The sequence below is a fragment of the Apodemus sylvaticus genome, chromosome 1 (genome assembly GCF_947179515.1).
Source record: "Apodemus sylvaticus chromosome 1, mApoSyl1.1, whole genome shotgun sequence".
NCBI lineage: Eukaryota > Metazoa > Chordata > Mammalia > Rodentia > Muridae > Apodemus > Apodemus sylvaticus.
Genome location: NC_067472.1, coordinates 37,088,546 through 37,344,243, shown reverse-complemented (window position 1 = coordinate 37,344,243; position 255,698 = coordinate 37,088,546). Strand labels below are relative to the sequence as shown.

General features: G+C 44.1%; 1 protein-coding gene and 1 non-coding gene across 4 annotated transcripts; one reads left to right on the top strand and one right to left on the bottom strand.

The window, feature by feature from the left end:
- Positions 1–36,004: 36,004 nt before the first annotated feature.
- On the top strand, positions 36,005–232,824 carry Dock8 (dedicator of cytokinesis 8). Of its 3 annotated transcripts, none has more exons than XM_052187973.1 (48): positions 36,005–36,155; positions 84,287–84,389; positions 93,677–93,852; positions 98,108–98,179; positions 110,113–110,236; positions 111,799–112,014; positions 118,482–118,567; positions 123,473–123,539; positions 125,293–125,442; positions 130,286–130,366; positions 131,390–131,549; positions 133,249–133,385; positions 135,503–135,596; positions 136,756–136,918; positions 153,455–153,572; positions 155,124–155,194; positions 156,234–156,372; positions 156,973–157,074; positions 159,451–159,546; positions 159,855–160,089; positions 162,236–162,400; positions 163,335–163,507; positions 170,041–170,136; positions 172,625–172,720; positions 179,933–180,082; positions 181,784–181,897; positions 186,722–186,877; positions 188,665–188,804; positions 190,857–191,026; positions 193,551–193,690; positions 195,652–195,834; positions 196,156–196,285; positions 196,948–197,035; positions 200,175–200,271; positions 202,360–202,494; positions 203,312–203,464; positions 205,032–205,190; positions 206,529–206,629; positions 207,713–207,905; positions 212,304–212,447; positions 213,648–213,779; positions 214,233–214,367; positions 215,580–215,669; positions 219,428–219,664; positions 223,130–223,273; positions 224,848–224,954; positions 231,038–231,208; positions 231,588–232,824. In XM_052187973.1, the coding sequence occupies exons 1-48, from the start codon at positions 36,103–36,105 to the stop codon at positions 231,646–231,648; spliced, it is 6,303 nt and encodes a 2,100-aa protein (XP_052043933.1). In that variant the 5' UTR covers positions 36,005–36,102; the 3' UTR covers positions 231,649–232,824. The 3 variants fall into 3 exon arrangements, with proteins under 3 accessions (XP_052043933.1, XP_052043942.1, XP_052043952.1); XM_052187982.1 differs by lacking the exons at positions 36,005–36,155; positions 84,287–84,389 and adding exons at positions 85,310–85,464; positions 89,010–89,111; XM_052187992.1 differs by lacking the exons at positions 36,005–36,155; positions 84,287–84,389 and adding an exon at positions 85,310–85,464.
- Positions 198,652–198,787, bottom strand: LOC127676523 (small nucleolar RNA SNORA24). Its single transcript, XR_007975996.1, has one exon. It is a non-coding gene; the product is annotated as a small nucleolar RNA SNORA24 (small nucleolar RNA).
- Positions 232,825–255,698: the final 22,874 nt, after the last annotated feature.

Genomic DNA, 255,698 nt, shown 5'->3' with positions numbered 1-255,698 from the left:
ACCTCGATGTGATTATCAGTTGCATTTCTTTGGATGTGAACAAGACTGAGCGAGCATCTGTTCATGTGTTTTGACCATATTGAATTTCAGGCCTTTAAGAGGGGCTAGCAAGCATTGCTGTGTGGGCATCGGATCCCATTCCAGATGTCTGTGAGTGACCATGTGGTTGCTGGGAATTGAACTCAGGAGCTCTAGAAGAGCAGTCAGTGCTCTTAAATGCTGAGCTATCTCACCAGCTCCTCAAAATGAGGTTCTAATAAGTTATATACATTGGGTGTTCTATGTACTTTAAACACCCACCAACTGATAGACAAACAAAATGTGATATTTCCAGACTGGAGAAATTAACTGGTCAGAAAGAGGTACAAAGTACTGGTGACCTGCTACCAAGTAAGCATATCTCAAAGACATGCTAAGAATTAAATCCATTCATAAGGAGTATGCAAGTCCATTAATACAGTATGCCCATGACAGGCAAATCTAGACATACAGAAAACAGATTAGTGACTCCTAAGGACTAGGGGTCTAATAGTCCCTGTTAGTGGGCATCATGTGTTTTTATGGTAATAAAAATGTTCTAAACGTGATTCTCATTATGGTAGAAGAACTCTGAATCCACAGGAAAACACTGAATTGTGCACACTAGATTAGTCAATTTTATCTTACATTGAGTTTTATCTCTTATTTACTCTTTTAGGAAAAGTCAATCGTACTCAGATGTTATGCCAGTATTTTGTTTTGTTTTGTTTTCCACAGAGAATGAATAATTTTAGCAGTTTAAGGTTCTAACCTTGGGGCTGGAGAGATGGCTCAGTGGTTAAGAGCACCGACTGTTCTTCCCAAGGTCCTGAGTTCAAATCCCAGCAACCACATGGTGGCTCATAACCATTGGTAATGAGATCTGATGCCTTCTTCTGGGGTGTCTGAAGACAGCTACAGTGTACTTACATATAACAAATAAGTAAATAGACAAATAAGTAAATAACTCTTTAAAGTTCTAACCTCAGGTGCAAACATAAGGCTTATAACTTGGTAAAATTGTTCCATTAGTCTTTTTGCATATCTCTTTCCAATAAAATAAATATCCATTGAATAAATGGAGTTGTCATTTTCTTTTCTCACTTTAGTAAATGAGCAGAATTTCAGAAGAGAAATTTTTTTCTTCTTTCTCTTTCTTTTTGTTTTTTGCTTTATTTATTTATTTATTTATTTTTAAATGTGTTCACTTCACATCACTGTTCCTCCTCACGGTGCCCTCCTCCCACAGTCCTTCCTCCATCCCCCCCTTCTCCTTTGAGAGAGTGAAGACCCCCCCCTGGGTATCCCCCTACCCTGGCACATTAAGTCTCTGCAGGATTTAGGTGCTTCAACTCTTGCTGAGGCCAGACAAGGCAGCCCAGCTAGTAGAACATATCCCAGAGACAAGTAACAGCTTTTGGGATAGCCCCTGCTCCATTTTTCAGGACCCACATGAAGACCGAGCTACACAAGGAAAAACCAGGCTAGGTCCACCCTGCATATACTCTTGGGTTGGTGGTTCAGTCTCTGAGAGCCCCAAGAGTCCAGGTTAATTGACTGTGTTGGTCTTCCTATGGAGTTCCTATCCCCTTCAGGATTGCGATCCTTACCCCTATTCTTCCATAAGAGGCCCCAAGCTTCATCCATTGTTTGGCTGTGAGTCTCTGCATCTGCATGAGTTAGCTGCTGGGTGGAGCCTCTCAGAGGACAGCCATGCTAGGCTCCTGTCTGCAAGCACAGCAGAATATCTCATCAACAGTGGTAGGGATTGGGGCTTGCCAATGGGATGGGTCTCTAGTTGAACCAGTCATTAGCTGGCCCTTCTCTCAGTCTCTGCTCCATCCCCTACCCCTGCATTTCTTGTAGGCAGAATAAATTTTGGGTGGAAAATTTTGTGGGTGGGATGGTGTCCTTATGACACCATCGGGGCTCCTGCCTGGCTATAGGACGTGACCTCTTCAGGTTTCACATCCCCACTGTGGTCTCAGCTAAGGCCACCCCCATAGATTTTTGGGAGTCTCCCTTATCCCAGGTCTCTGGAATGTCCTTGAGATGCCCTCCACACCCACACCCACACAAGCTGCAGATTTCCATTCATTCTCATGGCCATCTGGCCTTTTCCTCTGTCTCTCCCCACAGCAGATCCTGAAAACTCTTCCGTTCCCCTCCCCCATGCTCTCTCCCATCCAGTTCCCGCCATCTATCTGCCTTCTACGACTATTTTATTCCCCCTTCTAAGTGATATTCAAGCATTCTCGCTTGGGCTTTTCTTCTTGTTCAGCTTCTCTGAGTCTGTGAAGTATAGCATGGATATGCTGTACTTTATGGCTAATACCCACTATATCCACCTGTAAGTAAGTGCATACCATGCTTGTGCTTTTAGGTCTGGGTTACCTCACTCAGGGTGATATTCTCAAGTTCAATCCATTTGCCTACAAAATTCATGATGTCTTTGTTTGTAATAGTGGAAAAGTATTTCATTGTGTAGTATACCAAATTGTCTTTATCCATTCTTCAGTTGAGGAATGTCTCAGTTGTTTCCAGTGTCTGGCTATTATGAATAAAACTGAAGAGCAAGATTTTAATCTATTTAATATTTAGAGCCTCAGTTCTCCTGAGGTAACTAGATTTTACTCTTTTTTCTAGATTTTATTCTAGCATAACAGAAGATTTGCCATTCTTCTAAGTGATCCTTATTGATTAATTGGAAATGTCTTTTAAAGTAAGTAAAAACAATTCCTGCATATAATATTGTAGCATGTATCACACATACTTATTCATTTATCTTAAAATTACCTCCACAGTTAGCTTTGTTATTTTATTTGATGTCAATGAATTTATGGTAAAACAATATTAACAGCAATAATTATGATGTATGGAGTCCTTAATATTTAATGAATATCCCACTAAGCATATTATATATACTTAACTCTAAGATAAATAATCCTTGTATGCCACCTCATAGACAGGAAACTAAATATAAATAGGAAACCAAAGGACATTGAGTACCATGCCCAAGGTCATAAACAGCGAGTAACAACTCTGTGGCTCATTCCAGATCTGCCTGGCCAGAAATGCATGTTCTTCCAAACCAGGGATCTGAAAGGGATTTAAAAACAAAGCACAAACCAGATAATAAATTCTTTAGGCTTTATGGGCCCAAAAATCAAACATGGGGAGAATTTGGTTAATAAAGGAGAATACAGATTTCTACCATATTTAAAATTCAGATTTCAGTTTATTAAAAACTGTGAAAACCATTAACAACGTGCAGTCCATTCAAAAACAAAAGAGGCAGCAGGCTATGGTTTAATCGCTCCTGATGTAATATTTTCTTACACTGCAGCAAATATAGCTTAGCAAAAAGAACTCCTTACTATCTTAAGTTTGGGTTCTAAATCACTCAGCATCCCAGCCGCCAGCTCTTGCTCTGCAGGTCCAAGTGCGCCACAATTACTGTAAGCCTGGCAACCGTCAGAGGAGGGGCCAAAGCTCAGAAATTATCCCTGCCCTGCTGGAGAAAAACCTGAGTCAGTATGTGATCTTTGCACCACAGGACCCTTGCTAGTGAAGAGCAAGACAGGTAAGTTTCCAGGGAATCTAGAGTCTTGCAGCTCAGCTTTGTGAAGGTCACCCCCCTTTATCAGAACCCTTGGGCATATTTCCCTGTCACTTCCCATTGTTCCATTTTTTTTTTCCTTGAAGGGTTATATCCGTCGCCATGAGAAAAGGTAAGTGCTCTGACCATATCTGAGTCTGAGGGAAAAGAGTGCCAACTTGCCTTCCTTTTTTTCTCTCACTTTTTTTTTTCAACTTCCTGCATAGGCTCACTCATGGCCAGCAATAGCTCCTGGCTTAGAGAAAAGGAAACTGAGAGTTTCACAATTAGTCCACTTCTCCTTTAGCAAATAAAACAAAATATTTTTTTTATAAATATTTAGTGTTTAGTGTTTACCAGCTTGCTTGCACATGAACATGTTGGGAACATATCAGGAAGGCCTCAGAGTACTGGCACCTATTCTTGTGACTGCTTTGGTTAAAGCTGACTATTGGAAGTCAGTGCTTGATTATCTTGTGTTAAAATACACAGTCAGTCTAAAGAAATATATCTCTTTACTAGAATATTGAAAGTGGCTGGCAGATGAACTACATACATGTCCATGTTTTAGGAGGTATGTCTTTCATTTCAAAGGCTGTTGGCAAAACTTTTAAACTTTGTTATCTTGTGGTGATTGAATAATGTTATTATTAATAAGGCTTAGTTTACATGCCAGTCACTTATAAAGCCAGCTTCCTACAAATTCAAAGGCAAAAGCAAACACTAATTAAAGCCTGCAGGCAGACTAGACAGAGAGCTGCACTATTGTCTATAAAATATAATATTAAGCAAGAATCTGTCTTGAGCAAGACAAAGAAAATGTGAAGTAATCTATGTTGTAATTGCTTAGGGAGATAGTTTAAGCAATAGCTACTTATCAATAGAAATTTGAAACTAGCATTTGTGGCTTTATGTTTTACTGTCTAACATTTATAGTTTTAAGGAAGTATACTCCAAACACACAGGAATAGTTTCTTAAATGTAAATATAAGGTCACTATTTCTTAATGTAAATAAAAACACAGAAATGAGTGAGAGCTCTCTGCCTCTCTTCCTCGGGCTCCTCTCTCCACTTCCCTTAAGGAGTGCTCAATTCACTTAGCAGAGGCTGTGCTACCTGAATTGGAGTCTGGTGTCTTCTGATTCCTTTGACTCTTTTTGAGTAAGTTCCTCGCTGTCTTAATTCCTCCATAATGTTATAACTGAACACAGGACTGGGGACCTTGCAAGTGAGAGAAAATAGTCAAGGCATGCGCAGGTTTGTTGTCTGATGAAGGTGTGGCTTCTGTGTCCTCCAGAGAAGACGCCTACTGTGTCCTCAGCTGGCAAAGGATCAGAAGCCACCTTACACTTTTTTTATGAGACCATTAATCTAATTCATGAGGACAAACCTTGTTACTTACCCCTAAAGGCCTCACCTCTTAATACTATCTCGTTGATGATTAAACTTTAACTGTATAAATTTAGGGGACATATTCAGAACACAGCAGCCACCAAAATTTTACTGGAAGAGAAAGATGAATGAAATTTTCCTGAGATTAATTTACTTCCTTTTATGAATTTAACATTTCCTTCCTGCCCATGAGTCTCAGTGTGGACTGCTCTAAATTCATAGCACCATAGCTTTTTCAAGTCCCTCTCTCCACCTCTTTACATCTTCTTTCTTTAAGGAAATTTCTTCAAAGTAGCAACTTTCAGCATACTTATTCTCCTACACAGTAACTGTAGTGTTTCAGTGGTACAAAGAATATCTAAACTAATTGGAGAGTCCCTGAGTTAAGGACTCTATTATTCCTCCTCCCCTTCTTTTGAGAATTTCATTTACACTATAAATAGGTCTAAGACATCTCTGGTCATAAGGGTTTTTTTTGTTTGTTTGTTTGTTTTGTTTTGTTTTGTTTTGCTTTGCTTTGTTTTGTTTTTCGAGACAGGGTTTCTCTGTGTAGTCCTGGCTATCCTGGAACACACTCTGTAGACCAGGCTGGCCTCGAACTAAGAAATCCACCTGCCTCTGCCTTCCAAGTGCTGGGATTACAGGTGTGCGCCAACTGTAAACTGAGTTTACAGTTCTGTCTTAGTTTGCCATCTATTGCTGTGATGAATACCATGACCAAAAGCAACTTGGTGATGAAAGTATTTATTTTATATCTTATACTCTTTTGTGAAGGGAAGTCAGAGTAAGGACTTAAGGCAAGAATGTGGGGCAGGGCCTCAAACAGACCTTGGAGGAATGCTGATTACTGTATTACTCTTCTGGCTGCCTCAACTTGCTTTTTTATAACACCTAGGACCATCTGCTCAGGTGTAGCACCAGCCATAGTAGGCTGAGCCCTCCCACATCATTTAAGAAAATGCCTCACAAACTGGGCGGCAGAGGCAGATGGATTTCTGAGTTCGAGGCCAGCCTGGTCTACAGAGTGAGTTCCAGGATAGCCAGGGCTATACATAGAAACCCTGTCTCAAAAAAAAAAAAAATGCCTCACAGACTTGCCTAGAGACCAATCTGCTAGAGGCATTTTCTCAATTGAAGTTCCTTCTTTGCGCATGACCTTGGACAAAGACCTAACCAGCAGATTCACTCCTACCAAGCTAGCTGTAAATCCAATCCGACAGCTGTTGCTTATCCCTAAGATAAAAGTGCCACTGTTGCATTACACCAATTATTGTTATGATTCCTGGGCTTTACAGCTGGGAAGGTCCATTGGTAATGTCTATTTTGGCAGCTTGTACAGCAACTTCTGATGCTGTGAAAGCTAGCCTTCATGGAAGACGCTTCCAGGTCAGCTTGGTTCCTCCAAGTCCTGTCTGAAGCGAGTGGTATCTTCAGCAATAGAGTCTTACCTTCAAATTCTTCCAGGTAAGCAAAGAAAACGGCAATTAGCCTATTTTGTTTGGTAGTGCTTTGGTTCCCCTTGACCAAAAATATAAAGAGATATAGATGTTTCTTGGCTGGCATTTGGGTTTTTGGTAGTCTATGACTCTTTTGGGGAGCATTATCATCCCATGTGGAATAATCCCATATAAATGAGATAAGTAAACATCTATCTATCTATCTATCTATGTGTGTGTGTGTATGTATGTATGTATGTGTGTGTATATAATACACATATTATGTGTATTTTTTTAAGTGAGCTCACAAAATAACTTGTTTCCCCATGGCTTTTTAAAACACCCCCAGTGCCATTTATCTCCTCTCTCTTTCTCTCCCTTCACATACCCCCTCAGCAGTTAAACTTGGTCTGTTTTCCTCTTCTCTCCCTTCTTAGCACCCATGTCCTATTAACCCCTCCTCTAGAGATCCCCTTGCCCCACAGCCTCCCACAGTCCCAGTTTACTTTCCTGGATTCTGTAGTTACTCCAGGTGATATACTCTGAAGATCTACAAAGAAGAGAAACCATGAAAGCACTCTACCCAACTATAGAGACACTTGGTTGTCCATGCTCTTTGCCGTTCTATTCACAATAGCTAAGAAATGGAAGCTGCCTGTACATCCATACATGATGACCCGATAATAAAAATATAATACATATATACAGTGTACTATATTAATCTGTAGAGTAATACTTGAGAGTAAGTAGATGGAGCTGGAAAATATTATACTGGATGAAGTTATCCAGATCCAGAAAGACAGGCTCTGAATATTCTCTCTTCTTTGCTTCTAAACCCCAGTGATTAAACTATGTGGATGTCTCCCAGAAGCGAAGACTGGTCCATCCCAGTCTCCTCAGGATCTGTATGTGGCCAAGTGAGAAACCTCTGGCTATGGGACATATGCATGTGACAATGACCTGGCACCTAGCACCTTTCTTCATTACTCCTTTTGTCCTCTTGCCTAGGATGTGGGTGTGATGGTCACAGCACATCCTGCCTACTGATGATGAGAGCTACACACAGGAGGAAGTGGAACGGGGACTTGGAAACCGTTCCTACTGTGGTCAGTGCCTCCTGAGGACTGCACCAAACCACAGAAGAGGGTAATAGCAGTTGCATGTTGTTTAGAGTTCTGTTTATGCCTCTGAAACTAGTCATGACCAACGTGAGGTTTTTATTTGGTTAGCTGTCTTTAGAACAGCACGTATAACCCCTTGATAAAATGATTAAAGAGAACAGAAGTGTTATAATAAAAAGCACGGTCTCTCTCACCACTATCAGTCTCTTTTCTGTCACTGATACTGAAAAATCAGTGTGTGCAACTTAATGGATGCTGATACAGTTTACATATGTGACCTACAATGTTGCTGCTGCATATTAAGTATTTTAATATGCATCTGTATCTTTTGTTTTTTTTAAAGATTTGTTTATTTATTTATTTATATGAGTACACTGTAGCTGTCTTCAGACACACCAGAAAAAGGCATCGGCTCCCATTACAGATGGTTGTGAGATTCCATTATGTGGCACATGGTTGCTGGGAATTGGACTCAGGACCTCTGGAAGAGCAGTCAGTGCTATCAACCACTGAGCCATCTCTCAAGCCATCTCTTTTGTTTTTAACTTCAATAAGAAGAAGTAGGCTTTGTTCTAGAATTTGATTTCCTCACACAAAAATATGCACTGTTGCTGCTTTCTTCACATAAGAATGAGGCTATGTCCATGGGTGTTATAGTTGAACAAACATTACACGGGTAACAATGACTTTCTGATTACATTTAAGGCCCACTCCACAGAAGAAAACACATACTTGCTACAATTAATCTGACCGAGAACCCACTCTAATTTCCTACATGGAAATAGCTACATAAGTTTGGCTTACATTAGAGTAGGGCTTTGCTTTGTCTTGTAAAGGTTGTTAGAACCAACTTTAATTTTAGCAGCCTCTGAAGGAAAAAAAATGGGTCAGCAGAGAGATCTTCAATGAAATACTCTCATTGTTTTGGGGAAATGGAGATTGAAGACAGGGCTTCATGCTTGTGAATATACACACAGTCACTGAACTTCAAGCCCAGATCCAAAGCATTCTGATTAATAAAAGAACTCACACTACAAGATGTGAAACGTTCATCTAGACCTTAAATACAAACTTATTTTTTATTGCATTCATACCCTATAGATTATAAGTCTAATTTCTTCAACATGCATTTTGTAGTTTTATGGTCATTCCATCATTTAAAGTGAGATTAAATAAAACTACAAAGTGACTTGTTCTTTCTTAGTAAACATTGTTGAGAAAACAACTTAATATATCGTAACCAAAAGAGAGTATGCATTCAACAAACCTATTAGCAGAGCTAGAGTACCTACCTGGACTTTGGCCCCATCTAGATAGTGCTCTTTTTTTTTTTTTTATGATATGTCCGAGGCCTCCAGAATGTATATACTCACCCCCTTATCTTCTCTGAGAGGAGTTTACACTAGCATTATGCCTTGCTCAAATGCTCTTGGGTGAGAGATTCTGTTTTTCCAGTATTTGCCTTAAAGATGCTAATTTAGAGATCAGTTATAATTTCTTTTGATATTGAGCAAAATCAAACCAAAATGTTAGATTTAAAACACAAGATGGAGAGCAGAGCCTGTACTTCACCTAGGCAGCACAGTAGAGCTGGCCCTGGATGTGGTGGTTGTGGTGAGTCCAGGAGAGGCAGCCCTGGCTCTCATCTGCTGGGTGGTGGTGTGGACAAGAAGGAGCCACCCTCCTCCACTCCCTCCTCCCTTGTCACCTATGGCAGGGCAGAGAGATAGCACCACGGTTACAAGAGTGGGAGAATTAGCCCTGTTCCCCACTGGCTACAATATTTGCGAGAGTGGGCCCTGCACCTTGCCTGGGCAGCAGGATGGAGCTGGCCCTGGTTGCACGGGTGGTAAGTGAGGTGTGGTGAAGGAGATAGAAAGGGGGCACAGAGGCTAGGGGATGTTGAAGATTAGCCTTCCTTGAGGGCGTGAGAACTGGTCCTCTCAGGCCCAGATCCAGGGCTTTGAATTGGCTCACCCCCTGTGTGAACAACTGGAGTGAGTGAAGGGCCAGTCCTGCAGAACCAATGCTACAGGATCTCCATGACACAAGGCAGCAACAGAATATCTGAGAAGAGTCCCAGTGAGATTCCAGTATTGATAGAGTAGCAAAAACCAGAAGCCTCACACCACACATCCCTTTAATCCCAAGAGACAGAGGCAAGGAGATAACTGAGGTTAAAGTCAGCCTGGTACAGAGCAAGTCCTGGGTAAAAGAAAACTTAAGTTTTTTTTTTTTACTAACACTAGGCGTGTCCAGGTGGGGTGGTACATGCATTTAATCCCAGCATTCAGGAGATCAGCAGTGCAGATCTCTGAGTTCACAGTCAGTCTACAGAGCAAGTTCCAAGCTTGGGCAGTGCAGGGGTTGGGAAACAGAAAGCTATGATAATGTAACAGAGCAGGCCATGTTCAAGCTCCAGCAAGCAGTAGAACTCAGCAGCTTCTGTTATGTGGCTCTGGCTTTATAATCAAGAATAGAAGGGACTACTGGGACAATTGGCACTGGTTGGCTAGAGCTAAGAAATGAGCAGTGATTAAGAAGAGATCAGCATCAGTGAGGTGAAATCTTCTGGGAAGTGTTTTTCTGAGAGCACAAAGAAACTGTGTTCTGGAGATAGACAAGACTGTATCTTGGTAATATGTAAGAGTCACCCAGGTGATATTGGTTTTGAAGGCATAAAGGGGTTATAGAAAGCAGCTGAGGCTCGGCACTGTGAGAGGCCAGGGAAGGCCATTGGTGAAAGTGCAGCCTCAGTTGCAGTTGACCTGGTCATGCAAAGGAGTTGAGGCTCGACACCAAAAGGGATGCCTATGAGAGGTGATTGGTTAAGCCTAGTTGCAGTGGGAAAACCCAGTGTGTTAGAGATGCCAGTACCAGAGGATGAGCACCAAGAACAGCAGCAACAATGGAGTGAAGTCAACCAGAGCCTAGAATGCTACAGAGGACAGAGCTAGAGAAATGACCTTTGGAGGAGCCCAGAAGATCATGGGTAGGTCTCAGACATTGGAAAAAGAAGCTGTGAGGCTGAAGTTGACTTGAAGACACCAGAATGTTCAAGATGCTAGAACCATGGGATACCTGCCAAGGAAAGCTGCTAACAGGAAGTGGAATCAGCTCAGGAGAAAGATTTTGTTGATGCTGAATGCCAGATCTGCTAACAGCAGTTAACAAGAATGAAAGGAGTTGGAGATCTGAGGAGTACTTTGACCTCAGACATAGAGAAGTAGAGTTTAGAGTTTGTCCAGCTGGTTTTGGTCTTGCTTTGGTCCACTATTTCTTCGTTATGAAGTTTTGGAATGGTTATGTATATCCTTTGGTGTTGGAGATATGTGTTCTGACTTTTGATTTTGATTTTATAAAGAATTATAGTTAAGTGATTGGATGAATATCAGAAGAGATTTTGAACTTTGGACTTTTAACATTGTTAAACCTGTTATAGACCATGAGGACTGTTGAAGTTGAAATAAATGTATTTTACATTATGTTATAGCTAGGTATGAATTATAGACTCATGTGTTTGAACAAGCCTACGAAGGCCAGTTAATGGAATGTGGTGGTTTGAATATGCGTGGCCCAGGGAGTGGCACTATTAGGAGGTATGGCCTTGTTGGAGTATGTGTGGCCTTGTTGGAGGAAGTGTATTACCATAAGAGTAGGTTTTAAGGCCCTCCTCCTATCTTTCTGGAAGTCAGTCTTCCTTAGCAGCCTAATTTAGATCAAAATGGAGAACTCTCAGCTCCTCCTGTGCCATCCTGCCTAGACAATGCCATGCTCTCACCTCAATGTTAATGGATTGAACTTCAGAGCCTATAAGCCAGGCCCAATTAAATGTTGTCCTGTATAGGAGTTGCCTTGGTCAAGGTATCTAGCTAGTCACAGCAGTAGAAACCCTAACCAAGACAGAAGTTGGTACCGGGAGTGGGGTTTGAACCCATGCAGACATATCCATTGGATTGCAATGAACATTTGCAAGCAAAGAAATGTGAACAAAAGGGTAAACTTTGGGACACACTGTGACACACTACAGCTTCTCCAAGAAGATTTTTTTCTCTGTTGGGTAGGAGGTGGCAAGGGTTGAGAGTACGAGAGTAGGGGAGATGAGTGGGACTGGAGTGCATGTTGTGAAATTCACAAAGAAGCAATAAAAAGTTAGAGAAAAACCCGTAAGATTGTTTTGAAAAGATATACTGTTGCCCCCAGGAAATAATAATGAGGATTGATTAATAGGATTGCATCAAATTAAAAGGCTCTTCACAACTAAAGATAGAGCAGAGGAAGAGATAGCCTACAGACTGGGAAAAACATTACCTGCTATTCATCTGATAGGATGAGATACAGATTACATAAATAATTAAAAAAATTAAACACCGAAAGAACAAATAGTCCAAACAACAAACAGTCAAAAGAACTGAAAAGATCTACAGGGAAAAAATGATTAAAAAAATAAAAGAAGTACAACTCTAAACTGCCTTGAGATTTTTATCTCATTCAAGTCAGAACGACTATCATGAAGAAAGGAAAAACAGGCAAGGTTGGAAAGGTGTGGGGAGTTGGAATTTTACACTATCTGTGGGAATGCAAATTATTGCCACAATGGAAATCAGTGTGAAAACTGCTCAAAACCAAACAAACAAAAAGCAAAAGAACTACTACATGATCTAGCTATAGTACTTTGGGGTATATATCTGAGAAAATCCAAGTCACCATACAACAATGATACACGCACATCTGGTTTTATTGTGGCCCAGTTCACAGAAGGCAAGGGATGGAATGAGCCTAGGTACACACCACCAGATTAAATGACTTTTACAGAAAGTACCTATGCACAGGGGAGTTTTATTTAGCCATAAGAACAACAAAATCACCATTTTTCACAACAATGGATGGAACTGGAGATCATTGTGCAAAGTGAAATAAGGCAGACAGGTGTCATGCACACAGAGTCAGAATGAAAGCAAAAAGACATGAAAGTACAAGAGGCAAGGAAGAGTGGGGGGAAAATGGGGGACAAGGGAGAACTGGGGAGAACATGGGATACAAGGGAGAGTGGGGGGGAGATGAGGAGCAAGGGAGGGTAGGGGAGTATAGGGAGAGAGGGAACGTCGGGGAAAGGATGGGACAAAGAGGTGCATAATGGGTGTGTGTGTCCGAATATGATCAATATACATTATAGCTTGTATGAAAATGTCAAGCCCATTATTTTATATAATCAGAATGTTCTAAAGCAAAGGAGGGCACTGAAGAATTTGGGGACTGTCAACCTCTTGATTATATTGTTTTCTAGATGCACGAATTTGCCAACAGTCATGGATTAACACACTAAAACTTATACTATATATACATATGCTATATGTATATACTATATGATATATATGCTAAATATATATACTAAATACTATATATACTAAAATATGTAGTGTATTATATGTATATACACACATACTAAAATTCATGAAAATTGTTGCAAAAAAGTAGATGGAGAGCTATCTTTTGAGTATAATCATGAAAGCCCTGGATCAATATTAATATTGCATAAACTACCATTTAGAACAAAATGTTATAAAATATTTTATATAGATTATAAGTTAATATTTATAAACATTAGAATAAGCCAAATATATTAACTCTAAAACATGTTCAAGCAGAAGGGAAAAATGCAGCATAGTGCCCTTAGTGGTTCCATTTGGAGGAAGAAAGGAAGAGAGAAGATGGCTACTATAGCAATATTTGTTTTCATTGCTTGTCATTTTTCTAAGCTGTTGCTTTCAAAACAATGGGTAAAACTTTGGTCTACAAAGTCAACATTTGCTTCTCATTATCAAACCACTGCCATTTGCCCAGCTTAAAATGAAACTTTTCTTTGTATTTTGACTTTTCACTTTGAAACCTTCAACCTACAAAAGTTACAATTATTTGACAGAGAATCCCCTATGCTTTATCTCCCTGGGTTGCTGTCTTACAACTGCTGTACTGTTGTGGAAGGCAGGAGAGTAACACTGGTAGGTTACCATTTATTACTTTTTAGACTTTACTTGAATTTTGCCATTTGTCTCAGGAAAGTCCTATTTCTGTTCTGGGTTCCAAATACTGTGGTGAAGCAGAAGCAGAAGGACTGTCACAAGTTCAAGACCAGCATGGCCTGTATAGAGAATTCCAGGCTAGCCAGGGCTATATACTGAGACCCTGTCTCAAAAATTTAAAAAAAATTAAAAATAAAAACCAGACAAACCAACAAATAAATAATAAGATAAAATAAATTTCTAATTCTGGGATTTCTGGACCGGGGAACCAATCCAGGAAGCCATGTTACACATATTGTTCTCTTATTTCATTTTAGTCAAGAATCTCAATCTCTGTCCTTCACAACTTTAATTTTCATGACTTGGGAAGAACATTGGTGAGTTATTCTGTAGAGTGTCTTGACTTGGGTCTGCATTACATTACTTGTGCCTAAATGTGGATCACACATTCCTAGCAAGGATGCTTCCATCGCCCGCTTCTCCAGGCATCACCTCAGAAAGCAACCGATGTCCACAGTCCCTAACTACTCCTGCTTCCACCGATCCTGTGATCACAATGCCTGCCAGCCTTCTCCACCTTAAAGTTACTGTTTCCCACTGTGGTTAATGAGTCCCCAGTGGAAAGATACTTTATGCAAATAGATTGCGTCCTTCCCCCACCCACCTTCTCTTCAGTGCTGACTCTTGATCTTATGCATACTAGGCAAAAATTCTGCCACTGAGGTGTATCCCAAGCCTCTTTCTGGTCTTTGTTTTATTTGTTGGTCCATCTGTCTGTCTGTCTGTGAAACAGCCTCCCTAGTGTAGCCCAAGATGACCCTGGATTCACTATGTAGCCCAGGATAGTCTAGTCTCATTCTCTCCATTCTCTTGCCTCTGCTTTGAATGCTGGGAATTACAGGTATGCACCCCTACAAGTATGCACCACCACTCCCAATACCCCTTGCTTTGCTGTTTCTTTTGTTTTGCTTTGAATCATACTTTAGTGAGCTAACTTATAATCCATTCTTGTTTCTTAAAAATATTGTTTTGTTGACACATAATTTACCTAGTATACATTATAAGTGCATGACTCGATAGATTTCTTTTTAACTGCATTTATACATCTGTGCAAGAAATAACCACAAACTAATTTTAGAACACTTTCATTGTACCAAAAATCCTTTAAGCACTGGCAATATGGCTCAGTAGGTAAAGGGGATGGCCAGCCATTAGGACCTGAGTAAGGATGGAAGGAGAGATCTGACTACCACATAAACTTTGTGGCGCACCCCCACCCCAGACAGACAGACACACACACACACACACACACACACACACACACACGATGACAATATACTTTTAAAGTTCCTTTGTATCTGTTTACATAAGTCTGCTCTCCACTTGAGGCCCTGGGTAACCACTCCTCTGCTTTCTGTCTTATCCACATGACTTTTACTCTTGTCTATCACACTGTTATCAGAATCTTTTGTGAATTTTTGACGTCAAAGACTGTCCTAGTTCAATTCCCATTGCTGGGATAAAGACCACAACCAAAAGCAACTTGGGCAGGGCAGAGTTCATTTCAGAGTTCAGAGTTCAATTCAGGTCATACTCCGTCACTGGGGGAAGCTGAGGTAGGAATTCAAGGTATGAACTGAAGCTCAGGGCAGAGAGGAATAGTGCTTTCTGGCCCTGGTATCCATGGCTTGCGCAATGCTTTCTCATACAACCCAGGACCAGCAGCTACCTAGAGGTGGCACTGCCCACAATGGGCTGGGCCCTCCCACATCAATCATTAATCAAGAAAATGTCCCACAGACTTGCCTATGGGTAATCTGATAGAGACATGTCTCTCAACTGAGGTTCCTTCTACAGAGGAGACCCTAAGTTATGCCAAGTCAACAAAAACAACAACAAAAGCCAAACTAGCACAAAGGCATAATCTTTGATCTGTAAAAGCACCTTTGACTATTTGACTACTCCCAAACCTGTGGTAATAGACTCTTCCCTATTCTTCCCTACCTGTATTGGGTTAGCTCCAAGTTCACAGGTACTACACAGGCCGATGAGGCCATTAGAGAAGTAACTGAGGTAACAGGAGGTCACATAGGTAGGCATTAATTCAGGCCTGAGAAGGAGATTAAGACACAACAGCCAGCAACAATAGTCTTGGGAAAGACAGAGGACACAATGAGAAAACAGCTACATGAAAGCCAAGAAGAACAGTCTACGGAGACAAAAGCTTTCCACCCATCCAGACACTCTTGCCAGCTGTGTCTTCTGTGTTTGTAGGCAGTCAGATATCTCAGGAGAATTTTCTGATTTTGAGGATCATAGATTAGAATGGAGGTGAGAGACTTGGGACTCTATTGAATGTTCCTCCGAATTCTCCCCATTTATAGAACTAGCCCCACGCCCACATTTGACAAGCATTGCTGCAGAAGGAAGCTTCACCCCTTATCAAGCCTTGGTCAGGTTGGCAGAAGTTATAGAACTGTGTGGAATAATGAAGAACCATTTTTTTTTGTTTGCAAAGATTTTTTAATTTATTTTATGTATATGAGTACACTGTCGTTCTCTTCAGACACACCAGAAAAGAGCATCAGATCCCATTACAGATGGTTGCGGGCCACCATGTGGTTGCTGGGAATTGAACTCAGGACCCTCAGGGAAGAGCAATCAGTGCTCTTAACCATTGAGCCATCTCTCCAGTCCTAAGAACTACTCTTAATCAGACTTCTAATTCACCCCTGTCCTTCACCCCACCTTTCTCCCCACTGCTAAAAGCAGGTAAGGAGGCCTCTGATGCAACCAGAGGCTGCAGTTGAAATGCTCTCTCTTGGAAGCAGAAGAGAGGTTCCTTAATTAAGACTTAGGAAGTAAATGAAACATATGAGGTTCATAAAGTAGACAAACCTCAGAAGCCTCTGGAAACTTCTGGAATTTACAAGAACCACGCTCCACACCCCACGCCCTACCCTACCCTGTTGTATAAGCTGTAACAATTGCCAGGGAGAGGAACAGCTGCTAGCCTATAGCTGCCTGCAAGCTGTGTACACCTCTCCAGAGACAGTTTTGTGAACCATCATTTACGATAAGATGCGTTCCTGCTCCCGTGAGTGACCCTCACCCACACTCCTGTAACCTCAACACATGAACTGAGCAAGGCTCAGGTGGCATCATTTCTTTGGTCTCTCATTGGTGCTCCCTCTCAGGTAGGCAGAAGATTGTCAACACCTGTGGGGTTCACGGTCGGATGCCAGGAGAGGAGGATCACTGTGTGAGGAGGGAGTGGGAGGCTAACAGGAGCACCTAGTAGACACACAGGACTGCAGACAAACATATGCAAGCAAGGCTGGTGAAGGCACAAAGCGAAGACCTCTGACCCCAGGGCCGTATTTATACAGACTCACACAAAAGTGGCACTCTGCCAAAAGTAGTTATGTAACAGATTGCATCTCTGTTTATGTTCAGAGTCCCCAGACATCTGGTGTCTCGGCCATTTTGTGCTGATTCACACTGCCACCAAGTCCAGTGTTAGCTGACTCAGACAGACACCCTTATTGGTGCTAGGTTGTCAAAAGATAAGCTAACTCTCTATGTCCTTTTGTTTACAACATCTCCCAAAGAAAATTCATATACCAGACAATCTCCGTCTTTCACCAAGACCTGTCTAGGGGCCATTTTTCTCAGCAATTAAATAAGTTACCTCTTTATCTGGGTGGTCTCTCAATTCCAGATCGCATTCTTTTTGTCTTCCCAAGTCATTCTCGTGGAGAGTTCTAACTTCAGAAAAAGCTCCTTTACTGTTGTTTTATTGGTTTTGTTTTGTTTTGTTTTTGTTTGTTTGTTTGTTTTTTAGCTAGATCTTGGCAAAGAAGCGGAATACATGTCTGTATTTAACCAATCCTGTCTATTTAGAAGTCCGATCTGCATTTGTTGTTCAAGTAAAATAAAAGCTGGCTCAAGAGGGTGAAGATGAACAAACAGGCCTGCCTTACAGTTTTGCCAAAGGATATCTCTGCTCTTAACATATCTAGTCAAAAGCTGTGTCCACAGAACAGAAATCACATCTTTGACTCAGACTTGTTCACTTTCCTCACTTTTATAGCTCACCTGTTGACAGCAGAGGAAGCTAGGAATAGCTGTGACTACAAACTTACTAGCCATCCTGGGAAATATCCACGCCCCTGACCTTAGTCCTGGGATGTAGTTCACGGATACTACTTATACTCCGACAGCTGTTTTGTCAGAAGGACAGACTCCAAGTTTCAAGTGCTCGGTATGTGGTGAACACCAGTCACACCATTTCATATGTATCAGCCTATTGAATCCTCCCTTCGACCTGAGAGTATTCAGGTTTGTATATATTTTAGGATGAGGAAAACAGAAGTTCTGAAAAGATGAAGGTTTCGTGAAATTTTACTCCCTTTCAGGGGGAGAAGACAGAATTCAAATCCAAATTGTCCGATCATCTTAATTCCCCACCAAGTTGATTTGTTCTTTGGGGTTTTGAAACAGTTTCATTCTGTAAGTATAATGGCTTGGGACTCACAAGGTAGCACAGGCTGTCCTCGAAGTCATGGAGATCTTCCTGCCTCCACTTCTCAAATGCTAGGATTATAGGTATGAACCATAGCAGTAGGCTCATGGTATTGTCTTAAAGATTAGTACTTTCCTGGGCTTTTGAATGTTCGATCACATATCCCAGCTCAATTCCTTATACCTAACCCTTCCTTTCTCCTTCTCCAGCCCAGTCCCCTATTATTCTGTATGCCCCGTGTCACTGAACAGTTACCATTATTTCAATTTTTTCAAACTCCCTCCCTACCCCCATTTTTTACCTTTTCTTACACATCACATTTTGGGGAGATTTCTATGAGAACTCATTCATCAGTTTGGTGCCATCCATGTGCCCATATAGCACATGAAGAGTCCTCTTTAACTGGGTTCAGGATGTACCTCAGTTACTAGAGTGTCTGCTTAACTAACTCAGGGCTCTGGGTTCAAATCTCAGGTTCACCTGTCCAAACTAGATGTGATGGCGTACATACACCTGGAATTCCAAAATTTGGGAGGTGGAGGCAGGTGGAAGGGGCTCAGTCTCAGTGTTCTGAGCAACATAGTGAGTTTAAGATCAGCCTGGATACAGGAGACTCCATCTCAGGGAGGGAGGAGAGAGAGAGAGAGAGAGAGAGAGAGAGAGAGAGAGAGAGAGAGGAGAGAGAGAGAGAGAGAGAGAGAGAGAGAGAGAGAGGAGAGAGAGAGAGAGAGAGAGAAGAGAGGAGAGAGGAGAGAGGAGAGAGAGAGAAGAGAAAGAAAGAGAGGAGAGAGAGGAGGAGAGAGGAGAAAGAGGGAGAGAGAGAGGAGAGAGAGAGGAGAGAGGAAAGAGAGAGAGGAGAGAGAGGAGAGAGGAAAGAGAGAGAGGGGAGAGAGAGAGAGAGAGAGAGAGAGAGAGAGAGAGAGAGAGAGAGAGAGAGAGAGAGAGAGAGGAGACAGAACGTTCTTTACCAACACAATAATCACTGGTCCCTTTTTATAAAAATTCTCTGTTGGGGATGGTTGAAATGGCTCAGTGGGAAAAGGCACTTGCCACCATGCCTGGGTTTGATTTTTCCAGAAGTCACACAGTGAAAGGGAAGAAGCAATTCTGGCAAATATTCCTCTGACATTACTATTGGCCCAGTGGTAATACACACACACACACACACACACAAATACACACACTCAAATGAATAAATGTAAAAAAATAAAAATTATACTAGATTATTATTATTATTTTATCTATGCTAGATCATAGATTCCTGAACATGGTATAAATAGTGTTAGTCTTCACATGACTCTGGGTACCTACTGCTTGGTATAAATAAAAGCACAAAGTTTTATATAAACCTCTGGCTGAGTTAATATTATGACCTTAGGCATTTGTTGAGTTGGATGTTGTAAAAGTTCTTGATTCCTTTCATTTATTATTGAGAGCATTGCTAATAATTTACTTTACTTAAAAAAAAAAAAAGGAAAACAAAACCAGGGTCCAGGTCCAGCGTTCTGCTAGACCTCTGCGTTGTATGTTTAGCTTTTGATCCTTTGAGACAGGGTCTAGCCAGATAGCTCAGGTCTGCTTTTACTGAACATTACAGCCAGCCTGACCCATATCTATTGACTGCTGGGATTCTAGGTGTCAGACACCATATCCAGTTTGGACATTTTAAATTTTTCTGTAAACACTAATTTAAGAAATAAATGCTGACATGTTTGAAAATACTGCTTTTGTTGTGCAACTTTAAAATGTGAATGTTCAGCTAAATTAAAATTATAAGACTATCTTCATCTCAGAGGATAAGCTATTATGAATTGAAACATTTCATTTTAACAGAAAACCCCATTACATAGTTATAAATGCAACAAACACACTGCATACACAAATACGATGCAAGAAATATCGAAATGAATTTCAGATTTCCACTTGTTACTATAAGTCTGTTGGTTGCTACTTTCTGGGGTCAAAGTGACAAAAGTTCTTATCACAACTCCCATGGAAATGGATATTCATCCTACAGTTTATCCTACAGTTTACAGAATTTATGCAGAATGTTTCTCAGCAACATGGTTTTCTCCAGCTCTAAAACTCTAAAACTCTAAGTCATCCAAATTTAAACCAAAGACTGATGGACTAAAATATAAAGAATGAGGAAACATAACTCCCTCAAACAGCCTACCTTTGTACATGCACAGCATTTGTGTGTGCAAAAAGTTCAACTGCTTTGCTCTGACAGGCAACATACGTCATTGGAGGGCTTTGAGAATCTTCCTGTGGGTTCTGGGTGGAGTTAGGGAAGGTCTGGGGGTGCTGCTGAAAGCCTGTAAGCTACCTTGGAGAAGCTCACTGATTAGGTATTATATGTCTGGGGGTTTCCACATGACAGCTACCCAGACATGAGAACATATCGTCTCCTCATTGAAGCACCATTTTGAATATACTTGAGAAACACACTGGACACAAAAGGTTTCACTTCAAAGAAGAGAGTGGCCTGCGGGGTTGATGGTCAGGGTGTTGACGGTCAGGGTGCCGACTCTGGGGAAACCCAAGCTGCAGATGTCTGGTGTGGCCGCTGCAGCCGCCAATATTCTCTACCTTGCTATGTGGGTGGGTTGTTATATTCATTTATTTCTGCATAACTGCTTCTCTGATGCTACACATGGAACGGATTTTACTCATAAATAATAGAATTAATTATGGACTAGATAGCATGGCATTTGTACCCATAAGCATAGCATAGACTGTCATTTTCCAAGAATCAGCTCCTCTCCCAAGAAGCTCCTAATGTGAGAGATAGAATGTGCAAACAGTGACCTCTCTAAATGTGGCTTCCCGATTAGGACACCTCAAACTACATTGGGGAATGGGGTACTGAAATATAAGTTGTACCAGAACAACCAGATTTTAAGATATTTCCAAAACTGGATCACTATGTGCAGAATTTTTACTAAGGAATTTCTGACTCAGATCCCACAGATTTTATTTTTAGCATTTCATACATGAGTACCACCCTCACTTCCGTGTCCTCCCTAATAACCCTGTCTCAAGTCCATGTCCTCTTTTTTTCTATAATCATACAAACACACACAGGCACACACACACACAAACACACAGACACACACAAACATGCATGCACACACAAACATACACATACACACATGGTTATGTAGACACACAAACACAGGCACACATACAAATATGCACACACTTGAGCACACATACACACAATTATGCACACACACACACACACACACACACACACAATCTGAATGAGTCCAGTTAGTGTTGCTTATATGGGCTTAGGGTTGACCACTAGGGAATGAGTAACCTACTTGGAGACAGCTGGCCCCTAAAGAAAGCTAACCCCCCCTTTCCCTCAGCAACCTCCGACTGCCTATACCTCTTCACCTGTGGTGGGGCCTTGTGTGCCCTTCCCTAATCCATGCTGGGATGTTGACTGGTGTGCTCCTGTTCAGGTAGCCATATTGATGGGGGGGGGCGGTTCGTGTGTGTGACATCACTGTCACATCCAGAAGACACTATTTCTCAGCACTCCTTCCCCTCTCTGACTCATACAATCTCTGTTGTCTCTTCCAGGATGTGCCTTGGCTGAATTGTAGGTGCCCCGGTGGGGGATGGGGACTCCATAGTCACCTATTTTCTGCACTTGGACCAGTTGTGATTCTCTGTAATGGTCTCTGCTGAAATGAAAATGTGCTCCTTTAATGAAGGATGTGAGGTGGACTTACCTATGGGCATGGAGATAAGCTTTAGAATGCAGTTAGGAAGTGTGCTGATCTAGTCAAGTGGCAGTAGTAGAGTCCCTTCTAAGATCAGTGCCCACATTAGCACTGTAGTTGGCCAGGCTTTTAGTACCAAGAATAATGTCCCTCTGGCTGAGTGGGCCTTAAGTCTGATTCTAGAGATTTTTAGAACAGAGTTATTTGTTTTCTTGAAGCTTTGTTTTTTGAGTTCTCAGTATGTTCTCCATCTTAATCCTCTACTGGTTGTATTGCTAGCAGAAATCCTCTCCCACTCTTCACTCAGTTTTGCTTTCCTGAACTTTTTCGTTTCTTTAGGTCCCATGTTTCAGTTGCTGGTATGAATTTCTGAGCAGATGGAATCCTATTGAGAAAGTCCTCATCTTGTACAATATTCCTTAGACTGTCTTCTACCAGTTTCAGAGTTTGGGATTTAACATCATCCTCCACAATCAAGTTAGCTTTCCCAGAGACATAAGGGTGGTTCAACACACTCAAGTAGATATGTGAAATAAGTCACAGAAGTGGATTTAAAGACAAAAATTACATGCTTCTCTCAATAAATGCAGAAAAGGCCCATGACAAAATCCAACATACCTTCATGATAAAAATTCTAGAGGAATTTTTTGATCTAGAGGGAACATATCTTAATATAATAAAGGCCCTGGCAAGCCCATAGCAAATGGCATCTTAAACGGAGAAAAACTTGAAGCAATCTTATTAAAATTAGGAACATGAGAAGACTGTTCCCTACATTAACCTCCACTGAGATCTCTATTCTTTTTCCATATAGTGCTTGAAGCCTTATCTAGAGCAATAAGATAAGAAAAGGCAACTAAAGGACTATAAATAGAAAAAGTCAAATCATCCCCATTTGCAATGATATTACACATACAAGATTCTAAAGACCCTTCAGCTGAATGGAAGGATAAAAAACTAAATAACAAAATCCAGTAGCTCTTCTCTATGCCAATAACAACATACAGAGAAAGAAATCATGAAAACAATCCACAAACTAGGCACATATACATTCATATACAAGCCCACAAAAAGACAAATCTTACAACAAGCCTAACCAAGGAGGTACAAGACCTCTACAATGACAATTTTAAATCTCTGAAGAAAGACAATAGAAGATGGAAAGACCTTTTATGTTCATGGATTGGTAGAATTAAGATTGTGCCGGTGACTACACCTAAAAACAATGTGCAGATTCATGATGCTGCAGCCACCTGGTAATCAGCAAAGATGCCAAAACTACAAATGGGAGGACAGAAAGTAGTATTAACAAGTGGGACTGGGAAAAATTAGATGTGCACATGTAGAAGAATGAAATCAGACCCTTACCTCTTCCTCTGCATAAAGCCAAATCCCATTAGGTCCAAGATGCCATTGTGAAACCTCAGTCTCTGAAACTCCACAGACTCTTGGAGAGCAATGTTATTCGGGAGAGTCCTCATTCTGCTTCTGGAGAGATTACTGAGGAAAAGCTGCCACTTCCTCCCCAGGCTTCTAAGACACCTTCTAGAGAGGCTAAAATGACCATTTTCTATAGCTGCCAGACCCAAAGGACACTACCTGACTATTGCCCAGGAAGGCAATGCAGCCAGGAAGGGGTGGGGGTGGGGAATCAGGGTACAGGACTTTAGTGAAGTCTGTAAAATTGCCAGGCCGAATGAGCTTTTTTCGCTGGATCAGAGGCCGCCCATGTAGAGGAGATTTACTCAGAGAAAGACCCTAACTTCTGGGAACAGAAAGAGAGGCGGTAAGTTGTCTACAAGTCTTCCACAGGAGTAGAACAGCATGGACAAGGTAAAATGATCTGTAGGAGAGAAGAAGGAATAATTTTTCAAATAGCCTCCAAAAACCTCAAGCAAGTCAGCTTTGAATGTCCACCAGGCCCAAAGAGCTCAAGCACAGCTCCCCCTCCCCCACCCCCACCCCCAGCCTCAAGGAACTGGCCACCAGCTACTGCAGTAGAAGAAGGAAGTAGAGCAAAGTGCAGAAGACAACCTTGAGTTCTCCCTTCCCATCCTGCTCCAGCCGGGAGGGAGGAGAGCCTCTGGGGACAAAGCCTTGATCCCTATCTCCAGAAGGTAGTCTGGCCTCCAGTACAAAGCCACGTTTTCAACCTAGGAGTTTTACCTTGGAAGGAAAGAATCAAGGAAACGCTCACAGGAGCGTTTGTATTTGCATACTCATATCTTTTTAAGTTTGTTTTTAAGCAATGATTAAATCCTGGAAAGAAGCGTTTAAGGGTCCCAGGCCAGCACAAAGATCCTCTTTGATCTGTATTTTCTGTTGAGTTCTAATCCTCATTTTGGCCACCTGGCTTCTCAGATTACTTATTTTGCCTGCCACTTCTACAAATTAGTCCTCTCCGTCCTAGTAAAAGAAAGAATTCAAACCAAGACTCTAGATAACGACATCTCTAAATGGTGGATTTGAGCCTCTACCTTTTAAAAAGATGTATTACTGTTGTATGTCCATTTGAATAATGTGCACATGGGTGATTTAGGCCAGGTGGAAAAGTTACAGATGACCACACGCATTGGTCAAGGTTTTGCCAGTGCTCAAGGGCAGGCTAGAGTCTCCGAAGGACTCTTGACACCTAAACTCAGAGGTGGAGTATTTTTAAAGGTAAAAATCACAATGGCATCATTGTCAGGCAGAGGTCAGGGAACCAGGTAGCATTTGTTTTGGCCATACATCCAGCAGATATTTTGGTTATGCATCTGGGCCATGGTTCTGGAAAGTTCTGAACATGCTGTCAAGGTGGACATGACTGTTCATGGGTTTAGGAGCCGAAAAGCGCTTAAGCTGACATAAAACAAGGTCAGGGTAAAAGACAGGACAAGATGGCGCTACCTCAGTCACTGCATAGACACACAGGTAGAGTTCAGAGGACGAAGGGTTGGCTCTCTCCTTCCATCTTTATGCAGGTTCAGAGGACCAAACTCAGGTCTCCATGCTTGGGCTCAAAGCACTTTGATCCACTGAGATATTTCATCTGCCTTTGCGATATTTTCAAGGCAGTTGAGAATAATGGTTCTCAAACTTTGGTTTCTAACAGAGCCACCCAGGAACTTGGAAGACATAAGGAGATCTCTGCTTTATTCCACTTCACTGAGTCTGGACCTGTATGTCCCTAATGACCTCTCCAGATAATCTGGACTCCAAAAATGTTTGAGAAGTTTTTCTTCTAATGAATATGGAATGGGTCCGCAGTCATGTCTCCTGTATTCATCATCTAAAGACCCCCCTCTTACTCAGCAGCAAATACGTTACATTATGAGAGTCACAGGAACCCCACAGTTAATTGCTCCATAGTATGACAGCCAGTGTCCTGCCTGAACATTGTGAGCAAGGCCAGGAGGAACTGAGCCAAACCAGTCTGGCAGAGACTACCACGTGTCTTGCCTTTCCTTCTAGAAATATCCAGGCTTTTTTTTTTTTTTCTTTTCATAATGCTTAAATTGCTACAGTGACAAGCAGAGGCCTAAGTTGTGGTGACATAGACAGGAAGGAAATTGGCTAATACTAAAATGGGAAAAGGCACTTCAATAGTTCACAAAAAACACTGGCTTAACATTGGCAGGCATCAGAGGTCAATAAACATTTTAAAGATTCTGTAAATCTGCCTTATTTCTGCTCTTCAAACAGCCCCATGTGTTTAGGGAGACCATATGCACCCCAGACTAATAATTTAAAATTTAAAAGTGAATGTAAATTAAAAAGAACACAGGAGTGTAATAAACACACTGAATATAATAAAAATACACCTGTGAGATGGATAAATAAGGATGATGGCGTTTATGCAGTAATACAACCTGTCACTCTCTATGCTAACTTAAACATTTAATAAAAAGGAAATTATCAGTCAATGATTCGAAGACCACAGCTATGTAGTAAACATAGAAAATATGCAGTTCACCTAATACACAGATAAAAATGTAGTTTTGGTCTATTAAGATGCTTTTAGCTGCTGGGCGGTGGTGGCACATGCCTTTAATCCCAGCACTTGGAAGGCAGATACAAGCAGATTTCTGAATTCAAGGCCAGCCTGCTCTACAGAGTGAGTTCCAGGACGGCCAGGGCTACACAGAAAAACCCTGCCTGGAAAAAATGAACCAAACAAATAAATAAATAAATAAATAAATAAATAAATAAATAAATGCTTTTAGTCTACTGAAGTAGCAAAGATTTAAAAGACACAATACTCCACGTTAATATAGCACAATAAAATTGTTTATAACATTGCTTACAAATTGACACAAACCAACAAAAGCCAAAATTACATTGATAACACTTTACCTTAAATGTTATTTTTATTTTAAAAATGTATGCAGAATCAACCTCTGTTTACCTTTTCAGCTACATTCTCTAATTTTTAATTATCTTACATAGTTTTATTTTAATGCTATAAATATCAATGAAGACTAAGAGTAAGCCATAGAAGTCATTGCACCCTTGTACACCGCTCCTGGTACCCCGATTAACTGGGTATCCCTAAGAATAAGCATATTGTTTGGTATAACTATGGCATGAGCATCTTACTCAGGAAAGCGTGGGTGTAATATCACTATTAAATACATAGATTCACTTCTTCATATGTAGACTGTGCTGAATATCTCAATCATTTTCTTTTTCGCAGTTTTTCCTACTCCCACGATTCCTGGTTGTTTCATTTGCCCTGTGAGTTTTAATTGGTGCCAGTTCGCCATCTCTCCTTTGCGTCTCATGAAAATTATACTTTAAAAAAAGAAGAAGAATGAACATTCCTCAATTTCAATGTGTCTGCTTCCTCGTGATTAGATTAAGGCACATTTGGCAGGGGTTTACAACTTTTTGGCTTAATTAAATGCTACGTCTGGAATCTGAGAGGAAATAATAATAAACAGGTGAAGGACCGTTGATAAGGCTTTAAAGACACACGGATGACAAGAGCGGCAGAGACTGCGCTTAGAAAGCCTGGTCTGTGCAAAGCACTGTGCTCTCTGCCGTGGGTCTCAGCGCTAACTTTCTCCGTAAAATGGGAGGCAGCAGTCTTTGTCCAGCGCCCTGTTCTCTCCTCCTTCCTCTTGTTCTGTCAGCTCCAGAGAATCAATAGTTCTGACCTAACTATGGTGAGGTTATCCTCTCCTCCAGGGCAGACGCCATCTCAGCAGCTGTGGAGGGGCAACTGACCCACTCTTGACAGACTTCCTTAAGGACTTCTGGGGAAGGCGGAGCCTCCTACAGAGAGAGTCTCTGACTCTCACCTTCTGTTCTCTGTTGCTGAGTCAGAACGACTCCAGGGTTTTGTTGTTGTTGTTGTTTTCTTTCTTTTTTTTAATTTTTCTTTTTTCAGGACAGAGGTTCTCTGTATAGCTCAGGCTGTCCTAGAACTTGCTCTGTAGCCCAGGGTGGCCTAAAACTCAGAGATCCACCTGCCTCTGCCTCCCCAGTGCACGCCCACTGGCTGGCTAGAACTGCAGCTTTGATGGCACTGCTGAGAGGTGTACCCAGGTCTAGACCATCTTTTTCTGTCCTTCATTTAGACTTTCCTGTCTTGCTGCTGTATAAACATTGCTGGTGGACACAAATAATAATAGTGGAAATAATACTTTGTCACTTGCCCTGGGGACATGGCCGTATTTAATCTTTATAACAATTTTGTGGGATTGTTTTAAAGATGAGGAAACTGAGTTACAGAGATATTGCTTAATGTTCCAAGAATCACCCAGTCAGTGTGACAGTTTGATTCTAAACTGTCTCCCTAAAAACTCCCTTGTTGAAGGCTTGGTTCCCAGCTGGTAGAATCTTATGGTAAAAAGGAAGCAAAGTCACTGGAGACACACCCTTGAGGAAAATATAGACAAATCTCCCTCCCTTCCTCCCTCCCAGTACCCTCCCCACCTCTAACCTTCCTGGCAACTGGATTGGGCAGGTTGGCTCTACAAATACTCCCTACCATGATGCTCTGCTCTTTGACGGGCCCCAAAGCCACTGCGCACTGAACCGGTGAGTCAAAAATGCCTTTTCCTCTTTTGAAGTTCCTATGCCTCAGGCGGTTTGTCACAGCCATGCAAAGCAGACTGACCCAGCTAGAAATGAAGAGGCGGGGAGGTGAATCCAGGTGGTTTAAAGTCAGAATGCACATGAAACACAGCATTATCCTGCATCCCCCATACGCAAAGGTATATTTTTGTAAATCACTGTGTATATAACCAACACATATGCTTTTGAGAAAATGATTACTGTATGTTCTTTCTTGTGCTCCATTTCATTATCTCATCGTATCTCACCAATTTAAGCAAAATGTACCTTTTAGAAGACAGTATAAGTGATTGTCACCAGGACAGCCTTTTGAGCCAAACTTGCCACATTTGAATCCTGTTACATACAACCAATGACTATGTAGTTGCTTAGTCTCTGCTTTGGTTTCCTCCTCTTCAAAAATGGAGATAGTGACCACGCCCACTTGATGGGTTTAAATTCTGGAATTAATTGAAATAATATATTTGTGTCTGGTACACAAGGTCTCAACCGATTCTAATCGTCGTATGTGCTCACATGACTGAATATGCAAGAACGGCCGGAGGATTTGGTTGGGAGTTTGCCTCCTCGTCTTCACTGTGTAGCTCTGCTTCCCTCCCACCTTGGGCAGTTCTTTGTAGAGGTAGATGGCCATTGATGGCCACCACAGCTGCAGAGCTACCCCCTTCCCTATGTCCTTCTCACTGGAATAAGAAAGGTGCTCTTCCCTGTGGCTGCGTTAAGAGCTGTGGTTCTGACACTTCCCGAAGCTCACAGATCCTTTGGCTTAAACTATGGGAGGCAGGTAGACCTACTTACTATGTATGCCAGGAGAACACAGGAAGGGGATATCCAAATATGAGATAGCTTTGCTATGTGCTGAGGGTGTGAAGAGGCAGGCTGGACTTTCTCTTTTAGCACTGTGAGATCTGTAAGAAGTCAGACCAATACAAACCCCATTATTTCTCCATGTAGACATGTTGGGGACAGGGGTCTCTCCAGAAGGAAATTATTTTTCCTAAAGAGAATGTCAGCTGAAGCCTAGAATGGAAGTCTACCCCCTAAGCACCCAAACACGCAACAGTGCAGTGTCTGCTCTCTCTCTCTCTCTCTCTCTCTCTCTCTCTCTCTCTCTCTCTTTCTCTTTCTCCCCCCCCCCCAGGAACAAAATGAACTGGAGGAGTGGGAAGGATTTAGAGGATGCTGGAGAAACTGTTCAAACATAAGAATTAACCAAAGAATAGGAGATTGATTCTTTCTTTGGAGAGTCAGGGATGCTGGGAGTCAGACGTAAACAGTGATCCTATACAACAGCACTTCTTCTTCTTCTTCTTCTTCTTCTTCTTCTTCTTCTTCTTCTTCTTCTTCTTCTTCTTCTTCTTCTTCTTCTTCTTCTTTTTCTTCTTTTCTTCTTCTTCTTCTTTTCTTCTTCTTCTTCTTCGTCTTCTTCTTCTTCTTTTTCTTCTTCTTTCTTCTAATTACTACTACTACTACTACTATTTTGTTTACTTTACATCCCAATAGTAGCTCCTGCCCCACATCCTCCCAGTTCCTCCCTCTCCCCACCATCCTCCCATTCTCCCTTTCTTTTCAGAAAAGGCCCAGAAAAAGGGAGGGCTCCCATGGACATCAGCCCACCTTGGCATATGAAGTTGCAGTAGGACTCGGAGCATCTTCTCCTATTGAGGCTAGACAAGGCAGCCCGGTTAGGGGAAAGGTCTCTCAAGGCAGGCAACAGGGTCAGATACAGCTCCTAGAGCAGCAGTTCTTAACCTGTAGGTTGTGACCCTTTTCACAAGGGTCACATATCAGATATCCTGCATATCAGATGTTTACCTTATGATTTATAACAGTACCAAAGTTACTGTTATGAAGTAGCAATGAAATAATTTTATGGTTGGGGGGGTTCACCACAACATGAGAGACTGTATTAAAGTGTCACAGCATTAGGAAGTCTGAGAAGCATTGCTGTAGAGCCACATGGTAGTCCAGGAGAAAGCAGAAGTACTTAGACTAGAGGACTAGCACTATATGATTTTCAGAGCTATGACAGTTAATTGTTAATATAAACTTGATTAGCTTAATATCTAGAGTGGTAGAGCTGCCCTGGTGGTGTGGGCGTGGGAGAGCTGGACCCCATGGCTTGAACCTGAGGTCAGAGAGCCAGTCCGGGCCCCTTTCCTGCTGCCACAAGCAGGAGACCAGGCCCCACCCCTAGGCAAAGGGGGGGATCTGGGCCTGTTAGTGCAGGTGCAGGAGAGCTGGCAGAGTGAACAACACAGCTACCACCCAGGCTCAGAGCCAGGGCCTTGAGTTGGCACACCCCAGCATCTACCCTATCTATAAACTGCTGGAGCACAGGAAGGGACCAGTCCTGCAGATCCAAAGCTGCAGGATCTCCATGGCACAGGTTAACCACAGGACACCTGAGACGAGTCCCAGTGAGGAGCCAGTATTGATAGTTTAGCAGAAACCAGAGGCCTCAAACCAGACCATCGACTCATTGTAATGAACATTTACAAGGAAAGCTGTTTGGGCAAAGGGCACACTGTGTGATACACTGTGACATACCACAGCTTCCACTTCCACAGGAGGGAAAAGAGTTTAATTTTTTTCTTTTTTGTTGTTTTTATTTTATTTTATTTTGGTTTTTTCGAGACAGGGATTCTCTGTATAGTTCTGTCTGTCCTGGAACTTACTCTATAGACCAGGCTGGCCTCAAACCCAGAAATCTGCCTGCCTCTGCCTCCCAAGCCGGCTGGGATTAAAGGTGTGCACCACCACCGCCCCGCTTGTTGTTTTTATTTTTATTATTTTATTTTTGTTTATTTGTTTTCTTTCTTTTTGCTGGGGTTGCAAGGGCAGAGGGCAGGTATGAAGGGCCAGGGAGATAGGTGGCATTTAAGGTACACAATGTGAAATTCACAAAGAATCAGTAAAAAGTTTTTTCCAAGAAAATGTTTATAGTATTGCTGAAACACACCCTTGGGCACATCAAGGGATAGATAGTTAACTGGGGGAGAAGACCTGCCCTAACTGTGGGCAGTGCCCTCCTCATCCCAGACTGACTGAGAAGAGGGAAGGGACTGCCTGCTCTCTCCTTTCCCTGGTTCCTGATCTGGGCAGGTTGAGCGAGGACTCTCACACTTTAACTGCCACGCCCACGAGCCCCATCCTGCATCCACACAGTCCTTACTAGGATGGGTTGTGCCCTCCAACCACGGGCCCAAATAAATCTTCATCCACAAAGCAGCTGCTTGTCAGGTATTGGTCACAATGGTGAGGACCGCAGCCAATACATGAGTATTGTCTAAAGTATTCCTCAAACGATACACATCTCTTCATTAGCATCAGTGTTTGTACAAATCATGGAAAGTTGCCAGAAAGAGGGGGCATGTTCTCCACCTCCAGCTGTCCCATAGTCTCCCGGGTATCAGTTCTTTCTCGCTGTGGAATGCCAGGTGGGAAGAGATTTCTCCCAGAGGAATACCCTGCACATGCAAAAGGCAGGTTTTATTTGCACGCAGGCCCTGTCTACCAAGGTTTCATTTTTTTTCTACTTCGTTTTCTCTGAGAGGACTTTGGTATTGCCTACCTGCTTGTGTTGCACAGTGCTCTTTCTGCCTGAGAGAGCCTCAGTAACTCTTCTCTGCCCGCCTAACTTGTCCTTTAAGACTCAGTTCCGACATCGCCATGGCAACAAAGCCACCGTGTCTGGTGTCAGTCTCTCCAGGGCTCTCCCCCTCCTCTCAAGAGTAAGTCATTTCCTGCCTGAGCTTCCTCACGCTCCCAGAATTTCGTACAGCAAAGGTTCCTGTGGTATTCCACAGAGCACGGGCCTCCTTTTCCTTCTCTCTGTGTCTCATTCCTAGACCATGAGTCCTAGGAAGTCAGAGAACAGTATTGTTAATTGTGTTGATACTGCTGTCACTGGTACAGGACTTGATCTATGGTGACCACTTGGAGAGGGTTTAGAGAATAGTTAAAAAGTGTGTGGATAAGGAGGGAGTTTGTTACTGAGTCTACCCAAAGTCCTTTTAGTTACAGAACAGAGGGCTGTGACTATTTCCACCGAATGCAGAATACTTACATTTGGATACAATTCAAAAAAAATTTTTTAAGTATAGAATAGAGTTTATTCAGGGCCTAGGGAGGGGAGTTAAGAGGGTAGTAGAGGCAGAGAAAGGCAGAGAGAGAGAGAGAGAGAGAGAGAGAGAGAGAGAGAGAGAGAGCGCTACAATCCAAATCTTCTAGTGAAGATACTAAAATATATTATGATGTGCTGGTTTGAAATAAATATAAAACAGCTGGAAAACATTCATCAAAAGGCAAATTAAAACACTTAAGAGATATGTAACATACACTGATCTCGCTTCCTTCTGAAAGCACGGGGAACTTGGCCACGTCTACCCAGGCTCACTTCAATAGTGAGTGAGTGTGTGCCTCCACTTATTAAATTGAGTCCTAGCTATGTGAAAGGCTTTGTTCTAGGCACTGGAAAGATAAACATGAGCCAAACAAAAAACATGTTCTGTGGATAGTTCTTACGTACTATCAGTATGCAGAGTAATAAGCAACATATTCAGCACAGTGTTGTTCTCTTATTGTCTGCTTGCCTTGTAGGCATGAAGAGTATACTGTCCTCTCACTAGACTCTCATGAAAACTTATTTAACCTTTCTTTTCTTCTTCTTCTTCTTCTTCTTCTTCTTCTTCTTCTTCTTCTTCTTCTTCTTCTTCTTCTTCTTCTTCTTCTTCTTTTGGTTTTGTTTTGTTTTGTTTTGCTTTTTTGGAGACAGGCTTTCTCTGTATAGCCTTAGCTGTCCTGGAGCTCACTCTGTAGACCAGGCTGGCCTCAAACTTAGAAAGCCACCTGCCTCTGCCTCCCAAGTATTGGGACTAAGGACACGTGCCACCACCGCCTGGCTTATTTAACCTTTCAACACACGAATATAATATATCAGGGTAAGGGCTATGGAGAGCAAACTCGGGAAAGGAGTCAGGCAGTATCATGGAAGGTGACATTTGAGTAAAATCTGAGGGAATCTTGGAAGGCTGTAGAGACAATTTTTGCAAGAAGGGAAGAGATGTGTCAGTGGCCTTGGTTCTCTCTGTAGACCAACCCTGGTGCATCTGGAATTCCAATTAAAGGATGTTTATCGATGGTGAGATATACTTCCTAACCAATAAAGGCTGCTGGGAAACTGAGAGACGGTCTTCCTTGTGTGGGGCATAAAAACTTGTCTCAAATATTGAAGGCTGGTGGGAAACTGGAGTTAATGTAGGCTGAAGAGAGAAGGAGGAATAACAGATAGGAAAGGCCCCAGAAGATAGAACAGTGATGAGTTGCAGTTCTGCCCTGCTTTAACTGAGGCAGGCCTGTCAGTCACTGAGGGGAGGATACACTTGATCATAGAGGCTGCTGAAAAACTACTAAGGGTAGCTGGCAGGGATGTAGGCCAGTGGCAGAGACCAATTGGACCAGAATAAGCAAGGGGTGGAGCAGGGAAGTCATCTAAAGAGTGTTTTTTGTTATCCTGCCATGAACTCATTAGATAGGAGGTTCTGCACTCACTGCTCCGTGATCTTGGTCAAATCATTGATCCACCAGATCCTCAGTTTCCTCTGTTGTAGGGTGGAGATAATGTTATTACATAGTGGTAATTATGAATTAGTTAACTGGTTAATTTGTAAAGGGGCTCGAAACACTGCCCAGTTTTGGGTGTCATTTAGATGTTTGTTAAATAATACAAACGAGATGCAATTTAAAGAAAAATAAAGTTTGGGGGAAACCTAAATGAGAGTTTAAGATAATTGCTCCACAGATGGCCAGTCGCAGAAGTCAAGAGCATGGTTTTGTGAAAAGGAAAACAGAGTTGAATGACACAATGCTATAGAGAAAGAGGAAGGCCTAGAGAGGCCAGCAAATGAGGAAGGGAAGCCTTGCAGTTAGCTCTGCCGGGAGGAATAAAGAGAGAAGCTCAAGTAAAGGGAACTGGGAGATAGTGAGAATGCAGAGGGGAGACATTTGGTTGGCTACCACATAAAGCTATGGCTAGCTCTATAGATAACACACTCTTGATGATTTAAGTGACTGTTAAGGTAATGTAGAGTTACTTCTAAGTGTGAATGGACAACATGGATAATGGCGCTGTTAGTCTAATGGTAAGCAGATTAATCTAAGCTCCACAGTAAGATATTATATATTGAATATAGTATAATATGAGGCAGGGTGTGAGATGTCATGATATTCTCATGACCAACTCAAATAAGTTTCCTTAATGGAAAAAATTTGAAAATTTAAGATAGTCCCATTACATTTTAGTGGGTTTGTCTGGAAACAAGTATATTTTTGTTCCGTATAAAAGTGCATGCCACAAACATTTAGAAACCCAAGACAAGCCCATCTGTAAGTGGACCAAAAGCGCTGGTAAAAATGTTTCAATGGATTATTTATTGTTCGCAGATTGAAGATGCACACACACACACACACACACACACACACACACACTTATTCTTTTAATATTTTCCTATTCAAGTATTTCCCCATAAATTCCATTATTGTAAATATCTTTAGGAGACCTTTGTAAGCCAGCAACAAGAGATTTTTTTTTTTTAAAGCCTTCTAAAAAAATTGACAGTGGGAATGAACTGAATGCAGAGCCTTGAGACTGTTAGGCCGTGCAGTTGCTTTGTAGCACAGGCAGGCCTTGAACTTGTGATCCCACTGCCTCAGCTTTCTGAATAGTGGAGATTACAGGTTTGGGTTACATGCAATAGCTGGTTTTGTTTATTAAAGGCTTGTTCTCTTTGGTCTGTATTTATAGTCTCTGTATTGTTATACTGTACACAGTCTTAGATGCTTAAAGGGGGTGGAGAGTTACCTAACCAGCTCTGAAGATTTACGCAACTACTACACAAAAGCAGAGCAAGAAGCTGGCTGCCAAGAATAAAGTATTTTAGTTTTGGTTTACAAATTAAGTTGTAGAAGACCAGTGCTGTCCAGTAAGAATGCAATGTGCCCGCAAATGCAAGCCAAGAAAAGTAATTCTTACATTTTCTTAATGGGAGCCACATTTTAATACAGGGAAAAACAAACGGGTGAAATTATCCTTAATAATATGTTTCTTCACTTAACAGATTCCCAAGGATTGTTTTTTAAAAATGCAATCAATACAAAAATTAAGACATTTTGCATTTTTTTCTCCTGGACTGTCTTGGAAACCCAGTGTGTATTTATTTTCCAACCCATCTCACTTCAGACAAACCAAAAATTCAAGTGGTCAACAGCCACATGTGGCTTGTGGCTTCCATATCTAGACTCTGCAGCTTTGAGCCAAAAATATAGCCCTTTCGTGTTTTCGAAGGCAAGTTGACAAGAAGAGATACACAAGAGTTCATACTGCACAACTAGGACCAAATATATTACTTGAAATAGGCACAGTCTTTTCCACCCTCGTCCTTTGGGGATTTTTTTATTTTTATTTTTATTTTTCCAGATTTCTCCTTTGTGGTCTGCTCAAGTTTCTCCATGTGAAACAGAACTTAGTTGAGATGCCGGTGAATCTCAATGCTGTGTATAGTGTCCCCTCAAGCTGTAAAAAGAAAAATCATATAGCTCCGAATATTTACTCCTGGGATGGAGCCATTATAATAAAGTGTTCCATGAACGATAGTGCGCCTTCGGTTGGAAAAAAAAAAGTTGACTGGTGTCCTAAGAGACTGCCTTTTAAAAAAAAAAATGTTCCCAGGAATGGTTCCCAACCCACCGGGTGGCCCCTCCAGACCCGGCTGGCTGCTTCTGGATCCAGCGCTCGCTGCCCCAGTCGCCCTCCGGCTCGGGCCGCCGGCGTTTCCGGCCAGCGCTCGCGGTCTGCGCTCGGCAGCCGCCGTGCCCGTCGGCCCCGGGTCAGCGGCGGGAAGCGTGCCCCTGCGGCCGGCGACTCCGAGCATCCGGAGCGCGGTTCGGCCCGGCGTCCACGCCCTCGCCGAGCGCCCGGTGCGTGCCAGGCCGGGCGGCGCCGCGGGCGACGGAGCAGAGCCCTCCCCCCTGGAGCTGCGCGGCCAAGGTGGAAATGCGGAAGTTTCTTCTGCGCGGCTGACAGATGAGATTGGCGGCGGGCGCGCCGGGCGCTGCAGAGGCTGTGCGTTCGGGTCCCGTCCCCCCCAGCAACTCGGCGAGCCCGAAGCCGTGGAGCCGCGCGCGCGCGCGCCATGGCCACTCTGCCGAGCGCCGAGCGCCGCGCTTTCGCGCTCAAGATCAACAGGTAAGACAGCACGGTTCCGGGCCAGTCCGCGGCGGGGCGCGCCGGTCCCCGTGGCGACTGCGCCGAGCGCTGCTGGGACTCAGCCCCGTCCTCAGTCACTAGTGCGGCTGCTGGGAGCAGCGTTGCGCGCCACCTCCCCAACCCCGCGTGGCTCCCGCCGTCTTTGCTGCTCTGACAGGTGGCCGGGCCGGAGCGCAGCGCGCGCCGGGTTCTCGGGGCCGCGCGTCGGGACTTGGCTTAACAAATTGCGCCTTCCTTACAGTCCGGAGACGGGGAAAGAAACTAAGTGGCTGAAATCAGCTCTGCTTTGAAGCAGATCCGTCCGTGGTCCAGGGTTAGGGTTCTTTCAACCCCCTCTTTCCAAAACAAACCAACCAACCAAACAAACAAAAAAAACCAAAAAAACCAAAAAAAAAAAAAAAAATCTTGGCTTCTGATGGAAGCGCTATTTTTATACCTTGGTCCAAAAGGAGCCAACCATGAAATGGAAAAAATGATTTTTTTTTTTAAAGAATTCTTCCTTTAAATAAGTGAAAGGGAATGAGCTGTGGCTGACGTTTAAAGATTTATGGCACTCCAGCGAAGTGAAGGACACAGGCAGTGTTGCACACACCACATCTCTGTGGGTTGACTGCTCACAAAGTTCTCAGTAGACTTAAGCAGCAGCATTTCCTCCACTGAAAACTGCTGACAAGTATTCAGGGGGCATTTTTGCCTTGACCTGGGAAATCTAGACTGCCTGGCTAAAAGATAGTGTGGAAGGGCAGCGCTCTGGAGGACTTCCAGGTTTTTGTGTGTGTGTGTGTTTTTTTTTTGTTTTTTGGTTTGTTTTTTTTTTTTTTTTTTTGCCTGTGGGAACATTCATCTTTGAGCTGCTAGTGAGTGAAGTTTGAGTCACTAGGATTCACCATCAGAGGGCCTATGGCGCGTCTCTGTGTAGTTGTGAGTTAGACCTTACACTTCCTTAACTATTTCATCTGTCAAATTAGTTTAATTATTAATGGGGACTGTATACACATGCTAAAAGGTGCTACTCTAAAGTCATTAATTATATCATAACTCATAGTCTTCCTATGGGAGCCTTTTCCCCCCATCAGGCTTTGATGGCTGTGGTGGGGCAGCAAAGGCGTAGGAAGTTTTGATGGCTGTCATTGTTGCCTGGCTGCTTCTCCTCACTTTGCCCCTGTCATGAGAAAGAAACAAGGCAGGAAACAAGGAACAAGGGCAGGAAGATGTTAGGGATTCAGGAGGGGTGATACGGATCTGAAGTGACTGTCTGGGACCTAGCTTGAGCCTCGAGGCGCTCTAGCAACCTCCAGTGTGAGTATGTTAGAGGGTCTCCACGCGCTTGGGTTGGTGTAACCCAAAGGTCAAGGATTAAGGTCTTTAGCCAGAAGTGGTGGACTTGCCTATAATTCCAGCCCTGGGGAGGTGAGACAAGAGGCTCACAAGCTGAATGCCAGGCTAGGCTGCATACAGAGACCTTGCAACAAGCAAACAAAACAGAGGCAGCCACCCAAGCAAAACAGTGTTAGAAAAACCAAGAGCCAGGGTATATTCAAATTTCCTTACAAAGTTTTGTTGCAAACTAACTATATGCCATTGGGCATACACATTTTATATTTTTCTCATGTTTGATCTCCTCCCTCCCTCCTCCTCCTCTTTCTGTCTCTCCGAGGTCTTACTTTGTGTCTCAGACTGACCTTGAACTCCAAGCACGTCTGCTTCAGCTTTCTGATTGCGGGGATTGCAACTGTGTACCGCCACACGTGGTTTTGTGTCAGTGGGAATAACTAGTATCTGACCATGGTTTCTCCCTCTTCTGACTGTTAGGAGGGTTAAGTGGAGTAGAGACAGCGTGCTTATAATGCCTGGCTCAGAATAAATGTCAAATAGCTGTTGGCTGACACGTCAGTACTGCTAGCCTTGTCCTGGTCATTGTCATCTCTAATATCATCAAATCTGAGATGATACTAGAGAACCTACAAAGGCAAAGTATGAAGGGTACCTGAAGTTGGAGTGTTTTCCAGGCAGAGGCCATTTGGGACTGGGTATGGGGATGCCAGTGGCCACCTGCAGCTTTTTTGGGGTTATGTCTCTCACATGCACAAATCTGTGCTGGGACCCTCTGACATACTCATTGGAGAGAATAGTCCAGAGGTACCCACTTAGGAAAGTAAAATGGTTTCTAATCTTCTGGAAAGAGTATAAATTGTATTTTTCGTTTTTTTTTCCCTTTTTGGGGGGGGGGAGGTTGGATTTGGTTTTTTCGAGATAGGGTTTCTCTGTATAGCCCTGACTGTCCTGGAACTCACTCTGTAGAGCAGGCTGGCCTCAAACTCAGAAATCCGCCTGCCTCTGCCTCCCAGAGTGCTGGGATTACAGGTATGTGCCACCACTGCCCGGCCTGTATTTTTCTTTTTAAAAAAGACTTTTCTTTCCTCTCTTTAAGCTACTTTGTGTATTGGGTGCAAGAATTATGCTGAGGTCTCCACAGGAATAACTTTCAGATTCAAATGAATGTACTTGGTATGGATATAACATTAAAACCCACCACTTAAGGTCAAATACTGACTTTCAGATGTTGTGCTATCAAAAACCTTAGGACACTCAGTCGTCTTGGACAGAAGATGTGGTCAGCTTTAATTGTCCATTTGACACAATCCAGAGTCACCTGGGGGGAGAGTCAGAAATGATGGGCCATGGGTATCAGGTTTGCCTGTGGGCGTGTCTCTGTTAGGTTCTCTTCTTTGTTGTTTGATGGAGGAAGATGTAGCCCTGTGTTTCACAAGCTTGATCCTAAGCTGCATAAGAGTGAAGAAAGCGGACTTGAGCAAGCCAGGCTGTGGGGGCTCCTTTAGCCTGTGGATACGACTAGCTGCTTGAGTCCCTGCTTTGACTTCCCCAAAATGATGGGCTGTGACATGAAAATGTAAACCAAATAAACCCTTTTGTCCGCTAAGCTGGAGTTGTTTTCCCCTGGAGATAGAAATGAAACTAGAAAGAAGGGGGAAAGTGAAGCCAGGGTGTAGTTGCACAAGGCTGTGTATTTTGTAAAGGCCATACATAGTCGTCGTCAACGATGAGGACGACAACAACAACAACGACAACAATAGCAACAACAATGACAACAACAACGAAGGCAGCCGGGACTACAAATGGCTCTTACACTGGCCCTCTGCAGTAGGCCTGTGCTATTTTGACCTATGTGGTTTTGGAGGAATGGATACAGAAAATGTGGTATATTTACACAATGGAATACTACTCAGCAATTAAAAAACAATGAATTCATGAAATTCTTAGGCAAATGGTTGGAACTGGAAAATATCATCCTAAGTGAGGTAACCCAATTACAAAAGAACACACATGGAATGTAGTCACTGGTAAGTGGATATTAGCCCAGAAGCTCTGAATACCAAAGACACAATTCACATATCAAATCATTCCCAAGAATAAGGAAGGAGAGGGCCCTAGAAAGGCTTGATGCAGCATTGTAGGGGATTGCCAGGACAGAGAAGTGGGAGGGAGTTGATTGGGGAATGGGCGGAGGGAAGAGGGCTTATGGGACTAATGGGGAGGGGGGAACTGGGAAAGGGGAAATCATTTGGAATGTAAACAAAGAATATAGAAAATTTTAAAAATATTTCCTTTAATGGGATAGGGTATTTTTGGAGGGGAAACCAGGAAAAGGATAACATTTGAAATGTAAATAAAGAAACTATCCAATTAAAAAAAAAAAGAATTTCCTTTAAAAGCAAAGATTTAACTTTTAAAAAAAAATCATTTCAGTAACAGTATTGGCAGTTCTGCTTCTGCGCAGTACCTGGGCTAGAAACAAGATGCTGTTATGCAGTGTCAAACATGGAGAAGACTTTTTACCTTACATGCATGTCTATTAGTTTTTAAAATAGATCAGATTCTGAAAGTAGGACTCTGAGTACACTTTCATATTCTCACCTTTCTATTTAACAATGATATTTCTTAAGTTATTTGTTTTTCCCATTCATGAAATATTGTGGTATGACAGACTAAAAGTTACAGTTGCAAAGAGCTCAGCTCTGGGCCCTAGCCAGGAATGAGTAGTGTCTTACATACAGTCTGTGAACAATGTTCCCCACTGCATGCAGACTTCTGTGGCTTCCTGCAAGAAGCATTGCCCAGGGCAGGGCCAGCGCCAAAGCCAGAGGAAGCCGTAGATGCTGGCGGCAGCTTCTCCCCACACTTGTCCTGGCTCTCTTGCACTTGTATAACTGTATATTCATTCACATGCTGGAAAGCATGAGCGAGGGCATGCTGGGAGCATCTTGTGTGACTGTAACTCCTGTTGGATATTTTGAAACATTTCTCTAGAACCCGTAGCTCTGGGAGATAGAAGGCAAGACTCTACCACTGAATTGTTCTGACTTGGAATGGCTGGTAGGTTAGATGCATTTGTCTTGATTTTCGTTTTTCCCTGATTGGCATGAGGAAGGAAGACTAGATCTGAACTAGGTAGTCACAATAGTGCTCATGTTTGGGATTTTAGGAACGGCCGTATCAGACATACCGTCACCTGTTAAGGAACAGTCCCTTGTTAATTAGCTCTTTGATGATTGGAATATGCAGCTTTTGTAGATGCTGGAAATTATTACTAATGCTGCGAGGATTCGTCAAACAAGACCTTGATTTCTTTTTCCTTTTATGCAGTGTTGGGTATTAAACCTAGGGCCATATGCACCCTAGGCAAATGTTTTACCACTGAGCCATATCTCAGCCTACTTGTTTCTGTCAAACAGAGAATAAGCACAGAACTTGATAAAATGTGAAAGTAAAACAAGAGCTTTAGATAAATAAAGGAAATGTATAAACTGTTGTAGGTGGGCATTTAATGACTTTCTGGACACCCAGGATTGAAATAAGTAGACCGTAAGACTTACACTTTTATACTGCTGACTGGATTAGTTAACTTTTCTGTGGCTGTGACAAAATATCATCACCCAAGGCAACTTACATACAGAAGGAAGAATTTAATTTGGCTTATGGTTCCTGAGGGAGAGTCCATAGTGGGGGAGGGGGAGGCAAGACAACAAGCTGTCAGAGCAGGAAGCCGAGAGGTCGCATCTTCCACAGCAACCGGAAACAGCAGTCTAGAGGTGGGCCAAGCCTGTAAACTTTCAAGCTTGGCCTAAATGACAAGCTTCCTAAGCTAGTGTACACTGCCTCCCTAATGGGATCAAGTGTTCAAATACTTACGCTAGTGGGACGCATCTCATTCAAACTACCACACTTACTATGTGGCAGCTGTGGATTTAATGTGTATATCATAACTCACCCACTTCCTTTTTTTAAGGACGTATTTATTTTTTTATGTATATGAGTACACTGTAGCTGTCTTCAGATACACTAGAAGTGCTCAGGCTCTACTTGCTCCCACCCAAAGATTTAATTATTTATTATATGTTAGTACATTGTAGCTGTCTTCAGACACACCAGAAGAGGGTGTCAGATCTCATTACAGACAGTTGTGTGCCACCATGTGGTTGCTGGGATTTGAACTCGGGACCTTCGGAAGAGCAGTCAGCCATCTCTCCAGCCCAACTCACCCACTTCTATGAATTAGGAACAAGTATAGCCTTCATTTATAAATGGGGAAATGAAACACAAGCAAGCTATGCACATTTTGATTTCACACAGCTAATTAAGGTCAGAGCTGAAATTTTGTATCCAGGCAGTCTGTCTCCAGAATCCTGCCCTCCTACTCACTATATCATGACAAGACTTGGTTTTGCTTTAAAATAGAAAAGTAACAATATTTGCTATCTACTAAGTTCAGTGCCAGACAGCCAAGATTCTGGCAGTAGTGAGGGAAGGGCTCTCTAGTCCCCACCCCTTAATGAGGAACTAGTTGCAGCTGACAGTTGCTGGAGCAGGGCGACTCATTCTTTTTGAGGTTGTGTCCCATACATCAGTGGGTGGGTGACCCCACATCCGTGTACATGTGGGCAGCGCTAATTGGGTTTAGTGCAATTAGAAAATAAAGGCATAGGATTGGAGGGGGGAACATGTTGAGGGGATATGAGGAGAGTTGGAGGAGGGAAATGAATGGATATGATCATATTTTCTTGTCCATATATATAAAATTCTCACAAAGAAAATTATTATAATAAAGAAATGAGAAGAGTTGAAAATGCTTCTTATTGATTTGAGTAGTGCACATTGTACATATATTGAAATACCACACTGGACTCCATAAATATATAGTTATTATTTGTTAATAATTAAACTAAAACAATTAAAATTTTCTAAAAAGAGAAATTCATGCCAGTCAGATGGTTTAGCTGGTAAAAGATCTTGTCTGACAGCATAGGAACCAACCCTTGATGGAAAGAGAATTGATTCCCCAAGAGCGTCCTCTGACCTTTACACATTCATCATAGACATACACCCATGTTCACACACACCCACACACACCCCCACACACCCCCCCACACACTCACGCGCGCGCGTGGGCACCTGATGGCCATAAATTAAAAATTTTAAAAGTGGAACAAAGCCTAAGGCGTACCACTCATCATTGGGATGATTTTTATAGAAGATAAAGCCAGGTGCTAAGAAAGAATAAAGTTACCTAAAGGTTTCATCCATGGATAACCCCAAGATACCAAAAAACTGAAATTCAAGCCATTTGGGAGGCTGAGGCAAGGAGGATCACAAGACCAAATTCAGCCTCTGCAACTTGGACCCTGTCTCAAAGTAAAATATAAAAAGAGGGCTGGGGGGGGTGTCTGGCTCTTTGACAGAGCACCTATTCAGCATGTACCAAGCTGTGAGAGAGAGAGAGAGAGAGAGAGAGAGAGAGAGAGAGAGAGAGAGAGAGAGAGAGAAAAGACAGAGAGTCAGAGACAGAGAGAGACAGAGACAGACAGAGGAGGGACGGGGAGGTGGCTCAGTGGTGAAGGGTCTTGCTGTACAAGCCCAGTGACCCACATGGAGGCAGAAGGAAAGGCCTGTCCTCTGGTGTCATGCCTGCACCCCTCACCCACCCACACACATACACAATAATAATAATATTCAGTAAAACAAACTTTAAAGAAAAGCAACTCAGGGCTGGAGAAATACTCAGTGGTTAACAGCAAGTACCTGTCTTGCAGAGGGCCCTCCACATGCGTTTGTGAAGGCAGGTCTTCCTTCCCTGTGAGCTAATGGAGAGGACACACAGCATCCTATAGTTACCCAGGGAGAGAGGCGGGGCTCAGAGACAAGGTCTCCTGTCTCAGCTCGGATGATGTTACACACCATCTGCTTTTCATCTTCTTTAACAGGGGTATGAAAAGGCAGGAGGTGACCCTACTGGTCCTCTTACTGGAGAACTCTTAAGGAGCAGGGCCACTAGAGTCTTTCTCAATAGCCAAGTTATTCAATAACATCTCAGGCAATTTTATTAAAGGTTAAAGCAAGAAAGATATACTCTTCCTGGTTCCATAGCATCTGGGTTTATACATAGCCCAGGTTGCTTGCTATATAGCCCAGGTAGGCCTTGAACTCATGGTGATTTTTATGCTTCATCCACCCATGTGCTTGGATTACAAGCACACACAACTACAGCCAGCTTCCGGGTCTCCATTCTTGCAGAATAGATTCATCATTGCAAATAGATCACACGCATGCATGCATGCACATGCGACCTAAGTGCCACTCAATGAAGCAATTCCCTGGGGAGCAGAAAGGAGAACAGAGATCACAAGCAGAAGACACCGTGTGAGCATTTGCACAGGCTGTGCGTGAAGATCAGAGGAGGACTTGGGGAGTCAATTCTCATCTTCTGCCTTATAACGTGGGGTCACTTGTTTCTGCCGGCGTGTACTCTAGGCTAGCTGGTTCATTAGCTTCCCCTGACTCTACCTCACCACAGGAAGAGTGCTAGGATTACAGATGTGCATCACTACATCTGGCTTTTTCCTTGGGTTGCAGGCATTTTGCCGAACACGGATGATCAGGCTTGTGCAAGCAAGTGCTTTTTTTTTTTTAACCTGCTGAGCCATCTCCCTGACCCACACTCCCTTGTAAAATTTAAAAACTAAATCAAAAGTACAGTAGCAAAGTGTGGTAAGGGAAAAGGGAAAAAATGCTCACATTTCAGCCACTCCTAGATTAGTAATACCTGTTAACACTTGGATACACTTCCTTCTAATTTTACAAAGACAAAATCATCTTGTGCATGCTATATTGTATACTTTAATATGTGTCGACAACTCTCCAAGTCAATTAATGTAGGTCTATATTGTAATTAATATATATGTATTATAATTTGCTAAAACACTTATTATTGGACATTAAGGTAATTCCCAGTTTTGTTGCAAAATAATGTAGAGCTCCAGGGAACAGTCTGAAGCATGTTTTCTGTGCTTCTGCAAATGCTCTTATATGCATTTCTAGTAGTAGAATCATGTGTTCCAAAAATTTCAGGTTTTTTTTTAGTTTGTTTTCTTTTTGGTGTGAATGTATGCATGTGTGTGCCGTGTATGTCTGTGCGCACCCATCTATTTGTGCAGAAGCCAGAAGGACATTTGGTATGCTCTCAGTGTTTTGGTTTTGGTTAGGCTGGCTGTCTTATGCTAGGCTTACAGGAGCACACAATCATGCCACACTCCTTACCCGGGCGAGGACATCCACACTCAGGTCTTTATGACCTTACCCAGCTTCAGTTCTGAGCCAGCTTTAGTTCTCCATGATTTTATTATCATGTTGACTACCCGAATAGAAGCACATCACTCTCTGCTCCTACACTAGCCCTGCAAATGCTTAGGTTCTTGCATACAAATTCTACTGTACCCCAACCATTTCCCACTTATCAAAAGTTTATCATTCTATAACAAATTCTATATTTGTTAACTTTGATCCTTGCCTTTATTAAGCAATGAAAACAGTCACGCATTTCTTCTTTTTGCCTAAAGTGCCACCTGAGATGATGGGTGAAATGCTACCAGCTTCCTACTACCTTATTCCTTGAACGATGTTTTGTTTGTTTTTGTTTTTACTTTAACAGTTTCACCTTCAACTTCATATGGAAACATACAAAAAAAAAAAAAAAAAAGCAAGACAGCTAAAACAATCCTGAATAATAAAAGAACTGATGGAGGTATCATCATCCCAGATTTCAATTACATCATCTCAGGTTTTTTTTTTTATTACAGAGATGTAATAAAAAACACACTTGATGACTTCAGGCAAAAGAATAAAAATAGATACATATTTATTATCGCCCTGAACAAAAGTCCAAATAGATCAAGGACTTCAATGTAAGATCAGATACCCCGAGTCTGATAGAAGACAAAGTAGGGGAATAGAATTGAACTCATTGGCACAGGAAAAGATTTGCTGAACAGGACATTGATAGCACAGTTACTAAGACAAATGTTTTTTAAACAGCTAAAAAGCTTCTGTATGGCAAACCACACCATCATTAGGACAAGGAGGTAGACTGAGATCTGGAAAAAAGATCTTTGCCAATTATGCATCCGAGAGAGGGCTAGAATCTAGAATATATAAAGAACTAAAACAAAACAAATGACCCAATTGAAAATTTGGGTACAGAACAAAGCACAGTTCTCAAAAGATGAAATAAAAATTGCTGAGAAACAGAAATATTCAACACCTTAGCCATCAGAAACATCTAAGTTATAACTACTTTAAAGTTTATCTTACACTATATAGAATGGCCAAGATCAATAAAATAAATAATAGCGCCTGCTGGCCCAAGTGAGGGGAAAGGGGACACTAATTCATTGCTGCTGGGAGCGCAAGCTGGTGCAGCCGCTATGGAAGTCGGGGTGGCCATTCTTCAGAAAGCTGGCAATCCATCTACTTCAAAATCTAATAAACCACTCCTGGACTTTACGTTTTACTGCAGAGATTCATGCGTATCCAGGCCCGTTGCTTCCCTACTCACAATGGGCAGACATTGAGACAGCAGAGACGCACCTTGGCTGATGAGCGAATAATGAAAATGGGGTAGAGTTAACTATACAGTGGAATGCGAGTCAGCTGTTAAAACAAAAGAAATAACTGAAGCTAGGAAAGATGAAGGTAGAAAAAGAACTCATCCCGAGTGAGGTAACCTAGGCCCAAAAAGGCATTTTTTTTGGTGGACTTTTTGTTTCATTCTGCTTTGTTTAGACTTTTTTTTAAAAAAATCTTTTGGTCTTTTACTTGTCTGTTGTTTTTATTTGAGGATGGTTGGGTTCCTTGTTTTGTTTTTTGAAAGAGGAAAAATTTTATGTTTTCTCTTACATGTAGATGCTAGCTGTTAAGCTTTCAAAATACGTGGTTTGTACAACCACAGAGGATAATTGCCTAGTAAGGGACTAGGTGGGAGGAGGAGATCTCCTGAGGAAAGGAAAATAGAATATATTGTTATGGAGAGACAAAATAGAAACCAGACTAGAAGGATTAAGTAGGGATGAGATGAGAGAGAACGGTGAGGAGACAATATTAGCTAACACCAGAGACCATTTGAAAAACCATATAGAAGCCCACTACTATAGGAGATCCCTAAAATATATCCATATATAAAAGAAACATGAATGGAATCATCAAATAATGAGGGAAACAATGCCCCAAGTATGATTTTCAGACATAAAGCGTAGATGCACAGATGAACTTACAGAGATTGTGACAGCCTGCACAGGATCAAGACATCCTGAGTCTTGGCACTAAGAGGGGAAAGAAAGTGGATATAAATTTTTACCCCTAACCAAGAAGGTATCTTCAGTTGATGTCTGCTGGTAGACTGAACAATCGGTTTTCATCAGTGGAGTCTCATTAGGTATACCAGTTGTCCATCAGGGCAGGCCCCATGGCCAGTGGTACTTGGCTAACCCAAAAGGTACTTAATGGCATTTTTTTGTCGACTTTTTGTTTCATTCTGCTTTGTTTAAACTTTAAAAAAAAATCTTTTGGTCTTTTACTTGTCTGTTGTTTTTATTTGAGGATGGTTGTGTTCCTTGTTTTGTTTTTTGAAAGAAGAAAGTGGAATGCAATCATTGATAAGTGGATATTAATTAGCCCTGAAGCTCTGAACACTGAAGATACAATTAGCATAGCAAATGATTCCCATGAAGAAGGAAGAAGAGGGCCCTAATCCTGGAAAGGCTTGATCCAGCATTGTAGGGGAGTACCAGGACAGAGAAAAGGGAGGGGAAAAGACAGGAGAATGAATGGAGAGAAGAGGACTTATGGGACATATTGGGGGGGGGGACTGGGAAAGGAGAAAGCTTTTAGAATGTAAACAAAAAATATAGAAAATAAATTTTAAAAATCTCTAATGGAAAAAAAAAAGAAAGAGGAAAGCGAACTTGGATGGGCAGGGAGATGGGGGAGATCTGGGAGGAATTGGGAGAGAGGAAAAACATGATCAAAACATTTTCAAAATTGTTTGAAAATAATTTTTTAAATTAGTCTTGTTATTCCAGGGCCAAGTGGTCTGATGTTCTATACGTTCATTCAGTCATTCACTCACTCATTCCATCCACAGGGTGTTATATTTTGAGTTCCATGTTAGACTCTGAAAATATGGAGAAAAGTGATTCATTGGCCTTGCCTTTGATAATTATGGATGCTAACTAGAATTAAGAACCAGAAGAGGAGGGAGCCTCTCTTGCCTTTTGGCCTTTGTCCTGGCCATGCTGTGCCTGCAGAGGGGTCAACGTTGGGTTCATGGCCCTGGGAATGCTGCAGTAGCGTTACCCGGACCATTTCTGGAAATCCTTTCAGAAATCCTCACAGAGATCAGGGCACACTGCGTCTTAACAACACCCTCAGTGGTGTGAGAGCACGTTCCTCACAGGGAGGACGGGCTCTGTTTTTTTTTTTTCCAAAGTGTTCAAAAATATAAAAAGTACAGATAATTTTGTACCAAATATTTGAGAGTCCTTTGGATGTGAACAAATAGTTGGCAGCACCAAGCCTCTTACTACTTTTGCTTTAGAGCTTTTAAGGTAGAAAAAGGAAATGTTATTGAAAAAGTCTCTGTTCTTCTGTTCTCTCACATGACCACTTTCAGGAGGTTGAGTGGTGTGTGTGTGTGTGTGTGTGTGTGTGTGTGTGTGAGAGAGAGAGAGAGAAAGAGAGAGAGAGAGAGAGAGAGGATGTGTATGTACACCAGCATGCATATTTATCTATCAGCAGTGTATTTTGTATGATCGTTAACGTTCAAACAGCCCCTTTAGATTAGGTATTATCAGCTTGAATTAAATGTGAGAAATGGGGCTTGGGCACATAGGCAAAAGGGGCATATGTAGTGCTCCTGCTCACTCGCTCCTAAGTGAGGCCTTAGGCACAATCTGGGGAGATAACTGTAAAGTCTTGGCTCTGTTTGGGGGTGCCTTCTCAAATTGTTCTGAGAACACGTGCCAAAAGAAGTTCTGAAAGCAATTTCAGGAAGACAGGTTAATCAGAATAACTCGCATGGTGCTATTCATGTGGGATTTTTAAAGAAAAGCAGCCATTTATATGATATGTGCAACCTAATAGTATTTTCCAGTCAGTCCTTAACATTATAGTCTTGCCACTCATTTCCTGGAGTGGCCGGGCAGAACATTTAAAACAAAACAAAACAAAACAAAACAACTTTTTTATTTCTCCCTCAGCTGGCTGTACCACATGATGCATTTGAGATATGTATCTAAGTCACAGTAACATGTTTATTTTTAAATACATGTTTTTAAAGGCACAGAATAAAGATGTTTGTCTCCAAGCTCTAGGACTTAGAAAAATATGTAGATTAGCAAAGGACTCATGTCTGCTCAGCGGTCTGTTTTGCTTGTGTAATAGAACCATCACCCCTGTGCTCTGGACGTCTGGTCTGTCTGATGCACTGCAGCTCACACCAGAGAAACTCAGAGGAGTGACATGGGTACGGATGCTTTCTCCTAAGGATTCTGCCTCACCTTGCTGCCTTGCATTTCTGTACTCTGCCTTTAGCACATGCCTTTATTAGGCCACTAGAGATTATATATGTATATGTTATATATGTATGTATATATGTGTCAGTATATGTGTATGTATGTATGTGTATACACACACATACTCAGGTTTCTGCTGTGTGGCATGCATGGTCAGCAAAACCACTCCTTGTGAAGGTGCTCCGCTAGACCCAGGTTGTCTGAGGAGACTGGAGTCCCGCAGGTTGAACAATCCTGGAGTAATTTACACCACAGTGAGTTTCCTTCCTTATGTGACATCACAATGAGTTTCCCTCCCTTACGTGAGTGGGGACAACTCAGGCTCAAAGTCCACTGGCAAAGCAGCAGTCCATATCCTGATAGTTGATATTAATGTCTCAGGCCTCCGTTGCAGCTTTTGTTCCTAGAAATGAGACTGTCCCCTTCCTTTCACCACTACAGCTGGCAGGCTTTAGCCATTGATATCTTTCATTCCGAATCCCTGTCACTTTTCACAGTAGCCCATAGAAGGGCAATTGCACTGATCTAGTCTGCAATCAAATCTGTTCTATCTTGTTCTCTACTTGATACTTTCATTCAGATAACAGATTTCTTTTTTCATTGCCCATGAGTTTTCTAGACATTATAGGAGATTTAAAAACAAAACAACACATCTCCTTGTAATTCATCTGGACTGGGCAAGTTAGCATAAATGGAACATTGGAGAATATAGACACTGCCGGATTTTGCAGTTGGATGCAGGTTAAGGGCGGAACCGGGCATAGGAGAGGTTGTGGCTCTGGGGTGGGCACAAGGACATATTTCTGAAGATAGAAGACGGAGGAATTCAAGGCCAGCCTAGGTCACACAAGATGCTGCTTGAAAAAGAAATCAGAAATTAATTGGGAACACATGAAGTCTAATATGTTTATTGGCATTCTCTGCAGTTTCATTGTATCCCAGATAATAAAGACAAGAAAGTTTTAAAAAGACCCTGACAACATTTTAAAAGGCCAGAAAATTGTATGATGACATTGTTTTATTGAAAAAGAAACATGTACATATCTCCCTGTGACCATGACTAAATGAATGCATATGATAAGGGCTAGAAAAGTATGTCATAAGTCTTCTCCCTGGTGGTTGAGACTATTCAAGGTTTTGACTTGTATTTGGGGCATGCAGATATGTATGCAGATATGTATGCAGATATGTATGCAGATATGTATGCAGATATGTATGCAGATATTGTGCTTGCTCTCGAGGGTTTCTTCAGAGTCTTGTACATTTAATGTCATCAGAATTCCGCTATGGACAAATGAGATAAAGGTGGTGTGGATACATTTATGAGATTTTAATTTTCATAATTTAAATTTGGAAGTTAGTTTTGAGAGAATGAGTTTGAATTTCTCTTATAGGGCTTTTTCTTTAATAACCCTGCCCCGACCAATTCAGATGAATGTGAATGGAAATGGTATCCCCCATTTCCACAGGGCAGCTGGAGACACAGACTTGGGGTTTGAGATCTAAGTCATGGAAAATGTCATCTTTGAGATGGGAATAGGGACTGAAGGATGGATACATTTGGGAAAACCATTGATATGGCCCAGCAGGTAAAGGCACTCTCTATCAAGTCTGATGAAATGAGTTCAGTCCCTAGGATTCATATGGTAGACAGAAGGAACTGACTCCTGCAAGTTTTCTGACTTTCATTGTGACACCCACACACCTATCCATCCAGAATACATTTTCTCCTGGAGATGGACAGTAAAAAGAGAAAAAGAATGGACTCAGGGCTGGAGTCATACCAAAAGAGAACTGTGAAAAGGAGGAAGAATGTGACCAAGGTGTGGCAAACTGTTTCATGCACTAGGAAAGCGGAGCTGGTGCAGCAGTGTACGGCCAGGGGCCAGATTTCAAGGGTGAAGCAGGAGCATTGGCTCTGCCTTGTTGGTTCGTGGAATCTCCAGAGGCAGCAGTTTTAGGGACTGTTCGAGGAAGTCGTATCTCACAGGGTTAGAGGTTGAGCCGATGCAGAGGAAACAGAGGAAGCTGACAGAGGCCACTCCTTTTAAACATCTGTACAGACAGAAAGAAATGGGACAACGGTAACCAGAAACTCCACGGAGGCTGTGACGTTACACAGACTAGAGCATCACACAGGAAGGATGTGCGGGAATGAGAAAGAGGTTCTTTAGTCCATTAAGTAACTAGGTGTGGCTGAAGGTGTTTAGAGTACTTGATGCTGGCCAGGGAGTAACAAATGCTAGCCTTTGTACTAGCATCGAGGCTTTGAACATGTTGTCGTTTGTGGAATAGTGGTTCTTTCTATGGTGTCGTCAAATGAAGTACAGTGACATACATTGTACTTTGCTCGCATTCATCTCATTACCTTCTCTTGTCTTCTCTCTTCACTTTTCCTGGTCCCCCTCCAAACCACAAGTAGTCTTCCTCTGCTTCCCCTGCCTCTGTCTCTCTGTCTCTTTCTCTCTCACACACACCCATATTCTTCACATGAAAGAAATATGCAACACTTGTCTTTCTTGTTCCAATATACATACTCTTGTGTAACCCTCTTTGTTTCCTTCTTCCCACACAGCCTCCTTCTACTTTCACAGCATTGAGAGTTCTGACAGCAAGTTATAACATTCTACTTACATGTTGTCTACGTAGGAGATTCTGAGACATGACACCTTCCTAGACAGCATTGCCTTTAAGAATGTGGTCCTCATTTTCGTTTTCTTACATTTACATTTAACTTCCTGAGTCTGGAGAGATGGCTCAGTGGTTAAGAACACTACTGGCGGGTGGGAGGTCAGGGGGAGAGAAGGGGGCTTACGGGACTTTCGGGGAGTGGGGGGGCTAGAAAAGGGGAAATCATTTGAAATGTAAATAAAAAATATATCGAATAAAAAAAAAAGAACACTACTGGCTGCTCTTCCAGAGGACCTGGGTTTGATTGCCAGAACCCACATGGCTCCTCACAATCATATGTAACTAAAATTCCCAGGGACCTGTCTTAGTTACATCTCAATATGCTGACAAAACATCATGGCCAAGGCGACTTATAAAAGAAAGTATTTAATAAGGTTTGTGGTTGCAGAAGGTTAGAACCCATTATGGCAGAGCAAAGGCGTGGTGGCAGGGACAGCTGAGAGCTTACATCTTGATTGGAGAGCAGGAGGCAGAGAGGACACTGGGAATGACACAAGTCTTTAGAAACCTTAAAGCCCAGTGGCGTGTCCATCAACAAAGCCATATCTGCAAATCCTTCCCAAACAGTTCCACCGACTGAGAACCAAGTATTTAAGCATACGAACCCACAGGATCCAATGCCTTCTCTGGCCTCTGTGGGCACAAGGCATGGATGTCGTACACAGACATACATGAAGGCAAAATACTCATAAGAATAATCTTGAGAAAAAAAAACAATAGACTTATCTTCCTATGTTTTAAGTAGAAAATGACAACATTTTTTTTATTCTGATACACACTTGTGGGTTCACCTGTTTTACTGTCAGGAGTCCTGAGTTCTGGAACATGAAATCATTTGATTGAAAGAGAACTCTTTTCAGATATAATTGAGCTAAAGCTATCCTGTGTTAGGCTAGTTTCAAGTCCCATCATTGGTGTCCCGTGGGAAGAGCCTCAAGGGTATAGAGGGCCATTGGGTTGACTGAGGCACAGTGGCTACCCTTTCACAATCCAGGGAATGTCAAAGATGCCAGACAGATGCTACCAGATACAAGAAGGCTTCTTTGTGGCACTTTCCCAGCAAGCATGGCCTGGCTGACACTTTGTTTCAACTTTTAGCCTCCAAAGCTGTGAGAGAATAGCGTCTGTCATTTTAGGTCCAGTCTGTGGTAAATTTCTGTGGCTGCCCTAGGAAACTAAGACATTCTAAAATTTTGCAAGTTAAAACAACAGCTGTTTATTTTTGTTGTTGTTGTTGTTGTTGTTGTTTCTCCTGTTGCAGCAGCCTGGCTGTTTGGGTCTGGCCAGCTGCTTAACTCTTTTATAGGTTTCAGTTGGAGTTATGTCACAGCTGCCTGGTGGCAGACGTGAAGTGGGAAGATGGCCTCCTGCAGGAGTCCAGGAACTTGATGCTAACTGTTGGAGCGCCTACCCTGTACCCCCCCTCCCCCTTGCCCCCCCTCCCCCACCCCCTTACCCTCCATCCCCCATCCCCCTACCCCCCGCTCCCAGGGTCTCTTGATCACACCTGGCTTTCTAGCATCCTTACAAGGAGCTTGGATATTCTAAGAGGACCAGGTGGAGGCTTCCTGAGGCTCTAGTATTCTCAGGACTCAAGTAGAATGATGCTATACAATGCTTGGCCCTTTTACTCTATCATATATGCTATGGGGAAGACGATCCTGTCCTTGCCATCATATATGCTAGTGGGGAGTCGATCCTGTCCCCACGGCAACCTTCAGATGGTATAAGCTGAAGGTCTTAACCTTTCTTGTTCACATCATAGTAACCATTTTATGGGCAAGAAGTACCCATTTTATGGGCAAGAAGACTGAATGTGTGGTACTGACTCCTCAAAGACACCAGTGAATCACCCTTTGTGTAAGACTCTTTGGTCCATGGGAGACCTTTTTGTCTGGAAGAACAAATCACAGCTCTGCCTGGAGGCAGGTGAACACACTTAATAACTTCTTGGTTTTTCTTTAACCCCATAATTACCCTGATGGAGCCCAGATTGCACAGCTGTCTGAAACAGAGTGGAGTTTAGAGGCATCAGAGAGAGGTACCTGAGAAGTGCCATAGTCGCTCAAAAGATCTGGATGGGGCAGGATTAGGCTGGAGTCTGAACAATAGCTGATGCTATTGTAACAATCAGACTGTAGAGGGATTATCTAGTTTTTCTTTTCATTTTTATTTGTCTTTTTTTTTTTTGAGATAGTTTTCTTTTAATGTAGTCCGGTCTAGTTTTGAACTAACTTATAGTTCAGGCTGACCTCAAATTTATAGTAATCCTCCTGAGATTATAAGTGTGCTGACATTTTAGGTATATGCTGCCCTACCTGACTCTGGTTTTTGTTGTTGTTGTTTTGGTTTGGTTTGGTTTGGTTTGGTTTTCTCAATAAGATTCACAGTGTTTGGACCCACAAGATCCCTCAGCAGGTAGAGTTCAATCCCAGGAGATGACAAGAGAAATGACTCCACAGAATTGTCTTCTGACCTTCACACGTGGCTCACATGTACATGAGTGCATGCACATACACACATACACAAGCACATGCATGCACACGTGCACGCGCACATACACACACACACACACACACACACACACACACTGGCATTCATGTATACACAATGGGGGTGTATACATGAAATTCAAATTCAAACCCTTGGCAGTGGGCACACATATGCCATGGTACATGTGTGGACGTCTGAGAACACATTTAGGAAATCACTCCTTCACAGTGTGGGTACTGAACTGGACTGATCAAGCTTGAGAACGAGAGCCTTTAGCAGCTTCCTCAGATGGCCAGCCTGGCTGCTTCTGTGTCATGCTCCACTGTGTTGTGGCTTTTGGGTTACTCTGGCGTCATTCAGCAGGTGTCTAGGATGGTGATGTAGTTCTTAAATTCCTCAACTCGAAAACAGTGTAAGAAGTTTCCTTTAGGCTGCTAGTCAGGCCTGCTCCTGAGGTCTATTGATAACATAGCATATGTGCCGGGGAGGAGCGGGGACAATGGATGGACAGGGGGTTGTGGCACAAGCCTGGAGCCAGCTCCGCCAGCTACTCATCTCTGTGGAGGAGAACATGGATCTTTGACATCTGTGTCACGGATTACAGTCACAAGGAAGGGGCAGAGTGTTTCCTCCTCTTGTATAGGCCTCCCTCTGGCTTGCTGTTGGCTGATAGAGGACAGTGGTGTGGTCCACATCACAGGATCTGGGTCAGGTCTACAAGGGAAGCAATGATCAGAGGCTGGTAGAGATGGAGCCTAAGGTGCTAGAGGAAAACAGTGAGAACTCAAGATGGATTTTTAAGTCAGGAGTGGATAACCTGGTTGGGGAGGGGAGACAGTTGAAATTTGATTACAGTCAAGAACGCCAGAAGCCCCAGATGTAACTGGACTCTGAAAGTCGTGCTGACTGCTAAGGAACCAGGTGCTTGACTGCTTTGCTTTTTGCATTGTTCGTTTGTTTCCCTTAGAACATCTGAATTTAAAATGTTCTAGGAAACCCTACAGCACTGAGATGTTTCTTTTTTTTTTTTAAAGATTTATTTATTTGTGTATTTTATGTATCTGAGTGCTCTGTCTTTATGCACACCAGAAGAGAGCATCAGATCCCATTATAGATGGTTATGAGCCACCATGTGGTTACTGGGTATTGAACTCGGGACCTCTGGAAGAGCAGTCATGTACACCTAACCACTGAGCCATTTCTCCAGACCCCTCACTGAGATGTTTCTAAAGCAGCTTCTCTGAGATTGATTGTGAGTTCCTTCTTGGCAGGAGAGGAAGCCTGGAGTTCTTACCTGGGAGGAAGAGGTAACTTCCTGGGACTTTTGCTACAGCCTGCCTCAGGTCTGTGGCAGGAGAGTTGAGCTGAGCAGTTGAGTCATTTACTCTCCGTGACCGGGTCTCTGAGCCTTAGCTGACTTCTGCTTTATTTACCGTTGAGTCACATGCTGCTCAGTCTTTCCAGCTGGTGAGATGCCACCGTGATAGTAACAAATGCAGAAACCAGTGTGGCCCCCCCCACCCCCGAGTCAGAGTCCAGGGAGGCAGACACGCTCCTGCCAGCTCCGTTGGCACTCAGGACAACGTCTGCAAGTTCTTTGCCTTCCCCAGTCTTGGTTTTTACCACCTGTAAAATAGAGATAATAACTCTACCAGCTCAGTGGGGTCATGTAATCTAGGTAGGAACGTGCGAGGCAGAGCGGAGCACTGAACATAGTGATGAGGTGCCTGTAAGCTGGATGTGTTTCTATCATTATGTAGTAAGGCGTCGTATATAGTACACCTGACCTTCAGTAGAGGGTCAAAACAGGAAGTCAATTAATATGGACATGTCAATATACCAGAAATGAAATATGTAAAAATGTCAAGATGACAGCCATCACAACATAAGAAGGATACAGCAGGTGTGGTTGCATGGACCTGTAATCCCAACAAACAGGAGGTTGAGGCAAAGAGCTTCAAGGTTCAAGGCCAACTGGAGCTATGCAGTCAGGCCCTGCCAAAAAAACAAGGAAAGAAAACTGTTCCACTTCCCTTACAAACACAGCTTATATTTACAATGGGCATATGTATACTCATGAACATTGAAGCACACTGCTTATACTTTGTGGTAAATTTTGATGGAAAGAGACTGAAAGGAAAAAAATGAGAATTTGGATGTTAAATTTTCCAGGATGGCTGGTGTTCTGAGGACTGGAAGAGATGAAAGATCCTAACTAAAGTTTCCTGAAAGTGCTTTTATTGGTCGGTCCTGGTAATGGAAGACAAAACGAGTTTGATAGACCCATTTGAGTAACTCACGTGCCTGTTGCGGGCATTTACATATGAGATAGAAATAAATGGAACATTACAGAGCAGAGCTAATAGGGAGATGTTGTGACTGGCCCAGAGGCTAGCAGCTACACAGACAGACCTGGACCGAGACCTGCTTACTTGCTTCCTTCTCTTTAATAAGATGGAAAATGGCTTGTTATTCCAAAAGATATGAGTTAGTTATCCAACAGGCTGAAGGGCATAGAAGCAAAACTTTTTAAAATAAAAACAATTTCCAAATATTGAACCTAAAGTTTACCATTTTTCACAGCCTTGATATATTACACACACACACACACACACATACACACACAGACACGATTCTATAAACTTGGACGCTTGCTCACACAATGTTTAATAACTTGCTTTGTTATTTAAAGATGCAGCAGCGACAGTTTTTCTTGTCATTCCGTGCTCTCCGCTTATACTTCTAAGTAATGTGAACCGTTCTCCTGGGAGGAATGCAAACTTCCCCTAAGTCTCTATAGAGCTGCATTGGTTTCCAACTAATTATTACTAGAATGCACTGTGCTAAATGCATGTGTGCTATCCTCTTTGCTTGTGTGTGTGTGTGTGTGTGTGTGTGTGTGTGTAGATGGATGTGTATGTGTACATGTACAGCACAGCCTTGAGTGACATTCCTAAGGTTCCTTCTCCTCTTCGTTCTCTCTCTCTCCCTCTCCCTCTCTCTCTCCCTCTCCCTCTCTCTCTTTCTCCCTCTCCCTCTCCCTCCCTCTCTCTCTCTCTCTCTCTCTCTCTCTCTCTCTCTCTCTCTCTCTCTCTCTTTGGTTTTTTTGAGACAGGGTTTCTCTGTATAGCCCTGGCTGTCCTGGAACTCACTCTGTAGACCACGCTGGCCTCAAACTCAGAAATCCGCCTGCCTCTGCCTCCCAGAGTGCTGGGATTACAGGTGTGTGCCACCACCTGCCCGGCCTCTTGGTTCTTTTTAGAGACTGGTCTTTCCTTGATGTGTAGCTTATCAAATAAGTTAGGCTGGTTGGTCAGTGAGGCCCAGGTATCTGCTGTCTCCACCTCCCCAAGACAGATTATAAATGAACACGACCACACTCAGCTTTGCTTGTCTGTTTACCTTGGCTTAGGAGATCAGACTACAGTCTTTGTGTTTGCAAAGGCCAGCCCTTTAGGAAAGGAGCTGTCTCCCTGACCCCTTTACTCTCATCCACAGGACAAACACTATAGTGGCATCTTGGGTTCAGGTGTATGCACTGGTGTGTGTGTGTGTGTAGCTGTCCTGGCCTCCTTTGGAAGGGCTCATGTGGCATATGTTTTTAACATGTGGTTTAAAGATGTTTTGAAAGTTCTGCCCCTCTAAGCTTTGCCTCACTCACTGGGGTAAAAGCCAATCATATTGCCTCAACCTCGTCCATGTTGGGATTACAGGTCTATGCCACCATTCCTGCTGAGATCCTCCTATGTGGTGGTGGCTGTCCTTTTGACATTTTCCCCATACTTCATTTCTGGTATACTGATATCCTGAGTTCCAGAATCATCTCAAGCTTGCAAGCTTCCTGCCTCAGTCTCCTAACAGATTCAAAACTAATTATTTTATAGGTACCTTTAAGAAGAAATTAACCTCAAATTTTACATGGAAACCACTATGATAATTGAATCAGTCAACCTAAAGAAAGATGTCTTTGTTCTTGGCAAATACTATTAATTCTTCAAGCTTCCTAATGGCTACAGCTTTTGAAAGAAATGCTATTCTGCCTAATCTTAGTTCTATTTGAGGGTGTTGTAGTTTGGGTTTTATTGCTGTGAAGAGATACTATGACTATGGCAACTCTTATAAAGAAAAATATTTAATGGGTTCTGGCTTACAGTTTCAGAGAGTTAGTCCATTATCATCAACCACAGTAAGACGTAGTGGCATGCAGCCCAATATAGTGCTGGAAGAGCTGAGAGTCCTACATGTTGATCCACAGGCGGCAGAAGGAGATTGTGTGTCACACTGGGCATAGCTTAAGCATGTATATGCTTGGAGATAATAAAGTTATACCAAATAGGAGAAGAGAAGAGCAATCATCAGTCTAACCTGATCTCAGCCTTGTCAGCCATAGTCTTGCCTGGGGGAGCAAGTATCATGCACATCATGGGAGTAACCAAACATTTTTTACACTCGGATTTAAGTCCTGCACCACAAGATGAAACTCAAAGCTAACACCCCAAACCTGTGACTAGACAAGTCATAGGCCCTAGGGGGAAAGTTCATTACTATAATTCTGTTAAATGGATATGTTATTAAATTGATTCCTAATAACTTACCATTATAGCCATAGACTAATGTGTTTCTCAGCCCCCATCGGAAAAGCTCTTTATGGTAGCAGATGGTTATTAGTTTAGATCATGGTGCATAGACCTTGACGGTGACGTCTGGGTCATAACCCCCTTTTCCAGGGCTCAGGGAGTATTGCGGAAGAGGGTGGGAGGAGTGTCCAGAGGCAGTGGGTGACTACAAGGAAACGATGTCTTTGGACACAGCAGGGCATCCACACATGTGAACTCAGAGCAGTTATGACAGCACACACAAGACCCGTTCAAGCTCAAGCCTGAAAAAATGAAACAAAAAAATAAGTACGGTGAGAGGCAGTCAGCAGGACGGTCCACCCCAGTTCGGGAACTATTAGCAGTTGATAGGTGCTGGAAGAGGGAGGGTCTGTTTTCCTTAAGAATGCAGCCCCTGGTGAGTCAACCACACTGCGGTGGAAGTCCACTCATCCAGGCATATATGGGCTGCGTACATCGGACTTGATAGTTTTGGGAAGATGGTACAAAGTTGTGTGGGTAGGGAAGGAGGGTGGGCCTGGGAGGAGTTGGAAAGGGGAATATGATCAAAAGTAATGTATGAAGTTCTCAAAGAACTAGCCAAAATCACTTAGAAGAGCCACTAATTAATACTGGATACTTTCTTCTTCATAACTAAAGCTGCACACTGGTTACATTGAAGCCTGATGTCTTTATGGTATTCTTAGTTAGCATATTCGTATTCGTTCATGAGAGACTCATTCCTGAGCACTGATGTTTGCCAGACACTGTTAGAGTTTGCTTTGGAGAACTCTTGTTCGCGCAGATCTCCCACTTGAATGGTGACGTGTCCCCAGTAACAAATCCATACCCAAGGTAATATCAGGTACTACCCTCGTCCCTTATCTGTTGACTAGGGAGATAATAGTCTGTGAGCTTTATATGAGACTGTAGACGTTATTTGCATTATATATTTTTAATGAGTATTATTAAAGTTGTAGAAATCATTAAATTTTCACAGGGAAGAAATTAGCAAACTATTTTACATTCAAGGAAGGTTTTCTCTGTGTCTCTGTGTGTCTCTGTCTCTTTCCTTGTCTCTGTCTCTCTGTATCTCTGTCTCTGTCTCTCTCTGTCTCTCTGATTCTCTCTCTCTCTCTCTCTCTCTCTCTCTCTCTCTCTGTGTGTGTGTGTGTGTGTGTGTATGTGTGTGTGTGAGTTAAATCATGTCTGCTTCTCCACAGTCAAGGAGAGCCTGTATCATCTCAGCAGGTAGCTCTGCTGGTTCATGTTGTCTTTTGCCACTGAACGTGGAGAGCCTGCAGGCCTCTGGAGAGCTGAGCATCTCTCTGCTCTGGCCAGCATCTCCAGGTGAAGCAGCATTTTCTCATTTTCAAAGCTGCCTCAGAGAAATGTCTGTTCTTGTGTAAGTTCTTATCCTGTTAGATGAACTTAGAAGGATGATGGCCAGCCTCCAGGTTGTCTCTGAGAAGAAGCCGGGAGGGACCTGGGCCTACCAAAAATGAGAGGCCAGCTGTGACTTGTCTGTTTCCTCGCTTTGTGGTTTTTTCCCTCTTCTCTTCCCTCTTCCTCTGCCTCCTTTTGAAATAAAGTCTTGGAATATGGCCAAGGCTGGCTTTAACTTTAAGCCTCAGCTTCATTGGCGTTGGTGAATGCCCAAATCTCAAGAAAAGGGGTTTATTATTTTGGTTGTTGCTGCTGGAGTTTGTTTGTTTCTTAAGGAGGGAAGGGGGGAGGGAGAAAGAAGAGAGAATGAGAATGTTCAGGTTGGCCTTGAACTCACAATTTTTTTCTTAAGATCTGTGATTATAGGTGAATCCCACCATACTCGGCTGTTAACTGTGACTTTCAAAATGATTTCTGTTTTACTGAGAAGTGAAAATGTCAGCTGTGGAAAGGTCAATTATACTTTGTCTTCACTGACAGGGAAACTAAATCTAAACTAGGAAACACTAAAAGAAACTAGGGGTATAATTCTTGTCATCAAAGAGAAACAGATAGAGACATTGAGTGGGTTCATTGTTTTCTTAAAACCCCTACATTTATTGGGGGTTTTGTGTATCCTTCATGTGCATTACATTGTATGAGTCATAACAGCTTAAACAGTTATGGATGTCCTCATTCTCCTTGTGGGTAGAGATCCCATCCCACTCAAGACCTGAACACAGCACTGTGGTCCAACCCACGCGTAGCTGAGACAAAGCTCTGATTTTCTTTTTATATAAATTTATTCTTTAATCTTTTTTATTATAGTCCAGACTTTATCCCCCTCTGACTGCTCACCCCTCCCCCTACATGCCCCTCCCCCATCTCCTAGAGGATTTCTCCACCCCCCTCAGCCCCCACCTGACTCCACAAGAACTTCCCATTCCCTGGGGCTCCAAGTTGGGGGGAGGTTAGGTGCATCTTCTCTGACTGAGTTCAGACTGAGCAGCCCTCTGCTGTATATTTGTTGGGGGCCTCATATCAGCTGGTGTATGCTGCCTGGTTGGTGGCTCAGTGTCTGAGAGATCCTGGGGGTCGAGATTAGTTGAGGTCTTCCTATGGGGTTGCCCTCCTCCTCAGCTTCTTCTAGTTTTTCCCCAATTCAACCACAAAGGCCACCACTCACTAATAAGTAGATATTAGACAAAAAAAATACAAAATATCCAGGATACAATCCACACAACTCAAGAAGGCTAACAATCCAAAGGGCCCACGTGAGGATGCCTCAATCCCACTTGGGAGGGAGAAGAAAGCAATCACAGGAGAGGGAGGGGTGACCAAAGTTGTGATTTTAACAACTGTATTTGCTCTCATTAACTATAGGAATCAAGCAGACTTTTTGGCTGAATTGAGTTTTTGTCGTGGCTGTCTCTTGTGGGTTGAATGTGAAGTGCTCTTTGAAGGCTCTTGTATTTGAACACTTGGTCCCCAGGTGATGGTGTTGTTTGAGAATATTGTGGAGCCTTTGGGAGGTGGAGCCTTGCTACAGGAAGTGGGTCACTGGGGATGTCCATAAAGTTTTACAGCCTGGCCCCACTTCCCATTCATGCTCTGCTTCGTGGCTATGGGTGAAGTGCAGCCATATAACCTCTGACTCCTCTGCCTGCTTTCCCTGCCCTGATGGATTGTAAGCCCTGAGGCTGAACACCACAACAGACCCTCCTTCCTGAAGTGAGTATTAGGCCATCTATGTGCTGAGGTTGTCTTTCCAAATGACAGAAGATACTTAGTTTTACCTCAGATGGTCAGAGGACTGACTAACTGTGGGGAGAAGTGGACTCTGTCCTCTCTGAATGGAGAGAATCTCACAGCTCCTGGCAATCCTGGAGAGTTCTCTTCTCATAGGGGGTTGGAAAACAAATCTAAAGCCTTGAAACCAACAGACTTTTTGGTTGAAAATGAGTTTTTGTCATAGCTATGTCTTGTGGTTTGAATGGGAAATGTCCTTCACATACTCTTGTATTTGAATGCTTTGTTTCCAGTTGATGGTGTTGTGTTCCTGTGTGAAAAGCAAGTGCAGTCTTGGCTGTGAACAACAACAACAAAAATGTGTTTTCAAACTAATACTCTCCCTAGCCTTTGCCCTACCACATCATCAGCCTAGAACAAATACTTAAAAACACTACTGCTTAGCCCCTGGGGGCACGATCAGTTCAGGGAAATATGCAAGACGCTAGAGTTTTTGAGATGAGAAGGAAAAATGTTTGGGCTAGTGGGAAATCCCATGTCTGCATTTCCGAGTAACAGATACATCTCCATTTACATCTGACCTGGCATGACCAGGGCACATTCCTGACCCTCAGGGGTGCTGACTTAGGAACTACCCTGCAAACCCACTGAGCATGAGTTCTTGGGTTTTTGTTATTGTTTGTTTTTATCTCAGAAGACATGATGTGGTGAAAGACATGTCCTAGTTCCCAGAGTTCAGTCCTGGTCGCTCTGTGCCACCATTTTGAGTTTCAGATGTAGAGAGGATCGGTTCAGTGCCCTGACAGGTCATTATTTGCTGCCTGACACTGTTTCCTCTCAAGAGTCCCTGGGCACCCTAAGAGTAGGTCAACCTCTGGGCTGTTTTCTCCTCTTTCTGACTCCCATTTCAAGGACTCTAGATGAGAGGTGTATGTTAGCATTCTGTCTAAGCTCCACCCCATACTTACCTGGCAACAGCCAGGTATGCCCTGCCCCATAGACCTGGCCCACTATAAAAGGGGCTACTTGCCCCTCCTCTCTCTCTCATTGCTCTTGCCTCTTGGCACTCTCACCTCTGCCCCTTGGGCTCTCCTCCCCTCCCCTCTCTCTCCACTTGGTCATGGCCAGCCTCCATTTCTCTGTTCTCTGTTCGTTCTCTCTCTCTCTCTCTCTCTCTCTCTCTCTCTCTCTCTCTCTCTCTCTAACTCCCATTCTCTGCCCTGAATAAACTCTATTCTATGCCATGTCTGTGTGCGTGTGGTCCCTCAGGGGGAAGAGTTGCTTGGGCATGGGCCTGCCTGGGCACCCCCTTCCCCCACACTGCCGTGCCACATTCTCTAACCCCCCCATTCTCTGTTTTTAAGCCCCCTTCAGTGTAGGGTATGTAGCACTTGTGTATCCTGTGGCCTGAATCTAGAGAGCTGTGGCTTCACCCTGCCTCTTGGAAGCTTTGGGCTTACAACATCCCGTTCTCTCTGCAACTCCCATCCTCAGAGACAATCTGTTGGTACCTCCTACTCCAAACCTTAATTCGATCTTTAATGATAGCTTTCAAAGGTTCATACTACAGGCAATGGAAGAAAATATATTTGATCCAGTTCTCATTCTCTCTCTCCCACCTTCCCTCCCTTCCTCCATACCTCCCTCTCTCCTCCCACAAACACACATAGTTTAGAGAACAGTATTTAACATATAGTAGATTCAGTGTACTTTGATCTAATGTCAAAGCTTATATTTGCCCTTTGCACACAGAGAATACTCCCTTCTTTCCCTTAGTACTTACCTCAAGTTTCAGCACATGGCTGGTTATGTACTTAGCATCCCTCACCTGCTCCTGGTGGACTCTAAGTTTTTGGAGGGTAAACGCTGCTTTGCCAGGACAGACCTCCGCAGTGCACAGAGCAGCTGGGTTTTCAGATCACTGGTCCTTTGCTCACACCACGTGAGTTTATCGTTCTGGACCATCCTCTCTTCCTGAGGTTGTCAGCTGGTTTCCAGGGTCATGTCTGAGGCCTGGGTGGCCTCTGGATTGTTGCTCTTGTTTATGGTGTTATGAGCTATCTCAGTCAGCAACCTGTATTATGTAACCTTCTAGGGTAAATCCTTTTTTAGTAGGTAGCTCATGAAGAATCCAGAAAACAACTTCTTGTAATGAAGTCAGAGTCTTTTGGGGGGGGGGGATTGGATTTTTTTTTGTTTTTTCGAGACAGGGTTTCTCTGTATATCCCTGGCTGTCCTGGAACTCACTCTGTAGACCAGGCTGTCCTCTAACTCAGAAATCCACCTGCCTCTGCCTCCCAGAGTGCTGGGATTACAGATGTGCACCACCACCGCTTGGCAGAGTCTTGAACACTGACATTTATTTTCCCAAAGACCCGGGGAGGCTGAGCTCGCCCCTGCTGTAGGCTGCCATCATTTGCTGTACGCTGGGAACGAGGAGGAAACTGATGGCTGGAAGCATATTCTTTAGCAGATTGCTTTTTGTCTGACAAAGTTGCAGAAATAGAAGGAGCAGGGGGATATTTAGGGGCTTGCTTCTATATGGTAAGAAGACATTTTTTTTCAGGATGATTCCAGTTTCCAAGTGCTCATGCTTTCATATCTGGAGGTACAGACACGTGATTGATAAACAGTTTCTCCATTTTCAAGTGAGACCCTCAAGAAGCACAAGAAAGTTAGACAAAAGGTTGTACCACGGAGGAAAAAAATGAGATTAACATTATTTCTTTCTCTTTAAGACAAATATTGACATTAAAATCCTTAATAACATTGAAAATCACATGTAAATTGCAGATATAGAAAGTTGAATATTTAATAGGTTGGGGTTTTTTGATGTGTTTTTGTTTATGTGTATATATGCACATAAACTTTTGTGTGTATTTGTGTGTGTGTGTGTGTGTCTGTGTCTGTGTGTGTGTGTGTGTGTGTGTGTGTGTCTTCCTCGATCATCTTCCACTGTATTTTTTTTTTTTTTTGAGACACTGTCTTCCCCTGAAACTGGAGCTCACTCCTGGGCTAACCTGGCTAATTTGGCCAATAAGCTTCAAGGATTCCCATGTACTGTATTTAATGCAGTTAATCTGCCTCCCAGTGCTGAGAATTACAGCCTTCCATGATGACACCCAGCTTTTCTTGTGGGTTTCCAAGGATCCTGTGCATGTGGCAAACATTTTACCGACTTCCTCTGTTCAGAGGCTGGTTAGCATTGTCCTGAGAAGGCCTAGCTGTGTACTATTGACCAGGGTGGCTCAAACCTGCAATCCTGCCTCAGTCTCCTAAGTTCTGGCATGGTAGACAGATACCAGGATGCATGGCCAAAAAAGGTTTTAAATTTTCATATTTTCCAGTTAGAAATTATTAAAAATATTTTCATGCTTAGGTAAAGTAGACCTTTATAAATTATTAAATGTTCATATCTGATAAATGCAATGAAGTTCTTTTTATTCATCATACTCTTAACTGGAATTTTCTGTTTCATTTTAAATTATGTTTAAAGTCAGGAGAAATAGGAAATAAATTGTTATTTTTGTCTTTACTACTTCCACACTATCATCGTTTAACTGAAAGAACTTTTGTTTCTTTCTACACCTACCTTTGGTAGTTTTTGTTTTTCATTTTAAAAGTTTAAACTAGTGTTAGAAAGTATCTATTTGAAAAGTGTATTCGATCTTCTTTGGGGAACTTATTTCCAGTCTAAGTTCAGCTGGCAGAGTCCCTGCCTGTAAATATAAGGTTTCTAATTGCTTCATTCCCCAGTGCGTGCAGCAGTAAGAGATCTTGGAGTTAAACAAGGAGAGTTGCTTAAACAAGATGGATGATCTGTGCTGACGCTCCGACAGATCCCAGAAAAGAAATTGTGTTAAGTACAGTGCAGCGTCTCTGATAGTTTAGCGAAGAACAGCTCATCTGAGGTGACGGGCGGTTGAAAGATGGTGTCACCCGCCACCACCTAAGGTGTGTGTCCCCAGGTTCAGAAGGGCTTCCGTGGCCTTGCTTTGGCTCCTTGACTCTTGCTGTCCTTGGCCTGTGACTTTAGAAGAACAGGTTGACATCTCCCTTCAGTCTCCAACTTGGAGCTCTCAGTGTGGCCTGACTCCTTGCTGATTTTAGTTTGTTATCTTGTTTTATCTTCCTTCCTTTCTATAGCTCCTTCATTGTTTCTTCTAACCCCCTTTAACACCAGCTCCACGCATCCACCCTTCAGCTTGCTGCGTTCTGTGGCTGGCCTGTTCCTGAGTTGCTGGTCATAGATTTAATTGCGGGTTTTTTTTTTTTTTTTTTTTTTTTTTTTTCTGAGGTCCTGCTGTTACAAAGGCGGAATTGCTGCCCGAGGATATAGAGCCAATTCTTGCAGGCAAAGGCTTAGGAGAACATGCCTGACTTGTGGATGGGCATTTTGGCCTGATAAATCCTGGGTAGCTGAGCAAAGTGAGGGCAAATGTGAATGCACACTGTGGGACAAGGATTGCTCCTCCATGAATGAGTTGGTCACAGGAGACCACTCTGTCCCACGCTGAAGCAAAACCCATTTCTCAGTTGTGTCTTTGTACCTATTATCTTTGTACTGATGTTGCTGTATTAAACACAACCCCTTCCTGGGACTCCTTGGGATGCTGGGAAGTTTCCCAGAATCTTGGCTCACGGCTAAAGGACTGGCAAGCATCCAGGTCCAGAGATAGCCCAGTGACATGTAGTCGAGGGCGTGCTGCCTGCAGCAGAGCATTCACCCCGCCCTCAGCTTGCTACGCTGCGTTCAGAAGCCTGTCAGTGAACCCTCTGGAGCAGTGAAGAACTCACCATGCAAAGCTCAGCCCGCCTCAGGCCACAAAAGAGGTAACCGAAAGGGAACACTCCGGCGTGTCTTGTATACTGCCACCACCACTCTGACGAAGATTTAATATGTGATATTAAGCCTTTCTTCTCTGTTAGACTTGGCTTAAGTGCATCATATCTGCCAGCCTACAGTTGGCCCTTCGTGGATATACTTTTGCTTTTAATTGTGACCGTCGTCGTGAAACCGCCGTGAAGCAGTAGTGTGCGCGAGGGCCAGTCCTTCATTTTAGAATATGGGCAGTGTTAAGGAGAATCTGTGTCCTGAAACCATGTGAATCCCTGTCTGTCTTCCACAAGTTAAAGTTTTTTCCTTTGTCATATGTCCTGGCCCAAAGATTTACCATGCCTGCAGGAACATTTGGGGCTCAAAGACATGAGGGCACAGGAGGCCTGTGTTGTTGAATATTAAACCAACAGGAAATGACCCAGGCTCATGAGCTACTGCTTTCACTAGGGCAAAAGAGGAGAAATTAATTGCTTTATAGAAATTCCTTTCTGTGTTCTGTAGAGAAAATGTTTCCATTGGATCTAAATGACCAAAAGGAGTAGTTTGGGGCTAAGTAGCTTTGACATTGTGACCTGAACGAATAAGGCAATTAAAAGAGACTGACTTCCTCTGAGAAAAACTATTTATAATAATTTATCTGCATAACATGTTTCCAGACTCATTGGCCCAGGGCTCCCCAGAATTGCCCGTGTACGTGTGTGTGTGTGTGTGTGTGTGTGTGTGTGTATGTGTGTGTGTGTGTGTGTGTGTGTGTGTGTGTATGTGTGTGTGTGTATGTGTGTGTGTGTGTATGTGTGTGTATGTGTGTGTGTGTGTGCATATGTGCATGTGTGCATGTGTGCATGTATGAGTGCAGAATCTCTCATTGTTCTAGGGCTCCATGATTCTTCTTTCTACTAGGCTGTTCATCCTCTCTGGCTCTGGGAATATAGGCACGTGCTAGTAAACCTGGCTTTTTAGGTGAGTGCTAGGTATCTGCATTAAGGCCCTCATGGTAACACGGCAAACACTTTACCCACTGTTATTGCTCCAGTCCCCTCTTTGTCTTTTCTGTCTTTTCTTTTTTTCTTTAATGCTTTCCCATGCTTTAGGAACAAGAGTTAGCTGGAACCCCATCCCCTCTTCCCCAAATGTATGCAAGTGCTGCTATTTGAAGGAAAAACCCAATATTTGAAGGACTTAAAAGGGGGAGGAAAGACAACTTAAGAAACAGGGTCACTCAAGAGGCAGAGTTAATAGTCGGAGTAGCCTCCCAAGGATGTTTCACAGGGGTCGGAGGCCAACTGCAGCTGATGTAACGCAGAATCAAGTCAGAACAAAGCAAGGGCTGTCCAGTGAAAGGCCACCAGTGGTTTTATCTAGAACAGCTACCGCTGAACACTGAAGTGGGGGTGAGGAGGGCAGAGGGGAGTGAACAGGGGCGGGCAGAGCCTGTTTGTCAGGGGAAGTGGGTAATGCTGACTTGGAAGACAGGCTGCCTGTGAAGGAAAGGTTTCCCTTTCTTATAGGAATGGGGGAGGGTGTTCACTGGATGCAGAAAGGGGCCTGGGGGTAGAGTGTCTTAAGATAAGATGTGAAACACGGGGTAATGCTCCATCTTGAGTTAGGCTTGAAAGAATTGTCTGCCCTAGGTCCCTCCTCTTCCTGCCTTTGCCCTCATTCCAGGACAAGTATTTGCTGCAGTAACAGACTATTTCGGACCTCAGAGGGTTCACTGAATTTCATGATGTTTGGCATTTATCCATAGCTGAAACAAGAAGAGACGAAGCCGTCCACAGAGAGAACATCAGAGCTGCTGGGAGACGACTCTCCTGTAATTGTTTTTTTGAAGCCTGTGCCCATTGCTGACACGGGTGTTTGCATTGCCCTGGGAGCATATTCCACAGTTCCTTACCCATGAAGGATTACAGATACTGAAGCTGGGTTCAGTGGCTCAGCAGCAGGCTGAACCTGTTCTTTTCAAGGGCTGGGAAACCTTCGCACACCTAGCTCTCTGTCACTGATCTCTCAGGGAAGGAAAATACCAGAAGCCCAGCTCCTGTGACAGAGAAGCCCAAGCGTCTCTGAAGTGTTGCTGGAATGAATGTCCCCAGCAGGGCTGCGGTCTGCTACCTTCCCTCTCTTCAACGACCTGTAAAGGCTTGTGCAAGTGTTTTAACCTTTCTCGGCCTCAGTTTCCTCATTTGCAGAGATGAATCTTTACACTGTTTGGTGGGTGCAAAGGCTAAAATAAGCTCATTAAAATGTTCCTAGCTAGACAGCAAGTACTCTAAGTTATTACTGACATTCTTTTTAAAAACGCTGCTTAACAATTTCTACTTTTTATATAAATACATCATGTAATATAATTACATCAGTCCCCTTTCCAAACCCTCCATGTACATACCTTGCTCTTTCTCAAATTCATGCCTTTTCTTTAATTATTGTTATATATAAATATGTTATTTATATATTTCTATATATTTCCTAAATATATGACTACAGTTTTCTTATTCTGTATGTTTTACACACACACACACACACACACAGACACACACACACACACATTATAATTTCAGGGCTGACCACTTGGTATTAGATAATCAGTTGGGGGTGGGGCTTCCTTTGGGTAGACTGTTCCTCTCCCAGTACTGCTTAGTTGTCTGTAACTAGCATTTTTAATTACTGTAATAGTAGTAGGGATATTTGTAGACTCTTCCAAATTATAAACATGATAAATAATCTCATCACTCAGATGATGAGATTTTTAAAGGTACACCTGAAAATAAGAAGGAACTTAGCTAGCACCTATGGTCTGCAAACCCTGGGGCCATTCTTACGGCTTGATAGTCTGGGGATTCTTCCATTTCTCTGTCCTCCATTGCTGGCCCCACTGTGGTCTTTTACCTCAGGACTCTTCTCACCGACAGGTCCTCTGGCCTCACAGCCTCTGCCTGCTGAGGCTTCTCTGTGTCACCAGCCTTTCCCCTTGGTCACCTGCTTGACTGTGCCAACTCCCTTGCTCTAGATGACAGGGTTTGAACAACAGGCACCGCTCCTTTCACACATAAGTGGTTTGTAAATTAGTGAGAATGTCGACGATTATTTCTTGCTAGATTTGTTTATTTTACAAAATGCCTTTGTAAACATCCTTACATAAATTCATACAAGCTTTGTGACTAATTTGTGTTGGTAGCCAGTGTGCATATAAAGTACTGTTACTTCCTAATCTAGAGGAAAGGGAACTTAGGGACATAGTTAGTTCTAGGATGTTCTAAAGCACAAAAGGTTTTATTCTGTCCTGGAGAGAAGGGGTTGATGCTGAATCTCCTTTTGTCCCCTTAGACTAGCTTTGAAACCTGATACCACCCTTATTATCCTGCATTCCTTCTGGCAGAGAACTATACCCCAATTTTACGTTTACCATTTGGGAACTACGTAGGAGAACAGTGTAATAAAAATCACGAAGCGGAGACTGAAAGCCGCAACGCAGTGGTGAGAGCCAGGCCTCGGTGCGCTCTCGGCGGGTATCCTGTTGACTAACGAAGAATGCAGATCTCACAGAGATGCAGTTCCACTTCATAGTTTATGATGGCTCAAGACCATCCTTCTGCGCTCCCCTAGATTCTGCAGGGCGGTGTTTGAGGACACAACAGAGCACAATTCTTCCTATGCAATGCCTGCTCAGTCTGTCAGGCGGAGCTGAGCATGCTTTCTGAAGGGAACCCTAAAGTTAGTCACCGTGTGCAGTCTACTTCACTCACTGTGCGAGGAATAAATATGACCTTTCTTTGATGTCCCCCTTCTTTTCTTTTATTCTCTTTCCTTACTTTCTAAATGTTTTTACTTATTCTTTGAGAATCTCATACAATGTATTTGATTATATTCATCTCCCTCTCCCAAATCCTCTCAAATTCTTCCCCACACCCATCCCATCCGCCTTAGGTCTCTATTCTCTCCCTCCAACCCTCCCTCCCCTAGTTGATCTAACCCAGCTTGTGTTCAGTGACTGCTCCTAAGCATGGAGCCTGCTTTGGAGTGGGCAGTATATTGGATGTCACTCACTGAAGAAAACTGACTTTCCCTCTCCAGCAGTAATCATTTGTCAAGAGCTCCTCAGCTAGAGATTGGCTTCATGCCCACCTCCCTTCCTCCATGCTGGGATTTTACCTGGCTTGAGCTTGTTCAGGTCTTGTGCGTGCTGACACAATCTCTGTAAGCTCCGATGTGTGTCTGCCATGTTGTGTCTGGAAAGCATTATTTCCTTGAAGTTGTCCATCACCTCTACCTCTTAAAATGTTCACGCCTCTCTTCCATATAGGTCTTTGAACTCCCAGGGGAGGGATCGAACACAGAAACAGACATTCATTCCATTTAGGGCTGGACATTTTTTAAAAAAATGTGTTCATTTAAAAAAGGTTATAGTTGTCAGGAGAATGTCAGCACTAAACAGAGTTAAGAAAACAGAGTTGACTTCATTGTATAAGAAACTTAGAAGATCGTGGAGGACAACATTTTAGATCTGTTGGCTTTCATGCCATTGTATTTCCTAGGTATTTTCATGGTAAAAAATGTTCCCTGTTTTTTTTTTAAATTTTTATTTATTTTATTTTGAGATTATAATAGAATTTCATCATTTTCTCTCCCCTTTCTTCCTCCAGACCCGCCCATATACTCCTCCTTGCTTTCTTTCAAGCCTATGGGTTTTTTTTATTAATTGTTGTTACACCCCCCCCCCACACACACACACTTTTGTTAAAAAATATGAAAGTACAACCTGCTAGGGCTAAGAATTTTGAAGTCTTTTATTTTCTGTTCATTGAAGTTGCAGTTTCTGTTACTATTATAAGCCATGCACTTGTCAATGAGTATAGTTATATGGCATGGGATTCATCCCTTTAGCAGAAGAATAGTGGATTTTACCCTTGGACCCATGCCCTATGTAGCCATAGGTTTTTGGCCTAAACCCATCAAATACAATCTTTTTTTTTTTTTAAGATCTATTTATTTATTATATGTAAGTATACTGTAGCTGTCTTCAGACACCCCAAAAGAGGGTGTCTGATCTCATTACAGATGGTTGTGAGCTACCATGTGTTTGCTGGGATTTGAACTCAGGACCTCTGGAAGAGCAGTCAGTGCTCTTAACCACTGAGCCATCTCTCCAGCCCCCATCAAATCCAATCTTAAAAAGTGATTGACTATTCCCATACCATTCATGCCGTGTTTGTACTAGTAGTTCTATTTTGCTGGGCAGATTATTATTGTAATTCCCAGGGTGCACAACTGAGCGAGATTCGTGATTCCTTTTCTTCTCTAGTAGTGTGCGTAGTGTCTTCCGACCCTGTGAGTAATCATCCCAGTAGGGATGAAGCTTCCGGTTAAATTCCTGGTAGGTTTCTCTGTGGTCCATGAGTAAAGTCTGTGATGTCTGCAGCAACAGAGTCTTAACTAGCAAGTTCTGAATGACAATGAAGAACACTGGAAGTAATTTAAAACGTTTGGAGGAGGAGCTTCTATGAGATACCATTGACCAACTGCTTAAAAGATGTAACTCATTCCTGGCACAGGGGTTTTATTTCATCTCATTTGATGTCTAGTTGAGCTGTTTGTCCTGACATTCTAGGGCATCTCTATTTAAACCACCATGGTAGGTTTTCATACAGCTTTTTCCAAAGGCCTTAGAGTCAGTTGTCCCTCCCCATGTTTCCTCCCCTCCCCTGCCCTCTCATCCCGACCCCTTTAAAATCCTTCCTGTTCTAAAGGGCCTTGAAAAACTTGTTTACATAGTATAAGGAGCAAAGCAGTTACTTTTAAGGGCATCTCAGGACTTTGACCTTGTTTAATTGTGGATTTAACATTTTCATTTTCCTGATTGTGGGGTGGTGAAGAGTTACATACAAAACCAAATGTGTTTGAGTGCTGCTTTCATCTCTGTGAGAACCAAGTGTGCCTTATCCCTGAGATAGGAGGTTGGCTTAATGGTAAGGCAGGTTTCTCAGCAAGCCTTTCTGATGGCACTGAATCCATAGGCCAGTCTCTTTCTCTTCTTTAACTGCTCTTAGCTGTAGAGCACCTGAATCCCTGCAGTCATTAAAGTGCCTGTTCTGTCTGTGTGCAGACTGAGGAATCACAGTCCCTGCAGAGGAGCCCAGACATCTTCCCTGCTGAGCAGCTCCCTAGCTGACTCTGTAATTTGAGGATCACTTCCAGGAAGAGGATCCCAGGACAGACAGCAAAGTGGAATTTTAACGTTTGCTAAAGCTAGCCTGTTGATACAGTCTTAGTTTGAATTCTGAGGAGCTTTGTGTCTAAGTACTGTGGTCTCGATATATAAGAGGAAAGCGTCATGTATATTCTCAACTGTCTTGCATAATCATCTAGTAATGTCACAGAATTTCTTCAGGTCATCCTTCTGACTATGAGACTTCGTTGGATATTTTGAATTTAAAATGGATAATAAGTGGGGAATTAATCAAGATAGAAGAAGTAACTTTTTTGTATAATCTTCAGACTTGCCAAATGTCACCTAAAAATGTCCCTATAATTTTACTACTTTGGTCCTCTGAGCACTTACCATTTCTAAGTAGTAAGAATACGTTATGCATAGTAGTATATTTTTTGCTGTTCTAAAAAAATAAATATGGCATTACTCAAAGTATTACATGTAGAGATAGATACTGGATAAAATATTACTTTCCAAAAGAAAAAAAATTGGCAAGGATTCTGGACTTAAAATAACTTCTCTGTCCGTAACTCAGACCTTAGGACTTTACCAAAACAAACTTAACTGGCATCTTGAATAGCTATTTCATGCACAGACTGTATTTCCATTTGTTAAGTTATTGAAGGGGTTAGTGTATTATACTAAATGACCAATACTTTAGTAGCAGTGAGTAAGGGGCCTGTCCTATTAAGGGCAGAGTTAGAGCTTTTGCAGGATTTAGGGGAACAGAATAATTAGGCTCTTTACCCAGGACGACAGAATGTTTCCACTGATGGTTGTCATATGGTTGTTCTTGGAAGCTGTTGATAGAAATTGAGTCTTGCCTTTGGAAAAGGATGTATGTAAAGCTAAGTTAGTGTAACTATTCCCCACGAGAGGAAGACTCAGATCTTTAGATCGATTGCTTGACAACTTAGGAAGATTGAACTTAAGAAAACTTAGAAGTTGACGTTATTTCCAGTTCTACCTCCCAAGTCCATGTTCCCAGAAATAAGACTTGGTCTCAAAATACATTTACAAATACCTTGGACATGTAGCTAGCCTCTTCTCTGCCTAGCTATTATTTAACATATTCCATTATTCTAACGTACATTCTGCCACATGGCTGGTTACCTGTGTTTAAGAACCATGAGTTCTGCTAGTCACATTTCTCTGCCACCTTCTCTGCCAGAATTCTTTCTTCTCTTAATGTCTCACCCTCTATTTCCTGCCTAAGCCATAGGCTTTTTAACTGGCAGATGATGCATCCATACAATACACACGATGTTCTCTCTACAGTGTAGCTTCTCTGTTTCCATCATTTAAGCTAAAGTATAAGTTTTGAGAAAAGATGGAGTTGTTTTGGAACTAGGTCAGACAAGGATGGGGAAAGAGACGTTTTTAAATTTCTTCCAAGCCTCTTTAAGCATTTATGGAAAAGGTTGTTCCCTGTTTTAAAAGTCTTTCCAACCATTCTGGCTGCTGGGCATAGCAACTTTTACTGATACAATTCCATTTACACATGGAAGTCAGAGAGAAGCCTCCGGCCCTGTGGTTTCCTAGTGCAGTTGATCCTGGAGGCTGTAGTCCTGATTGTTCCACTTGGAGATTCTCACCATGCTTATCAGTTAGCACTAGAAAGGAACCCAGAGATCATATGGTCCAGCCACTCCTGTTTACATGTAATAAAAGCACAGCCCAGCCTCACTGACCAGTGTGATTGATCGCAGACAGATGGCAGGCAGCACCCTGGGGCTGCGGGGCCTTAGGTTCTGCTCTGCCTCATTCTTCTCGATGCACACATTGCACAGAGATGGCCCAGAAGGGTTGTTAAAAATGCTGGAAGCAGGAAGGAGGACACCTGACGTCTGGTGGTCTGACTGCACTGTTCACCCCTCTCCCTGGGTTCCTCCTAATGGTTTTAGTCCAAAAACCCTATCAAAAGCTGCCTCACTTCAGATATTCCCCAGGCATTCCTGGGCCAAGTTACGTCTATTATCTGTTCTCAAGAAACTGTGCACATTCTCCCACTGTATGTATAATGCTGTGATTAACACACTGTCTGACTGCCCACCTCTCACTACCTGTTGGATCAGGCTGTCTAAGAACATGAACACAACTTCAGCTTCATCTACACTGCTTGGCTGAAGGTGCTTTGTCGATGCCTCAGTGTTTGATTGGCAAATGCTCAGCCAGTCATTTTCTTACACAGTTTGGGCAAATATTCGACCTTTTTTTGGTTGTAAAATAAAAAAAAAAAAACACTCAGGATTACTGGCTCAAATTGCCAATTTTCATGCTGTCCCACAAGAGTTGATTCAGAACAGGTGTGTCAAGTCAGCTACCAATTTATTAACTAGCTAGTAGGTCGGTAAAAATGGTTCATTAGTGCTCTGGGCAAGCTCTGTTCTGCAGGTCGTTTATGGAGTCTTAGTCCCAGATGTCTGTCATGGCCATCATTGATCTGCATGAAAACATAGACCTTCTTTCCCTACCCATGACCACCACTCCCTTTATCACCATGCTGACTCCCACGAGGGTGACATATTAGAAAAAGCCCCAGTTACCCTTAGGAACACATAGAACTGATAGAACATGCCTTGCCCAGGTAAGACCTTAAAATCAAATATCCAAGTGAAGTAGTAACTACACTCTCTTGCTACGATGACCATGAGGATTGCTGGTAGATCTTCACACTGTACTGGTGGTTCTTTATCAACTTAACAGAAGCTAGACGCTCCTCACCTGGGGAGAGGGAACCCCAAATGACCAATTTCCTCCATAAGACTGGCCTGTGGGCCTATCTTTGGGGCATTTTCTTGATTAATGATTGATGATGGAGAGCACTGTGGGTGAAGCCATGCTCAGGCAGGTGGTCCCTGATTATATAAGAAAGCAATGTGGGCAAGCCAGTGAGCAGTGATCTTCCAAGATTTCGGCTTCAAACTTCTGCCTTGAGTTCCTTTCCTTACTTCCCTCAGTGATGGACTGTGATGTAGGTGTAAGCCAAATGAACCCTTTTTCTAGGTTCATTTCAGGCCATGGTTTATCACAGCATCGGAAAGTAACTAACACACACACATACACACATACACACACACACACAGAGTCCATGTTTTATCACAGCATCAGGAGGTAACTAGTATATTCACATAGAGTCCATGTTTTATCACAGCATCAGGAAGTAACCAATAGACACACACACACAGTCCATGTTTTATCACAGCATCAGGAAGTAACTAATAGACACACACACACAGAGAGAGTCAGGAAGTAACTAATACAAACACAGAGACTTACGACAGCTTGTCTCACACACTTTTTTTTTTTTTTTACAACACTGCAAAAGTGATATGTGCTCAGTAAAATCTGTATTTCAGGGTTTGCATTTTGATCTTTTCCCTGGCTAGCAGTAATATTAGGATGCTACCAGTGCCCCACAGCACTACTTGGCTACAGGATCACAAAGGGGAAATGTTGATGTCCTATAATATGCTGTATTGTTAATATCCGCTAAGAATTTTAAACACAGTGATTTGGGTGGGTATTGGCTCCCAGTGTCTTGAGCATGTTAGGTAAGCACTCTGACATCAGGATGTATTCCTAGCACCTATGAGTTTCTTTAGACAGGAGCTTCACGTGTCGCTGTGGATATAGGCATGTGGCACTGTGCCAACCTGAGTGAAATTTTTGTTTATAGTGTTTTCAAATTAAAAACTTACAGAAAACCCAGGAACATCAATATACTGAGGTGGGCTTGGATAAACTGCTCGTGCTGTTGTTTGTTTTTATTTGTAGATTGATTCATAGTTTATCCATAGTTGAATTCCTGTTTCTGTCTTTTTGTTGTTGTTGTTGTTGTTGTTGTTGTTGTTGTTGTTGTTTTGGTTTTTCGAGACAGGGTTTCTCTGTGTGGTCCTGGCTGTCCTGGAACTCACTCTGTAGACCAGGCTGGCCTCGAACGCAAAAATCTGCCTGCCTCTGCCTCCCAAGTGCTGGGATTAAAGGCGTGAGCCACCAGACCCGGCTATGTTTCTGTCATTTTAAATGACAAGATAACATGCCTTGTATTTTCTGCTGTTATTCGCTCAGTAGTCTCCCTGAGGGTGTGTGCTTTGACTCTTTTTGATTCTTTGCTATGATCCTATCATATAGAGTTCTTATATCCACTTATGCATTAAATCCCACAGGGCTGTTCTCCAAAGTGAGAGCATTAGATATAAAAGTAAAAGCAGTTGCATAGTCGTCTTAATTGTTACGGTATCACTTTCCAGAGACAATGACCTCATATGCCAGTCCCCAACAGTCTGGGGCATGCTGGGGAAATGGTATCTCTGTGACCTGTTTTAGGAAAGTTTGTTTCCAAGTTTTTTAAGTGCTGGGAAGTAGTTCATTTCTTTATAGGATGGTTCATTTTCAAAACAAGGACAAATATGTCCTCTTTATGTTTGAGAGTCGTGAAGGTAAGGCCCAACTGCCTTTTGTGTGGTTGACTGTAGGAACAGGAAATAGCATCATGTCAGGTGTGTTAGGAATGAGAATTCTTGATGTTGTATAAGAAAACACACAACCAAAGAGAAAGTTATTAGGTATGGCAATCTGTTTTTATAAAAAGGTTGTGCCAGAACCCATACCAGCATGAGTGGCCCAAAAGGCCTTGGTCTTTTATCCCTGATGTGGGTGGTACCTGCATCTCATTCCAACTTCACAATCTTCACAGTGTGACACAATTGGCTTCTTCTTCAGGGAAGAAGGGGGGACTCTCGCCCAGTTAACTACCTTTGATAGAAGCAACAGATTTCTTATAGGTCAGACCTGAAGTACCAGGGAAGATCAGTTGTGTGGCCCTGCACTGGGACATTTGGGTTTGTTTAAGAAATGAAGAAGTCAAGCATAGTTGTGAACAGCTGTTATCTCAGCTCACTGAAGGCTGAGACAGGAGGACACCAGAGTTAGTACGCAGGCTACATAGTAAGACTCTATATCACCGGGTGGTGGTGGTGCATGCCTTTAATCCCAGCACTTGGGAGGCAGAGGCAGGCAGATTTCTGAGTTCAAGGCCAACCTTGTCTACAGAGTGAGTTACAGGACAGCCAGGGCTATACAGAGAAACCCTTTCTCTAACAACAACAACAACAACAACAACAACAACAACTAGGATTCTATATCAAGAAACAAAACAAAGCCAATCAACAGACCTAGAAAGTAGGAACATTCTGATTTTGTGATAGAAAGAAATGCTGAGGCTCTACCTGACCTGGAGAGTAGCAAGAGTCTGCCATGGTGGGCATTTCCCTCCTGAGAGTCGTCTGATACTCCTGCTTCAGAAACACTGCTATGTTTGAAACAATAACGTGTACTGGCTGGTTTTAAGTGTGTCAACTTGACACAGGCTGGAGTTATCACAGAGAAAGAAGCTTCAGTTGGGGAAGTGCCTCCATGAGATCCAGCTGTGGGGCATTTTCTCAGTTGGTGACCGAGGCAGGAGGACCCATTGTGGATGGTACCACCTCTGGGCTGGTAGTCTTGGGTACTATAAGAAAGCAAGCTGAGCAAGCCAGGGGAAGCAAGCCAGTAAGTAACATCCCTCCATGGCCTCTGCATCAGCTCCTGCTTCCTGACTTGCTTGAGTTCCAGTCCTGACTTTCTTTGGTGATGAACAGCAATGTGGAACTGTAAGCTGAATAAACCCTTTCCCCCGCAACTTGCTTCTTGGTCATGATGTTTGTGCAGGAATAGAAACCCTGACTAAGACAACATGTAATCTCAGAAGTATTGGGGGAGGAACTGAAGGCAGAAGTTTCTGAAAAAGTTTGTATTGTCTGAAAAAGGTCAGCTTGAAGGTCAGGAAAGGTTCATTGAGGTCGATGCCTGGTTGTCTTGGCTCTCCTATGACTACAGTGTCTAAGTGAGTAAATCCATAGCTACTGTCTTTTTTTAAATTTAATTTTATTTGTTATTGGATATTTTCTTTTATTACATTTCAAATGTTATCCCCTTTCCCTGTCACCCCCCCAAATTTCCTATACCATCCCCCTCCCCCTGCTTTTATGAGGGTGTTCTCCTACCCACCCACTCCCACCTCCCCACCCTGACATTTTCCTACACTGGGGCAATGAGCCTCTCCTCCCATTGATGCCCGACAAGGCCATCCTCTGCTACATATGCGGCTGGAGCCATGGGTCCCTCCATGTGTACTCTTTGGTTGGTGGTTTAGTCCCTGGGAGCTCTGGGGGGTTCTGGTTGGTTGATATTGTTGTTCTTCCTATGGGGTTGCAAAAGCCTTCAGCTCTTTCAGTCCTTTCTCTAACTCCTCCTCCATTGGTTGGCTGCCAGCATCCACTTCTGTATCTGTCAGGCTCTGGCAGAGTCTCTCAGGAGACAGCCATATCAGGCTTCTGTCAGTAAGCACTTCTTGGCATCCACAATAGCGTCTGCGTTTGATGAGTGTGTACGGGATGGATCCCCAGGTGGGGCAGTCTCTGGATGGCCTTTCCTTTAGTCTCTCTTCCACACTTTGTCTCTGTATCTCCTCCCGTGAGTATTTTGCTCCCCCTTCTAAGAAGGACCAAAGTATCCACACTTTGGTCTTCCTTCTTCTTTTTGAGTTTCATGTAGTCTGTGAATTGTATCTTGGGTATTTTGACCTTTGGGGCTAATATCCACTTATCAGTGAGTGCATACTATGTGTATTCTTGTGTGACTGGGTTACCTCACTCAGGATGATATTTTCTAGTTCCATCCATTTGCCTAAGAATGGTTCTGGGTTCTTTAAAGCTTCTGGCTATTATAAATAAGGTTGCTATGAACACAGTGGAGCATGTATCCTTGCTATATGTTGGATCATCTATTGGGTATATATCCAGGAGTGGTATTATTGGGTCCTCAAATAGTACTATGACCAATTTTCTGATGTCCAGAGTATCAGCTTGCAATCCCACCAGCAATGGAGGAGTGTTCCTTTTTCTCCACATCCTCACCAGCTTCTGCTGTCACCTGAGATTTTTTTTAAAGTTTTATTTATGTATTATATGTAAGTACACTAGTTGTTTTCAGACACACCAGAAGAGGGCATCCAATTTCATTACAGATGGTTGTGAACCACCACGTAGTTGCTCGGATTTGAATTCAAGACCTTTGGAAAAGCAGTCAGTGCTCTTAACCACTGAGCCATGAGTTTTTGATCTTAGCCATTCTGACTGATGTGAGGTAGAATCTCAGGTTTGTTTTGATTCATATTTCCCAGATGAGTAAGGATGTTGAACATTTCTTTAGGTGCTTCTCGGCCATTCAATGCTCCTCAATTGAGAATTCTTTGTTTCGCTCCATTTTTAAATAGGGTTATTTGATTCTCTGGAGTCTTAACTTCTTGAGTTCTTTGTATATACTGGATATTACCCTCTTTCGGATATAGTATTGGTAAAGATCTTTTCCCAATCTCTTGGTTGCCATTTGTCCTAGTGACAGTGTCCTTTGCCTTACAGAAGCTTTGCAGTTTTATGAGGTCCCATTTATCGATTCTTGATCTTAGAGCATAAGTCACTGGTGTTTTGTTCTGGAAGCTTTCCCCTGTACACAAGTATCCGAGGCTCTTCCCCACTTTCTCTTCTAGGAGTTTCAGTGTATCTGATTTAAGTGGAGGTCCTTGATCCACTTGAACTTGAGTTTTGTACAGGGAGATAAGAATAGATCAATTTGCATTCTTCTACATGCTGACTGTCCATTGAACCAGCATCATTTGTTGAAAATGCTGTCTTTTTTTCCACTGGATGGTTTTAGCTTCTTTGTCAGAGATCAAGTGACCATAGGTTTGTGGGTTCATTTCTGGGTCTTCAGTTCTATTCCATTGATCTATCTGCCTGTCTCTGTACCAATACCATACAGTTTTTTTTTTTAAATCACTTTTGCTCTGTAACACAGCTTGAGGTCAGAGATGGTGATTCCCCCACAAGTTCTTTTATTGTTGAGAATAGTTTTCCCTATCCTGGGTTTTTTGCCAGACCTTCAAAGAAGACCTAATACCAATACTCTTCAAACTATTCCACAAAATAGAAACCAAAGAAACACTACCCTATTCATTCTATGAAGTCACAATTATGCTTATACCTAAGCCACACAAAAACCCAACAAAGAGAACTTCAGATGAATTTCCCTCGTGAGTATTGATGAAAACTACTCAATAAAATTCTCACTAACTGAATCTAAGAACATACCAAAACAATCATCCACCAGGATCAAGTAGTAGGCGTCATCCCGGGGATGTGGGGGTGGCTCAATATATGGAAATCCATCAAAGTAATCCACTATATAAACAAACTCAAAAGAAAAAAAAAACATGATCATCTCATTAGATGCTAAGAAAGCATTTGACAAAATTCAACACCCCTTCATGGTATGAGTCTTGGAAAGATCAGGAATTCAAGGCTCATACTTAACCATAGTAAAAGCAATTACTGCAAACCAGTAGCCAACATTAAACTAAATGGAGAGAAACTTGAAGTAACCCCACTAAAACCAGTGACTAAACAAAGCTGCTTCTCTCTCTCTCTCTCTCTCTCTCTCTCTCTCTTTCTCTCTCTCTCTCTGTTCAATATAGTACTAGAAGTCCTAGCCAGAGCAATTAGACAACAAAAGGAGGTCAAAGGAATACAAATTGGAAGTCAAAATATCACTATTTGCAGATGACATGTTAGTATACTTAAGTGACCCCAAAATTTTCACCAGAGAACTCCTAAACCTGATAAACAACTTCAGCAAAGTGACTGGAAATAAAAATTAGCTCAAACAAGTCAGTAGCCTTCTTCTACTCAAAGGATAAACAGGCTGAGAAAGAAATTAGGGAAACAATATCCTTCACAATAGTCACAAATAATATTTCATACCTTGGTGTGACTCTAACCAAGCAAGTGAAAGATCTGTATGACAAGAACTTCGAGTCTCTGAAGAATGAAACTGAGGAAGGTCTCAGAAGATGAAAAGATCTCCCATGCTAATGGATTGGCAGGATTAATATAGTAAAGAGGGCCATCTTGCTGAAAGCAATCTACAGACTGAATGCAATCCCCATCAAAATTCCAACTCAATTCTTCATAGAGTTAGAAAGAACAATTTGCAAATTCATTTGGAATGACTACTGTCGTAATATGAGTCCCTGCAGTGTGAGCACATGCTACATTAAGATTAATGCAAGATAACTTTGGTTTGGGAGAATCTAATCTGATTTTTTGAACTGGTGATGTTACAATTTCTGATTAAATCAGTTTTTGATTAAAATCACACAGAGACAAAACCTGAATTCCCCCATTTTTACTCTAAACTAGGTAATTTCTGCATTCAACCTTATTTTGTACTGGCATTTGTAACTTTTGCCTAGATCTTCTTCAGCTTAGATACAGCACCTACACCTCACATGTATTTAATGTGCACAACCTAGTGACTTTTAATGTAGTCAAAACTACTGACCTGTCAACACAATTTTAGAACATTTTCATATCTTTAGAAAGAAGTCCTGCTCAGAGGCGCTTTCCGTTACTCTGTGATCTTCACCCTTTTCAACCACTAATCTACCTTCTGGTCTGTAGATTTTACTATTATGGGAACTTCATATGAAGAATAATACCTTTGTGGCCTTTTGATTTAGTTTGTTCCCCTTAGGATGATGCTCTTGGGATTCTCCCAAATAGTACCAGATAGTACTGCTCGGTTCCTTTCTTTGCTGAGTATTTTTCATTTTATGGTAGATCACTTTTTGTGCATCCATCATCTGGTAGACGTTTGTGTTGCTTCCACGTTTAGACTCTTAAGAATAATTCGGGGGGGGGTGTTGTTTGTTTTATTTTGTTTTGTTGTTGTTTTTCAGGGGTTTTGTTGTTTGTTTTGTTTTTGTTTTGTTTGCTCTTTGAGACAGGGTTTCTCTGTGTTGCCCTGGCTGTCCTGGACCTCACTCTGTAGACCAGGCTGGCCTCAAATTCAGAGATCCACCTGCCTCTGCCTCCCAAGTGCTGAGATTAAAGACACATGTCACCACTCACAACCAGCTGTTATGGTTTTCATGATAATACTGTTCTGAATGTTGGTGCTTTAAGTTTTTGTTTTGGTTTTTTGGTTTTTTTGGATTTGGTTTTTTTCGAGACAGGGTTTCTCTGTATAGCCCTGGTTGTCCTGGAACTCACTCTGTAGACCAGGCTGGCCTCGAACTCAGAAATCCACCTGCCTCTGCCTCCCAGAGCACTGAGATTACAGGCGTGCGCCACCACCACCTGGTGGTGTTTTAAGTTTTATGTGCCCATTTGTTTTTATTTCTCGGGGAGGTTTAGCTATCAGTGGATATATATATATATATATACATATATATATGTACATATATATATGTATATATATGTGTGTGTATACATATATATATGTATATGGCATGCTAATCTTAGCTACTGGTGGGTATGTGTATATACATATACATCATATACATATACATATACATATACATATACATCATGCTAATCTTCCTGAGGAACTACTAGATTGTTTCTAGAGATAACTATACTATTTGTATCCCTACCAACAATGCATGTGCGCACTTCTCTATCACCTGGCAACTCTTGTGACTGACAGTCTAGTGCTCTGTTCTGGCCATTATACTGATTGCGAAGAGACGCACTATTATGATCTGCTATACCTTTCTCTAATGACTTATAGAATACAATAGACTGCTTGCTCATACATTCCTGGCTGAGCATACCCTGGCTGTGTGTGGACTTCCGTGCTTCACCAGTCCTAGTACAAGGGGCAGCCTGGCTATGAATACTTGTTGGGCAGTCTCTTCTTCCCCAGGCCAAATGCTAAGCAGCCGACCTGAGGAGCCTGCCGTAGACTCTGTGTCTACCTCATGGCTCATATTTCTGCCTAAGCAGTGCACAGATGAGCAGGGGAATTTTGAAAGAAAACGACGCTTTTGTGGAAATCGAAGTAGTGGCCACTGATAGCAATCTCCTGCCCATCTCTGCACATCACACAGAAGTCTGGGAACCAAACAATCATGCCCTGTACACTGTCATGGTGAACATTTAAGTCTTAAATGTTTTATATCTCCGTAGTACATGGAAGTGTTTCAGTCAGCTCTTCTCAGGACTCAGCCAAGGACTGCATTGTGATTGTAGTGTGTTGGGTTAGTTTAAATAATCACTTCATGGAGATTTTTTTTTCTATTTTAATTCTAGGTATTCATCATCAGAAATAAGGAAGCAGTTTACACTCCCGCCCAACCTCGGACAGTACCATCGGCACCCCCTCAGTGCATCTGGCTTCCCCTCTCTTCAGCTAGTGAGTATGCACCACAGGTTTGACTGCTCAGTGGTCAGGGACTGAAGTACCCAGCATCTACCCCACCCCAACTGGCCTGAGCTCATTTTGCACCTAGCATTCTCTGCCTGCTGCTTTGTAACTCTGCTTGCCTTTAGATGTCAGACATCTCCCTCTGGGGTGAGTACAGTGAGATAGCTCAGAACTGTGCTTCTTCTGATGTTCTCTACATAGAGATCTTGCAGTCTATGCAAAACCATCCCGATTATAGTTCACACGTGGGAAGATGAGGTGACCTAGAAACTGACCACTCTTGTTAGCATATTTTGGTTAGAACTTTTTAATTGAAAAATCTCAGAAGCTCAAGGTACAAGTCTTTCTTATGGCATAATTTTCTTGGAAGTAAATTTGCGTACTATGAAATTTATCAATTTTAGGATCACAGTTTTGTGAATATTAGTCACTTAATCTCTTCCCAGACAGAGTCTAGAGCATTTCCCCTCCCACCCTTTTGTAATCCCCCTCCCCTACCCCACCTCCCCACCCTCCCTCACCCCACCCCAGTCCCATCCCAGGAGGTCGCTGAGCCTCAATGTGGTTGTAGATGGCCCGGCCTGGAACTTTGCACCAGTGAAATCATTCACATGAGAGAGCAAATTAAAAGTTTCACAACATAATATTCCCTTTCAAGGTACCTACGGTTTGACATCAACTAGTCAACTGGGGAGAGTGGAGTGTTTGTTACATTATTTGACTTAGAATATAGGCATCATATTATTTAAGGACTGAAGGCCAGATGCGTGTCAGGTGAAGCCAAACTATCTTAAAATGAGGCTGTTTGTTACCCAGAAGTGGGTGCTGCTTCCTTTGAGCGAGCAGAGCCTGCTCTGGCCTCACTTCCTCATACAGCACAGCCCACAGCCGCACTCTCTGGCTGATCTAGCGGTTATCTCAAGAAGGTTAGGTTATTTTTTGTTTCTAGTTATTACTTCAAAGCCACTTCTGCTCTTAGAAATTTTGTAACCTTCCCGTTTCCTGTAGCCGCCATTTTGTCGCCTGTGACAGTTTACCCACCGCGTTAACTGTGTATCTTCAGGTATGTTTTACTGGAGCAATTTGTGGTTATTTCAGGATAGCTCATGGGTTGTGTCATTGATGAGACAGTACTAACAAATATGTGGCACCTTCATTGTGAGAGGTGACCTCTTTTGAAGAACCCTGTTTGGGACTTTGGAGCCTTACCAGGCCTCCCTTTTTAATTGTCTTTTCCTGCCTGAATGAGGTTAGGTAAAAAGCACAACAAGTGCATGGTGCCCATGTTCTCGGAGCAGGTAACCCGAGACATGTTACATATAAGCTTGGCTGAGTGGTGTCTGATTCAGGTTGTATTTCAATATGTGCAGAATTTGGTTGAACTGTGATTGGATGTGCTTTTAAATTTTAAACAGTGTGGGGAGCTTTGGTGCCTGCCTTCAAAAAGTGTTAAGAGGAGAGCTCTCTATAGCAGCTGCTGGAATAGTGTGGAGAGTAAAGAGCTTTTCTTTTTTCTTTTCTTTTCTTTTCTTTGCTTTTTTTTTTTTTTTTTTTTTTTTGGATTTGGTTTTTTCGAGACAGGGTTTCTCTGTATAGCTTTGGCTGTCCTGGAACCTGGAACTCATTTGGTAGACCAAGCTGGCCTTGAACTCAGAAATCTGCCTGCCTCTGCCTCCCAGAGTGCTGGGATTACAGGCATGCACCACCACAGCTAGTAAAGTGCTTTTCAAGGAGGTTTAAGCCCTTGTCTCCCGAGCAGCCTTTGTGATAACACCATAGACTTGAGTTACTGCACGAGAAATCCTGTTAAGTATTTGCAAGTGTCCCTTCAGTAGTTTGTTGTCTCCTTGGAGAGGCTTTGACAAAAGTGAATTTTGACAAGTCACTTCAATAGCTGGGAAGTCAAATTAACAAGTGGCTTAGCTGTCCACGTTGTAACTAACAGAGGTATAAAGGACACCAGAAGGTTAAAATGCTAGCTGTAAGACTCACGTCTCCAGCTGCTGTCATTCAACTCTGATCCTGTTTGTATATGACTGTTCCTCAAATTCTCATTCCTGCTTGTCCTCGTGTGGTTTCCTTGGTCTTCCCCTTCTTGGCTCTCCCTTCCAGCTTCAGCACAATCTTGCCTCTGTTTCTTCTACCAATGGGAGTCAAGACGCCTGATCTACCTTCTAAAAATCCCGCACTCTGTTTAAAACAACCCAGTGCCTTGGGCTCGGCTGTTCTCCCGTGATGGTGTGGTAATGTGTGGCTCTGCTTCCTCTGTAGTCACCTTCTCAGTCAAGGCTCCCAGGAGAAATCACCAAATTACAAGGTGATTTTCCTTTTCCTTGAGACCGTTTCCTTTTCTAAATAGTGGAACATTTCAGTAAGCGTCGCTTTTAGCAAGGCACAGAAGTAGCTTAGAAGAGAAAGACTCTCAACCTGCCAGAGCTTTAGGAAATAGTTTAAGTCAGAAGCTACAGTATGGACTGCTAGTTGTATTATTTTGGCTAATTAAAAAAATAAGACAATTATTTTTTTTGACTATTTGTTTTTCTTTAAGTAATGCAATCATTTCCATAACCTCATACGAATGGTTGTTTAAAAATATATATTTAGTTGAAGTCCAGGCGTTTAAAGCCACTCATCAAGCGGTCATTGCCATTTGCAAGAGTAAAGAGTTTGGGGTCAGATGAGTCTAAGGTGAAAGCGGTTGTCACTTATTTTCTGTGTAACCTGAGAGAAGTCACTTAACCACTTTGATGACTTCAGCTCCCTCTCCGGCAAAACTGGCAGCTTGTGTTACTTCTCTAAGGTCCATGTAGAATTTTATAGTCTCTCCTGGGTAAAGTGTGGATAATATTGTTGCCTTAGGTACTTGGCACTGTGTGTAGAGACTCTGTGGATCATTAAAGGTAAGTAGCAGATTCTTCCAGCTCAGGGAGGCTTGGTGATCTCTTTGGGAAGACAAATAATCCATAGGGCCCACTCTGGCTTCACGTGAGATGGATGGTCAGAAGAAAGATCTGTAGTGTGATAGGAGGCAGAAGTTTGCAGAGGAGCTGGGACGCCCCAGGAGGTGGTCTTCAGCCCTGATGAACTGTTAGACACACCTGGCATGTTCTTTCTTTTCTTTCTTTTTTTTTTTTTTAAGACAATACCTAAGAATGTTTTATTCTGTGGGAACAGCATCTATTCAGAATGGCATTGTGAAAACATGGATGGGAAAATACAGGTTTCTTTAAAAGTATGTTTTAATTTGTGGCAAGAAACTTGCTTCTACTTTAAAAAAGTCCCGGCTGGCTAGCACAGTGGTGGTGCACAGCTTTAATCCCAGCACTAGAGAGGCAGAGATGCACAGATCTCTGAGTTCAAGGCCAGCCTAGTCTACAGAGTGAGTTTCAGGACAGCCAGAACTACACAGAGAAAACCTGTCTTGAAAAAGCGTTTTAAAAAAAAAATTCATGGCTGGGGAGATAGCTTTGTGTATAGAGCCCTTGATATAAAAATACAAGTATATAAGTTCAAATCCCCAGGACATATAGAGGCAGGTGTGGTAACAAACTGTAACCCTGGTGTACTTATACTGAGAGAGGAGAATCCTCAGTAGCTTGTAGAGACTGTGGGTGTGGCAGCAAACCATCAGACTCTCATACAATCTGGAACCTTACCAGTGATGTCTGAGACTTGTTCTTACACTTCTAGCCAGGACCCCTGCAGAGCATCGAGGTTGGAACCAACGCCATATTAACATTGCTGCAGGATGTTGGCAGGTCCCCAGAGGCACAGGCTGAGAGTCACCTAGAGGCCTGGGCGAATTCCAAATAGCAGAAGGTATATGCAGAGAGGTGGTTTCTTTGATTGCCCTCCATGCTCTGAGCTGTAGACATGTGGTAAGCACAGACCACATGCTACTCCTGTAGGTAATCCTCACAAAATACAGCTCATCATGATGATATCTAATAGATGAGTAGAAGGCAGTGCATTTGATATTGTCTCCTTGTTTTATTGTGTTTTTGGTTTTGGGGGATTTGTTGTTGTTTTCATTTTTTCAAGACAGGCATTGATTACCAATACAGAGTTTATTTATTTATTTATTTATTTATTTTGCTTTTTCGAGACAGGGTTTCTCTGTATAGCCCTGGCTGTCCTGGAACTCACTCTGTAGACCAGGCTGGCCTCGAACTCAGAAATCTGCCTGCCTCTGCCTCCCAAGTGCTGAGATTAAAGGTGTGCGCCACCACCACCCGACTCAGAGTACATTATTTTATGAAGGAAAATAAATGCTATTTAAAAAAAAGAAAAGTCTGAAGAGAAGAGAAAGAACAGCCAGATCATGACGGCTCTGGGTGACGTGAAGGATATAAAAAGCCACAGGATGTTGGCAGGTCCTGAGCACGCACCTGAGCACCATGGCTACGGGACCTGTTTATGTGACTAACATCTGTGGCTTAAAGATGTCTCATGCCCAAGACGCATTTCTTGTTATGCACACATTGGCTTCTGTGAAATACAGTACCTTTCTCTTTGCCGGCTAAGGGTGACTTGAACACTGGCTCCCTAACTCCTGGCCTCCTTTGTGCCGTGGATACCATTGTTATTTCTCGCTTAATTTCTTCCCAGAGTTGGCTGTGCTGTGTTGTTGATTGTACGGGAGGGACATGGCCGAAAATGCAGCGTCCAGTGTAGTTCCCGTACACATTCACAGTGCGGATGGAGGAGAAGGTAGGGCAGACATTCTGCACAAAGAGCAATCACTGTGCCCAGGGGTGGAAACAGGCGGGGCGATGACTCAGTGTGGAAAGTGGGTACCACTCAACCCCTTCGGACCGGAGTTTTATCCCCACAACCCTCATAAAAAGCCAAGTGTGCTGGCACTACTTATAATCACAGCACTGGGAAGTTGGAGACAGGAGCATTCCTAGGGCACACTGGCTAGCCAGCCTGATCAAACAGCCCCATATCCCAGGGAGAGCCCCTGCCTCCAAAACCAAGACAGATGGCTTCTGGGGAAAACCTCAGGTTGGCACATGTGTACCCTTGTGCATGTATGCATGCATATTTGACTTATTAAAAACCAGATTGGTGGTCACGGTACCGTCTCAGCATCTATAGTGGCACCAGTGGAAAATTTCTGTTGCTGGAGGCACGGAAGCAAGCGTCTTTTAGGTCACAAAGTACTTTGAAATCACCGAAGGCAGAGGAAATGTTCTGCCTTTAGCTTTGCTAAGTGGAGAATAATGACTATCTTTTTTACTCATTGAGGAAATGTTTACTGGGTCTTAGTCTGTACCTGCAACTACTGTAAGAGCTATAGATGACAGGTATGAATATAACAAAGGGTACATCCTTTTTCCTTGTGGAACACTTCAGAATAGGAGATGGGTGTAAATGACTGAATGCATGTCAGCTGCGATGAGGGTTACAAAGGAAGGGTTACAAAGACGCAAACAGACAAAGGGAATAGTGACACAGATGAGATGCTGTTGTAGGCAGGGTGGTCTTTGAGGACCTCTCTCTGGAATGGAGATACCCAGGAAGTGCTCAGCAAGAACTTGACTGCTTGCCAAAAGAAGGCATTCCAAGGCAGAAGGAAGAACCAGTGTCTAGTCTGCAAGGCAACAGGGGAGACTGTAGCTATCGCAGCATCGCCAAGCCATAGCTGAGAACATGAAATGTCCGTTCACGCAGGTAAGAAGAGGAAGTTCTGGGAGCACTGGGCTAGGCTAGCCTGAAATCCATGGAGCTGGCTGTCAGGGAGGAAAACAGAGCAGGCTGGAACCCCATGTCTGAAGTGTAACTGATGCTTTACTTCCTGACCATCAAGAGTGTATGTGCACACACACACACACACACACACACACACACACACACACACGCACACGCACGCACGCACACGCGCACGCACGCACGCAGACACACACACACAAAACACCTGAACAGAGATAATCTTCTTGAAATCACTTTGGATCATGGTATTTAGACTAGGGTCTCTTCGTTCTCTGCTGACTACGAAGACATGTAGTTCAACAGAAGAGAAGAGAAAGCAAAGTGGTTAAGGAGAGACTTGAACCCTTAAAAGCCAAAGAGCTAAAGATCCAATGTAACCGCTACCTTACCTCACACTCAGACTGTATTGTGCACACACACACTCACATACTTGTGGGCGCTGAGTATGCATTTATTTCTTCCTGTTTGTGTTGCTTGCCTCATGGTAAAACCTGCTTGTGAGATTAAAGCTATAGATATTCTAGAGAACAGATTCTTGCCTATTATTTGATTGGTTGATTCCTGGCTATTATTTGAACTTGCAAGAAGAAAAACAGCTTGAAGGTCTATCAAGTTAAGAGAATTTGGAATCTGCACCCAGTACCACTGGCAAGACAAGTTTATATCACATTGGAATGAGCAGAGCCTTTACCTTATCAGTTTCCGTGTAGAAATAAGGAGAGAAGTTACCAAGTGCCAGCTGAGGTCTTCTAGAGAGGCATGGTCTAGCAATGCTTCCATCTTGTAGTTGGAGCTTACAGCCTGCTCCACCCCTGGACTATGTTCAGACATAAAGAGTTTGAGTTTATTGTCTATTGTGTGGATGTATGTTTGAGTATGCTAAACATCATTATCCAATGCTTGGTTAGAGGGTGGCTCAATGCTCTCTGTGTTTTAGTACCAAATTCAGTAGAGGCTCGGTGAGCAACTGCATATGGCGGGTCAGACCATCATCAGTTCCTGGTCTTGGTCCATCTGTCCTATAACAGTTTCTGAGTTTTCACCTTTATAGCTAGCTTCAAGTTTCAGGAACACGGCTGGGTTTTATTTTAGCTAGACTGGCCTTTTTTTTTTTTTTTTTTTTTTTTTTTCCCCAGTGCTCAGTGCTCATTCACTGAGCATAACTTTCACAATGCTTATAAAGCGTATTTCATTACCCATGCTTAAGCTCCTCACGATACACATACACTTCCCTTCATTTATTTACTATTATATCTGAGCATCCAATCCCCTGAGAAGTTCTGAATAGAATTTGTGGAAAGTTATAAAAGCAAGTTTTACCTGTTTTGACACACACTTAACTATTACCTTGCACTTCAGCTATCTTAAGAAATATTGATTCTCTGGAAGGCATATATAAGAGAAAGATAATCAAAATTATAGTGGTTAAGAACACAGCCTGACTATATTTGAATTCCAAATGTGCTACTCCCTAGTCATATGATCAATGGCAAATTATTAAGTCATCTGAAAATAAGGATAATTAACATGCAGATTCCACTGGGTTCTAGTAACATTGATTTGGAAAGGCCCATGAGTACTGTGGTCCCTTCCTCAGCTGACTTCAGGCTACACTCAGAACCAGGGGATACTTTCCTGTCTTCTTGCCACTTAATGATCAAAGGGAGCTCATTGCTCTCAGTTCATCCTATAACCCTGTCCTCTGCCTCCACTGCATCCTGCTGACAGCGAGTGCTATGTAAGTCAGCCAACTAAAAGAATCTGGGCCAGAAGTAGGGTAGTGGATTTAGTCAGGCTTCCTTCTAGAAGCAGAATTGGTAGACTAAATATCTATTTATTTAAAGGGAGTTATTAAAGCCCCTTACATGCTAGTCTGGCTAGTTCAGCAATGGCCATCTTTTGACAGAGAGGCCAGTAATTCAGCACTTGTTCAGTCCACAAGGCTGGGCTCTCAACTGGTCTCTAATATACTCTGGAATCCGAAAGAAGCAGGTTCTAATTCTGATAAAGAAATGCCTCCGCAGCAGGATAGATGAATTTGGCAGAGAGAGTGAAGGCAAGCAGGTAGAAAGTACAAGCCTCCTCCTTCCATGTCCTTTTCTGTGGGCTGCTACCACAAGGAAGGTGTGGCCCAGACTTAGGGTGAGTCATCTGACCTTAAATGATCTGGATTTATAAGGTCTATCTTCCTATCTTAAATGATCCAATCAAAAAAAAACAAAAACAAAAACAAAAACAAAAAAACCTCTCACAGTTATGCCCAGCTGCCTGAGTTTTAGTTGACTCCAGACATAGTCAAGTTGACAACTAAGAATTGCCACCACAGGTATCTTCTGTCTCAGGAGTAGGTCGTTCCTGTCTTGGGAAAGGGGCAGTGAACACCATAGTTACATTCTGGAATCCTTTTGCCCTTTGCCTCTTCAACTGCACTATTCCTCCACCCCAGCTTAAAGCCTGCTGGTATGTGGGCTCAAGGGGATGAAAAACCAGTTTTGTCAGCCCTTCCTTCAGGACCGCCCTCCCATAGGACAAGTCTGGAATCTGGGGCTTTTGTTCTGTGATGCTTTGGGGATTGAGGAGAACAGTGTTGACTTGGACTGAGTCCACACAGTCGCCTGTAAAGGAACACCTCAGTGGGTTGCAGCTGAGACTTCACTGCTATTGTTATTTCTGGGCCAATCTCCTTGATCTAAAGGAATCTCACTGCCTTAAGGCAGTGGTTCCTGGATCTTTGCATGCGAAGGGCTAGAAGATGTATTTTGTTTAATAGGAGACTGGTAAAATGTTGCCCATTCTTAATACTATCAACTGAAGAGCAACATTGTTTCAGTTACCCTGGCTTTCTATCCTGTCTATTCCTTCTCCCCGCTCTGTGGGAGTGTGAAATGAAGACTGGACCGCTTTCCTCAGCAGATCCTCAGGGTTCGCTCACCCCGATTCATTCCCGTGAGTTTCTTCCCAACTAGTAGTGTTTGGAAATCCCAGCCTTAGAGGGGTTTAGCCACAAGCCTGGCTCCACCTCAGCTGGGACTGTGTCTAAACTGCTGGCTTCGATCAGCAGTGTATAGACATTTCAGGCCAAGGGAAACACTGCGTCTGAGGGCACAGCCAGGGGCTTGCTGCGTTTGCCTGAGTTTTTGGAGAATTGCCTTTTTTCTCTTTTTCCCTGTGTTTGGGTAAACAAAAGCATAGCCTCAGAGAGCTTTTGCAGGAGAAATTATAAAAATTCCTCAAAGCCTGTGATCTCATTTTGGATCTCCTCAGGATTCCTCATCAAGCTGCAATTAAGCGGAGAAAAATTCTGCCTTGGGGTGTGATTTTAATTACTCATCGTGTTGCGACTTGACTTTCTGCTACTGCCTTTTTTTTACTGCTCCTGTCACTATTGCAGTTTGACAGCTTCTCCAGTCGCTTCATTTAGGCTAAAAGTGAAACGCAGGGTTGACAGGGAGGGCAGGACAGATATCCACCGCCTGCCTGCGTGCCTGTGTGTCTGTGGGTCCGTCTACTCCACCAGGAAGCCTGGTGGGAACGGCCCTCTCCCCTCCCTCTCCCTCCAGCCTCAGCTTTATGAGCCCGTCGAGCCGGTGGACTTTGAAGGACTCATGATGACACACTTAAACAGCCTGGATGCGGAGCTGGCCCAGGAGCTGGGAGACCTCACGGATGAAGACCTACATGTGGCCTTCACACCCAAGGAATGTAGGACTTTGCAGCACTCTCTACCAGAGGAAGGGTAAATCATTTTCTGGAATTATGAAAGGGGAAGGATGCTGATTCTGAACCTCTCCCGCTCTCTCTTGCGCGCTCTCTCTTTCTTTCTTTCTTTCTTTCTTTCTTTCTTTCTTTCTTTCTTTCTTTCTTTCTTTCTTTCTTTCTTTCTTTCTTTCTTTCTTTCTTTCTTTCTTTCTTTCTTTCTTTCTTATTTCTTGAAGCAGGTCTTGCCATGTAGCCTAAGCTGAACTCAGAGTTACAGCCCTCCTGCTCCTGCCTCTGAAGTGCTGGGGCCAAAAAGTGTGCAGCAGCACGCCCAGCTCTGAAGTACTCTTGAAAAGAAACAAACTTTGGATTGGGGTGGGGGTAGAGGGGTGTGGGGTGGGGACGACAAGGGGTGGAGGTGTGGGGGGTGGGGAATGGGCTATAGGGCATTGGTAAAATGCTTGTCTCACATGTGCAAGGTCTTGGATTTGATCCCTAGAATTACAAAGAAGTTAATACATTTTTTTTTTATTTAAAAAAATATATAAACATTTTAGGGCCTAAGGAGATGTGAGGACCTGAGCTCCCATCTGTAGCACCCACAGAAAAAGCAAGGCATGGTGCCATGCATGCATTTTAACTGCAGTGCTAACAAGGCAGAGAGCATCACTGGGGCTTGCTGGGTAGCCAGGCTAGCCAGTTAGTAAGCTCCCGGTCCACTGAGAGACTCTCCCTTAAAACTAAAGCGTAACTAAGGAGATACCCAACATCTGCTTACTGCCTCCACATGCACACACTCAGCACCATGCGTGGGTGCACACAAACACACACACACACACACACACACACACACACACACATACATACATACACACACATAGATACATACATATACACTCACACACATATTTTAAAAGGAGCAAAACTACTCAATCCACTAACATCTACAGCACATATAATATTGCTACCTAGATGTAGGCAGAGTTTGTTTGCTTGTTTGTTTGTTTTCTGGTGCTGAGGACCTAGTACAGGCCTCACACATCATATGCACAATTTCTAAACTGGTTTAGCCAAAGGCTTTGGAAAGCTGTGTGAGAACTAAGACAGAGTTTAAGGGATGCAGTGGAACAGGATGGGACGGTCCAAAAGAAGTTAAGCTTACAGGCCCTAGAACTGGACTGCTGGGTACCAGCTTTGTGACCATGACCTCAAGAAGCCTCCCTCATGGTCCCTATTTGCAGATTGTTAAGAGTATTCATAACAAGTATTCAAATGCCTCTCTCAAAAGCATTTTATGGGCCAGTAATGGTTCAGCAGGAAAGACATTTCCCAGGACTGACTCATTTAAGTTGTCTCTGATAGCCATGTATAGGTGTATGTGTACACACATGCGTGCACACACACTCACACATACAAACATACATAAAATAAATGAATGTAAAAGAATTAAGATCTTTTATTTGTTTCTGTACAAAGGCCTGTATCAAATTAGTAACTTAAGTTTCCATATACGTTTATTGAACATCTGTTGAGTTCTGAGATTAAAAGATGAGGAAGGGAAACCCCCTTCCTTTACAGAAGTTTCATATAGGAGAGACAGGGCAGAAGCATTGTAAAATGAATGTTCAAAAAACTGCTTAGAGCTGTGCTTCTGAGCATAGTGTGAGCATTGGTGTGGACATTGGCGTGGGTGTTGGTGTGGGCATTGGTGTGGGCGTTGGCGTGGGCATTAACACTCAATGTCCAGCAACTGTGGACTCACGTCTGAGTGAAGTAGGATGAACGCCCCTGTCTCACTGGAGATTTTGGGTGACTTTAATTTTCATTCATTTTTTAATCCAAAACACTGCCTTGAACATTTCAAGTCTTCTCATTTTTCCCAGAAAGTCCCAGAAAGAAGAGTGCGAGACAGGTGTTTCTGTGTTAGGTTATGTTTCAGCATGGATGTCAACAGCTGGGACGTGGGAAGTCCCCTTGTTCTCCTCTTGGGTCAGTTTCCCTTTACACAGCAAGCTAGCCATGTGTGCAGCTCTAGTCCGTGTTACAAATACTTGTTTCCCAAAAAACCAGGTCTCTGTCATTATTGGGGAATATTTTTCTTCCTGTCAGGCCATTTCTTCAAGTGCGGTTTGAATATTGACAACGCATTTTCATCTTTGGTAGGGTTACATTATTTATTTGTGTGAATATTTATCTTTAAATGTGACCAGTAGAAGAACTGGTATAAAATGCAGGAAGTCTAGAGATAGAAGGACCTTTAAAACTTTGATAAGGGTAGGTTTTTCTATAGCCGTTTGGTAAGTGAGATACCATTTGGCTGCTGTGACTTACAGAGACTATGTTGCCTCTCTGATGGCTTTCAGGCGCCTGAGCTATCTCAGTTGTTGCCAGAGTCTTCTGTAATGAGAAAGGCAGGCAGAGAAAACATTCTGGTGACCATGAGAGTAGCCACTAGTGACTGTATGTGACCATCCTGTGCTTCACTCAGGACCTATATTGAGTAGTGGTAGTCATGTGATTGGACCCGCAGGTCCTGGTTTGGCCACTTGGTCTATGACTTGGATTAATGTCCTTAACACCTCGTTCTTCTGGACAACAAGAAAAACAGCAGTGCCTGTCTTGTTGAATAGATACATGTTAAGTGCTCGAGTCTGCCCGGTACATAGCGATGTCACCTAAGTCTTCGCTAGCACAGAGCTCTTACCGTGCGCCAGACACCCTTTCAAGCACCTTGCACGTTAGCATCAAATCTTCGTCGTGGTGATTCTCTGAAGGAGGCCCTCTTATTACATCAACACTTGCTGGTGAAGAAAATGAGACAGAGGAGGGTTGGATGACTGGCAGAAGGTTACAGAGTCAATGAGGAATGGAACTGGGGGTTGGGTCGTCAGGGCCAAGAAATCTCATATCTAGCCTTTGCAGAATTTCATCTTGGACTGATAACAGTCCCATGGATGAGTTCTGTCCTGTCTCCTTGTGTTAGCCAGTTTCCCTTTACTGTAACAAATATCCATGATAAATCAACTAAAATGGAGGAACATTTATTTGGTTCACAACTTTGAAGATTTCAGCCCCCGGCTGTTTGGGCTGCAGTGCTTTGGTGTTTCAGTGACACCAAGACTATAGCAGAGGACAAGTAATTTGTGTCCACTTCGTGGCCAGGTGCAAAAGACGGAGAGGAAGAGAGCAGTGTCCAGGGTGCCCTTCAGGACCTTTCATAAGACCCCACATCCTAAAGAGTTAGCACTTCTCAATCATGTCATGCCAGAGACTAAGACTTTAAGAGGTGGGCCTTTGGAAGACATCCAGCCTCCAAATTATTCCATCCCTGTCCCACAAATGCAAAATCTAGGCTTATAGTGTAACATGGAAGCGGGAAAGCCCAGAGGCCTCAACCCTAGACAAAGACCTACAGGTGGCTAAGGAATGCTGAGAGGCAGAGAAATAATCTTCTCCAGGAAGAACACACCAATCGCTTATCCAATATCAAATGGTTATCCCTGAAAACATACGTATACGAATAAAACTATATGGACTGGGGCAGTTGTATTTATGAATATATATATACACACATATACATTTATGTGTATAACAACAATTAAAGAAAAAGAGACCATGAGTTTGAATAAGAACATGGGAGCATTTGGAGGAAGGAAAAGGGAAAATGATATATTATAATCGCAAAAATATTTAAATCAAAAATCTTTTAGCTCTTAGGTCTATTTATGTCTAGTACTAATGTGTTTCTAACAATTCCAAAAGCTTTATACTGTCCTTATTTCTGATTTCAAGACTGTGAAACAAATGGAGACTATCTCTAATGGTGGTGAGAATCCACAACCTACATCTTCAAAGCCACCGAAGCCCAAGGCAGCTGTCCTTGGCATTCTAAATGGAAAACATACATGCCCAAACAAAATCACACAAGAACAAAAAAAAAAAATAAAGCTGTTAGAAATAACTATTTGAACTTATTTTTCATGTTTGATGTTTAATTATAGCTGTTTCTCCCTATGAATATCTTAATGCCTTCAGGCATAGATGTACTTTAGCAATTGTCTATAACAAAGAAACTCAACAGAGTATATGATGACAATATATTTGTTTAATGAAATCACAAGTATCATTGCCTTAGGAGTACTCCATACACTTGAAAAGAATGGGCAAGAACATCCCTAACATTCTTATTGATGCAGATCTGAGATGGTATTGTGTCCCTTGATTATGGAAATGATTTATTTTATCGCTTTTCCTAGTAATAACTTATTCTACCTTATTTTTCACCGAATTAGAGTTGAACTGGATCCTCACGTCAGGGACTGTGTTCACACCTATATTCGAGAGTGGCTGATCGTGAACCGGAAGTAAGTTTATCTCCTCTTTGTATATAAATGCTAATTTATATAAATGTAAATTTTGCATTATGGGTGATCTTTTCTTTCTAAATGAAATGACTTTTGGAGGGGTTTTAGGGTTACAGACAAACTGAACAGAAAGTCTTGAGACCTCCCACATCCCCCTCTCAGAGTGTCACTCATGCGAGAACATGCTAGATGACATCCCCAGTCTCTGCATTTTGTTTTTGTTTTTGTTTTTGTTTTGTTTTGTTTTTGATGTATATATTCGATAGCCTTTGACAATTACGTGACATGCTTCTACCCTCGTGGCACCAAATGAAAGGGCTTTGCTGCCGTGAGAGTCCCGACGCTCCACCTGCCTCTGCTCCTGCCCTCAACTGGTCTGTACCAGTCTTCTTCGTGGTCTTTGATGTCAGCTTGCCTCATCTTGTCCCCTGGCGGCTTCATTCCTTGCTTTCTGTTATCACTGGAAATAAAAATCTTGCAATGTACAGATGTACCACAGCCTGTTGATCTATTCAGTGAGGAAGAAAATCACATTCTAAACATGGAGAATAGAGTCTTTTTAGAAGTTATAAATAGGTAGAGTTAGCCAGGCATGGAAGAACTTACCTACAGGTACAACTACTCAAGAAGCTGAGGCAGGAGGATACTTTGAACCTAAAAAAATCGGGCGGTGGTGGTGCACGCCTTTAATCCCAGCACTTGGGAGGCAGAAGCAGGCAGATTTCTGAGTTCGAGGCCAGCCTGGCCTACAGAGTGAGTTCCAGGACAGCCAGGGCTATACAGAGAAACCCTGTCTTGAAAAAGCAAAAAAAAAAAAAAAAAATCAAAGCCATCCTGAGTAGCATGACAAGACCATGTCTAATAAAAAAAATAAGCAAACCAACTTTTTGGAGTTTTTTCTTCATTTTTTTTATTTTGATGAACTCCTAGAGAAAAGATAATGATTTGAAACTTGGCCTCAGATTCAAAGATGCCACTGGAATTTGTGACCCCAAAACAAAGTACTTGCTCATCTTCCATGGAGAGCATTTTTATTTCTGGGTTAATCATTTTGTGACTTTTTTTTCCAGAAGTTTCTGTCTCCATGGTAATGACCTTTACAGCACAGTCTCATGAGAAGCATTTGAACACACAGAAATCCATGCCATGTGTCCATGTGCACATATATGTGGATGTGTGTCCTGGGAAGTAGGCTTCAGGTGTCTACAGAGTGAGGCTCGCTACACTCGATACATGTCAGCCTCTGAGACATAGGCAGCTTGGGGAAGGCAGCCTCCCCTCTCCCTGCGCTAGTAGGAATTTTATCCTGGATATCCCTGTTCTCAGGGACAAAGAGTAAGACTCTTGGCATTGGGTTTTACCCAGTTCCTGCAAGCATGCCACTGAATATGTGCTGGTTTTTTGTTTGTTTGTTTGTTTGTTTTTAGAAAAAAAGTACGCATACTGTTTCCAGTAGCTGCGGAGGAAGGAGGACCACTCATAGAAGGTAGTGGTGACAAAACTGCATGCCAGCCTGTGTTCCCTTAGAACACAAGTGGAAATCAAAGTTTTCCAGCCAGACCAATACGATTATGCTATGCTACTAATAAATGAGAGATTTCAGAACAAGTTGTTTTCAGACTCCAAAATGTTATAATTAGAGGCACTTTTCTGGCTATTTCAAGCTCTAAAAAAGAAATCCAAGAAGGAACAATAAACAGAAAGGCCCATTGGACTAAATTTGGGCTTCAGATTTATTTTCTATTTGAAACCCTGAACTTGCCCCTCCTCCTGCCAGCACAGACTCTCAGGACACTTTTCTATCTTCCACAAATTTATTTTATTATTTTTTTTTTAAAAAAGACTTTAAAATGCTCGTGGTAGAAATTTAAAAACTATAGAGAAATAAAACCAAAATGAATAGATTTCATTCTTTGTAGATACCCATATTTGACAGTGAGGTACCGGCATTGAATCAAATCTCTTTGTTGTATATGTTTATATAAATACTACATCAAACTCTAGTACTATTTTTTTGGCCTCAATTTTCAAAGTAAGGGAAGATTCCCTGTCTTTATTTTTAATTATTCTTCCTCAGCACAGTAACTAATGATTGCTTGATGCATGCGTATCACATGTTTAGGCAAAGCCTAATTTTTTGTTTTTGTACTTATGCTTTGTCCAATGCAGCAGTGTCCTTTTCCCTAAAACCCTGTGCACATTTATTATTTTTTCCTGTGGGGAAAAACTATAATTTCTGTGTCTAAGATATATGTACAAGTTTAATACTTAATAATAGGCCAGAGATATAATCAATATATGAATTAAATGTTGAATATTAGCAAATATAAAATAATTCATTTTGTGAAAGAATTGTGATTTTTGACATTTTCTTTGATTATCTAACTGAACACTTTTTTCTCATATATTTGTTGGCCACCGGTAATTTTTTCTTTGATGTACTACTTAAGAAATGTAAACAACTCTATTGAGCTATTTAGCTTTGTAAAACCTTAGACAACTTTTTTTTTTCCTTTTTGGGGCAGTGATGGTTCATTCCTTTAATCATAGCACTTGGGAGGCAGAAGTAGATGGATCTTGAGTTCAAGGCCAGCCTGGTCTACTGTGTGAGTTCAAGGCCAGCCTGGTCTACTGTGTGAGTTCTAGGACATCCTAGCTACACAAAAAAAACCCTATCTCAAAAAACAAAACCAAAAACAGAACACAAACTTTTTCCCTTTCAATGGTGTGTGTGTGTGTGTGTGTTTGTATATGCACATGTGTGTGGAAGTACAAGGTTGGTGTTTGGAATCTTTCTTAAATATTCGTTCACCTTATACACTGAAACAGAGTCACTCCATCAAACCCAGAGTTTGCAAATACGGCCAGTGTCATTAGCTTGCTTAAGGGATCCCCGTCCTCACTTTCCGAGGCTTTTAGGTGGATTCTGGAAATCTAAACTCTGATCTTGCCTTCACAGCAAATGCTCTGATTGCTGAGTAATCTCCCCAGTACTAGAACACTTTTATTTAAAGTTAAATATATTAACCTTTCTACCATATAGGTTCCTCACCCAGTATATTTTAAATATTGTTTATGTTTTAACACTTAGAATGATTTATGTAATTAAATCCATATCGGTATTTTCCTTAAGATGTTTATCTTTGGTGTCAAGCTTAAATGTCTGGTTTGGGGTTAAAATATGGGTCTTGACCGTTAGCCACTTGATTGCTGTTTCTGTTCCCATGCGTGACCCATTTCTTTTTCAGAAGCAGTGATTAGCCATGCAGTTATCTCTTATGAAAACAATAATGTTTCTATTATGTCAAGCAGACTGGGCTGGAGATTAGCGTTGGCTGACCTCGCAGCACACTCCTGTCGTGCATGAGTCTCCTTCCCAGACAAGCTAGTGGGCAGAGATAAGGCTCCGCCTCTAACACTGGCAGTTTCCGAACGTCTTTGGCTAGCATCTGACAGAAGGGCAGATTTTCTACCCCTACCTTTGGTTCTCTGGTACTATGAATTGGAAATGCTGAGTATGAAAATTACATTTTTCATACTCATCTTCTTGCAATACACACTTCTCCCAGAAGCCATTCATTCGCTGTGTGTCCCCATAATGCTTTAATCAAGGGGAGAATCCAGGCACCATTCATCACTCAACATCTACTAGGTTTCCAATACAGTTTTTACAACAACACATTTTTTTTATTTATTCTTTGGTAATGTATGGCCAAACATATATACAACGTAACTTGATCATATCCGTTCCTGGACACAACCTCCCCCACAACAAACCCCCCTCCAACTTTCATTCCTTTCTTTTTCTTTTTCTCTAATTACCACTGAGTCCAGTCGGTGCTGATGGCATGCATATGGGTTCGGGCCGATCAACCAGGGCATGGGCAATGTACCAGCCACAACATCCCTAGGAAAAAATGGTTCTCTCTTTCCCAGCAGCCATCAGCTAAGAGTGGGGCTTCATGAGCCCCTTCCAGTCCATAGCACAGAGAGACGGATGGCTCAGAAGTTAGGAGCACTCCGTGCTCTTCAGAGGACCTGTGTTTGGTTGCCAGCACCTGTTAGGCATGTCACGGCCACTGTGGCTTTCTCCTGTCCAATTGGGCATGCCTACTGATGTCATGTCGGCTCATGCTTAAGCAGTCATGTTGCTCAGACTTTATGGGGGTAACACTGCCATTACTAAGAGACCCTCTGGCTTTTCAGCCTTTTCAATCATTCCCTGAGCATTAGGTGTGGGATTGGACTGCACAACTCTTCTTTGATTGGTTGTGGTTTGTCTCCATCATCTCCATGGTCTCCACCTGGAGTCCTCCTCATGTCTGACCGATGTCTCTTTTTGTAAGTTATAAACATACATCATATTTTTCAATAATATCTTTGAGATCATCTTGTTTCAGAGAACTAGGCCATTTTTTTTGAAAGGCTGCCTTGATTTCCTCAGAGAAGAGGAATGTCCCGTGAGACCCATGCATCTAATGTGTTCTGATTACTTCTACCAAGTCTTTCTCCAGAAAAGCTAAAACACTTCATGATCAGCTCCACGTGGAGCTGCTCCCTTCATCCATTTGCTGCTGATGTTGGGGATTATTAATAAAAATATGATACATTGCCCCAGTCTTATTTTACTGTTATTTTAACTATGGGCTGTTATTACCTATTTTCTGAATGTTCATTCATATATTTGGATTTTTATTCCCTTATCTAAAATCCCAACTCTATATTCATATTTATGTAAATGTAAAATATCTATATATGCACATAATTCCTGTATATACCACAAAGTCCCATCTCTAGGGATTTAACTAAATGAAGCAAAATCTATGTTCACATAAAAGTCTCTATGCAAATGCTTATAACATTTTTATTTGTAGGTGCCAACATTATAAATAACACTGATTGTATTCAATAGGGTAATGAGAAAACAAACTCTGGTAAGTGCATACAATGGTACTACTCCGAAAGATGATGGAATATTTAAACTAATGCACAGACAACACCAGATTCATTATACTAAGTAAAATGAGTAAAATAAGCTAGCCAGTAAAAAAAAAATTCTACTTATATGACATTCTAAGAAAATGTGAAGACACTCCAATTATCGTGTCAAGGAAATAACCCCTTAGACTATACCATATATTTTCCTGAGCTTTGGGGATGGGTGGCAGCCTGCTTTCTGCCATTTTGCCCTCCATGAGCATCTTCGTCATCTAAAACCACGCAGCCAAGCACTGATTTCACCAGCTCCTTCATCCCTCAATTATCTCCTGGCTGCTATTACATCTCTCTGTAATATCTAGAGATTTTTATGCCCTTGTTCTCTGCGGTAATGGCTTTGAATTCCACTTAATGGGCAGAGGTGTGGGGTAATGGCCACTGCACTCCTCCCCCTCTCCTCATTCCGTGGGCATTTGCCACTCAAGTCCTGTCGTTGGCATGTTTAAATCAGATAGTGCTTCCGTGAAGGACAAGAGAGAAGTCTAGCCTTATTATTTTAATCATTCAGAAGGGAAAGATTGAGTTATGTATGATGCATGATCTCTTTTTTTATATAAATATCTTCACTTTTTCTGTGTTTTACACATGCACATGTGTGTATGTGTGTCTCTGTGCATGCATCTGTGTGCACACACATATATGGAAGTCAGTCAGAGCAACTTTCAGGAAGAAGCCCTTTCCTTCCACCTTGTGGGCCCAGGGCATTGAATTCAAGTGGTCAGGCTTGGCAGTAAGCACCTCCTGAGCTATCTCACGAGCTCGGAAAATAGATTCTTATCCTTGAACTCTTTACCTGTGAGTCTCGGACTACAAGGACTCCTTGGATAGAGCTCTTTACTGCCGTGTTTATGTGAAGATAACCGTTTTTCAGTCCTTTTTGTTTCGTGTGCTTTGATACTAGGCACAGATGGGATGACTCACGCGGGGCTGCGTTCACTTCTTATCCCATTCTCATATGCCTTCATAATTTTGTGCGGATTTATGCTTGATAACATCCTCTGGAGGGATAGTGAGGATTTTAAGCACAATTTTCCCTGTCATTTTCTCTAAATGAAGCCAGGGTGATTAACTTCAGAGTGTTTTCATGTCTTGGTGGTGAGTCAAAGTCTCCAGTGATTAAATGTGTTTACGTGCTATTTATTTTTGGTGCATTATCCATAGCGACAGTGAAACATTTCATGGGTGTTATGGGCAGCATCATAAAAGTCCCCGGACTTTATCTTTCATCCGCAGCGATGGAGGCGATTCTGTGGGAAGGTCATGCTCAAGGAGAGGGGGCATCTCAAGGAACAGGGGATCATCTGTTTTATTGCTCCATTTTTACTCCCAGCAAACTGGTAAACAATTAAAAATTGAACACATCAGTGCATATAATTCAGTTACTCCCAAAACACCATAAAGATGTCTCCCTGATCAATAATTGCTGATTATGACACACATTTGTTGTGCCAGCTGTCAAGGTGCTCTGCTTTCTTGAAGCATGGAGAGCAAGCCAGGTTCATCAGCCTACATGGTGCCGAGCAGTGACCTGGCTGGGAACAGCATCCCGGCCTGCTCTAGACCTCATTGGCGGAGGCCCTGGCCAAAGGCTTCTCTTGTGTGGCCTGAAACTGTCACAACCTTCTGAGAGTTTTTAAAACATCTCGTTGATATTTAAGCTTTTGCGCCTGTGTCCAGTTAAGTTCTAGCTACCTGTGTCTTCCCTGGTAATTGGGGTATCTTCTATAGCAAACGGACGTCACTGGGGCTAGGTGCTCTCTCTCAGCTGTGCATATTCCCCTTGGTGCCTTATTCCCAAGAGAATTAAAGTAATAAACATTTGCCAAATGAAAAAATGGATGACATTTAACAACCAAGTATTCACCCCATATTTCAGACCTACATTAGCATTACATGTAGGATGAGGATCTCATAAAAACCTGGAGCCGCGGATGCCACGAGTTTAATCAGGACAACTGACTCTACAGGGCTTTGTAGCATCCTGCAAGCGGAATGCTTCAGTGGGTGCTTCGCAGAGCTCTTCTTTCTGATAGCTAAGTACAGATCCCCTCCAAAAAACAATGTCATTCTGCAGAAATAGTAGAAGCCTTGAAGTTCAATGTATTTATGAGTTAAGTGTCTGGAGTTAAGAGTGCATTCATTGACATAGCATGGGACAGTGTTGTCCCTGGTGCTAATGATGACAGCTGGCATGTAACTGTCTTTGTTGCCACCCTAGAAGCAGAAAGTAGGGCAGGGATTCAGATGCCGGTGGTTTTCAAGAGTTGGTCTTCAGAAAGTCTGGAGTGGAGTCTGCTGAGGATAGGGGTGGTCTCAGATCATATTTAGCCTTAGTCTGCATCAGTGTCATGAAGAGAAAAGCTGGACTGTAAAGTTGTCTCGCAGTCCTTCTCTGAAGTATGGGACTGTTGAGTTCCAATACCAGTCTTTATAATTAACATGGAGCCGAAGTAATAGGTTGGCCTGGGGGGATAGGAAGGTAAGATGAGTTGGCAATTCCTATGCTCACAGCAGCTGGAGAACTGTGCATGAGTTGGTAAAGGGGATTCGATTGGGGTCCCTGTAGTTTCTGCCACGGTGCCAAGTGTCTGACACATTGCTCTCCTTGTATTTGGAGACAACCTCAAATTTGTAGAAAAATTGTACATATAGAACCACTAGTCATATGAATCTAGGTTCCCTACCTGTTTCCCCATCATCCTGCCTACATTAGTGTGTGATGGTTACAAACAAGTACATTTGCCATTATATAGTTGCCATATAACAACCCCCACATTCTGAAAACAAATATTAATATTTTAATACCACTAATCTTCAGACTTCATTTTTCATCAAATATCCAAAGAATGTTCTTTCAGGGATCCAGTTCCAAGCCACACAATGAAGTATCCCAAGCCCTTAGCCTTGCTCACGCCGGAAGACCTTCTCAGTATATCTTCTCTGCCTTATGAAATTATAGGCCAGCTATTTTATAGAATGGTCCTCCCCTTGGGTTTAATTGCCATGACATCCCATTCCTTATCAAACGTTCAGTTTATTTCTATCAATATGGATCTATAATTTTCTACTACATTGAATGATTTAACTTACGTCTGATGCGTCACATGGTCTTCAGTGTGACTAGAGTCGTTCTCTCTGACCCACTCTTATGTCTTTTTTTCCATGACCCCAGCAGTCTTTGAAGACACTCTTGCTCTCTGACACAAGATACTCCAGGAACTCTTAGATTTCCCTTCCCCCCTCCTCCTGGATTCGCCGTGGCTCTCAGACATGGCCATGCGTTAGTGACTGTGTCCTCAGTTAGTGGACTGTGGCACTCAACAGCCAGGCTGTACGTGTTAAGTGTGCCCATTTTCACTGAGGTATTGTTCCTCATGTTCTGTCAGTGAACAGAGTGGAAACCATGAGTTCTTGTTGGCCTGGGCATCAGACTTCACAGTGTGTGCTCTAGCATTCTCCTTTTGATAGTTTAACTCTTTTATTTGGCAAAATATGGCTCCTGTGTCCTTCATGTTTCTAAGTTGTCTAACCCTCCTATGTGTACCCACTGCCCATATTCTCCTCCACCCCAGTCAACCATGACACCAGGCTCCTTCCCAGATGAGCCTCTTCTTGCACTGACACGGTACCAGAATGCCCCTTGGTACCTGGGGCCCTGTCTCTGAGCCTAAGCCCGACGACTCCTGTCAGGTGTCCCTTCTTACAAGTGCTTCTTTACTTGACTCAGGCTCAGTGACGAGCATGTGCCTGGCTGCCCATGCCCCGAGATCTTCCTTGCACCATTTGGGCTCCAATTCACCCCTCTGTGAGGGCAGCACTTTTACAATAAATGCTTTCCTTACCCTATCCTGGATTCGAGTTCCATTTCTGGATTTCCCAGGCTACTCACCACCACCAAGACAAAGAAGGCTTGTTCCAGTGCATCTTAAGGTTTTAATACCTAGTTGTACAGGGAGAGGAGGAAAGAAAGGGGGACGTTTGAGAAATGGGAAGGAAAGGGAGATGAGGAGAGAAGAGAAGGGCACAGTTATTTTTTCTGATCCTCACAATAAACTCTTAAGATGAACTTCTGTTGTCCCCTTTTCCATCCCAAGGAAACTGACTCAGAGACACGAGGCCACCTGCCCAGATCAGCGTCTGAGTCCATCCCCTTCCCACTCAGCCAGATTCTGCCTGCTGCACATTCTGGCCTCTAGAGAGAATGCTTTCAAGAGGTCTTTGGTTTCGGAGGCATTCCTGAGTATATAAGAAAGGTGTTTAAGACAGAGTTTGGCGAGCGATGGCTGTATTCATTTTGTGTGAACAGTTGCTCTCCCAGTCTGCCTATTTCCACACCTTCCTTGTGTCTTCACACGGGCTCAATGGGAGCGTGGCTTTGTTTGAGTCAGTTGCCAGGGTGGGGCGACTAGGCTGAGATGCCTGTAGCCAGAGGCACTGAGCCAGCCGGCTCACTACCTACTCAGTGGCGGCTCCTTCCATGCTGGCACTTCTGGAATGAGTCACCTCTGTGTTTGCCAGCTTCTGCCTCTCCTCAGCCAGCTTTACCCCTGCTTCCAAGAAGAACACTGTGGCTTTCTGAGATCTTACAATGGGGAAGTGGATGCTGAAGGATCTGAGGAGAGAGAGAAAAGTTTCTCTGACTCCAACATGGGCACAATAGTCTTCCTGCTTTCCAAAGTACAAGTCTCAAAGGCTAAAGTGTGTGTGTATGTGTGTGTGTGTGTGTGTGTGTGTGTGTATGTGCGCGCGTGTATGCTTATGTATGTGTGTGTGTGTGTATGTATTTGCTTGCTTATAAGTAAATACTCTTAGAAATAGATGTAGTTTATAAGATCTGGGAAAAGGCTAGCTAACGGAGTGCAATCCTGGTTGCTAAGACAGCAACACCACAAGCTTTTTGACTGTTCCTCCAGTTTATTTTGTTTTGTTTGTCTATAACCCAATTTTTTCTTGAAAAGGTGCTTATAATACTTAACCTTTTTTGGATTCAGTTCTCTTTGGAGGGAATGGGTCTTAAAAAGTAACTGCAGACAGCATCATGGACAGTTAGAACGGATTCAGAGGGATTGGGGTTAGTATTTATAGTCTTTTTTTTTTTTCTTCTGCTCCACGTAGGGCATTACAGAGCTAATAACCACAGGCCTAGTGTGTTCTCATTTGGGTCTAATTGCAAGACAATACTTCTTATTTGCCTATATTTGCCACTACTTTAGTTTAATTATTTCCTCTTCCTGGAATATTAGACCACCCACAGTATGGCCACGTAGGCGAGGTGAAGGACTAGATCACCCACAGCTTTTCCATCTATTCAGTTATTTATTTGTGTGTGGCTGCCTGGGAACTGGTCACAGGGTATGTGCAGTGACTTCTCTCTTTGCCTTATTTGGGTTCCAGGGATCAAACTCCAGCCATAAGTCTTGGTGGAAAGCACTATTGCCTGTTGAGCCACCTTGCCACCCACCCAGGGATTTCCCCTTCATACACAAAGAAGGTCTGCTCCCCACTCCGTGTGGCTCCCTAGACTTGTTGATTAAGAATGACTTTCAAGAGGTTGGCAGATGGGGCTGGAGAGATGGCTCAGCAGATAAGAGCACTGACTGCTCTTCCAAAGATCCTGAGTTCAAATCCCAGCCACCACATGGTGGCTCACAACCATCTGTAATGAGATCTGATGCCCTCTTTTGGAGTGTCTGAAGACAGCTACAGTGTACTTACATATAAATCTTTGAGTCGGAGCAAGCAGGGCCAGAGTGAATGAACAGGAAGGGCTGGAGAGATGGCTCAGCCATTAAGAGCAATGGCTGCTCTTGTAGAGGTCCTGAGTTCAATTCCCAGCAACCACGTGGTGGCTCAAGACCATCTATAATGTGGTCTGATGCTCTCTTCTGGCATGCAGGTGTTCATGCAGATAGAGCACTCATACATAAAACAAAATAAATAAACATTTTTTTAAAAAAGAAAGCACACAAATTAGGTGTGTATACATTTTGGAGCGTGTTTTCCAAGAAGTCTTTCAGTCAGAAAAATAGGGAATATACATGTTGGTTTCCATAGCTGTGAAATGATAAATTAGAGCTCTTCCTTTCTCCATCATGGTCTTATTTCTCCAGTGATTGTCTTAGCCATTCTATTTTAGACTTCTCCCAGAGAGAGAATGGGGGAGACAGACAGACAGACAGACACACACACACAGAGAGAGACAGACAGACAGATGGACAGACAGTCATATATATACATATACACAGAGAGACAGACAGGAGAAAAGAGAGAGGGACGAGGGAAGGAGGGAAGGGAAAGAGGGAGGGAGGGAGGGAGGATGAAAATACACACCAATGAATCTAGGCCCTCGTGCATGTGTGCTGAGCAGAGCTTGGCCCCCCACACTGACCTATAAACCCATCCCTTTGACTGTGTTCTCCTGAAGTTTCCAGAGTGGCTCTGTGAGTGTTAGCAAAGATCGTTGGTGCATGCATTATTTTGAATATTTTTCCTTTGTGGTGTCCTGCTTTTCTTACTCATCAAGAACATTGATGTGGAGTTGAAATAGTTTCCTCTATTTTTATCTTCAAACAATCTCTGTTTGCTGCTTCTACATACTGCTAGATTCATTTCAGCCTCTTACACTGCAGTCACAGTTTAGCTTCAGCTTGGAACCAAGTGCCTACAGCTGAAGTGACCACACCTCTACCAATGGCATTTTCCCAGGCATCTCTGCCTTTCATAATAGGCCAGCCAGGAGGCCAGGTCCTATGCCACTACAACAGAGCCTTGTGTGTGAGCTGGGTGCGTCCTCAGATGGAAGCACTACAGTCGCCCTCTGCGCGGCCTCTCTCCCCTTGTGTGTTACTTTATTTTTAATCTAATGCATTGCCTCTTTCTCTCTCTCTCTCCTGCTCCCCGTCTCCCTCCAAATCAAATCATGTCAACAATGAAAGAAACCAAGGAAGTGCAGAGTTTTGCAGCTTTAAAAAGACTGGATCTCGCAGAGATTTTCACAAGACGCTTCAGAAACAGACGTTTGAGTCAGAAACCTTGGAGTGCAGTGAACCGGCCACTCAGGTACTTCCTGTCAGCAAACATGGTTACCAGGTGACAGATGATTCTGCCTGAGGCATACTGTCAACTTCAAAAAAAAAAAAAACCCACAAAACTAGAATAAAAGTCAGATTCAGAGCATTCAAATAGGAGGAACTCTACCATTGAGTCAGTGACTATTTTCTGAAAGTGGTTTGTAGCTAGCTGCAGAAACCAGGATTCAAATAGAAACCCCAAAGCACAGTGATTAAAATGGAAAAAGTGAAGGGGCTATAGCTGAGGAAGGGACCAGCAGTAGGCCCCTCCCTGTTAGAGCCGGGATGAGTCAAAGCCTTCACCTTCAGGATGCCTGACCTTTCTTAGTGATCCCCAGGCTCTGTCATTAACCTCTCTGAGTTTTAGTTTTCTTCCCTGGAAGCCAAGGATGATACTAAGTATCTTGTGAGATGATATGAGTATTGAGTGAGTCAGAATGTGTTAAGATTTTGAACAATGCCAGCCTTAGTGTCTAATAAATGCTGGCTACAGTTACTGCTGTTCCCATTATTTTCACAAAGCAGTGATAGTTGATTAAGTCAGTGCTGCATATACCTATGTCCATAGAAACATTACTCCCAGTAGCCAAAAGATGGAAGCAATCAAGTATGCATTGTGGAAGAACAGGGCATCAAAAGTGGTTGCCTGGCGACTGGGGAGGGATGGGGAGTTACTGTTTAGTGAATACAGAGTTTCAGTTTTGCAAGACATAGAGAATCGTATGGAAAGTAAGAATGGTTGCTCTATAGAATGAAAGTACTTAGCCCTACCAAAAGATGACTGAGATGATGCATTTTAGGCTGTGTGTATTTTAGAACAGAAATGTAGAAGAGCTAGCCATGACGCACTGTTTTTAAGTTGGTGTGTTTGTTTCTCAGGCTGATGCTGTAGGTGAGAAAACAGACAGAGGTAGATGAATTCCTGTTGCACCCAGAAGCTATTGCTGAGCTGGTGTGATTTTTCTTTGATGCTTGCTCCCATAATTGCTGTGATAAGTGTATCCCAATCCCATATGTCTGTATTTGTAAATTTAAAATTCAGCTTTAGAGCATATATACATTTTTTGAACGTTCCTTAGAGTTTGTCTTAATTTCTAGTCTCTAAACTCAAGCTCTGAAGTTGATTAGAAAACTGTCCCTCCGTTCAAAGTCCAGGCGCTTTTGTCCCAGCTATGCCTTGTCCCAGCTCTGTTTGCTCCAGCCTGAGACATGAGCATGGATCCCAAGAGACTTGGATTCAGCCAATAACTGATAGGAACGCAGTGATGTGTTTTCAAATCCCTGCTTGGGACTGGCTTATCTAACTGGTGAGGAATTGACCTGCTTCCGGGAGAGAAAGAGCACCTCACTTCAGGGTAGTCTCACCAGAAAGCCAAGAACAGTCCTCTCAAGCCCTCAGATTGTTAAAACAAACAAACAAACAAACAAACAAAAATTTCCTTGAGACTGTAGATTCTATAGTCCCCTGCTGGAGCAGTCTTGAGATATCCCTGAGTCTAGTTCTCATTGAGGACTTTGACCTTCATAAAGACTGATTGTTTTCTCTAACAGACAGGACCCCGTCGTCCCTTAAACGTGCTATGTGACGTGTCTGGGAAGGGCCCCCTCACTTCTTGTGACTTCGACCTCCGCAGCCTGCAGCCTGATGAGCGGCTGGAAAACCTGCTTCAGCTTGTGAGCGCTGAGGACTTTGAGAAGGAGAAAGAGGAGGCCCGTAAGGCCAATCGGCCAGCTGAGCTCTTCGCCCTCTATCCGTCCGTGGATGAGGTGGGTGCAGGTGTCCTTAGGGGAGGATATTGGTGGCAACGGGGAATCCAAGTATTGTTCTGCTCTTTGCCACTGTAGAGCAGCATGAATATCAGAATGCTTTCTGCGTGGCTATTCTTCACCTAAACACACTTGTGTTGCTGGAGAGCCATTTATTGATCATCTTCCTGATGGGATTTCTATAGCAATAACTAGAATTTTCATAGTACTTTAATTTCCTGAACATTTCAAGGGTCTGTGTACAGTACATCACTCAGAACCAGCCAGGCAGTTACTTGGGGCTATGTTTCACAACCAATCCAGCAGAAACACATTGTTATTTAAAGCCTGGTGTTATTAAATGTTTTTAAAAGATGTTTGCCCCGTGGCCCTAATGAGCAAGTGTAGATGCTTGCTTTGAATGTGCTCTAGGCAGAGATAATCACAGCCATGTTCCTAGTGTGTGAAGCTTTTGAATCCTGTTTTCCCACCTCTTCATCTACTGGAGCTGGCCCAGAGCAGTTGAGACCTTGCCTGCAGTTACTTGCTGGAGCACTTTGGATGGTGTGAGAGGTAGTCATTGTTTGAACCTTAGGTGCTGTGACTCCTTGTGTGCCATGGGCTCTTTGCAGCCTTCCCCTTTGCTTGTCAGGATCCCTAGACTCCCAGGTCTCACCAGAACAGACATCTGTTCCATCTCTGCTGCTCATGTTTTATATAAGGTGCAGTTGTAAGAACAAGATCTGGGGGCTGGAGAGATGGCTCAGTTGACAGGAGTGCCTCCCAGGCAAACCTGGAGCCCTGAGTTTGATCCACAGATTGACAGAAAAGTGTTGGGAGAGATCTGACTCCACAGAAGGGTCCCCTAACCTCCACATCCCCACTGAGGCACACGCCTGCCCGAGTGTCCTCATATAAACATGCATGGACAAATAATAACAGTGAATAGGATTTGCTGAGATTTTGCGTGAAAGATAATGTTCCTGTCTGTAGTTGTAAGTCTTTGAAGTTTGGTCCCTGGACCAAGCAAGACCTCAGAAAAGCCCAGGCCTGCTCCTCTGCAGCTGCTGCTCCTGTGACCTCTCAGCTCCCCACTCCTCCCCACCCCACTCCTCCCCACCCCACTCCTCCCCACCCCACTCCCTTTGATTTACTTCCCACTGACCTGTAAGGAGACAACAGGAAGCAGCAGGAAGGACATGCAGCATCAAGTCCATCATGGTCTATTCATCATCCAGCCCCACCTCTAGGAGGATGTGAGGGGAAATGTCCCCCAAGCCCTCAGCATCCCTAGCCTAGAGTCACGCGTCTGATGACCACCAAGCAGGGCAACTTCTGCTTCCACCCCCGACCCTAGTTGCTTCTCTTTTACCTTTAATTTCCAGTTGTTTTGGTTTCTTAGCTATTTGTCTTAGTTGCAGTTTCATCTGAAGCAGATTAAAAATTAATAGGTTGGGACCAGAAAGATGGGACACACTGATGACCAGAGCTTGATCCCCAGAGCCCATGCGCCAGTGAAAGAACCAAGCCCTGAGGGTTGTTCTCTGACCTCCACCCCTCATGCCCTAATCAAATATATAAATGAATGGAAACCTTAAAGAGTAATCTGATACATTGAAAAACAGATTGCTCATCATTAAATGAATCAGTAAGTACCTTGGGAGACAGCTCAGTGGGTAAAGTGTTGGCTGCATAAGTGTGAAGACTCCAGCACCTAAATGATGCTGCACGCTGTGTGTTGGCTGTCTAAGTGTGAAGACCCCAGCACCTACATGACACTGCACACTGTGTGTTGGCTGTCTAAGTGTGAAGACCCCAGCACCTACCTGATGCTGCACACTGTGTGTTGGCTGTATAAGTGTGAAGACCCCAGCACCTACATGACTCTGCACACTGTGTGTTGGCTGTATAAGTGTGAAGACCCCAGCGCCTACATGACGCTGTACACTGTGTGTTGGCTGTATAAGTATGAAGACCCCAGCGCCTACATAACGCTGCACACTGTGTGTTGGCTGTATAAGTGTGAAGACCCCAGCACCTACCTGACGCTGCACACTGTGTGTTGGCTGCATAAGTGTGAAGGCCCCAGCACCTACATGACGCTGCACACTGTGGCATGTGTCTGGAACCCTGACCCTGGCACAGAGACAGATGGATCCGGGGTCACTGCCAATCTCATAGAAATGGTTCAGTGAAAGACTCTCACTCAAAACTAAGGTAGAAAGGAAGATATCTAATGATCTGTGGCCTTCATGGGTAAGTACACACACACACACACACTCATGCACACACAGAGGGGGGAGGGATTTCATAAAGAGAATGTAAAGAGGAAGTAACTAAGACTTGTGGGTGGATAGATAGGGAGAAAGATTGATCAAAAGAAAGTAAGTTTCAGTTAAACTGGAACACTGGATTTTACTGTATAAAATCCACAATTGATGATATAGTAGTATGCATTTTTAAATTGTTAGTAAGAGTAAACTTAACTTTCTCACCACCAAACAAAACAATAAGTTGGCAAGGTAATGTATAAGAATCTTCTGCTGCTGGATGGGAATGGTACACACCTTTACTCCCAGCACTTGAGAGGCAGAGGCAGGTGGATATCTATGAGTTTGAGGCCAGCCTGGTCTAAAGATGGAGTTCTAGGACAGCCAGGGTTACACAGGGAAACCCTGTCTTGAAAAACAAACAACAAACAAAAATCTTTCTACAGTGAATACATCCGACATCACATTTTATCCCATGAATATAATTTTATTATCAATTTTAAATATGTATTTAAAAACTAGTTAGAAAGAATTTGGGAAATACTATCATCACCATATTTTGAACTAGAATCTAAGAATGGAAACATTCAAGCTATTTCTTCAAGGATCAGCAGATAAACTAAATTATAGTCTTTGTGTTTGTTTACCTGTCTGCATACAACACACTGTTGAAACACAGGCATGTTTTAAAAGTCAGTTCTTCTAATGTTTCAACTTTATTCACGTTAAGACTTTAAAAAATCAGATTTGTCAAGAAATATTGGATCTAACAGATTTGACTTTTACTTCCTTGCTTTCTGCCCATCTCCATGATGAAGACAATCAGTGTAACGTAAGACACTAAAGTGGCAGTTGCATGAGAGAAGAAAGTGCAGGAAGGGGCAGGAGGATGACTCAGAGTCTCCCCTGGGTGGAGTGGGAGGATGTCCAGTTTAACTGGACTGAAGAGTGAACTGTAAACTGTTCTGTAGAGCTTTGTTTTATGGCTTTTAAGACAATGCAGAAATTCAGATGCGGGCTGAAAATTATATCTTACCAGAGGTCCCAGTGGCTGCCTTTATTGAGTGGAGAGGAATGCAGTGTAATTAGCATACCAACCACTTGTAAACTGGAATGTGTAAAATGCTTGAGAGCCTCTACCCTACCCTTTAATATTTTGAAGTCATTCTCACAGAAATGATGTTTGTGCTGGCCACTTGAACTTCAGCCAGGACGGTCCAGTGGAACAGGTGAACTCTGCCTGCTCTAAAAGGATTACAAATGCTGACTTTTTTTTAATGGCATGAGATTATTTTATGTTACACTATTTTATTTCCTAGTATAGAACATTGGAATGGCAAACTCTTTTAATGAAAATTTGAGTCTGTAGAACAGGTCAAAGGATTTAGCTACCAAGTTTTCACCATGCAAGCCCTCTCCTAAATCAGACCAGACCCATCCTGTGATAGGCATCCTCTGTGTTAATCCTTAAGAAAGATGGCCTTCTTCTACCTCACATCACAGAGTGGTCTACTGTGTACTCTATTGACTACAAGTGAGGGAACCTGACTAAAACGGTTTTAAACAGAGGAGGAGGGTACTCACTGGATCCCATAACAAAATCACAGAAGTCAGATGTGGAGCCGGCTCTAGATTCACAGGATAAGCAAATGGAAGACTACCATGCTTCTCTCCCTCTTCTCTTAACACACACATACAGAGGCAAAACCACCCAAACACATAGCACACATGTACCCATACATACACAGAAACATGCACACACAGGCAAACACATGCACACATCTACACATATATAAACACACACTTATATACATGTGCGCGCGCACACACACACACACACACACACACAGATATCCCAGGATGATGAAAACCTCAGGAATCTACTAAAGTATCCCATTTCCTCCTACAATTACTTGGGAATGATCTCCTATTTCTGTTACCTGTGAAGCCTCAATAAATTCAGATATAAGATGCTTAGGAATCCTGACTTAGCAAACTGATACAAAATATTTTGTGACAGTAAAACTCAGATTCATTTTTTAGGTCAATAATGTTACTGCTGATGTTTTAAAAAGTCCCTGGCTGTACTGTAATACTTACATATGAAATTATCTGATGTGTGGGAACTTGCTTCTAAATGATCCAGTATTAAGTGTGGGGAACTGACAAGGAGTGTCTAGGCAAAACCAGGCAGCTTGAGCTGAAATTATTGGGGCCAAGCAAGCAAAAATGGTGGTTCCTTTTACTAGTATATCTACCTCTATGTGTTTAAAATTTCCTCAACTAAAGACTATATAAAAGAGTATTCTAAACGTTCTAATTCAAACCAGAGCTACTATTAGAAATACTAAGTGTGATGTTTTCTCTAGAAAATGGGTCTTCCCTGCAGAGATATCTGCTCTGGTTATGTTGACAGTCCCAGCTTTCTCTACAGGAGCCCACCTTACCTCCTGAGGGGAAGTCACCTGAGGGGAAGTCGGTAGTTCCACCAGCAAATGCCGCTCAGTGGGAGCTGGAGAGAGGGAGGGTGGGTGGAGTGGCAGTGAGTTTACCACTTGGATCATCTCACCAAACTAGGTACAGACTTATCATGAAGTGACAACTGCTATTGGGAAAAGTGATTACTGAGCTATATTTGGGGTGAGGGAACCCTGACCATTTATTGCCTAGGAAAAGACAGCTAGACAGTGACCCAGTGCTTTGGATTCCTGTAGGCACAGTAGAGTTAGACAACCTACTGTGGGCGTGTGAATTAAAGCTTTCAAAGATGTACATTATTTGTCTTTGCATAATAGGAATACAGTTGAGATAACATGGTCCACGGTGCAGATTTAAATGTAAAGTTGTGATAGGACTTGACAGTTGGAAGTTCTTGTCACCATTAAGTTGTTTCACACCTAAAATGTCAGCGTATGTTAGCTGCGTATGGGTATATAACTTATAATTCAACTTCAAGCCTCTAGTACCTATTGAAGATATTTAAAAACAAACCAAGACAGGGCTCTATTATAAGAATTGATATTTATTTTGACTCAAATTTCAAGTCTGAAACTTAGACAACACATTTACTTATTAAAACTCTTGACAGAGGCTCTGCCAGAGCCTGACAAATACAGAAATGGATGCTTACAGCCAACCGTTGGACTGAGCAATTGGACTGAAAATGGAGGAATTAAAGGACTGAAAGAGCTGAAGGAGTTTGCAACACCATAGGAAGAACAACAATATCAACCAGCTAGACAATCCCCCCCCCCCCCTCCGCCCCAGAGCTCCCAGGAACTAAACCACTAATCAAAGAGTACACACAGAGGGACCCATGGCTACAGCTGCATATGTAGCAGAGGATGGCCTTGTCAGGCATCAATGAGAGGAGAGGCCCTTGGTCCTATGAAGGCTCGTTGCCCCAGTGTAGAAGAATGTTGGTGGGGAAGTGGGAGTGGGTAGGTGGGTGGGGGAACACCCTCATAGAAGCAGGGGGAGGACGGATAGGATAGGAGGGTTGTGGAGGGCAAACCAGGAAAGGGGATAACATTTGAAATTTAAAAAAAAAAAAACAAAAACCACTTGACAAGAAGTCAGTGGGCTGGTTCAGCCATTAAAGGTGCTCTTTACCAAACCAAATGACCTGAATTGATGACTGGAAATCATATTATGGAAGAAGAGACCCAACTCCTGGAAGTTTCCTCAGAAATCTACATATAAACCATGGTATGTGTGCTCCCACACATACAAGCAAGCAAACACCTCCCCCACAGTAAATATAAATAAAATGTATAAATTGAAAACTTGGAAAGAGAAGTGTTTTTTTTTTTTTTGAATGTGTATTTAGAGCTACAGAGTGGAGAAAAGGATTAGCTACAAATCTTTGCAGTGCTAGCTGGTAGATGTTACTAAACCACAGCTATGTTTGTATTTCCTTCCCTCCTTCCTTCCTTCCTTCCTCCCTCCCTCCCTCCCTCCTTGCTTCCCTTCCTCCATTTCTCTCTCAGTTTCTTTCTCTTAAATGCTTCTTTTCTGAGAGGAGAAAATGTTTCCTTTCATGCTAGCTTTAAATGTTGGCCGGTCTCAAGACAAATGTCTCTTCTCAAGACAGCACTACTCCTCAGCTAGACATACAGCAGAGACAAGGAGGGCAGCCCTTCCTCCCCTGCCTTAACTCCAACCACGAGGCCCTATGGAAAGCTGCTAACGACTTCTTTATGATGTCATTATTAACAGGAGGATGCTGTGGAAATACGTCCAGTACCAGAATGTCCTAAGGAACATCTGGGCAACAGAATATTGGTCAAGGTGCTGACTCTGAAGTAAGTACCAGACTCACAGCCACTGTGCTGATGTCTACCTTGGGTTTAGATAAAAACTCATGCGGCATTCATTAGCACTGGGGTTGGGGGATTCTCCCAGCAACTTTTTGATAGAGGGGAACATCAGGGTAATGGAAAGAGCAGACAATAAAGTTGACTCCCTGGACTCTATTTCTGCAAAGTCTTTAGTAACCAGACTTCTATAACATGGAAATCAAATATGTGGTGTGTAGGAAAGTTAAGTGTATAAGGTAATGATTAGGTAATGATTGGATGTGTAACTAATGCCTGGTGTGTGTGAATTTGAGAGCCGTAGGTTGACACCTGTCTTAGATTGGGTTACTACTGCTATGAAGAAACGCCATCACCAAAAGTAACTGGGGAAGGAAGGAGCTTATTCGCCTTCTGCTTCTGCACCCATCACTGAATGAAATCAGCACAGGAACTCAAAGAAGGCAGGATGCTAGAGGCAGGAGCTGATGCAGAGGCCACGGAGGGGTGCTGCTTACCGAGTAATCCCTGTGCTTTGCCTGACCTGCTTTCTTATAGAACCTAGGACCACAAGCGCAGGGATGGCCCCACCCACATTGTGCTGAGCCCTTCTCCAACCAAACACTCATTAAGAAAATGCCTGATCTTATGGAGGCATTTTCTCAGTTGGGGCTCCGACCTTTCAGATGACTCTAGCCTGTTGCCTTGCCTGGCTCTGCCCTTCAACACATGCTAATACCGCTCCTCAGACAGTAACCAGGGCTGCCATTGATGTGTTCCATTTGCTTTAGCCAATCCCTTGGGGTGGGTGTCAGGGTCTTTCATTGCATCTGTTGAAATGACCAGTCTATAAACCAGATTTGTCTTAAGTAATGGGCACAGGAGTAAATTCTAGTCCCTGCCAGTCAAAAACCAGCAGGAGGACTGGCTGAAAGAGGTTGTTCCCGCTGTTCAGAAAGTCTGCACCACTGTCTGCCACACCTGCCCCCATTCAGTTGGGCTTCTGCCAGATATAGTTTAGATTTGGAAGTAGAGGTACGTTCCTCCAGGCTAATTGTCATGAGCCTTCCAGACTTACACATAAACCCATAGCCACTGTTCTTATAGATTGGAAACCTGTCCTGCTGAGCTAGTGATTAATTATTTTAAAAAACATGGAGTCACTTGAGTTTCTTTAATGAGAATTGTCTAGTCAGTTTCTAGTGATGTTTTCCCAGCTCCTAAAGGAGAAATTAAATAAAACTGATATATGTAGCCAGTGCTACATACATACATACATGCATACATACATACATACATACATACCCTTGCTATGTTCAAATGACTTAAATGGCATTCATATTATTTGTACATCCATAAGAGTAAAACCAAAGAAATGGTCCTAACTATAAACTGGATGGAAGGAAGACATTTTAGAACCTTTGTGAATATATGAATAGTAAAACTAACAACAGTGTGGAAGACATGCTTTACCATTGATGTCAACAAACAAATTCTGTTTATAATGCCATAGATTTCATTAGCTAGGAAATTTCTAAAAATGTAGTCATCTCTACCACCATTCCAACTTTGCTTTTGAGAAATAGATAAAACCTTGAGAACACAGAAAAAAGAATTACAGTGGTGCCAATTCTGCAAATTCTGAATAGCAAGAAAAAAATAGTGACTACAAAATATTTTTCTGTTTTGTATTTCATGTAAGGGAATCTTTTAATCTAAAATTTAATACCATAATGCACAATGTAACCTCCACTCGGAAGACTCTTTAGCATCAAAATTTTAATGTACATTAAGTGGAGCCAAAGAGTGGTCTTAATGCAGGTTTGGGAAGCCTCCTATAGCCATTTCCCTTCAAGGGATTCTACCTCAGAAAATCCCAGGTGGATCCAGAGCCCCCACACAGTTGCCACACATGCTGGTGTCTGAGGACCACACCTGGAAAAACCATGGTAGAAAAAGCCCTTGCCCTCTGCTTAAAAGAGGTGGCCTGGCAACCTGCCTTTGAAATCTGCCAAGAGTCCCTCTGCCTTGCAGCCTCCCAGTAGGGCTGGGATATGGGCTGGGTTACACGGTGGTGAGGAGGAAGGAGTTCATGGTGGGACTTCCCCTCCCTGAAACATGGAGAGTTTAACACTTGGTAACAATCCAACTATTACACAGCAGTGCTCAGACCTTCTGCATGCCCGAAAGCGCATGATAAGTACAGGTTGGCCCTGCCAGGAGACGTGGTGAAGCTCAGCACAGCGAAGCCTTCAATTAAAGTTCTATTCCTGCCTGACATCTCGACTCATGCCTGTAATCCCAACACTGAAGAGGCAGAGGCACGTTCTAGGGCTATCCTGAGCAACATAGCAAGACCCTGTCTAAAAAAACTGAAGAATGGGGAGAGGATGCTATTTTCTGTGTGTATGTATGAGAGAGAAAAAGAGAGAGAGAGAGAGAGAGAGAGAGAGAAGAACAAAATCCACCATTTTTAATGTGGCGTTCAGTGCAAGAACATTGTCTTAAACCATCACTACTATCCATTCCTAGATGTTTCTATCTTTCCAAAGTAAATTTAATATTCACTGAACATTAATTCTCCATGAGCCCCTCTAGCCCATCATCTCTTAGTAGCCACCACAGTACTTTCTATCTTTGAATTTGAGTATATAAATACATCCCATAAGTGGAATGAATCACTTGTCTCTTCAAGTGGGTTTATTTCATTTATCATATTACATATATGTATATATAGCATATATATTCATAGAATCTTATTATATACATGCAATGTGCTCATCCTTTGGTCAGTAGATGTGGATTTTTGCTATGGTATGTTATGCTGCTACTAGGCAGTGTTTTCTACATATGGTACATATGTTATCTTAATTATTCTTAAGATATCCATGGAAAATGGGGAGAGCAGTGCTCCTTCCTTACTTTGCAGGTAACACATTGTATTGGCTGGTCTTGTGTGTCACCTTGACACAAGCCAGAGTTATCACAGAGAAAGGAGCCTCCCTTGAGGAAATGCCTCCATGAGATCCAGATGCAAGGCATGTTCTCAGTTAGTGATCAAGGGTGGGAGGTGGTGCCATCCCTGGGCTGGGAATCTTGGGTTCTATAAGAGAGCAAGCTGAGCAGGCCACAGGAAGCAAGCCAGTAAGAAACATCCCTCCATGGCTTCTGCATCAGCTCCTGTTTCCTGACCAGCTTGAGTTCTAGTCCTGGCTTCCTTTGGTGATAAACAGCAAGGTGGAAGTGTAAGCTCAATAAACCCTTTCCTCCACAACTTGCTTCTTGGTCATGATGTTTTGTGCAAGTATAGAAACCCTGACGAAGACCCATAGAATCATTTAAGACAGTAGCAGGCACTGACAGAGCAGACCCAGTTCTGTTTGACTCCTTGCCCATGAGTCTACCATTATTCCAGATTATCTCATCATTAAAGATGCTGTGGACCAACTAACTCTTTTGTCTGCCCAAAATGTTCTCTGCTGAGAAAGAACTATATGCCAGGAAGGCCGCTCCCTCACATACGCCTTGAAAGAAAGTGCACCCTAGTTTGCAAGGCTTCTGAGGCCACAGGAACTCCCTCCTGTGTCTTCCTCCTCTTTACTGCTGCTGTCATGGGCACTATCTAAAGTCATGAGTGGTTAAACTGAGACACTTGGAAAATTCACCTGTATTTTACATGTATGTCTAACATGGGAAAGACTTAGTTGGGGTTGTTTTCTTCAATACTTCAATTTCAGGAGGAATCATCAGGGATAATATGAGAGGCTTCTGTCTCTGGTTTTGGTTGGATGCCTGTTTTGTGTGTGTGTGTGTGTGTGTGTGTGTGTGTGTGTGTGTGTGTGTGTGTGTTCAGAACCAAATCTACAGGTTATGTATGGTAGACAAGTACTCTTCTTCTAGTTAAATCCCTGGCCCCAAGAGCTCCTCATTCTGAGTCAAACAGGGACAGGGCACCTCAGCATTTGTCAAGTACTTAATCACTTGTCTCCCTCCCATGTCTTCAGTCTACCTCAACTGGACAGCCTTCAGCGGCAGTGGGCAAGGGGATGCCCATATTCATTAGCATCATGGCCCAGCTAGCATCTTAATGTTCTACTATAAGTCTAAGGAAAGGCAATTAAATATTTCCATCTATCTAAAATGTCTTATCCCTTAGAATTGAATAGTAGACATTTGGAGCTTTTGATCTAATTATTTTATGTTTTAATTATGTGTACATGTAGAGGAGGGCACATGAGTCCAGGGACCTGCAGAGGCCAGAAGAGTGTCAGATCTCCCGGAACTGGAAGTACAAGTAGTTACAGGAGCTGAGCTTCCTCCTGTCAATCCTGGGAACCGAACCAGGGTTCTCAGTAGGAGCAGCACTTGCCTTTAGCTGCTGTGCCATCTTTCCAGCCCCATTTGGTATCAGAAGAAGGATGCCAACAAGTCTATTACCTAAGAATTGCCTAGAACACGATAGCTACAATAGGGATGAATACTGTTAGGGCCGGGTGTGCATTCAGGGCAGAGTACTTGTCTAGCATTCGTGAGTCCCCAACCTGATGTGCATATGAGGTAGTGTTTTGGGTCAAACTAAAATTCTGTTCAGCTCACTTTCTTGCTGCACCACCAACAAGCACTTTTTTAAGCCAACAGTTATAAAGAGAATGCAGTACTCACCATGACCTCGAATGAGCTGGACTTTTTCATTAACACTCATAATTTTCCAATCAATATTGGTGTGTCTCTCATATCTGTGGAGCTATCCCTGTATTTCTGGAATTGTGTTCACATTTTTAATGATTTTTTTATATATCCATGCACTTTTAGGACATTCAAATATATATAGGCTAGAACCGTATTGATTTTCTCCCTCCCCCCCCCCCCCCCCCCCGCTTCCAACCTCTCTCTCTCTCTCTCTCTCTCTGACAGGTTTGAGATCGAAATTGAACCTCTGTTTGCCAGTATTGCCCTCTATGATGTTAAAGAAAGGAAAAAGGTATGTTAAAAAAAAAACCAGCCCATCCTATACATCCCATATGATTTTGGAGTTCTTGTTTTCAACCTCATTTCTGGTTGTAAGAAAGCACAACAAGTTTGTGTGTGTGTGTGTGTGTGTGTGTGCGCGCGCGCAGGTTGTGCTGCATGGCTGATTGTGTATATGTATTTACAGGTATGTGCACATATATGTATGTGTATGAAGGCCCAAAGTTGAATTTAATTTGAATTTAATTTAATTTGAATTTAAGTGTTTTCCTTAATCGATTTGCACATTACCCGTGCAGGCAGGATCATTCGATTGGACCCAGAGCTTCCTGACTTGGGCTTACTCCAGAGACTCCCAGGCTCTGCCTTTCAGATGGTGGATTTATAGCCAGCCTCTGTCCACCCAGCATTTATGCACAATCCTGGGATTCAAACTCAGACACCCATGCTTGTGTGTCAAGTGCACCCCACTGAGCCCCGGAATGCACATGAAATTTCAAAGCAAATTAATACTGATAGCTTCAGACGTTCTTCCTTTGCCATGTTTGAAAAAACCTGATTTGGAAATTTATCATTTGTGTTCTTTGAAGAATCTTTAAGGGAAAGGCCTGCTGGAGGCACAGCTGGTTGGATCAAGAAAGAAATAAGTAACACTTGAGGTTATGTGTAATGTAAAACCATGTGTCAGTTTTAACAGGTCAGCTATGCATGACTTTTGTCCTGAAGTTTTTTGTTGTTGTTTTTTGGCTATGTTTTGTTTTTGTTTTGTTTTGTTTTGTTTTTACTGTGGAATAGATTCATTGTGGGGAGATGATTCAGTGGATAAGAGCTCTTGCCAGGTGAGCATGAGGACCTGAATTTGAATCCCTAGCATCTACATAAAAAGCCAGCATGGTTGCATGTTTCTAAATGCTGGAGATATATTGTCTTAAGACAATAAAACAGAAAGCAATAGAGGCAGATATCCAACATTCTGCTCTTACTCCTACATGTAACATACACAAATACACAGAAAGAGAGAGAGACAGAGAGAGACAGAGAGGGGGGAATTAAATAGCTCCATTGTGAATGGCAGAAATTATGTTTAGTAATATCCAAATTAATGAAGACATCACCAGTTATAAAATATCTTTCTATTGAAAGAATTCAGTGATCCAAGATTCTTCCTTGAGGTTTTAAATGTTCTGTAGTTTAGACATGTGTAACCCAGCAGGATGACTGCCATGTTTCTGGTATCATTCACCTGTAGCTGACTATACTGAAGGAAGTGTGCTACTCTAGAACAATAGCATAGATGCCCTATACCTTGCAGCTCCGCCCGTGAGAATCGCTCATCTGTTGCTAATGTCTCCTCCATAAGTAGTTTTCCTCTTTACCCCAGCCATCTTGTACTTTCTAAAACTTCCACTGAGCCTCTGCGCATGAGGGTAATGGCTTAAGTTGCTCTTACTGTAAGTTTGTTGTGTCTGCTCTTCTGCCTTGCCCCCATTGTGACTGTAGTCCAGGCAGAGGTTGTGTGCCTCTCTTGTTCAGTGCAGAACCTTGCATTTCACTGATACCCAGAGTTAATAAACATTAAGTGTTGCTCATATGGCCCCAAACTGTGTAGAGAGTGGGACAAAGTCAGACTTTCTAGCAGCCATTAGCCCTATCCACAGTTATACTTCTTTTCGCAGAATTTCCCTCTGACTTTTCAATTCTTGCTGCATTGGAGACCAAGAGCACAGCACCTCTAACCGACTTTTCCCCATGCTGATCATTTACAGATCTCAGAAAATTTCCACTGTGACCTGAACTCTGACCAGTTCAAAGGGTTTCTGCGAGCTCACACACCCTCGGTTGACCCCTCGAGTCAGGCAAGGTCTGCCGTGTTCTCCGTCACCTACCCATCTTCAGACATCTACCTAGTTGTCAAGGTGATTATGTGCAGCCCAAGCTGCATGTTCTGATACTCATGTCGTTATCTTACTCAGCAACTGTGACAGAGATCACATGACAAGGCTCAGGTGTCCTCTCTGAGGTTTGGGTTGTTTCCTTCTCAAAAGCACTTGCCCTGACAAGTAATCTCTGCAGGAAGATTGGAGAGGTGGGGTCTTGCAGGGCCTGTGGTCGGAGGTTGCAATCCTGACTTTGCAGTCAGACACTATGTGACCTGCTGTGACTCCAACTTCCTCAGACTTGGCTTCCTACCTGTGCAGTAGGTTGATCACACTGACCCCCATGAGTTGTCGCAGCTTCAGACAAAGCCTGGGCCTTCTGAACTGAGGAACAGAGAGGTTGGCACAATGAAAGGGCTCCTAGCAGTGTTCGTGTGTCTCTAGCGCCCTCAGCGCAGCATACCCCCCACACTCCCCACTCCCACACGGTCCAGCTCTGGCGGCCTGAAATGTGGCTGTGCTTTCCAACCTCCCTCTCTCCTCTCCTACAGATCGTGTGTCTAGTGAGAGTCAAAATCCATGGTCTCCATTAGAGACTGACCATACAAGAAAACCTTAGAAGACCAGAGCCTTTCTCTACATAGTAAAGTTATTAGTTTGAATCTATCACCAAACATTAAGTATTGAACAGCCTGGCCAATTAATTGTACTTATTGACTCTCAAAGGCAAAAATTTGAAATAGCTCAAAACAAGCAAGTTCAAGTGTCTGATCTCCTGGGCAGTCAGACTTCTGTGCCTGAGCACCTTTCCGTTTAGTTTAATACCCTGTGTCCGTGTCACTCCGCTTCCTGTGTGGTTTAATAGTGGCATATACGGCGTTTGCTTCTTTTATATTATTTCACAAAGATGGTTCCAGCTCAAAGGGACCTGTGTAAAGATTTAGAATTTTAAAATCAGTGGCTAGGACTGGAAGGCATACCTCAGGGATCTCAGCTGTAGCTCAGTACTACTAGCCTAACATGTACCAGGTCCTGGGTTCAATCCCCAGGAACTGAAAAAGAAAGAATAAAAATAAAATGATAAAATCAGTCTTTTTGCTAAGACTGTGTATCTGTTGCTATTATTGTAAACTCTTCATGCTTCTCACTGTGGTGCTTAACATATAGGAAAGCTTAATTTGCCCTATACCAGCATCGCCATTAAATATCCAGTTCTCTCAGTGGGCAGCCAACATACCACACTGGTTCTAGAGCTAATTTTATTTCCAGCTCTACTTGACTTTTATTAACCTACAGTAATTACCTAATAATGGTAACCTGCTGCTTGCTATACTGACAACACATACTCTCAGATTTTTTTAATGTGGAGGTGTACTTACCTGACAGTAACAAACACATTGTAAGATGCCTAGATATAATTAAGGAATTTAGGAGCCCGAGAGAAGGCTCAGTGGTTAAGAACACAGGCTGATCTCCCAGAAGACCCAGGTTCAATTCCCAGCACCCACATGGCAGTTCACACCTGTCTGTAACTCCAGTTCCAGGGAATCTGACACCCTCATGCAGACATGCAGGCAGGCAAAGCACAAATACACATGAAATAAAAAATAACAAATTATCAAGAAATTTGGATCTACCCTAGAAAGCGGTCTCACTTTGGTGTCTCTTATAAAACCATCATAGAGCTGCCTTCCTGCAAATACACACTAAGTGGTATTGCAACATTTAGACAACCCAGGTAAATGTCATGTGATAAGGAAAGAGCTTCTCACTTTCTTAATTGTATTCCCCAGATGAACATCAAGATCTTGCATGTATTCTAGGCACAGTCACCTCATTCAGCTATCATATATATTACTGTAAGGGATTATTTCAGGCTTAGAGATTTAGTTCAAGATTTCGAGAACATGAAAGGATTTGATTGACAACTGAGGATCAGGAAGAGGGGATGGGTGTGAACCCTCGAGCTTTAAAAAAAAAGGTTTAAAAATAGATCAGCTGGGCTTTAAACCCACCTCGGCGTTTTCATGGGCACATTGGAAAGTAGCCTTTTTTGCCTTGAAGCTTCCAGTGGCTCCTAACGTGCTCTTCTGCCCATGCCGTGCTTATGAGGGCTCACCGTCACGCGTGCTCACAGTCACGCGTGCTCACAGTCACATGTGCCCACAGTCACGCGTACTCACAGTCACACGTGCTCACAGTCACGCGTGCTCACAGTCACGCGTGCTCACAGTCACTCGTGCTCACAGTCACGCAAGTTCACAGTCACACGAGTTCACAGTCACACGTGCTCACAGTCACGTGAGCTCACAGTCACACGTGCTTACACATCAGCCTAGAAGAACCAGCCATGAGAGCTTCATATCAGACTGAAGTTCTTGGAAAGTCACCCTGACCAGTGCAGCAAAGGGAATAGTCGTTCCTGACTCTGTCAGATCTAGACTCTTGATTCTAGGTTGCAAGGCGCCTTGCCACGGCTTTCAAATTAAGGCAAGACAGGTCCATTCCTTTTGGCAGAGTTCCAGCCAAAAGTTCTTACCAGAACCTATCTCTTCTCCTCTTTTTCTTTTTTCTTTTCTCTTTTCTTTCTTTCCTCCCTCCCTCTCTCTTCCTCCTTTCTACCTGCCTGCCTGCCTTCCTACCCTTTCTTCATTCCCTCTCCTCCCTTCCTCCCTCCATCCCTCCCTCCCTCCTTCCTTCCTTCTTTCCTTCCTTCCTTTTCTTCCTGTGGTACTGGGAATGGAGCCACAGCCTTGCACGTAAAAAGCAACTGCTCTACCATTATGCTACAATCCCAGCCCTGAAAGAGTCTTTTTTTTTTTTAATTCGATATATTTTTTATTTACATTTCAAATGATTTCCCCTTTTCTGGCTCCCCACTCCACAAAAGTCCTATAAGCCCCCTTCCCTCCCCCTATCCCCCCATCCACCCCTTCCCACTTCCCTGTTCTGGTATTGCCCTATACTGCTGCACTGAGTCTTTCCAGAACTAGGGGCCACTCCTCCGTTCCTCTTGGACATCAATTAATATGTGGATTATGTCTTGGGTATTCCACATTTCTAGGCTAATATCCACTTATCAGTGAGTGCATACCATGATTGATCTTTTGAGACTGAGTTGCCTTACTTAGTATGATGTTCTCCAGCTTCATCCATTTGTCTAAGAATTTCATGAATTTGTTGTTTCTAATGGCTGAATAGTACTCCATTGTGTAAATATACCACATTTTTTGTATCCATTCCTCTGTTGAGGGGCACCTGGGTTCTTTCCACCTTCTGGAAAGAGTCTTTTTTTTTTTTCAGTTTGAAGCCTTTTATTTTATTTTTTTTATTCGATATATTTTTTATTTACATTTCAATTGATTTCCCCTTTTCTGGCCCCCCACTCCCTGAAAGTCACGTGGAAAGAGTGGAAAGAGTCTTAATGACTACTCAAGGTTTACTTTAGAGACCATGTCTTCATTTGTTGAATTCGCAGAAAGTTCAGCCTCAGTCCGTTTGCTCTATGGAACCCTGGTGGGGAGCTTTGGGAGGGGAGGAGCCATGTTTTTCTGTGCTCACAGCTCTTCTCCCCAGTGGCCACCACATGCAGACCTTTGGAATAAATAAGGAACGAGGCTGGTGGTCAGTTTCTGCCTCGAGCCCTTTGCGCCCGTGTTTCCAGGGCGCTTGTCTGGGGGGGGGGCGGGGGGCGCAGCCTTCTCTTACACTGTTGGCCCCGGGATGAGCTTTCAAACCTCTTTTGTAAAAAGGAACTTTCTGGTGGTCCACTGAGCAGCTCTGAGGGACTTCCTTTGAAACGCCATTGCACTCACCTTCATCAGTAGCAGAGTCAGGTCAATAGTTTCTGCTTCACTTAGCACCTGTTAGGAATGCATGCCGTGGCCTCTGTCAACCAGATTTCTGCTTCAGGTGTCTCAACTAATGACACAGGCTAATGGGGCTAAGTCTTAGCGTCTAAGTTCACTTAAATTTTCTTTGAGTAAAGAATTGGAACCTCTCAGATTTCTTCATATGTGCCCATATCCATGACAATCGATTGTCAACTCCTTAACTGGAAGCAAAATGGAAGATAGTGTTAGATGCTAACATTCATGAGCAGACTGAAGAGACAAAACGTTTCAAGGCATTTCCTTCTGTCTGTCAAATTTAGAGAAGCAGCCCTAACAGGAAATACAAGGGCACACTTACAGGCCATTTAATCTGTTCGTTTATTTATTTTGTGGAAGGTTTTAGTTCCAGGCCTGACTTTTACAGAGACCATGTCTCATTTTTACTTTGTGAGTAATAATCAAGAAAATGAGCTTTTCACTCCCTCCATGTATCTCCTGGGTTTTGTTTTATAAAATAACTTTTATTGCATTTTTAATGTGGATATAACACATGTTTATTGTTTAAAAAATAGAAACTTCTCATCAGTAATAGGAAGACAATAAAAAACACACATAATCCCATCACATAAGGAAACCATGGTTAGCATTTGCTGTTACCTTCTTTTTAATAAGCCTTGTGCCTTTTCTACTCTGAAACTCTGTGGTAGTCTCCACATTGTGTGTGTGTGTGTGTGTGTGTGTGTGTGTGGTTTTTTGAGACAGAGTTTCTCTGTAGCTCTGGCTGTCTTGGAACTCACTCTGTAGGATAGGCTGGCCTCAAACTCAGAGATCTTCCTGTCAGTGTCTCCTGGAGTACTGAAATTAAAGTTATGCACCACCACTACCTGGCTACATGCTATATTTTTAAATCAGAGGGCATATGTAATGAATACCCTATATCATTAAATATGATTTATTATTGTCATTGAACATGATTTCTATGGTTCCATAGAACCCATTATATAAAATATAACTCACTCACTTTGTTTTAATGTTATTTTTGTTGGTAGATTGAAAAGGTTCTTCAGCAAGGAGAGATTGCAGACTGTGCAGAACCCTACATGATCATCAAAGAAAGCGATGGTGGAAAGGTATGACCATTTAAGTACTGGGAATATCTTAGGATGAACTAATTTCCAAAATTTTCAACAAAATAGTAGAGTTAGACTATCATATTTTCCATTTTAAAACTTGGGTAAATTGTATTTTCATGAAAGAGGAAAGAAACCAGTTACTGACAAAAACAGTTTTAAAAGAGATACATGATTGAACACCCTAGGGTGCCACTTGCCAGTGTGAACTCTGGCTTAGACCAAGCCGCACCTGCTGCCTTGGTTCTAAGGCTCCAATTTGAGAGGTTGCCAAGGCCCCATATGCAGAAGACAGCAAGAGTTCTAGGTTTTCTTCAAGGTATTGTCTTATACAGTAGTCACAGCTGGGGACCTGCTAATCATAAATTAATTAGCACATTATAGGTCCTAAGACATGAATAAGACTCTCCTCAGATTTGCAAAAGTTTCCAGTTTTAAAAACATTAAAGCCTTTTTGGAATCAATCAGTCTTTGTAAAGGTTAAATAAAATTAGTTGAACTAAATAAAGACAGATATTGGTGTATTAAAACCAATTAGTGCGACTTTAGGAAGAACTCCTTGGAAGTGTTGTCAACAACAGTGTCGTTGTTAGGAATAATTAAGGATCTTTTTAGAATTTCAAAGTAGCTTTTGTAAAGTAGATTCTCTTGGGACTTTGATGACCAGCATACTAGCATTTCTTTCCCAGGTTTTCTCAGGAGAATTGAAGTTCTCTAGGTAAACGATGTGCTTGCCTGTTGGCTGCAGTAACAAGCCTAGGGCATGTCTTCATAGCAAAAAAATGTCCTCTGCTAACTGATTGCTGTCCTTAAAAAGAAAATCTCTTCCTTCTGTAACCTTTGCTTCCTTATCAGCTAGACTTCAGCCCTGGCTGTTGCTTTCCTGTTGACTCATGCGCCCCTGCCCCGCCCCCACCAGGCCCATCAGTGTAGCCACTGTCCCCCTCAACCCCCCATGCAAGCAGCTGACTTGGTGCTGATGTTTTGTTTGTTTCATCTTGTCTCTTTACCGTCTTCCTCCAGAGTAAAGAAAAGGTTGAAAAACTAAAACTTCAAGCTGAATCCTTCTGCCAGCGTTTGGGGAAATACCGGATGCCCTTCGCCTGGGCCCCCATTAGCTTAGCAAGCTTCTTCAACGTCTCCACCCTTGAAAGGGAGAGCACAGATGTGGAGCCCGGGGTTGGTAAGATCTCTGTCTGGGGCAGGAGGCAGAGGGCTCCCCCCAACCCCCGTATGCCAGCTCTGCGGTTATCTGCTTATTAGTAAGGACTTGGGAGACCCAGAGGGTGTGCAAGTAGGTGAGAGGACGATCATAAATAGACTACTGAACGGCATGTGCTTGATCCGCAACCCCCGAAACAATTCCTGTGAGCAGATATGGAGCCTAAGTGCACACTTAGACTAAGACCTTTGTATGGAGTTTTAAGCCCTTGAAAAGTTCATTGAAACAATTTCCAAGAGCAGTTATGGAACTTTAAATACACTCTTATACTAAGAACTTTGTATGGAGTTTTGAGCCTTTAAAAAGTTAATTTTGAGTAGCCATCCCAACTCAAAAATTAAAATGCTTGAAAATAACAAGAAGCCGCCGTGAGCAGGCGCAGTATGTTAAACAAAGACACTGTGATTGGCTCCCACACAGAGGAATGGGCACTGTCCAAAGCTCTGAAAAGCAAAATTCTGGTTTCTCAGTGAAATCTCTGGACTCCTAATGTCTGTTTTGCCAAGGACAATGGGAGTAGTCACCAAAAGCAGCCAGAAGTTACTCTGCTAACTTACTGCACCAGGCCCCTTTCATCGCCTCTTCATAAATGTGAACCAGTCATGTCTGTAGTTTCACGGTGGAAATGTCCAAGTGATTTTAGTTTTCAAGTGGGACCGTGCCCACCACCTGTGGTGGAGTTTCTTTTTCCCTAGCCACCTTCATATTCCGCAAATATCGGTGGATGTTTCACACATTCCTTGACTCTGCCAGGTCTGAAATGTTGCCTTTGGCTGGGAGTGGGGCCCAGGGAGGTTGTTACTGTTGCTGCTCTCCTGCAGTTACTGTTGCAGACTCACCAGACAGAACTGCATTCTTTCTGATTTGTCAGTAAACTTCACCCCTTCTGACCTTCACATCCACCTTTTCTAAGGCGGCTATTCTATTTATTGACTTATTACAAAGTGTGGGGGAGCTCCAGGGGCAGCTCAAGTCCAAATAATTCAGGCAGAGGGCTTGCCGAGATGATAGTTAGGTCTAAGTTGAGGATAGTTCAACTTAAGCACTGAAGCTGATTTCCTAAGAAGTAACCAGAGACCCAGCGCATTACACAGAGTTTAGGTAGCCAAAGGTAGCTCTCATCAGCGTGAGAGTTGGGATTATACATAACAGACCCACTAGGCTTGCAGAATATAAGACACAAGTTTTCAACCTAGTTCTTCAAAAGAAACAAGAAATGAGGAAGCTAAAGTTTGAGAGCCTCAGCCCTGTCTGGTCTCCAGTGAAAAGGTCAGCCAGGGCACTTCTGCCGCCTGATCCACACTAGAGCAGAGGCGAAGTGGGTGGGGCGAGAATGTGCACACCCTGGTTGGAGTCCCAGCGCCTTCAGGGATGTCTGACTGTGTGCTCTCCCAGAGGGACACAGGTATCAAAACAAAGCAAAGGCGGGGCTGACTCAACAGCCTACCACTGAGCTCCAGACTCTTGCAGGGTGACACCCGGCCACCTCTGCTGTCCAGCAGGAAGGACTTAGAGCCACTAGGGTTCTGTCTACTCTAGTAAGAATATTAGGGACCTCAGGAGGGGAACTGAGGCAGACTGAGCCCTGTGGGGAGATGGCTGTGTTCAGCACTAACTGCTGTGTGTTCGACATGTAAGAATAACAACTGCTTTCCTCCAGGGAGAAATTCTGTGGGTGAGAGGAGAAGTTTGTCCCAATCCAGGAGGCCTTCTGAGCGAACCCTCTCCTTAGAGGAAAATGGAGCTGGATCCAACTTCAAAGCCACCACCTTGGCCACTAACATCTTCTTCAAGCAGGTATCCGTTTCTGCTACAGTGCAGTTGAATTTGATTGTATTGGTGAGGGTGTTAGATCCAAAGGAGTAGTGTAATGTGATCAGAGAAGTTAATTAGTGTCCTCTGTTCAACTGGGTTGTTACAAAGATTAGAGCACGCACAGATGCTCGGAAGGCCAGCTTCCACAGGTCAGAAACTGTGTGGAGTTGGTAGTTAGTCACACAGCTGACCTTTTCTCTTACTGAGCAAACTTAATTCTCTGGGGCCTACAAAAAGGGGCAGGGGAACACACACATACACACACACACACACACACACACACACACAGAATGGATGAAGCAAGGCTCCAGCAACTTTGTTTTATCTCTTAGCCTTTTTATATCACCTAAGACAAAACTTCTCTGTCTAAGAAAAAAGATTACTTCATAGCCACAAGTAGCATATTCTCCAAAAATAATCATCACAAAAACATATTCTTCAAAAACAGATTAAAATCATGACACAAAGGGAGATTACAACATGATTATTGATTATATATTCTTCTTTTGACACCCACATCTAACTGAACATTTCTCATATATCTTTCTCTCCACAAATCCATCCTAACCTTAAGGCAATAATTCTGTCACTGATTAACGAAGTTTAAGCAAGCTGTCTATTGTAGCTAGTTTTCCCTATGCCAGCTGACAGCAGTTTGTATTTACCAAGAAACAAATCACTTATCTCACATCTCATAATCATCTGTTCTCTATTCTTATACTCATAATAGGATCATATACTTTTTGTTCCTAACAATGCCTTTTCGTAGTGCACACGGAAACCTGTGTGAATATCCTTATATCACAAGATCAAGGGACTCAGAGCCAACCTACAGCATTTTCTTTAAGCATTACTCTGTCTCAAGCCTTCCTTTCCACAAATACCACCATGTGCTTGCAATGCAGGAGATCTCACCGTACCCCTTTGCTAGCCTGTAGAGCCCTCACTACTCTACAAAGAGGGAGCACATTCTACTCTTAGTTCTGTCTTTGTTATACGTTGCTGGCAAAACCACCTGAACCATCTCCTGAATCTTCCTTATCAACTACCCTAACTTCCTAAAACCATTTAAATCAGATCAGGAATTCAATAAAATTACTGATTCATCAAAACACCATTATTCTATGAAAGTTTACCTTCATATTGATCTGTAGAAAAATTGCCTAATAGAGTAGGCCATCTCCCATAAAGCAGTCACACACCAGACTATAGGCACTTAGGTTCTCCCCCATGCCCAGTCACACCATGGTAGATACAGGAGGAATATGGCAATGACAGACACAAGAAGGCCCAGCAGTAACAAGAAGCAATCCAGGGACAACCCCCCTGGGGTTGTGCCTCTCTGATGTACTTCCATCTCAGCTGTGCAAAAATAGTGACCCATCTCCAGGAAGCTCCCTTGCATCTGCCACAGGTGTGCCCTGGCCGGATACCTCCCACGGTGGGCATGTAGAAGGTAGGGCTTACACAAACCTTCCTTATTCATGTGAAGACAATGAAATCAGAAAGAAAGAAGCTTTTCCCATCTTTGTATCTCTGAAGACGTGAGCTTGTTCAGCATTGTTTCAGGGACTAAAAGGAATTTCTGTTCATTGACATTACAAGACGGTCACATGTGACCTTGGTTCCTCAAGGTCAGACAGCTGTCTAGGAGAGTGGTAGAGAGGCTCTGCCTGCAGCAGTGCCAATGGGAGGTTGGCTGGGAAGAGCATGAGACACTAGTGTTGGTCTAAGTGATTTCAGAGCTGCTCGTCACACTAATCTCTATGAAAGACGTGATAGAATCAAATAGATAAGCCAACTGTGGTGGCACTCAGGAGACTGAGACAGGAGGATTACAAGTTTGAGGTCCACTTGAGCTACCTAGTGGGACCATATCTTAGGAAAGAGAAAAAGATGAAGGAGGGAGGGAGTGAAGGAGGGAGAGAAAAAGGGAAGGAGAGACAGAGGAAGAGAGGAGAGCTGAGGGAAGGGGAAAATAGAGGAAGAATATGCCAAAGCAATCATTTTAAAAAAATGGCTTTCAGGGGGAAATCTTAGATTTCCCAAGTCCAGGAATCAGCAGAACCTCCCCACTAACCCTAAGCATCTCTTGGCAGGAGGGAGATCGCCTTAGTGATGAAGACTTGTTCAAGTTTTTAGCTGACTACAAGAGATCTTCATCCCTACAGCGAAGAGTCAAGTCCATCCCAGGTGTGCTTGGCTTCTCTTTAGCATCCCTAGTCTAGTCTGCTTCTGTTGCTATGATACCATACCGCTCAAAGGCTGCTGGGAGGAGGGAAGGGCTTGCTTGGCTTTACTCTTTCACACTGCGGTGAGGGAAGCTAGGGGTGGGAGCCCAAGATGATCCTCCTGTCAGGAACTGAGGTAGCTAGCATGGAAGAACGCTGCTCACTGGCTCGCTTCCAGGATCGTGTTCAGCTGCTTTTCTTCTGCAGCCCGTGCCCACCGCCCAAGGCTGTTACTGCCCTCAGTGGGGTGTGCCTGCCCACACTAATCAGCAATCGAGAAAACACTTCACAGACTGTTTGGTCCTAGGCCAGTTTGATTCTGACAGGTCTTCAGTTAAGGTTCCCACTCCCCAGGTGGATCTAAGTTTGTGTCACCTTGTCACCAGAAGCTAGCTATGACACTCTTGAACCACCCCCAAACCATTTGTGATTGGCCTTTCTTGTTTAATGCTTTCACTTATAAAACTGCCAAGGGCAATATGGATCTTTGCATTGGAAGTTAAGAATCTAAATTGCTGTGCATTTTTGACAAATCTATTCACGCTTTCTTGTTCATAAAGGATCTATTCTACAAATAGTTGGCTTTAGATTTGGCCTCTCAGATAATCTAATAATCATTTAAACATATCAACAGCCCTTTATCACACAAAATGTTATATGGAAGTCTGGTATTTAAAGAGAGTGGGATGACTTGGCAGGTCAAGACACACTTATCCTCAAGTGACCACCCAAATGCTATTTCTACATAGCATTCATTGTTTCTGTATTTCTCTGACACCCAAGGTGAGAAACCTCAACCCAAAGCCTACCAATTTTTACTGCTACCAATACCCAAAAGTTTTTTAACCGTATATAGCTGTAGTGTAGTGGATCTTGACTTTCTTGTCAGCTCCAACTCATTGTATGACTTCTTACTTTGGTTTTATAAAATGCTAATCTCAGAAGTTACCATGGCAGGCTTTTAGAATCTCAAATGATAGGAAATTATCTGGGAACTCCAAAACACGTGTGCTCCCACAGCCTTCCCTAACACAGTAGTAGCCCTGGGTTCCTTCTTGACATGACAGATTTCAGTAACTCACGCTCCCACCCCCCACCCCACCCCCCACGGCTTGCTCTAGGCTCACTTAGGCTGGAGATCTCCCCAGCTCCTGAGGTGATGAACTGCTGCCTGACACCCGAGATGCTGCCAGTCAAACCCTTCCCTGAAAACCGGACACGCCCACACAAGGAGATTTTGGAATTTCCGATCCGGGAAGTATACGTCCCTCACACTGTGTACAGGTGAGAAATGTCGGCTCTTGTTTGGATAATAATACTCATCTCCCCCAAACCACCCTCTCTTCCTTTGAGGGGAAACTAAATGTGACAGCTCGGAACCACAGAGGATTTCAAGGTCACTTCCAGAGATGCTTTGCCTAATGCTCTGGAATAAGGATGCATTTCTTCAATCGAAACTGTAGTAGACCCTACTGGATGTATTCTCACCAGAAATGAAAAAAAGAAAACTGGACCCATCCCTGTGGCTTTCTTCCACCCAGGCAGTCTTTAAGGACAAGAGGGCTGTGGCTGGAATGCCATAGTTGTCTAAGGTTTACACAGGCACGGTGCCACAAGCCTAATTCCAGTGCTTAGGAGGCCAGCGGGGGCTTCATGGTGAGCTCCCGGCCAGTCTGGATTACAGTCAAAGCAATACCAAATGAAACACACACAGGTTTTCAGCTGAAAACCCAGCTCTATCCAGGAAACCTAAGTCAGTGACAGAAATAGTCCCCAGCTGTTGCCCAATGTTTTAGTGTGTTGTTGTTAGGTTAATACAATAGACAAAATAAAAGGGCCATCTTACTTTGTTCCAATTCATTTTCTTGTAAGTGCCACAGCTACCATACTGAATGGCAGAAGAGTGAGGTACTGTAGACATAAAAGTAAGGCTGCTCTGCTTTCTAAAGGGCCTCGTGTGCCTGACTCTTAGGGAATTGGAAGGGGCGTCTGACAGTATGCCTCTGCCCAAGGCATTGTCGCTCATGTGCATGTGCTCTCTCGTTTAGTCTGAGAGGATTCTCGCTTCCGAAATGTGGGGGAGGGTGCTGAACCGAGCATCATTTCTCAACCATCCATCAAGGACATTTTGTGGGCTTTGCTTTCCCTATAAAATATCTCATCAGGTCTTACCGATCTCGCAAAGTCACCCTTCTGCCTCACTGCCTGTGGTACTTCCTTTCCTTATGGCTGAAAGCAAACACCTGACAAGAAGCAACTTAAGGAAGGAAGGAATCAAGGAAGGAAGGAGAAAGGGAAGGAAGGAGGGAGGGAGCAAAGGACTTGGTCGTGGAAGATGTGATGGCAGTGGCTACGGAGGAGGGGTGTATAGCTGGACAGAGGACCTCACATTATGGTCGAGTGGGAAGCAGACGGGGAGTCCAGGCTGGCCCAGTGGCTTCCACTGGAGATGCTCCACCCACTAAAGACCAGGCCTTCCAACCAGCATCACCTGCTGGGGACCATGTATTCAAACACAGGAGCTTGTGAGGGACATTTTATCTACATACCACAGCCATGCTCAGCAACAACTATCATGAGCTTATGTGTGCCTTCCTACACACACACACACACACACACCTCTACCTCTGCATACTGATGCTGTTACGTTTATATTCATGTATATATACTGCCTATGAATTGTGTGTTTTGGATTTTTTTCACTCGATAGTGCTTTCTTCTCTCTTTTGATTATGATCATGCAGCCCCACATTTTATTAACCCTATGCATTATGCTCAACGTTAGTCATGTTGTCCTGTGTTTAACCAATGGAAACTTCTAAAACGCTTGATTTTTTTTTTTAAATATGAATACTGGTCTATGTAGAACCATATTGGTTTTCTTGTTATGTACTATTCCTTTGTCTAAAGAGGCGGTATTTTATTTATTAGTTCAATTGGTAAACATTTTTTCTACTTGCCTTTTGTTAAGTATTTGTGGGTTTTGTGTGTGTGTGTGTGTGTGTGTGTGTGTGTGTGTGTGTAGGCCAGAGGTCTATTTCAGGAGCTACATAGCTTGTTTTTGAAACAAAGTCTTTCACTGGGAACTGGGCTAACAAATTAGACTAGACTTTCTACTCAATGGTTCTCCTATTCCTGAGTTCCCAGCATTAGGATTATAACGAATGACGCCACGCTTGGGCCTTCCATGGTAGGGGAGAGGGTGGCAAGTCTGGGTTTGCGTGTTCATGGCAAGCACTTAGCCTCTGAGCCATCTCTCTAGGTGAGCTATCTCTCCACCCTAACGTTTGTGGCTTTCCCTTTAAATTAATTTAGTTTTATGTGTATTTGTGTCCTGCCTACATGCATGTCTATGTACCACATGTATGTCTGGTGCTCATGAGAGGGCAGTTCCCTGAGAGGAGAGGGACAGAGTGTTAGGAGCTGCCATGTGGGTGCTGGGACTTGAACACGGTTTGGCTAGAAGAGCCACCAGTGCTTTTAACTGCTGAGGCATCTCACATAGTCTCAACATTTGTTTTTTACTTGTCCTGCCCAGTGACAGGTTTTTTATCTTGTCCCTCTGTAAATGTGTGTGAAAAGTTTCCCTAGAACTATGCCTAACAGTGAAATTACTAGATTACAGGTAACATTTGTTTTTAGTAACTTTCATACTGTTTCTTTTTCGCCCTCACCCCAAACAAGAATGATTATCCTCCCAGCAGTGCATGGGAGCTCCCATCTCTCCAGTTCCTCACCCATGCTTTCCTGTGTGACATGCAAGGAATTTTAGAGCCAGCCCACCTGTCCCTACCACACATGCATCTTCCAGGTTCACTAAAGTGAGGCCTGGAAGGTGAGCTAAGTAAAAAGTTACCGTGAGAAACACACTCAAGTGCCACACAGTAAGAAATGGAGTTCTTTCTTCTGTTGCTTGTGAGGCCACAGGACCCCCCAACATTGTCCTTCCTGAAGCAATTTCTCATTTTCCTCAACACCAAATCAGCCTGCAGTCTACCTCCTTAAAGAGCCAAGTATTTATAGAAAGTAGTCATTCCATTCCCCACTCCATGGAGGAAAATGAAGGCTTGACCATGTTTGCTTACAGATGCTGTCTCCATCTGTGGAAACCTTATCCCTTAATTGGAAGAGGAAGCTTGTGGCATGGGAATAAACTTGTACCAAATGAATTTTATAGCTATCCAGCCCCCACCACCACCTCAGCATTTAATCAGCCGCAGGAGTCATTTACTACAGACATTATCCTTTAATCACATCGCTGCAGGATTTGGGGTGCATCTGTGCACTGAGCCATTCAGAATGTGCCAGCACTGAGGACAAGTCTAGGCAGCTTACTCTGCACTCAGCATGGCGTCCTGAGAAACAGGCCTGCAAATGTAGAGCTGCTCTTCTTTGGTTGTGTCATAGAATGGTCAAGGCCACGCCTCTGGACCCGGATCTTCACTCTTAGAAGTGATGGAAGGCACTTCTTTCCAGTCTGGTGAAGGAAAGACCTGTTCTTGGCTCTAAGCTACTGTGTCTTAACAGCATGCTTGTGGAAAGAGATATGTAATGAACTTGTCCCAGAATCTTTCTACATGAAAAATTCAAGGAATTTAGAAAGCATGTTGTCTTAACTTCTTGTGGTATCCTTTCTGGTCTTCATGTACTGAGAGCTTGCATATGATCCACAAGCAAAAGGAGACAGATAGCTGGGAATGGAATGAGCTTTTAGAACCTCAAAGCCTTCTCTCAGAGACACAGCTCTTCAACAAGGCCACTCCTCCGAATCCTTCCCAAACAGTTCCACCAGCTGCAGACCAAGCACTCAAATGTATGAACTTAAGGGAGACATTTTCATTCAATCACCACACAATCCAAGGAAATTAAACACATGAAAATGGACTCTGAAGAGCACATCAATTCAAAGATAAATCCTTTGAAACTTTAATCTCATGAATGTGATATATGGCTTAAATTATAAATGCTTTATATAGCTATCACCTACAGAGGATAAATGCATCTGGTATGCCAAACAGTGAATGCTTCCACGGCCAAAGCCAGAAGTTTAGGGTCAGATTTGTCCTTTTCACCAGACTGTAGCACTACCTTACAGGGAATGGAGCTAATGGCAGACATCAACCCTTGCCTTCCTCCCGCCTCCTCAGGTAACTTCTTTGTTAGCCGTGCCTTTTCAGTGTCTTCTGCCAATCTCACTGTGGACAGCCATTCTAGTTGAACCCTGTGTGGACTCTACCCCCCCCCCCCAGGCACCTCTACCATTACACAGGTTGCTATAAAAAAAGGGTACAAGGCCCATCGTAACAGAGCCACTCAGGCTTCCCAAGGATCGAGGAGTCATAAAATGAACGCTTGCTCAGATGGTCAAGATCACTTACATATTGAGAAGTGCTCCTCCAAAAACTGACTGGATCTCTGACATCAGAGACCCTGGCCTTCTGAAACCACATCCAACCTCTCACTACTGGCAGGAAGGATGCCTTTGACTCAGTATCAATGGCTATGAAGGGATTGAACTAGAAAGGTATCCTTTGAGACTGACCCAGGCAAGCAGCTCTAAGAAGTCACCAAGAGAATTACAGCCATTCTAGAAAGCTGAGGTTGACCAAAAGAGACGGTCCAAGGCTGAGTTTGCCTTCCTGTCTCCATAACCAGACTGTTTTTTTTTTTTTTTCAAGACTAGATGTTTGCCTAAGAATGCACTGGAACAACTTCTGGCATATTTTTCCTGATGTCCAACACAGCTGGCAATAGAGATGCCAACTGCCTCATTGGAGAAGCAGAATACACGAAGCAGAATAAAAATAGTGTGAGTTGGGCCCCAGCCCCAGCAAGACCTTCAAGGCCATCTTATCAGGCTGCCGTGGGTGTGTGGAGAGATCACAGGCTCGGAGTTTGTAATGAGCTTGTTAACTCCATGCCGACCTTTTAACTAGTGATTACATTAAAGCGAGCCACATAAAGTGCATTTTCATCTCTCAGCCCAGCCTCCGAAGTCTTGTTTATCTAATTATTGGACTGCTTTGGAGGACTGTGCTTGCCGAGAACAAGCCTGTCAGTCGGAACACAATTTCTTTGATGGATAATTAGCTGTTTCCAGGCCTCCTCCTATTCAGCTGCGTGTTCTCAGACCAGAAAGTCTGATCTGGCCTAACAAGGAGGTGCCTCTGACGCCCCTGTGATGTCTCAATGGATTCCACGAGGCTTGTGGCATAGTGGAGAAGAGAAAGGCTCGGGGTAAATATAGGACTGGTTCCAAGCAATCATCAGGGACCTAAGGTTTAGTGACTATGATTCGTAGGAAAGAAAGGAACCCAAAGTACTCTGGAAGAACTGGGGCAGAGAGTATGCCCTTGAACAGTAATTGATTATTTTCAATAAGATAGACTTCCAGTTTAAACCCAGTTATAATTATTATTTCTGGAATGGATCTTTTCAGTACCAGAGAGAAGTATGGGCATGCTACACAGTGTCCTGCTCAGGAGCCCCAGTAGCTGTCCTTTGTTAAAAAGTGACTGTTCCCACTGTATGAAACAGGTTCTCCACTCTATGGCATCATTCAAAGGTGCGCTGTGACTTAGAGCAGTCTGCCCCCTCATCCGCTTGACTTGGGAAGCAATCCCAGTAGATTTGCAGTTAAGTGTGTTTGTCAAGGAACAAGTAGAGTGTCTCACCCAGCAGCCCGTATCTCACATGACGATGCTGCTTGCTCTTCCCCTTGTGATGCATCCGTCCCACTTGCCTGTGTGCTCACTCCAGCATCGTTACCAAGTAATCTTGGTCACGTATAAAAAAGGTTTAGACCTTGTTTCTTTAAATCTCTGTAAATGTGCCTCTACTGAAATCTCTATCAAAGGCACCCTCCATTCTTCATTGTTCCATTAGTGGTTCAAGTTTCATTTCCTAAGGAATAGGTAACCTCTTTCAAAGGTTCCAAATATTAAAGGTGCTGAAGGCAGAGTGAAAAATTCCCTCTGCCACTCCTGACTTACAAGCGCTTCTGGTTCTCCTTGTTGGAAACAGCTCGTTTATGTATGTGAAATGATCCACTTATGAAAGCTCCATTCCACAAGCTAGTGCTTGCTATGCCTGCTGAAACCAAGCAGTGGTCCTCTAAGATATTTACCAGAGAAACAACAGTGACCAGAAGAGATGAGAAGAGTGTATGCACCATACCTCAGGCCAGCTGTGGACCAGTGGAGGCAGCCCTTCAATTATGCCTCCTTGCAGATGTGAGCTGGACATACATACGTTTGTCCTATCACACATTAAAGAGCCTGGCCCTCACACCCTCCTGCTCTTCCTGAGAAGCCCGGCATGCAGAGTGCTTTTTTTGAATATTCAGAACTCTCTCTTACTTTTTCAGAGATCTATTCAATCTCGTCATACATTTTCCTGACTTAATCTTGTGCTAAGGAAGGAGCCTTTTTCTTTACAGTTATGTTATAATGGAATATATTAACATACACACTTCATGCTTATCTAATTATTGGACAGTTTTATTTTTGCTTTTCACACTTTGAAGAAGTGTTTAAAGAGGTCTGCCCTAAGAGAGAAAGCTTAGGCATCTGTTTTACTGGACTTAGCAAGCAGTGGCCAGAACTCAGATGAGCAGTGGGCAAAAATCAAGCTGTTTTATATATATAATATATTCTTTGTTTACAATCCAAAAGCTTTCCCCTTTCCCAGTTCCCCCCTCCCCATATGTCCCATAAGTCCTCTTCTCTCCATCCATTCTCCTATCTTCCCCCCTCCCTTTTCTCTGTCCTGGTATTCCCCTACAATGCTGGATCAAGCCTTTCCAGGATTAGGGCCCTCTTCTTCCTTCTTCATGGGAATCATTTGATATGCTAATTGTATCTTCAGTATTCAGAGCTTCAGGGCTAATTAATATCCACTTATCAATGATTGCATTCCATGTGTATTCTTTTGTGATTGTGTTACCTCGCTTAGGATGCAAAAAAACTCCACCAGAGAACTCCTACAGCTGATAAACAACTTCAGCAAAGTGGCAGGCTATAAAATCAACTCAAGCAAATCAGTTGCCTTCCTATACTCAAAGGATAAGCAGACTGAGAAAGAAGTTAGGGAAATGACACCCTTCACAATAGCCACAAACAATATAAAGTATCTTGGTGTGACTCTAACTAAACAAGTGAAAGATCTATACGACAAGAACTTCAGGTCACTGAAGAAGGAAATTGAAGAAGACCTCAGAAAATGGAAAAATCTTCCATGCTCGTGGATTGGCAGGATTAATATAGTTAAAATGGCCATCTTGCCAAAAGCAATATACAGATTCAATGCAATCCCCATCAAAATCCCAACTCAGTTCTTCACAGAGTTAGAAAAAGCAATTCTCAAATTTATCTGGAATAACAAAAAACCCAGGATAGCTAAAACTATTCTCCACAGTAAAAGAACTTCTGGGGGAATTAGTATCCCAGACCTCAAGCAATACTACAGAGCAATAGTGTTAAAAACTGCATGGTATTGGCACAGTGACAGGCAAGTGGACCAGTGGAATAGAACTGAAGACCCAGAAATGAATCCACATACCTCTGGTCACTTGATCTTCGACAAAGATGCTGAAAACATCCAGTGGAAAAAAGATAGCCTTTTCAACAAATGGTGCTGGTTCAACTGGAGGTCAGCATGCAGGAGAATGCGAATTGATCCATTCTTATCTCCTTGTACTAAGTTCAACTCCAAAGTGGATCAAGGACCTCCATGTAAAACCAGACACACTGAAGCTAATAGAAAAGAAACTGGGGAAGACCCTTGAGGACATGGGCACAGGGGAAAAGTTCCTGAACAAGCTGTTTGAAATAGCCAAAGAATGGAAACACAAACGATTCCTGGCTCCGGAACCAGCTCAGGCCTCGTGTAAATGAGGACACAGAGCCCTCATCCTGACGTCCCACTCCCAAACTCAAAAAAATTCAGAAGAGAGCCAATGACCATTCTTTCCAGCCTTATATTTTTATTTTATTCCTAAGCTTTGATTTTAGTACACCGTGCAGCCACTTGAGGGCACAATTCTCTCACTTCTGGACTCAGGCAAGCAGCTGGCTTTTGTGTTAGAGAACAGATACCCTGTTTTGCTACAGAGACCCACACCTTTTATGGTTCACCTCTTAGATGCAAGACCAAGAAAAAGTGAGAACAACCCCCGTGCTCCAGGAAACCTGTTCTCTCTTTTTTTGTTTGCAAATGGTTTTATTCTTACCACTAGCTCTGTCTCCTGTCTTGGCATTTAGCACTTTGGGGGGGGGGGGAGGTGGGGAAAGGGGCCACAGTGTGCTGCATCCCATGACACTGACACACAGAGTGAGGTCTCCTTTGGGGCAGTGGTTCACTATACAAGCTACTCCTTTGGGGTCGTAGTGCGTTGTACAGACCTACACTTCTCCACCCTCTCTCTGGTGCAGGAAACTGAAACAGAGCAAAGGATTATGTGGGATGTGCTTGTGAGGTGCGGCGAGTAGTGCATGAAGACAGACTGTGTGCAGAGTCGTTGGCTGGTTTGCAACTTCTCCTTATTGTGTGCTCTCCTGGATCTGCCACGCTTTGGTTGTTTCTCCCGTATGACTGTTCTAATTAAACGTCTTGCTTTTTAGTGGCAATAAATCCTATTTTTACCCCTGTAGGTCCTATTTATAGAACTCAGAAAGAAGTTCACAAGACACTGTCTCTTCATTTAGCCTCAGTCAAGGCCCACTGGGGGAGAAGGTATGGCAGCGAGGCAATTAACTGAAGGCAAATCCCGGCTTGTAGCTCACAGTGATGCGTGGTTTGTCTAGACTGGAGAGAGTTCCCTGAAATCTGGAGGCCGTCTTTGGTTTTTGTATTTTTATTAGCTTTTGTCATCATTGTTTCCAGACAGGGTCTCACTAGTCTGCTCAGGTTGGCTCTAGACTTCTGGGCTGAAGTGACCCTCCTCTGCCTCCCAGGAAATGGGGGGGGGGGGGGTTAAATGCACCTTTGTTGGTTGGTTGGTTGGTTGGTTGGTTGGTTGGTTGGTTGGTTGGTTGGTTGAAAACTGGTCTTCAGCAGGGCTAATTCTCCTCTGCTGGGTTAGCCTTCAGAACTATTTTCTCTTCTTATGTGGGAGAGAGAGGAGGACCTTCTGTTTTTAAGTGTTTGCATCCTTAGTTTCAAGTTTCCTGTCTGCTGAGGTCCCCAAGGGTCAGCATTCATCTACTCTTCTCTCCAGAGCAGAGGTATTTGACAGTTCTCCATGAATGGACATCTTTGGTTTCCAGTCTCAGACAGCCTGCCCTCTGGCCCTCACTGCAAGGATCAGGGCTAACCAAGAGATGCTCTGTCAGGGCTTTCTGACGAGAAGTGTAGAGTTGGGTGGGAGAGGCAGACAGACACCACAGGTACAGATCCACATAGCCAGGCCTGCAGGAGCGGGGAGGCCTGAACCCTCACAGGATGCTGGAGATGGAAGTTAAGGCCTCCTGCTACCTAGCATGCACTCTACCACTGAGCTACATACGCAGCCCCAGTGTAAGAAACCATGGCTAACTGATTAGATGGATCTTTTTAAATTAAAAAAAATATAATAATAATTTGCCCACTAGCTTAAAATGCCAGAGAGATTATAAGGATGCAACAGATGGGCCTATCCTACCTCTTTTACTTCATAGTCTTGCTAAATAACTTTCAAAGTGTGAGTTTAGATCTGTGCAACTATTATTCATGGAAAGATAAACATGGTGGTTTAATAATGACAAAATCAGAGGGCCTCAACTTAGTGGCTCGTTACCTTCTAAAGGATTTGCACACTGAGGCTAATGTTGTGTTTAGTGGCAAGAAAATTCTGGGCACACTTTAACCTTTTCTTCAAACTTTAAAACTAAGCCTGGGCTGGGGATTGAGGAAGGTGGGGGTGAGGGGGAGGGCAGGGCTGGAGAGACAGCTCAGTGATGAACACTTGCTGTCAAACTGAGGACTTGAGTTCAAACCCTTAGGCAACTGTAACCACAGGAAGGGGGTAGGAGTGGGAAGTGACCCACAGGAGACAGTGGGGGTTACAGGAGACCCTGGGGATGACAGGAGACCTTGAGGGTGACAGAAAACCCTGCAGGTGACAAGAGATCCTGGGATATAGTGGAAAACAATAGAGCAGGATGCACACATTCTCCTCTAGCCTCAACACATATGTATACACCACACACACACACACTCACATACATAGGAGAGAAGGATTAGCATGTATCTTTCTGAGTCTAGGATACCTCACTTAGTATGTTTTACAGTTCATCCGTTTTCCTGAAGATTTCGTAGTCTGAATAAAATTCTGCATATATACCATATTTTCATTATTTAGTCATCTGTTGATGAACATCATTCCATTTCTTTCCCATTGTGAATAAGGCCTCTATGAACACAGATGAGCAAGTGTCTCTGTAGTAAGATACAGAGACTTTTAGGTGAATGTATGCACAAGCAGTTGAGCTGAGTCATATGGAATTCTATTTCTAGGATAGAAAAACCTATTTTTCTGTCCCCAGCTTCCAGAATCCATATCTAAGACCTAAGATTTCCCTAGGCTATAAGCATCTAAGCATGTGTTACTTAATATATATTAAAATATACTCACTTTCTCATTTATTATATTTACTCTGTATAATATTATAACAGCTTGTCTCGAACCAACAACCACAACAAAAGTCTTAAGAAACAGGTTTCAATGACAGGTGGACCTGGTGGCCAGAGATCAGCTTAAGAGGAACATCTCAGATTGTCACAGAGCCAATGACAGAGTGAGGGGTGGTATTCAGGAAAGCACAGAGATGAGGACTCAGGGAGAGGCAGGGAGAGATACACCTGAAAATTAAAGGTGCAGAGAAAGCAAGAGAGACACAGAAGCCAGGGAAAGTGAGAGGTGGTGAGAACAGTCCAGAGGTTTTGATCCAGGCCCCAGATCTCCAGACTCTGCAGTTCTGCTGAGATCTCTAGATCTGGGAATGTTACCGTGCTCGCAGGCATCCTTGTCGTGACAGTTGACATCAGCCCTTCTGCAACAGGTACAAAGAAGACAGCCCACACAATAAAAAAATTAGTACTTTGTTTCTCCCTTTAAGAAAAAGTGCATTTAAATACCATTACTTCATCAAAGGCCGCATATTGAAATAACAGAAAGAAAACAAAAAAAAAAAAAATCCTATTTCAAAATCAAACCTACTGCTTTTCATTTCCCAGTCTTTTCCAGTCCCTGCTTTCACATGTCCTCATGTTCTGCATGTTCTGCCTCTTTTTAGCCTGTCAGAGTTTTTGTTGTTGTTGTTGTTTTATTTGACTTGGTTTGGTTTGGTTTTTGGTTTTTGGTGCGTATGTTTTTTGGTGGGTTTTTTATAGTCGTTGTTGTTTTACTTGTTTGCTTGCTTGTTTGTTTGTTTAGTTATATCCTGGGTTTTCACCTAACATCATGTATGGAAAATAAGCCTTTGACTCACCTCAGATCCACTTTCAAAGAGATACGCATTGAAAAGAAGAGTCCAGGGTTGGTCATGAACAGTGATAGCTGGTCCTTGGTGCATGTTGGGATCTCTAAGCCTGTGGTGAAGTCTCCCAAGAGTTCCAGAGGCTGTGTTCTGGCTCTGCTGACTAGCCCTCCTTGTGTACAGTGACAAGTACAGAACAAAGAAACAGAGATATATTTTATTCACACCATGGTCTAGGAAACCCGGGTCAGGAGTGGAGACATGGGAGCACTGCATGAAGGGTTAGTTTGCACTCTGCTCTTACTAACCAGACAACTGCCTCTGGTTTCATAAACTTTACTCCCTATGGCATAGTTTCCATCCTGCTGACGTCATGGTCCCCTGACCTGAGCAGTGATAAGATAGTCACCATGCTGTCATCTGTCACCTTTGCACAGAGAGCTCATTAGCTCTGATGAGCTCAGCAGCAGCAACTTGTATTCCAGGAATGTCACTGGCTGGTGAACATTCTCCGTGGACGTCACTCTGTGGCCAGCTTGTCCCTCTCACAGAGGCTGTATTCCACCCTTTAGCCTGTTTGGCTTTCAGGGTGCTCTGCTCACTCTTCCTTTCCTGCTGGCCAATGTGATCTCAAAGCTCTGCTGCTAGAGTTTTTACCTTGGTTCTCCTCACACAGGAATAATGAATGGTTGCCATTTTCTTCTAAAGAATTCTTTAGTATTAAATACTTTCCTATGCTTCTCAGCTATTCAGTGGTGACACCTGTGCACATAATACATCCATGGGAACGTATTGCTTTCATAATCAGAATCATGTATAGATAGAATGATGTGACTATAAAGTGACATGAGCTGTATTTGTATATGAGAGAAAGATGTGGGGTGGTCGTGTAGATCAAGTAGATAAGATGTCAGGAAAACTGGGAGGCTGTGCCACATGATCTGAATCCCCAGTATTTAGAAAGCTGAGGTCACTGTGGGAACTGCTAGAGAGAAGGTCAGGAGTATGTTTTAAATGTACTAAGCCAAAAAAAAGTAAATGTGGAAAAAATAATATAAAATAAAGTCAGGGAACTAGATAATTTGCTCAGAAGTTAAGAGTCCTTGTTCCAGATGTAGTGGCCCAGACCTTAAATTCTAACACTTGGGAGGCAGAGACAGGTGGGTGTCTGTAAATTTGAATCTAGTCTGGTCTGTATAGTTCCAGGTCAGCCAGGGCTGTCTCAGAAACAAGCAAGCAAATAAACAAACACACCAAAATACTTGTTGCTCTTGCAGAGTGTTCAGGTTTGGTTCCAGTGTCCACATGGCAGCTCACAACAGGCATGCCCACAGAGCACACACACACACACAGGCAAAATGGTCACATATAAATAAATCTTAAAAAAAAAAAAAAAGAACCAGGTCAAGTAAGACCCACAATAAAAGTTTGGGAAAGCATTGTGGGGAGGGACCTGACAGAAGCTCTTAATATTTTTCAAAGATCCCTCTTTAGGAAGCAAAGGTGACTCAGTGGTCAAGAGCACTGGGTGCTCTTCCAAAGGGCCCATGCTCGAGTCCCGGCGCCCACATGAGGCTCACAAGCATCCATTAACTCCAGTCCTTGGAGCTCTAACCCCCTTCTCTGGCCTCTACATGCACTGGGAACACATGCGGTGCACAGACATATGTGCAGATAAAACATCCACACATGGAAAAATAAATGATGTTTTTTAAAAAGAATGAAAGAAGGAAGTTCTGTGGTCCAGATGACAAGAGAAGGTGGTCTGGAGTGGAGAGGATGAGGATGGGGGAGGGGAGAGGGCAGTGCATATCTGGTTTGTCAGCTGTGTGGAATGACCTGTCATTCTAACAGCCATTGTTAGTAAGTTCTCTCTTTTCCTTTCTATTCTTTTCCTTCCTTTCTCTCTGGCTGTTTGAAATAGGCTCTCTTGCTATGTAGCCCAGGTTGGCCTGGAACTTGAAGCAAGCCTCCTTCCCCTCCCAAAGTCTATTGGTTGGTGCCTTTATGGGAAATCTAACTCTCCAGAAACAAAGTCTGTCAAAGCTGTACAAGTAGAAGAAGCAAAGATGGATTCCAATCTCTGCTCTCTGGCTCCAGCATTAACCCTTTTTAAGATATCCTATCCCTGCAGCGCAATAAACATTAACCTGCTTATAGACGTGATTGCAGTGAGGATAAACAAGGAGCAATGGGCAGAGGAGTATGGACTCCCCAGACAGACGTGTTTATGTGCTCATAACCGTGTGTGCACACACACAACACACACACAGACACACGTATCTTTTGGCACTAATATAAACTGCCTTCAGTACCTTAATATATCAGTGCCCACTCTTGTTCCTTAACCGTATCAGATTTACTCTGACTAGTGGGTGAGATCAGCAGGTCCACTGAGACAGCAGAGGGCAGGGAAATGCAGAGGATGTTAGGTCTTCTGCTCTCAGTGGCTGACCCACAGATGAAACCACCTCATCTTGCAAGGCTGTGATCTTCTCATCTTAGAAAGCATTGGCTTGCACTTGATACCTCTGACTTGAAGACACCCAGATTCTACCCTAGTCTCTGTTGTACGGTGACCCATCCTCTGCATTCCTGGATAAGCTGTGTACGCTCAAATATTTGAACCCCATTGAATAGTCTGGCCATTGAAATTAAGCTTAGATTATTGTCATATGCTCCTTTTCATTTGAGTATGAGAAATATTCGGTGTAGGCAGCAATGGGGGCCAACAAGAGAATGGGATAATGACAGGTTAAAACAAAGGGCAAGAATCCAGGGTGGTGATACTATTGTGTGAGGTCAGGGTGGCCTAGAAAGGTCACTGCAGCTCTACCAGCCCCTAGACTCTCACCCCCATCCTGTCTCCAGGGAGCACCCAGTTTAGAGAGACGGGGTCAACAAAGCATAAGAATGCTATGTATTTGCCCCTATGACCTTTGAACTTTACACACAAACGAACAGCTCCTGTGTTCTTCAGAATTCCAAATATTGATTTTCTTCATGAATTACCTGAAAGCATTCCTTACTACAATATATTTGAGTAGAAAATCCTTTGGTTTTGTCTTGTCTTTTGTTTTTTTTTGTTTTTTGTTTTTTTTTTTTTTTAACTTTCAAAGCAGAATTGTGCTATGTACCCCTGGTTGGTCTATGTTTCCTTTTGTACATCAAGCTGGCCTCAAGCTTGCGATGATCCTCTTGCCTGTGCCTCTCGAGCTCTGGGGTCCCAAGTATTACACTCCTACACCTAGCTTAGAAGAATCCTTGGGTTGTAATTTCTTCCTGGATTGACACGTTCTTCTTTAGTCAGATATCTTTATTTTGGTGTTTCTTCAAGTGATTTCCTAGAATGTAGAAGTTCTGAAATATACCAAGAAAGGCCAGCCAAATAAAATGAGTTCTGAGGTCTAAATATATAGGAAAAGGAACTGTTTCCTTATAAGGCAGTGTTTCTCAGCCTGTGGGTCTCCACCCCTTCCTTTCACAAGGGGCTCTTAAGACCACAGAAAACATAGATGGTTACATTATGTTTCATAATAGTAGCAAAATTAGTTATGAAGTAGCCATGAAAATAACTTTCTGGCTGGGGGTGGGGGGCTCTCTGTTACATGAGGAACTGTATAAAGGGTCTCAGCATTAGGAAGGTCGAGAACCACTGGTGTAAGGCATTCAGGGTACAAAGTAGCCTGCTTATCTTAATTTGCCCCAAGCTTCCCCAGTAGTTTGGTTACCCTGCCACCTTCTTTTCTCCAAATACCTGTTAACACTACATAGCATTGGGGTTAGAAAGAGTAGAGCAGACTGGAGAATATAGGCGTAGGAAGCAGAGTTAACCACCTCAAAGCCTTAATACTAACAGAAAACCAAATGAGAATTAATGGTAGTCTGTGAAATATTCTTGTTTCATTATTGATTGGCTTCCAATGAAATATATTACACAATAAAACTTTCAAATTTATTCTGAAATGGGAGGCGGGGATAGGCCTAATTCCTAAATCTGGCCTCTCTAGGGTGCTATCTACTTAGTTCAGAAAACTATAGCTGGGTGGTGGTGGCGCACACCTTTAATCCCAGCACAGGCAGATTTCTGAGTTCGAGGCCAACCTGGTCTACAAAGTGAGTTCTAGGACAGCCAGGGCTACACAGAGAAACCCTGACTCGAAACACTCAGAAATCCCATCTCCTCTTCTTCAGACCAGGACAGGGATTCTGAACATGAACTGTCCTGAATGGTTCACCAGGATTAGATTTATAGCATGGCTTTCTGTGCTCATCTGATCCAAAGTGACTTCTTGGGGACCGCTCTTCACAGTCCATCAGAAGCAGGTCCACTCAGCTATTCATTTACCTCACACTTGACTGCAAAACTCATTCACTCTTTTCTAGTGAAACCTACTAGACCCAATTGATGACATTAATAATTTAGTAGTGTGTATTGAGAATGAAAACTATGCCAAATCTTTAAAGAAATGTATTTATTTATTCAGATAGTTAGTGTATATGTCTATGTGGGTATATGTCCATGTCGGTCGGTGTAAGTGCATGCTCACCGAGATGAAGATGATGATGATTTCAGGTATCCTCTAACCCTCTCTGCCTATTACATGAAGGCAGTGTCTGTTCCTCAATCGAGAGCTCAGGTCTTCCAGGCTGAAAGCCAGCAAGCTCCAGAGAGCCTCCTTTCTCTACGTCCCCATCATACATGAGGTTACAAGCATTCTCCAGATGCCCAGTTTGTTGTATCCAAACTCTGTTCTTCATGGTTGTGATTCAAGTGCTCTTAACCACAGAGCCATTTCTCCACATGGACACATTTTAAAACAGTAACAGAGACAGCCCAATAGCATTTGTTACTGTCTCAAAACAACAAAAGGGGGTCATCATAGTAATATGGATGTAGGTTGCAGAAAACACCTTGGAAAATAGCAGAGCTGTATCACCTTCCACTTGGAATGGCCTAGCTTAAAACGGTCCACTGAGAGACCTCTCACTTCATCAGTCACTTCTAGCTGGGGAGAATTTATGGCAGCATAGCGTCTCCTACTTTTAGTGTGACCCAACCCCGTCGAACGATTGTCTTCTGCATCTGCTAATACAAGGTTCATGTACCTGTCACAGCTGCTGACACAACCCTCTGTCCTCATGGTCACCTGCTCAAAGAGCAACACCTGAACCTGAGGTCTAAAGTGTGGTTATTGAATTGCACCGTCCCCTGCCCCTGTGGTCCTGGCCATGGCCCGCCATGGTGGTATCTCACAAAAAAAAACACAATGGTCTGCCTTTGAAAGCAACTTCTTGGACTTAAACAAAAGCAGAAGTAGACTCAAGACATTGACGGCTGATTATTGGCTTCTCTCTTTTCCAGAAATCTTCTGTACGTATACCCACAGAGACTGAACTTTGCTAACAAGCTAGCATCTGCCAGGAACATTACAATAAAGATTCAGTTCATGTGTGGAGAAGACCCCAGCAATGCTATGCCGGTAAGTCGATGGGGAGTGTTTGCCTCGAGTTGGCTGGGCTGTGCTCCCTCTGCCAGGTCGCAGGGATGAAATGAAGAGTTCCTCAGCATACAGAGTATGTCCACCACATACCTAAGGTCTCTTGATGCTAGATGAGGGCTTTACCAGCATCTCAATGCAAAGACTGTTTTGTTCTAGCATAGCCTACTCAACACATGAGGAACCTTTCTGGCTGGTCCAGAACTGTCCACAGGATAATGGTCGGGAACCAGCACCAGTCTTAAGTCTCTTTCCCAAAATATGCCTTTGTGGGATGCCACACCTTAGAACTGAAGATCATTTAAAAAGGACTGAAAGGTGGTGTAGGGTCTCTCCACATTGCCTACAGAGTGAGGGCATTCTAACACTGCTGAGTTAGAGGGTGGCTTGGTGATCACTAGTTGGCTGAATTTCTTCCACGTTTGCACTTGGGTGAGTGTAAGTAGAACCGTGCAGAACATGCATGCATGTAAAACATGCAGAACAAACCGGAAGCAAAGCCCAGTGAAATAAACACAGTAGCGCAACACCTTTGGAAATGGACTTTTATCCTGAGTCAGATTATAAACTAAGGCTAGAATAGGATTATCTAAGAGGCCCCTAACACCAGAATTTGCTAGTAAATGGCACGGTTGGTTAGCTATTACTATTCACACACATCCTAGAATTCAGCTAATATTCAGCTGCGCTTGTAGCTACTGAGAACACTAGTTTAGCATGCATGGAGGTCCTGGGTTTGAGCCCCTGTAACACAGAGGGTACTGGGGAGAATGCCTAAGCACAGAGTAGGAGAGGGAGAGGTTTGGGCTTTTTCTCTCACATCCTTGTCTGGTGGAAGTTACTTCATCCTCGTGTATCTACTTTTTAAAACGTCTGCCCTCTCCCACCTCTCCTCTGATGCAAGTGGCAGGAAAGGTGGAAGAGGGAGGATGCTTGGAAGGGAAGAGAGGTCTGGAGGATTCGCCTGGTCCCCTCTGCCCTAGCCCTGGCCGGCCACCACGCCAGCTTCCAAGCGTGCACACTCTGCGTGTGACCAGTGTCCTCAGCCAAGGGACAGTGGTAGATGTAAGCCAGTTCTCCACTCGCCAAGCCCTGGGTTGCTGCAAGTTCGCCAGTCAGATCACGTACCGTCAGGGCTACAGCAGGCTGCATGAGCTTTCTGCACACGGCTGGCCAAGGCAGTGGAGACTACAGTCACCCACATGGCTGAGTCCTTGTCTTAGGAGGGGAAAAGATGCTGGCACCTCACTGGGCACAAATGAATGTGACACCATGTATGCCCATGCACAGAGGCAGTAAAGAGACTATGGCTTTCCAGTCTCACAAGCCCATGCCGCTGGTCACTCATTATTCCCTGAAAGCCTCAGTTTACCCTTCACCTCACTTCTGGTTTGTATGGTTGGGCCAGTGGTAGGACTTAGCCTTAATTTATAAACTACAGCTCTGGGAGTGCAGCATCTTGTTGGTGTGGTAGCACATGCTCATAGAGCCCAAACTCCCTCTTAACTTGGTTCCTTCCATGTTGGCAAACAGGTCATCTTTGGGAAGTCCAGTGGCCCTGAATTTCTGCAGGAAGTGTACACAGCTATTACATACCATAATAAGTAAGTATATTCCAGTGTCCTGAACATAGACTACAACCATTTCAATATCCCCTAGGTTTTTGGTTTTTAACTCCACAAGTGCTTTTCCCAACTGTTTTTGCAACATGGTAACAGAGGAGCAGAGACGTTTACACCTGTTCAGTGCCACTAATGGATGCTTTTTATAAATGACTAAGGCTTTGATAGGAAATATCTTCCAGAATCTAATATAATTCTAACTATCTACAAAATAACACTTTTTTCTTACACTCTTCAGAAACAGAGTTTTTATTATATTTTCCAGCCAAATGGGATTTCTAATAGACTGTTGTTTACAGACATCGGAAACTCTGCACTTGTATTTGTTTTATAACTCTTGATGTAGCCAAAATGATACTTTTATAGTGTTAAATAAATAAAGAAGAGTATTTTCTCATTTGGACTGAGATCCAGAGGGCCAGAAACAAAGCCCAACTCTCTTTGGTCATCTTGTAGTCTACCAACCAAAGGAAAAATGGTATATTTGACTATGTCTGTAAAGTGAGTCACGGGACTGACTGACCTCATTCACACATCACAGGAGAGGAGGGACGTCACTATGGGTTTCACCCTGGCCTGAAACTGGACTCCTTTAGGGGCTTTCTGCGAACCTTGGCCTGACTTGTCAAGGGGATGAAGTGGGTGATATTGGGAAGCCTTAGCACAGTCCACTGATGGGGACAGCCACATGCCAGACCTGTTTGGGGGGCTAAAATGGGAAAAGAGACCATAGCCATAGAATCGCATCCTCTCCAGACTGACTTGGGTTTCTCCATCGTATGGGGAAAGCCCTTTCTGCCTAACGAAGCCTTGACAGTTTTATGTAGGTGGAATGTTTCTCACAATGTCAGCGTGGCCGCAAGGCCTTACAGCTAAGAAGCAGGATGATGTGGAATAAAAAACCCCTCAGCGTGCAGGCATATGGGAGCCAAGGGTCGCCAGGCAGTGGGTGCTCTGCCTTGTACCTCAGGGGTGATCCTTTGGCCGGAAGTGATTTGCATACAACGTGCTTTTGATGCAGGTCTCCTGACTTTTATGAAGAAGTGAAAATCAAGCTCCCTGCCAAGCTCACAGTGAATCACCATCTCCTCTTCACCTTCTACCACATCAGCTGTCAGCAGAAGCAGGGCGCCTCCGGAGAAAGCTTGCTGGGGTACTCGGTGGGTTGCTTTCCCCGCGCTGCTTCCCCGTGCAGTGGCTGGCAGGTGCCAGCCAAGGTCCCTGCAGAGACGGTGTGCGGTCTGCTCACCTGCTTCTCTCCTGTCAGGAGCTGCAAAATACGTGGTGCATATTAGAGCAGAGAGTAGAAACAGCTGTACTTAGAGAAAGACAGGCTCCTCCCATGGAAAGCTGGTGGGCGGTAAATCTCTAAAGAACATTTCCATTCCAATATCTGTTATTTCCAAATTTAATGTAAGTGCGTCACATGTAGAATTAGCTCTTCAAGGAGGGGGAAAAAGTTATTTCTTTAAAAACTGTGAAAGGTAAATGAACATTGATATTCAGACAGGAGCCGACAGCGGCTATAAAGAAAAAAAAATGCTACTATGTGGGCCCAGAAAACAGCAAATCACAGCCATCACCACCTCAAGAAAGCTCAGGGAATTTACAGTGCAAAGAACGGGACTGAAACCACTGCCAGGAGACCCGGTCAATATCTAATCATTGTTTAGTTTTGTTTGATGGCTGTGAGCTAGATAAATCGCCTGAGTTCCATGCAGCCGTAAAACCCTCTCTGCTCTTGACGCCATCTGTTTCAGTGGCTGCCGATTCTCTTAAACGAACGTCTTCAAACCGGATCCTACTGTCTGCCAGTTGCCTTGGAAAAACTGCCACCCAACTATTCCATCCATTCTGCTGAGGTAACCAGCGCTGTCTAGCAGCTGCTTCCTGTCCTGCTGTAGTCTAGATCACTTTCTCACACCCACCCCATTCCCCGGGATGCCACTCGCTGGGTCCTCCAGGGCTGTCATCCCCAAGCACGCCATGTTTTCTGAGAGCACATTGTTCTGACAGGATGGGATGAATATCATACTCAATTTAGATGCCGCCACACCAGGATGTGCCGTAGGTGCAACGTGCACCTGAGGCAGTGCAACCTGGAATTGTGCGCTGCACAGGGTTCTGGAGATGAGGAGGCAGGCTGAGCCACCTGTGATAGACACCGTTCTTGCCAAGAACCCTTTCAGCATCACACTTCTCCACCCGTTGGTAGAGGTCTACATCAATGAGGATTATTTTTAAGCAGATCATCTTACTTGTAAATATTCTATCATGTATCTTTTTTTTTAGATTTATTTATTTATTTATTTATTAATTAATTATAAGTACCCTGTAGCTGTCTTCAGACACTCCAGAAGAGGGCCTCAAATCTTGTTATGGGTATTGTGAGTCACCATATGGTTACTGGGATTTGAACTCAGGACCTTGGGAAGAGCAGTCAGTGCTCTTAACCACTGAGCCATCTCTCCAGCCCCCTCTATCATGTATCTTGAGGATATGACTCTTTGTATCACAATATGATCAGAGGTCCTTAAATATTAATATAATCCTGAACATCATCCTTTCTCTGTTCCGTGACCACCTTTCCTGTTCCCCACCAGGATCATGTTTTTACACTATCATGTTTTAGGGCTCAGACCACTTATAGTTCTTCCTTTAATTCTTTTGGATTTAAAGTAGAAGAAATTTCCAGGACCTTGAGTTTAGATAGACCCTTCACAGTCCTTCTCCCCTGCCATTTTCTGATACCCACCCAGGCCGGCCCTATCCCTCTGTTTTAGACTAAACCTGTTCCGCTTGATACCACAGGCTAGCCTAAGGATGGAGACATTCCAGTTTATCTTTATGTCCTCTGCATACAGCATCTTGCAGTCACCCCTCACAACAGCCTTTCCAGAGCCAAGCAAGGAGGTGCATGCTGTAATCCCAGGCTGAGTGACATTGGGGCAGGAAGAACACTGAGTCTAAAGCCTAGTGAACCTTCGTTAAAAAAACAAGAGCAAACAGGAAACACACACACACACACACACACACGCACACACATACACACACACACACAACAAAAACAAGGGAAGGGTGCTTGCTACCAAGTCTGATGACCTGAGTTTGATCTTGATCTCCAGGATCCACGTGGTAGAAGGAGAGAGCCAACTTCCTAAAAATATTCTCCGGCCTCTATTTGTGCATATACACATGCGTGTTCTCTCTCTGTAGCCCCCTCTCTCAAATGAAAAAGTAATGTTGATTCCCATTGGGTTTCTATTGATGCCACTGCTCTAGATCACAAATGCAAACTCCAGTGTCTACAGGAATCCAGCAGGGCACGTAAGTGAGGCTGGTCCTCCTGGTGGAATGTTTTGTTCTGGGGATTGTACAGAGGTTTCAAGGGCTAAGGCTTGCCTCTGCTCCACACACCGGTACCATGCTGGGAGATGTCCCAGCTCTGAAGTTAGAAATGAAGCTGTTATATGAACTTCGCTGACTTTTAAACGTTAACAGCCAGTTCACAACAGGTCCAATACCCTGCGGGCCCCAGCTTGTGTCACTCAGAGACGTCCATCGCTACCCCCTTGGCCTATCCTTGCACGCATAGGATGCTTCCTGCCGTTATGACTAAAAAGGCGCAGTACCCATGCGAGGCCCTCTTTGCCCCGGCACCCTCTCGTCTCTCTAGAAGAACGCAATGCTGATAGGAGCTTGAGACGGGAGTTATTTCTAAGGCCTAAGAAGTAGGTATTGGTGGTAAACGAAAATGGAGGACGCATAATGAGCACGCAGGAGCCGAGCAGGACTGCCACTTGGAAACACTTGGCTAAAAAGGAAGTAATTTCTGGCATTCGCACCCATTCGAATTCCCAGTCTCTGTCCTGATATCTCTGATTGATAGGAAGATCACATGACTACATTCCTAGCATCAAAGACCCCATTGGTCTGAATGAAGAGGTTAGAGGTAGATCACCCAGCTAACTCTTCCATCGTTTGAACAAATGCTAACGGCCCCCTACCCCACCCCACCCCACCTCACCCGTGTGTTGTGTGTGCTTGACTTCTCAGTGTGAAAATAACTAGTTTGCTGTAGACTTGAACTTGAGACAAGGCCTCTGACTCCCAAGTCTAGTATGGAAGTTCTCTATTGTAGAGCCCTGCCGTTCCCGACAGGCTGCTTGTACTGCTGGCTAACAATTGGAAAGGAAACTGCATTGCTAATCTTTTCTCTTTCTCTCTCTTTAACACAGAAAGTCCCTTTACAGAATCCTCCCATTAAGTGGGCCGAGGGCCATAAGGGGGTATTTAATATTGAAGTGCAAGCTGTTTCTTCCGTTCACACCCAGGTAAGGGGCGTCAAGGCCTGCCACCGTTGGGGTTATCTATCTGCTTTGTGTCCTTTCTTGACACTGTGGTACGGAGTCCACCAACTTCCTTCAGCATGAGTTGGAGCCTGATTTATTGTTTCTTCAATTACTAGTTATTAAAAGGTTCTATTTTTGTATGCCGCATTCTACAAATGAGTCCATTGCCTTTGCTGGAAGCAGACTTTGACTTCCAATCCAAAGCACTGGTGAAGGGATTGCTCCAAGCTCCTGGGGGAATGTTGAAAGAGTAACACCTCTTGAGAGTCTTCTACCTTCTGCCTTCCCAGGATAACCACCTGGAGAAGTTCTTCACCCTTTGCCATTCCCTGGAGAGCCAGGTGACCTTCCCTATCCGGGTGCTGGACCAGAAGATCACAGAGAACACGCTGGAGCATGAGCTGAAACTCAGCATCATCTGCCTCAACTCCTCCCGCCTGGAGCCCCTCGTTCTCTTCCTCCACCTGGTGCTGGATAAGCTTTTCCAGCTCTCTGTGCAGCCCATGGTCATTGCTGGCCAAACAGGTAGAGGCCAGGGGGTGGGGAGGAGGCATGGCTAGATCCGGGCGGGTGGGCGGGCGGGCAAGCAGGCAGGCAGGCAAGCAGGCAAACAGGCAGGCAGCAGGCAGCAGGCAGGCAGGCAGCAGGCAGCAGGCGGGCAAGCAGGCGGGCAGGCAGCAGGTGGGCAGGTAGCAGACGGGCAGGCAGCAGGCAGGCAGCAGATGGGCAAGCAGGCAGACAGGCCGGCAGACGGGCAGGCAGCAGGCGGGCAGACAGCAGGCGGGCAGACAGCAGGCGGGCAGACAGCAGGCGGGCAGGCGCACTTGGCCAATGAATCCTGGCTATTCACAAATCCACAAATGCTGGGAGCAACTTTTGCAACATTTGGCATGAAGTCAGTCCCAGGACTGTTTTGTCAGAGTCCTTACATGTTTAAAAAAGGAAGAAGGGCTAGAGGGATGACTTGGTCATTGAAGGCACTTGTTGCTCTTGCAAAAGACCCAGGTTCAGTTCCCAGAACTCAACCAGTTCACACTATGTCTATCTCCAGTTTAAAGAAATCTGATGCCCTCTTTTGCCCCCGACGGGCACTACATTAACATAGTACACATGCATACATGCAGGCAAAACACTCATATACATCACAAAATGAAATAAAAATAAGTAAATGTAAGAAAGAAAAGTGTTTTTGAAAGAAAAGAAGGGGATTGGAAGGGTGAGAAAGAATACTAAAAATGGGTTTTTAGGGCTGATAAGATGACTCAGCAAATGAAGGTGCTTGTCTCCAGGCCTGATTGATGATGGAATTAGATGCTTGAGATCCACGTGGTAGAAGAACTCCTTCCTTACAGGAGTCAGACACTGACTCCTGTAAGTTGTTGTCTGAACTCCACATTTGCCCCATGGTACACACACACACACACACACACACAAATGTTAAAATGTTTTTAAGTAGGATTTTGTGGGGTGCAGCTGCATTTCGGGTACTTGCTGGTGATCCTTGAGGCTCACTGGCCAGCCATCACAGTCTGCCTGACAAGTTCAGGCCCGTATCAAAACAAGAAGGTGGAGAACAACTGAGGGAGACATTCGATGTCAGCATCAGGCCTCAGCACACACATGTGTACACAGGAACCTGTGTACACAAATGTGCACATGAGGACAATGAAGGACTTAGTCTGCGACCATTCATTTGGAACCTGCTTCTGCTCTGTCTAGTGCTATGGAGGACACAGTATGGGAAGGAGGAGGCACAAAACAATGGTGAGAAATGCACCAGCCTGGGGATGGTTCCCAGCTTTTGCAGAGAGGCTACATTTACCACCAGGCATAGCTGCAAAATGATACGGTTTGGATTCCTATCACTGTGGGGCATTGCCGGCTTTGTGCAGAAGTCTGAGCATGGAACTGGTAGTCTGACTTTGTGGTCAGTGTAACTTTGTAGCAAGAAGCAAGGAAGCCACTCCAGATGAGGAGGACAGCATGATCAAAGGAAGGAGAGAAGATCACACAATGGGATAATCTGATGGCTACCTCACTAGGACATTGCTATATTTGAGCAGAAATAGGCAGAGTTGGCTAAAGCCAAATGATCACCGGCTCGGAGCACCAGACCAATAGGGTACAGACAGTTCGCACGGAGCTGCTATGGGGAATGACCTGGGTGTGTTTTAAAGATGTACCTCTATGAGAATCTGTTGGAGGACAGATTTATGCATTGGGCGTCCTGTTGAAATGCAGATTCTGGTTCGTGTAGTCTGAGGTAGGGCCAAAGGCTCGAGCCCAAGGCGCTGCTGATAACTTCTTTCTGTTGAGGCCACCCAGTTTTCAGCTGAGGTTAGAGAGCAATAGCGGAAGGACATGGGCGTGTCCAGGCTGTGGGGAACTGTGCTGTCTGCAGTGGAGAGAAAAACAGATGTGAGCCAGGCATGGCGGGTTATGCTACCGTGCCTGCAATTCCAGCTGAAGCAGGAAGATCGCAGTGAGTTCTAGGCCAGCCGAGCTTGAACGTGTCTGTGGCGAGCAGATCTGAAACACTGGATCTGACTGGAACGTACCTGCCTCCATGGGCGTTTCTTTTGCCTGGCTAAGGTGGTCAGTGATTCAGACGTACTGTTACCAGCCTGAGAACATCTACCTCAGTTTCTCTCTTCTCTTCTTGTCTCCTCAGCAAACTTCTCCCAGTTTGCCTTTGAGTCTGTGGTGGCCATTGCCAACAGCCTGCACAACAGCAAGGACCTGAGAAAGGACCAGCACGGGAGGAACTGCCTGCTGGCCTCCTACGTACACTATGTGTTCCGGCTGCCTGAGCTGCACAGGGATGCACCCAAGCCAGGTACCGCTTCCTGGAGTGGGGTGGGGCAGGTATCTGGCAGGGTGCCACCTCAGACCACTGCCACTGGGATTAAAGGTTCCATTTTGGTTTTCAGAGTAAAACTTACATAAGTGCTGAAATTAAAAGTTTCTAGATGTTTCTCCCTCCCTCTTTTTATGTTGTGCATGCTGTGTCTGCCTAGTCAGTAACTTCTCAGGCACCTTTACCCCACTGCCAATTTATGACCCACTTGAGGATCAGCTTTAAAAGATGGAGAATTGTTGACTGTAAGAATCTGTCCCATAGCAGGCACGCCATTGGACGTTCTTAAACTTTTCATTACCTAAAAAAGTTCCCCAAGCTAAGTTAATAATAATCCATTTCACTATTCTTCTTAGTTATTTGCGTAGGCCATGAACCATATGCCTGGCTAGCCTGATGTATAAAAATACCATCAGTAGACTTTTTAAAGTCCCACATCCAAATAAACGTGGCACCCTTTTAATCTCTGCAGTCATATTTTACATAAATCTGTAATTTCAGTCCAATTTTTAAACCAAAGTTGGACTCACTTTGAAAAATTGCATGTGCCGGTCCTCCAAAGATGACTGGATGACTCAATTCTGAACGACCGCCCTCCAAGACTTATAGGATTTAGTCATTCAAATATTGGTCAAACCAAAATATTCGTATTTCTTGTTTTCCTTGAGAATTCAGAAACTCCAAGCATGTGTCTCCAGTCTCCCCACAGTCTTCCCCGCACTCCACCACCTGAAACTGTGCCCGCTTCACCCAACACTGCCTCCCTGCCCCTCACAGCTGCAGAATGAGGCTTCTTCCCTGCCCGTCTGGCAGGTTTACATGTCCCTGCCACCCCTCCGGCGGTGGGTCTTGCTCGAGCTTCATAACTGACTCTGTCCTATCTGTTGACCTGTCTCTGGCTGCTGGGGTACAGGTGGCCCCACCGCTGTAGTCCCCGACCCTCGATATCACACATATGGACGCACATCCGCCGCCGCAGTGAGTTCAAAGCTGATGCAGGCCCGTGTGATGAGCAGCAGCAATCCAGACCTGGCCGGGACACACTGTGCAGCCGACGAGGAAGTTAAAAACATCATGTCTTCAAAGGTAGGGGCATGGCAAGCCCTGGGGGGTTTCAGGGGTGGGGGGAACACATGTACTCTTGTTTTGCTTCTGGGTCCAGTATGATATTTTGATATGTGAGTATTTTGTATGTTGATCAGGTCAGGGTACTTAGGATGTTTAGCCCCTCCCCCTCCCCTGTACATCCACCATTCCTTGGTGGTAAGAATGCTAACATACTCTAGGAGCGACTTTGAAGTGTTTGTTGCAGTACCATTAGCCACCTTCTGTGTGATAGCACACTCCTGCTGAGCTGTGGCACTGGAACACTCTCTGCTGTCTTATTTTGTCTTTATTTATTTCAGTTCTCACATAGGCCTTCTAAAGACAATTTCATGGACTTTCCTTGGAATCTATTGTTTTTAATTTTTAATTGGCACAGAGCAGTGAGACACATCCATTGGGCACAGTATAATGTTTCAATTCGTGTATACAGTGCGTGGTGATTAGACATGTTCATCACTCAAATATACATCTTTTTTTTTTCATGCTAGAAGCAATTAAAGTCCTGTCTTGTAGCTATTTTGAAATAGTCATTTAATCATTAGCAACAGCTACAGTGACTCTGTTCCACTGTTGGTAGTGTTTTACATTGGAATGGTATATTTGTCACAGCTATGAACCAACATTAATGCATAATTATCATTAACATAAGCTTCTACTTTATTCCAATTTCCTCAGTTTCCCTAATGTCTATTTTCCTATTCTGTGGTCCTCTCCAGGGCCCACACAGCCTCTTTCGGCCACGTCTCCTTAAGCTCCTCCTGATGTGACAATTTCGTGGACTTTCCTTGTTTTTTATTATCTTGACAGTTTCAATGACTAATAAATATTTTATTTGGGATTTTAAAAACATGCAGTTCAGGCCAAGCAGTGATGGCACAAACCTTTAATCCCAGCACTTGGGAGGCAGAGGCAAAGGCAGAAGTAGAGGCAGGCAGATCTCTGTGAGTTCAAGGCCAGCCTGGTCTACAGAGCAAGTTCCAGAACAGCCAAGGCTACACAGAGAAAACTCCATCTTGAAAAACCAAAGACAAACAAAACAACAAAACAACAAAACCCCCAAATATTCAAGTCACATGCACAGTGTTTAGCCCTCTAACGTTCATAATCTAGTGGGCTTTAGCATATTCAAAAACGGAAGTAAATGTGTCACTGTTGTTATTGTTTGACCCAGAAATGAGCAAATGCTCCAAACGCGTGCTCTCACCTCACTGCCCGGAGAGCTGGTTTAAACAGGGGGGCAGCACTGCTGTGCTTTTTGTTTGCTACGCAAGACATGATTATGGCTGTTGCTGACAGCCTGGGTTTTCATATTTTTGTTAATAAAAATGAAAATATTAAATTTCTATATATGTGCCAAGGTCAAGTTTTTCTGGTTATTTTGTAGTAGGGGATGAAAATTTAGTCCAAAGAGAGACTAGCCTTTGAGAAGGGGGTTTTTACCATTGTTGTTTGGTGTAGTACCGCATTAAACCACGGTGGGGCACTGTTCTCATATTTTTCCCTGCTCTCCTAGCATGAGAAGGAACTATTGGTTCCCGGAATCTTTTTGTGTTGTTTTAAGTTTGGGGGGGATTGGTCTGTCTGTCTGTCTGTCTGTCTGTCTGTCTGTCTGTCTGTCTGTTTTTAAAGACAGGGCTTTTTTGTATAGACCTGACCATCTTGAAACTTGCTCTGTAGACAAGATTTAACCTTCAACTCAGAGATCCATTAGCTTCTGTCTCCTGTATTGTGGGATTAAAGTCATGCACCATCACCGCCTGGTTGTTTTAGGTTTTTTGACATAGCATCTTACTGTGTAACCCAGATTAGCCTAGAATTTAGTATGTAACTCATACCAACCTTAAACTCGCAGCTATTCTCCTGACTTAGCCTCCTAAGTGCTAAGTTTATAGGCATGAACCGCCACAAATTGCCTTATGTTGACTTTGTCAAATACTTTTATAAAATACTTATTTAATATACGTGTAGAAGCATTTCTTCATGTACGCATGTATGTGCACTATGATCATACCATGTGCCAGAAGATGCCAGAAGAGGTGTTGGTTGTGAGCCGTTATAAGAGTGTGCTGAGACTCGAACCCCGGTCCTCTGCAAGAACAGCAAGTGTTCTTGAGCTTTGCGCCATACCTACCTCTGTTGGATGCTTTTACAGCACTTCTCCAGAGCTGATGATGTGAACGCTTTCATTAGAACTATTACTGTGGGGCGGGTATTTTGTGTTTTGTTTATTTGTCCATACTCCTTGTGCATGCAGTGGTTTTATAGCTCCAAGTAGATCGTGTGCAGTTACCCTCACCCCTCAAAACCCTCCACTAGTGCCCTTCCCTCTGCTCTCATCTCACACACATTAAATGGACTCGAGTGTCATATACAACTGTGCACCACAAACGAGAGAACACCTGCAATATTGTCTGAGTCGGCCAGCTTCACTTCACGTCATGGTTTCCTGGTGCACCCATTTTCTAGCAAACAGCATAACCTTGTTCTCTGTGGCTGACTAACACTCCATTGGCGTGTACATAAAACATCTTCTCTACCCCTTTATGTGCTATTAGACACTTAAGATGTTTCCATACGCCAGGCAGTGGTGGCGCACACCTTTAATCCCAGCACTTGGGAGGCAGAGGCAGGCAGATTTCTGAGTTCAAGGCCAGCCTGGTCTACAGAGTGAGTTCTAGGACAGCCAGGGCTACACAGAGAAACCCTGTCATGAAAAAAAAAAAAAAGATGTTTCCATACTTGACTACTGTGAATAGTGGTGCAATAAATATAGATGTGCACATGTCTTTCCAGTATGTGACTGAGAGCCTTTCAGGTACATAGCCTGCTGGGTCAGAGGGTAGTGCTGTTTCCAGTGTCTGAGCTCCCACCGCCATACTGGACAATTTACACTCCCAGCAAGGAGTCCATCTTTCTTCTCCAACACTTTATTAACATTCATTTTCTTAACAACTAGTCTCTTTGCAGTCTTTATTAATTCTTTGAGAATTTTAGACAAGCAGCTCCTCCAAGGTCGATCTCTCTGCCCACACCAAACTTCATGTCCTTACTTTCTGGTTGTTGTTGTTGTTGTTGTTGTTGTTTAATAACCCACAGAGTCACATTTGTGCAGCCCAGATATACACTCATGGCCCAGGGTCATCCACTGGAGTGTGGTTGACCTACCAGAGGCCACTCCCAGAAAGAAAAGTAACTCTTGCTCCAAAAGCCATCAACTATCCATACCTCCTCAGTTAGAGGAGCTCAGAAACCACACCCTTCCTATAATGATGGCTCTCCTCAGTGAGGGAGAGATATAATTTCAATGACCGTTTCGTTACCGCTTTAATTTTTCCCTCCTTTTGTTTTGGTGGGGGAGGATCCAGTGTCCTTATTCTATATGTGCTAGCCAGTTTTCCCAGCCCCACCTAAAGGGGCTATGTTTATCCAGTATGTTTCAGGCTGGCCTTGAACTGCTGACCCTCATGAGTGTTGGAGTTGCCTTCTCCTGATAGCTAAAGATCCTGTATATTCATGTGTTTCTTAACCAATTATTCATCTTTTGAGAACTGTCTATTCTTTAGCCCCTTTAATGACTGGGTTGTTTCATTCTTCCGTATTTAGTGCCCTTAATTAACCCTCTGTCAAATGTATGTATAGCAAAAGTTCCCTGTGGGCTGTCTCTTGTTGCTTCCTTTGCTGTACAGAAGCTTTCTCGTTTTGAGCATTTCCATTCGTCAGTTCTCGGGATTCTTTGCACAGAGCATTTGCCGCCATTTTGAAGTGTTTTCTCTGTGTCTTACACTGTCTTAGAGTTTCTTATGTTAAATTCTTCCTTCCATTTTTAATTGATGTTCATACACTGTAAGAAATGAGAGGTGAGGATCTAGTTTCCTTATTCTATATGTGATATCCAGTTTTCCCAGCTTACTGAAGAGGATGTTTTTATCCAATGTATGTTTCTGGCATCTTTGTTAAAGGTCACATGGCTGTAGCTTTGTGAGTTTAATTTTGGATCTTCTATCCATTCTATTGGTAAGGCTTTCTGCTAAGGTTTTTGTTGTTGTTTGATTTATTGAGATCTTTGTTTCAAAATTTCAATTTATTATTTTTCATATTTCTACTTTTTTTTTTTTTTGGTTTTTCGAGACAGGGTTTCTCTGTGTAGCCCTGGCTGTCCTAGAACTCACTCTATAGACCAGGTTGGCCTCGAACTCAGAAATCCACCTGCCTCTGCCTCCCAAGTGCTGGGATTACAGGCGTGCGCCTCTACTGTCGGGCTCTACATTGTTATTGAGTTCTCTTTCCTGTCCTATATTGACTTCCTTCTTCATACAACTGTCTATTGCTGTCTCCTTAAATTTATTCAGAAATGTACTTGTGTTGTCCTTAGCATTGTTAATTATTCTTATGAATAGTCTTTTTAAATTCTTCCTCTGGGAGTTCATCTTATTTGCTTCTGTTGGAATCCATTGTGTTAGAACTGGCCCTTTTTGGAGGAGTCATGTTGCTTTGATTTTTCAAGTCTCTTATGTTTCTGCAGTGAGACTTGTGCTTCTGGGATTATGTATTGGTTGGATTTGTTGGTTATCTATTTCATTTGAAACATTCTAATATCCATCCTTCCCACTGGGTTGGAGCCGTGCCTTAGTGGTTAAGTCGAACCCTCAGAACACATGTTTAGGGCATGGAGCATAATCTTCAACATGGGGAAAATGGTGATTAGTATGTACACAAGTGTAAATTGTCTCTGTGTAACTAACTGTGTATGGAAGTGAACTGGCTCTGCGGTCACACACCTGGAACTGGTGCGCAGTACCTTGATGTCGTCACTTGTTTGACTGCATGTGTTGGTCCCATCTCTGTGTAGCATCTCACTGTTCCTTTTCTCAGTATGTGGGTTTGAGCCTCAGCTGGGAGCAGAACCTTTATGGTGTTGTGTGTTTCCTGCATTTATCTTTTCATTGTTTGTACACAACCAGTCTAGTGTATGGGCCATGCAGTAAGTATTTTGACTAGAGGAGTCTTTCAGTCTGTGGGTACTGGAAGGGACTGTCACCAAGTTTTCTCCTGACTCTCACCCTAGTACCTTTAAGCATTTGCTACTATGTTGGGAACAAAGAGCTATACAGTCCCGTTTATTTTAGACAACATGGTATGATCTAGATAGCCGCCATGGACCGAGAGAGCTAGTGCTGGGCATCTGAGGGCTTCAAGTCAGCACAAAATGGCAGGCAACAGATGTCCAGGGAACCCGAAAGTAAGTGGTGACCTCATCTGCTGTGTAACTCCTTAAGAAGAATGTCACTTCTATGTCATTCTGAGTAAATATGAGGACTTCCCTTTTGCCTCTGCCTTCACTGGCCTGCCTGTGTGTCTTCCCTCATGTGGCCCCTATGCAGGTTTACCTTTGTGGCTGTGGCTGTGCCTGCCTATATGTGACCCGTGTCTGTCACTATGTCCCTGGGTGCCTGCGGGCAGCTGCCTACCTAGCAACATTCATGGATAAAGCGCATCTAATCTGCCCGTCTCTTCAGCCCCCTGGTCTCAGCCCCCTGGTCTCCTAGGACTCTCCTCTTCTCCCCAGCATCAAATCTTGGTCCTCACACACTGCTTGTCCACTCCTGGGGAGCTGATGAGCCTCACTTCCATCTGAGGAGCTCCTTCCATGTAGAACTCTGCACAGTTCGGAGTCTTCAGAGTGAGCTGTACAGGGAAGGACAGTCCTCTAAGGGTTCCTTGCCCCTGACTCACAGGAGTCTGTTTAAAATAGCTTGTCACTGTGCATATCAGCTTCCAAGAAAAGAGAATTTTCCTAGCACCAATCTGTTGTACAGACCGCAAGGTTTCTGTCTGTTCTGCGCATGTTCCCGGGGGGATGTTCCATGCTGATGATACTTTTTGAAGCTCAGGTGTCCCCTCCTCCTTTGAACTCAATCTCTCCTCTTTGCAGGTACATATTTGTCTCCCTCTCCCCTCATAATTACCTGGCACTTCAGAGTGTAAGAGAATTTCCCTGGCTCTCTCTGTATCTTAACCTCAGGTTCCTATTCGCTGGGCTACTCTGGGAATAGAGCGCTTCCCAGTCAGGAGCCTTTCCAGAATGACCTCTGAACTCTGCCGGGTTCTGCTTAGTGAGCAGCCTTTGTCACTGAAGCTAGTGTTTGTTTGTCCATTTGCTTGTTTGTTTGTCTGTCTGTTTTTGTCAGCATCCTTGTAGGATGGCCGCTCGCCAAGCACCCTGCTGTATCCCCTAAGAGAATCCAGAAGTCTCCACTTGGGCTTTGCCATTCTTCCAGAGTGGGTCCTGTGTTTTAACTAAACTTTAACTCCATGTCACTGCAATCAGTCTATTAACAGTGACTATCTCAGGAACAAGTGATGTAATTTACCCTTTTTGCTTTGTTTTGTATTTATATGTGGCTGTTATTTTGGCTCTGGTATAGAAAAGGTAGAACATATAATCAAAACAAATCCCGAGATTGTGATTTCCAGGAAGCTGCCTCATCCTCATCACGGTTTATATGTTTCAGATCGCAGATCGCAACTGCAGCCGGATGTCTTACTATTGCTCTGGCAACAGTGATGTTCCAGGTTCTACTGCAGCCCCAAGACCAGTCAGCAAAAAGGTACGGACCGGAGTGGAATGAGGACAATCCCAACACAAGAAAGGACTCCATTGTGTCTTCATGTTACAACTGAAAATAGACACTAAGTGCTTTCTATCTGTTACCTGCCCAGCTATCATACACACACACACACACACACACACACACACAGAGAGAGAGAGAGAGAGAGAGAGAGAGAGAGAGAGAGAGAATTGTCTCTTCGTTTTCGTTTTTTATCATTTTACATTTTCACTGCTCAGTAACTCAGCGGTTCCTCCATCTAACCATGCATCTGAATTACCTGAAAGGTTTTGTAAAGTGTTTTGTGGACCCTTTCCCTGCTGTTTTTAATTCAGTACATCTGAGCTAGGTCCTAAGCACTTAGATTTTGAACAAGTTACCAGCTGGTACTGATTTACATATCCAACTTTGAGAACGCTCTGTTCACCTCATTTTTTTAGGAGAAGGTAAGCTGGAGAAAGTTGATCCATAACAAAAGTCAGTGGCAAGAATTAAGACTATTTCAATACTATATGAAGCAATATGCCTTCTTGATGAAGTGATCTTGGTTGAGACCAAGTGCATTCAGAAACAGCCTGAGGGATTCCTCAGGATGACCTGTAATCAGCCTCAATTCTGAGTTCAGAAAACATGCGAAGTAGGGAATTCCTAAAACCAACAAAACTTCCTGGTCAGTATGGTGGGGATAGTCAGGAGAGACATAGGCTATCACACCAGTTGTCTGACATGTGTCCTTCTCCGCCAGGCACCCAAGAGGTTGAGGTCCTGATTCCCATTCAAGATCCTTATTTAAGTGCAGATGCACTAACTGTAGGCAGTTACATGCACGTGAAGCTCACTTTGGCCTGGAGGAGTGAAGGGTGGGAAACAGGAGGTGCCACTGAGCCTGACACTGTAGACTGCAGTAATCCCGGCACTGGATATCGGTGACCTTCCAGAAGTTAACTCTGAGAGGGAAGGTGACAGGGACATGTAGTTAAGTCCAAAACTAACTTGTCACCTACCCTAAAATTTAGCATTAGGCTGTCACAGCCACTGGTCCCAAGTTCTGCTTTCCTTTAAAAACTATTATTAAAGGCTGAACATGTAGCACAGTCCTTAACTGCGCCTACCCCACCCCCCCCACCCCCCAGCACTGGAGAGGCTGAGAGATCTCTGTGAATTCAAGCTAGCCCCCGGTCAACATAGAGAGTTCTAGAAAACAAGAACTACATAGTGAGTCCTGTCTGAAAATAAAACACTGAAACAATCAACATATCTGCCTCAAGTTTGACTTCCTTAGTGCACAACCTGTTTGGCTTTGCGGTTGGCTTGTTTTGACCCAGAATGACCAGGAGGTTGTTGGTTTTATTTCAGGAGGAAAGTTAGCCAGTGTGTTCCCTTCGGAGCTCAGCAAACAGTTTTGCTGCCTGGCTGTCTTCTCTAACTTCTGGAGCAAGGTGTTCTTACAATAACACTGTCCAGTAAGCAACGTAAATTACATTAAGAAGCAGCTTATCCCTGTCTAATCTCTCCCTGCCATAAGACTCGGGCAGACAGACTGACCTACTTTTAGCGGCTAACTCCAAGGCTGGTGGAGCACGTCCTTCTTCCCATGGGAAGGCGGAAGTGCAGCATGTTGTCATGTGCCCAGTTGGCAACCAGTGGGGTTCACACTCAACTCCACCCCTCGCAGATGGCACATCCTCACCTAAGACTACATCAGCACACAGATGTGCTCCCGTGTCCTAGGATTACTAAGGTTTAAACGACCGCATGGAAGGAGTAAAACCAGTCAGCGAGCATAACTTACTGCAGAAAGTAGTCTCGACACCATGACATCCGCTCAGAGATTTCTCCATGTGTCTCCTTTCAATTTAGATAAGTGGCCCTCGAATTAAATGTCTTTAAGACGTAGTAAATTTCAGTGTGTGCACCCCATCCTGTGGATCGTTTGAAAGTTTGTCATGAGCAATCCTTATTACAATCAGTTTTTGCTTGAGACTGACTTTGAAACTTCCACACAAAGATGTGATATTTGAGTGGTGAAATAGTTTGCACTCTCCTGGCCATGGAAAACCAACAGAAGAGTCTATCTATTGTATGCTTTGCACACGTGTGTAAGATGAGGGAAGGAAAGCCAAAGGAAGCCTGCCCACTGCTTTTGCCCTTAGTTGGTATGGCACTGTCTTAGTTTGCCCAGCACTGAGCAGGTCCCCAAGACAAAGGGCATTTTCCATTTTGAGAGCAGAGAAGTATTGAGCAAACCAAAATAAGTGATTAGTTTTACTTTTGATCCTTAGCTTCTTCCATTTTAATTTTGTTTCTCTGTGTGTGTGGGGGGGGAGGGGGGTATTTTGATACAGAGTTCCAATCATTAACCCATACGGCATGGGGTACCTTGGACACATACCTCTCAGCTTTTGTGTCTGAAGAGAAGGAAAGAGGGCTTAATGGGTATTAACTAATCTTGCCCTCACAGCCTGGTTTTTGTTCGTTTGCTGTTTAGCATTTCCACGAGGAGCTTGCCCTGCAGATGGTGGTCAGCACCGGGCTAGTGAGAGAAACGGTCTTCAAGTACGCCTGGTTCTTCTTTGAGCTTCTGGTGAGATTCTTGTGTTTTTATCTGTGCTCCGCTAGGCAGGCGAAGCACACATGGGAAAGGCAGTCTCCTGCGTCAGAACCGAAGCCTAAGCCTAGGACTGCTCCTTGCAATGCAGCTCTCCTTCACCCCCTGTCCATATTCCACTGGAAACCCCGTCTTTGCATCTCCTCATGGGTCCCACCTGACCAAGCTGCCATCATCCCTCAGTCCCTCAAGCACCTTGGCCCTCAGTCCACCCCTCCCACCTCAGGCGGCCAGGGTTATACAGACAGTGTCAGTCTATTTGTGATCTTCAGAGTGGTAAGAAATAAAATGCCATTAACAGACATCATAGCTAAAATGGCCTTGTATAACCCCAAGGTGTACCTGTGCCTCAGCCATGGTCCCCTCATCTAGCTACATTGGGTCCCTTTTTAGTTCCTGGATAATACCAGGCCTGGCCTTTTTAACTTAATCCTTTTTTTTTTTTTTTAATTCCCAATTCCCCCTCATAGACTACCTTTTATTACCCACTCTCCACACAGTTTCCACCCTGTCTTCTGGCTCCACTGCCTGCAGAGCTTCTCTGGCCGCCTTACTCAGTAATGGTGTCTCAACTTTATTAGCCTCCCCTTGGAGACCCCAGTCACCCCTTACTAGCACTGTATGCAATTTGCCATTGCTTTCCGTCTTACCTACTGGATTTCTAGGATATGATCCATCTTCATTATTCAGTGCTTGATATCATACAAGCAGTAACCATCTATAGTAATAGTAGTTGGGAAGAATATGAAATATATATATATATACATAACATACCTATAGCGTCAGTCTCCCAGTAGACCAGTAGAACAGGTAAAGGTACATCTATTGTTCCTCCATGTTATAATGAGAATAGTGCTGATACCTACTTCTACTTCATTATTAACGGACATGAAAAGACTTTGTCATAAAGACCATTAACAGAGGCTGGGAAGAAGACTCAGTGGGTGAGAGAGCACAGGCTCTGCAAGATGAGGACCTGAGTTCTAATCCCCAGAGCCCAGAGCATGGGGCTGCATGTGTATGTAACCCCAGCACTGGAGGACAGACAGGAGAATGCCAGGGGCTCAGTGGCCAGGCAGCCTAGCTAAATCTGTAACCTAGGGTTCAATAAGAGTCCCTAGGCGGGGGCAGGAATGGTGGTGTACACCTTTAATCACAGCACTCCAGAAGGCAGAGGCAGGAGAATCTCTGTGAGTTCTAGGCCAACATGGTCTAAAAAACAAAATCAATTCTGGAACAGGCAACAGAGAAACCCTGTCTTAAAAAAAAAAAAAAACCAAAACCAAACAAAAACAGAGTCCCCTAGGTCATAAGACAGAAAGCAACAGAGGGATGTAGCTTGGAGTTTCTACTATCCCCTTTAATTAAACTCTGGGCAGACAGCACTACCAGCCCCTGGCCTGGTTCCCTTGGATTCTTGGATGAAAGACACACACACACACACACACACACACACACACACACACTTATTTTTATATGCTTTTAGCACAATGGCCGGGCACTGCTAAGCCTCCCTTGGCTAATGTGCCCTTCTTTTCACTCCCAGCTCAACATCTCTAAATCTGCACTCAACTTGGTTGCCTGGTTACCTGCTCCTTGCTCAGTACCCTAAATCTGCTCTCAGCTTAGTTGCATTTCTAATCTCTTGCCTGCTACCTCAAGCCCAGTCGGGGGAGCAGCCAATGGCCACTCCACCAGAGATCTCATGTGCCTGGTGGCTTGCTCTGTCCCTCCAAAGCTTGGCAAATCTCTCTCTTCTTCTCTCTCTCCTAGCCTGCCTTTGGGAACCTGGAAGTCCCGCCTCCTCTTCCCAGCCATTGGCCACTAGCATCTTTATTGATCAGTCAAGAACCAATTGGGGAATGGGACCTTCAGTATTCACTGGCAGATTACAGATCAAAGCATGGGACCCGCCCCCTACAGAGGAAGACGTCCAAAACCCACCTCTGCTTTAGTCTCCACGTGTGTGGCGTGTGTGCACATGTGCCCGCCCGCCTCTCTACTGTAGTACTGGAGACTAAACTCAGGGTCTGGTCCATGCTAGGCAAGCATTCTCCTCCCGTCCTCTGTTCCCAGCACAGCATTTCTTTGCTACTAAATGGAGATGCAGAGTGAAATGATGTAAAATGGAAAAGATGTGAAACCACAGGCCAGGAACGACTGAGTGGGGGTGGGGCTTCTTGTTTACTAGGTTCCTTCCTCTAAAAAGGAGTAGAATTTCTGCCTGAGCTCAGTTTCCTCCGTTGAAATCCAAGGCAGAAAACAGCAATACCGAACAAGCAGACAGAGAGAAAAGGGTCAAAGGAAATGAAGACACCATACATTCGGGCATGGTGTGTAGCAGTTAAGAATCTAGCCGTTTACAACAGGAATTGTCTGGGATAATCCCCGGGAGTGTCCCAAGGCCTAGTCTGGGAGTGACCCCAGGGTACCAACTCAGACCCCAGAATCACATGAGAATGTTTGATAGAACCAATGACGTTCTTCATATCCTCTTCCTGTCTGAGTGGAGGAAACACCCGTCTTCCCAGGTGACTTCAAGGCACGCCTACAGTGCACTAATTCCCACCACCTCTACTTTGTGAGTCCTAACCATAGCTAAAGGGTTCTGGAATTTTGACCAATTCAGCACCAGATCTTAGTCTACAAGCCAAGCTGGTTAAGGCCTGTGGCTATAGCTTGCCAGCCTTTGGTTAATAGCCTCCTCAGGGCAGACATGAGCTCTGCGGTCTGGCACTAAATGGACTGGTAACAAAACTCATTCCCCTCTTTTTCATAAGGCACAGAAAGTATTTTTTAAAACCACATCTCAGAAAACAAAACAAAACAAACAAACAAAAAAACACATTCTGTGTGTCCTGCTTCTGTCTGCCGTCTCACCGACCCCCAAGCGACCCCTCAGAGAGGATCCACTTGGACCATGAGCCATCTGTAAATAATTTATAAAATAATCCCAAATTCTAAGTCAAAATTGCAGACTGAAAAAAAAGGCCATAAAGAACTAAATTTGCCTTCATGAGAGTTGTCTTAATTATTAACTCACGCATTTGTACACCCTTCCTCTGACCACTCTTAGATCTTAGGTAGCACCCTGCTTGTGGGAAAAACACCAGCATCCCTGGGGACTCAAGCCCAGCTACTGTGGGTTCCAGTAACAACTCCGCAGGCTCCTGAATCCATCCTTGAAATCCTGTAAGAGCCCTACTTCTCCCCATAGCACACACCAAGGCTAGAGAGATACGCCATCTTGCTTAGCTGGGGACAGGTGGAGCCTCCTTCTCTAACTCTCAAGTCTGTGTTCTTTCTGTTCACTATTTTGCCTCTTGGAGAAGCTCAGAGTTTAAACATCTCAGTCCATCATACTGACTGACAGGAGACTAACTCATCCCATACCCAGGAGTCCCAATTGGAACACTACGGGACTTATTTGGTTCTCCATTATCATGAGTTCAGCTTGGTGGTTCCATGGAGATTCTTGTAGCTCCATTTTAAAGGCAAGTTTGTAGAAATAACAATGATTCTGTCTATTAAGTAACAGTAGCAGTTGGTACCCCTGAAAAAAGAAAAATAACATCCTAAGTTAATTGAGTATCTGACTTATCTATACCAGCTACTGTCTTAAATATTTTTAAAGCATTGTCTCACTTAATCTTCCTACAGCCTTGACTCAGAGTCTTTATTCTGAGTTTGCAGATGGGGTTAGGGGAAGAATAGCAGCTCCAGATGAGCTTCCAGGTCTGTCTAGGGTTTTGATGGTATTACTTCATTGCTTATAACTACAAGGAGCTAAGAATCACATAAAAGGTGACAGTTGCTTCTAACCAGTATAATTGTTCGCTAAGACTTGTTTGGCCCGAGAGAAGGGGACATCTAAAGTTAATATGCCCCTCTTACCTCTGTGGTCCCCTTATGCTACACAGAGGACATAGTTTAGAAAAGTTCCCAAGGATCAAAGCACTTCAATGGGGTTGGTCCAAATGCAGGCCCACCAGGACAGCAGATATACAGAGCTCTACAGACTGTAGCCACTCTGTCAGGGTCCCAGCATTTATTTATTACAAGGCCTCTCCCCAGGGTGTCTACGGTGTTGCAGGAGCCAATAAAGACTAGAGAGACAGCAGGGTGCCACAGCTGCCCAATCCTTTGCTTACCTAGCCTCGTTTGTTCTGAAGAATCACAGAGAAGGAGAAGAGCATTTGGAGCATAGAGAAATCTAGAGGCAGAGAAGAGGGTCCACACGGCAGGGGCTGGAGGCTCAGAAAAACATTGACACTGCCAGGACCACTCTGTGGCAGTAGGAGTGACATTTTAAATGGCTAAATGTTTCACTAGTGACCTCAGGCTACAGCCTCCTGGTCACCAGTACAGCCAGAAGCCATAAGGAAAATGGGGAAGGGGCCATTGCTACAGTGTACGGACACCTCCTGAACATTCCCACATGGAGAAGGGCAAGAAGCCGTGGGGGGGAGGGGGGCGGCAGGAGCTGTTGTGGACACAGAAAGACCATTGATCCCAGACCCAGGCAGCTCCTCGGTCCACTGTTGCAGACTTACCTGGCTGATTCTCAGAAAGTCTGAAAAGAACAACTTCCCCGTGGCTTCAGCAGCAGCAGGGGGACAGTTTGACACCTTCAGCTATGCAGGCTACCGGGTGCTAATGAACAATAACTTTGTCACCGGAGCCAGTACACTTAGTCCTTGGGTGCGTTTCACGCATTTTAATGAATGAGCCCCAAGCAGTTAGAAACCTCTGATTCAGGCCTTGGAGGCTGAGAGGTGAATAGGTGACCTAATTCAATTCCTCTGGACGCGTCACCCTGCACGAGGGGTTCTGAAAGGTATCCATTCTCAGAACGGGCCACAGAGGCGTATGTGGGAGAAATTCTTTTTCTACCTCTCCAAACCCTACAAATGGGTTAAGCCCTGCTGATACTTTTGCTGGGCTCTTCTGTGAAGACCCAGGGATATGAGAGCTGGCAGGTTGCTGACAGTCTGGACGCAGGCCATTAGTGGGAAGTACTATTGTGAGAATTATTTATTTGGTTGTGGGATGGCCAAACTCGGCAGGCTGGAGCCGAATGTGACAATGAGGTCCACGGGCTGGCGCTAGGGTGGGTTGCCAACCGGGGGGCAGAATTGGGGTCACCTGAACAAAGACGCCTTGTCTTCCCTGGAAGTACAGCGAGAGAGATACTTTTGTCTAACAAAAACTTGCACCCTGTTCCCACCCGTCGTTCAGGTCTCCCCGCTCGGTGTGCATCTCTGTGACCTGGGCTAGAAGGTACCTTTAGGTTAGGAGAAACCATGGTCCTAACATGGGATTTTCTGTGTTCGAGTCTGCCCTCCGCTAGTCAGGGCTTTATCTGAAACATGGATCAGAAAGCTGCCTCTGTCCTTCCTGCCTGCATTGCCTCCTCTGGGTTTGTACCTTGTTTGTCTCCATCTTGACAGGTTTATGTTTCGAAAACCAGAACTGTGCTGTTAGTGTACAAAGGCTTCCATGCTGTTGTTCAGAGTGGAAGCCAGTTTCCAAGACAGCAGATGGGGCAGATGTGCATGGGTCAGCATCAAAGGAAGTGCTTTTCTGTCGTTGGATCGCTTGCTTGCTTGCTTGCATCCGCTGATGTCTTTGCTTGCTCCTTTGAGGCAGGGTCTCACCCTGTAGCCCTGGCTGACCTGGAAATTACTATGGAGACCAGTCAGACTTTGACCTGGTAGTAGTCATTTTCCTGCAGCCAGCCATTTTTCGGGTGCTGGGATCACAGGTAGGTGCCACCAGGCCCAACTGGCAATTGGTTTTTGCTGCCATGCTCTGACTAGCTTGGACAAATTCATGAACTTGATTTCAGGGTGTCAGCACACAGCCATGAGAAATCCCAGTGGAGTGGATACTTTGCCCATTTTTGGGATAAAAATATTCTGAGGAAAAGAAGGAAGGGAGGGAGGGAGGGAGGGAGGGAGGGAGGGAGGGACACACACATGGGTGGGTTTACATTGGCTCACAGTTCACTGTTACAGTCCATCAAGGGTAGGGGCATCGTGGTGTCAGGGGTAAGAGGCAGCTGGCCGCACTGCGTCTGCAGTCAGGAACAGGCAGTAATACAGTGCTTAGCTGCCCTTTCCCATTTTGCTCAGCCTGGAAACCAGCCAGGAAATAGTGTTCCTCACAGCAGGCAGGACCTCCTGACTCCAGTTAGCCCAATCATGCCCAGGGACTTATCTCCTAGGTGATTTCTGATCCTGTCAAGTTGACAGCTGGCAGAAAGCCCGCCCCCCCCCCCAATCTTCCCAGCCAGACTGTTCCAAACATCAGACTCACTGAACTGTAAGACTGCACCTCTGATGATGTCCAAGAATGACCCCGGAATCTCCTGGCCCAGGAGGAACCCAAAAATTATACATGATCTAGATTTTAAAACAGCAAGCATAAAACTGGTTAAGATAAGATTGGTTAACTGTAAGTTAGGCTTAAGAAACTCAAAACGTAAATTTCCCTAGAAGATGGGCCGACATGGACTTCATAATGAGACCCATCTCAAAAATACATATTTCTCTTCTTCAGAGGCAGCATTCTATATAGTGGTTAAATTTCTAGATAGCCAACAAAATCATGATCATCCCATAATATAGTTTACATTTTAATTTCTAGAAGCAGAAGCTAACTCAATGTGAACTATAAGATTGCCTTAGGGAAAAAAAAAGTTTGAGTTTTAAACTCAATATAGGAGGGGCCTTTCTCCTTGTTCTCCTTACTGTAGTTTTAGGAAAAGAAGAATTTATGCCCAGACAGCATTATAAAGTAGTTCCTGTGTGTCTTGTGTTATATACTGTAACAGCCTGTGTGCTTCTGAGGACTCAGCCTCCCTCTGTCTCCAGGGCAGAGGCTGTTGAGGAAGGGGGTGTCTTATGACTCATCAGTTCAGCTCCAGGTTTTGCCAGCAGCAGCATGAAAGGAGCCCCCCTGCCTTGGGCTCCAGAAGAGGGCACACTGCCCACCTCCAGCTACCATGGCAACCATTCCATGTGTCAGAAACATTTCCTAGTTCAGAGTCATCTTGGACACCACCCGTATCAATAAAGTATCAGAAAGTCCATCGCGGAAGATTTCCATCAAGCCATTCATTCCCCTTTTGTAGGTGTCCAAGCACCTCAGCAGCCTCTGTGTTGATATTGTCCCATTCCTCTGTAGGTGAAAAGCATGGCGCAGTATGTCCATAACCTGGATAAACGAGACAGCTTCCGGAGAACTCGTTTCTCTGACCGCTTCAAAGATGACATAACTACCATTGTTAATGTGGTCACCTCGGAGATAGCAGCCCTTTTAGTGAAACCTCAGAAGGTAACCATGTGGCTCCACTTTATAAATTGTTTGCCTTGACCATGTTACTTTAATAAACAGAAAAAAATATAAACCTCACTGGAAAGCTAGATAAAATATAACAACAGTTAAAATATGCTGGACTATTTTCTGGGGTGTGGCTAGAGATTGCTGTAGAGACTTTGCAATGCGATTTATCACTTAAATGATCAGAGAAAATACTCCTTCTCTCAGGAGATTCTGTCTGCAGCTTAATAGAGTAAATAGTGGATATTTGCTACCTACTTGAAAATGGTTTCAAAACTATATTTATGTGCAGAAAGAAAGATAACAATGGTTTGCAAAATGTAAAGTGTTGTTGACTTGTGGGTATGATCTTTGTACCGGTCTGTAACTTGAAATCATTTCGCAATTAAAATGTAAAAACATAGATAACTAAGAATGCCCTGGGCCGGCAGGATGGCTCTGAGAACAGAGTGCTTGCCACCAAGTTCATGGACCTAAGTTCAATCCCCGAAACCTATGTGGTCAAAGCGGAGAGCCAGCAACTGTCTCCTGACCTTCGCACATGCGCCGTAAGGCATGTTTACCGCCACCACACAAATAAATATAATCTGAACGGTTTTATTTATTTATTTATTTATTTATTTATTTATTTAGAGACGGGGGTCTTGCTATGTAGCTCTGACTGTCCTGGAACTCACTATGTAAAAACATCTCGTAAATAAGAGCACTGTGGAATAATGAGAAAAAATAAAACAGAAAAAAACCATCCAAAAACCAAAAATTAGCCTGGCTTCAATTTTTGAAAAAAATTCACCCTCCCAAGTGTGACTCTGGCATCCTTCAGATGGAGAACCCTGCCTAATTGGAAAAGAAAAAATTTCCTCAGCCCTTTTATCCTGACTGGATTTTACTTAATAATCCTTACAAGTTAAGAAGCTATCTCCTGGGGGCCAGAGGAATGGCTCAGCAGTTATGAGTACTCACTACTCCTAAAGAAAAGACCAGGTTTGGTTCCCCCCCCCCAAAAAAAAACCATGTCAGGGCTTTAAAATGCACATAAAATAAATAAATCTACAATATGTTTTGAATCTATCTCTTTGAAGATAGTGAGTGCTTTCCAAGTTAGTTTGCATACTCCATCCCAATCAAAAACAAAAATTTAGCCAGAAGCCAGGTATTGGTATTGCACGCCTTAAATCCAGGCCCTCAGAAGGCAGAGCAGGCAGATCTCTGAGTTCAAGGCCAACCTGGTCTCCAGAGTGAGTTCCAGGACAGCTACAGAAGAGAAACCCTGTCTCAAAAACAAAACAAAGCCAAAATTGAAAATTTAAAAAATCAGCCAGGTATGGTAGCACATATTTATACTCTCAGAATTCAGGAGGCTGAGACAAGAGGGTCAGAAATTCAAAGCCAGCCTGAGCAAGATAGTAAACAGTTTTTAAGCTAAAAGTATTTTAAATTGTTTTTATTAAGTAAGTAAAAATTTAAAACGTAAAAATTCAGAGCCCAAAATTGTATATATGGAATGGGGTTGATAATATACCTCTAATTTTGCATATATAAAACAAGACCGATGGAAAAAGTACATCTAGAATTAAACTTCACCCAGAAGGATGGTGGGCCAATATAATAGTCTCTTCCCCTCCCAGTGCTCACACCAGGGACCTGGCAGCTCCAGGCTGAACGGCATGATGTGTGCCTCTGCTCATCTTACAGGAAAGTGAGCAGGCAGAGAAGATTAACATCAGCCTGGCCTTCTTCCTGTATGACCTCCTCTCAATCATGGACAGAGGCTTCGTGTTCAACCTCATCAAGCATTACTGCAGCCAGGTGAGCGCCCCGGAGCTGTGGCTTCAGCCCTTCCCACTCACTGCTTCTGTGACAGGGTGTGGTTATCTTCAGTGTGACCCCCATATGCCTTGACTTTCACCGTCTGTACAGTGTGTGCGGTCTTCAGCCACACTGGACCCCTGGAGCATACCTCAAAGCAGGCAGCAAGTCAGGCTGAGGAAACTGGATGTTCCTCAGTTAACCTCTAAGAGAAGTCACAGGACTGTGCATTTAGTCTTCGATCAGGGCTTCCAGAGTTTGAGACTGGGACGACGATGACTCCATGTGCTAGCATGAGGACCTGGACTGAGAGCTGTGCACCCACCTAAAAGCTGGTGATGTAAGCCTCGCATTCCAGTGTTCCTGGAGACAGCCATTGGAAGTGGAGCTGTGGCAGATCCCAAGGGCTTGCTGGAAAGCCAGAGAAGAAAGCACTTGACATTCTTCTGACCTGCACTCACACACACACACACACACACACACACTCACAAGGAGGGGAGAAACCAAAATACAAGGTTTCTTTTCAGTCATTAGAATTATTAATTAAATTGTGGTATGAGGTTCTAATCTTACATTCCTGATGAACACAGATTGAATTTCCAGGAGCTTGAAGCACATGTTTCTTTTTGGTTTTTGTTCCCACAAGTGATGTGGGAACAAGTTTATGTGGCACAAGTGATAACTCTTTTCCAGAGGTTTGTGGTTGTTGTTGTTGTTGTTTTGAGACAGAGTCTCACTATATAACTCTAGCTATCCTAGAACTATGTAAACCAGGCACTCAGAGATCAGCCTACCCCGTCTCCCGCTTGTTCAGCTTTCTTCCCCAAAGTTTTGAACATAGTTCTTTCTTGGCTGTTCCCTATTAGAATGTCCTAGATTAAGAATATAAGCATCACTTACTGTTGCTACACCTCTGACTTAGTCAGGGTTTCTATTCCTGCAGAAACATCATGACCAAGACGCAAGTTGGGGAGGAAAGGGTTTATTCAGCTTACACTTCCACGCTGCTGTTCATCACTAAAGGAAGTCAGGACTGGAACTCAAGCAGGTCAGGAAGCAGGAGCTGATGCAGAGGCCATGGAGGGATGTTTCTTACTGGCTTGCTTCCCCTGGCTTGCTCAGCTTGCTTTCTTATAGAACTCAAGACTACCAACCCAGAGATGGTACCACCCACAAGGGGCCCTCTCCCATTGATTAATTGAGAAAATGCCCCATAGCAGGATCTCATGGAGGCACTTCCCCAACTGAAGCTCCTTTTTCTGTGATAACTCCAGCCTGTGTCAAGCTGACATATAAAACCAGCCAGTACAATCTCTCTTCCATATTTCTTCTCTCCACCACAGCCACCATGTCTGCTATTACCACAACAACAACAACCACCATTCCCTCTCCCAGGCTGCCATCACCACCATCATCACTGAGACTCAGAATTGTTAGTAATGTAATGGCTTCCATTTCTGTGCCTCTCAGTTTCCTTGATTGCAAAATACAAGGGTTCTCCTCAGTGGAGCTTTGAGGGGTATGGTACCTTATCAAGGAGAAAGATGTGACCAGAACAGACACGGGAACCTCACTGGGCTTCATGACAGAAAAAAGCCCTTCCCAGTGCAACCATCTAGAGGCTTCCAGCAAGGAGCCACCATCCAGGAGAACCAGGAGTGGTCAAAGCTCATGCATTCTCATGTGTGTCTATGTGTGTCTGTGTGTATATGTGTATGTATATCTGTGTCGGTGTCTGTGTGTGTGTGTGTGTGTGTCTGTGTCGGTGTCTCTGTGTGTGTGTATCTGTGTGTGTCTATGTCTGTGTGTATCTGTGTCAGTGTCTGTGTGTATATGTCTGTGTGTGTGTGTATCTGTGTGTATGTCTATGTCTGTGTGTGTCTGTGTCAGTGTCTGTGTGTAGTGGGTAACCGGTGACGTTTCTCTGCAGAACAGTAGGAATCAGGGTGCATCTAGGACTCATGAGCTCTGCAAAGTAGGAACTATAGGCTAGAAATCTGTTTGGGTTTGAGTTGCTCTTAACATTTTGGTTGCGAACCTAGCCTTTAATAGCTGAGTCATCTCCACAACCCGCTGAGATACTCTTTAAAGAGAAATCCAGAAGATCCTTGACTTTGTACACCCAGTGCTGTTGCTCAGGCTCACATAGGAAACATGAGATGCGGTTGCACAGAGGTCTGTCGGATTCTTGCTTGGGACAACTACTGCACAGAACTGCACAACGAGTACTTAGCAGACACTGTTGGTACTTATATTTGTTAATTGGTTGACCATAAATTCTGATTAAAACCATAAAGTGGCTAACTTTAATCCCAGCATTCATGGAGGCAGAAGTATTCGGATCTCGGTGAGTTCAAGGACAGACTGGTCTATGTGGAGTTTCTGGCCAGCCAAAGCTACATAGTGAAACCTTGTCTTTAAAAAGGCAAAATCCTTATCAAGTGATTTCTTCTTAACTAATAATTGTTCAGAGTATTATATGAAACTAGAGAGACAGCATTCTAGCAATATTATTAAATAATTTAGCTACAATGCTTTTATGTATTAAATTATATATCAAATAGCCAATGTGCATTTGTGATTATAAGTAAGGCTTATTTTAGAGCTATATTAATAATTTCTTAATTTGGAGATTTCTTCTTTGGAGTTAAAATAGTTCAATTTTTTTCTGTACGTTTTCTTGTGTCTTCTTCCAATACACAAATGCATTATTTTATAATTACAAAATAAAAAGTTTTAATGCTTTCAAAAATTACTTTTAAGCATGGCTCCAGCTGCATATGTAGCAGAGGATGGCCTTGTCAGGCATCAATGGGAGGAGAGGTCCTTGGTCCTGGGAAGGCTCGATGCCCCCGTGTAGGGGAATCGAAGGCAGGGAGGCAGGAGTGGGTGGGTGGGTGAAGGAACACCTTCATAGAAGCGGGGGTGGGGGGGAAGAATGGAATAGGGGGTTTCCAGGAGCAAGGAAAATCCAGGAAAGGGGATAACATTTGAAATGTAAATAAAGAAAATATCCAGTAAAAAAAAAAAATGGGGTTGGGTAGACCTACTTCCACAGGAATTATGGAATGAGTTAGTCTATATTCAAATAAGGCTTAACACTGCAGTACTAAATTTACATATAGAGGTATCTGTTTTGTCAAAGTTCCATATTTTAAACTTAATATTGTTCATTGCTGCTAAAATAGATCTGAGACCATTTTTAGCTGAAAAAAATAGTTTTAAAGTGGATGGATCTATTATTAATATTTTATTAAATTATTTGACCCACAATACTTTGTCTGCATTCACTAGGGTATTTTTTTTCAAATATCTGAAGTTAACATTTCTGTCCTAATTTAACAAAATTATCTGTTTAGAAACTTTCTTAGAGAGTCTATTCATAAACTTCCATGCCCTTAAAATTTGAAGATTAATCCAAATTGACAAATTTTAGAATAATCAATAAAAGATAACTAATTTTAATATCATCCCTATAAATACTATGGAGATTTTGGTAAGAAATATTAGTATATATCATAAGCATTGATACATTGAAAATTCTTTCAAGAAAATAGGAAATACTTGCTGTCTAAATCCACACGGGGCTTGGGAGATCAGAGTTAACATTAAATGTGTTGTGTGTCATGTGCTACCATGTTCAAACACAAATATAACACATGTCTGTCAACACACGTCCATAAAAGAGAATCCTAAATTACCAAGCTTGGTATCACTTTGTTCTGTTTCTCATACTTTCTCTAATCATCAGAGGGAATTACTTCTTAAGTATTGGAAATCCCCATAAGTGCTGAAAAATCTTTTGGGATACTGATTTTCAAATAATTGAATGTGTAAAATTTCAATCTTGGTGTATGCTGGTGTGGTAGGCAGGTCAGTAGTGAGAAAGCACATGATTTAGAGCCAACACCTAGAGATGGTCCCTGCCTTGTTTATATAACATCCCTTGGGCTGGAAAGATGGCTCAGAGGATAAGAGCACTGATTGCTTATCCAGAGGTCCTGAGTACAATTCCCAGCAACCACATGGTGGCTCACAACCATCTGTGATGGGATCTGTTTCCTCTTCTAGTGTGTCTGAAGACATAAATGGTGTACTCACATGTATAAAATAAATTTAAAAATCATTTATATAACACCCCTTTTGAAGCCAAATCAAGTCCTGAGTTTCCCAAAGGATGTCCTGGGTAAGAAGAGACTCCTGATGAGGTGTTCCTGTCCTCCACTTCCGCCTGCCTGCCCTGTGGCAGATCCCATCAGAGAGTGCTTCAGAACTGCTGGGCTCCCGAGCACTGTGTGCCCATCACATACAAGTCCATCATCTGTTTTCAGAGCGTGGACATGGGGGACGGTGACCCCAGAGCAGCAGGGTACGGGTAGCTGTGCGGGGCGAGCCACTTTTCTTCCAGAACAGAAGTAAGGCTGCCCACAGTACACAGCCTCCTGCCATGCGCAATGCTACCTTCCACTGTCCCTTTGTCACTTCTTGGTGGCAGTGCGTGGCTTAGCCTTTTAGACACGGTTAAATTTGCTGACAGTGTGTTCAGTTGTGCTATGCTGACGCCATATCTCGAGCTGATTTTCTACACGGGTTTGCTGTAGCGTTGATTAGACACCAGAAGGGTGGAACAGGAGTTCCCATTCAGGGCCTGCTGTTAAGAACAGTAGTAACAGTCGGCTGGAGCTCCTGGAATGGCGTCTGTTGCTCTCTCGGGTTAACCTTCACTCCAGTTGATGTCTAACTGTGCAGAGGAAGACTGTGCTGGCGTCTGTTGAACTCAGCTCCAGTTATCCTACACTGAACACTCTGCCTCTTTCCTTCCAGCTATCGGCCAAGCTGAACACCCTTCCGACGCTCATTTCCATGCGCCTGGAGTTCCTGAGGATTCTCTGCAGCCACGAGCACTACCTCAACCTGAACCTCCTGTTCATGAACACGGACACTGCGCCAGCCTCCCCCTGCCCCTCCATATCCTCCCAGGTAGCCTGCTAACTCCAGGGGAGGGGCGAGCTGCTTCAGTCATTAGCTTAGTTCAGTCATGCATGGCCCATAAATGTTGTTCTTGCTGATTAGAGGAAAATCATGCTATTCCAACCAGATCAGTTGATCCAGATATGGGCTCTAGGACTCCCTGAAGCTGCAGCATCTGAGTTGGCCATTTACAAATCAAGGAATTTGGCCCAAGGGCCCCTAATGAGGCTAACAGTGTAAGAAGAAAGCTGTAAGCCTCATAAAGAAACCCGGACAAGTCTCAAGTCCTCCTTTGTCCACATTAACAAATTATTATACAATGTAGTATGTAAATACAGGTTTAATATATTTGTAGATACAGGGTTCCAAAGTCAAGCGAGATTTGGAATCACTGTTAGTCTAGTTTCTTTGTCAAATAGCTTACAAAGGAAGAAGTGCGGGAAGGAGAGGGGTATGAGAGGTAATGATTCCCACCAAGGTCTGACCGTGGAAATGTCCTTACTGCCTCGGCACCAGCGTTTCTCAAGGAATTAGTGTCCTCGAAAAGCCCATAAGGAAGTGTTATTTAACAGACCCAATCCAGATGTGGGAACAAAGTACATGTTCAGAGCAGTAGGCAAGATCTCTCAGGATGGCATTAGAGTAGATTCTAGTCTGCTGCACATCCTTGGTACTAGTACAAAGGGAAAGGCTTATCTGATTTCTTTTTTGTTGTGTTGTTGTTAATGTGAAGCACAGTGATAAGCACCTGACATTCCAAGACTAAGAGGATGGGAGAAGGATCCTTTGGGCCCAGAAGTTAGTGCCAGATCAGCCTGGGCATTATAGTGAAACCTCATTTATAATAATAATAATAATAATAATAATAATAATAATAATAATAGTGATGATGATGATGGTGATGGTGATGATGAGAAGAAAAAGGAGGATAAGGAAAAGGAGAAGAAAAGGAAGAAGGAAGAGAAAGAAGAGAAGTAGTAGTAGTAGTCATCGTCGTCGTTGTCATCATCATCCTTGTCTGCTTAGCTAGTTGTGCCAGACAATATACCCGAAGTTAGCCCCATCACCATTATAATGTGATCTGGGACACACATGACTTACAAGGACCAATTCCAAATGTATTTATTATTGTCTGCTGTGTCCGCTCTGTGGGCTGAGTCCTATGACTTCCCCATGCTGACCTGGCCCTGGGACTCGCCCCACTGCCCCAAGGAGTTACAGACCCAGGGCCCCCTACTCAGCAAAGCTCCAGAACTTGCAGGGACACTTAGCTTCTGCTGTTCTGGTGAAGGACAACCTACTCCTGGGGTAAGAACACAGGCCAGGGATGGCCTAGCACTGCCAACTCTGGCATTTTCCTAGCAGACACCACTTCTGATTCCAGGCCAGCAACATCCAGACACTGTGCTCAGGCAACCTTCAGAAAGGGTTCTGGAAAAACAGACCACAGTGCAGGGTTGGGTACAGTCCTTATTTCTCTGTCCACATGTATCCTGGGCCATTCATCTGCAACTTTTGATATTAGACAGGCAAGGAAGGGATTAACTAGGGTTTTTTTTTTCTTTCTGTCTTTTCCCTGTTTTGCTGTTCTGGGGACCTAGTGACATTAGGCCTGTGTTCTGCCATGCAGCTTGACCCCTAGCCTAGTTTCTCAACAGACCCTGGGTGCTTCGTTTCCACATTCGCGTTGTCCCGTCTGTGCATGAGCTGTCTAGCCAGAGCTCTGTAAATGCAAGCCAGCACTGTTTTAATTCCAGCTCTTAATACTCATAAAGCTGCCGTTTGTGTTTCTGTAGAACTCAAGCTCCTGCTCCAGTTTCCAGGACCAAAAGATTGCCAGCATGTTCGATCTGACCCCGGAGTATCGCCAGCAGCACTTTCTCACCGGGCTCCTGTTCACAGAACTGGCTGTCGCCCTGGATGCTGAAGGGGATGGGTAAGTACCTGATGCCCAAAGTAAAACATGAAGGGAAAAATGTTAACAAAGTTTCCAGTTCAACTTCCTATGTATACAACAAGACCTCAGACTTTACCACTGACCAGTTCCAAGAAGAAGCGCTCCTGTCTTGAAAAAATGGTACCCATGGCGTGTAGAGAGGCAAGGGGATTAGAGGATTCGTGAAATGGCCTTGTTCTTATAGCACTGGCAGTTGAACTGAGAGCCTTGCACTCCGTAGGCCAGTACTGTACCAATGAGGCACATCGCCAGCCCCAATTTTCTATTGTTTGTTTTTTATTTTTGTGACAGAGTTTCTCTGTGTATTCCTGGCTATCCTAGAACTCACTTTGTAGACCAGGCTTGCCTCAAACTCAGAGGCAAACTTGCCTGTTTCTGCCTCCCAAGTGCTGGGATTAAAGGTATGCACCACCACCATACCTGCCTCAAAATCACTTTTTAAAGTCCCTTGTTTGAGCAGAATTTGCAGAGAATGCTTCGCTGAGTGAATTTGCTAGGAGTAAACCCATTTTTCAGGGGAGACTACTGAGGCGGAACCCAGGGCTTTGTACATGCCAAGCATGAACTCCTCCACTAAGCTATACCATCAGCCCTAACAAGGTCCCCTCTGACAAAGAGAGGAAATACCAGAACACCACTGTCCAAGGCTGGCAAAGGAAGGGACAGTTAAGAAGTCAGCTATCCTGTGTCTAGAATACACTTCTCATGGTCAAGCCTTCCCAAACAAAGACAGATGACAGAGGCAGGAGTCTTGGGAATCTTCTCCCCGTGTTCTTACCTGAGCACCTGGGTGGATTACTTGCTGGCTCATGGCTTATATTCCACTCTGCTCTAACTAAATTCCAATTTCCTCAGAATTTTCTGTCCTATAACTAACATATTTTCTCCACAACAGAAAGTGCCCTAGGCTATATGCTGATAAAGTCCTGAAAGACGAAAATTAGAACACATAAGAATTTGCCTTCCAACATAAACACCCCCCATTTTTGTTTTCTTAAATTGTTTTTAATAAACAGCATGGCTGTAAGTAATTTCTGAAAGTATTCTGTGTATTCACAAAGTCTCTTTTGTATTCACATTAGCAGTAGTTTTTAATTTTCTATTTTTGTTCCAGTTGGAGACATCCCTGGCATCTGGTTTTGATCCTTATAAAATTGTTGCTGGGATATTACTATATAGCTTTAGCTGTTCTGGACTTTACTCTGTAAACTAGGCTGGCCTCAAACTTATAGAGATCTGCCTTCCTCTGCCGCCTGAGTACTGGAATTAAAGGCATGTGCTTCTAAATTTTTTTGAAGAGCAAAAGATTGAAATCAACATTTTACAAAGAAAGTGTGGTCATAAGCACATGAAAAGATGTCCACCAGAATCACTAACAGTCAGGCAGTTCTTCATTAAAACAATGATTAAATACCACAATCTGCCTACTAGGATAGTTACGATAAAAAAAATACAGACAGGCAGAGGTGTGGCTAAGTGGCAGACCACTTCCCTAGCATGTGCTGAGACCTGGGTCCGATTCCCAGCATTTAAAAAAAAAAAAAGGAGAAAGGATGGTTGCAAAAAAAGAAGAAAAGACATAATATAGCACTCAGACACAGCTGGTAGGAGAGCAACATGGTTCTTTAGAGGTAAAACTACAGAGTTTCAACTCCGGTAGTTTGACTAAGGTATATGCCCAAGAGATACATACTTACACCACACAAAACCCAGAAGCACTCATCATTTGTGATAGTTCTAAAATAGAAACAACACAAACATTCATCAGTTGAGGAATGGATAAATGAAATTATTTTCTGGGCATAATGGTGCGTTACTGAGTATCCAAAAGGAATGAAGTGTTTACCCAGTAGGGTGAACTTGGAAACAGCTGAAGTGTAGACCAGGGTTGTCACACTGGATGTCTGTCCTCTTTGCTTTTGCTTGCTCTTCACATCGTCACTGCATTGTCCGGGATCCTTTTGGACACCCTGGTTTAAGAGCACAGGCTTTCCCTCACCATAGCCTGGCTTCTGTCTGATATGTCAACAGAATTAGCAGAGTACAGAGAAAAGCCGTGAGTGCCATCCACAGCCTTCTGAGCTCCCACGACCTGGATCCACGGTGTCTCAAACCAGAAGTCAAAGTCAAAGTCGCCGCCCTCTACCTGCCCTTGGTTGGCATCATTCTGGACGCTCTGCCACAGCTCTGTGACTTTACAGGTAAGCGTCTGTTTCCTGTCTTAGGTCAGTGAGGCCCCTGCCAGATGCCTCTCACTCAGGAAGCAAGGGCTCTCACCAGCTGGGCACTAAAGCTTTTTTTTTTTGACTCAGACAGGTTTTTTTTAAGACATATAATTATATTGGTTTTTTTTCTTTTTGTCAGAAACTATTTGCTGATCATTCATTGATCTGCTAGTTTATGATTGTCATTAGCTGCACCAAAAGGATGAACTATAACAGAGCTAACTACTCTCATTTGGAATCACTGCTTTGTTGCCTTCAAATAGACCTGTTCATTCTCTTCCGTGAGGCTTACAAGGGAGTAATTGAAATCAAACAACTTTTTGCTCTATACCAACCAACTGACACACAATCCAAGGTGTCTTTCGGTATTATGCCGCAGCAGAAAATTATTTGCTTTTGGCAACAAGAGGGCAATTGTCCAACCGTAAGAAAAAAGCACAAATTAAAAAAAAAAATTCCCATGTCTTGAATGTTTGTTCCTCTTATAGTGTGGACCAGAGAATATAGATGGGAGTCCAGCATTCTGGTCACTTCCCAGCAGTCCTTGCTCTGTGAGACTGTAGAGGTTACCATGCTGGGGTTTGCTGGTAAATAAGCCAGAGTCTGGAGAGTGCCTGCCTGAGCCCAACCAACCTTACAAGGCAGTAACCAGTGAGTCTCAGAGAACCATCTGAACCATGAACCAGTGAGTTAGAGCCCCATCTGAACCGTGAGTCAGTGAGTTAGAGACCCATCTGAACCGTGAGCCACTGAGTCTCAGAGAACCATGCCACTTCCTCCCAAGTGCAGTGGCATGCTTGACTAGATCATTTGTAAAATCATAACAATAACAGTTATTTAGTTCATAAAATAATGAGACCAGGGTTAAGGAGCCAGCTTAGTAAAGAGCTTGGCACCCATGGGAATCTGCATTCGATTCCCAGAATTCGCATACAAATCTGACATGGTGATATATACACTTATGATCCCAGCACTGGGAGGGTGAGGTAGGAAGATCCCTGGACACCATCCAGTCAGCCAGCCAGGAAAAACAAAGGTGGCAGCACCTGAGGAACAAAACCCAAAGTCCTCTCCTTCCCTCCAAATGCACACATGTAGTCTCGCATCCTTCATATACAAACAGATATACAATCACAGAGACCCATCACCTAGAGCCTCTAACCATGCACATCATAGCGTGAAAACCAAACACTACTATGGAAGGAGTTATTTCTCTTCTTTATTAAAAACAGCAACAAAAATTCCTTCCTGTAAATCGGCAAGGACAAAGCTCAGCGGTTAAGAACACTTGCTTCTCTTGCCAAGGACCCAGGTTCTGTTCCCTGCCCCAACACGGTGGCCTACAACTGTCTGTAGCTCAAGTTCCACAAGATCTGACACGCTCTTACGTCCTCTGCAGTGAACATACACACATGCTGGGCAAACACTCTTACACATAGAATAAGAATAAAAATTTTAAAAGACAACTTAGGGTCTGGACAGATGATTCAAAACTTGAGTGTATTGCTGCTCTTGCAAAGGATCTGGGTTTGGTGCCCTGCACTTCACCGCTGCCTATAACTCCAGCTCCATCTGATGCCCTCTCCTGACCTCCCCAAATGCACCAAGTACACATGCATACCTGCAGATATATGTAGGCACTAATACCTACAGGGAAAGTTTTTAAAAGTCTTATTTTTCTTTTTAAAGATACATCTCATAGGGCTAGAGAGATTAGAGAGACGGTTCCATGTTTAAAAAACTGGCTGCTCTTCCAGGGGACCCAGGATCGATTCCCAGCACCTGGGTGGCAGGCAGCTCAGAGGCCTGGAACTCTGGTTCCAGGGGATCCAGGGCCCCATTCTAGCCTCTTAGAGCATCAAGCATGAAAGTGACATACATACACACACACATACATACATACATACATACATACATACATGCATGTAGCAAAACAGGGAAATTATTTTTTAAAAAAAGATAAAGATGAAAAATAAAAATAAATGTTAAAGATATATCTAAAATTCAAACCTCAGCCCCACCAACTATCATAAGTGACCTTTGACGAGTTTTGCTTTTCAGTAAAAACAGATATGTCTATAATAATAATAAATTAGCATTTTCTTAGACTTTTGAAACTTAGTAACTTAGTACAGGATTTACTATAATGACATATTATTTCTACAGGGGACTTATTCTGTAGTTATATTTCATTGAATCATTATTTGAAATAGAGTATCATAACCCTGAAAAAGTATTATAAAACTTTATAAGCTTTTATTTTTTTTTACCATCTGAAAAATTAATTCATAGCCTAAGCTTATGCTCAACATTTTGTTTGCTTTAAGCCTGTCTGCTTTTCTATATATGAATAATTCATGTAAATATATATCCGGTTTTGAATTACATGCTGAGTTTTTAGTGAGTAAGATGTGTCTGTTGCTTGTGGGGATGAAGATGGTGAAAGACGAGGGAATGCAGTCTTTGGCTTGACAGCACCCATGGCAATGTTTACTTGCAGATGCTCGCAGTGGAAGGAGCCGTGCCAGTGGCTCATACGAAGAACAAGATGTGGCCAATGGAATCAACCAGAATGTGGCCCTGGCCATAGCAGGGAATCACTTTAACTTGAAGACCAGCGGAGCGATGCTGTCTTCCTTGGTATGTTTGTCCATTTCTTGAGTATATTTCTTGGTGCCGCCTCCTCCCGACTTCTGATAGAAGCCAGCTTACAACAGACATGCTTTCTGCCTCAGCCCTGCGATACAGGAATCAGTGAAGTGCTCTGATCAGATAGCTACGGGAACAGCAAGAGATGCACATGACAGGGTTAGCCAGTCTGGGTGTGCCAATCTTAGAGAACTATCAAAGACGAGAATCTGGGGAGATAGAAATCCTTGTCGTGAAGATCAAATCAAGGTGTCCGTCCTTGCATTGAGTGTAGGCAGGGCTTACTCTATGTGTTTATTAGTATTACTGTTTGCCTCCAATAAATGGCTGAAGGGGCCAGAAGCTTCCAAAACAAAAACCAGCCTTCCTAGGTCCCTAGGGAGTCTGAGGAGATTTGTCCCCTGACAGAGGGGATCTCTGTGGCATGTACCTGCTGCTGCACTCGAGGTGGAAATCTCCTGCTTGCTGATGCACTTTGTTTCTTGACAAAGTGATAGTTCATCATCAGCTCAGTGTTGTTATTGTTTCGTTCTTAATTGACCTGATGGGCTTTATTCCCTGATTCTGGGGACAAGCCTGAAGTGACCCCGGGTTCACAACTGCTAGGCGGTCAATTTCATTTTGCATCTCAACATAATGTCTGACTCTGCAGCAAACTTGCTTGGTTTACTTCTGAGACAGCAGAGTCTTGACACAATTATTCTTTTGTTTTGTTTTGGTTTTTGTTTTTTGTTTTTTTGAGACAGGGTTTCTCTGTGTAGCCCTGGCTGTCCTGGAATTCATTCTGTAGACCAGGCTGACCTCAAACTCAGAAATTCAACTGCCTCTGCCTCCCAAGTACTGGGATTAAAGGCGTGCGCCACCACTGCCAGGCCACAATTATTCTTTACTAGCTGGCTTTTCTAGTACTTAGGAGTCTCTGCCCCTTTCACCCTTGCCCAGGAGGGTTGGGGAGCAGGGAAACAGGACACGTGAGACTTCGCAACACTAATCTTACTCACTATACAGTGCCTTAGGTCACACTCTACCTTTGAATGATCTGCCTTACCAAAGTTACATGCTCAGAGCAGTGTGCAGTGTCTGCCTTTATATTATATAATTATTATATTAATTGCCTGTTAGGAGTATAGAAGTCGAAGTTCGCCTATTAGAACGTGTTCCCTGTGAAGTTCTAGAGGAAGACTGTCCCTTTTTAGAGTCATACTCAGAATAACTTAAGTGGAAGCAAGTTTGTCATCTGTCACTTACATCCAAGACTAAGACTTTCTTCACACAGCTCACAAATTCCTCATTGCAATGTTACTGCCACAGTCTGCCCGGATATTAGGTGCGCCCCATGAAGCGGAGGGGTCAGCTGCAAGCTCTTATGTCAGTAGCACTCTGTAGTGAACATTCCCCAAGGCTATTACAGTACATGGCCTGAGGACCCACCCATACTCAAGTGAATCGTAGTGTCGGTCTCATTGCAGATGGCTTTGCAAACACACAGACTTGACCCGTGGGCTAACCTGACCCGTGGGCTAACTAGCTCATGATCTTGATGTGAAACCGAACTGTGAACTGTTGGAATTATTTTATGAGACCTGGCCAGGCTAGTTCTCTTCCCTCAGTCCAGTCCTCTTCTGGCCATCTTGAAGAAGTCCGTGGAGATCTTAGCAGCAAGAAAGCCCCTTTGCATCACTGATATTGGAGAGCATCCAGGGCAGGGCACCAGATAGTGCTCAGCTCAGCAGTTCATAGCTTATCCCAAACTCTGCTCAAGTGTGCCTCTTCTGAGCAGCCCTGCACCAAGCACACATGCCCTTGCCTCTGGAAGACAGGGCTACTGAAGGCAGATGCCCAGCCTTGTGCTGGAAGTGGGTACCGTGTTCTGAGAGGTTTTCATATCTTAGACTTGTAAGTTTCCCTCTTGCCTGACTTCTTCCCCCCTCCCATGGCTCGCCCCCTCCCAGCCCTATAAGCAGTACAACATGCTGAACGCAGACACCACCCGCCACCTCATGATTTGCTTCCTGTGGATCATGAAAAATGCTGATCAGAGCCTCATCAGGAAGTGGATCGCTGACCTGCCTTCCATGCAGCTCAACAGGATTCTGGACCTGCTGTTCATCTGTGTGTCCTGTTTTGAATACAAGGCAAGTGTGGGGAGTCTTATCTGTTTCACTCCTGTCTTCTCAACCTTTCCTTTGGGCAATGGCAGCATCGAGCATCCTTCCTGCTCTGTCTTACAACCCACAAGCTGTTTGCATCTGCAGATGTGACGTTCTGCATGGAAAGAATGTCTGCCTATTGCAGTGGGCCGTCTCTGCCAATAAAGCTTTATCCACAGGAGCCCCCAGAAAAGTGGAGGATATGTCTAAACACCCCACATGACACTGACGTGTTCTCTTTTGATAAATCTCTCCCTCTACAGAGATCCCACTAAGCCCAACATGTTTCTACCTCTGTCCTTCCAGGGAAAGCAGAGTTCTGACAGAGTCAGTAACCAGGTCCTGCAGAAGTCAAGAGATGTCAAGGCCAAGCTAGAAGAGGCCCTGCTCCGCGGGGAAGGGGCCCGTGGGGAGATGATGCGTCGTCGCATTCCAGGTGTGCCATAGTCCTCCCATCGGCCACACAGCTCTTCTCCCTGAGAGAGCAGGTCCTGGGACCCTGCACTTGTCTTGTAGAATGTTAATTCTCCACCTCTGAGGGAAAGTGTCACCCTGAAAGTGTCCCCAAATGCTGTGTTTTAGGGAGGAAGCACTGTCTCCCTAGTTTCAAAGACCCTCTAGGGGATGTGATCAACAAACTGGAGGGCTCTTCGGCCCAGGATCATATCCCTGAGTCATTCAAGATGATACTGCATAGAGTAGTCTCCTAAGAAGAGTGCCAATATTCCATCGTCCTGGGGCCCCCGTGACCCAAACACTTGCAGTCATCACTTTAATGTGATTAATATGATTAATACTCCCCATAAACAGTGACAGGAGGGCGTGGGCTCTGGAGGGCTCTCAGCACCTTTACCTGACACCCTGCCCTTCTTTCCAGCAAGTCAGGGAGCCTCATGGAACCCCCACCCAGGTGAACTGTGGAAGGCAGACCATCGCCACAGACCTAGGCGTGGCTGCTCTGTCTCCTCAGAGCAGCACAGACTCTGATGAGCAGGAGACCCTGCCGATGCTTCTCAGCTCAGCTGAGCACTGGACTTTTGATAATCGTAGAGGGCTTCATGCTAATCAAATTCCTGTCGTGTGTTTCTTAACTCCCAGGGACTGACCGGTTTCCAGGCCTAAATGAAAATCTGAGGTGGAGGAAAGAGCAGACACAGTGGCGGCAGGCTAACGAGAAACTGGACAAGTGAGTGGCCCTGGGCTCACTGACAGTCTCGGCTCTTGTTCCCAGGCTACTTGTGTTACTGGGACAACTGCATCCTCCTTCCCAGGGTAGTAAGAAAAGGAAACATACTGTCTGTGTAAATACAGCTCCAGCTTCCCAGGATGCCCAGAGATATAAGGAGCTGTGGCTTCAGCTCTTAAACATGTAAACATTGTTTAAAGAAACCTAGTTTCCACAGCCCCAGTTGATGAAAGCAACTGGTGAGGAACAGAGAAATAGAGAAAGCAGGACCTGGTGTCCAGCCTTGCAACCCTGCATCTGTATTTCCATAATGAAAATGGGTGCAAAGATGGATATTCAGAGATATTTATAGTGGCTTTACATCTAATTGTTCGAAAACATCAAAATATGTTTGATTTTAGAATATGTTTTATTTGACTTGGAAGTACATAACGAAGTGCTAGGTTGTTACAATGTTATGGAATCACTTGGTTTTAGAGTATGCTCTTTAATCTCTAATTATATACAGTAGCTGCATTTGTCAAACCATTAATAACAATCCTTGGGTTTTAAAAATGTGATTGATATTTTCTTTTTTAACACTTCTTGGGTTTCCTACATTGGATTTGCACTCATCTATTATAATCAGAAAAAAAATTGCAAAAAAAGTGAAAAATAATCTTGCTTGGATTGTAACATAAACCGTGTGTGTGTGTGTGTGTGTGTGTGTGTGTGTGTGTGTGTATGTGTTATCTTAGTTTGCTTTCAATTGCTCTGATAAAAACATTATGACCAAAAGCAGCATAAAGAAGACAGGGTTTAATTCATCCTGACAGTTCATCACAGAAGGAAATCAGGGCAGGAACCTGGAGGCAGAAACTAAAGCAGAGAACAGAAGAGACACTGCATACTGACTTGTTCTCCATGGCCTGCTAGCCTGTTTACTTATATAAGTCAGGACCTCCTGCCCAGGGGTGGCAACCCCCACAGTGAGCTGCCCCCCCCCCACGTCAATCATTAACCAAGAACATGCCCCCCCCCATAGACTTGCCTGTAGGCAAGGGAATAAAGGTGATTCCTCAATTCTGAAGTTTCCTTCTTCCCAGATATGTCTAGGTTTGTGTCAGGTTGACAGAAGCCAGCCAGAACATGTTTATATGTGTATAGTATATCAAAGGAGAGAGAGAGAGAGAGAGAGAGAGAGAGAGAGAGAGAATAATTTAGACATATGAGCACTAAATCAAAATGCGTGTGGACAGATAATATACGTCTTCTCTTCCCCTCAGTCATAGGTGGCCTTATGAATCCCAGATTCACTGAACAAAGCACTGAATGGCTAAAGACCCACATATACAACAAAGCGTAGATAGCGCAGCTTCATTATGTCTGAAGTGCTCGTCAGGGGAGGGATGAGAAGACTTGAATAACAGTGTTTTAGTAAATAAATGTTAATGTCTTCACCATTACCGTAGAATATCACATCCTCATCAATCTATGGGACTCTTGGGGGGGGGGTCAAAAGTATTCTAAAATATCACATTCTTTTTTTTTTAATATCACATTCTTAGAAACAGTTTAATAATTATTTTGAAAAGCATGCCAAATAGTCTGGTAGCCCATAGCTTCTTAACAACGGAGGATGCTCCTTGCACTCACTAGTCGGTGTATCTGATACCAATTACGTGGTGGCGGCTTTCCCACTAAGCAAGAACGTGCTCTTCTGTGGCTGGGAAGGGAGGCCTCCATAGCTGGCTGGGCCAAAGCTATGTGGAGAATCACAGTGTCCGCTCAGGTGTCACATGGGAGCCCCCGTTGTCGGTCTTGCTAGTCATGCCCCTTTGTTAGGAAGACTGGCTCCCTCTGATCTTCCTAGCTGGTGTTTAAGAACTCTGATTCTCTGTCAGTACATTTTTGCACCCCTTTCAGGAAGGAAGTGTGGATTTGAAGTTGCATGGCTAGGCACCGGGCCCCACTTTCTCTTTCCCTCTCTCTTTGCCTGAAGCTCTCATTCCATGTGGGAGGTAACTGGTAAAGACATTGTGTAATACCAAAAGGTGTGTGCAGGAGGCCCAGCACCGCGGAGGTGGTTAGGTCATCTGCTGCACAAGATGGAGACAGTGCGGCAAGGCCTGTTTGGCTGGGCTGTATGAGTTGCCTTAGGAAGGCTTTCCCATTTGCTGCCTTCACTGTGACCACGGGAGGTCCTGCCAGTTCTCAGCAGCTCTGGCTTCTGGTGGGCTGCTCATTATCAGAGCAGATGACCCCTCAGTCCTGCAGCCGGGTGGCAATTAACACTGGGCAAGTTAGAGCTATTTGGAAATGTTATAATTTTTAGATGACAGCTTCTGTCATTTTCCTTTAGGCTTATTTTAATTTTAATTACTTTAACTCTGTTTGTCTTAGAGCAGTAGTTTTTAACCTGGGCTATACATTCAAATCTCCTGCGGGAACTTCCAAAGTTCCGTCTGTGTTGCTCCCCCCTACTCCCCATATCTGACCCACACACACACCTCCAGGGCCTCTCTGTGTAGACAAGGCTGCATTTGAACTCACAAGGTCTGCCTGCCTCTGCCTCCTGAGTCCTGAGATTGAAGGTGTACCCCACCAAACCCAGTGTCAAGTGTCCAAGGGTACCTACCCTCTGTCAGTTTGTTCAGAACTGCTAGGTAGGCCAAACTTTAAGGTGATCCACTGTGTAAACAAGTCTGAGCCACACTGGTAGACCTCCCAGAAGTGATGACAATGCTGCATGACAATATGAATTACTTAATGCTGCTGAGCTATACAACTAAAAGTGACTAAGTGGTAAGTTCTATGTTATGTGCATGAGGCTTTAAGCAGCTAGCTGATAGGCTCACCTAATTGTTAGTAGTAACCAATAATTAAGTTCTGGGCCCATTTTTTTGTTTTTATAATTGCCGTCATTATTAATAACCATGGGGCTATGGATGACCTGGAAGCCCACTAGACCATCTTCCCAACCAGACACGCATCTCAGGAAACACCTGGAGTCATTGGGTATGTGGAGGCCGCGTCTTTGTGTGAGTGCACGGTTGACGGTTGTAAAGAATCCTTCGTGACCTGGTGCATCGCTTGTCATCTCTGGCACCTGGCCAAGCCACACTGGGCTTTAATTGGTGATGTCCTTTTTGTTTCTTAGAACAAAGGCTGAGTTGGATCAAGAAGCCTTGATCAGTGGCAATCTGGCTACAGAAGCGAATTTGATCATACTGGATATGCAAGAAAACATCATCCAGGTGAGGACCACACACTCCCCCCTCTGGCCAGCTCGTGGGTATGTTTCCTGGGATCAGAAAGGGGGATTCTTTCAGGGAGTGGGGAAGCCAGAAAAGGGGAAATTGTTTGAAATGTAAATAAAGAATATATCAAATAAATAAAAAAATTAAAAAATTGGAAAAGACACAAACAAGCATGGTTTAGGAATGCATTTTCTTTCTTTTTTTTTTTAACTAAAGTGGGAACATTTGGAATTTGCAGCAGTGCCTACCTTGCAGATTCCAGGGATGCCAGGCATCTCTGGCTTTTCTGACTTGCTACTCCCTTGGAAAGAGTTAGATGTTTGAGGAACTGACCCTCAAAGTTACCCTGGCCCAAGCACACGCTAGATTTATAAAGGAGACAGAGGGCTTTTAGCTGAGCACCAGCAAGAACATTGGTGGCTAGATTTCTCCTGGTAGGTCAGTTCCAGCTGGATAATTCACTGGCTAGGATAGGAGTTGCTGATGATGTGGGGGAAATTGGGGTCTCCTCTTGGGGATTTTAGTCTCCTTAATAAAAGAGCCTAAGGAAGGACTCCAGTAGAAACTGAGGGACAATTTTATTAGCATCTTAAAGGAAAATCCCCAAAGCTGACAAGCTGTAAGTTCAGCGGCTGCCTGGAGGAGCATGCAGGAGAAAGGAAGGGACACTGTTCCAGTTAAGTTAGCTTAGAGGTCGGACACATGGCAGACAAGTAGTCACACGGCAGGGAAGGGAGCCCAGGTCGCTGACAAGCCCCAAGGTGTTGGGGAAAGTGTGACTAGAAAAGAGAAAAACAGTAAAAAGGAGAATTTACACTTTTCTGAATAATGTAGAAAAGCAGACAGATGTACAGTTTGTGGCATTGACCCTGTAAGCCACGGTGCCAGAGGTGGAGATTCTGGGGGAGGAAAAGTACACTATCCCATTAAAGGGTTAATTGTCCATCTCCTAAGCATGGTTTAAGGCAGACCTGGTACCCTATGGGTGGTCCCTTGGCAACTAGAATGTCAGGTCTTATACAAGCCAGAGGCTATATTCTCTTAGCCAGAAGTTTTCTCTTAATGGGTCTTCATTTCTACTCTAACTTTATGATTGCACTGGGTAAAAAACACTGCCAAGTGTGACGAAATGGTGTCTGTTTTGGCCTCAGATTGCTGAAGGACAGTCATGCGTCCCGTGAAGCTGCTATCCCTACTGTAGGAAAGTACAAGTCAGCCCTCTGTTGCAGCGCTTCCGTGTCCTTAGGCTGAACCAACAACCACTGATAGAAAACACTTCGGAATAAAAATGCATGTGCATTGAACATGTGCATACTTTTTAGTTCCCTATCACATTGTTCCCTAAACAGTACAGAGTATCAACAGTTAACACGATGTTCCAACGTTGTATTAGATACTGAAAGTAAGCTAGGGATAATTTAAAATACAGGAGAGAATTGTGGGTTATATATGCAAATACTACCCCCTTTCATATGAGGGACTTGAGCATCCAAGGATGACTCAAGTATCTTTTGAAAGTGTCTTAACTTCGGTACCCTAAATATTTAGCATCACATTAATAGTATCTTCGTACAAGCTATTTCTGAGAGCCATAGACCTGATTCCAAGTTTCAAAATGATTTGTAGCTTCCTAAGTAAGCTGAACTATAGAAAATACTTTTTAGTATTATTCTTGTTAGTCCTTCTGTGGCCAATTTAGAAGTCATAGCTGCCACCAAGAAGCCTCTTGTACTTGAAGCCTGAAGTTGTTTTTTAAACAGACAGAAAATCGTGCCTATAAAGAGAGAACATTCCAAAAGCCGTGACCCAGGCTGGAAGGGGGTGAGCCTTAGAACTTGGTTTAATATCCTAAATTAGGCCACAAGTCTCGGGTCAATTAGTTTTGAAAAGAGGGACACTGGGAAAGAGGGCTCATGCTTTCGCGATGGTTACTGAACAGTGTAGATGGTGGCTCACAGAGCCCTTACCACCTTCCTCTGAGAGGACGCATCAGTCCTCTAAGAGAATCAGCAGCAGCCTCTCCTGCCTCTGGCCTTACTCAGTGATGCTGTTCTTCCACCCCACCCCACCCCACCCCACCCCCAGGCAAGCTCCGCCCTGGACTGTAAAGACAACCTGCTGGGAGGTGTCCTCCGGGTGCTGGTGAATTCTCTGAGCTGTGATCAGAGCACCACCTACCTGACTCACTGTTTTGCAACGCTCAGAGCCCTCATTGCCAAGGTAAACATGGGATGCTTGTTTTCTTACTCTTAATTAAGAGTGCGGTTCTTGTCTAGTTGCACATCGCTCTGAAAGTAGATCGGGCATCGTGCAGGGATGGAGTAAGAGCTCTTTCCCTAAGAAAGTAGACACGCTGATTCTTGGGAACTCACCGTGGGGAAGCCAAACTGTGCTATATGGGCCTCACTATAGAAATTTCAAATAACCACTCACTGAAAGTCAGTGACACTAGAGCACAAATCAGCTGAGTAACTACAGTTCTTCTCCCTTTCATTAATACCTTATACAGTGAGATTCAATACTCTGCCTGATTCCCATTAATTAATGTGACAAAATGATCATAATAAGATGCTGGCAGATGCCCGAGAACTATGGTTAGTAGTCTGTAACGATTCTTTTACTCCTTTGTGGGAAATGTTATTGGGTGGGTACCTTCTACATAGGATCTTGTAACTTTATGGAGTGGAATTCTGTTATAATAATTTTCTCTTTCTTAGTCACCAATAATTTCCAAGGAACCCATGAGACACAAGTAAGTCCTTCAAAGCTGTGACTCCCTCAGCAGTGAATTCAACCTGGCTAACAATGAAGTTAATGACATAGACCTTACCTCAGCTGTGTGACTCACAGGTGGACGTCACCGCTTACCTCCATGTCTGACACTCCTCGTAGCTCATTCTGTTTATGGAGCCTGCCACATTAACCCTTCAGGCTCTCCGCTTGTCCACACAGACATTTGCATGTCCCAACAGCCAGCCAGAGAGCTTGTGAAAATGCCCAGGGATGGATGCCTAACAGCCACCCGTGTCTCTTCTAGTTTGGAGACCTGCTGTTCGAGGAGGAGATGGAGCAGTGTGCTGACCTGTGTCAGCGGGTGCTGCATCACTGCAGCAGCAGCATGGACATCACACGGAGCCAAGCCTGCGCCACCCTCTACCTCCTCATGCGGTTCAGTTTTGGAGCCACCAGTGTAAGCACAGACCGGCTGGGCGGCCCAGAACCAGGAGAGAACATAGCAAAGCACAGGTGCAGGGGAGCTTTTAGTTATGCCCTGTGAGGAAGACCCCAGGGAGTCTGCAGAGGAGCACCAGCCTTTGAGAGCAACAGGCCTGGAGGGTGTGGTGCTGCCCAGCAGTCCTGCATGTGGGACAACACAGGGACAGGTTTAGCATTCACAAGAGTGTCCTGTTCTAAAGTCTGAATCGGTACCAGTTCTGGATGGTCCCAGGACCTTTGCGGATGAGAATGGTAGATGGCTGTTGTCATCTGGACCTGAAAGCATCTCACTATGTAGCTCTGGCTGTCTTAGAACTCACTATATAGACCAGGCTGGCCTAAAATGCAGAGATCTGCCTGCCCCTGCCTCCCAAATGCTGTGTTTAAAGGCATACGCCACCATGCACCTGAATTTTAGTGATACATAGACATTTTGTGAGTTCAGTTTCATAGCAAACCTGTGCCTTAGTTTGTGCATATTTAAGGATGCATGCTTGGGATTTTATTTGCTGTCATGTTAGTAAAACATCTTTAAAAAAAAATGTTTTATAGCCCAACATGGTGGTATACACCTGCAATCCTAGCACTCAGGAGGCAGAGGCAGGGGGATCACTGGATTTGAGGCCAGCTACATAGTAAGTTCCAGGACAGCCAGGGTTACACAGAGAACCCCTGTCTCAGAAACCAAAGATGGGGGTTAGGGAGAAAGAGAGAATATATTTTACAGAATATATTCTAAATTCTGTAAAAGAAGATCTCTAACCTCAGAAAAGAATTTATGGATAAAATGGGGCGGGGCGGGGGGGGGGCAGAAAAACGGACTCAGAGAAGAAATGGAGACTTCTTAGAGTTTTGGTTTGCTTTGTCTTATTTTTGTCTATTTTGTGTTTATTCTGGGAACTGAACTGCAGACCCCACAATGTTAAATGTTTACTTTACTCCTGAGCTACAGCTCTGGCCCTCGGGATATGTTAGGGAGAACTGTTTAAAAGCCTGTAGGGCCTACTCATGGCCCTTAAGTAGTTGTGGTTTTCCAGTCCTGGGAGAAAAGAAGACTTGGAAAGCTACTGATTACTTCAAATCTAAAATCTCATAAGTGCTGCCTTTGCAGATCTCTGTGAGTTCAGGGCTAGCCTGGTCTACAGAGCAAGCTCCAGGACAGCCAGAGTTACACAGTGAAAACCTGTTTCACAAAACAAACAAACAAAAATGCTGCCTCAGAAGGTTCCAAGAGGCTCTTGGCACAAAGAATATATCCTGTGACAAACTTTAGAACAAATCTGTTGGCCCTGCAGTGTGGCGGCAGCCCAAACACAATGAAAATTTAAAGGGAGCCTGACAGATTTATGGACCATATGATCCGTCCAACCCATTTCAACAGCACTGTGAATACTGTGCAAAGTGTAGCTCACAGTTTATTGAGAGAAAAGGAAATGCTTACGACGGGAATGAAAGAAACCCCGGGAGGGGTTCGAGTCTGGCCTGCAGCCTCCGTTAGATACCTGCTGACTCTCTTGTTCGCTCCATCTCTTCTGATGCAGAACTTTGCAAGAGTAAAGATGCAAGTGACCATGGCGCTGGCATCCTTGGTAGGCAAGGCACCAGACTTCAATGAAGAGCACCTGAGAAGGTCCCTAAGGACAATTCTGGCCTATTCGGAAGAGGACACGGCCATGCAGACAACTCCTTTTCCCATGCAGGTAGACCCACGAGCACAACTCTGTCTTATTATGAACTTGAGATGAACCATTTATAAGCATATACATTTATTGTTTTGCGAATAAAATTTTGCATATAAAATTTATACATGTGATTTGCAGATATTTCCAGCTTGCCCTATAGTTGCATGTTCTCAGTGCCTGAGAAATGCAGTACACACGCCACTGTCCTCAACTGCAAGATGCCAAGAGTCTATTAGGAGAGCATAGTCCCAAACAATAAGAGTCAAAACAAGAAAGGTGATACCTGAGTGTATGGTAACAAATACTGTACAAGATTTAAGAGAGGGAGTACAGAGGAACAGGGGTCAGATGTAATTCAGTGGTAGAGCCTAGAATATACAAAACTTTGGGATTGTTCTTTAGCACTCCAAAAAGATAGATAGATAGATAGATAGATAGATAGATAGATAGATAGATAGATAGACAGACAGACATAGTAGATGATAGAAAGGTAGACAGGCAGAGATAGATAGATAGATAGATACATACATACATACATACATACATACATACATACATACATAGTAGATAACAGAAAGGTAGACGGGCAGAGATAGATAGATAGATAGATAGATAGATAGATAAATAAATAAATAGATAGTTAGATATATAGACATACATACATACATACATACATACATAGTAGATGATAGAAAGATATACAGGCAGAGATAGATAGATAGATAGATGATAGATAGATAGATAGATGATAGATAGATAGATAGATAGATAGATAGATAGATAGATAGATAGATACACAGATGAATAGGCAGATAGTGAGGGGTGATTAATGACGAAATAGTGGTGTGGAAATGTGGGACTAGAGAGGAGTGAAATTCCTAGAGTAGTATTTAGGAGGGGGGAGTAAGGAGTGTGAATGACAATGGTTTGTGTGTAAGACAGACCAGAAAGATTCCAATTAAGAAGAGCTTGCAAACCAGATTAGTCCTAAAGAAACTGGGAGGACAGTTACTCTTCTGTCTCGCCGCAATGCCCACGTGATAGATGCAGCCTGGCTGCCTTTAGCTCCGGGTCCTAGCCTACTCTGAAGTAGATTCTCACACCCTGACATTCCAGAGTAGTTTACACTTTTGCAGTTTACAATTAATCAGAACTCAATCAAACAGTAAGCTTACAGTGTTGCGGAGGGAGATAGTTTTGGGGATTTCATGGATCCCAGGGCCACAGCACCTGTGGGCCTTGGATTGCACAGATGAAATGCCCCCAGAAGATTCTTGAATTTTCTCTACCTAGGATCCCCGCCTTTCTCTGAGCAAAGCCTTGCCTTGCACGTCACTGATTGCACTTTTTCTGCAGGTGGAGGAACTTCTCTGCAACCTAAACAGCATTTTATATGACACGGTGAAGATGAGGGAATTCCAGGAAGACCCTGAGATGCTCATGGACCTCATGTACAGGTAGACACTCCTGTGCAGACAAAGGGGCTTGGGGCTCGGAGGTGGTGGTGCGCGCCTTCAATCCCAGCACTCATGAGGAAGAGGCAGGTGAATCTCTGGGTTCAAGGCCAGACTGCTCTACAGAGTGAGTTTCAGGACAGCCAAGGCTACACAGAGAAACCCTGTCTTGAAAAAGAAAAGACATTTGTGATATTGTGAGTCTAGATATTTGTCTCAGTGGGGCTTCATCTTTTTACTTTTTTGTTAATTTTTAGTTTATTTATATGAATATCTTATTGGCATGTATGTCTGTGTACCATGTGGCCCTGGGGCTACATGGTTAGGAGCCAGCATGTGGGTGCTGGGAATCAACCCAGGTCCTTCAGAACAGTCTGCAATCCTGAGCCATCTCTCAAGCCCCACTGGAGTCCTCTCTAATGTCATTATCATAACTAAGAGGGCTAGGACAGTTTGGGGGTAACATCCAATAATATATGAACACTAATAGAAAACTAGAGTTGATTCATTCTAAATTTCCAGAAAAATCACCTTAACTAAGTACAGTATTTATTTTAAATATTATCTTCTGTCTAGAACAAAAGAAAAGAATATTGGCTGTTACATGAATTGTTTCCCACATGCTGTGCTGAAATTGTAGTCATAAACAGAGACGGCTTTACTTTAGAAGTCAGTGTGCTTTAAAACCTTTCTTTTCGGGTCCAGTGATTTGGGGAGAAATTGCTTACACAGTTAAAAATGTTCAGATCCATCGTAACAGAAACAGTACTTTGTCCACCCACCCCCCATTATGACTTTGAGATAAAAGGAAGGAGATTACTTGAGATCCATGAAAATGGACATCATTTTATCAGACTTTTTTTCCTCCTAAAACGTAGGCTAATTATTCTTTCTTGGCACCCAGCACACCCTCATCACTTAGATGTGTATGAAACATTTACCTCTTCTCTCTTTTTTTAAATTATAAACAAAAATATGAGGGATAACAAAGCTTATGAAAAAGAGAAGAAGAAAATAGAAGCTCCTCCCCTGTAAGAGTGGTGCCGTTGAAAGGTCATACATGAAACTGTCCCAATCTGTCTTCAGGATTGCCAAGAGCTACCAGGCATCGCCTGACCTGCGGCTGACCTGGCTCCAGAACATGGCGGAGAAACACACGAAGAAGAAGTGCTTCACAGAGGCCGCCATGTGCCTGGTGCACGCAGCAGCCTTGGTGGCAGAGTACCTGAGTATGCTGGAGGACCACAGCTACCTGCCCGTGGGCAGTGTCAGCTTTCAGGTGGGACAGACAGGTGCCACTTACGTTAGCTCCGCATCCAACCACGGGCTGGGTGCGTCTACCTAAAGGAATGTGTCCACAGGTGATCCTAGACGTGACAAAAGAAAAAGCAAGGATGTTTCCACCGCTAAAATATCTGGTCCTAGTTGTCTGGGTTGCCACCATTGAAAACCCCTGTGTTATCATTGCCTTGTCTAATGGCTGCACCATCTTTTAAAACATATTCATTCCAGTAATGGTACTTAGAGGTAACAGGAGCTTTGGGAGATATTCTCAGACATTTTAGACATTTGAGCATCCCCAAGAGCCTGTGAAGCAGGTGATAAGGAAGGCCATGTTACTTCTATTTCACTGATGTAAAAAGCAAGACAGCAGTTTTTAAAGATCATTTAAACTCTTTCTGGAGCATCTGTATTTGGCTTGTGTGGCAAGGAAGGGACACTGGTATAATGATTCCCTCACGAACCAATCCTTCAATTCTGTACCCCGACTTTGTGGGACTCCACTCTTGTCCAAAACTAAGGGGAAAAAAATCAAATTAACCTGAGATGGGAAAGAAATGACTCAATGGATGCTTTCTGAGAATAACCTGAAATTTACCCACTGCCAACAAGGGCAAATTGTGCCAGACCTAAAAACCCCTCCAGGGCTGCCCACTATCCCCTTGGACTATTATTACTGTGTGGTTTAGTTTGCTACTTAAAGGGCAGAAAAGCCTTAAACAACAACTGTTATGAGTAATTTTTCTTAAAGAAATATGTCTGTAGAGATGACCATCCTTGCGGCCTACAGGAGAGTCCTGGACGGTCTCCAGCCAGACTTGGGAAGCTGAGACAAGCGTTTATACTGCTCTTGTTTGAACTTCCGTGGATGGATGGATGAAAGGCTTTGTCCTCATTATTGTTCTTCAACACAGTTTTGTCATGCTTTGTAAAGGAGAAAGAAAAGATGACTCTAAGTAGCTTTCCCAGGCTTCGAGAAAAAGATACCGAAACCATTGCTGGCGGAGCCCCGAGCTTCTGGTTTCTCAAGTCCTGTTCATCTTCGAGCTGGGCCTTATCTCTGCTCATTGCTGCCTCTTGTCTTACAAAAATACTTACTCTTTGATTTCATTCTCAACAGATATATTTTAGTCTCAATTCAGAAATGTTTGTTATAAAACCCAGTGAAGTTCTCATTCTGAAGCGTAAAAGTATTCCGTCTGATTTCTAGTCAAGTGAATAAGAAAGTTTACAGAGATGCTTTGAACGGTTTGTTTTGTTCCCTTGCCTGTCCCTGTACAGCTGTAACGCTACCCTGCGGCTCCTCCGGGACACCCTTGTCCCTTTACAGTGAACTGCCACCCTTTTCTCAGCTCGCCTACCGAGCTGTTTCATATAGATCTCTTAAACCTTTTCCTAAACACTGCACTTTATTATTTACTACTTGATGCTTAAAAATTAACCAAATTTCACTTTTACTATTATGTTTAATAAGTCTTACTTTTTCCTTATTTTGCTTAGAAATTGGTTGCCTTTCTTATTCTGATCGGCACCAAGGTGAGATAAAATTCCAGAACACCTGGGGAAGTCTATGTTATCCTTATGTGGAGTGTACAGATCTCTTTATATTTTTTTTTATCGATTCCTTCCTTTTTTGTTTCTTTTGGATTTTGTTAGTTTTCCTTTGTAGTATTGGTGTTATATGAAACAGGGTCTTGTGATATAGCCCTGGCTAGCCTGGTACTCCCCAGGTTGAGCAGCATAGCTTTAAACTCACAGAGATCTGTCTGCCCTGTGCCGGGATTAAAGGCTCGTGCCGCTGTGCCCAGCTATCCATTCCTTCTGTTCCAGAACATTCACTGAATATTCATCCTGTCCACACGAACTTTATATTCTAGTAAGAGATGCCATGTAGTTAACTGTTCTGTTTCTCATTTTGTAACAACTAATGGTAAATAGAAGTATAAAGGACACGAGATGCTGTGATCATTATAGTCAGCCCCAGACTGGGGTCAGGGGAAGGATGGAGATTGTGAGAAGGGAGGTGGCAGGAACGGTGACGTGTACGGGCTTCTTAACATGCAGAACGTGATGAGCTGGATGTCCTTGGATACAGAACAGACTCCAAGCCATGCTGCTGTCTATGGGAGAATTCTTATGTTCTCCCAAGAATCCTACGAAGTCACTTTGGAAATGGGTGCTGGAAAATGAGTGATACCAAGCCCACATTAACCTAAGGAGACATGGAATTTATTGGCTTATATAGGAATTCCTGTCATAGGAATTCATTGGCCTCAGTAGTACTTGCCAGTCTAGACCTAGAGACCCAAGCTCATCCAACCTAGGTAATGTCTCCACCTTCTGTGCTGTAGGCACCATTCTTCACAGGCAGAATTTCCACACTTAAGATGCTAGATAAAGATTCAAGACTAGGAGAAGAGAGAAATCCCTCCTCTCTATAGTTGCAAAGAAAGTCTCAGCGCATCTTATTGGTTCTCACCAGGTCCTGTGTTTATCCCTGAACAAATCATAATGGTGAGCAGGTCCTGTGTTTATCCCTGTATCAATCATAATGGGCAAAGTAGTAAAATGATCTGATTAGCTGATTACTTATCCCATAGTCACAGGTCACACTGAACATTACCCGTGTTTTTCTAAAAGAAAATTAAGATACTTTATGTCACAGAAGAATAAAGGAATTCAGACAGAATTAGCAACAGGTAGCCTCTGCTGATGGCTTTTTCTCTTCCCTTCCTTCTTTCCTCCCTCACCCTCTCTCTTTGACAGGATCTCACTATCTTGAACTCAGAGAGATCCATCTGCCTCTGCCTCACAAGTGCTGGGGGTTTTAGGCTTGTGCCATTATGCCTGCCTCTACTGCTGACTTCTTAAACGTCCTGCTTTAGTTTTTAATCTCACTGTAATAAGATTGAGCCTTTAGGAAAGACTTGTAAAGCAGAGATAATGTTCAGGAGAAATAACTTGGAAGACAGTGAGGGCCAAGCCACTGAGATCATCGGAATTCTATCCCTGGAGTGCAAGCAACACTGACCTCACAAACACAGATATGGTTGTTACTTTTACACCCTCACTCTGAAGCCAGGAATGTCTGCCCAGAATCTTTCCCCGCCGTGAATTACAGCTACGGAGCTGTAAGCTCCTACCCAGTCCTCTACGAGTAGAGAAATCTCATACAGTTCTGGTAGTGCCGGTATCCTAAGGAATTAGATCCCTTCAGCTGAATTCTTGTCCCCTCTGCCATCATCATAATAAATCACATTTTGAAGAAAGATTGGTCACAGGGGACTTTGAAAAACTCTGTGTTCATAAAACTGTATTCCAATGTAACCGCGATGGTCTATGGCAGCTGCCCCCTTATGGGTTCCTAAGGGTGATTCCCGTGATCTTGTACGCCAAAGCGGAAGGTGCACAGCCTTTATTTCACAGAGTGCGTCTGAGCAATTGCTGGTGACTGACTGGAGCATTATGCTGAGAGTTTTGAAGTATACCCCAGCTTCCAGGGCAAGTGTGACCAGTGTGGAGCTATGCCTGCTGTGTACGCAGCAGTAGGAAGGCGTGGCCTGGGTGCTCTTTGCAGTTCCTGCACAGTGGAGGGTTCCCATTTTGTCTCTATACCATACTTACTTCTTCCATAGCTGTAAGCCAAGAATGGCTCTTGGCCTATCAGAGGTATTAATGACCCTGCTAGGATCAGAGTTTGGATGAGGCAAGCAGGATATGGGCAGCACAAAGTGTAAAGATAAACTTGCTGTCAGAGGCAAGTCCCAAGTCAGCAGTCCCAGGACCCTGGACATGAGCACTGCCTGAAGGTTTATGCCCTGGGTTTCCCATCTGAGCCAGCCCTGCCCAAGACATGACATTCCCTGGTAAGAGGCTCTCATGCCTATGGTTTATATAAAGGAAAACCACAGAAACAAATGGGGAGTGCAGATTCTGAACTATGTAACAGCATTCATAAAGACATTCTCGCCCATTGCTTCCCTGTGTAATATTATACTTAAGTAGCTCAAGGTCACTACTGTAAGGAGCAGCATGCTTCAGCAAAACAGGAATCTATTTTCTACTCACTAGCCTGGCCCTTAAAATCCAAGGCTCTCCCTATTTGTCCCTTAGGGTTAACTCACTAACAGTAAGGTTGTTTCAGCTAAACTGTTGCTATATTAAGGAAAGTGTCCTTTCTAGAACGTTGCCTTATGGTTAAGAATTATGGAGTTTGGTGACGAGTTTGCACCGTGTGACCTTTCAAAATGAACGGCTCACAGGGTGGAATCAGAGACTGTGAGCTACCATGGTCTGGTGAAGGACGTCGAGCTTAGCTTCTTCATCTGTCTGGGTTTTGTGGTCCCTTGCTTGTCAGGTCCTCTGTTCCCTGGCCTCACAGTGGGTTCTCTTACAGAATATTTCTTCCAATGTGCTTGAGGAGTCTGCAGTCTCCGATGACACCTTGTCACCTGACGAGGACGGCGTATGCTCTGGTCGGTACTTCACTGAGAGTGGCCTGGTGGGTCTCCTGGAGCAGGCTGCAGAGCTCTTCAGCACGGTCAGTGTCTCCAGGGCTCATTCAGCCCTTCAGCACACTCACAGGAGCGTGCAGGGCAGGGCTGGGCCTGGCCGGATGATCCCAGCTAGGCCCAGTGGAGACATCAATGTCCACAACTGCATCAGCTCTCCAAGGGAGGAGAGACGGCCTTTCACGTGGACATACTCTTATTTCCACAGTGTGCTCATTTGGCCAGGAGCAGTTTCACAGTGTTATTTCTATTTAATGGGGGTAGAAACTAAGCCACGGAGAGTGAAACAGTTTGCCCAGGTTACACAATATTCTCAGTCCCTCATTTTCCCACTCACAGGAAAAAAAGAAAATAGGGGAGGAGAGAGACCCTGAGGATCTCTGATGTCTTCCACATCTGACACTCAACTGGTCTTCAAGACCCGTACACAGCAGGGCAGCTCAGAGAGATGGCACCGCAGAAGCCACACAGCCATCCCTTAGCCCCATCTGGGTCACCTAGTGAGAGAAAAAGCACAGAGCTCCAGTTCAGGCCAAGGTGGCAGGCAGGCTGCTCATAGTTTTCCATTTCACCATTGCCCTCTGCCCCCATAGTGAAGCCACTTAAGTGTAGCACTGTTTACCTCCCTGTATTATTATTTCCCATCCTCTCCTCTTCACCCCAGACTCCCTCCCCGGACTGTCTACGTCTGGTGTTTGTGTTCACTGCCTTTACTCTGCTGTCTTTGATTTCCAGTTTAGAAATCAGAAAAGAATTTTTAACTTAATTTTTAGTTACAAAATTAGCTTCCTTATTATATTTTCCCATATACATATCGTTTTACTTTCCCCCACACACACACACACAAACACACATACACATATACCCTTATTTTCCCCAAATCCTAGAAAGTCAATTGGTGAGAACCTTATTAGCTCCCTGAGGCCCTGCTGGAGAAGAACCTCTGGTAAACTCAGAAGCCATGAGCACACCTCTCCAAGGCCCTCACTGCCGTTTTCAGTTTGTGAAAAGCCTCCCCCTGGTCAGCATTGCCATACAGGGCAGCAATGTTCACCATAAAGACAGCAATGCAACTGGTTTGACCTGAAAGCTATGGCTCTCGGAAGATGCCCAGACGGGCCTGCATTCCATAAAGCACGTAAAGATGCTCTCCTATATGTTATTTGCGTACTTAACTCTGGTCCCTTGTCTTAAACTTCCAGTGCATTAACTAATCTCCTCCTTCCCAGGGAGGCTTGTACGAGACGGTTAATGAAGTCTACAAGCTGGTCATTCCCATCCTGGAAGCACATAGAGATTTCCGGAAGCTGACCTCTACTCACGACAAGCTGCAGAAGGCCTTCGACAACATCATCAACAAGGTAGCTGGGGATGAGCCCGGTCCATAGGTTCTGTTAGCCGGAGTCAGGTGACCCTGCCCTAATGCTGCGCCACCATCTCTCTGGCTATAGATTCCCCCACCCAGCCCCTACCCCAGTCCACCCCACCTCCAAGCTCAGCTCATCATTGCTGTAACTCTCCATCAGACAAGGAAGGGCCAGCAATGCAGTGTAGCAGACTGGATTGCTTTACAGCTAGGAAATGTGAGGATTTTAAAAATTGAGTTAAATGAAGGCCCTAGAAGTCTCTCATTGGATTTCTTTCATTATCATTTCTGGGGTTTATTATGTAAATATTAAATCTGCTTAACAGAGGGGATCTTCGTAATGCCAGCTGTGAGGATAAATTGTTTGCAGCCCAATAGCCAGTCGTTTTAGCCGGGTAGATCACCAGTAACCACAGCTAAAGAACGCTTCTCTCTACTCCTGTGGCAGGACCATAAGAGGATGTTTGGAACTTACTTCCGAGTTGGTTTCTACGGATCCAGATTTGGGGATTTGGATGAGCAGGAATTTGTGTACAAGGAACCTGCAATTACGAAGCTCCCCGAGATCTCACATAGACTAGAGGTGAGAGAGTGAGGCTGTGCGCGTGACTTTGTGCATTCCCCCCAGTGAGGCAATATGTCATTTTTAAAATATGTTCATTGCTGACCTTTAAATTTTCTACCTTGCATTTGTAGTACGGGGGAGTAGGCAAGATAGTGAATACCATACAATTTGGACATTTTTCTCTTGAATCCTGTGTGCGTTTTACAGAGTCTAAAGTTTAAATCTTGAATAGTGATTTTTTTCAAGACTGTATCAAATTCAGTCAGCATCCATCCTTCCTTACAGCCCCCTTCCATACATGACCAGTGTGGACCCACAGGCATTGGGCATAGTGCTTTTTGATTTGAAGGTTGTCATCTTGATTTGGAAGCCATCTGATAACACTACAGAATCACTCCACTCAGATACAAAACAATTGGAAAACAGCCATGGTCGGCCTCAGCTGCAGCCTGGCAGTTACTCTATGAAATAGGAAACAGTAGCAAGTTCTGAAAAGACAGAGCAAAAAGAGATAGCATAAAGAAAAGCCAAGAAAACAGAAGCAGAGATTGAGAGGAACAAATGTAAGAGTCCCTCAGGCTGAGAGACCAGGGTCCTGTGAAGAGCCGACTCTACCCACTCCTCCCTACTTAAGCTGCCATGCCACACTTTGACTGTGTCCCCCCCCCCTCTTGTGACTGGAAAGCTTAAGAACTTGTGTTGCCCAATTGTTTCCTGCACTATTGAGTCCTGCCAAAAAAGGCGAGAAGACTGAACTCTGGGAGGCTGTGGCCTAGTCAGGTTGGGTAGCTTACCCAAAGTCATTCACTTCACAACAAGGAAAACTAGGCATCGGCCCAGGCTCTTAACTCCCTAATATTGTGTCCTCTGCTTAAGATTGGAAGTATGTTTCTTGTCTCCTTGCACACTGGCCTGTCACGCTATGAGAAGTCCGGCCTCTCCAAATTTTCAGGGTACCAAATGTGAATCATGCCCTACCCATGGAGCTGCCTCCAGAAATCTGGTGGCATTGGCTGAATTTGAGAGCACGCATCTGCACTGCAGGAGGCCTAGGCATTTGAGTGTGCCGAACTCCTTACACTTTGATTTCTGGTTTAGGAAGTGCTTAGGTTTGCTTCTTAGCTCGGAGGGACCATCAATAATCAACAAATCCTGCCTTGTGCTTGTTCCAAAGAATTGCAAGCTTTCAAAATGAATTTTATGTAATCCCTGGGCCTCTCTCTTCCCTAGGGATTTTATGGCCAGTGTTTTGGTGCAGAGTTTGTAGAAGTGATAAAAGACTCTGCTCCTGTGGATAAAACCAAGTTGGATCCTAACAAGGTATGGAAAAAAAATATACTAAAGCAGTCATCAGGCTCTACCCTGAAAGTAGAAAATGGCATTCTGGGTCTGGACTCCCCAGTCCTTCAAATATAACCATGGTTTGGCTTGGGTTTTTTTTTTGGGGGGGGGTGTACACATGTATGAGTGGAGTGTATGCACGTGTGTATGAGGCTCACTCTCCCACACATGCCCACATGTGCAAGCTAGAATTTAGCACCAAGTGTCTTTCTCTATCATGCACCACCTTATTTTTTCTACCCGGGTTCCCTATTTGGCCAGCAAACAGCAGGATCTACTGTCCCTACCACCCCTACCGCAGCGCTGGGGTACACATGTGCAATGCTGTGGCTTTTATCTGGGTACCGGGGAGCTGAGCTGGAGCTCTCACTTTACCCACCCCTCCCATTTAGAATTTTTGAGACAGGTTCTTGCTGTGTAACTCAGTCTGGCTACACACCAGCTCTGCGTTTAGCTAAATCATTTCTTGTCATCCCACTACAGCCCTTAGGATTAGGTTTGGTTGTTTGTACTTTATAAGATAAAGTTGGGGCTTGGAAAGTTTGGACCACTTTCTAAGATGACGCTAATGGTGGAGCGGCTCCTCCAGCATGAGGTCTGATCCACCCACGGTCTTCTTCATTACCACAGCTTATTGATACATTTCTGTAAAATATGTAAACTTTCTACTTAAACCGTGTTTTAAAATTCCGACTTCTGGGCCTGGAGAGATGGTTCAGCAGTTGAGAGCACTTCCTACTCCTCCAAAGGACCCAAGTTTGGTTTCCTGCCCCGCCCCCCACATCAGTCTGTAACTCCAGCTGCACGGCATCAGCTCCCTCTCTGGCTTCCAGAAGTGCATGCACACTTGAGGCAAATACAGTGTCTGCGTGGGAATGCGCAGCCTGTGTGTGTGCATGCACGTGTGTGTGCATGTGTGTGTCTAAAAACTGCAGCAGCTTCTGGCTGGTCATAGTTAGTGGCCTCGTTCTTTAAGCTGCAGGCATTCCTTCTAGCCAAAAGCAGGATTGCTGTGGTAATGGAGGAAGATCAGGGCCACAGGCTTCGTTGGTCTCAGTTCCACGCCAATGTTCCATCCCAGGCTGAGACGGTAGTGCTGTCCAATTCTGATGCTGACAGCTCACATGTAGCATCACAAGTTCAAGACTGCCCTTGTTTCAAACATGAGCCTCAGCTGGGGCCCCCCACACCTCTCACACCGCCCATGCTTCTGGCCGGCTACAAATTTGGTTCTTACGACACCCTTGGGTTAGCTCACTCTCCAGGATAAGCTCAAGGCCTGAAAACAGTACCACAGTTCTGACTGCAGCTGTACGATAACGGATTCACAGCGAGCAAGGTCGGGAGGAAGGCCGGTCTCTGTGCGTGTCCGTGTGTGCGGTCCCCGAGTGTGTCCCTGAGTTCTGGATTACAGAAAGATGATCCTCATAGGGACGGACTGGCCAATACAAGTGTTTCTACATTTGTCTGAACACTCACTTGAGAGACATTCCCCAGCTGAGGCCTAAGAACAGTCATGACAAGCATTGGACAGAAATGTTTAGAGTCCTTGGAGGATAAGGCTGGCCATGTGCCTGGTCATGGGAACAGCCCTAGTGACCTTCCCAGCATCAGGCCTTTCCCCACTTTTAGAATTCCCAGGGTAGGCTGTGAGTTGGGAATGAGACTCCTAACCCAGACTCACGCCCAGATTTCATTATCTCAAGTGATGTACACTGTGAGGTCAGTGAGCCATCCTCCCTCCTCTCTGGTGAGTGTCCCGCCCTGAAACATCGCTCAGTCCCATCTTTTCCTTGTGTTTTTAAAGAACTCTTCTTTGTTAACAGGCACCCCACCCCCCTCTCTCTCTCCGCCTGTTTCTCTCTGTGTTTCTCTGTCTCTCTTTCTCTTTCTCTCTGTCTCTCTCTTTCTCTTTTTCTATTTCTCTCTGTCTCTCTGTTTCTGCCTGTCTCTGTTTCTGTCTCTCTCTGTGTCTCTCTGTCTCTCTCTCTCTGTCCTTTCTTTCTCTTTCTGTTTCTCTCTGTATCTCTTTTTCTCTTTTTGTCTCCCCTTCTTTGTCTCTCTTTTTCTCTTTTTCTCTGTCTCTCTGTTTCTGTCTCTGTCTGTTTCTCTCTGTCTCTCTATTTCCCTGTCTCTGTCTCTGTCTCTCTCTGACTTTCTCTGTTTCTCTCTGTTTCTGTCTCTTTCTCTCTGTCTCTCTTTTTCTTTCTCTCTTTCTTTTTCTCTTTCTCTCCGTCTCTGTCTGTCTCTCTCTGTCTCTGTCTCTCTATTTCTCTGTCTCTCTGTCTCTGTTTTTCTCTATCTCTCTCTGTGTGTGTCTCTCTCTGTCTCTCTCTCTCTCTCTCTCTCTCTCTCTCTCTCTCTCTCTCTCTCTCTCTCTCTCTCTCGTGCCTGTCTGTCTCTCTCTCTTTTGCCACCACTCCCTAATCTCATTCAGCCCTTAGTGGTCACCAAGCTGAGCCCTAGTCCCCGATCTGTGTAGACTTGCCTTTCCGGAGGAGCATATGTGGCACGTACACACTCCTTCTACTCAGCCTACCACATCCATGACTCACGTGGTGAAATCGCGCCTTCCTTTCCATGCTGAGTGGTATTGTGTTGATGTGCCACATTTCACTTAGTATCTCCAGTAGAGGGACACTCGGGCATTTTCTAGTCGTTTATTATGAACAATGTTGCTCTAGCTCAGTGGTTCTCAGCTGTCCTAACTCTCAGCCATCCTTCTGTTACGAATCGTGATGTGAAAGGGTCATTCTACACCCCCAGTGGGGTCGTGACCCTCAGGTTGAGAGTGGTGGCTGTGTTGCAGCTGATGATCACCTGGATTCCTCATGGTGTTATTTGACTTTCCTGAGGAGTCCGTTTCCGTTCACCTCATACAGCGAGGGCAACAACAGATCAAAGAAAGGGTTCTCTTCAAGTGTAACTTGGTAAATTGGGTTTATTGGTGTTACTTACAGAACATGGGTACTCATAATCTGCTGTACCACCATGAAACCCTCCACATAATTTATGGACGGCCACTCCCCCAAAGAAACTCCTCCCCTCAGCTAGTGTTTGCAGCTTAATCATTGGGGAAAGAGTGGGAACCGGTAGTGGAGGGGCAGACAGAAGTGCTACAGTAGCCTACCCTCTTCCTTCATGTGGGTGATCATAGCGTGGGTGTTCAAGGCAGCTATAGGCACACCAGGCTAAGGAAAGCCCCCACACAAGTACTGTGTACACATGTGGGAGCGGGGCTCCTGTGTGGGCGGCATCTGGCTGTGTGAGGAGCCTTGGCTGACAGACATGCACCCTGCATTCCTGGTGCTCATTTGAACATTCCGGCTGCTCCATCCTAGCAAACACTTGCTATTACACAGTTCCTCAGTGTAAGCATTTGTACTACCTAGAGAGCAGGCCCTCATGGTGGCCACTGAGTAAAGGAAGATCTTTGTCCTTGGAACAGCAGTTGGCTGACTTTGCTATGCTAGAGGGGCCACAGGTGAACCTGTCTCTTCCCTTAAGACCTTTCCCTTCCTCCGCCTCAAGGGCCTTTCTTTGCCTGGGGTAGAGAGGAGAAAGGGCAGATTCTGAATTCCAGCCTGAGGTATTTGGCATTGGTGGCTTTCCAGATTGGAAAGGAGTGTTGGGCTCTGTCCCAGCCTGCCTTCCCGAGGCACCCTGCATCTCTTTGGCTGAGTGGCTCATCTCTTCCCATCTCCTCACCTCTTCCTCTCCCCGCCCCCCACCCTCAGGCATACATACAGATCACTTTTGTGGAGCCTTACTTTGATGAGTATGAGATGAAAGACAGGGTGACCTACTTCGAGAAGAATTTCAACCTTCGGCGGTTCATGTACACCACCCCCTTCACGCTGGAGGGGAGACCCCGTGGTGAGCTGCACGAGCAACATCGCCGGAACACAGTGCTCACCACCATGCACGCCTTCCCCTACATCAAGACCAGGATCCGAGTCAGCCAGAAAGAGGAGGTAACGCACCTGCGGAAGTGGCCATCTCTGGGAAGACAGGGCCTGGGTGATCCCCCAGACCCCACACCAGCTCTGCCTCATGAGACTGAAGGGAAACCTGAGATAAGAAAAGGAAGGAGGGGAAGAGAAGGGCTGGGCTCAGTGGCACGTGCCTATAGCCCCAGCACCGAGGGCTCAGGGACAGGTGGATGGCTGCGAAGTCAAGGCCAGCCTTAGCTATGTAACAAGTCCTGAGCCAACCAGAGCTACAGAGTAAGACCCAACAAGCATGTGCCAGCCCTGGGAGGGCATGCTTATGATGCCAGTACTCCAGAGGCTGAGGCAGGAGCATCTTGAATTTAAGAGCATCCTGGGTTACATAGCAAGTCTAAGGCAACCTAAACTATTTAGCAAGATCTTGTCTGAATAAACCAGGGCTGGAAACGTAGCTCAGCGCTAGGGCAGTTGTCTAGCCTGTGCAAAGATATCCTTGAAATATTGTCTCAAGACTATTTTGTCACTCTTATGCAACCAAGGAATTTTATTCAGTGAGTTACAGCTTTCAAAACCACCATTAAATATTTAGCTCTTTAAAGTTATTTATTTAGCATGGTTTACATATTTAATCATGGTATTTCCATTTTAATTACAAACTTATATGTCTAGATAGTTGTCCCTTCATATTCTTAGGTTTTTATATCCATAGAATCAATCAAATTCAATTGGCAATTTGAAGGGAAATTTTATGTATATACAGAATTTGTATGAATTTTCCCCTTAAAAAAATAAAAGCTTCACATACATGTAAGCTCTTCTGAGCAGATAGAAAGGAACCTGTTGCCCAGCATGTGTCACACACCTTTAATACCAGCATTTGAGAGGCAGAGGCAGGTGAATCTCTTAAATTCAAGCCACCCTGGTCTACAAAGTTCCAGGACAGGGCTACACAGAGAAACAGAAAGAATATCATTAAGCTGTTGTCTGCACAGTCTTTGCAGCGCACTGGGTGTGAAGGATTTGCTGCTACCCCATAGAGTGTTTCCCACGCTGTGACCAGAGCCCTGGTGGAAACAGCTTAGGGGCAGATTCCTGGTAGCTCAGTTTTCAGAGTCTCATCCATTGTGGTGAAGGAGGCACAGCAGAGCCATTCGGTGCACATCACTGTAACCAGGAAACTACCACTTACAAGAAGGGCCCAAGGAAAAATACAGCCCCAAAGGTTGATGCTCCCAAGGACCTGTACCACCCAGCTGGGTCCCATATTCTACACTTCGTGAGAGATTCATCCACTCGTTATGTTAAAGGTTTCTATTGGAAACCAGTACATGAATCTGCGGGTGTATTTCATACTCAAACATCTGCGCATCCTCAGATTTCAGTACAGTTGGAGAGAACAGTTCCCAGAGAGAGACGAATGCCTGTATTTAAATGTCGTATTTTATGCAGTGTTTTTCTCCAGTATTAGGTGCTGGGTTCAGAGCCTCATGCTCACCAAAACACTCCACACTCTGCCCCATCCTTCTGTAAAAAACAAAAAATGAGTATGTACCTAAAGGCCTGTAGGTGTTTCAGGCATTGTTATATTGTAAATTACTGGAGAGGGAATCGAACAAGCAGCCCCCCGGACTGGTGAGTCCATGTGGGAAGAGCACAGTTGTAGCCAGTCCATCAACCTGCTTCTGGCCTCAGATCCTTCCTGTGGCTGTGCAGGAGGCACTTGGCTCTTAATAAAAATGTTGGCAAGAAAAGTCTTATGTACTTTGGAAGACTTTAACGCATTTTTAATAGAGTCTACCAAGATGATCTCTCAAACCTCAGAATTATGCATAGCCCCAACCTTCCATTTTCTCTTTAAAATCCCTCCATGTTAACTTATATACCACCTCTTTATCCTGGACTGCAGCCTTCTCTGCTTCTAGCTTGACTCATCACAACTCTGCATTGTCTTTCTTGTATAAACCACACCCAGTTCTCAGTCTGCTCTCTGTGATACAGAATGAGGCCTTTAAAAATTCTTATAAACTGGCGGGTGAGCGGATGGCTTCTGCATCTTGATGAGCCAAGCCCAGAACTTCTTTTACAGTTGTCTCGTGCATACCTAATATGACAGGAATTTTTATAGCACCTCACTTTCATGACACCTCACCCAAGCATCCAGCTTGATCTTCATAGACACAGCTCTCTTTCCACACCCTTACTTCATCTGTTTATTCGTTGTTCATTAAAACAACAGCTATAACAGGCCTAATCAAGTCTGCGAGCATGTAGAGGACTTGCAAACCATCCACTCCATGGGGCAGGAGCTGCATGGGCTGAACTGGCTGGAGAGCAGCCATCTAGACCACGGTTGAGTGATGTAGCTTCGTCAGGGAGGAGGAGTCAGGGCAGAGGAACCTATCCATAGAAAGGCGATGGGAAGGCATCTAGTGTGGTACTTACTGTTTTGAACTTTTAAACACTAAGATATTCTAGGCACAATAGAGAGATACATTGTTTATAAAAGTGTCCTTATAGCTAAATGGCATGCCCTAGAACTACTTTGTGTTTTCCATTGTTCTGGCTTTGTAACAAAGTAGCCCAGACTAGATGGCAAAAACAGCAGAAATGTATTGTCTTGGCAGTTCTAGAGGCTGGGAAGCTCAAGTTCAGGGAACTGGCAGGTTGGTTCCTTGTGAGGGCTGAGGGGAATCTGTCCCAGGCCTGCCTCGGGCCTCGTCAGAGGTCATCTCCCTAGTGTCTGTTCATCTTGTCGGTGCTATATACACGCTGTGCCCTCATTCCCTCATCTCTTAAAGACACCAATTAGTGAATTAGGTCTGCCCTAATAAACCCAGTTTAACTCGACTACCTATATATAAGGTTACCCTCAGAGCTGCCGGAAGTTAGGCTTTAAATGTGAATTGGGGGTAGGGGGTGGGGTGGAGTGGGGACAGGATTTGACCCATCAGATTCAGGAAGGAGCAGACCCCGATCCAGAACTTAGCACCCTCTTCACGAGGTGTCACCATCATGGTGAGCTGAAAAGCGCACAAAAGATGTGAAAGCTTACGTGATGGTGAGAAAGAAAACCGTGGCCACTGTACTTTCCCCCTTGTAATCCGAGTAACTGGTTCAATAATAGGAAAAACAAAAAAACCAACCAACCAAACAACCTAGCCATGTAGAAAGAAGTTGGGCTTTGGATGTAGAAATAATTATGATCAAATTTGTGCCTCAGTACTTAATACATTTTGTGTTACTTACTTATAAATTCCCCTTTTACGATAAAGCAGAAAGGCAGGGTGATCATTTAAAGGAGAAATTCCTGTACAGATGCTGAACATGTGAAGCCCGACTCTAGGTGACCTGTGCAGATTATTCCAAAGCACCCTGAAAGTCATTCCTCAGCTGCTGGTTCGAATCCAGGGAGCCTCCCGGTCAGGGCTCCAGATTTGCGGGAGACTGTAGGGAGGCCATGGTCTCACTTCTCACTTGTCTTCTGTTCAGTTCGTTTTGACTCCGATTGAGGTTGCCATTGAAGATATGAAGAAGAAGACCCTACAGTTAGCCGTGGCCACTCACCAGGAGCCCCCTGATGCGAAGATGCTGCAGATGGTACTGCAGGGCTCTGTAGGAGCCACTGTAAACCAGGTAACCAGGGCTCACTGAGGGCAGCTTGGGTTTTTGTTCTTGTGGTCTATAACTCTTCTTAGGAGTTGATGAGGAATCAGTCCACATGCAATCTTGCTTTTTAAAAGAAAAATTCTAGAAAGGAGTAGACTGTATTTAAGGAATACCATTTTTTTCTCAGAGTCTCCAATTTGGTACCAGATCTGGCCATATGACCCAGGACTAGAGTCCTATAGCAGAGAGCTGACTTGAGTCCAGGATAGGTAGAGCTATTTGCAGAGCTCTGCATTAATTCTAAGAACGTGTATATGGAGATAAGACTAGGCCCAGGGCATCTATTTCCTTGGTTAAGTACCAGGTATTCAGGGCTGGAGAGAGATGGCTCAGTGGTTAAGAGCACTGGCTGCTCTTCCGAAGGTCCTGAGTTCAAATCCCAGCAACTGCATGGTGGCTCACAATCATCTCATAATGAGATCTGACAACCTCTTCTGGGGTGTCTGAAGACAGCTACAGTGTACTTACATACAGTAAATAAAAATAAATCTTTAAGTACCAGGTGTTCCCAACATAGCAAGTGCCTTGCTGACAGGATTGATCTGGGACTCGGTTCGTAGGCCACTTTGACAAGATTGGTGTTTTCATTCCTGTTATAGCCATCACACAGGAGTTCAGCATGGAACTAAGCTTCTTTCTGATGGAGAGACATACAAGCCCAGTCAGTACTTTCTGTCTAGCCCCTTGATGTTGGCTCTTCACACTGCCACACCCAAAAACTCACTAACCATTGTCCTTCCCAGCCAACACCTTCTCCATGAGGATCCCCTGCAGAAATTCTAAGTCTGTTCAACATAGGGGGGGGGGGGTCAGAGGTAGCAAACAAGAAAAAGGCTATTACATGTCCAAGGTTAGAAAAACAATGACGCTTTTGCTTTTGTGAGTCCCCATCCAATGAAGGAAGCAGAAGCTGTCTACTCTCACAACCAGAGGCCTCAGATGGCCTGTGAATTCTCTGGCTCAAACCAGGGTTTACATAAAATGATTCTTCCACTGGAGCCACCAGATAAGCAGATATGTTTGCACAGATAGAAGTAGCCCTTGCTTTAGAGGAGCCACTCACAGGCCAGGTGGTGGTGGTCCACACCTTTAATCCTAGCACTTGGGAGGCAGAGGTAGGCAGATTTCTGAGTTCGAGGCTAGCCTGGTCTACAGAGTGAGTTCCAGGACAGCCAGGGTTATACAGAGAAACCCTGTCTTGAAAAAACCAAAAAAAAAAAAAAAAAAAAAAAAAAAGAGGAGCCGCTCACATAGTAGCCTTTGCTGCTGTCACATTCATGACCTTGTTGTATGAAGGGAAAGATGTAGCGTTGGACTGAGAAGATGCACTGAGACCAGCCAGTGTTCTCCTGAGGCTCTGGGTCCTCCTCGGAAATCAATTTCCTAAGCAATTCAAGACCTCCCTAGGCTTCTTGTTTTAGTGAAACAAGCTACAAAATTAAATGTTCAAAAGGAAGGAGCCCTCCCCACAGTCTCTCTCTCTCCCCCAAGTAATTTAATTTTCATTCCAATTCCATCTTGTGTTTCCTTTTCTCCGTCAGGGACCACTGGAGGTGGCCCAAGTGTTCTTGGCTGAAATTCCAGCTGACCCAAAGCTCTACCGACATCACAACAAGCTGAGGTTATGCTTCAAGGAGTTCATAATGCGGTGAGAAGGGAGGGGGTGGGCACTGGAGCATAGCAGTGTGGGAGCACTGGGCAATACTGGAGTGTTTGCCCAGCACGCACGAGGCCGTGGATGTCATCCCTACCACTACAAAAACAAATAGGCATGTACCCCAGGTCCACTCAGAGCTGCTGGATCATCGACTCTGGTTTAAGAACCCTGCTAGATGCTTGTGGGGTGTGTGTGTGTGTGTGTGTGTGTGTGTGTACATACATGTGCTCACACACACACACACAGAGACCCTACTAAGATACTTGTGATGCACACCACACACACCCTGCTAGGTGCTTGTGATACACACACACACACACTCTACCTTAAGGTCCAGGGCAGTAGAGCAACAGTGCTTGTACTACCACTAAGAAACTAAGATTTGTGTGTAGCCTGCTTCATGGCTGCCCTGGCACTGGGCCTCACAGTCGGGTTGTAAGACAGACATCATCATCATCTTCTTCACTTTACACACGAGGCCTGGGAGGTTTGGGGATGGGAGATGAGTTTCCTGATGGCCTCATCACTTGGCAGCAGAGCTGAGCTGCAGCAGGTTTGCTGGCTCTTGGCCATCCCTGCTTCTGTGTGGGCTGGTAGTCACGGACACACTAAGGCAAAGCTGTTTGCGTTCACAGTGTGCAGTTCTGCAAATTGCACAGCAACTTACTTTAGAAGCCTAAAACTAGGAAAAGTTCTAAAACTGGGCTTTTGCTAAGAAGATGAGTCATTCCCATGCCAGCCCTGTCTGTCTTACTGACTTCTTTGGTGCAACTGGCCTTAAGGTCAGCTGCTTCAGCCTAGACAGAAATGGCTCTTAGGGCAGGGCTGTGTGATCCCTGCAACACAGTTAGTTACCTTAGGTCTCCAGTGGCCCTGCAAGAAAAAAAAATGATGAGATAGGGTATGATACCACTTCACTTATGAGAGAGAAAAATGTCAGAAGCATATGTACCAATTGCCTTTACATCCAGAACCTCAGAGCAGCGTCTAAAGACAGGACTAGCCTTGCACGGTGGGCAGGGAAGAAAGGAAGCTAAAAGTTAGTTTGCCCAATTTGGTGACAACCCACTAGAAGGCTGCTGTCGGGTGACATTAGAGACAGTGCCTCATCACAAACTTTCTGGAGAAATGCCCAATTTTGCACTTCGTCCTTCAGTGAAGCACAGATATTTGGAAATGGGTATATACAATAGATGGCATCTGTTAATGTTGGTATATTTGGTTTCCTTTTTGATAGCAATTCTGCTACAAGGTACATTTTCTTTACTACATAGTACTTCACTAGCTTTTGTTCTGTCTGTCTCTGTCTCTCTGTCTCTCCCCTTTTCTCTCTCCTTCTTTCTGAGACGATGTCCCCCTATGTACCTCTGACTAGCCTGGAACTCCCTAAGTTAAATAGCTGTCCCTAAGTTAAATAGCTGTCCCCAAACTTAGAGATCCTCCTGTCTCTGGCTCTAGAGTATCGGGATTAAAAGTGTTTGACATCATACCCAGCTTGATAATAGATATTTTTGTAGCAAGAGTTTGGTTTTTTTTTTTAATATTTGGCTAATAATTTAGAAGGACTTTTTTTCACGGTATCTTTTCATTCAAGCTCATTATGGTTTAAGGCGTCCAAAAGTGACAATGGGCAGGCCTTGTTGGACCTCACAGAGCCCATGGGTGTGTAATGAGAGTCGTCTGCACTGAGTCCTGTGTCCATGACGACAGGGTGAAGCATGACATTACTGAGTAGAAACCTGGGGCAGCAGGTACTGAGACCTCTAAGAATGCTCCAGATACAGGGATCCACAGATCAGAAAGGTGGGTCCATTGCGAGCTAGGATAGGCTTTATGGAAAATATCACTGACTGACTATTTGTCAAATATTCAGGCGGAAGAAGATGATGGTGAGAGGGAGGCTTGACTGTCAGGAACAGGGCGTGGCTATAAGAGCCGTAGGGAATGCCAGTTCTGCCGCCTCATAGAAGTCCATGGGTGGCTCAAGAGCTGGCCAGGCTGGGAAGGAACACAGCCACGTTAGCTCTGGGTAGAAGATGTATCAACAGAATAGGAAGTTTGCTGAGAGAAGGAGGGTCACACCAACTCCCTCTGCTGGATCCCTCAATCCCAACAGTGGACTCACCAAGACTCCCGGTAGATGAAGTGTCCTAACCAGTCCCTACTGGGCATACTCTAGGCCTCTGGAAACTGCAGTCAGAAAGCAAGGGCAGGTAGTTATTTATTTTCCTAAAATGATCCTTTAACAGAGTTACTGTTTTAGTCAGGGTTTCTATTCCTGCACAAACATCATGACTAAGAAGCAAGTTGAGGAGGAAAGGATTTATTCAGCTTACACTTCCACATTGCTGTTCATCACCAAAGGAAGTCAGGACTAGAACTCACACGGGGCAGAACTTGGAGGCAGGAGCTGATGCAGAGGCCATGGAGGGGTGCTGCTTCCTGGCTTGCTTCCCCTGGCTTGCTCAGCTTGCTCTCTTATAGAACCCAGGACTATCAGCCCAGGGATGGCACCACCCACAATGGGCCCTCCCACCCTTGATCTCTAATTGAGAAAATGCCTTGCAGCTGGATCTCTTGGAGGCATTTCCTCAAGGGAGGCTCCTTTCTCTGTGATAACTCCAACCTGTGTCAAGGTGACACACAAAACCAGCCAGAACAGTTACTCAAAGTTCTTAAAAATGCTATTCTCAGCAAGTTGAGGCAGGAGACTTGCTGTGAGTCTGGAGTCAGGTCTAATGGACATGGTATGCTCCAGACCAGCCTAGGAAGCATAGCAAAACTCTCCTTTAGCAATTTGGCTCTGAGGGAACCAGGTGTCACCTATCAAATAAAATGCTGACCCTGGTTCTATAAGCATGGCCTAGAGCCCAAGACTCTGGCTTGTGTTTGTTTGTTTTTTGGGTTGGGTGTTTGTTTGTTTGTTTGTTTTGGTGTTTTGTTTTGTTTTGTTTCTAAGGCAGGGTTTCACTCTGTAGTCCTAGATTGGCCTCTCCCTTGCAATCCTTGTCTCAACATCCTGAGTGCTAGAATTACAAGTGCCGGCCACCATGTCTGGCTGCAGATCCTGCAGTATGGATGAGTCCTTGTGCTACTGCAGTGCCCACCCGCCTTTGAGCAGAAGCTGCTGCTTCTGTGCCTCCTGTTTATACTTCTCCCCAAGCTCCCCTAACCTTACAGCCAGCCCTTTTGTCTTCCTCCCTTCAAAAAGACAAGGGAATGCTCAAACAGCCGTTCTGAGCCAGCTGTCCATGCCAGCTCGCCACCCCGTCCAGCGGACACTCTTTACCACCGCTGTGGAGAGGTGACATCCTAATGCAGAAAAGGCCATAGATGACACAATGCCGCCAGCTACCGCCACATCGCAGACACAGCCACACAGCCACATCTCTTCATGCCAGACAGGTCAGACATGGCCGCCCATCAAACTACGTTTAAAATGAGCATAAGGACAGGCAAGTTCCCCTCAAAGTGGCTCAGGCTTCCCTCTCCCACTTGCTTGCCGCTTCCAAATCCAGGGAGGAGGCTGCCGCTGTTTGTGAACATGGACAGCAGTGCCAAGTGCTTGCTTCCGGGTGGCAGAGGCGACTCACTGGCAGACGGGGTGGCCCACTGCTGGGCCTCCCCTTCAGTGGGCTCTGTCTCCTCAGCTTCCCAGAAGGCCGGTAGATATGCCAGAGCTCAAAGGAGACCCAGCCAGCCTTCCTGGAAAGACACCTCTGTTGACAGGTCCCTGGCTAAGACTGCAGTTGCTTCTCCTGCCCCCAGGCAGTGGCTTCTGACTCAGCTGTAGCTGATCAGACTGGGCCGGAAGGCCGGGCAGCCTGGCGTGCTCCCAGCCTCTCGGCTGCCAAGTGAGGACAAAGCCTTCTCTGCCTTCTCCTAAGAGGAAGTGCCCAAAAGGTTCATAAACGCAGAAGGACAGATGTCACACGTGTCTCCCCCCTCCTCTCCCGGCCTTGCTGGGCCATCAGAGGCACTGCAGTCATTTCTGTATTTTCTCTCAATCTGATTTGATCTCATTCCTGCAGAGACTTGGGGCTTAGGCAATGGCTCAGTGGATAAGAGCATGTGTTGTGCAAGCATGAGGACTTGAGTTCAAATCCCTGCTACCTACATAAAAACCTTGATGTCCCTGTGCATGCACCTGTGACCCCAGCAGAGGGGTGGGGCAGACATCGGACAATGGCTGGGGTTTGCTCGGTGTGCATGGCGTATGTGGAAACAGATCTGGACACTTTCAGGGGAGACAGTGTTAAATGGCCTGAGGCTTCTAGGAATCAAGTTAACAATGGATGATCTGTGACTTTGGGTCTCCTGTAACACACTAAGGATAGCTAAGTTAAGGTTGCTAGGAAGAAATTTGAGCTAGGTGCAACTGCTTGTGCGCGCGCGCGCGCGCACACACACACACACACACACACACATGCTGGTTACGGCTTCTCTCTTTTTCTTACTCAGTACCTCCCTCATTTTTGAATCTGTAATTTCGGGCTTGTCATTTCTCTCACAAGCTCATCTTAGGTAAGAATTTCTCCTCCTGTGGGTGGCTGTGCACCCTAAGAAAATGGGGTGGGGGGCAACTTTCTATAGGTTCCCGATGCCTCATGACTTAAATAACCTGGAATGGTTCTTAGTTTAATGCCTTGTGTGATATAAACTTCGGATTTCAATTTTGCAAAACAGCTTTCTCATTAAAGGCCTTGTGCTCATAGCAAGTTTGTATTCCATCTCTCTGGGCGGCATTTTTCTAAGCCCATTTGCACAAGTAAGTTAGCTTTCTTCAAGGCTCTAAGCTGAATGCCTGGTTTAGGCAGAGCCCTACAGTTCTGTCTCTGACGTGGGGGCCTAACAGTCTGTTTCTTGAAAGCTGTATGGGAGCCTGGCAGTGGTGGCGCACACCTGTAATCCCAGCACTTGGGAGGCAGAGGCAGGCAGATTTCTGAGTTCGAGGCCAGCCTGGTCTACAGAGTGAGTCCCAGGATAGCCAGAGCTACACAGAGAAACCCTGGGGGGGGGGGGGGGAGAAGAAAGAAAGAAAGAAAGAAAGAAAGAAAGAAAGAAAGAAAGAAAGAAAGAAAGAAAGAAAGAAAGAAAGAAAGAAAGAAAGAAAGAAAGAAAGAAAGAAAGAAAGAAAGAAAGGAAGGAAGGAAGGAAGGAAGAAAGGTCTGTGGGGGATCAGATAAGCCATCAGGGTTGAAAACACTCTCAGTGGTGCTGCAGTGATGCCCCTCTGGGGTAAGTGCACTTGCTGCACACACATAAGGACCTGAGTTCAGATCCCAGCACTCCTGTAACAAGCAGGGCGTGGTCCCACCCCTTCCAGTAACTCCAGCAATGAAGATAAGGGGGAAAGTGAAAGACTGGTATCTCTAAGGTTTGCTGGACAGCCCCAGCAAAAACAATAAGCCTCAGGCTCAGCAAGAGACCTTGCTCAAAGGGATAAGGCAGATAGAGGGAGCTACCCCATGTCCTCCTTTGACCCATGAGTGCTAGCACAGACATATGCATATTATACATGTTTACGTACACTGCACACACACACACACACACATTAGAGGTTATGGTTCTAAACTTTACATCGTGGTGACTAAAAACACTTGCCAGGAGTAAAGATTTATGTGGCTCGTGGTTTCTAGGGTTTCAGTCTATGATCAATTGGATCCATTACTTCGGCCTGCGAGAAGGCAGAACAGCATCGTGGGGAGCATGCTGTCTGGAGGCTGTTATCTCATGGTGGCCTGGATATAAAAGAAAAGGGATGGTGAGGCTACAGATGAGATGTGCTCCCAAGGTCGCTTCAAGGGCCCACTCCCTTCACTGAGGTGCCACCTCCTGTTTTTCCCAATTGCCCATCAGACTAGGACCCTACCAATGGACCGACTGCTCCATGGATGAGTTCCAAAGGCAGTCACAGCCCCAGTGCCCTTCAGCTGACAGCCAGTGCTTGAGCACTGGGCTGTACAGAAACATTTAGACACCAGCAGAGGTACTCAAGCAGACGTACTGTTACTGTTTTCTAAGTCACTAAAACACAAACACTGAGGACGTGCGACCTCTTCTCTCTCCCTCAGATGTGGGGAGGCCGTGGAGAAGAACAGGCGACTCATTACCACAGAGCAGCGGGAGTACCAGCAGGAACTGAAGAAGAACTACAGCAAGTTGAAGGACAGCCTCAGGCCCATGATCGAGCGGAAAATCCCAGAGCTCTACAAGCCCATCTTCAGAATTGACAGTCAGAAGAGGTACAAAGGGGCCAGGGTGGCCTCTTCCTGGGCATCAGAGATGGGGGGGGGGGCATCACAAATGCAGCCCAGGGTGGACTGGGGCCTGGAGTCAGGCTTCCAGCAGTCTGATTTGCATTCAGCCCAAACTTTCCCCTGACCTCTCCAAGATCCTTTTTATTGGCCTGTGACAGTGGATCTATCCAGGGGAGCTGGGGTGTGGGGGGGGGGTATGTAGAGGGCTAGGGACTGAACAATATGAATGGGTCTTCTTTTATTTACTAAGTTCCCCAGGACCAATAGCTTTCTGGTTCATAATTTTCTCCCAACGTCTCTTTAAAAAGCTAATCAATCCTTCTGTGTTTTCTCTCTCTCTCTCTCTCTCTCTCCTTAATTTCAGGGACTCTTTCCACAGATCTAGTTTCAGGAAATGTGAAAGCCAGTTGTCACAGGGAAGCTGAAAAAAGCTACCTTTGCCTGTGGTGACTGGGGCCCCACAACCTGGAAGGACTCGCTGGGACTTCGACAGCAGCCACCCAAGACTGACTCCACAGCTCCTGCCCTGCCAGTGCTCAGGAAACTTGGGGTCCATGACCACAGAAGGATACCCAAGTGTATTGCGGACTAACCTTGGCCATGCCAGGGGCTCTGGGTGGGTTGGGTAAATCAGGGGATAACTGTATTTATTAAAGTCTTTTTCACAGTGCTGTATAAGCAAGACTGTTTCTGCTGAGTGACTGGTCACTGTCCTTCCATAAAGTGACTTCTTCTGACCTATATTTGAATTCCTAAGATAAACTCAAATCGTGGAGGGAAGAGCGGAAGACTGTCCCGCAGCCTCTCCAAGTGAATGTCACTCGTCCCTTTGGTGAGAAGGAAACGATAGACTCCAGAAAAGAGAAACGCTTTCCAATACATCTGTGAAGGAAGTCTTACAGGAAGCCTCACCTCATGCTGGCTGGGAATCTAGGAATAGATGGATCCTTCCACAGCCTGCTTTTTTGCCTCTCCTGCGCTGCTGGACCGTGCATTGCCAAGTTATTTCTGCGTTGTAGCTTCTGCTAAGCTGAGGGAGCACACCTTTGCCCAGGGGACAGTAGTACCAGACAGACAGTCCAGGTCACCCAGCCACAGCACTGACAGACAGCACATTCTCCAGAGAGAGAGTAGCTCTCCTAGGACGACGTATCACCACCTCCCTGCACACTTGTTCTCACGGCCTCCTTTTTCTCTTGGATAAGGTGATTTATATATACACACACACAAGGCTAATATCTCTGCCTTCATTTCAGAATCTTGCATCCTCTGTGTGCTATAAAATGTACGATTTTGATTCTTTTTATGGTGTATTTTTGGAAAAAGAAAAACAAAGCTATGATTTGAGAATTAAATTATATATTTTTCATACAACTCATAACCTTAGCGAATACTAAAGATGGAATAAGAATAGCAAGCAAGTGGGCGTGGTGGGGCACGCCTTTAGTCCCAGCACTCGGGAGGCAGAGGCAGGTGGATCTCTGAGTTTGAGGCCAGCCTGGTCTACAGAGTGAGTTCCAGGACAGCCAGATCTACCCAGTGAGACCATGTCTCATAAATAAATAAATAAATAAATAAATAAATAAATAAAACCAGCAAAATGCCTCCCTGTGCAACTGCTGTTTGTGACTCTGACAACCCAAAGAGCTTCGAAGCTCCAGAGACCCTGGTAGGAATGGCCTTTGTCAAGCTGTGCCCTCCAGAGTGGCCCTAGTGCAATGTCTGCTCGTTCTGGTTGGGACAGAGTTCTCAGTTGTCAGTTCTGAAATGCTCCCACATCCCATTAGGCATGAATGACCTTATTCTGAAGGAAGATGCTGGGAAAAAATATGGCGGGCTGACTGCACTTATTTAAACAAGCATAAACAAAGACCTTGATTGGCCCTTGGTCTGAATATGTATTCTAAACAAATGGAGTTAGGAGAGAGGCACTTTAAACATTCCCAGACACAGCACAAATAACGTGTCCTCTGAAAACAAGAATCCTGACAGTCCATGACAGCCCTTTTGTTTTGGGCAAGCCCTAGAACAGTGACTCTCAATCTTTCTAATGCTGTGACCCTTTAATACAGTTCCTCATCTTGTGGTGTCCTCCACCCATTTTGTTGATACTTCCATAGTTTAATTTTGCTACTGTTATGAATTTTAAATATCTGATATGCAGGACATCTGATCTATGACCCCTGTGGAAGGGTTTGCCAACCCACAAAGGGGTCTCCACTCACAGTTTGAGAACCACTGCCCCAAAGGAAAACTCAGACGGAATCCCCTGAAATGTTTCATTCTCCCTCCTTCAGGGGACACGCGTCACCGCACCTAAGAATGTCAATGTGAACACTTGTAAGTACCTGACTGGGATTAGTAACTAGCTCACAAGTTGGGCACTCTGGCTAACCTCAGCACTTTTGGAGTTTTGCATGTGCTGTGTTCAAGAGCTTACCCCGGTAGCTGTCACCTGAGCATCCTCTTGGCTCGTTCATAGCTCTGGAAGGCTGAGGCTGCTTATGGTAGGCGGCCTTAGCTTTTTTTCCCCCCCTGGTCCTTTCTCTAGGGGACTTGACCATTTTTATGGAGTTAATTTCCCTCATGAACATGTGCACTGAAAGGCAAAGACAGGAATGTCTTTTATGATGAAGCCATGCGCCTTCTGCTCCTCCATATTCTAGTCTCTAAAAGCAAATCAAGTTCAGCTGACATTCAAGGAGAAAGCAGCTCACCTGTACTCCTCGGTGGAGCATGGCAAAAATATTTTTTTAATATTTGTTTTTAATTGTGTGTATGTGAGAGGAGCACAGGTTCACACGAGTATGGTGAGCTCGGGTTAGAAGCATCAGGTTCCCCTGGAGCTGGAGTTCCTGGAGGTTAGGAGTTATGGTGTGAGCACTGGGAAATAACCCCAGGTCCTCTGCAGGAGCAGCACACACCCTTAACCTCTGAGCCATCCCACACACCCCACGTCAAATAATTTAAATTTTTTTAAACAGAAAATAAAATTTAACGATTTAAAAATCACAACGGTACACATATTTGTCATCTACCTGGGAGAAAGGTAAAGCTGTTCAAGATGGCCAGTCCCTCCCAGAATACAAAGGTGACCAACGTCAAGGAATATCTACAACCTATTATCGGGGGGCGGGGGCGGGTACTGCAGAACACCATGTGGAATCCTGGGCTACGGATATATCTGCCTCGGTAATCTTTTTTTTTTTTTTAAGATTTATTTATTTGTTATATATAAGTACACTATAGCTGTCTTCAGACACTCCAGAAGAGGGTGTCAGATCTCGTTACGGATGGTTGTGAGTCACCATGTAGTTGCTGGGATTTGAATTCAGGACCTTCGGAAGAGCAGTTGATGCTCTTAACCGCTGAGCCATCTCTCCGGCCCCACTCAGTATCTTTTTTTAAGGAACAGAAAATTTCAAATAGTTTCAAAAATTTGTTTTAGGGGTGTGCATAGTCTAGCATTCCATTCATTCCGACACTTAGGAGGCAGAGGCAGGTAGATCTCTGTGAACTCTAAGCCAACCAGAGTCACGTAGCCAGACCCTGTCTCAAACCACAACAAAAGTGGGTATTAGGGTTCACTGGCTTGTTCAGTAGTAGGATTGATTCAGACAGTTTTATTCAGAATCCGCAGCACATCCTGAGTCCATTGTTCATATTTCCCATTGGGTTTTGCCAGCAGTGGTCCCTAAAAGTTTTATCACGATGAAGCTCAGAGCCTCACAACCTCAAGTCGCCAAGCCCTGCAAAGAAGGGAGCTCTAGGTCCCGGACCTCTCAGTGCAATTCCTTGAGCTCACAGGAACTGAAACGGCTTTTCTTTGGGTTAGACGTGGGGTCAATACCATCACAGAACACAGATATCCGCAAGGACACCAGTACTTGTCAGGAAGCCAGGGGAAGAAAGAGGAAGCAATGACATCAGAGGACTCACTAACAGGGCATTCTTTTTAAAACAAATGCAATCAGAAGACCTTGTGTGGAGGCCAGCATTTCCTGGGGATTCATATCTCTCTACAACCACTAGCCTGGCAAGACGGGCCCTAGGAGGAGTCGTGCATTATTAACGTATGAAGATTGGGAGTCCCTGTCCTGAAGAGGAGTGGGGACTGGAAATGATGGGGAGGGATTCTACATCAGAAACCCATCTATTGCCGGGCGGTGGTGATGCACGCCTGTAATCCCAGCACTTGGGATGCAGAGGCAGGAGGATTTCTGAGTTTGAGGCCAGCCTGGTCTATAGAGTGAGTTCCAGGACAGCCAGGGCTACACAGAGAAACCCTGTATCGCAAAACCAAAAAAAAAAAAAAAAAAAAAGAAAGAAAGAAAGAAAGAAAAGAAAAGAAAAGAAAAGAAAAGAAAGAAAAAAGAAAAGAAAAAAAGAAAGAAACTCATCTATTGCAGTGAGGTTGCTTGCTATTTAAAAAAAAAAAAAAAGATGCAAATCATCAGAAATCAGAACCTAGAGAACTAGAGGTGAGCCCGGAAGGGGAGAAAAGCAGTCAACGGGGAAACAGGATGAAAGAAAGATTTAAGGAGAATGTGGCAAACATTGAAATCACAGTGCTTGCTCAGTACTGGGTCCCTAAGCATCCGAATCACAGTGAGCGGTCAACAAATGTTTGAGGAGACCGGAATCATGGCTAAGATGGCTCAAGGGACTGATTGCTGCCAGACTTCATCCTGTGTAGCTTTGGGCTAACGAGCAGGGCCTAAGAGAGAAACGATAGCATCCATTGGCCCCAGGAGAGCTTCCCATTTACCAGCCTAGCCCAGGCCTCCCTATGCATGCAGGACATACAGATTTCCTTTCCTGCCAGGCAGCGGTGGGACAGACCTTTAACCCCAGTACTTGGGGGGCACCTGGATCTCTAAGTTTGAGGCCAGTTTGGTCTACAGAGTGAGGTCTGAGACAGCCAGAGCTGTCTTGGAAGAAAAGAAAAAGAAACATTTTTTTCCTTTCTTACTGTTTTCTCTGAACTACCTCATATCCTATCTTTAATCATTTTCAACCCAGCCTCCTAGAGTCTGATTAAAAAGCAAAATATTGGATAGTCATAAAGTCCTTAGTTCTGAAGTTATAAGAGGAATGCAGCCCCACCTTGGTTGAAAACCCTATGTCAGTGGTTGCCATTTCCTGTCCCCAGGCCTCCGTGTTCCCTCGTAGGTTTTGGGGGCATCACTCTGGCGCGTTGCTGGTCCCACCCCAGTTCCTACTTAGAGGAGTATTTTTTATTTTTTAAAAACGTATTTTATGTGAGTGTTTTGTCTTCATGTATGTACATGCACCACGTGTGTGCCTGGTACCCACAGAGGTCAAGAGAGGGCATTAGATCTCCCAGGACTTGAGGCACGCATAGCCACAGCCACCACATGCTTTCTGGGAACTGAACTCACGCCTGTACAAGAGAAAAGTACTCTTTTTTTTTTTTTTAAGAATTCAAATAATTTTATTCCTATTCAAAATTAAAGGTAACATTCCCATCTGCATCAGTCACAGTTCTTTGGTGTCACAGAACTTAAGGAATGAATTTATACATATAAAGGGGATTTATTCAGTTGACTTAGAGGCTTCAGTCCAACTAACCCAACAATGCCAACTGTGAAGGCAAAGTCCAAGAATCTTGTCGTTGCTTCAGCCCCTCAAGTCTGGGTGTTTCTCCTGGTCTTCTATATAAGCTGGGATCCCAAAGAAGTACTCTTAACCTAACCGGAGCAGTATCTCTAGTCCTGGAGGAGGATATGTGTGATGTTAACCTAAGAGCTAAATGGCTGTCACCTTTTTACTATGTTCCCCTTGGGAACACACTGGCAGCAAAGGAGGGGGGCAGCAATTTTCAAATGTCACAGCCTTGAAAGATGCAGAGAAAAACCAGCTACTTCACCTCATCTCCTTCCAGGCTCTTTTCTGCAGAGATGACATCACAGAAAACAAACTGTCCCTTTACCCAACAAACGTCGGGTTACTAGTGAGACATTACAATGTCTGTGTGAGCTCGGAAAGTCTTTGGACTAAGGAACAGAGGCCTTGTTCCGTATTCTTCCACTCGGTAGCCCTGCAAAGCTGACCAACTTGCTTAGGAATCTGAGCTTTGGAAATTTTTCACCGTGAAAGAGGAACCCTTCTTCCAACCTGAGGAAATCCAAAGAGATAACGAATGCGTGAGAACCAGTTTTGGAAACTCAAAAGCGCGCTACCCAAAACGTAAGGTAACTCTACTAAAAACTGTCACCTAGAGAAAGTTTAGACGGCAGCCACACACACACAATGCATCCGGTGCCGCTGGTCACCTTGATCAAAACGAGGCCAAAGGTGCTGGCAGGACAGAGAGGCCTGACTTACCAGAAAACAAATGCTTAGCCTGCCCCACTTGCCTTGCCAGCTTTCACAGCCTGGCGAAGGCTAACAAGGTCCTCTGGGCAGAAGGAAGAAGGACGGGTAAGCAACAGGACCGCTGAGGACCGATTGTATACATAACTGGCCTGGAACCTGGCCCAACCCACTTGCCTGCCTCCCTGTGCGCCACCTGACCCACCTCAGCTGGAAGCACCCCCACCCCTACTCCCCACCCCCACCCCTAACCCCCCACCCCCCGCCCCCGAGAGAATCAAAGCCCACAGACTTCCACTTGAAACAAAGCCACAGGCCGGCAAGGTTCCCAGTTAATAATAGGAACATAAGTGAAGACTTGGCAGCCATGACGGATTAAAGTAACACTGCTGGTCAGAAGCCTCTGCAGCCTTCCCCAGAAGGGGGTGGGGACACTCCTGGACTCCTACTTTGCTGTTGGGGTAGTGAATACCTCTGGACTGTGCTTGGGGCAAAAGGTTTCTAAAGGGGAATTCAGCAATTGATAAGAAACTCAATGGCTCGAATCCACCAAGAACTGAACCAAGAATTCTGTGGCCAACAGCAGGTTTCAAAGTTTAGCGACTCAAGTGCTTGCAGGGGTCCTAGTGGACACACGCGCAGAGTGGTTTGGGGGAGGTTTTGGAGGCAGAAAAGCATTGCAGCCTCTGTCTTAGAGAGTGACTGGAAATTAGAAAAGAAAAACAACACACACACACACACACACACACACACACACGCACACCGCCATCTCTCCCTCCTCCCCAACCTTGCCAGGCCTCGCTTAGTCAAGAAAGCATTTAGGGCCTGAGTTGGGAAGCTTGGGAATTGAAATCAATGTAGGAATCAAAGTAAAAACCTTGGCAAGTGGGTGTGGTCCTAACATTTCTTCCTGTGGCCCCTCCAGGTGGGGATTCAGACCATTTATCTAATGTGTGCTTGGAATGAAAGGGTTAAAGGAAGTGTGGGGTAAGGACTGGTGAGGACACCAGAGGAGAACCTCTCCACCCCAGGCATGCTGGCTTGCACCCAGGATCCAGGTGACAGCCAGAGGTCAAAGTCTGTCCCACAAGAAGGGAACAAGAGCCCACCATGACCCAAGAGAGGCCCCAGATCCCTAAGTCTATGGTGGAGGGTTGTTAGGAAGGTGCTGGCTGTAGACAGTGAAGAGACCAAGAGGGAAAGAAAGAGGGCACTGTGCACTGCAGGAAAGATGGGACTTCCGGAGGTAGACTGAGGGTGTAGAAGAAAGGGGGTAGTCAAGAACGTGGGGAGCCTGTGGTGGTGGCAGCGGAGGAGGCATCGGCAGAGGCCTTTAATCCCACACTCCAGAGGGAGAGGCATCTCTGAGTTTGAGGCCAGCCTGGCCTACAGAGTGAGTTCCAGGACACAGAACTGCACAGAGAACTACCCGGGTCCCATCTAGAAAAACAACAGAAGAGACCACGATGTAGAGAGGAGAAGGCACGCTGAGGACAGGGGTCAAGAGATAAAGTATACAAGTAGGGATCCCTCCTCCTGAGGACCTGAGTCTGTCATCTTCCTTCCAGGAATGAAACCAAATCAAGTAAGTGGAACCAGTTTCTGGCCCTTCTCCATTCAGCTATACCTTAGCGTTAATTGGCCTTACAGTGGAAGAATGCAGTTCTTCTGACCCTCTGTGACACACGTGTTGTAAGCACGTGGGGTTCAGGTGAACCAGCCAGCAACAACTGAAACCAAGTCCCCAGGCACAAGGAACAGCATGAATCAATGTCCTGTTCCCCTTAACTCCATTTTCCACTTTAACCAGAATTAACAGGACACACCCTTATACGACTTAAAAGAAGCAAGCCTTCTCTCCTAGGGCCACGGTTATATCCCTACAGGTGCAAGCACTGTGCTACACGTAATTATGGGCACCTGAATGACTGGTAAATAAAGAGAAGTTTTTCCCTCACGCCATGAGGCCCAATTTACTCACAGCTGTGTGTAGACAGCCGCCTTACCGACGGTCTTAGAAGAGGCAGCTGCTCTTCTGATAGACCAGTTCTCCCACCCAAAGCAGTAGCTGGCAGGCCAATGTGACCTCCATCAGTAAAACGTGGTCCTGGGTCCTGAGTTTCAACATCTTTCCACTTTCCTGAGATGTGGATGAAAGGTGGTTACACCATATTTCCAAGTCATTTCTCCCTGTCTGCTGTAAATCCCCCTAGTTATGAGGTAGCTTGGAGAGGGGACATACCTGCTGACTGGCACCAAAGATCTCTATAGCTCTCTTAGGATCTGGAAGTAAGATACCAGAGGGGGTGGCTGCAGACACTTGCCTACCCCTGCCTTGAATCAAGGTGGTCTTTGTACACTGCCTTGGCCTGTAGATTGCACTCAGGTGATAGGGTGCCAGGTCCAGGCAAGATGTCTGACAGCTCTGCGTGCAGGAAAGAGATTTGCCTGTAAAGACTTAAGTTGAGGCCTCAGAAGAAAATAGAAATGTAGAATGCCTTGTTTGAAGATTACCTACAATTTGAAGGCATTGCTGTCTTCGGATTTCCATTGCTGTGATAAAATACCACTGACCAAAACCAAGTTGGGGTGGCGTGGGTTTCTTTTCTCTTACAACCCTCAGGCCACACCCCCTCCTGCCTGGGTGAAGTCAGGCCAGGAACTCAAGGCCTGGAACTGAGGCAGAAACAGGAGAACTGCTGATGACTGTTCAGCTTCCGTTCTATTCCAATCCAGGTCAGCCTGGTCAGGGGTGACCTGGCTCCGAGCTAGGCCCTCTTCTATCAATTAGCAATCAAGAAAGTGGCCCACAGACTTGCCTACAGGCAATTTGGTGCAGGAATTTTCTCAACTGAAGAGCCTCTTCCCAGATGACCCTAGCTTCTGTCAGGTTGACAAGGAAAAGAAAACCAACCAAACAAACAAACAAAAAAATAAAAAACAAAAGCAAAAAGCAAGCAAACAAACAAACACTTAGGACAAATAGCGACTGCACATAAACCAAGCCAGGTCCTTTCTGATCGAGGACCCCATCAAGCTGCACACTAAACACCTACACAACTGACCTTGCTGCCCAAGCATTAAAATAAAACAGAGAGCTCAGGACTAACTATTCCAAGCAGCTTCTCCAGATGTCCAGCATATTAAGAGAAACCATCTTGGATTTCCAGCCCCAGTACAAGTTCACCAGGTGAGAAAGCTAAAAGCATTGAGGGTGGGGGTGGGGGTGGGGCGTGTAGCTATGGAATCATGGGACCAATAGAAGAAAACCCAGCCAAGTCCTGTTTAGGCCGGAGAGCTGTGAGCAAATAAATAATTATTATTCAAGAAACGCTTACTAAGACTCTTCATGGCAAATGGACATAAAGAATTTGCAGTGAGCAATCACCTACCATATTCCAAGTCTTGTGATAGTGCACCCCCCAACCCTACCCCACTCCCCCTTTCCAGAGCCTTGCAATACTCTAGATTGTGATTCTTCTTTACCAGACCACTACAAGTAAAATTTAACCTGAGTCTTGATTTTTTTTGTTTTTTTTGTTTTTGTTTTTTGTTTTTTGTTTTTTGTTTTTGTTTTTTTGTTTTTTTGGGGTTTTTTTTGTTTTTTTTTTTTGTTTTTGAGACAGGGTTTCTCTGTATAGCTCTGACTATCCTAGAACTCACTCTGTAGATCAGGCTGGCCTCAAACTCAAAAATCCACCTCCCTCTGCCTCCCAAGTGCTGGGATTAAAGGCTTGTGCCACCACTGCCCGGCTAACCTGAGTCTGATTATTTAGACGACCCATAGAATATCCCTACATTGAAATAGACAAGACTTAGAGAAGACACTTGCTCTTGGAGACTTCCCGTCCTTCCCAGTTCTCTCACAAGCCTGAGGCTGAAATGTCAAGGCAAGGGCCAGCAGCTGAAAAGCCCTGCACATATCATATCACAGCTCTGTGACCTTCAACCATAACTGGTAATTAGATACCATCGGGTCGCCAATAATGAGGCTAACTGGTTTTTTGATGCTAAGAAAACATGATACAGTTGGCTGGGGATCGTCACACACCCGTCATTGATGTGTTCCCTCCACATAAACCTCAGCAATCTGTGCTCATTTGTGGGGGAGCGCAGGGATGGTCTTACACCAAGAGCAAGAGTTAATTTCACCATTTGATTAAGATGGAGTTAATCAACTGGCTACTGAGACTCTCCCTGGGTGCCAGCACACACATTATTATTAATATTCCTTATTAATATTCCTCACCAAGACTTCCTAAATGGCATCAGGGGATGCGTGAGTATAAGATAGGTGCCTACCTGTTATAAGAGGTGACTAAGTCAGCCTTGAGATCAGGTTAGATGGGAACTGAGTACAACAGTGTCATTGCCTTGACCAGAAGCTTGGCTTTGGGCAGGCAGGAACACTCACCCTGGTCTGCGTTCAACCTGAAATCTCATTTCCTGCCAACTGTAACTATTATAGCTTGAATGTGAATTGTGCCCTCAGTCCACCTATTGGCACCTTGGCTCCCTGTGGACCCTTTGGGGACATAATTAATGGACAAGCAGTGTTAGGGGTATGTCTTTGAGAGTTCTAGCCCTCCTCTGGTTCTATTTCCAGATGTGCTGAGACAGGACAAGCCTTGCCACCAGCTCCTGTCACCATGGAGAGAGAGCCCCAATCCTCACATCTTTCCTTTCATAATGAGCAGCATATGAAACTCTCCTCTCTGGAGTTGCTTCTCGCAGGTATTTCTTCACCAGGCAGAGACAGTTAACTAGTACTGCAGTGCTGGCCCAGTTAATGAATTTTGTGAGACAAAGTGTCTCACACGTCTATAAAGAGAGATGCCTGAGAACTGACTGGAAAGATACAGAGCGCACATTCAGTCAGCACGGTCCGGGCTACTGGACGTCAGGTACTATTTATTGGATGAACAGCGTAAGATTAATGTTTTTTTTTCCTCTGTTCCCCGCCCCTTCCCTGTACCACATCTCTAAAGTGTGTGTATCTGTCCTCCCACTCACGGGCACCTGGTTGGACTCCCTCACTGGCTATTATCATTGTTTTACCCTTATCCCCACATGCCTTCCTTCTTCTCCTGAATCAGTTAAAAAGGTGTACTGGTTAACTTTTTTGTTAACAAAACACAAGCAAGAGTCATGTGGGAAGAGGGAATCTCACCTGAGAAAATACCTCCATCAGACAGGCTTGTAGGCAAGTCTGTTCTTGATAAATAATTGATATGAACAGGACGTGATCAGCGCACGTCTCCTCCTCCTTCCAGCAGATGGTACTGGGTGGTTTAAGAAAGCAAGCTGAGCTAGTCATGGAGAGCAGGCCAATTATCAGTGTTTTTCTGTGGTCTCTGCTTCAGTGTCTGCCTCCAGATTTGAGTCCCTGCCCTGACTTTCCTCACTGATGAACTGTGACCGGGACATGTAAGCCAAATAAACCCTTTCTTCAAGTTGCTTTTGGTCATGGTCTTTATCACACAACAAGAAGTAAAACAAGACAGCAGGGAAGGATGGGAGCCCAGGCACTGGGTTGCTGGTGAAGCCCCAGGACGACTGTCCCATCTCTGAAAATATCATTCTTTCCACAGCTTCTTACACTGAGAAGTCTCAGGAATCTGATGTCTATATTGATCTTTTATTTTTAAATGATGTTATGTATACATTTTGCCTGTGTACCTTGTGCATGCCTGAGGAGGCCAGAAGAGGGCCTTGGAACCCCCCTTGGAACTGGAGTTATAGGCAGCTGCAATGTCACGGGGCTGGGAACCAAACATGTGTCTTCTGCAAGAGTAACAAGTAGTCCGAGTCATGTCTCCAGCCCCTAGACCCCCCCTCAGATTTTATTTCTTTATTTTGTGAATAGGCACATGCATGTGCCATGTCATATGAACAGAAGTCAGAGGACAACTTCTAGGTTGGCTCTCTCCTCCTACCACATGGATCCTAGGAATTAAATGTGGGTTGTCAGGTGGTCAGGCTTGGTGGCCAGTCCCTTAACCTGCTGTGCCATCCCAGCAGCCCAGCCCTCTGCTGTTTAAAGGTCAGCAGGTAAACTCCAGAGAGGGGCTTAGGCAGTCTCTGTGGAGAATTAGTCAAACCTGAACAAGATCCCAGGCCACTTGTATTCCTACCTAGCCCCCTGTTTCCACAGCAGCCAGGATTCCCTTCCCTGACTCCTTCTCCTGGTTTCTGCTCAGCATTTGAATATCAGAGTACACCAGAGGGGTTTTTTCATAATGGTCTTCATTCCATGCATACCAAGATACACATCACCATGGTCATCTGTAAATATACCTGTGAAAAGCATTTACAGACAGTGGCTCGCCTTTTCAGAGGTCTCACTATTCCCACCCACCCCCAACACACACACACAATTTTTATTCTTTGTGCATCTCACATCATGCACACCAATCCCACTCACTTCCCTGTCCTTCCATATCTGCCTTCCACCCTAGTAACCTCACACCCAAAAGAAAATGAAATGTTAAAAAAAAATCAGCATCTCACCATAGCGGTAGAAGATGTGGTGTGTCATGGTGTGTCACTCAGCATGCCCTTCGGCCCACACTTCTTTACTTGCAAATGTGCATTGCAATGAGTCATTGGCCTGGTTCGAGGCCTCTGGCTTCTGCTACACTATCAATACTGGATCCCCACCAGGACTTCTCTCTGATATCCTGTTTTTGTCCTGTGTTTTGGAGATCCTATAGCTTTGGCTCTACGGGACCAGCCCCTTCACCTGCTCCAGCAGCTCATAGGTGGGGTAGATGGTTCGGGTGGGCCAGCTCAAAGCCCTGGATCTGGGTCTGAATAGTAGCTGAATTGGTCAGCCTGCCAGCTCTGCTGTGCTGGCAGCCAGTGAGGGGCAGGGCCAGCTCTCCCGCACTGCCCAGGTGAAGATGGTCTTACTATTTTCTAAGCAGAATATTTCACATCACCAGGCGGTAGTGGCGTAGTTGGGAGGTAGAGGCAGGTGGATTCTGAGTTCAAGGCCAGCCTGGTCTACAGAGTGAGTTCCAGGACAGCCAGGGCTACTCATGGAAACCCTGTCTCAAAAAACAAAACAAAAGAACAACAACAAAAAAAAAAAGAAGAAGAAGACTATTTCAACACTATCTTATAGACTGGATTCTTCACACTGTGTTTTCTGGCAATATCTGCTGTCGCCATTGTTCTGTGGAGTTTAGGCTCAAAACCCTCTTCCCACACAAGCTAGATGAGGACTCACCCACTGAGGTACACAGCTGACCCAAATCTGTATCATGTAGAAAAAGTTTCTGCTCTCTAAACTACAATGAGAAAAACATAATAAACACAAATGAGCTCTCTAAAGGCTTTTTATCTCCTCCCAAATCAACTTTATCCTTGAAGCATTACCTTCCCCAGTGTGTGTGTGTGTGTGTGTGTGTGCGCGCGCGCGCATACAGCACGCATGCCTGCACACAAGAGCACCCATACATCACGGCACATAGGCAGACAATAACTTGTCACCTCGTGATAAATCCAGCTGCCGATGTACTCATTGGAGATACTACTGTAGGTGTCAATCAGAGTCTGGAGAGCACACACTGAAGTTTCCAGGTTCTTATGTCCCAGAACAAACAGTTGCACCAGACACATATAATAAGAAATAGAAACAGAGACACTTTCTTACACAGGTGAGAAGCAGCGGGAGAGTGACAGCCCATGCCTTTGATCCCAGCACTCAGAGGCAGAGGCAGGTAGAGCTCTGAGTTCAAGGCCAGTCTGCTCTATAGAGTGAGTTCCAGGACAGCCAGGGCTACACAGAGAAACCCTGTGTCAGAAAAGCAAAGAGAGAGAGAGAGAGAGAGAGAGAGAGAGAGAGAGAGAGAGAGAGAGAGAGAGAGAGAAGAGGAGGGAGGGAAGAAAGGAAGAAAGGAAGGAGGGAGGGAGGGAGGGAAGGAGGGAGGGAGGGAGGGAGGGAAGGAAGGAAGGAAGGAAGGAAGGAAGGAAGGAAGGAAGGAAGGAAGGAAGGAAGGAAGGAAGGAAGGAAGGAAGGAAGGAAAAAACATTGAAAATGGGAATAGGCAAGTATGCAGGAAAAGGAAATTATTCAAAGCACAGGCCGGGAGGTCATTGACATAGCACCCACCTCCCCGTAAATATTGCTGGGGTTATGTGCTCAGTTGGTCCTCATAGCCCCTGTGGTGGAAGTTTTGTCTGTGAGGGAAGGCCAGGGAAGTTTCAGAGCAGAGACCAGATTAAACCTTCTACTCCGTGTTCTCAGATTCTTCTGTCAGCAAAGAAAAAAAACTTTGGAGACCAAACTACACTGAGGAATTGGGAGCAGGTTTGCTTTAGGACACAAGTACACAGTCTTAGGACTTGGAGAATGGAACGGGGGAGATTTCCAGAGTCCAAGCCAGACAGGACTACACAGTGAGACCCTGTCTCAAAACAACAGTAACAAGAAGCCCTCAAGGCGGGGTGTGGAGTTCTCAAGAAAGTCCTACCCTGGAGGGGTTGGAGCTCATTTTATGGGCTAACCTTAATGGTGGGGCGGATTATTCCTCAGTTGAAGTTGGCTAGTTTTTTCAACTTGACACAAACTGGAGTCACCTAGGAAGAGGATGGGCCGTTTTCTTGATTAATGATGGATGTAGGAGTGCCCGGCCCTCTGTCCATGGTCACTCTTCTGGGCAGGTGGTCCTAGGAGATAAAGGACCAGTGACTGTGAGCGTGGAAGCGATCTATCTGGTAAGCAATGTGGCTCTGCTGCTTCTGGTCCTGCCTTCCCGCATGACAGACAGTACTGTGGAAGTGTAAGCCAAATAAACCTGTTCCTCCCGGAGCGAGGCTATTACAGCAACAGGGCAGCAAACTGCGACAGTAGGAAATTCCAGTGGGGGTAAAATAATAGGGCTTATTCCCCTTTCTGTTGTCCTATGGGGTCCTTGGCTATGTCCTGGTGTCACATGCGTGATGGGAATGGTCAAGTTTGCAAAGCACATGGCACAGAGATGCTGTTACAATGACCCAAAGAACGTTGCTGATGGTTTGGGTCAGCCACATTGGTCCCAACTGGCTTGGGACAGCCTTCTTTTCTGCTATTTGAGCAACCACAGGGTGCTTTCCTAATTACAGTTCTTCAGCCTCTAGTCACAATAGAGTTTGCCTCAGTTTCCCCTTTGCTTATGTAACCTCCCTCAGGATCATCACACCTTGGTCACCCTTGCAAGACAGCCCAAGCTCAGCTTCAGTACCATCAAAGGGACGTACCTGAGCATGGTGCTGAGGAAACTGGGATCAGACCCCTGGGAGACCCTGCCAGCAGCAGTGGGGCAGGAGCTGGAGACACAGCACCACACTGTGTCTACAGCAGCCTCAGGAGTTCTTTGTAGACGCCTCCACACTCAGGAGGGAGCAGGGCATCCTAGATGACTCAACCGGTAGAGACTTGTTGCCAAGCCTGACAACCGGTGTTCAATTTCCAGAACCCACAGAGTGGCTAGGAAAGAATAACAGCTGCATGCCCTCTGCCCCCAACATTAGTGCTGTGCACCCTGACCCCCTCAATAAATAAGTAAATGTAACTAAAAAATAAATAAATAAATAAATAAAAGCCTGTCAGGCCAGCTAGTATAAGGCAGCAGAGTTGGAGCTGTTTAAGAAGAGGTCATAGCATAGATTCAAGCACAGGAATTAAGAGGAGGTGCTCAGAGGAAGCAGTTGTACAGCTGCTTGTGGGTGTGGGCTTCTCAGAGACCTTCTCTGGGAGTACCTTTAGCAGGTAGCTTCTCAAAGGCTTGCTTAATGAGATCATATGGGGGAGGGGGGTTCTGAGCTGCCCTGGGCAGGATTACAGCCCATAAAACTGATAAGGTAAAGCCCTAGGTCTCCGAGGCTGTTGAGAAAGCTTAGGTGTTTTTAGTATAAACAAAACTTTATAGTCTTATTCCCAGAAAATGGGAAGGCATCCGGGCTGTAAGCTAGGTTTGTTGCTATTTCGTATGTATTCTTGTTTGAAAGACTCCCGCTAAAAGGAAGTCTGCTGCTGCGTGAACAACCTTCAGAGCAAATCTTCAGTTGCAATCATTGACTCTACGCTAGGGAGCAACTTTCAGGAGACCCCTTGGGTGATGGGCCCCTTCCCCATGTCTTTAATGAGCCTTGTCTTCTCCCTTGCCCCATGCCTCTGGCCTGTGTCCCAGCCATCAAAGCCCTCGAGTAAATGAATGAGTCATGTTTGACTCCAGTTTGAAAGGGTTTCTTTCCCTCTTTTCAGCCTCCACTCCGTGGGAGGCTAATGCATGTGGATCACTACAAGTTCCAGGTCATTGTGGGCTACACAGTGAACTCAAGACCAACCTGGGCAACTTAGCAAGACTCTCAAAATGGAAGACTACTAGAAAAGGTCATGATCAGGGGTGGAGAGATGTTGAATGGTTAAAGAGCTCTGGCTGTTCTTTCAGAGACCCGGGTTCCATTCCCAGCACCCACGTGGCAGCTCAGATCTTCTGCAACTCCATTTCCAGAAGATCTGACACTCACCTCTGGCCTCTGTAGTCAGCAGGCGCACATGTGGTATACATACACTTAGGCAAAACACTTATACATAAAAAATAGAAGTAAGAAATTATTCGGGGATGGGGGGGGACAGTATCTGACCAGATGTGGCCAAGAAAAGGCCAGTGATAAATCACTTGCCCAGAATTTGTGAGGCCTTGGGTTCAAGTCTTAGTATGGCAAATTCAATTAATTAGTTAATTATTAATTAACTGCTGTAAGGCATATCATTCATATGGTTTAATGTCTATTGCTATTTATATATAAAATTCTCCAAAATCACTCATCAGTGCTGCTGTGGTGGTCCTCTAATTGTCAGTGGTAATCCGCTGGTAAGCTGTCAGTCAAAATCTTGCATTTGCATAGCACAAAGTCAGCTGTCAGGATCTTAAGAGGAGAAGGGAGTCTGTGGGAATGACTGGGATTGCCCGTTGACCTGTAGGAGCTGGACTGGAGGCCAGAGTCGCTACCACCACAGCTCTTGGTTTCTCCATATGATGGGGGCCATGCAGCCTACAGACATAAATGCCAATCATGTGATTCTCACCAAAGAGGGAGGGCAGCCTTCCGTAGGGCTCAGATTGGATCACTGATTAAAGAGCTGAGGACGGAGTCTTCCCTGGGTCAACTCTCCACTTTTTTAGTGGAAAGAATGTGATGGGAGAATTTGCTCAAAGAGGGGCAAGGACTTGATGCTACCAGCCCATTGTTTTTGTTAAAAGTGTGTGTGTGTGTGTGTGTGTGTGTGTGTGTGTCGGGTAGTGGTGGTGCATGCCTTTAATCCCAGCACTTGGGAGGCAGAGGCAGGCTGATTTCTGAGTTCAAAGCCAGCCTGGTCTACAGAGTGAGTTCTAGGACAGCCAGGGCTACACAGAGAAACCCTGTCTTGAAAAAAAAAAGTGTGTGTGTGTGTGTGTGTGTGTGTGTGTGTGTGTGCACCTGCTAGTACCTGCAGAGGCCAGAAAAAGCTATTAGATGTCCTGGATCTGTGTTGCATATGGTTGTCAGCTGCCTCATATGGGTGCTGGGATCTGAATTCAGGTCCCCTGGGAGAGCAGCAGGCACTGTTAATTGTTAAACCATCTCTCCAGCCCCTGTATAGCTCTTTTAGATCATACCATCTGACGTTCTTTTATTTACACAGAAAAACCCTCTCTGGGGAAAAAAAAAACTATTTTATGTAGACTTATTTTAGTTTTCTCAGAAGAAAATTCATGTTTATTGTTTACCTCAGTAACAAATCCTTAACTGTGATAGGTAATTTCCTGAATGTAGAAGAGGCTGTGTGGGTTGGGTGGGAGCTGACGGTGACCATGCCACTGTTGCATTGACCAGCCAACCCACGCCTCAGACAGTGAATCAGTGAAAACCGCAAACAACATGCCTTGAAAAAGCACACAAGTGTAGAGAAACAGGTTGCTTTTCTTTTTTCTTGTTTAAAGAAAAGTTGATTTTTGTGATGATTATGGCTGAAAATAAGGAAGGTGAGGAAGGTGTCTTCCATTTCCCAGATAGGACAGCTTCTGTGTCCTCAGCTGATGGCCCAGGGTCTTTGGACCTCAGCTTTCCCGAAAAGATGTTCTTGGCAGAATTCAGGAGCCATTGCTATTTTCTCCTGTTTCCACTTGCAGGAAAATAACTGAGCCCCTGGTAAATCAAACTGGGGTTCCTGGTGATTTATTACACACCCATTTCTCCAGATGGTCCGTCCTATGGAAATTCTCTTTCCTTCATACGGGATTCTTTTTCTCTTAATCAGGTTAAAACAGGTTTAGAATTCGCTCCATCAAAACGAGAAGCAGACACTTGACAGAGGCAGAGCACCGCAGAAGCACAGAGGCCACGTCTCACCTGGTAAATAATTGCTGGCTGTGCATTCCTGTGCACTCAGGCCTGGACTCACTTCATGCGGCATGAAGCTATGAAAATGTCTATGCCTCAAGGGCCACGTGAGATAAAGATCAACTCAGATCTGTCATGGACCCAAACTGCAGCCTTCTGAGGTGCTGGTTCGCCCTAGACTCTCCAGTCAACCATAGTATGCTAAACTGAGACATGTCAGATTAGCCCGAGGTATCCAAGAGAGCTAAATGCCACTTCAAGGGTAGGGGGGGTGGGGAGGCAGGTGAGTGGACAGCATGGTTCTAATACTACAGCCATGAGAGGAATGCCACTGTCACTCTGGGAACCATGGGTCCAGTGCTGCTGGAGTTACACAGCTTCCCACAGAGCCTGGGGAAGGCTTGTTTGCCACCTTGTGACAGAATGCTTGGGACTCTGCAGAGCACTCAGCAGTAAGAGCCAGCAGCCCCGAGGATTTCCAGTGGTTAATATGTAGCAGATTCACCTCAGTGGGTGCTTCTCGGTTGTGGCTTTGACCAAGGGACCTGTTTTCATTCTGAGCTTCCCACTCCTAAGCTCCCTCCCCCACAAGACTGAAAGCACAGAAAAGTTGTAGGGGAAGACCCAGGAATGTGGGGGAGTGCGGGGGCGGGTACACCTCTCATATTGGGGCGCACCAAGTCGAATGCACTGGTGGTGAGTGGAACTAAAGTCAAGTGAGTGTAGATCCTATCTCGAGGTGAGAGGCAGAAAATTTGTTTCCTTCCTGATCCACATTCTGGGAGCACTAGGCTGGTAGTAGTAGTAGGTCACAGGAAGGTAGCATGGGACACACTATAGCCTATGACCAAACTCCTGCAAGCACTAAGAGGTCTCAAATTCAGCCCAGCAAACACTGACTGGGAGCTGGGCAAGGTGACAAGAACTTGCTTTTTTTTTTTCCTTTTAATTAAAATAGGGTGACTTTTTTTCTCTCTTGTCTTCTCTCTCTAACCTTTCCCTGTTCTCTCTCAAATAGTAGCCTCTATTTCTTTGATTGTTGCTACACACACACACATACACACACTCCTAAATACATAACTACAACCTGTTCCATCTGTATAATTATATATATATGATTTCAGTGCTGACCATTTAATAGTGGATAAGAATTTGAGGGCTCTTCCCAGAGAAAGACTACATCTCCCTCTCTTGGCATTCATTCCTTAGATGCCTGTAGTTCTTTGCCTGAGGTTCAGACACTGTGTTATTTTTCCCTTCCATGTTAGCACACCTAAAGACTTTCTTGGTATTTTCTACAAGAAGAGTCCAGCACATGTTCCAGACCACTTCTGCGGCCTTCAGCTTTGCTTTAAGACCTGCATTCAGACAGAAGCAGAACTTAGGCCTCGCAGGACAGACATGTGTCCGTGCTTCGGCTTACAGCAGGCCCAGGTGTGTTTAAAGAGGCTCTAGAAGCCTGTCCTAGTCAAGGCGATCTTTGGTCCTGGGGCCTTGATGAATAGTATCTACTCAACTAATTTTAAACAGGGACCATGCCCTTCCCACTCCCAGTCTCTGGCCTTTAGAAAATTTAGAGGAAACTGATGTCATCCCTGCCTTCCAGGAGTGGGCTGTGGCCCTCTGGCTTGGCCGATCCTTCGATCACATTATTTTGGCCCAGCAATAGGTTTAGAAAAAGACATGTGACCCCATCAGAGTCAGAGATGCATGTGGAAACTTGGAAGGTTTTCTGTGGAAGTGTGATGTATACACTGTAAAATGCACCTACTGAAGTCCAGGGCTCCTTCCCATGAGCCCCTCCTCCCTGTAAGCTGATGGTGAGTTGAAACCAGCCTCGGCTGAAAATGCCGTGAATGCACTAGCCCGTGGACAGGATACAGCTCAGTCCTGTGTCACTGCAGGGTCCGTCTTCTTCCTCATCCTCTGGTGGCTGACTGGAATGGCCACTCGCTGCTAACAGCCAGCACCTCCAGAGTGTTACTGCCCGAGCACTAGCTCAGAAAAGATCGAAATTCAAAATCTGAAGTATGGTTCCTACAGAATATATGACACTCTTGGGGCTCAGAAAAGTGTAAGTTGGGGTGTTTGTGAAGAAGGCAGCATGTCTAGTTAGTTCATAGAGAGTGTGCCACACCCGCCTAGTTTTAGAACAGCTTTATCCTCTCAAAATCTTCTCTCATGCCCGTTTGCAGCCACAGACACTTATTTGGTCAAGCTGTTGGGGAAGAGCCACGCTGCGTTCCTTTTGGTTAGGCCAGTTTGCTGTCCTGGTAACAGGAGACAGGAACTGTCTTAGTCAGTGTCCTATTGCTGTGAAGAGACACCACAACCATGGCAGCTCTTATAAAGGAAAGCATTTAATGGAACTGTAAAGCCTGCTTACATTCAGGCTTTACACTGACTTCAGTGTAAAGTACTAAGTACTTCAGACTTAGTACATTGTCATCATGGCTGGAAGCATGGTACTTAGACTGATATGGTACTGGACAGGGAGCTAAAGAGAGAGAGAGAGAACGACAGAGAGAGACACACAGAGAGAGAGACTGGACCTAGCTTGAGCATCTGGAACCCTAGAGGCCACATCCAGAGACACACTTCCTCCAATGAGTCTACACCCACTCTGAAAGACCACATTTCCTAATCCCTATCAAGTAGTGCCACTCCCTAAAGACTAATCATTCAAAAACAGCCCAGGGAAGCTATTCCTATTCAAACCAGCACAGGAACCATTACTCAGAGTAGAGCAAAGCCTGTGGAAGGTGCTGGAGCACTGGCTGAGGCGTTGAGAGCTAATTTTCCAGAGGACCCATGTTCAATGCCCAGCACCCACATGGCTGCTCACACTGTCTGTAATTCCAGTCCAAAGGGAAGCAGTGCTCTCTGCTGGCTTCCCTGTGCGTTCTATGCATGTGATACATGAACCTACAAGTGAGCAAAAACACACACACAGAATACAATAAATATTTTTTTTAGTTACAGAAGCCTGGAATCCACAGATGACCCTGTGAACTATGGCCGCAATTTCTACATTTTTGTCTCCACCTTCTTGTTTGTTTGTTTGTTTTGCTCATGCCTTCTCGAAGAAAAAAAAAAAGAATCAACTCAAATTTCCATTCACTTTCAGAGTATTTTATCCCAATTCAGAGACTGAAAACCTGGATTTGAGTCCCATTTCTGCCACTTATAAATTGTATGCCATTGGGAACATCAGTTAGCCTGCTACCTCAACTGTACACAGACAGTAGAAGTGACATCATCTCTCACTCAGTCCCAGCATCACTGGGGGAATGAAGGAGCCTGTGTGGTTAAGGACGATGTGATATGTACAGTATAAACAGTCTTGTAAAAGGGAAGTGCAGTGATGACTTCCACTTGCATTTGAGTGAAGGATGCTCTGTGGCTTCTGTCAACCTCTGGAATCTCAAGCAGTACCAGTTGATCATTGTAAAAATGGTATAGCTCCTGGGTCCACAATTTGCAAACCAAAGATTATTATTTGAGGAATAGTAAAACATTCAAAGGGGAGTATGGCAAAAAACAGAGGTGAGGTCAGAATATCATTCTATTTACAGTGAGTCCTAGACCAGAAGTTGCAGATTGGACCTTCAATCCCTCTGTCATCTTGAACATGGCACCATCTTTGGCCTCAGTTTCAACAAAATGTAAAATAAGAGTGCTCATGGGCTGGAGAGATGGCTCAGTGGTTAAGAGCACTGACTGCTCTCCCAGAGGTCCCGAGTTCAATTCCCAGCAACCACATGGTGGCTCACAACCAACTGTAATGGGATCCCATGCCCTCTTTTGTGTCTGAAGACAGCTACAGTGTACTCAAAGACATAAAATAAATAATTCTTTTTAAAAAAAGATTGCTCAATCATTTCTTATAGTCTCTTGGTTTTTGGTTTTGCTTTTTAGTTTTTTTATTGTTGTTGAGACAGAATCTCTATAGCCTAGAACTCACTATATAATTCAGGGCAGTCTATAACTCATGGTAATCCTTCTGCCTCAACCTCCCCAGTACTGGGACCACAGGCATAAGCTGCCATGCTGGCTTTCAATCCATTGTTTCTGAATGCAGATGAATGTTGGAACGGCCTGGTGTTCTTGTTTGCACTGGTCGCTGTGATAAACACCCTGACTAAAGGCAACATGGGGGGACAGAGTTTATTTAATCTTAGAGCTCTCAGTCCATCATTGAAGGAGCTAGGGCAGGACGGAAACTCAAGACACACACTTGAAGCAGGAGCTATGGAGAACACTGCCTGCTGGCTTGCTTATTCCTGCCCAGCAGGCTAAGCCAATGTTTGTTTGTTTTAAGATTTATCTATTTATTTATTATATGTAAGTACACTGTAGCTGTCTTTAGACACCAGAAGAGGGCGTCAGATCTCTTTACTAATGGTTGTGAGCCACCATGTGGGTGCTGGGATTTGAACCCATGACCTTTGGAAGAGCAGTCAGTGTTCTTACCCACTGAGCCATCTCTCCAGTCCTAAGCCAATGTTCTTCTTCTTCTTTTTTTTTTTAAGCCAATGTTCTTATACAACCCAGGACCACTCACCCAGGATGGCTCTGCCTACAGTATAGTGTGCCCTCCTACAGCAATTAACAATCAAGAAACTGTCCCACAGACACGTCCACAGACCAACCCGATGCAAGAGACTCCCTAGGTAGTTTTCGCTCCTCCAGATGTGACAAGTTGACAGCTAGGATTAGGGTCGTACCTGGAAAGATCCTCAAAGGTTGACTCTTGCTGCTGCGGTTGTGTTGTTTGGTTCTGTGATGCCTCTAAAGCCTACAAAGATTGTTGGCCTAAGACACTCACTCAGCAGATACACATTTATTTTAAGGATAAATAAGTGAAACCTTTTATAGGTCATAGGCCTGGGTCTACCCTAGCATCCTGATGTAGCATGGGGTACATCCTGTGTGTCTATTTTGGAAAATCCTTCCTGTTTTTATTTTATTTTATTTTATTTTTTACCAAGCACTCCTTGTTGGGAACTACCAAGAAAATAAGCACTACCCTAAGTCTTTTTATACAGCTGCCCAATGAAGCACACGCCATCCAGCTAAACTCAGTTTCAGAAGGACAAGAAATTAACTCTTGTAGCATTAGCACCTAACCCTCCTTCCCTAGTCTTCAGCTGATGGAAAACTTAGGTAAAGACAACCAGATAAGACTGACACCCTGGACTGATGGCCAGAGAACACCTTGAATTGGGCCCAGAGTTAGGAACCAGACAGATGATCTTGACTTGAGCCTTAGCCACAACTATGTGAATGAGGTAAATTGCTTATCTTACTGAGCTACTGGGCTACACAGCCATACCATGTTTCATGTAGAGCTAAGGAATGCATTAGAAGGAACACATCCTAACATATAACACATAATGAGGATGAGGCTTAGCCAATATTGCTATAGTTGATCTGATTAGCTGGTTTGAAGAAAATGCCCTGCCAAGGAGACCTTTATTACATTGTCTGTAGCATACTGGCATACAGAACTAAGATTATAGTTATACACAGGACTAGGCAGAGGCACAATGAATGCTGACCTTCTAGCAGACAATGCCTCTATGTCTGGGCGAATAAACCCATACTAAAAATTTAATAGATTATCCAGAATAAATAAAGGAAGGAAGTCTTTCATTGCACTCATTATGAAATGTCGTTTGCCTAACTGACTTCTTCTGATGTCAAAGATAAATATTTGCTCGGTTTTATGGGGCCACTGTAACAAGGGATGGGTCATTACCCCGGC

Coding starts and splice junctions, on each gene's coding strand:
- Dock8 (XM_052187973.1), top strand. CDS start 36,103: ATGGCCACTCTGCCGAGCGCCGAGCGCCGCGCTTTCGCGCTCAAGATC. Junction 160,090..162,235: donor GGTCATTGCTGGCCAAACAG/GTAGAGGCCAGG, acceptor TTGTCTCCTCAG/CAAACTTCTCCCAGTTTGCC. Junction 215,670..219,427: donor CCAAGTTGGATCCTAACAAG/GTATGGAAAAAA, acceptor CCCCACCCTCAG/GCATACATACAGATCACTTT.